The following is a 258,917-nucleotide window of genomic DNA, read 5'->3' as shown; positions in this document are numbered from 1 at the left end:
TCCATGGAGAGCCTCGGCGACCTGAGCCATGAGTCTGTGGCCGGTCCAGGAGAGCTGCTAGTTGGCCACAGCCCTCACCCCCGCCCGGGTGGGGGCCGAGGGTTGGCGCACCGCTCCATGGGCATGACGAGCCTGCTAGACGGGGGAGAATACCACTCCCATCACGGACACAACACTGGACACCCCGGCCATCACCTGCACCCCGCCATGAGTATGTGCGAGACCCCCCCTGGAATGAGCGCGAGCACCTACACCACCCTCACACCTCTCCAGCCCCCCCTACCCCCCATCTCCACTGTGGCAGACAAGTTCTCTCATCATCACCATCATCATCATCCTCACCACCATCCTCATCATCCTCATAATCATCATCAGCGACTCCCCGGTAATGTCACCGGCAGCTTTACGTTTATGAGGGATGAGAGGGGGCTGGCACCGATCAACAACCTCTACTCCCCCTACCACCACAAAGACGCCCCTGGGATGGGACAGAGCCTCTCCCCACTGTCTGGCTCTGGCCTGGCCGGCCTACACAGCTCCCAGGCCGGCCTGCCTCCCTATGCCCACCCCGGGGTCTCAGCCTCCATGCCGGGGGAGAAGATGCAGCTGACTCCCGGCGGGTTCGAGGCTCATCACCCCACCATGCTGGCCAGACACGCCGACCAGCACCTCACCTCCTCGGGGAACATGCTCCATATCAATGGCCTCCATCACCACCACCCCCATGCCCACCTCGGAGCCTCGGGGCACGTCCTGGGCCACGGGAACCCCCGGGACAACAACAGCCAGAGCCAGGCCTCAGGGCCCGGGGTTCAAGTCCACGGGGTTGGTGGTGGTGGTGGCGGTACCGGGGGCAGTTCGACGGGTCAAATGGAAGAAGTAAACACCAAAGAAGTAGCTCAGAGGATCACCACAGAGCTGAAGCGTTACTCCATCCCCCAGGCTATCTTCGCCCAGAGGGTGTTGTGTCGGTCCCAGGGAACCCTGTCAGACCTGCTCCGGAACCCCAAGCCCTGGTCCAAGCTCAAGTCCGGCCGGGAGACCTTCCGCCGGATGTGGAAGTGGCTGCAGGAGCCTGAGTTCACACGCATGAGCGCGCTCAGGCTCGCAGGTGAGCGAACCCTCGGTAATACCCCCTTCCTTTTTATTTCTCTTTCTCTCTCCCTATACTCTTTATCTATAGGCGTTATTTAAGATTGTTTGGTGCTCGTCATTGGAACAGTAGGCTTATTGTCTGCAGCTGTCTTGAGTCTGACAGTGGAGTAGCCAGTGGTGTGACAGAACTGAAACCTCCCTCTGGAATTCCCTGCAGTTGAATTCACCATTGTCTTTGTTGAAATCTCTCTCTCTTGGCTTTTTCCATTCTATAAGATAAGGGCCCATGTGTCTATTCACGCGTGCGTGTGTCTGTGTGTCTTTGTGTGTGTGTGTGTGTTGGTAAAGCGATATGGTACCAGAATGGGCTTATTTTGGCCACCGGGTTGTAGATGCCAGCAGCATCTATCTCATCAGCTTTGTGTTGTTACCAACAGAGTCCACGCGAGTCCATGTAAACAGAGTCCACGCGCGGGAGAATAAGAATCAAGTTCTAAAAAAGCTTTTTATGTCATGAAAATATTAATTTGCTGCCAGCACATATAGTGACATCCTCAAGCTGTGTGTTTAGGGGCTGAGGGATGGAACATCTGCGGAAAATAGTATAATATAACAACAATAGAATATAATAGAAGAGAACACAATATTTCCCAGTATCAATATGACCATTGTTTTAAATCTTGAGGAAAGCTTATGGAAGCTGTGTCTTTGGCTGCGTTGACGCACTTATTGTGTTTCAGTGAGTGTGTGTTTTTGTCTTGGAGCTAAACTCATTAAGGAGGCGTGATGCGGGGCTGACTGGGTTTGTGGTAATTAACTGATAGATAGCTCTCTATTAATTTGTCCCCGAAGACCCGAGTCAATCCGCCTGAACCGTTCTAGCGGACACACACACACACGGAGCCACGCACTCGGAAGCATACAAAGGAATTGCTTTTATTTCTAATCAATGACGCGCTGAGGCGGATGGGTTTTTGGCTTGTGAAAAGTGTGAGGCGCTACGCTGCTGAAAGTGTGTTAAATCGCCATTGATTATTTGCAGTGTGTGTGTGTGTGTGTGTGTGTGTGTGTCATCAACAGTCTTGCATAGCAAACCATATAGATACCATATCATATATATATACATGTTATTGTTTTTGTGACTTAAATAAACGAATAAATATGTTGCAGCGCAAACGCAACTCTTGATCTTTCGATGCAGGTGATTCAATATTAGGGTATTCCTTATAATACGTCTGTTGACGCACGCCAAACACATTTATATTGAACCATTATAATTAGAACCAATAATCCCTTCCATCTCGTGAGCTAACGGAAAACACTATCACTCAGAACAGAAAAAATAATTACTTTTCCCGGAATTGTTTTCAGTGAATTCATGAATGTTAGGCAGTACGCTTGTGCTGTTCTATTTAGGCCTGCCATGCATTTATGAAAGTAAAAAGTAAAATAACATATTTTTGATTAGGCATATCGTGTTCTCTGAGTGGGGATATTATTTTGGCAGTTTCTCCCTCTTAATTTTATTTTAGCCTAATTTCACTTCCATAAGACCACAACCGTAATATAGCTATTGCATCCACACGCATATATATTTTATTTCTCCCTAATGAAAGTATATATATTACAACTTCGAACTGAATCATAAAGGCTTCATTGTGAAATATGTCTCATAATAATAATAGCGCTTCAGATTCTGGAAATGTAAAATGTCTGTAAACAGGAGAAGGAAGCCCGTGCAGGACCATATATCGATCGGTTCTTGGGTGAAATGTGTGTGTGATCGGCCTACTAAGAACTAAAATAGAAGATTGATATTGATTATTGAAATGTGGCTTATTCCATTTTCCCATGTTACATCATGTATTCCTGGCAGTTTTTCTCATGTAGCCAAGGCCTATGCCTGCCGGTAGACTAGGCCTACTCATATCATTAGCCTATTTCATCTTGAATTGACCGATGTTTTCATGAATTGGAAATGTAATGTATTACATGTGAATTGGGTTTAAAATAATCGAGGATAATGCAGCCAAAACGTATTTCCATTGTGGTCCTTTGCTTTTGGCAAGGTTGTTGTTGAGAAGTTGCGTGTATAGTTCCCTAAATAGCTAATAATACTAATAGATTCTAGACCTATACACACCCTCACATACTCAACAATTAACCAGGCCTATATTAATTTAGCAGCAAATACAGAAAAAAGCGTTTTGTTAAAGCAATTGTAAACAATTGTAAACATGAAGGCCTAATATTGCACCTGCCCGATAATTAATCTCAAGCATTGATTCTGACATTACCATTTTGTTTGTTAGAAATTCGTTAAAATTTAGGCCTATTATTTTCCAGTTTGGTAAGTTTGTGCGTTAGTATTTTAATAACATGTTATTGAACATATTTGGAATAGGCCTAATTAAAAAACTTGGCAAGCTGAGTGAATCAGCTCTTTGATTAGGAAAAGGGGCTATTCATACATTTTATTTATTTATTTTAAACACACACACACACACACCGCTGCTGCGGGTACACGAGTGTGTGCAGTCACGCCATTGTTAGGCTACCTCAGTGTGGAGTTATCTGCTTAATGATTGTCAGACAAGCAGAGCTGTGTGTGTGTTTGTGTGTGGGACCAGGGTGATAACGAGCCTGGGAAAGCTCCCAACCTGTCCGACTACTTGTCTATCTGCACAGCGCGGTGGCTGCTGGGGTGTTACTGTGGCCTTCAGCAGGTTGATTTATAGCGCAGTAGATAGGCTAGAGCTCCACACACACACACACACACACACACACACACACACACAAACAGCAGATAGGATGCCAGCTCAACTCCACACGGAGCCGTAGCTCTCTGTTAATGGTTATCTAGTGGTGTCTCTACCTAACTTGGCTACTACTGCTGCTATCACAGAACACACACAGGCCTTTCTGTGATTAGTTCATTTCATAGACTGAAATATGACACATCAACAACACGCACCTGGCATGCAGATCCATCTTGCTTTAAAACATTTTTTATTTAACCTTTCTTTAACCAGGTAAGCCAGTTGAGAACAAGTTCTCGTTTATAACTGCGACCTGGCCAAGATAAAGCAAAGCAGTGCGATAAAAACAACAACAACACAGAGTTACATATGGGATAAACAAAATGTACAGTCAAAAATACAATAGAAAATCTATATACAGTGTGTGCAAATGTAGTAAGTTATGGAGGTAAGGCAATAAATAGGCCATAGTGCAAAAATAATTACAATTTAGTATTAACACTGGAGTGATAGATGTGCAGAAAATGATGTGCAAATAGAGATACTGGGGTGCAAATGAGCAAAATAAATAACAATATGGGGATGAGGTAGTTGGGTGGGCTAATTACAGATGGGCTGTGTACAGGTGCAGTGATCGGTAAGCTGCTCTGACAACTGATGCTTAAATTAGTGTTTTGCATTCATTTGTCCGATGGTAGTGAAATACACTTGGTCTAAGAAAATATGTTCTAAGAACTATATTATATTATATCTATCCGGGACAGTGACTGTCAAGCCGATGTCCTCCAGCTAAGTAAAAATGAATGGCTCTTGGTCGAATTCAGCGCTGCTACAGCTGTTTGGCAGCTCACTACTGCCCTCTATCGATAATGTATCGATATGCAGGGAGAGGCCCACTTACCGTGTGCTTCAGCACAACTGTCAGCAGCCATTGTTTTCAGCTGTGCGCTTCCTCTGTGTGGCTTATTATGAGGCTACCCGTGTGTGTTATATTCCACTGTATAGATGATTGTGTGCTGTAGCCTATTGTTCTCATACAGTGTTGTATACCTTGTCAATGTTGTTATAATATAGTGTGTTATAACATCTCTCTTTCTCTCCCCACCCCTCTACCCCTGCCGTAGCGTGTAAGCGCAAGGACCAGGACCAGGGCCATGGCCACTGTAAAGTTGGTGGTGACCGTGACGGCAGCGGTGGTGGCAGCGGTGGCAGCAGTGGCGGCAACCACAGCGGCGGCAACCACAGCAGCAATAGTGGCCACTCCAAGAAGCCTCGGCTGGTGTTTACCGACGTCCAGAGAAGAACCCTCCACGCCATCTTCAAGGAGAACAAGCGTCCGTCCAAGGAGCTTCAGATCACCATCAGCCAGCAGCTGGGCTTGGAGTTGACCACCGTCTCAAATTTCTTCATGAACGCACGCCGACGCAGCCTCGACAAGTGGCTCGACGAAAACGGAGGCTCCTCCCACTCCGCTAATTCCTCCTCCTCCACCTGCAGCAAAGCCTGAGGAGGAGGGACTGGAGGGGGAGAGCTGGCACAGTTTTGAGTTGCTTTAACTTGGAAAAAATAAGTTGCCATGCTGACTTACAATTTTGAATTATGTCAACTCAGGTAATCAAGTGTTGAGTTGACTACATTTTATATTAGATATGGTGTTAGAAGTTTTTAGTTAGCGTGGTTACTTATTTTTTCTAGTTTGAAGCAATGAATATTTTTTACTGTGTGTGGGGAGACAGACTGACAGACTCAACCTCGGTGGAAAAGCTTTAAAATGTAGAAACCAGGAGAAACTAAGGAAAAGACCTATAAACAGTGTTTTGACCTTAAAGCCTGTACTATAACACTGCTATTTATAGTATCCAAAGAAAAAACAAACCAAAGACTTGTTTTGACCTGCTTTAAAAACTCTGTTCTGGCATTCTACCCAATCACTGGTCTCACAGCTTTAATACCTCCCGCCCACTGTCCTTATCTTTGACTGGTCGGTTTGAGGGAGGGCCTCTGGATGGACGTTTAATCAGCCTATCAGCTGTGTGGGTTCTGACCAGTGGATGGAGATCCTGTGGGACGGGCCAATCAGCTTTGAGGAGGAATCTTACAGGAGCCACTGGAATGTTCAGCAGCCATTTGGATTGGTCAGAGTTTCTGTCTGTGAGGACAAACAGACATTTGATTGGTCAGAGTTTTCTGTCCGTCAGTAAACCCCAGACACTCCAGGTAGAAGCTGCCATAAACTGATCTAGGTTCATATTACCTTGCCCCCAATCTTATCACTAACCATTAGAAGGATGAAAGAAATACTGTTTCTGACCCAGGATCAGTGATTAGGGGCTACTTCTACCTCCTTCACTGGAAGAGCAGACAGGGGAGGGGGGAAATCACCCTAGTAGAGGCTGCTAACCATGACCCATAACCCCTGACCCATTCCGTAGTGCTTTCTTCCTGTACGTGTTGAAACAGTAAAAATGAAAACCAAAGCTTTCTCCACTCCAGGGCAGGTAGCGTAGACTGTATGCAGTTATAATACCAAATCACTTTGACAAAATCACAGCAAGAAGTACAACCAAAGAATAATGTATTATATTTTGTAGCTGTTGTAAATAGTATTTTTAAAGACCTGAGTGTGACTGTTAACACTCTCATCTCCTCCTATCCCTCCATCTCTCCTCTCCTCCTATCCCTCCATCTCTCTCCTCCTATCCCTCCATCTCTCCTCTCCTCCTATCCCTCCATCTCTCCTCTCCTCCTATCCCTCCATCTCTCTCCTCCTATCCCTCCATCTCTCCTCTCCTCCTATCCCTCCATCTCTCTCCTCCTATCCCTCCATCTCTCCTCTCCTCCTATCCCTCCATCTCTCCTCTCCTCCTATCCCTCCATCTCTCCTCTCCTCCTATCCCTCCATCTCTCCTCTCCTCCTATCCCTCCATCTCTCTCCTTTTATCCCTCCATCTCTCCTCTCCTCCTATCCCTCCATCTCTCCTCTCCTCCTATCCCTCCATCTCTCTCCTCCTATCCCTCCAGCTCTCCTCTCCTCCTATCCCTCCATCTCTCCTCTCTTCCTCTCTCTCCATCTCTCAGTGGTGGAAAAAGTACCCAATTGTCATACTTTAAAAAAGTAAAGATACCTTAATAGAAAAGGAATCGAGTAAAAATGAAAGTCACCCAGTAAAATACTACTTGAGTAAAAGTCTAAAAGTATTTGGTTTGAAATATATTTAAGTATCAAAAGTAAATGTAATTGTAGGAATATTTTCTGTAGGAATGTAGTGAAGTAAAAGTAAAAGTTGTCAAAAATATAAATAGTAAGGTAACGTACAGATACCCCAAAAAACTACTTAAGTAGTACTTTAAAGTATTTTTACTTAAGTACTTACATTTACATTTTAGTCATTTAGCAGACGCTTTTATCCAGAGCGACTTACAGTTAGTGAGTGCATAAATTTTTCATACTTTACACCACTGCCATTTCTCCTCCTCTCATCCTCACCCAGTATCTCTCCTCTCCCTCCATTTCTCCCCTCCATCTCTCCATCTCACCTCAGTGGGTGTGGATGGATGCTATGCATGTCAGCACCAGGAAGAAAGCACTACAGTGGCCTGCTTTCCCAAAGTATGGGTCAAATTGTGTGGGGTTTACTGTCTATGGGCTTGGTTAGCTCCTTTGCTCCTCTCCATGTCTGCGGTACCAGTACTGTCTCTGGGCTGGGAGTGGGGGTATCTCTGCCTCTGTCTGTGGGTTACTGTAGCTCCTCTCCATGTTAATGAGTAATACATCAAATGAAGCAAAGCCAAGCGAGAGCTGCTTCCTCATGTCGAAAAGAAAACAACAAAGAAGAGGATAAAGAAAACTCTAAATGTGTTAAGACCTACTGATATTTTATAGTGTGAACCAAAGATGCTACCTCACTCAATTTCCATTTGTGATTTCTATCACTTTGATGATACCAAAGATAACCAAAGATTTTGTCATTGCACGGCCGACATGAGTGATGTGGATAGAAGGTTTACTGTATGTCCTTATCCTTACACCCCCCCCCCCCCCCCCCCCCCCCCTCTCCTCCCCCTGCTCTGCTTGGTCTCTCTTCATCTCTGCTCTCTAATTATAAAGCTATAGGTAGACATGATACTGAAGCTGTAGACTATGTTACCAAAACAACAAAGATGTTGACAACACTCTAGACATACATGTTAACAACATTCTAGAATGATGTTGACAACCTTTTAGACAGACGTTGACAACGTTCGGGAATGATATGTTGACAACGTTCTAGAATGTTGACAACATTGTACACAGACATGTTGACAACATTCTAGAATGATGTTGACAACGTTCTAGACAGACATGTTGAAAACGTTCTAGAATGATATGTTGACAACATTGAACGTTCTAAAATGACATGTTGACAACGTTCTATACAGACATGTTGACAACCTCTCTAAAACTCCCAGGACGAGTGCCTTGCTTGAACCAAAGTGTTAAACCACTGTTGACCTCTCTATGACCTCTCTGACCTTTGACCTTTTACTCTTTGAATACCTCAGCCTGTAGAGACGGGCCATTACTGAAGACTAAAGGAATATCTCTCACTCTCTCCCTCCTTCTCCTTCTCTCTCTCTCTCTCTCTCTCTCTCTCTCTCCCTTTTTCTCTTGCTCGCTCTCTCACAAGTGGTGCTTTCGCCAGCTCTACCATGCAATGAAACATACCAAAGGAATTTCTGATCTCCACTCCTGCTGATATACCAAAGCTCTTCTTCTTCTTCTTCTTCTTCTTCTTCTTCTTCTTCTTCTTCTTCTTCTTCTGTCTCCCCAGCCCCCCTCCCTCCCCTCTCCTCCCATCCTCTCTCCTCCCCTTTGAAGGAAGGCCCAGCACTCTGGCCGTGTTTGTCTCTGAATACCTCATAGTGAGACCTCTGTGGTTCTGTGGATAGAGAGTCAAAGTGGGTCAAGGAAGAACTCAACTAGTTTGGTAACTAATGTTGTTATTGTTACTTATTTCAAAAAGCTTTATGGTTCTTATTTATTCTGGACATTTGTTTTGGCAGAAGTGTTCTGTTTAAGGTCGCAGAGGACAAGTTTCAGGGTCTTGAGGTTTGAAACTTGTCTGGATGGAGAGATGAAGTGTACTATTTTGTTATCAGACATTGGGTACTTATTCCGATATTATAATGATGGTAGACTATTGTTTTTTACAGGGTAAAACCAACAACTGCTGTGATAATGTGTTCATATTTTTTAATTTTCTCTTCTTCTGTGTTGTGATGATTTCATTTTAATTTAATTGCGTTTTTGTATTATTGCTTAACCATTGCTTTAATTTATGCCTTAGTAGAAAATCTAGATTTGTATATAGTAGATTTTTTGAGCGAAAACAACCAAAAAAACAACCAAATGAACATTCAGTTTTGTGTTACAGCCTTATAACAGTCTCCTGCTTAGATCAGATGAAGGAGTGGGTTTGTATACTTCTTCTCCTGTATCTCAGCTCCGTCGCTTCATCATGTGTTCTGAACACTGCCAGAGACCACACCATTGCCCTGACAACGGGCTGACACACATCTGACACTACATCCTGTTTCCTATTTAGTGCACTACTTCTGCCCAGAACCCTATGGCTAATCCCTGGATCCCTGTGATCAGGACAACATTGAAAATCAGGATCAGGATTTGGACTAGGGGCTATGTTAGTTTCATATGAATGGAAGATAATGTCAGAAAACCAAGAATTTCTGATTATTCAGGATAAATCACATCTCTACTAACCCAAACCCTATGGCTCTATTCAAAAGTAATGCACTGTATAGGGTGTCATTTCAGATGCAGACAAAAGTTCTACAGTTGGTACGTACTTTGCTCAACCGCTGTCAAACAAGCAGCAGTGTGTAATGTGTTTTCTATTCTTTTGACTTTTACATTTTTATTTTAATAGTATTAATAATAATAATGAACATCCAAAGATTTCTAAAACAAACCAAAAAGTGGAGAAAAAAAGGAAAAATAAACGATGTAAAATGTTTGAAAAAGCACTGGCATTTGTGAGTTTAGGAGATGTTGAGTTTTGATTTGCCATTCGCAGCACGGGTATAGATGTTAGTAGAAGGCTGTAGGCCGGGGGCTTCTGTAGTCAAGGTTACTCAGCCGTGTAGGAAATGTCCTGTTTAAATGTACAATCTGAAGTGTTGTTTTAAACTAAACCAGGGCTGCAAGTCCTCTCAGTGTTGCTCAACCCAGTCCTCTGGTGCCTGACATTCATACTATAGGGCCAAGCCGAGCTGTAATGTGGTGGCCTGGTTACAAATGTGTGAATCAGGTATTGGACCACCAACCATTTCACATATTAGGTCTATTCCAACACTTGCACTCCTCTTTCAACTAAGTCAACTAATCATAAAGCCCTTGACTAGTTGAATCAGGTGTGTTAGTGTTGGAATACATCAGATATATGAAATAGTTGGTCCCTGAGGACTGATCTGAGTCACTTTGCTGTCTGATACACAGAGTGAGGTGGGTGGAGTTAGGGGGTGGGTGGAGTTAGTGGTGGGATGGGTGGGGTCTGGGCGGGGCAGCAGGCCTTCCAGGGGTGGGGTCACAGAGCTTGTTCTGAACTGCATCTCAAATTAAATCCTATTCCATATAGGTGATGTAGTGCATTAGGTAGGGAATATGGTGTGATGAAGTGCCCTATATAGGGATTAGGGTGTGATTTGAAACACAGGCCTCTTATTCATAATATTGTGTCTCTGCCGCCTAGCTCCACCCCGTGTCTGTTGTTTGGTGCAAACTCGTGTAATGACAATGAGCAAAGTCTAATAAACCTACTAAGAAACTTGTGTGTGTATATGGGTGGGACAGCACTTCTCTGGTCTGTGTGTGTGTGTGGTCAGTGAACTCAGTTTAGCAGCTTTAAGCTGTTTAGTGCTCATCTCATTTCTCAGTAGTGTGGCCTTCCTTCTTAGAACAGGCCCTGTTACAATGGATCCTGACACAGTTAAGTGGAGTCCAGATGTTTTAGCTTTCAGCCCTCTGTTACTTTCTCTTGCATTCAATCTCCACAGGCCATACAGTTCAATGGGAATAGCCCTGCAGACAAGAGTAGTTACATTGTAGAACTAGACAGGCTGTGTGTGTGAGTATGTGTGTGTGAGTATGTGTGGGTGTGTGTGTGTGTGTGTGTGTGTGGTTTGTGTGTGTGTGTGTGTGTGGTGTGTATGTGCATGCGCCATGCTTGCGTGCATATATTTGTCTGTCTGTCTGTGTGTGTGTTTCTGTGTGCTTCTGTACATGTGTGTGTTACTGTGTGTGTCCCAAATCATGCTGAGTCTCATCACAGTACTGCAGCGCCTGAGACAATCAGACGTTTGGGCAAATCTGAGGTGGTACCCTATTCCCTACAAAAGTAGTGTGCTAAAGGCAATAGGGTGTCATTTTAAATGTGAAAACACTAATACAATAAAGGGGGGTGAGCCCCTCACTGGGGGGTAGGTTTGCAAAAAAATCCCTGGTTTACCTGAAATCACAGTTGGAGGTTACCCGGAATCGGGAGGAAATAAAGCAGGAAATCCGGAATCCTCCAACCAGGACTTCTGGAAAACCAGGGAATTTATTGAAAGTTCCAGGAATTTTGTAACCTTTCTTGGGGCCTCTTCCAGAGATGACTCATATATTATAAAGAGTTCTGGAAGGTTTTGTTGAACAAAAAAAATACCTAAACCAACTCGCTGACATTTATTTCCAAAGAGAACCCAGTAGTTGTTTCTGCATTTTCCAGTTCACACTGAGTTGTTCTGGTGTAAACCAGCCAGTGACAGGCGTCCATTGTTCTTTTTTCCATCTATCCTTCCTCTGAAGCCGTCTGTCCTTCATATCAATCATCATAGTCTCTAGTTGTGTTTCTGTGTTATGGGCTAGAGGGATGTTGGGCTAGGTGTCACTCTCTCAGGCTCGTATAGAGGTGCACAGTTCTTGGCCCATATTCACAAAGTGTCTCACAGTAGGCGTGCTGATCTAGGATCATTTTTTCCCTTTGAATCCTAATAAATCAGTGGGGAGACTTTCTCCTAGATCAGTACTCCTACTCTAAGACACTTTGTCCTCATGGGCCACAGTATCTCATAGCTTGATTGGTTTTATCATATAGGTTCTAATACTCTTGGCTTTGCTGCTGCTCTCTCAGTGCTGTGCAACATCTGCTGTGTTTGCTAAACAAAACAAACATTGGAATACAAATAATAAAGAGAAGCAAGTAATGATGTCATCCAGCTTTAGTTTTTCAGTGTTCAAATTTAACCTTTTCTGCAGTCACTAAAAAGTAGAAAATAAACAGTTGGAATTCCAGCATCTGACTCGTGTCATTTCCTTCACTATTGATGTTAGACTCAAAAGTGTATTTCATATGTATGTAGTGAACTGCAACTGGCACCTACCCCCCACATGTTCTTTTAAATGCCCACTGATACGCTGCACTTCTACTCTTTCACCACTAGGTTGCAACATAACACAGTATAACTCAGTCACCTGCAGAGGGATTCCTCCAGCTGATACAGTATGTTGTTCTACTGAGGTCTCTTTGTGTTGTCATCATCACAGATCATACAGGGTTTCCTTTGTTCCAAGCATGTCAAATGAGGCAAATCTGACCCTTTAAAATGTGTTTTCTGTTTATTTAATTGAATGTCCCACCCATCCAGACACTGTAGGACAGGTTGTATAGAGAATGGATCAGGGACCAGAGTGGAGACAGACATGCCATAGCTGCATAACAGGTTATCTGTCAGTAGCATTTGTTTTGGAATCACACATGCGTGCGAACACACACGCACAACCATCAAGATAGTTTCAATGATGACCTTCAAGCGCAAGCAGCTTATAGGTCAACAAGTTTGAGTGCAATAATGAAATACACTACATGACCAAAAGTATGTGGACACCTGCTCGTCGAACATCTCCTTCCAAAATCATGAGCATTAATATGGAGTTGGTCCCCCCTTTGCTGCTATAACAACCTCCACTCTTCTGGGAAGGCTTTCCACTAGATGTTGGAACATTGCTGCGGGGACTTGCTTCCATTCAGCCTCAAGAGCATTAGTGAGGTCGGGCACTGATGTTGGGCAATTAGGCCTGGCTCGCAGTTGGCGTTCCAATTCATCCCAAAGGTGCTCGATAGGGTTGAGGTCAGGGCTCTGTGCAGGTCAGTCAAGTTATTTCACACCGATCTCGACAAACCATTTCTGTATGGACCTCGCTTTGCGCACGGGGGTATTGTCATGCTGAAACAGGAAAGGGCCATCCCCAAACTTTTGCCACGAATTTGGAAGCACAGAATCATCAAACTCCCGACAAACAGTTCTTGTGCTGACGTTGCTTCCAGAGGCAGTTTGGAAATCGGTAGTGAATGTTGCTTCAGCACTTGGCGGTCCTGTTCTGTGAGCTTGTGTGGCCTACCACTTCAAGGCTGAGCAGTTGTTGCTCCTAGACGTTTCCACTTCACAATAACAGCACTTACAGTTGAGCGGGGCAGCTCTAGCAGGGCATACATTTGACGAAGTGACGTGTTGGAAAGGTGGCATCCTATGACGTTACCACGTTGAAAGTCACTGAGCTCTCCAGTAAGGCCATTCTACTGACAATGTTTGTCTATGGAGATTGCATGGCTGTGTGCTCAATTTAATACACCTGTCAACAACAGATGTGGCTGAAATAGCCAAATCCACTAATTTGAAGGGGTGTCCACATACTTTTGTATATAAAGTGTAGCAAGGAAGCCACCCTTTGTCATTTTGAACTGACAGCGACCTCTATTTCTCAGGCTGGGTCAAGGACTCCACCTAGTCATTGTGTTACGTTATGACAGCACTGCAGTGGTAGGATTTATTGTTGCTCTGAATTTATTGTTGCTCTGAGTGGATCTATGACCATTTTTCCTCTGTGAGCAATACATGGTTAACAATATTACTCAAAATGATCAATAGTGAGCACTGAGTAATAAATAAAACATCCCTAATCTTATTATATGCCTACTGAGAGCTGGTGGCCTGGATTCCTGTTGTCATTATTGACCGATTCAATGTTTTCACTTTCAAAGACAATCAAAGCACTGATTACTATTCACAGTTCAAACAAAGAACATCTCAAATTTGAATTGTCAAAGTGCTACAATATTATCACACTTTTCATCTGGCCTATGCTGCGTTCACGTGCTGTTAGAGTTATCAGAAGTTCCTAGTCACTTCGCAGTCGATCCTCCAAATCAGCATTACAAGTGGGAAACTCTGAGAAAATTGCCTCCTGAGTTAGCGACGTTGTGACGTTTCACCAATGACCTTTTATCTTGTCAACCAAAAAAGGACAACTACAATATGGGTAAAATGTAGCTACTTTGACCATATTGTCAATGTTCAACAATTTAAACAAGCCAGCTAACTTTATTATAAACAACGTTAGCTCGCTGGAAACAGCAGAGGGTGCACCCCCCTATCCACATCGACGGGACCGCAGTGGAGAAGGTGGAAAGCTTCAAGTTCCTTGGCGTACCCATCACTGACAAACTGAAATGGTCCACCCATGCAGACAGTGTGGTGAAGAAGGTGCAACAGAGCCTCTTCAATCTCAGGAGGCAGAAGAAATTTGGCTTGGCACCTAAAACCCTCACAAACTTTTACAGATGCACAATTGAGAGCATCCTGTCGGGCTGTATCAGTGCCTGGTACGGCAACTGCACCACCCGCAACCGCAGGGCTCTCAGAGGGTGGTGCGGTCTGCCGAACCCATTTCCGGGGGCAAACTACCCACCCTCCAAGACACCTACAGCACCCGATGTCACAGGAAGGCCAAAAAGATCATCAAGGAGATCAACCACCCGAGCCACTGCCTGTTCACCCAGGCTATCATCCAGAAGGCGAGGTCAGTACAGGTGCATCAAAGCTGGGACTGAGAGAATTAAAAACAGCTTCTATCTCAAGGCCATCAGACTGTTAAATAGCCACCACTAGCACATTAGAGGCCTCTGCTGCCTATTGAAATCACTGGCCACTTTAAGAAATGGAACACTCATCACTTTAATAATGTTTACATATCTGGCACTCATATATCTCATATGTATATACTGTATTCTATTCTATAATTTTCTACTGTATCTTAGTCCATGCTGCTCTGTCATTGCTTGTCCATATATGTATATATTCTTAAATTCCATTCCTTACTAGATTTGTGTGTATTGGGTATATGTTGTGAAATTGTTAGATATTACTTGTTAGATATTACTGCACCATTGGAGCTAGAACACAAGCATTTCGCTACACCCGCAATAACATCTGCTAAACACCTGTATGTGACAAATAACATTTGATTTGATTTATCAAGCTAGCTAAAATCTGCTAATCATATTGGTTGAAGAATTATTCAGACCAAAAAGCACATTAATAAAATGAACTCATATTTCCGACATCACAACTACGAAATATAAAACTCAGAGGAGCAACACGTGAACGCATCACTAATCTGTATCTGAACAAAATGTTCACATAAAAAATAATACACGTGCAGACGTGAACGCGCATTCAATCCACCATCCAATCAAAGCAGAGCAGTGGCCGTCCCGCTACAATGTATCAATCATGGCCTGAGGTACCCTTACACATAGTTATATTGTTACTTTGAACCGTGTTTTAGTGTATGGTATTTGTTGTCATCTTGACACATTGTCAAACTGTAACCAAAAAGTTTAGAGATCACGGTTGCTATCGCAGCAGGTTCACTCGAGGGCAGATACAGGAAAGTGGTCTAGCTGTTGTTGGGACACGTGACTCAGAAAAGACTGCGCTGATCTGTTTTGACAAGGGGACATTGGTAGAGAGAGGGGAAGGGGGAGAGAGCACACAAAATAGTTTATGGATAAGAAAGAGCACAAAATATAATTTTGTTGCGAACGGTATGCGCCTGTACTGTGTTATCGAGTTGGACGAAGTTAGCTAGCCAGCGAACCGTTGTTTTGGAGGAAGAAAAAATCTCGCTAACCGCTGCAACGAGTTGGGAAATAGATGGTCAGCTTTGTTTTCTGACAAACTTTTGATATGAGAGAAAGCTAACCAACAATAACTAGGTAACTGACAAGGGATGTGGCTACTTTACCTCACTATGTTTCAAGACGACAAGTGGAGCCGATGCTTCTGGACAACACAACGTTTAGCTATCTAGCTAACGTTGGCTGTTTTTCAGAATGATCCGTTGAACGAGGTCTGTCCTCTAGACTCGAGCCCACTGTTAGCTGAGGTGGATCACTCTAGCTACCTGCGCGTGGGGGTTGGGGTGTTTGTTTGAGAAGGTTGTCATCAGATCAGATGCCTGTGTGTTGTTTGCTTGGTCAGCTAGCTAAAGCCACGTTAGCTAAGCCAAGTAGGTGAGGTTACAGTAGCACAACAAGCTGAAAGAGAGAGAGAGATGCTTCGTGACGTGACTACTGCTGTGGTTTTGGTGGTGGAATTTGAGACGTTTATTTTTGGGGGGTAGACAGTCAGGTTGTCAGCTCAATGCCTTGTTGGCTAACTAGGTGGTTGACAAACCAATAGCTCGGAGCTAATCTATCGTTTGACGGTCAGATTTAGCTAGCTAGCTCAACTGTACGTTGGCCAGTTAACAGTGCGACTCGATGGACCTGTACAGTAGCAGTTTGCTAACAAAGCGTTGCTTTGTCAGGTAGGGGGCGATTGGCAGCATACAGGCTACCCAGCTGGTATTGTTGCTTAATGCAGTAAGTCAGCAATCCTTTGGAAGATTTGGATCCACACATTCAGACACACATCATTATATTGCTGTCAGGGCTGTGTGGACGGGAGTCTTCAGACCGAAGACAGACAGACATAAGAGGCTGCCAGATTCCCAGAGGGATCCAGATGACACTGGCTAACATGAAACCAGAGCGAGGTAAGCTGATCTACAAGGATTTATTCCATGCCAACTAGCAGTAGCTATACTGTTAATGGTATGCGTCTGTGTGAGCCTACACTACAGTGCCAATCATTGCAGTACTAATAGGGTCATGATGATCATATTGAAATTATCCATCGTTGGCAGTGTGTGTTGTTGGACCAGCAGAATGTAGCCAGCCAGGCAGTCCCCCGGAAGAGGGAGAGGAATCGGGGGCAGAGAGAGAGAGTGATGTAACAGCTGGTTAACTTGCTTGCTGCCTGCCTGTGTTGATAACAAAGTCAACCTGACCCAGTGAGGCCACGGAAATTAGGACGTTCTGACTGCCAAATTACACAATGGATAGGTTAACAACATGGCTACAGATATCTGAGCAGTGGTTCAATTATAACAACATAATGTCATCTTGTCATTTCTGTAAAAAAGCTGTTTTTGGGGAACAAAACGCACCAGGTCACACTGACATGGTGGAACAGCTGACTGCATGATAAAGCCGCTCAAGCTTCCTTTGTGTGCCTGAGAGCTCTGCGTTATTCTGTCAGTCTCTGGTATGGGTATGCTGCAATGCTCAAAGGCCTTTGTTCGAACTGAACATCTTCACTGTGACCCGGAATCATCACCATGATCAGAGACTTCGATCTGCTCTCTGCCTGCTGTACTGTCTGTGTGTTAACATGATGTATGATTTACATGAAGCCTGCTGGGCAGCCAGCTTTGTTTGTTTTCATGTCAGGGTTATGCAACCACAGCAGCAGTGGTCTGTAATGCCAGCTCTATTAGGAATACATGGACTGTATTGTATGCACCCTGCCTGCCTGCTTGGACATAGTCTACTAATGTAGTGATTGCTTCAACATGCTTGTCATTAATCCAAGGTTGGTTATGATTCTTGTAGGGACAACAACAGCAGCAGCTCATTGGAGTTCAGAGCAGCTAGCTGATACTCTTTGGCCTTATCACATTACAGTCAATCAGAAGACATTCAGCCTCTGTTTGTTTTGGTTACCACCAAACATGGAGTCAAACAATAGGCCTGTCTCTATCTACTGTTCTGAGGCCTGTAGTAAGGCAATATTCCTATCTATATCTTTTGTTCTGAGATCTGTAGTAAGACAATAGGCCTGTCTCTTCTGTACTAGCTCTGTCTCTATCTACTGGGACCTGTTGTCACTAGTCAGACAATAGGCAGGGCCTGTAACTACTTCAGAGGTTTGATGTGGTCACACAGCAACCACTGTCAGACAAAGGAAGCACAATCAGAGATAGTTTTTCCTACCACACAACAAAGCCCACACCATCAGTGTCCTACACCCCATCCTACAGCCTACTGACACTGTAACATGACTCCCTACCCAATGTCAGGGTGTAAACATGTCCTCCAACACCACAAGGCTGAGATTTAACCCCTGTCCTGAACACACTGACTGGCTTTACCTTTAATAATAACCCAGGGTTCATGGCTCTGACATATGGGCCATGGATGTGGTAAACACACACTGTACATATAGTAATTAAATCACACACACTTACTGTACTACACACTGCAGATGTTTTGTTGTTGTTGCATGGCCAATTGTAAACAACTACACACACACACTTTTACTGAGCTAGAGAGACAGATCTGGCCTTTCCTGCTGGATCACAAGTTACTGTAGTTGGACTACATTTACATTTTAGTAATCTAGCAGACGCTCTTATCCAGAGCGACTTACAGTAGTGAGTGCATACATTTTCAAATTTGTTTGTACTGGTCCCCCGTGGGAATCAAACCCACAACCCTGGCGTTGCAAGTGCCATGCTCTACCAACTGAGCCACACGGGACTCCACCCGTTCTTTCCCTTACCCCTCATATAGATTATGTGTGCTGTTTGCTCCCTGTCGGTCTGTCACAGTGGTTCTATTAATAATGTCTAATTGCAATAGAAGCTGCTCTGGAGCAGTTCACATATGACAGGCCAGCCGATGCTCCCTCTGTTCTATTGTTATTATGGGACATACTGTTCCTCTGGTGGGAAAAGCAGACAGACTGCCCTCCCTGTACTCCTCTGACACTATCTCTCTCCTCCATTTGTCCTGATCCCGTTCTCCTCTCCTTTCCTGTCTTATCCTCTCCTGCTCCTCCCAGACCCCCTCTCTCCTCTGTCATCTCCCTGGCGAGGAAGGTGTTTACTGAGCATTCTAGCCTCTACACTGAACTAGTGAGAGGAGTTAGTTTCTCTAGGCTTTAGCCCAGTAGGCTTACCCTGTCTTGATTCACACACCCACAATGTAACGGAGAGAATGTTTAGAGAACCTTTTCTTGTTTAAAAAAAAAATGCTTTACTTGTTATACAAATTCTGATTCACAAGCGCTTTTTCTTCAACTTTAGATTGCAACCGTGTGTGTGAGAAAGGGAGCCATCACAGTGCAGGGTTTAGCTCAGTGCTAAGTGAAGTCATCTGACTGACTTGTTGTTCAACATGTAGGCTAGTGCTGTGGCCCCTGTGCTGGCTGAGAGAAACTAACACAACCAGAGGATTATTTGAATCAGCTGTGTAGTGCTAGCGCCAAAACCCCTTGGGGTCCCGAGGACCGAGTTTGGGAAACCCTGCCCTAACTCTAATTGTAACACTAAACCTAACCCCTAAGCTTAAAATAGCCTTTGTCCTCCCACGAGGGAGAATTTTCCTTGTTTTACTATCCTTGTGGGTACAACGATAGAAGAACCAACCCACATATTTACTTACACACACACACACACACACACACACACACACACACACAGCTGTAACAGATCTCATAAAGAGCCATGGCAGAACAGTCACAAAAGAGGAAGGAAACGTTCGGATGTCACACACACACACACTAAGAACATAGGCTACAACACACACATGAGCTCACAATGAGTCGTGTTTCTGGAGAGGAAAGAATAAGGGAAGAGAGACGAGGAGGACAAGAAGAATAGAGGGAAGGTGAAGAGAAGAAGAAACAGAACGTTCCTGGTCACTAAAGGCATATCCAAGCTTTCTTTACATAAAGGTCTACTGGAACGTGCCCCAGAATCAGTGTGGTTTGTTGTTTGTTTGGAGGTGTTTCCTGTTGAAGGTCTAACAAGGCGTCTCAGGGGACGTCCACACCCCTCGCAGACAGATTACCCCTTAGCCCATCCCACAAGGCCCAGAACTGCCAGGAGAGCACAGAGTTGAGTGAACTCTCACCGATAGCCAAGCCCGACAGGACAATCGCAGACAGTCAATCTGACTATTATGCCAGCCTCTCCTTCTTGCAGTGATTCACCTACAACAGGTGTTTTGTTATTCACCATACACACAGGCGGGTACAACAGAACAGGTGTTATGTTATTCACCAACCAGACAGAATCACATTCAGGTACGACGACAGGTGTTTTCTCACAGAAAGGGTCAGACACATCTGGTCACTGGGGTGTAGGCTGATGTTGTGTTTTGACGTGACATGTTGTGTTTTGAAGTGCTGACTGTCTTTGTAGACCTCTGGCCAACCAAAACATGCCTATTCATTTGTCAATAATAATAAACCTGTTATTATTAAAGGTGCGGTGTGTAACTTTTGAACACAAAAGGGCTCTGACAGGTTCCTGTGTTAGCCGGTACTGTAGTTCAGTTCCAGTTCAGCATGTGATTCGGCTCCAACCAGTCCTCCCAGTAATGCTCTTATGTAACTGTGGGGGTCTTATCTGGCTCACGCTTGCCTGACACACACACACGTGTACACACACACACACATAGGCTCATGCTCACACACACAAGCTCAGTGGTCACTCGGGCTCACGCTTGACACACACGCACTCACTCTAACTCAGGCTCAATGGTTGCTCTGGCTCAGAACCAGCACGGGACGTAAGTGTGCTGATCCAACCGGTTCTGTGTTAGTGACATCATCAGCTCCTGGGTGCCTATCACCTCCTGTGCCGCTGTGGCTCCTCCCCCATGGTTGCGCAGAGCCAACCGGCAACCAGCTCAGCAGGAAAAGTAGGAACCATCTGGCCCGCTCAGTTTCCTCCTGGCATTGGGAAGGATTAGCAGAGCGGACCACTCTCTATGCCTGCCCTGGCCCATATAGAATGCTCTGTGATATGGGCTCCATGTCAATAGTCTATATTGACTTATTCTTCTCTCCCCTTCCTCACTGATGTGAAAGACCTGGACAAATCTATCTAAAATATTGCTGTCCAAGCCTGTCTGTGTTTAGAATCAGATCAGTGCATATCAAGAAGAGGGGACAAGATGAGGAAACCACTTTAGAGGAGACGAGGAGAGGAAGGTAACAGACTTGACAATTTCTCACACATTCCTTAGTTGGAGCTGAGTAGTGTCCCCTTGCTGGGTCAGAGTCCTCTTTGCCAACAACAACACACCTCCCTCCAACAGTCAGCCAACAGCTTTACTGTTCTAAACATGGCCGCCCACCACCATGCATGGCTGTCTTCTCTCACTCACATGCTGATGCTATATCTGAGATGAACTCCCACATGGTTAGAGTCAGCTGGCTGCTTGTTCTGTTGCTTTATTTTAGTAACAAGGCCAACACAGTCCTACCCAGATGATTGGTCTGCCTGTGCTGTGCCCATTTTTTAAAGGCATCTGGAAACAGAGCTGTCTATTGACACATGATATCTAGGTTTGATCCATTGAATACAGTTGAAGTCGGAAGTTTACATACACTTAGGTTGGAGTCATTAAAACTAGTTTTTCAACCACTCCACACATTTCTTGTTAGCAAACTATAGTTTTGGCAAGTCGGTTAGGACATCTACTTTGTGCATGACACAAGTAATCTTTCCAACAATTGTTTACAGACAGATTATTTCACTTATAATTCACTGTATCACAATTCCAGTGGGTCAGAAGTTTACATACACTAAGTTTACTGTGCCTTTTAAACAGCTTGGAAAATTCCAGAAAATGATGTCATGGCTTTAGAAGCTTCTGATAGGCTAATTTGCATAATTTGAGTCAATTGGAGGTGTACCTGTGGATGTATTTCAAGGCCTACCTTCAAACTCAGTGCCTCTTTGCTTGACATCATGGGAAAATCAAAAGAAATCAGCCAAGACCTCAGAAATAAAAGTGTAGACCTCCACAAGTCTGGTTCATCCTTGGGAGGAATTTCCAAACGCCTGAAGGTTCCACGTTCATCTGTACAAACAATAGTACGCAAGTTTAAACACCATGGGACCACGCAGCCATCATACCGCTCAGGAAGGAGACGCGTTCTGTCTCCTAGAGATGAACGTACTTTGGTGCGAAAAGAACAACAGTAAAGGACCTTGTGAAGATGCTGGAGGAAACGGGTACAAATGTATCTATATCCACAGTAAAATAAGTCCTATATCGACATAACCTGAAAGGCCGCTCAGCAAGGAAGAAGCCACTGCTCCAAAACTTCCATAAAAAGCCAGATTACGATTTGCAACAAAGATCTTACTTTTTGGAGAAATGTCCTCTGGTCTGATTAAACAAAAATAGACTGTTTGGCCATAATGACCATCGTTATATTTGGAGGAAAAAGAGGGACGCTTGCAAGCTGAAGAACACCATCCCAACCGTGAAGCACGGGGTGGCAGCATCATGCTGTGGGGGTGCTTTGCTGCAGGAGGTACTGGTGCACTTCACAAAATAGATGGCATCAAGAGGAAGGAAAATTATGTGGATATTGAAGCAACAGCTCAAGACATCAGTCAGGAAGTTAAAGCTTGGTCGCAAATGAGTCTTCCAAATGGACAATGACCCCAAGCATACTTCCAAAGTTGTGGCAAAATGTCTTAAGGACAACAAAGTCAAGATATTGGAGTGGCCATCACAAAGCCCTGACCTCAATCCTATAGAAAATGTGTGGGCAGAACTGAAAAAGCGTGTGCGAGCAAGGAGGCCTACAAACCTGACTCCGTTACACCAGCTCTGTCAGGAGGAATGGGCCAAAATTCACCCAACTTATGGTGGGAAGCTTGTGGAAGGCTACCTGAAACGTTTGACCCAAGTTAAACAATTTAAAGGCAATGCTACCAAATACTAATTGAGTGTATGTAAACTTCTGACCCACTGGGAATGTGATGAAAGAAATAAAAGCTGAAATAAATCATTCTCTCTACTATTATTCAGATATTTCACATTCTTAAAATAAAGTGGTGATCCTAACTGACCTAAGACAGGGAATGTTTACTAGGATTAAATGTCAGGAATTGTGAAACTGAGTATAAATGTATTTGGCTAAGGTGTATGTAAACTTCCACCTTCAACTGTACATTGTGGAACATAGACAACTATCAGTAGCCTCTGGCCTGTACACGATTACCAGCAACAGAGGAATTGGTTAAAGCACAACTGGTTTGGCAAGTGGCCACCAGTCTAGATAGATAGATATCAATCAAATTCAATCAAATATATTTATAGAGCCCTTTTTACAACAGCAGTTGTCACAACGTGGTTATACAGAAACCAAGCCTAAAACCCCAGAGAGCAAGCAATGCAGATATAAAGGCACGGTGGCTAGGAAAAACTATCTAGAAAGGCAGGAACCTAGAGAGGAACCAGGCTCTGAGTGGTGGCCAGTCCTCTTCTGGCTGTTCTGGGTGGAGATTATAAGAGTACATGGCCATTAATGCCAGATTGTTCTTCAAGATGTTCAAATGTTCATAGAAGACCAGCAGGGACAACTAATAATCACAGTGGTTGTAGAGGGTGCAAGAGGTCAACACCTGGAGAGTTAATGTCAGTTGGCTTTTCATAGCCAGATAGATAGATGGACATGTCAGAGTCGTCAGTCGTCTGACCTCTATCTGTAGCAGAGAAGAACCAGCCATGATCTGGCTAGGTCAGTCAGTCATACAGAGATATATTAGGCCTAGGCCCTGGCTGGCCAGCTCCAGTTCAGTTCAGCACTTTAAAAAGTCTGACTGCCACACTTTGGAGCGTTGTTGACGTTGCTAAATTTGTCCTCTGTGTCAGAAATGTAATCTCCTAAGAGCTGTAGGTCAGAGGTGTGTGTTTGGGGGTTGGCACATGCATGCGCACGTTCAACCAAGGCCAGATAGACCCGGCTCAACCAGCAGGAGAGACCTGCTGAGCGTGCCAAACACACCCACACAATCTGAATTCTCTAACATGTGGCTGATGGGGGCTGTAAACTCCTCAGAACCTAGGTTAAAGGGCAGAGCACAGACTATCAGTCTATAGAGTGTAGTGGTATCAGAGTCCGCTGTGGTGGCCATAGTGGGTACACAGCGGGGAGTACTACCTGGCTATCCTACCCTGTGCTGTGCCGGGCTCTCTGCCAGTTACGTAATCAGTATTAGTGGGACAAAGAGTGGGCTTTTACAGAGTGAGAGCACTGGCTCTGGAGATCTTTATACCCAGCCTAGTGAGGGCATGATCAGGGCTAGTCTGGTCAGAGTCACCTGTAATGGTAAACATCTCGCAGGCCTTCAGAGCTGACCCCAGTCCACACAGGATCATGATTAAAGCTTTAGCTAGGCTGAATGCTCTCGTTAGACTCGTCACTAGAGGTAGTGTTTTAAGTTAACGGTTGGTCAATAAGGGCTCAAGTAAAAGCTTAATCTGGTGTGTGTGTCTGTGAAAGCCCTTCTGTTGCAGCAGCTAGTAATGAAGGTTTGAGAGGTGTGTGTGTCCGTTGGGCCTGGTGTATGTGTGTGAGAGATCCAGACAAAAGCAGCCAGAGCAGCTGAGTTCACAGGAGCAGAAGGAGAAAACTGTACCGAACCCTCTAAGCCAATCAGAAGGCAGCTATGTGTGTTGCTATGCGTGCTGTGAATCTGCCCCTTTGTGTAAAGAGAGCGCGAGAGGGTGGGGGGGTAGATAGAGGGAACAAAGAGAGAGCTCTCAGGAAACTGTAAAGTTGAACATGGCTAAACTTCAAACTCTATTCTCTCTCTCTTGTTCCTGCATGTGATTTCAGGGCAGGCCAACATCACATGGAACAGGAAACTATATCTTTGTGTTGACAACACTTTTCTGTTTGCTTGCCACTACAGTGTAGGCTAGTTAGAAAAACATTAACTTAAATCAGAGCTCCTGTAGAGTGGGCTGGACTGCTGTCTGTTTCAGTCACGGAGGCACAGATTAGGCCTCATGGAGAACAAAGAGTCTGTGTAAAAACACACACACAGTGACAGACAGACATGTCATAGATGAGTCACACACATGTGACTAACATGCCACTGGAAAGACGTACACAGATGCTCACACACAGCCCCAGCTCATTCCAGCACACACAAAATCCCTGTGATGGGACATTAACATGAGCTGTGTGTTGCCAGGGCAACCCTTTGTCCCCATGCAAAATAGATGTGCACTATGACCAGAGGAGGAGAGGAGCCTCAGGGCTGTGTGTGTTGAGGTGTGTGTTGAGGTGTGTGTTGAGGTGTGTTTTTCATTGTTTCCCCTATATTCATTTAGCAGCGACGTTCCAAATGTGTAGAATTGCAGGAAATGACCTTTTAAAACAGAAGAATTTGGTCTCTGCTGCCAAGAGGAGGGCCTTTCAAGATTTTGGTAGGAGGCCTCGCAATTGGCAACGGCCACTACGACGCCCCCATCCCCCCCGCTAACTTTGCCACCGCTGCTGGAAGAAATCCTAGGGGAAACCTGTAGGTAGTAATATTTGTGTTACTGTGTGTGTGTTAAGGCGTTCGGAAGAGTTCAATTAGGGGGTTTTCGGTTGTTCGGGCACACTTACTTTTTTTTCTAGAGGCAAGCCGAAGTTCGGAGCCAAAGTCTACGCCCTTCGTCAGGGATTGGTCAACAGTAGTGTTTTTTCAACGAGAGACGCCTCGTTTTCATGCACATTTTTTCATTGAGAAATACTGCACCAAACATCTTAGTTAGATGTAACATTTGCGATTAAGATCTCGTCAAAAACGTCAAAATGAATGACAGATTTCTTGAGTTATTTTAGATTAATTCTGACTATTTTGAGGAAGCATATACTGGCTACGGCGTCTCAAAATGGACAAAGTACTATTGCCGCTTTTTTTCTTGTATTTCAAACGAAGGTATTTTAAGGGAGTATGCTAGCACACTCGTTTGATTCGGCTAGCCGAGTTCGGCTAGGCGCCAGCCCAACTGAAGCATGCTGATGGCTTTTTGGGGGTATGGTTAATGCTGGTTGGTGTTAGTGGGGGGTATGGTTAATGCTGGTTGGTGTTAGTGGGGGTATGGTTAATGCTGGTTGGTGTTAGTGGGGGTTATGGTTAATGCTGGTTGGTGTTAGTGGGGGTTATGGTTCATGCTGGTTGGTGTTAGTGGGGGTTATGGTTCATGCTGGTTGGTGTTAGTGGGGGTATGGTTAATGCTGGTTGGTGTTAGTGGGGATTATGGTTCATGCTGGTTGGTGTTAGTGGGGGTTATGGTTAATGCTGGTTGGTGTTAGTGGGGGTTATGGTTAATGCTGGTTGGTGTTAGTGGGGGTTATGGTTAATGCTGGTTGGTGTTAGTGGGGGTATGGTTCATGCTGGTTGGTGTTAGTGGGGATTATGGTTCATGCTGGTTGGTGTTAGTGGGGGTTATGGTTAATGCTGGTTGGTGTTAGTGGGGGTATGGTTAATGCTGGTTGGTGTTAGTGGGGGTTATGGTTAATGCTGGTTGGTGTTAGTGGGGGTATGGTTAATGCTGGTTGGTGTTAGTGGGGGTATGGTTAATGCTGGTTGGTGTTAGTGGGGGTATGGTTAATGCTGGTTGGTGTTAGTGGGGGTTATGGTTTGTGTTGGGTAGTTGCTGTAGTGTAGTTATATTTATCCCAGAGGGGCCTGCCCTGCTGTAACAGTAATCAGATTTACCATGGAGAAGCTGTCTGTAATCTCCCACTACTGCCTACCACCACTAATATAGTGTGTGTGTTTAATACGGACTCTGTGTGTTTCATAAATTGAATCTGAAAGTGTGTGTGTGTGTGTGTGAGAAGGAGAGACTCCGAGAGAAAGAGGCAGGGGCGTGAGTGTATGAACTGTATGCCCCCATCAGACCACAGATGGCGCATTACTAGGTAGTAGCCACACCCACCTTAGATTAGATACTGTCCCTACTGGACTAACCAGAGGTCAACAAGGTATTGATGACCAGTAGAGGGTTCATGATGATCTGGCCTTGGTTTGGAACAGAGGAAAATTGTATTACAACTGAACTGATAGTAGCCTATTGATGAAACTGGAAAAGTACATACTCACACGGTCTCCCCTCTCAGTGCTTCAGTCTCATCAGTTCACTTTTTTTTTTCTTATAACATCTGTTTCTCTGGACTAGTGTGGGAGCCTGGATATTTAGCAAAGAGGGAGAAAAAGTGTGTGTTTGTCCAGAAGGAGAGAGAAAGTGTGTGAGTTAGGCCATTAGTTAATCAGCTTGTCTTCTAGCTGAAGCCTAAAAAACAACAGCAGTATTCTTTGTACTATAGCACTATATAGCAGACCTAAACACGACTACATGATCTATTAACTACACACCCTCTCCCCTCCCCTGTACTAGTCCAGCACCCTGGGGGCGTTTTCCACACCCCATGACACTGGTGTGTGTGTGTACTAGGCCAGCTGATCAGTGGGCTCCGTTCCAGCTCCTCTCAGGGACAGCAGCAGTAGTTCTAATAATAAGACCTGCGTGCGGCTCTGCAGTCAGTCCACTTTTTATAAACCTCACCTCTTACATAATACACACTCACTGTACACATACTCACACATACTCACACTATACACACATTCTCACACTATACACACATTCTCACACTATGCACACACTATGCACACACTATACACACATACACACACTATACACACATGCACACACATTCACACACTATGCACACATTCTCACACTATACACACATGCACACACTAAAACAGCAAGCTGACACCAGCACAGCCATGTTCCATTTTTCTCTGGCCCATCCCACTGGACCGGAGGATCTCTCTCTCTTTCCCTCCTGCCAGAGCTTTACCTTTAGCCTACTTCACTGGGAGGGAGCAGAGGGTTAGCAGAGCAGAGCAGATCGCTGTATAGGAAGTCCTATAGGCTGCTCCTCTCCCTCCCCTCTCCCTCTCTCCTGTCCTATAGCCATTAGCCAGTCAGAGCTGGGTTTCTCTCCCCGACCCCCCTCTCCCACTCCCTTAGTCTCAGCCTATAGCTGGCTGCAGCACCCTCCCCTGATCCATGTTCTCTGTGCTGTTTCTGTCTCGCTCTTACTCTGTGTCTGTGTGTTGACTGTTCTCTCTCCATGTGCAGAGAGTAGCTGTGTGCACGTGGGAGGAGTTCCCTGGAAGAATGCCTGATACACACACACACACACAAATACACACACACACACACACACAGAGAGAGAGACAAGCTAGAGACACACAGTGCCCCCCAGAGCCAGTTGAGAGGCTCTTTGTTAAAGCTGGGCTGTAGGAGGACAGAACCTCTCTGACTGTCATGCTTGTGTTTCTGTTGCTCCACCTTAACCCAACCCTGACCAGACAGACACTACAGTAGAACACACTGTTCTTTTTCTGTGTGAGTGTTATTCTGTGACACAGCGCCTGTGCTCAGCTGACGTGGAGATACAAAAATTATCCCCAGAACAGGAATAGTGGTCTCATTCCTCCCTTCCTGTCTGTGTTTAGTGGTTAGTCTGGGCCAAGATGTTGTAGCATGTTGTCTCCTACTCTACAAGAGAACAGGAGCCTGCTGCCATTTGCTTTGTCTGAGTTCCATGACTTGTCCCATTCTACACTGTCTATTTGAATTGAAATGTATCCCCATAAGAATGTAATTATATATATATATATATATATATATATATATATATATATATATATATATATATATATATATATACACACACAGTGGGGAGAACAAGGATTTGATACACTGCCGATTTTGCAGGTTTTCCTACTTACAAAGCATGTAGAGGTCTGTAATTTGTATCATAGGTACACTTCAACTGTGAGAGACGGAATCTAAAACAAAAATCCAGAAAATCACATTGTATGATTTTTAAGTAATTAATTTGCATTTTATTGCATGACATAAGTATTTGATACATCAGAAAAGCAGATCTTAATATTTGGTACAGAAACCTTTGTTTGCAATTACAGAGATCATACGTTTCCTGTAGGTCTTGACCAGGTTTGCACACACTGCAGCAGGGATTTTGCCCACTCCTCCATACAGACCTTCTCCAGATCCTTCAGGTTTCGGGGCTGTCGCTGGACAATACGGACTTTCAGCTCCCTTCAAAGATTTTCTATTGGGTTCAGGTCTGGAGACTGGCTAGGCCACTCCAGGACCTTGAGATGCTTCTTACGGAGCCACTCCTTACTTGCCCTGGCTGTGTGTTTCGGGTCGTTGTCATGCTGGAAGACCCAGCCACGGCCCATCTTCAATGCTCTTACTGAGGGAAGGAGGTTGTTGGCCAAGATCTCACGATACATGGCCCCATCCATCCTCCCCTCAATACGGTGCAGTCGTCCTGTCCCCTTTGCAGAGAAGCATCCCCAAAGAATGATGTTTCCACCTCCATGCTTCATGGTTGGGATGGTGTTCTTGGGGTTGTACTCATCCTTCTTCTTCCTCCAAACACGGCGAGTGGAGTTTAGACCAAAAAGCTCTATTTTTGTCTCATCAGACCACATGACCTTCTCCCATTCCTCCTCTGGATCATCCAGATGGTCATTGGCAAACTTCAGACGGGCCTGAACATGCGCTGGCTTGAGCAGGGGGACCTTGCGTGCGCTGCAGGATTTTAATCCATGACGGCGTAGTGTGTTACTAATAGTTTTCTTTGAGACTGTGGTCCCAGCTCTCTTCAGGTCATTGACCAGGTCCTGCCGTGTAGTTCTGGGCTGATCCCTCACCTTCCTCATGATCATTGATGCCCCACGAGGTGAGATCTTGCATGGAGCCCCAGACCGAGGGTGATTGACCGTCATCTTGAACTTCTTCCATTTTCTAATAATTGCGCCAACAGTTGTTGCCTTCTCACCAAGCTGCTTGCCTATTGTCCTGTAGCCCATCCCAGCCTTGTGCAGGTCTACAATTTTATCCCTGATGTCCTTACACAGCTCTCTGGTCTTGGCCATTGTGGAGAGGTTGGAGTCTGTTTGATTGAGTGTGTGGACAGGTGTCTTTTATACAGGTAACGAGTTCAAACAGGTGCAGTTAATACAGGTAATGAGTGGAGAACAGGAGGGCTTCTTAAAGAAAAACTAACAGGTCTGTGAGAGCCGGAATTCTTACTGGTTGGTAGGTGATCAAATACTTATGTCATGCAATAAAATGCAAATTAATTACTTAAAAATCATACAATGTGATTTTCTGGATTTTTGTTTTAGATTCCGTCTCTCACAGTTGAAGTGTACCTATGATAAAAAATTACAGACCTCTACATGCTTTGTAAGTAGGAAAACCTGCAAAATCGGCAGTGTATCAAATACTTGTTCTCCCCACTGTATATAGTACCAGTCAAACGTTTGGACACACCTACTCATTCAAGGATTTTTCTTTATTTGTACTGTTTTCTACATTGTAGAATAATAGTGAAGACATCAAAACTATGAAATAACACATGGAATTATGTAGTACCCAAAAAAGTGTTAAACAAATCAAAATAGATTTTAGATTCTTCAAAGTAGCCACCCTTTGCCTTGATGACAGCTGTGCACACTCTTGGCATTCTCTCAACCAGCTTCATGAGGAATGCTTTTCCAACAGTCTTGAAGAACTTCCCACATATGCTGAGCACTTGTTGGCTGCTTTTCCTTCACTCTGCGGTCCAACTCACCCCAAACCATCTCAATTGGATTGAGGATGGGTGATTGTGGAGGCCAGGTCATCTGATGCAGCACCATTACTCTCCTTCTTGGTCAAATAGCCCTTACGCAGCCTGGAGGAGACCAAAGGACAGATTTCCACAGGTCTAATGTCCATTGCTCATGTTTATTGGCCCAAGCAAGTCTCTTCTTCTTATTGGTGTCCTTAGGTAGTGGTTTCTTTGCAGCAATTCGACCATGGGCTATCTTCTGTATACCACCCCTACCTTGTCACAACACAACTGATTGGCTCAAACACATTAAGAAAATAGATTAGCGAGTAGGTGTGTCTAAACCTTTGACTGGTAGTGTGTGTATATATTATGCCAGAATGTGTATCTGACCTGTGTTTTTTAATTTTTCTTCTCTGTCTTCCAGACGTGGTGGTGGAGGAGTTCTTTGAGTACGATGCTGAGGACTTCCTGGTGTTCCTGACCCTGTTGATCACTGAGGGACGGACCCCAGAATGTTCTGTGAAGGGTCGCACCGAGGGGCTGCACTGCCCCCCTGCAAAGTCCGCCCTGCCGCCCCTACACAGGCACGAGTGCAGCGACAAACTGCCACAGGTAACATCCACACACATACACACATAGATAACACACACACATTGCCTCAGCTAACACACACACACACTTACCCTCCCATGTCTGTGTGTGTGTTCAAGTGTGTGCAGGCGCGTCGTGTGCGCTCGGAGGTGTGTGTGTTGTGGAGGAACAGTATTCCCATCATGGTGGAGGTGATGTTGCTGCCAGACTGTTGCTATGGAGACGAGAGTCCCCCTAGTGACCCCATCAGTGACCCGGCGATCAAACAAGACGCTCTGCTACTGGAGCGATGGACTCTGCAGCCTGTACCAAGACAGTATGTACACACATATACATACATACATACAGTTGAAGTCGGAAGTTTACATACACCTTAGCCAAATACATTTTAACTCAGTTTTTCACAATTCCTGACATTTAATCCTAGTAAAAATGCCCTGTTTTAGGTCAACTAGGATCACCACTTTATTTTAAGAATGTGAAATGTCAGAATAATAGTAGAGAGAATGATTTATTTCAGCTTTTATTTCTTTCATCACATTCCCAGTGGGTCAGAAGTTTACATACACTCAATTAGTATTTGGTAGCATTGCCTTTCAATTGTTTAACTTGGATCAAACGTTTCAGGTAGCCTTCCACAAGCTTCCCACAATAAGTTTGGTGAATTTTGGCACATTCCTCCTGACAGAGCTGGTGTAACTGAGTCAGGTTTGTAGGCCTCCTTGCTCGCACACGCTTTTTCAGTTCTGCCCACACATTTTCTATAGGATTGAGGTCAGGGCTTTGTGATGGCCACTCCAATATCTTGACTTTGTTGTCCTTAAGCCATTTTGCCACAACGTTGGAAGTATGCTTGGGGCCATTGTCCATTTGGAAGACCCATTTGCAACCAAGCTTTAACTTCCTGACTGATGTCTTGAGATGTTGCTTCAATATCCACATAATTTTCCTTCCTCATGATGCCATCTATTTTGTGAAGTGCACCAGTCCCTCCTGCAGCAAAGCACCCCCACAGCATGATGCTGCCACCCCCGCGCTTCACGGTTGGGATGGTGTTCTTCGGCTTGCAAGCATTCCCTTTTTCCTCCAAACATAACAATGGTCATTATGGCCAAACAGTTCTATTTTTGTTTCATCAGACCAGAGGATATTTCTCCAAAAGGTACGATCTTTGACCCCATGTGCAGTTGCAAACCGTAGTCTGGCTTTTTTATGGCGGTTTTGGAGCCGTGGCTTCTTCCTTGCTGAGCGGCCTTTCAGGTTATGTCGAAATAGAACTCGTTTTACTGTGGATATAGATACTTTTGTACCTGTTTCCTCCAGGATCTTCACAAGGTCCTTTGCTGTTGTTCTGGGATTGATTTGCACTTTTTGCACAAAAGTATGTTCATCTGTAGGAGACAGAACGTGTCTCCTTCCTGAGCGTTATGACGGCTGCGTGGTCCCATGGTGTTTATACATGTGTACTATTGTTTGTACAGATGAACATTGTACCTTCAGGCGTTTGGAAATTGCTCCCAAGGATGAACCAAATTTTATTTCTGAGGTCTTGGCTGATTTCTTTTGATTTTCCCATGATGTCAAGCAAAGAGGCACTGAGCTTGAAGGTAGGCCTTGAAATACATCCACAGGTACACCACCAATTGACTCAAATGATGTCAATTAGCCTATCAGAAGCTTCTAAAGCCATGACATCATTTTCTGGAATTTTCCAAGCTGTTTAAAGGCACCGTCAACTTAGTGTATGTAAACTTCTGACCCACTGGAATTGTGATACAGTGAATTCTAAGTGAAATAATCTGTCTGTAAAGAATTGTTGGAAAAATTACCTGTGTCATGTACAAGGTAGTCCTAACTAACAAACTATAGTTTGTTAACAAGACATTTGTGTAGTGGTTGAAAAACTAGTTTTAATGACTCCAACCTAAGTGTATGTAAACTTCCGACTTCAACTGTACATAGATACACACACACCCTGCAGCCTGTACCAGGACAATGTGTACACACACACACACACACTTTTTGTCAGGACTAGGTTGAGCTAGTGGCACATGCAAAAACTGGAATATTCCGCTTTGACGCTGTATCAAACATAAAACACTGACCATGACCCCGAAAAATTTGGGATTGGCATCATTGCAAATGCTAATTTCCTTAGCCATTGCTAGCTAGCTAAAGCAAAGGCCTGACTCTCTCCTTCCCCCTGTCTCTCTCTAGGAGCGGTGATAAGTTTATAGAGGAGAAGACTCTGCTGTTGGCTGTTCGTTCCTACGTCTTCTTCTCCCAGCTCAGTGCCTGGCTCAGCGCTTCTCACGGCATTGTACCCCGAAACATCCTCTACAGGTAACACACACTAACAACATCTTAACAACTTCCCCATTATTTTCCTATATCGTTACTGAATGTTGATCATAAAATACTTTCCAAAATTAACTAAATAATCTGATGTGATCACAAGTTCTAAGCCTATGTGTGTGTGTGTGTTTGTGTCCCACAGGATCAGTGCAGCAGATGAGGAGTGTGTCTGTCAGTTCTCCCAGCCCCCAGCGGAGCACCTGTTCCCTGTCCCTAACGTGTCCCAGAGTGTTGCCCTGAGGCTCAGGGTCCAGTCACTCCCCCGTCAGCCCACCTACCCCACCCTGGCCTGTAGCATACACACCGGCCTGCCCCTGGCCCCACTCTACAGCAAGTCCCCCAGCCTTAAGCCCAACCTCAGTCCTAACCTCTACAGCAAGACACCTAGCCTTAACCCAGGCCTGAACCCTAACCCACCTCTGTACGAGAGGAGCCACAACTCTAAAGAGAGCCACAACAGGGCGACTCTGCCTTTCTCTGGCCTCCCCTTCCCCAGTCCTCCCAGTCTCCCCCTGCCCAGTAAGAGAGGCCAGGACCCCCCAGACAGCCATGGTCATTCTAGCCAGAATGGATCAGACCTCCCCCAGGTCAATAAGGGGCAGACCTCATCCCCCTACCACCTCCCCATCTCCCCCCGGCCCTCCCCCCGCCCCCACAGGAAACTGTCCTCCCCCCTGCCCCTCCCTCCCGGGGGAAAGGCTGTCAGGTGGCTCTATGCCCTCACCTCCGACCCCTCCGATGACATTACACACACCACCGAGGATTATGGGATGGCCGTCAATGGGGCCGAGAGCTCCAAGGGGCGTGGCTCCGAAGCCTTCCGGGCCTTTAAGACTTATTCGTTGGCAGAGCCCCCACGGTGCCCCTCCCCCAGACCCTCCTCCTCTGAGACCAACCCTCTGATTGGCTCGCTGCTCCAGGAGAGACAGGAAGTCATCGCCCGCATTGCTCAGCGCCTCAACTTCTGCGACCCGACCGCCCCCCACCTCCCCCCTGCCCTCTTCACCTCCGACACTCCCACCAAGACCCCTGTCCGGGGCAGTTACCTTGACAATACCACGCTCAGCAAGACCAAAGAGCCAAAGGGAGCTCTGCCTACTGAGCACGCCCGGTCCTCCCCTTTCGACACGCCCATTGGCGACGTAGCAGCTATTATCAGGGAGACGCTGTCCCCGAAACCTGTTGCCTGCCGCAGACTGAGACTCACAGAGGACAGAGATGGAGAGACACTGAGAGACAGAGACACAGTGAGAGACAGAGAGGCATTGAGAGACCGACAGCGAGAGAGAGACAGTAGTCTCTTGTCCCATGCTGTTCAGGACATTACCAGACTGATTCAGGACAGACTGTCTGTCCAGTCTCTGTCTCCAACACACAGCCGCAGCAGCACCCCACTACACACACCACATACACACGACACACACACTCTCCGCACGGACACACACACCACACACAGAGCCGGCTACAGTCATAGCAACGGCTACACACCCAGCCATGACACACACACTCTCACACACACACCTGTTTGCACAGACAGAGCTGGTGCTCCTCCAGAGACAGACGGTCCAATCAGAGCCCAGAACTGTTGTTCAACACTTGAAGAACTCCCGGTCAGCCCCCGACCCCAAATCCTGCCTCAGCCCCAGTCCTCTCCTCTAGTCATCCCACGGCCTTTACCCCAGCCCCAGTCTCAGGCCTCTCCACTACTCAGCCCCAAGAGTCCCAGGGCCAAGACCTCAAAGAGTTTACACCCCACCCACCCCCAAGAGGAGCCCAGACCCTCCTCACCTAAAGACAACATCCTGAGGACCATCCAGACCCTGACAGTGACCCAGACCACCACCCTGACCCAGACCACTGCACAGACACTGACCACCAAGCTCACCCACACCCAGACCACTGCTCTCATCCAGAACCACATAAAACCTCTGACTCAGTCTCACAACCAGACCCAGACCGAGTCTCGAACTCAGCCCTCACAGATTCAGGGCAGCGATCGAACCCAGCCGTCTGGTCTCCAGGATGAGAACCAGGCCCCCCCAGGCTCCAAGTCCTCCAGCCCCCCCAGTCCTGCTACCAGACCCCCCAGCACAGAGCCCAACACTGTCCTGGTGAGTGGAGTGTCCCTAAAGACCAGCACACCTGATTAGAAAATCACCACACACTGCAGTATATGTTGAATATCATGCAGGTGGCTTGTCCACCTGTGAAAGAGGATATTACCACTTTTGGAAAATGTCTATTAACAGTACAAAGAGATATCATTTTGAGAAAGGATATTTGACGTAGTGTATTTGGCATTTGTCTAAAATGTTTTTTTAGAATTGCTGTATTAAAGCCAGTGTGTGTGTTTTCCCCGTAGCGTTCTCCCTCGCCCCTGAGACCGTGTAACAGTTGGAGGAAACGCAACCGTCACTCTCTGGACTCCACCCTCACCAAGGCCTTCCACCCCTGTACCGGCCTGCCTCTGCTGTCCAGCCCTGTAAGACACACACACACACAGTCAGTCAGTCAGTCAGTCAGTCAGTCAGTCAGTCAGTCAGTCAGTCAGTCAGTCAGCGGAGCCACATGACTCATCTTCTTCTCAATAGTATGAATACTCTGACTAAACTCCTGTTGATGCTGACTAGGTTGGGTTCATAAAAATTGAATAATTTAAAAGTTGTGTGTTTTCATGTGGTGCTTGTTGTTGTTGTTGTTATTATTATTAAATACTTGTGTGTGCTGTCATGCTATAGTGTTTAAATTGGGTGTTTTGACGTCAATAAAGTTTTGTGTACAGTTGTGTGTGTTATGTTGTATTATTAAATGTGTGTGTTGTCTCTCCCAGGTTCCTCAGAGGAGAACTCAGACTGGTTACTTTGACCTGGACTCTTCTCTGACCAGCTGTAAAGGACTGCCCTGGACCGCAGGGAAGAGGTACTGATCTCTCGCGCAAACACACACAGACACACACATTTATACTCATCATGAATAACCTTGTCCTCAAACTCAATTGCTACCACTTAGAGGTTCAATAGAGAGTGAGCTGACTGGAAGGTGAGATTAGGTTGTTACTAGACATCAGTGGTCATTCAGTCCAGGCCTGTACTGTACTGTAGCCCTGTCCTGTCCTCTCACACTGCCACCTGCTGTTCTGGGGTTGTATTGCTAGTACTGTTGCTATTGGCCTGACACTGAGGCTCAGCTCAAAATGGCAGCTGTACACAGCTCTACACTCAGAGGCTCTGATCTGGCCGCTGGGTTACTGTGTGGATTAGAGGTCAGTCAGTTTGATGCTTCTACGTACATGGCTGACTAAGGTTTGATAGTGTTTGAATATACAGTATTAGTCTAATCATAAATTCAGAATTAGACCACAGGACAGCAAGCAATGCTTTGGTTTAGCTTCTCTGGCACTGTTTCCAAATAGTAATGTTTTAGCATTTGTGGCACAAATCCTATTCATGTCATGGGACCGATATTAGCATATTTCGTGCATCATGTCCAAATCATCTGAGGGTTGCAGGGTCTGCAGGCCATCTCTAACTCGCATGATTCAATGAATCAACCAATCGACCAATCAATCAGTGCGTGTGTGTGTGTGTGTTCACCTGTTTTTAACCCTGTACTGTGTTCTGTTGGGCAGAGTGTGTGTGAAGACAGAGGAGGAGTCAGAGGAACTTCAGCAGCTGTTCAGTGCCAGCGCTCCTCCTGCCAGCCTCAGTCTACTGGGCAACTTTGAGGTACGACACACAAACACACACACACACACACACACACACACACAAGTGTACATGCATTGTATGACCTAAAGCGTGTGTGTGTTACAGGAGTGTGTGTTGAACTACCGCCTGGAGCCATTGGGGTCAGTGGAGGGTTTCACGGCCGAGGTGGGTGCCTCCGGAACCTTCTGCCCCAGTCACATGACCTTCCCCGTCGACGTCTCCTTCTACAGCGTCTCTGACGACAACGCACCCTCGCCATACATGGTGAGACACACCTACAGTACTTACACAGACACATTATATTTATATATATATATAAATATATACAGTGAGGGAAAAAAGTATTTGATCCCCTGCTGATTTTGTACGTTTGCCCACTGACAAAGACATGATCAGTCTATAATTTTAATGGTAGGTTTATTTGAACAGTGAGAGACAGAATAACAACAACAAAATCCAGAAAAACGCATGTCAAAAATGTTATAAATTGATTTGCATTTTAATGAGGGAAATAAGTATTTGACCCCCTCTCAATCAGAAAGATTTCTGGCTCCCAGGTGTCTTTTATACCGGTAACAAGCTGAGATTAGGAGCACACTCTTAAAGGGAGTGCTTCTAATCTCAGCTTGTTACCTGTATAAAAGACACCTGTCCACAGAAGCAATCAATCAATCAGATTCCAAACTCTCCACCATGGCCAAGACCAAAGAGCTCTCCAAGGATGTCAGGGACAAGATTGTAGACCTACAAAAGGCTGGAATGGGCTACAAGACCATCGCCAAGCAGCTTGGTGAGAAGGTGACAACAGTTGGTGTGATTATTCGCAAATGGAAGAAACACAAAAGAACTGTCAATCTCCCTCGGCCTGGGGCTCCATGCAAGATCTCACCTCGTGGAGATGCAATGATCATGAGAACGGTGAGGAATCAGCCCAGAACTACACGGGACGATCTTGTCAATGATCTCAAGGCAGCTGGGACCATAGTCACCAAGAAAACAATTGGTACGCCGTGAAGGACTGAAATCCTGCAGCGCCCGCAAGCTCCCCCTGCTCAAGAAAGCACATATACAGGGCCGTCTGAAGTTTGCCAATGAACATCTGAATGATTCAGAGGAGAACTGGGTGAAAGTGTTGTGGTCAGATGAGACCAAAATGGAGCTCTTTGGCATCAACTCAACTCGCCGTGTTTGGAGGAGGAGGAATGCTGCCTATGACCCCAAGAACACCATCCCCACCGTCAAACATGGAGGTGGAAACATTATGCTTTGGGGGTGTTTTTCTGCTAAGGGGATAGGACAACTTCACCGCATCAAAGGGACGATGGACGGGGCCATGTACAGTCAAATCTTGGGTGAGAACCTCCTTCCCTCAGCCAGGGCATTGAAAATGGGTCGTGGATGGGTATTCCAGCATGACAATGACCCAAAACACACGGCCAAGGCAACAAAGGAGTGGCTCAAGAAGAAGCACATTAAGGTCCTGGAGTGGCCTAGCCAGTCTCCAGACCTTAATCCCATAGAAAATCTGTGGAGGGAGCTGAAGGTTTGAGTTGCCAAACATCAGCCTCGAAACCTTAATGACTTGGAGAAGATCTGCAAAGAGGAGTGGGACAAAATCCCTCCCTCCTGAGATGTGTGCAAACCTGGTGGCCAACTACAAGAAACGTCTGACCTCTGTGATTCCCAACAAGGGTTTTGCCACCAAGTACTAAGTCATGTTTTGCAGAGGGGTCAAATACTTATTTCCCTCATTTAAAATGCAAATCAGTTTAACATTTTTGACATACCTTTTTCTGGATTTTTTTGTTGTTGTTCTGTCTCTCACTGTTCAAATAAACCTACCATTAAAATTATAGACTGATCATGTCTTTGTCAGTGGGCAAACGTACAAAATCAGCAGGGGATCAAATACTTTTTTCCCTCACTGTATATATATATATATATACACATACACCCACACACACACACACACACACACTTTATATAAACTGAACAAAAATAAATGCAACATGCAACAATTTCTAAGATTTTATTGAGTTACAGTTCATATAAGGAAATCAGTCAATTGAAATAAATGAATTAGGCCCTAAACTATGGATTTCACATGACTAAAGAAAGAAAAACGTTAGGGGCGTGGATCAGAAAACCAGTCAGTATCTGGTGTGACCACCATTTGCCTCATGCAGCGCGACACATCTCCTTCGCATAGAGTTGATCAGTCTGTTGATTGTGGCCTGTTAATATTGTCCCACTCCTCTTCAATGGCTGTGCAAAGTTGCTGGATATTGGCGTGTACTGGAACACGCTGTCGTACACGTCGATCCAGAGCGTCCCAAACATGCTCAATGGGTGACATGTCTGGTGACTATGCAGGCCATGGAAGAACTGGGATGTTTTCAGCTTCCAGGAATTGTGTACAGGTCCTTGCGACATGGGGCCGTGCATTATCATGCTGAAACATGAGGTGATGGTGGCGGATGAATGGCACAACAATGGGTCTCAGGATCTCGTCACGGCATTCAAATTGCCATAGATAAAATGCAATTGTGTTCGTTGTCTGTCGCTTATGCCTGCCCATACCATAACCCCACTGCCACCATGGGGCACTCTGTTCACAACGTTGACATCAGCAAACCGCTCCCCTACACGACGCCATTCACGTAGTCTGCGGTTGTGTTGCCGGTTGGATTTTCTGCCAAATTCTCTAAAACGACGTTGGAGGAGGCTTATGGTAGAGAAATTAACGTTCAATTCTCTGGCAACAGCTCTGGTTGACATTCCTGCAGTCAGATATCTGTGGCATTGTGTTGTGTGACAAAACTGCACATTATAGAGTGTCCCCAGCACGAGGTGCACCTGTGTAATAATCAGCTTCTTGATATGCCACACCTGTCAGGTGGATGGATTATCTTGGCAAAGGAGAAATGCTCACTAACAGGGATGTAAACAAATTTGTGCACAACATTTGAGAGAAATAAGCTTTTTGTGCGTCTGGAAAATTTCTGTCATCTTTTATTTCAGCTCATGAAACATGGGGCAAACACTTTATATGTTGCGTTTATATTTTTGTTCAGTGTGTGTGTGTGTGTGTGTGTGTGTGTGTGTGTATATGTATGTGTATATATATATGTAAGTATATATGTATGTGTATGTATGTGTATGTGTGTGTGTATATATATATATATATATATATATATATATATATATATATATATATATATATATATATATATATATACACACACACACACTTACTGCTCACAGTGCAGATCAATATTAATAGTGTGTGTGTGTGTTGTTTTTGTTACAGGGAGTCATCAACCTGGAGACTCTGGGTAAACGGGGCTACCGCGTCCCTCCATCAGGAACCATTCAAGTGGTGAGGACAGATTTACACTCTGTGGATTATACACATTGAAAATGTTTGTTTAAATGTGTGTGCATGCATGTGTGTCACTGTTGCTGACATAAGAACTCCAGACAGTGAGAACAAAGGAAAGATGGACCAGCTCCGTTCCAGCAGAGAGTTAGGAGAGGGAGACCCCTAGTGAGGACATAAAGAAATACATGACTGTAGTGTGTTAACCCCTTCTCTTTTCCTCTCTCTCACCCACTCTCTCCCGCCCACTTTCCCTCCCGCCCTCTCTCTCCTGCCCTCACTCTCTCCCTCCTTCTCTCCCGCTCACTCCCAGACCTTATTTAACCCCAATAAGACGGTGGTGAAGATGTTTGTGGTGGTGTATGACCTGAGAGCCATGCCTGCCAGCTACCAGACCTTCCTCCGTCAGAGGACCTTTTCTGTCCCCGTTCGACGGGACAGCACACACTCACACAAACACGGCAGCCCAGGCAACACACATACACACGGCAGCAGCAGGAAAGCCCTCCCCCTCGGCCAGGGACGCATCCTGCGCTACCTCATTCACCTGAGGTAAGAAAGACACCTGGTCTGGCTCAGCTGACCTGTCAATCACATAATCTCACCTGTCAATAAAATATATTACCTGTTAGTCAAGACTGGACAGAAGACCAAACTGAACAGGAAAACATTGTACTGACACTAATCTAGCTCTTTCCCTCCCCTCTCTCTCTCTCTTTCTCTCTCTCTCTTCCCCCCACCCCCCACCCCCAGGTTCCAGACCTCTAGGTCAGGTAAGGTGTACCTCCACAGGGATATCAGACTGCTGTTCAGTAGGAAGTCTATGGAGGTAGACAGTGGAGCAGCCTACGAACTCAAGTCCTACACAGAGTCCCCCGCTGACCCAGCCTTCTCCCCGCGCTGCTGACACACACACACACACACACACCTCTATCTGCACTGCTGACACTGACGCACACACACTCTCTATCTGCAGTGACGCACACACACACACACACACACACACACACACACGCACACACGCACACCCACAGAGCTGTCAGAGAGCTGGGCTCAGAGCGTTCTCATGTGGAACAGTCCAGACAGGCTCCGTCCCAGATACCTAGGGCCTGGAGATTTCACTGACCATCTGATCTGACCAGGAACAACTCCTAGCCCTACAGAACCCTGCTGTTGTCTGTGAAGCTCAAACTCATCTTTATACATGTTGAAGGCGTATTAAAGACATGCTAAAACACACATCAACTACACGTTAGCGACCATGGACCACTGTCTGACCAGAACAAGCAATCAAGAGACTGAGAAAATGACAAGACGACATTGAAAAAGCGCACTGTGTATTTCCACGATGACTGGAAATCAAAATGAGTAATAGTCTAATACTTTTTGTGTACTGTTACAAAAACAAATCTCTGAAGTGTTGCAATAGAAAGAGAGTAACCTTTAGCTTTAGTGTTTACATTATTTTACTTTGTTTACTGTCAGTTATTTAATATTTAAATTAATATTTCAGTTACTGCTCATGTGACATCTATCATCCTCAGCATTATGTAGTACAAAAGTCTGTAAATCATATGTATTTTTGACATTAACTCAGATCTGAAAATATATCTATATCTTAAAATCTTGAAACCTGCATTGTCTGTGTGTCTTTATTTTGAGTGTCTTGGACAACACTGAGGTGCATGTCATGTCGACTGATGTAAAACATGTTATAATGTTGTTATAATACATTTGAAAAAGATTATGTACAAATGAAAACGAGTCAGAATTTCTACAGCTGAATAAAACGACTGTTAAAGTCCTCATCGGTCATAGCAGGTTGGTCCTGTGGTCAGATGTACATGATCAAGTGGCCTGTTGAGAAGAGAAAGGATACACACTGGAGAGCTACATTCAAATCTCTGTCAATTAAAAAAACGTTATTCTGTCTGTAAACCATGGTCCCTGACCCTCCTTTCTTAGTGTAGGCCTACTGCTGCAGGCTGCAGCTGCCAAGAGGTCATGGCACAGGTGGTGGCCAAACTCCATAACCACTGAGTCACTGGTTCATCTCTGGCAGTTCCCCCACAATCACTGGCCTTCAATATAACATATGGATCATGGTCCATCAAATAAAGGAATAATGTGTATAATTTAGCTTATTTCATGACATTGGACTTCATGGCCAAATCCTTCTGCTGCATTCCATTGTCATTACAGCAAAGAAAACGGCATTTACCATCATGCAATATACTGGGAAACACCTACTTCAAATCTGATGTCAAAAACGTTTGTAGTTAATGTTGGTTGCATGCATTAAACCGAGTTGATGCTCAATAAAAGGCTCTACTTTTGTCTTGCTCAAATATCTAGCGGCGGTTTTTTGAGAATGATGAGCGCGCCTCTGCTAAACAGTGACGTCAGATCGGGCAGCCATATTTGTGCGCGCTAGTAGCTAACGGTCGGACGGATTCGTATGGGGAAAGGAAACCAGGGCAAGGATTTAGTCCAGATTGTGTTTACTTTTCGACTTTGCCAGGGATCGAGGTTACACAGAAATGTCGGAGGAAATTGAGGGAACAAAGACGACCGAGGAGACGTTGGTAAATGACCAGAACGTACGTGTATTTGTCTTAAACACAACCACACTGCTAACCAACGACTGTCAAGCTGCACTGGCACTGCAATGCACACGATCATATGGGATGCAGGTTTTTAGCTAGCTAGCGTTAATCCTTTCTAACTAGCTAGCTGTCGTGATTGATTATCCACAACATCAGTTTGTTCTACTTAATAAATACCAGTTGGTGTCTAAACAAACTGTTTTCCATAACTAATTGCAGTCGTAACTAGCTAGGGCTTTTCGATATTACGCTAACGTTAACTAAGGAATTCAGCTAGTTAACGTTAGCTAGCTACGACAGTTAACGTTAGCTGCCCATAATGCTAGTTAGTTAACTAATGAAGTCATGATTATTTGGTAAACACAAGCGGAACAAATCCCCTAATTATTGTTTTTCCTTAACTAATGTGTAGTAATAGCTAACGTTATATAATTGACTTGCTTGTTGGATAACGACTTAACAAGCTAAGTTAGCTAGCAAGTAAATGCTAGCTAGCTATGTCGATTTGTGTCTATTTTAGCCAGCTAGTTAGCTAACGAACAACTGTCATTGCCACATTAGCCAGCTAGCTTTAACCACATTAACCAACAAGTGATCTAACTAGTTAGCTACCACTATCAAAGCCATCTAACGTTAGCGAAGTTATGTTGCTTTCAGTGGCTTGACCACTGTTGTCTACTTTAAAGATGGCAATCTGGCTTGACTGTCAACAGAGACTCGCCCCACGATGTACTGAAGGCCAGTGTTTATGTTCTGTCCTTTAGTTAGGTAACTCATATAATCCATATTCCATTCCTTCCAACCCTCTCAACTCTTGCAGTGTGCCCGCAGCTTAGGAGGCATGGTGAAGGCACTCTAGGCATGTCTAACTCAGTTGGTAGACATGGCGTTTGCAACGCCAGCGTTGTGGGTTCGTTTCCCACGGGGGGCCAGTATGAAAAATGTATGCACTCACTAACTGTAAGTCGCTCTGGATAAGAGCGTCTGCTAAATGACTAAAATGTAAATGTATTAATTTGTTCATGCTCCAGATTCCTCTTATTACTGCTGTGGTGGTTTTATAGCTAAATCCCTACTTCAGCTTCTAGTACAACACACATCAACCAGCTTTAGTTTATGTAATGTCTTCATACAGGCACATATCACATGCCAGGCAGGCTGTCACTTTAACAGAAATCCTCTCCCAATGTTGTTTAGCAATACACATTGCATTTACCAGGACAAAGGCCCTATGTTAAGGCTGTACAGGCCTTGTCTGTTGTGCAGGCCTGACGGAGGTGTCTGCTGCTGTGGCTGTTGGCTGCCTGCAGGCTCAGTAGTAGCCAGGACAAACCTATTTTAACGTTTTCACTAATATCATTCAAATGAATAAATCATAGCACATTTTTGGGCTCATTCAGTAGTTTTTCCTGATAAAGTGTTAAAAGTACCATTTATATTCCTGAAACATGCATTGAAAATGATACTGTTGCTGCTTCCTGTTGCCATGTCTTTTTGAGTGTCAAAACACCAGTTTACATTTCAAATTCATAATCAATATGCTGAAATAAGTTATGATATTTTGAAGACCATTACATAAAAGTTACTCCCTACACACACGTCACACTTGTGTTCAGATTACTTGTTTTTTTGCTAAATTAGTACCATATAAACAGGACCAATATTTACCAAGGAGTCACTCAAGACTGGAATTGATTAGCTTGTTCTACTGTAATCAATAGCGCGCACAAATTAATCACTCATGTTGATATTGTATTGAAATCAATGGAACTGGGACAATAACCGCAGCGACATGTACTGTTTGCGCTCTTCTCACAGACAAACCTCAATGAACTTTGGTATACTGCATACAGTGGGGGAAAAAAGTATTTAGTCAGCCACCAATTGTGCAAGTTCTCCCACTTAAAAAGATGAGAGAGGCCTGTAATTTTCATCATAGGTACACGTCAACTATGACAGACAAAATGAGAAAAAAAAATCCAGAAAATCACATTGTAGGATTTTTAATGAATTTATTTGCAAATTATGTTGGAAAATAAGTATTTGGTCAATAACAAAAGTTTCTCAATACTTTGTTATATACCCTTTGTTGGCAATGACACAGGTCAAACATTTTCTGTAAGTCTTCACAAGGTTTTCACACACTGTTGCTGGCCCAATTTTGGCCCATTCCTCCATGCAGATCTCCTCTAGAGCAGTGATGTTTTGGGGCTGTCGCTGGGCAACACGGACTTTCAACTCCCTCCAAAGATTTTCTATGGGGTTGAGATCTGGAGACTGGCTAGGCCACTCCAGGACCTTGAAATGCTTCTTACGAAGCCACTCCTTCGTTGCCCGGGCGGTGTGTTTGGGATCATTGTCATGCTGAAAGACCCAGCCACGTTTCATCTTCAATGCCCTTGCTGATGGAAGGAGGTTTTCACTTAAAAATTCACGATACATGGCCCCATTCATTCTTTCCTTTACACGGATCAGTCGTCCTGGTCCTTTGCAGAAAAACAGCCCCAAAGCATGATGTTTCCACCCCCATGCTTCACAGTAGGTATGGTGTTCTTTGGATGCAACTCAGCATTCTTTGTCCTCCAAACACGACGAGTTGAGTTTTTACCAAAAAGTTCTATTTTGGTTTCATCTGACCATATGACATTCTCCCAATCCTCTTCTGGATCATCCAAATGCACTCTAGCACACTTCAGACGGGCCTGGAAATGTACTGGCTTAAGCAGGGGGACACGTCTGGCGCAGCAGAATTTGAGACCCTGGCGGCGTACTGTGTTACTGATGGTAGGCTTTGTTACTTTGGTCCCAGCTCTCTGCAGGTCATTCACTAGGTCCCCCCGTGTGGTTCTGGGATTTTTGCTCACCGTTCTTGTGATCATTTTGACCCCACGGGGTGAGATCTTGCGTGGAGCCTCAGATCGAGGGAGATTATCAGTGGTCTTGTATGTCTTCCATTTCCTAATAATTGCTCCCACAGTTGATTTCTTCAAACCAAGCTGCTTACCTATTGCAGATTCAGTCTTCCCAGCCTGTTGCAGGTCTACAATTTTGTTTCTGGTGTCCTTTGACAGCTCTTTGGTCTTGGCCATAGTGGAGTTTGGAGTGTGACTGTTTGAGGTTGTGGACAGGTGTCTTTTATACTGATAACAAGTTCAAACAGGTGCCATTAATACAGGTAACGAGTGGAGGACAGAGGAGCCTCTTAAAGAAGAAGTTACAGGTCTGTGAGAGCCAGAAATCTTGCTTGTTTGTAGGTGACCAAATACTTATTTTCCACCATAATTTGCAAATAAATTCATAAAAAATCCTACAGTGTGATTTTCAGGATTTTGTTTTCAAAATTTGTCTGTCATAGTTGACGTGTACCTATGATGAAAATTACAGGCCTCTCTCATCTTTTTAAGTGGGAGAACTTGCACAATTGGTGGCTGACTAAATACTTTTTTTCCCCACTGTATATGTCGATTAGATGACAACCTGGCATAGCCATTTATCAACTTAAATCTCTGTAAGAAAACATTTTCTCGCACCCCCTTTTGCCCTCAATTTGTCGGGGCATGGACTCTACAAGGTGTCGAAAGCATTCCACAGGGATGCTGGCCCATAGTGACTCCAATGCTTCCCACAGTTGTCAAGTTGGCTGGATGTCCTTTGGGTGGTGGACCATTCTTAATACACACGGGAAACTGTTGAGCGTTTGTTTGACGTCCCTACCAGTAGTAGCAGCCCTGCTCCCTCCGCATGTGGGTGGCGCAGGTGTTTTCAGGAGCTGATGTGACAGACCACAGTGTGCTTGCTTAGCATAGCTTCGGGTACACTGTCCGTACAACGGCTCAAACCCTGGGCACACTGCCTCGCAAACACGTGACCATCCGCTTGACAATGCCTTTAGCCAGCTTGCAATTGTTTGTGTGTTTCAGGAGATGGACGACAAGGTGATCAGTCCAGAGAAGGTTGAGGAGGCCAAGTTGAAGGCTCGCTACCCAAACTTGGGACACAAACCTGGAGGCTCCGACCTGCTACGCAAACGCCTGACCAAGGGGGTGAGTCCACACTCCCAAACCCTACCTACCGCCCTACTTTCTCTCCTAACCTATCCCCACGAGCCTACAGTTCGCTCTCTCTCTCGCTCAGCATCAATTAGACTGTTTTTTTGTTTTTTTTAAGTTACAGGTTGTTTTAAGTCTAACATTCTCTTTCTGCAGCAAAAGTATTTTGACTCTGGGGACTACAACATGGCCAAGGCCAAGGTGAAGAACAAGCAGCTTCCTGCAGCCACGTCAGAGAAGAGCGGAGGGGGAGAGATCACAGGAGACCATATCCCTACACCTCAGGACCTGCCGCAGAGGAAACCTTCCCTGGTGGCCAGCAAACTGGCCGGCTGATACACACACTGTCCTGTCTCTAACCCTGTCAATACTCCTAACAATCACCCTACTACACCTGTTCCTGTCTCACTACCTCCCCCCATCTACTCCTGCACCAGTCCCAGAGAGACCCCTTCCTGGTGGCCAGCAAATTGGCACACACCCCTAACCGCCTGTCCCTTGTTCTGTCCCTCACCCTCTTCACCTTCCACTCTGTTATGGCTCCCTCTTCCTCCTTTTCCTCCTCCCCTCTCTGTTCTTGTTTATCTTCTATTCTCATGTAAAAATACACTGAAAGCAAGGATGAGGATGTGTAGAAGAGAGAGGGAGTGGGATGACTCCACTACAGAGGAGGAGACTTTAAAGATGACTGGGACCAGCAAATTGGGTGGCAGGTAGCTTAGTGGGTAAGAGCGTTGTGCCAGTAACCGAAAGGTCGCTGGTTCTAATCCCCGGGCCGACTAGGTGAAAAATCTGTCGATGTGCCCTTAAGCAAGGCACTTAACCCTAAATGCTCCTGTAAGTCGCTCTGGATAAGAGCGTCTGCTAAATGACTAAAATGTAAATGACTGGAACTCTGTCCCAGATGACACCCTATCCCTATATAGCCCTATGGGCCCTGGTAAAAAGTACACTGAACACCTTCCTAATATTGAGTTGCACCCCTTTTTGCCCTCAGAACAGCCTCAATTCGTCGGGGGCATGGACTCTACAAGGTGTCGAAAGCGTTCCACAGGGATGCTGGCCCATGTTGACTCCAATGCTTCCCACAGTTGTGTCAAGTTGGCTGGATGTCCTTTGGGTAGTGGACCATTATTGATACACACGGGAAACTGTTGAGCATGACAAATCCAGCAGCGTTGCAGTTCTTGACGCTCTCAAACTGGCACCTACTACCATATCCCGTTCAAAGGCACCTAAATCTTTTGTCACCCTCTGAATGGCACACACACAATCTGTCTCAAGGCTTAAAAACCCTTCTTTAACCTGTCTCCTACCCTTCATATAAAATGTATGCACACATGACTGTAAGTTGCTTTGGATAAAAGCGTCTGCTAAATGGCATATTATATTATATCTACACTAACTTGAAGTGGATTTAACAAGTGACATCAATCAGGGATCATAGCTTTCACCTGATCAGTCTGTCATGGAAAGAACATGTTTTGTACTCTGTGTATTACGTTTTACATTTTAGTCATTTAGCAGACGCTCTTATCCAGAGTGAGTGCATACATTTTTTTCTTACTATTTAGGGAATAGGGTGCCATTTTGGACGCACACCTGGAGAGTCTAACATAGGAGGGAGGAAGGCCGACTGGAGCCACAGAGAGTCTTAAATTGCACCCTATTCCCTATGCAGTACACTACTATCAACTAGAGCCGTATGTGGCTGCCCTGCGAGCCTCTGGCCCAAAATGGTTACACTACATAGGGAATAGTGTTCCATTTGGGACACAGACAGACGGTCTCTCTGGTCTAGAGGGTTGAATGTCATCTCCAGTCCTGTTAGCTGATTGTGTACATATTTCTAGTTGTGTTGGAGAGGAGTGAGGCCGAAATCAGCCTTTTAGAATGTTTTACCCTAGAATATTATGATTTACCAAACACGTTGTTATTAGTGTTATGTTGTCATCTAAATTATGCTGTAATGTGCTTGAGTGATTGAATATGAATATAACCTTGATAATGACTGACCAGAACCTCTCACTACTGTTGTTTTGTTCTGTTTAAATGCTACATATGCGTCCCAAATGGCACCCTATTCACTACATAGTGCACTACTTTTGACCAGGGTCCAAAGGGCTCTGGTGGTGAGAATTATTGCATTATATAGAGAATCTCCAATCACACCCTTCTTTCTGTATAGTGCACTACATTACACCCACTGCCACATAGGGCTCTAGTCAAAAGTAGTGCACTATTGGCGAGTTTCCAATTAGGATTTACCCAAAAGACTCAGACTTTTCTGTTTCCATCTACATGGGTCGGCACCCGTGTCTCACTGGGCCATGGCTCCAGTGGACCTGCTCTGACTTGGGGCCAAGCCCAGGCCCTGGGTACTTTTCAGCTTTATTTGCATAACAATGGCTAACTATGAACTTTAACACCTTCTCACAAAGCTACTGTCTTGAATGATGTAGAGGTTGTTGATTCTGCTCGCCCCAAGTCTTTAGTGGCACTCTCCTGATGGAAACAATAACACTAGAGCTTACATTAAAACACTGTCGACCCACTAGTGTGGGGGTAAGTTTCATTGGAAAAGCACCAACATGTATGGCCCCCCAAAAAACTCCTGACCAGGAAAAACTCTGGACCCTATTTGTAACCTTTAACCAGTGTCTAGAGTATTTCCTGGTCAGGTCACATGGTCAGGAAAACCCTCCTGTCTCTATGGTGTGGTTTGAGACCAGAGTGGCTATCAGAGGGAGGGGTGAATGTCACAGGAGGTTGGTGGCATCTTAATTGGGGAGGATGTGCTCGTGGTAAGGGCTTGAGTGGAATGGTATCAAACACATGGTTTCCATTTACTCTGTTCCAGCCATTATTATGAGCTGTCCTCCCCTCAGCAGGCTCCACTGGTGAATGTAGATGGAACAGCAGGATGATGTGACAGGGTCTAAAGACATTTCATTTAGCTCCAAATTAGCTGGCCTCACACACACACTCCAACTCTCTCACACACACTCACTCCCACTCTCCCTCTTTCTCTCTCTCACACACACACTCTCTCCCCCTCTCTTGTCACACACACACTCTCTCCCCCTCTCTTGTCACACACACACTATCTCCCTCACACATACCCACCCCCTTTGTCCAGCATATCCTTACAAATATCAATGACACCATATTCCCTATATAGTGCTCTACTGTATATATGCACAGGCCAGTCCACTAGTAGAGGTGGGGGTGTGGTCATCAAGGGTCTGAAGCTGAAGCACTACATAGTTGAGGTGTGCTTGTATTTGACTGCCCCCCTGTCACTTTGTGCCATTTTGTTTTGTAAATAAAATAGTTTTGCACAAACGGCTGTTGGTGTTTGATGACTGACTCCATGCAATGACAGAGATCATACGATCATCTATGAAAGATTGTATACAAAGGAATGATGTATGCAAATGTAGAGGCCAGTTAGTATTACATGAGGGATAACACCAGCAGAGCAGAAGCACCACCAAGATAAATCTTGATCAAAATGTATATAAATAAGCTGGATTTATCTCCCATTTAAGACACAAGCTGTGGCCAAAGACCGACAGACCCTAGTGGAAGAAAATTGTTGCAGCTTTATGACCCACCCGGGATGAAGAGTGCTAAATTAGTAGGCATATGACACATGGCAACCAGGGCTGTATTCATTAGTCGGATTCCGTTGTAAAACGTTTAGTCTGTTGCAATCAAAACGGAAAACGTTTGGCATCGAAAATGAGAGTTTCTGTTGGACAAATTCAGGCAGGTCGCTACCCGTTCCGTTCTGTTTGCTTCCGTTCGGCTCCTATAGTAAACGGTTTCTGTTGCAAAACGTTTTGCAACAGACGAAACGTTTTGCAACGGAATCTGTCTAATGAATACACACCCCAGTCTTCTAGTTCGATTTATAGATGTGTTCTCAACAGAGGACAACAGCCAGCAGAGCGAAAGAAATACAGGTGATACATCATTAAAAAAATATATATATATATCCTCTTGATTTATCTATGAGAAGCACCCACTTATTATGACACTGGACACAGCAACCAGTCTTCTAGTTATATATATATATTTTTCTCAACAGAAGACTGACTCCAGCCGTTTACAATTAGGAATGTAGAACGTTACAGAACATCTGGAATTTCAGATAGAACTGTGGTCTAGATCAGATTATGATTAATTTCTCTCTATTGTGTAATCATGTCAGCAACGGGTCTAAAGATGACATTTCTAGATCTAGACAGCTGAGAAGTTCTCTGGTCGTTCAGCTGACTGGAGGAGAGGTGAATCAGAGTTTTTATTACACGAACAAGTTGAACAATACTCCTACTCACGCCTCTGAAATAACCACACATAGAGTTATGTAGGCCTACCTACAGTTTCTGACTAGCAGGCTTCTAACCATAGTTCTAACCAGCAGAACTAAAGCGATGTCGCCTCTTGGCCACAGGGGTGCGCTGTTTAGCCATGTTTCCGAGCCCATGGCAACAACCGCGTTTCACTGAATCATTTTATCCATCATCAATTCCCATAATGCTCCGAGAGATGCCAAAATATCGAGGTTTTCCAGGTATGATGGTGCTATGTGTTGTACACTAAAAGGAGAGTAACCTAAAACCTGGAGGGATTTTTATTTATTAACTGCGAGGAAAAAACGGAGCGGCGACCTACTGATGTTCAAATCTAGCTGCTGAGATTCATGGAAAAAGGACACGACAGCTGCAGTATGGCAGCGTCGGAGCTGTACACAAAGGTAATGGAATCAACATAATCGGGCTTTGCCTTGTGCGTTTATAGCGTTTCTGCAGCGCTTTCTTCAATGAGCACAAAGCAAAGAGCTTGTTTATAATCATTCATTCGTTGATGGCGGGAATGAATGAGAGGGAAGTCTTTAATACAAACAGCGAGATTGACAGGTCACAAAGCCTCGCGCACCGCGCAGGAGGTGATTTTCGGACATCAAAACAATGCTTGGTTTTTGGAATGAATGAAAAGCGTTTGAAGCAGCGTCCTACAGCTTGGGGGACTATATACAGTACATGTAGGTTGACATGCAGTAGTCTATGACTGAGTGAAGGCACCTTCTATATTTAGCTCTCTGCTGTGTTAAAATGGGTGCAGCAGCAGAAGCATCTCAGCTGACAAAGCGCCGAAGCGGTGGGCTCTGAGATTCGGCCTCTGTCTCTGCCCTTCATAGCCCCCGGCTCAGAATGACTGTCAATTTGAATGTTTTATTATTCGGCGTAATGTCATCATCTGCAGGTTGATGCACTTTTTAAAAGCCGATTTTTATTATGGTATAAATGTAGCATCGCACTGGCTACGATGGAGAATGTTGTTTTTTGTCCTAAATAAATCATGTTATTTTGTCAACTGGCAGTGGCACAGTCATGTTTGTTCTTGTGTTTATACAGTCGTGGTTTATAACGGAGGACAGGCCTTTTATTTGAGCTCGAGGCTGGGATTCGGTTTGGGGTACGGAGGAGAGAGGAATTATGCTGATACCAGCGCTGACGTCACGGGCCCCGCTCACGTCACCGCCGGTTGTTTTGAGATTTTTCCCCCTTTTTGGGTCCAGGACCATGTTCAGTATGAGAACGTTCTCGAACGTTGCAGATAGAAATGCCACAAATAGAACCGACGTGATTCCGTATTCTACAAGTCAGAGATGCATGTTTGTTCTACATAGGATATTTCTAGCTGAACGTTCCAAAACTTTCCATCCTGCTGAACGCGGCCCAAGCTCGAGACAGCTCGGCCAGGGGAACGGTGAGAGCTGAGAGATAAAGGCTTGTCACTGCCTGATCAAAACAGGCCAAATATAGGGATGCAATTTGAGTTTAGTATAATTATAATATAGAAATGAATGACAACAGCCTAGAATAACCTTACCCAACAAATAAAATTAATACTTCTTTGTTGTTGATGTTATTGTTTTTGACCAACAATGTGAGGAGGAAATTCGGATAGATGAGGGGGCAGAGAGTGTGGGTGTGTGTGTGTGAGAAAGAGAGATGAGTTGCCCATCCTCCACTAGGCCAGCTGCTGTATTCAGAATGAACAGAGTGGTGTGTGGCATGAATGTGAATGACTGATACCCTGAAGTGTCCGGGTCCTCAGGGTTACTACTACCACATCCATCCACACACCAAAGGAAGGAGTGTGTGGATATATTAGAAACATATAGAAAGATTGCGATGGAAATACACTGCCGGTTGGTCGGTCTGTCTATCTGTCTACAGACATGACTATCCATACTTAGGATAAATTCACCGCTGCACAAATGAAGGCTCTCCATAAGAACTGAAATGTCTGTGTGCATTGCTAATGCCTTGTAGCCTAAGTGTCAAAGGGTGTGTCTACTCAGAGGTTTTCCCTGAGGGTGTGTGTGGTTTTCTTCGTGAGTACAGAGGTCTAGGGAACACTCTTCTTTTTGTCTCTCTAACCAATAAACAGTTAGTTCAGAGGGTCCTCCCATACTCAACACACACACACACACACACACCAGTGTTTTCCACAAGTACATAGATTAGCCAGCCAACTAGAAAAAGTAGACAGCCAGGTGCCCCTGGTCCGGGGCTTGCCCCCAAGGGTTAGATTTTTTGCCTAAGGAGCTTGCCTCTCGTACATTCTAATACCATGATTCCATCCGAAATGCACAGCAAAATTATTCAATACTTTATCGAGTTTACCTCCCAGATTGGAAAAATTAGTTGTGGTATTGTGTAGAGAGACATGACTTTACAATTCAAATGACAGAAAATGTATGAATTCAGTGAGTTGTTTTGGATATGGTCTAGGTCTATATGATCAGGACTATTTTCTAAGTAAGAGAAACCTTTTTTAACGTTTGATCAGTCTTCTCTTGAGATCAGTCTTATTTACAGTTTTACTGCAAGATATGTATTGCCACAATGTTTGTTCTTCAAATTATGTATTTTATAAAAATAAATAGCCCACATTATCTTGAAAAATAAATAAAAGGTTACATTTAAAAAAAGAAAAGGGTTATATCAGTCTTAAGAATTACATTTATCTGATTATACATAGCCTATATTAATAACAAAGTATCATTAGCCTAGGTAGGGCCCTATACAATCCATTACATTTTTTGCCTGATTCCGTTTTGTTCTTTCCCAAATTCAGTTTTCTTCATTTTGTTTTTCCAGGTTTCATTTTCCCCCATTTTCTTTCAGGTTTTCTCTCTCAAAATCACACACACACAAAAAAAAAATAGAACATCCAATTTTTTATTTTTTAGGAGACCACTTTTGAAGTCTGGGAATAATCTGAGAAATGTAGATTTTTGGGTGTAGTTACCCTTTAATTCAAGTGCACACCTAGGAAGAGGCTGTTGTTTAGCGGTACATGTAATGGGAGTTTGCAAAACAAATACCCACTGGATTGAAATAATCATGATATCATTCTGCCAGGTAGGCATAGGCTACTTTATAGTTAACATTTAATTGAGAAGGTTTTGGGGAAAGCCTTTCCATCTACCAGAAGACTGTTTTCATTAACATCATCACTAAAGGCTACACAAAGTGGTAGATGCACGCACCGCACACTCACAGACAGGAGCATTCTCTTTGCCTCTTCAGGAAGTTGCAGGAAATACCAATCACTGATGTCTTCTGTTCATGTCTTAAGATAAACTTGGTTGATACATTTAATTGATTCCCTACTAAGGTAAATACATTTTTAAATATTGTTGAATTACTTTTTAATGCCTGGATTCCGTAAGGGCCCCAATTATCATATTTGAACCAGAATGAGGCTTTCCACTAGCTATTGTTCCTTCCGGGAGCCGGAAGGAGAGAGGGAGGGAGGCGGAGGGAGGGAGGCGGAGGGAGGGAGGCGGAAGGAGAGAGGGAGGGAGGCGGAGGGAGGGAGGCGGAAGGAGAGAGGGAGGGAGGCGGAGGGAGGGAGGCGGAAGGAGAGAGGAGAAAGAAGGCAGATAAACGTACAATGAAGAAACACATAGCTAAGTATATGGGACATGTAGCAATCAAACTCACAACCCTGGTGTTGCCACTAACAATAACTATAATTCTGCTGGTGCCAGCACAAACCCACAACTCAAAGGGTTAAGTTTAGGTCTAGCTTACAACATGACCTTACTCTGTTGGAATGAATGTCAGCTCATTCTCTCGCACTATAGAAAAATGTCTTGTCATTTTGACAGCATTAAAATGACGTCTCTGCTGTCACAGGTTGGTGAACAAAGAGTGTGTCTAGTCATCAGGCTGTAGCAGGCTCCAGTAGTCAGTCAGGTCTATCCTATAGGGCAGCTGTAGCAGGCTCCAGTAGTCAGTCAGGTCTATCCTATAGGACAGCTGTAGCAGGCTCCAGTAGTCAGTCAGGTCTATCCTATAGGACAGCTGTAGCAGGCTCCAGTAGTCAGTCAGGTCTATCCTATAGGACAGCTGTAGCAGGCTCCAGTAGTCAGTCAGGTCTATCCTATAGGACAGCTGTAGCAGGCTCCAGTAGTCAGTCAGGTCTATCCTATAGGACAGCTGTAGCAGGCTCCAGTAGTCAGTCAGGTCTATCCTATAGGACAGCTGTAGCAGGCTCCAGTAGTCAGTCAGGTCTATCCTATAGGACAGCTGTAGCAGGCTCCAGTAGTCAGTCAGGTCTATCCTATAGGGCAGCTGTAGCAGGCTCCAGTAGTCAGTCAGGTCTATCCTATAGGACAGCTGTAGCAGGCTCCAGTAGTCAGTCAGGTCTATCCTATAGGACAGCTGTAGCAGGCTCCAGTAGTCAGTCAGGTCTATCCTATAGGACAGCTGTAGCAGGCTCCAGTAGTCAGTCAGGTCTATCCTATAGGACAGCTGTAGCAGGCTCCAGTAGTCAGTCAGGTCTATCCTATAGGACAGCTGTAGCAGGCTCCAGTAGTCAGTCAGGTCTATCCTATAGGGCAGCTGTAGCAGGCTCCAGTAGTCAGTCAGGTCTATCCTATAGGACAGCTGTAGCAGGCTCCAGTAGTCAGTCAGGTCTATCCTATAGGGCAGCTGTAGCAGGCTCCAGTAGTCAGTCAAGTCTATCCTATAGGGCAGCTGTAGCAGGCTCCAGTAGTCAGTCAGGTCTATCCTATAGGACAGCTGTAGCAGGCTCCAGTAGTCAGTCAGGTCTATCCTATAGGACAGCTGTAGCAGGCTCCAGTAGTCAGTCAGGTCTATCCTATAGGGCAGCTGTAGCAGGCTCCAGTAGTCAGTCAGGTCTATCCTATAGGGCAGCTGTAGCAGGCTCCAGTAGTCAGTCAGGTCTATCCTATAGGACAGCTGTAGCAGGCTCCAGTAGTCAGTCAGGTCTATCCTATAGGGCAGCTGTAGCAGGCTCCAGTAGTCAGTCAGGTCTATCCTATAGGGCAGCTGTAGCAGGCTCCAGTAGTCAGTCAGGTCTATCCTATAGGACAGCTGTAGCAGGCTCCAGTAGTCAGTCAGGTCTATCCTATAGGGCAGCTGTAGCAGGCTCCAGTAGTCAGTCAGGTCTATCCTATAGGGCAGCTGTAGCAGGCTCCAGTAGTCAGTCAGGTCTATCCTATAGGACAGCTGTAGCGGGCTCCAGTAGTCAGTCAGGTCTATCCTATAGGACAGCTGTAGCAGGCTCCAGTAGTCAGTCAGGTCTATCCTATAGGACAGCTGTAGCAGGCTCCAGTAGTCAGTCAGGTCTATCCTATAGGACAGCTGTAGCAGGCTCCAGTAGTCAGTCAGGTCTATCCTATAGGACAGCTGTAGCAGGCTCCAGTAGTCAGTCAGGTCTATCCTATAGGGCAGCTGTAGCAGGCTCCAGTAGTCAGTCAGGTCTATCCTATAGGGCAGCTGTAGCGGGCTCCAGTAGTCAGTCAGGTCTATCCTATAGGGCAGCTGTAGCGGGCTCCAGTAGTCAGTCAGGTCTATCCTATAGGGCAGCTGTAGCAGGCTCCAGTAGTCAGTCAGGTCTATCCTATAGGACAGCTGTAGCGGGCTCCAGTAGTCAGTCAGGTCTATCCTATAGGGCATTGGGGAGAGCACAGTCCTTTAGTAGCTCAGAGAAGAATACAGCATCTCTCGGCTCAAAGATGAACACACTTTCCTCATCCTACTGATCAGGTCAGCAAGTTAAGACAAACTGCTGGACCATTACATAATTGTGTGTTTTCCTCGGACGCTGATGCAGGACATGTGCATTAGATTACCACGGTAACCCTGTTATGGTAATTGAGCGGCGAAGTCATGTCCACAGTGCTCTCTACATGACTTCCTGCTGCTCCACACACACACACACACACACACAGGTAAACACGCCTTGTTCTGTGGTGTGTGTGCAACTTTCTGGACACAGTGTTTGGAGCAGTAGTAAAGGGCAAAGGAGCTGACTCGCTGAGGCAAAATACTTAGTAAGGGGCAAAATACTTAGTAAGGGGCAAAATACTTAGTAAGGGGCAAAATACTTAGTAAGGGGCAAAATACTTAGGTAGTTCTGTGGTTGAGGAGACTCATGGAGCTTTAGTTTGCTTGTGTGTGAGAGACTGCCTGTTAGAGCTGGGCGATATGGACAAAAACCCAAATCACGATAAATTGACTGAATTATCACAATATATATTTCCCTTGAAACTACTACCACTACTACTTGTTGTATCTATCACTTGTTCCATCAACAATCACATCATCATCCCAGCTCGTGTGTGTGTGTGTTTGAGCGATAGTGTGTGAGTTTTTGTCTGCCTCGTCCTCATGTGACTGAGGGGTGGTAGTCTGGGCTGGGAGGGCGGGAGCTGGGCTGTTTGACTGAAATCTGGGTCGTCCAATGACAGGGTTGGACCAGGGCAAAGTAGAAGGCAGAGGGAGAGAGACAGAGTCCTGATCGCTGTCAGACACAATGGGTATACTTCATCTGTCCACAACGCTATAACCATCACTAATCCATTCACCTCCCTCCGTTGGCAAGGTGTGTGGTGGTCGGTGTGTGTAGCAGGGAGTGTGTTGCAAGGTGTGTGTGTGTGGGGCCGGGAGGTGAAGAGGAAGTTTAAGATAAGGCTCTGGGATCTGCTGAGACGTGAAGATGAACGAGAATCAGGAGTTGGATTATATGTTTGTCAAAGTAAGTTCACTTCCTTTCACTTGGCTTGGCTTTGGTTGTTTTATCTCTCTGTTGAGTTGTAGTAGAACGTTTCAGGCCTGTGTGCACGTGCAAGAGCATACTTGTCCAGTAGCTGTGTGAGTTGGTACTCTCTTTCTTAAACATGGAGGTCAGACTCCCCTGTCTCTCCTGTACCAGGAAGGGTTGTTTGTCTGTTGATGACCCTCCTGTAGCTCAGTTGGTAGAGCATGGCGCTTGCAACGCCAGGGTTGTGGGTTCGATTCCCACGGGGGTCAGTATGAAAAATGTATGCTAAAAATGACCAAAAAAATAAAAAATAGAAATGAAGACAGGCTGCGGCCTAAATGGTACCCTGTATGGCACCCATAGGGCTCTGTTTCAAAAGTAGTGTACTTTATAGGGAATAGGGTGCCATTTGGGATGTAGCCACAGTGAGTGTTCCAGTAGGCCTGGGTACCTCAGCCAACACAGGAACAACAGAGGGCTGCTCAACAGAAAATACTGTTTCAGCCAGTTAGGAGCACTATCTAGATTATCATACCTTCCTTCTGTCATACCCCGTTATACGCTATTATACTATGGGAATTCTGAACTGTACTGTCATAGTCAGGGCTACTCTACTGTCATAGTCAGGGCTACTGTACTGTCATAGACAGGGCTGTTGTACTGTCATAGTCAGGGCTATTGTACTGTCATAGTCAGGGCTATTGTACTGTCATAGTCAGGGCTATTGTACTGTCATAGTCAGGGCTATTGTACTGTCATAGACAGGGCTACTGTACTGTCATAGTCAGGGCTGTTGTACTGTCATAGTCAGGGCTGTTGTACTGTCATAAACAGGGCTACTGTACTGTCATAGTCAGGGCTACTGTACTGTCATAGACAGGGCTACTGTACTGTCATAAACAGGGCTACTGTACTGTCATAGACAGGGCTACTGTACTGTCATAAACAGGGCTACTGTACTGTCATAAACAGGGCTACTGTACTGTCATAGTCAGGGCTACTGTACTGTCATAGTCAGGGCTACTGTACTGTCATAGTCAGGGCTACTGTACTGTCATAGACAGGGCTACTGTACTGTCATAAACAGGGCTACTGTACTGTCATAGACAGGGCTATTGTACTGTCATAGTCAGGGCTACTGTACTGTCATAGTCAGGGCTACTGTACTGTCATAGACAGGGCTATTGTACTGTCATAGTCAGGGCTACTGTACTGTCATAGTCAGGGCTACTGTACTGTCATAGTCAGGGCTACTGTACTGTCATAGTCAGGGCTACTGTACTGTCATAGACAGGGCTACTGTACTGTCATAAACAGGGCTACTGTACTGTCATAGTCAGGGCTACTGTACTGTCATAGACAGGGCTATTGTACTGTCATAGTCAGGGCTACTGTACTGTCATAGTCAGGGCTACTGTACTGTCATAGACAGGGCTATTGTACTGTCATAGTCAGGGCTACTGTACTGTCATAGTCAGGGCTACTGTACTGTCATAGTCAGGGCTACTGTACTGTCATAGTCAGGGCTACTGTACTGTCATAGACAGGGCTACTGTACTGTCATAAACAGGGCTACTGTACTGTCATAGTCAGGGCTACTGTACTGTCATAGACAGGGCTACTGTACTGTCATAGACAGGGCTACTGTACTGTCATAGTCAGGGCTACTGTACTGTGTCATACTGTACTCCTGTTTGCCAAATGTCTGCATAGTAACTAATGGGATTAGACAGACAAGTTACTGTAAGACACTCTGATATGGGGTGACACTGTTGGTATGGAGAGGTGGGAGAGAGGAAGGGGGGAGAGGGGATGGGAGAGGGGGGAGAGGGGATGGGAGAGGGGGGAGAGGGGATGGGAGTGAGGGGAGGGGAGAGGAGATGGGAGTGAGGGGAGGGGAGAGGAGATGGGAGTGAGGGGAGGGGAGAGGAGATGGGAGAGGGGGGAGAGGGGATGGGAGAGGGGGAGAGAAAGAGGGGGGAGGAAGAGGGGGATAGTGGGAGGGGGGTAATGAGATAGGGAGGGAAAGAGGGCGAGCGAGCGCTCCAGGTAGTGTTTCCCAGGAATCAGGGATTTTCATCAACATAGTTTTTTCCCAAGATTCCTACATCTGCTCCCCTCCTCCCCTCTCTTCCTCTCCCTCGTTTCCTCTCCTCCTACCTTCTCCCCTCTCCTTTCCTCCCCCTCCTCCCCTCTCTTCTCCTCTGTTCTTATTCCCTCCCTCCTCTATTCTCTCATCTCTCTTCTCCTCTCCTCCTCTTCCTCCTGTATCTCGGCTGAGGTGTGTACTTGGAGTGTTAAACCAAAGATGGTTTAGAAACTCTGTGGTTAAACAGAAAAGCAGCAGTTTCTCACATGAGGCTCTGTCATGTGATGACCCGGGTCATGTGATGACGGGGCCGCAGTCACCGCGAGATTAGTTCTACTGCTCACACACAGTGTTGACTAGACTAACCACACACACACACACACACACACACACACACAGAGGGCAGGGCTCCGTTCAGGATGAAGAAATCGTAGTCAAGTGTTTAATTGAGTGGAAACTGTTTCTGTTGAAGAACGAAGACATTGAAGAACATTATAATTATGTTGGCTCATAGGGCCATTGATGCTCTCCATTTTAGCAGAGAGAGGCCTGGCCAGGGGGTGGAGGCTGGATTTACTGCTGCTCTACAGCCCTGCACTGTTTCATCCTCCCCCTCAGCGGCAGTGAAGACACCAGGCCTGCAGGGTGAGGGCAGGCTGCAGTTCAACTCTCCTCATCCTCCTCCTCTCCTCCATCTGCAGTCACTGTCAGTGATCTGTAATGCTGAGTTGTGAAAGCAACATGGTGGATGTCTGGTTTGGCCTGTCCTGCTTTGTCAGATCAGGAGAAATAAAGGAATGAAGGATAGAGGAAGAGCGAACAAGAGGAGGGGAGGAGAGGAGGCGAAAGAAAGGGCGAGAGAGATCTAACTGATGAAGTGAAAGCTCAGTCTAAGAGGGTTAATCTACTTCTAATAATCCTGTTGGCTGTGAACAAATGTATAAACACTTCTGCTGTTACTTTCCCCCCTCCTCTCCTCTCTCCCCCTCTTCTTCTCTCCTCCCCCCTCATCTCCTCTCCTCTCCTCCCACTCCTCTCTCTCCATTCCACTCCCCTCCTAACCCTCTCCTCATGTCCCCTCATCACTGCCTCTATCTAAACCCACTGACATAACCTCTTGGAACTGAGTGAAGTTGAACCTTTCACTATCTCGCCTGAGGCCTTACCTCCTAACTCCTAGCCCTTTGTTCCTAATATCCTAGTTCCTCCCCTTAACCTCTTCCCCTAGCTCCTGGGTCTGTCTCACTAGCTCCTAGCCCCTAGTACCCTGTACCCGTAGTATCTCTCAGAACCTTTCAGTATTCACGGCTGTGAAAGGACTGGTATAACCAATAACGCTGGTAGAATGTTATTGTGTGTGTGTGTGTGTGTGTGTGTGTGTGTGTGTGAAAGAGAGAGAGTGGAGGTGTAGTTCTCTGTGTAGGGATTAGATTAGAGGTAAATCCAGAGTTAATCCAGTGCTGATCTTTAGTCTCTTAGTCAGTCCTGGATTAAAGGGCCGACCTGAGTCGCTACTGGCCTTTCCCTCCTACCAACCTGCCCCACACACACACACACACACACACACACACGCACACACGCATACACGCATACACACACTCACACATTCACACATTCACACATTCACACATTCACACATTCACACATTCACACATACACACATACACACATACATACATACGTACACACACGTACACACACACATATACACTACTCTAATACAACTAACCACTGGGCTGGTAGTTAGCCTATAGGTTTGACCTATAGGTTCAGATCCCAGGTCAGAAGGTTGCTGGTGTTCTTACTGGATGCTCTTGGGCCCTTGAGGAAGGCACTGAACTACTAAACTGATCCAGGAGTAGGCCTGCAGTGTGAAACAGTTTGTGTCAGGTTAATATAGAACACACCACATGCCTCAGGGATATGTTAGCTCTACAGTAGCCCACTGAGCTAAAGCCTCAAGCAAGGTTACATCACACACTCTGCTGCTCGCTGTGGACCCCTCTGTCCTCTCACCCTCTCTGTAGCTCTTCCTCTCCCACTCTGATCAGCTGTTCCAGGTCATGAGCCAGGCAAGCAGAGGGTGTGTGTGTGTGATGAGAACCCCTTCACTCTGAGTCATGAGGGTTGATGTCACAAGGGGTATAATCTCCCCTTCTCTTCCTGCATCCTCCTCCTTAGTCCTCTCCTCCTCTCCTGTATAGTTGACCAGTCTAGCTGATCCCCACTAGCACCATGTGACAGACAGGGTCCTCTGACTTATCTCTGTGTGTTTTGGGGTAGAGTTCTACCCTTCATCTCTCCTCTACTGTAACCCTGGGGATCTGTCTATAAATATGACTCAATCCCACTGCTCCCCCCCTCCTCACAACATGGACTAGTAAATGGTTTACACACTTAATTGCAGCAGAAAGTGTGTGTGTGTGTGTGTGATTAGGAGGATCAGGAAGTGTGCTCAGCGGTGTATGGTTGTGTCACAGTGGGAGTGATGCTACTCAGTGAGGTGTGTGTGTGTGAGGCTATTTTTACCTCCAAACTCCCCTCTCTCCATCTCTTTCTCACTCTCTCCATCTCTCTCTCACTCATTCTATCGCTCACTCTCACTCCCTCACTCCTCCTTTCCATTGCTAGGAGCTGGGCTGTGAACCGCTCTCCTCCAGGAAGGAACAGGTAGAGAGAGAAAGAGAGAGAATAGCCTCAGTAACCCTGCTATAGGATGACTGAATCTCTGTGTTCTGTCGCGTCAGCACTTTTCTCTGCTGACCTCTCTACACACACTCTGCTCTGACCTTTCAGTGTTAAACGCTGGTGTGAAAGATTCATTTCAATTCATTGTGGACCATCACAAGAATACCTTTTCCATTACGTAGTGATAAACCATGATGGCATGACGATGACGTAGGTCTGAATATGTAAGCAACCTCCCACAATGGTGATTCTTGTCTGTCTGTCTGTGTGAGTGCATGGCTCTGTAGGCTATGAGCTAGATCATCAGACTTTTCCACAGAATGTTCCTGGAAGGTTAGGGGGAGTCATAAGGATATGAGAGCATCCTATCCGAGTGCCAACAGTCATAGTGCCAACACACATGCTCACACACACACACACACTGAAGCTTGTTTTCAGTCTTCATGTAAATCCTTCCTACCAATGAGATTATAACACATTTTACAGACTGTTCTCCTGAAAAAGCAGTATCATGTGGGCTAAACATTCTAGCGCTATGGAATTAGACCTAGGCTGGCCTGCTGTGTGTGCCTCTGAAAGATCTTCATATATAGGTCTGCTGGTGGTAATAATGGATTAGGGTAAACGATGATAAGCTTAGGGTAGTGCTGATCATCATTGAGCTGATTAATGAGACGGAAAGATCACTGATTGGCAATCTGATAGGCCATCTGTTTGACCTTTCCAATGGCATCTGTTAGAGCTGGAATCTACCACTCAGCTCTCCTCTGGTGACTGGAGTGCGTCTCTACCAATGTGTGTGTTACGGATGTGGTTCTGTGAACTTCACTCTTGTGAGCCTGAGGCCTGAAGACTTCTTCCTGAGCTAATGCCTTGGCTTTAGCTCAGCGGGCTAACATAGTCCAGTGGAAGGCTGAAGACCTGGGATCAAACCCAGTCACAGTGTGTCTGTGTGTTTCGCATGTCTTTGATCAGCTGACAGGCTCCTGCCGCAGGGCAGGGCGGGCTCTGAAAGCATTCCTGTCATGTTGTGATTGGTCACAGAATCATGTGGACTGGGTTTGGGACTTTATGAATGGCCAGCGGTATTGATCATGTTAGATGGTGAAATCATATCCAAACAACCATGGATATATAACAGCCTCAGTCAGCACTGTCCTAATCTGGGACACCAGCAGGCTCTCTCTATGCAGTAGAAATGGAGCCTAGGGACAGCACTGTACTGATGTAGGCCTTATGTAGCTTTATGACTTGGAGAATAAACTCTGTAGTATGTATTTATGTAATGTATAACCTTTCTCTACCTTCTCACCATCTCCTTTCTCTCTCTCTCTCTCTCCCCCCTCTCTCTCTCTCTCTCTCCATATATCTCCCTATCCATATCCATATCTCTCTCTCTGTCTCCATATATCTCCCTATCCATATCCATATCTCTCTCTTTGTCTCCATATATCTCCCTATCCATATCCATATCTCTCTCTCTGTCTCCATATATCTCCCTATCCATATCCATATCTCTCTCTTTGTCTCCATATATCTCCCTATCCATATCTCTCTCTGTCTCCATATATCTCCCTATCCATATCCATATCTCTCTCTCTGTCTCCATATATCTCTATCCACATCTCTCTCTGTCTCTCTCTCTCAGTTTGCTCGGGTGTGGATCCCTGATGCAGAGGAGGTGTGGAAGTCAGCAGAGCTCACTAAGAACTACAAACATGGAGATTCCACCCTTCACCTCACACTGGAGGATGGAATGGTGAGTACTGGAGGATGAAGAGGAGGAGAAGGGGGGTATAGGGTTGGGTGGTTGCATAACATCCTCTCATTTGTGATGAGATTCACAGTACACACACACAGTGAATCTATCTCATTATTGGTTAATAGTTTTCCTGTGAAAGCACTCTCCAGAAATGAACCAGTATGTTCCAGTGAAGACTCAGAGGAGTTGTAAAGGGCTGTTGTCTTCACACTGCAATATACCATATATCACCATACATATCATAACCTGTCCATATGTCAATGTTAACAAAGTCAACCAAGCCCAGTGGACCTTTCAGAAACATGTCCCATTTGCTGGCATATTTTAGTACATACATGAGGCTTGGCAGAGTTTGCTTATGTTCACCAACTGTCTGCTTTTTATGTCACTGGGTTACATAAAACCAGGACCTTACTCAGCTCTCACACACACACACACACACACACACACACACACACACACACACACACACACACACACACACACACACACACACAGGTGGCTGGTGAGGGGGGGCCGGATTACAATAATGGGTGTAATGAACTAAATTGAATGGTATAAAACCCAATGAAACCATGTTTGATACCGTTCCATTTACCAATGAAGGTGCCACCAGCTTCTCTGTTTAATCTGTGTTGTTCAGGACATTGAGCACAAGCTGGATGATAAGACGAATAACCTTCCTCACCTCCGGAACCCTGACATCCTGGTGGGGGAGAATGACCTCACAGCTCTCAGCTACCTCCATGAGCCGGCTATCCTGCACAACCTTAAAGTCCGATTCACAGACTCCAAACTCATCTACACATACTGTGGTATGCACACACAGACACACAAGGGTCCCACACACACACAGACACACACACACACACCAACCCCCTCTCTCCTCTCTCTTCCTGTAGGGATTGTGCTGGTGGCCATTAATCCCTATGAGAATCTGCCCATCTACGGTAGTGACATCATCAATGCGTACAGCGGCCAGAACATGGGAGACATGGACCCTCACATCTTTGCTGTGGCTGAGGAGGCTTACAAACAGATGGCCAGGTATGTGTGTGTGTGGCATGCGTGCCAGTGTTTAAACAGTTTTCCCATGGTTCAAACGATGTCAGTCTGAGAGCTTCCAGTGGAATAGAACAGTGTGTGGGTATTTACTGTCTGTGTTACCTGTGTTTCAAGTGTTCCTCTGCTCCTGGCCCCGCCCACTGCTCATGGCCCCTCCCTCTCTAACTAAATCTGTTTCTTAGGGTTTGTAGGTCAGAACTAAACCAGAAATAAACTGGTGGTCTCTGTTTCTCTCTTTCTATCTCTCCTTCTCTCTCTCCCCTTTTCTCTCTCTCCTTCTCTCTCTCCCCTTTTCTATCTCTCCTCTCTCTCTCTCTCTCTCTCTCTCTGTACAGCATGTTGTCTGCTAGAGTGACCTCACACACACCGTTTTGAGAACCAAGTCTAATAACTTTCCTTTTTTATGTGTGTATTGTTGTATTGGCATGACTGAGCCAACTAAGCTGACACATAGCAGACTCTTGCTTCCCTCACCGTCTCCATCTTTCCTTCTCTCCTGTATTAGAGATGAGAGGAACCAGTCTATAATCGTAAGCGGTGAGTCGGGAGCAGGGAAGACTGTGTCGGCTAAATACGCCATGCGGTACTTCGCTACGGTCAGCGGAGCAGCCACAGAGGCCAACGTAGAGGAGAAGGTCCTCGCATCCAACCCCATCATGGAGGTATGACTCCCCTCACCTCGCCTCTGCCTCTCCCTCTCCTCTCTTCTCTCTTCTCTCCTCTCTCCTCTCTCCTCTCTCCTCTCTCCTCTCTCCTCTCCTCTCCTCTCCTCTCCTCTCCTCTCCTCTCCTCTCCTCTCCTCTCCTCTCCTCTCCTCTCCTCTCCTCTCCTCTCCTCTCCTCTCCTCGCTCCAGTCCTCTCCTCTCCTCTCCTCGCTCCAGTACTCTCATGTGGCATCTGGGGGGGGGGTTAGTGCTCTCCCCTGTGCCCATATGGCCTCTCTCCCATCTCCTCTCTTTCTCTCCTCCTCCCTTCCCTCTCCCCCTTGGTGTAAGGATGACATCACTCCTCTCACAGCCCTGTCAGCCAATCAGTGGTCAGCATCACAGATGAACAGGAAGCCTTCTTCCTGCTGTGTGTGTGCTGTGTGTGTGTGTGTTGATGTAAGGACACATTACCATACTTGCCTGTGCAGCTGAAAGCCTCCTTGTCTTTAGGGAACAGTAACAGTGTGTTTTCTCTTAACTCAGCTAGAGGAGAGCTCTCTCCTTACACACACTTTAACCCCTATATAGTGTGTGTGTGTGTGTGTGTAGCAGAGCTGATTTCCACTGCAGTTAGTCAGTTGGTGATATTTGCTTTAGGCATTTCCAGTCCCTGTGCTGGCGTTGTGAGGTCTGATTATCTGGGCAGCGCGACTGCAATAAAGACGACCTTTAACACCACCACTGACTACTGTGCTGTGCTTTGACTGCAGACCCAGCAGGACTTCATCCCCCATGATGCACAGCAGCAGCAGCAGCACCACCACAGTATCTCTCTCCCCATGTCCCTCCCCTCCCTGCTGGACAGTTTAGTTCTACACCATCACATGGCCCAGCTAGCCTGGAATGCACACTGAATACTAATGTCAAAACACTGCCTTGTTGTAAAAGGGGGGGTGATATGCTGATATTGCTGACCTAATCTATATTTCTCGCTCTCTGTCCGTGTGTGTGTGTCCGTGTGTGTGTGTTCTCTAGGCGATAGGAAACGCTAAGACGACTCGTAACGACAACAGCAGTCGTTTTGGGAAGTACATCGAGATCGGCTTCGACAAACGCTACCGCATCATCGGCGCTAACATGAGGACATATCTACTGGAGAAGTCTAGAGTGGTGTTCCAGGTGAGTGTCTCTCTAAACAAGTTCAGTATTTAGCAGTGAATTCCTCCTCCACTCCAGTTCAGGAAAACACACCCGGACCATACACACACACCAGTCATCAGTTCACATTCCTTCTTTTTACCTGTCTGTCTGTCTTTACTTCTGCTCAGTCTACCTTTCTCTCTCTCTCTCTCTCTCTCTCTCTCTCTCTCTCTCTCTCTCTCTCTCTCTCTCTCTCTCTCTCTCTCTCATCCATCCTTCTGGCTGTCTCTCCTTCCACTGTCTTTCCTCTTCCTCCAGGTCAGGAAAACACAGGAGACAGAACACACATCAGAACACATTCCTTCTCTTCACCTGTCACTTTTACCTCTGTTCTATTCTGTTCTTCCTTCCTTCTGTGTCCAGCTCATTCCTGATATGAGCCTATTGAATAAGTGTTTTAGTCCTCTCTCTCTCTCTCTCTCTCTCTCTCTCTCTCTCTCTCTCTCTCTCTCTCTCTCTCTCTCTCTCTCTCTCTCTCTCTCTCTCTCTCTCTCTCTCTCTCTCTCTCTCTCTCGTGTCGATCTGATCCAGGTCACACAGCTGAGACGGATCAGGAAGGTGCACAACTTAGAAAGTGCACACACACAAACAGATGCACACACAGATACACACACTCGCACACAGATACACACACACACACACACAGATACACATGCACACAAAAACACATTGTTCAGATGAGGAATGAGGATAGTGGAGTATAGCATGTCTTCCCAGACTTGAGGAAGCTGCAGTGAGTCCTGTACTGCAACACACATTCCCCACATTCCTTTCTGCAACAGCACCTGGGTGTGTGTGTCTTAGTCTGTGGTGGAAATGTTGCAACATTAAAACTATACGAGATTCTAAACAGCATGACAGTGTTCTGTTGTCTGTATACAACATTGCACACTGGAATCTGCTGGCTGTATAGAACACACTATCTGAAACTGCCTGACTGTGTGTGTCTGTCTGTCGGTCTGTCTGTTGGTCTGTCTGTGCAGGCGGACGAGGAGAGGAACTATCACATCTTCTATCAGCTGTGTGCGTCCTCCCATCTACCAGAGTTCAAGAATCTGAAGCTAGGTAAGACACACACAAACACACACTCTCCATTGGATGGTTGGACGCTTCCTAAGCTTTGAAACGTATCTATCTATTTGTTTATTAATTAGCCTGACAACCCATCCACATGGCTCCGGCCAAACACCACGCCCACTAGAGTTTCTTCTCCACCATGAGTCTGGATTTGCTTTCCTCCCTCAATACATAGAATGTGAACACATTCTAACCGTTCTGATTGGTCCCGATTCCAATGGGTTGAGCCCAGCGTACACAAATCATGAATCACGTCATTGGCTTTGATACTGTGATTGGTTTGAGACGATCCAATCGTTAATGAATTTGTTTTGTACAACGATCCTCATTTTGAAGTCGGCACAAATGACTTCTGGGATGGCAGTTTCAGACTGAATGTATGAAGCGATCGGTCGAGCAGTGGAATTAAATTCAGGATGAGTCGTCAAGCAATTTATTGATATCAATAAATGACAAATGGATAAATAAAAATAGTGCCCCAGTCGTTCTCCGTGATCATATAGGTGAGATGTGTAACAGGGGTAGAGGAAATAGTACAGTGTATTTGTAAACAAACAGAAACGTGAGGACAGACAGCAGCCATATTGAGTCATATTAACTGTGGGATCATATTAACTACAGTAGAGCTCCTATTCGATCAAACTTCATGTTGTGGGTGTGAGGCAGTGCCCAGCTGCCTGCAGAGAGAGATGGAGGGAGAGCGCATGTGTGTGAGATGGCAGAAAGAGAGACTGTGTCATCTAACGAGGCTGTTTGTTGCACAAACACACATACACACACACTTAATCTCTGCCACACACACACACACACTGCCCTAGTCTCTCTCAGCTGGCCTCTTGGCAGAGACACACCACCAGAATGGAGGGGTTGTCACGGTGATATCAGCCCTGAGTTGCCAGGCAACAGTCTATGGTTGCTTTAATCTAGGGAAGGCTTTGTTTTGGGAGTGTGCGTGTGTGCACACTTTCTGCGTGCACGTATTAACAAGAGTATTCAATGTATCACACTCAAACATCAGGTCAGGATTGGGCCCTGTATAATCCCAGTGACCCTAATGTAGCAGTATTCTCCTGGTCAGCTGCTCTAAACAGTTGAATAGAATATAAGACTTTCTATAGGCTACTGATTAACCACTGTTGATTTAGTGTGTGTGTGTTTTTGTGTGTCCATGCAGGTAGTGCTGATGACTTCCACTGCACCAACCAGGGTCGGAACCCGATCATCGATGGAGTGGACGACGCTAAAGAGATGTGCACAACACGACATGCCTTCTCACTGCTAGGTAATATATACACACCTGACATTCCTTCTCACTGCTAGGTAATATATACACACCTGACATTCCTTCTCACTGCTAGGTAATATATACACACCTGACATTCCTTCTCACTGCTAGGTAATATATACACACCTGACATGCCTTCTCACTGCTAGGTAATATATACACACCTGACATTCCTTCTCACTGCTAGGTAATATATACACACCTGACATGCCTTCTCACTGCTAGGTAATATATACACACCTGACATTCCTTCTCACTGCTAGGTAATATACAGTGAGGGAAAAAAGTATTTGATCCCCTGCTGATTTTGTACGTTTGCCCACTGACAAAGAAATGATCAGTCTATAATTTTAATGGTAGGTTTCTTTGAACAGTGAGAGACAGAATAACAACAACAAAATCCAGAAAAACGCATGTCAAAAATGTTATAAATTGATTTGCATTTTAATGAGGGAAATAAGTATTTGACCCCTCTGCAAAATATGACTTAGTACTTGGTGGCAAAACCCTTGTTGGCAATCACAGAGGTCAGACGTTTCTTGTAGTTGGCCACCAGGTTTGCACACATCTCAGGAGGGATTTTGTCCCACTCCTCTTTGCAGATCTTCTCCAAGTCATTAAGGTTTCGAGGCTGACGTTTGGCAAATCGAACCTTCAGCTCCCTCCACAGATTTCCTATGGGATTAAGGTCTGGAGACTGGCTAGGCCACTCCAGGACCTTAATGTGCTTCTTCTTGAGCCACTCCTTTGTTGCCTTGGCCGTGTGTTTTGGGTCATTGTCATGCTGGAATACCCATCCACGACCCATTTTCAATGCCCTGGCTGAGGGAAGGAGGTTCTCACCCAAGATTTGACAGTACATGGCCCCGTCGATCATCCCTTTGATGCGGTGAAGTTGTCCTGTCCCCTTAGCAGAAAAACACCCCCAAAGCATAATGTTTCCACCTCCATGTTTGACGGTGGGGATGGTGTTCTTGGGGTCATAGGCAGCATTCCACCTCCTCCAAACACGTCGAGTTGAGTTGATGCCAAAGAGCTCGATTTTGGTCTCATCTGACCACAACACTTTCACCCAGTTCTCCTCTGAATCATTCAGATGTTCATTGGCAAACTTCAGACGGGCATGTATATGTGCTTTCTTGAGCAGGGGGACCTTGCAGGCGCTGCAGGATTTCAGTCCTTCACGGCGTAGTGTGTTACCAATTGTTTTCTTGGTGACTATGGTCCCAGCTGCCTTGAGATCATTGACAAGATACTCCCGTGTAGTTCTGGGCTGATTCCTCACCGTTCTCATGATCATTGCAACTCCATGAGGTGAGATCTTGCATGGAGCCCCAGGCCGAGAGAGATTGACAGCGCTTTTGTGTTTCTTCCACAACTGTTGTCACCTTCTCACCAAGCTGCTTGGCGATGGTCTTGTAGCCCATTCCAGCCTTGTGTAGGTCTACAATCTTGTCCCTGACATCCTTGGAGAGCTCTTTGGTCTTGGCCATGGTGGAGAGTTTGGAATCTGATTGATTGATTGCTTCTGTGGACAGGTGTCTTTTATACAGGTAACAAACTGAGATTAGGAGCACTCCCTTTAAGAGTGTGCTCCTAATCTCAGCTCGTTACCTGTATAAAAGACACCTGGGAGCCAGAAATCTTTCTGATTGAGAGGGGGTCAAATACTTATTTCCCTCAATAAAATGCAAATCAATTTATAACATTTTTGACATGCGTTTTTTTCTGGATTTTGTTGTTGTTATTCTGTCTCTCACTGTTCAAATAAACCTACCATTAAAATTATAGACTGATCATTTCTTTGTCAGTGGGCAAACGTACAAAATCAGCAGGGGATCAAATACTTTTTTCCCTCACTGTATACACACCTGACATTCCTTCTCACTGCTAGGTAACATATACACACCTGACATTCCTTCTCACTGCTAGGTAATATATACACACCTGACATTCCTTCTCACTGCTAGGTAATATATACACACCTGACATTCCTTCTCACTGCTAGGTAATATATACACACCTGACATTCCTTCTCACTGCTAGGTAATATATACACACCTGACATTCCTTCTCACTGCTAGGTAATATATACACACCTGACATTCCTTTTCACTGCTAGGTAATATATACACACCTGACATTCCTTCTCACTGCTAGGTAATATATACACACCTGACATTCCTTCTCACTGCTAGGTAATATATACACACCTGACATTCCTTCTCACTGCTAGGTAATATATACACACCTGACATTCCTTCTCACTGCTAGGTAATATATACACACCTGACATTCCTTCTCACTGCTAGGTAACATATACACACACCTGACATTCCTTCTCACTGCTAGGTAACATATACACACACCTGACATTCCTTCTCACTGCTAGGTAATATATACACACCTGACATGCCTTCTCACTGCTAGGTAATATATACACACCTGACATTCCTTCTCACTGCTAGGTAATATATACACACAGGGTCAGCCATAGTAGTATTGCGCACCTGGAGCAAATGAGGGTTAAGTGCCTTGCTGAAGTGAACATAGACAGATTTACACCTTGTCGACTTGTGTATTCAAACCAGCTACCGTTCGGTTACTGGCCCAATGCTCTAACCGCTAGGCTACCCTAATGTCCTAGGTCACACACAAACACCACACCACACACGTTAACATTTCCCAGGCAGTCATTTACTCTCAGTCCCATTTGGTTTTTAGTATAGTGTTGATTTTGATAGTATTGTTTTTGTGTGTATTTGTGTTCAGGCATCAACGAGTTGAACCAGAGGGGGCTGTTCCAGGTCCTGGCGGCCATCTTACATCTGGGCAACGTGGAGATCAAGGACCGAGACTCTGATAGCAGCATCATACCTGTGAGGAGACACCTCCAACCTCTCTGACCTCTAACCTCTATTATTAAACCTCTGACCTTTCCTAATCATTGGCTCTTTCTCAAATTGTCTTGACTCAATTCCTCCCATCTCTCTCCTCACCTACTTCTCAAAACCCATTGGAGAAGAAGGTCTGAGGGGAGGGACCTTGGACCTTCTCCAATACGGTTGAGAAGGGTCGAGGAGATGGGAAGAATAGCAGAAAGATTAATTGAGCAATTGATTGAAATGACCATGAATCCCTCTCTCTCCCCCCTCTCAGCCCAATAACCGCCACCTGACGGTGTTCTGTGAGCTGATGGGCGTGACCTACCAGGACATGTCTCATTGGCTGTGCCACAAGAAGCTGAAGACAGCCCAGGAGACCTACATCAAGCCCATCCCTCGGCTGCAAGCCTCCAATGCCCGCGACGCGCTTGCCAAACACATCTACGCCAAAGTCTTCAACTGGATCGTGGACCACGTCAACAAATCTCTGCGCGCCACTGTCAAACAGCACTCCTTCATAGGAGTCCTGGATATCTATGGGTGGGTGGGTGTGTGTCTGTGCTTGTTTGTGTGTGTGTGTGTGTGTGAGACAATCACTCTCTGACCTCTCCTCTGCTCTCCAGGTTTGAGACGTTTGAGATCAACAGTTTTGAACAGTTCTGTATCAACTATGCTAACGAGAAGCTACAACAGCAGTTTAACATGGTGAGAAAACTGTGTCCTGTCTGAAACTGAACTCCTGTTTAACATGGTGAGAAAACTGTGTGTCCTGTCTGAAACTGAACTCCTGTTTAACATGGTGAGAAAACTGTGTGTCCTGTCTGAAACTGAACTCCTGTTTAACATGGTGAGAAAACTGTGTGTGTCCTGTCTGAAACTGAACTCCAGTTTAACATGGTGAGAAAACTGTGTCCTGTCTGAAACTGAACTCCTGTTTAACATGGTGAGAAAACTGTGTGTCCTGTCTGAAACTGAACTCCTGTTTAAAATGGTGAGAAAACTGTGTGTCCTGTCTGAAACTGAACTCCTGTTTAACATGGTGAGAAAACTGTGTGTCCTGTCTGAAACTGAACTCCTGTTTAACATGGTGAGAAAACTGTGTGTGTCCTGTCTGAAACTGAACTCCTGTTTAACATGGTGAGAAAACTGTGTGTGTCCTGTCTGAAACTGAACTCCTGTTTAACATGGTGAGAAAACTGTGTGTGTCCTGTCTGAAACTGAACTCCTGTGATGCCGTTGTCTAAATAACCCTCTTGTGTGTAAAAGTATTCCAAAAAAACAATATAAATAGATTTATATATTTTATTATTGATGCAGAGTTACAATGTGATGCTCTCTGTACATGCTGACCTTGTCTCTCCTCTCTTCTCCTCTCTCCCCTCTTCTTCTCTCCTCTCTTCTCCTCTCTCCCCTCTTCTTCTCTCCTCTCTTCTCCTCTCTCCCCTCTTCTTCTCTCCTCTCCTCTCCTCTCTCCCCTCCTCTCCTCTCCTGTATTTTCATTTCTCCTCTCCTCTCTTCTCCCCCCTTCTCTCTCCTCCTCCTCTCTACAGCATGTGTTCAAGCTGGAGCAGGAGGAGTATTTGAAGGAGCAGATTCCCTGGACTCTGATAGACTTCTATGATAACCAGCCATGTATCAACCTCATAGAGGCCAAGATGGGAGTACTAGATCTGCTGGACGAAGAGTGCAAAGTACACACATACACACGTACACACACATATACATATATATATATAAATACAGTGGGGAGAACAAGTATTTGATACACTGCCGATTTTGCAGGTTTTCCTACTTACAAAGCATGTAGAGGTCTGTAATTTTTATTATAGGTACACTTCAACTGTGAGAGACGGAATCTAAAACAAAAATCCAGAAAATCACCTTGTATGATTTGTAAGTAATTAATTTGCATTTTATTGCATGACATAAGTATTTGATTACCTACCAACCAGTAAGAATTCCGGCTCTCACAGACCTGTTAGTTTTTCTTTAAGAAGCCCTCCTGTTCTCCACTCATTACCTGTATTAACTGCACCTGTTTAAACTCGTTACCTGTATAAAAGACACCTGTCCACACACTCAATCAAACAGACTCCAACCTCTCCACAATGGCCAAGACCAGAAAGCTGTGTAAGGACATCAGGGATAAAATTGTAGACCTGCACAAGGCTGGGATGGGCTACAGGACAATAGGCAAGCAGCTTGGTGAGAAGGCAACAACTGTTGGCGCAATTATTAGAAAATGGAAGAAGTTCAAGATGACGGTCAATCACCCTCGGTCTGGGGCTCCATGCAAGATCTCACCTCGTGGGGCATCAATGATCATGAGGAAGGTGAGGGATCAGCCCAGAACTACACGGCAGGACCTGGTCAATGACCTGAAGAGAGCTGGGACCACAGCCTCAAAGAAAACCATTAGTAACACACTACGCCGTCATGGATTAAAATCCTGCAGTGCACGCAAGGTCCCCCTGCTCAAGCCAGCGCATGTCCAGGCCCGTCTGAAGTTTGCCAATGACCATCTGGATGATCCAGAGGAGGAATGGGAGAAGGTCATGTGGTCTGATGAGACAAAAATAGAGCTTTTTGGTCTAAACTCCACTCGCCGTGTTTGGAGGAAGAAGCAGGATGAGTACAACCCCAAGAACACCATCCCAACGTGAAGCATGGAGGTGGAAACATCATTCTTTGGGGATGCTTTTCTGCAAAGGGGACAGGACGACTGCACCGTATTGAGGGGAGGATGGATGGGGCCATGTATCGCGAGATCTTGGCCAACAACCTCCTTCCCTCAGTAAGAGCATTGAAGATGGGTCGTGGCTGGGTCTTCCAGCATGACAACGACCCGAAACACACAGCCAGGGCAACTAAGGAGTGGCTCCGTAAGAAGCATCTCAAGGTCCTGGAGTGGCCTAGCCAGTCTCCAGACCTGAACCCAATATAAAATCTTTGGAGGGAGCTGAAAGTCCGTATTGCCCAGCGACAGCCCCAAAACCTGAAGGATCTGGAGAAGGTCTGTAAGGAGGAGTGGGCCAAAATCCCTGCTGCAGTGTGTGCAAACCTGGTCAAGACCTACAGGAAACGTATGATCTCTGTAATTGCAAACAAAGGTTTCTGTACCAAATATTAAGTTCTGCTTTTCTGATGCATCAAATACTTATGTCATGCAATAAAATGCAAATTAATTACTTAAAAATCATACAATGTGATTTTCTGGATTTTTGTTTTAGATTCCGTCTCTCACAGTTGAAGTGTACCTATGATACAAATTACAGACCTCTACATGCTTTGTAAGTAGGAAAACCTGCAAAATCAGCAGTGTATCAAATACTTGTTCTCCCCACTGTGTGTATATATATATATATATATATATATATATATATATATATATATATATATATATACATACATACATACATACATACATACATACATACATACATACATACATACATACATACATACATACATACATACATACATAATGCAGAGGCACACACACACACACTCCCATAACACACACCCCCATAACACAGACACACACACATAGAGTACCTAGTGTGAACCAGTGTTCTGTGTGTCCAGATGCCTAAAGGTTCAGATGACTCGTGGGCCCAGAAGCTGTACAACACCCATCTGAAGACCTGCTCTCTGTTTGAGAAACCTCGCATGTCCAACAAAGCCTTCATCATACAACACTTCGCTGACAAGGTGCTGATCACTGTGTGTTATGTGTGTGCAGTGTTGACGTCTTGGCTGACCCAGTACTGCTGAGTTCTGTTTTAGTATCAGTGTCCGGTTACAGAGAGCGGGAAGTGAGCGGGTTCACTCTATGAATAAAATGAATGCTGTTCTGATTGATAATCTGAGTCCAAGTTGACAGTTCTGTAAATTACTTTGTATTAAAGTGTCAGCAAAATAACCTTATTTTCTAACTGTTGTGTCCAGGTGCAGTACCAGTGTGATGGCTTTCTGGAGAAAAACAAGGACACAGTGAATGAAGAGCAGATCAATGTCCTGAAGGCCAGCAAGGTGTGTGTCCCTGCAAAACACACACACAAATACAAACACGCACACATTCAACTGGTAACACACACACACGATCGATGACTTTCTCACTAGTGTGTGTGTTTGACAGTCTCAGTGTTGTCTCACTGAATGACCTCCGACAGGGAACCCAGTGAAGGTCAGGAGAAACAGCACCCTCTGCTGTCCATGTGGTGTAATGATGATATGTACACAATGGGAGACATTTTCCGCCAAATAGGCCTTGCAGTGTGTGTGTCTGTGTAAGTGTGGGCGTGTGTGTGTGTATAAAGATTCACTCTGCCCGTTGTTCTGTTGTAGAGGCCAGCAGCAGCAGAGCGGGGTAAGGGTTAAAACACTCCTTTAACCCCCTAACACATTAAACACACACAAGGTTTAACTACACTGGAACAATCAGCCATGGCAATACTGTGTGTGTATGTGCTTGTGCGTGTAATTGTGTGTGTGTTGTCATGGAAACCAGCTTGACTAACCAGTAATGGTGTAGACGTGATAATGACTCTTTAATTAGAAATCTAGCAGTTCAACCCATCATCATGGTGTTCGAGAGAAAGAGAGAGGTTCTGTGTGTGTTTATGTCTACAAGAAACACACATTCCTTCTGCCTACCATCAGCAAAGAGATGGCTCAGTCATGTGTTATGCTGTCTGAGCCGACAGACATAGTGCCACGTCTATGGTCTGATGCCATGTTTGAATGGTGTGTTGTCATTACAAACAGCCTTCGGCAGTAGACACCATGACACCTACCCTGTCTGATCTGATGGCCCTTTTTGTTTGGATTCATAGTTTTATATGAATATACTTTTAATGTGTTTTAGATGTATATACTGCAATGATTTTGATTTCCTTGGTTTCTTTCATTTTTGGTTAATCTTTATTTTGTTGTTGTGTTGTTGTTGTTTACATCTGTTGTCCATGTGTGTCTGTCCCATCATGACAACAACCCTTAAACAGCTAAAGGTAAACATTCTGCTGCCCCATTTACCTCTTTCTGTCTCAACCTTTTGTTAGTTCTTTCTTTCTATCCTTGCATCGTCTCTTTCTCCCTGACTCTCTAACCCACACCATTCATTCTTCGTCACTGTGGTCTCACAATAGTTCTAATGGCACTTAAGTGTGTGGGGTGTAGGGGGTGAGGCTGCATGGGCGCTGCAGCACTGGAGACTACCTCTCGGGGGGGTTGAGATGTTTTGGCTGTATCATCCTGCTTAATGGAGCTGAAGCAGTGTTTACCGAACTCGGTCCTGGGGACCCCAAGGGGTGCACATTTTGGTTTTTGCCCTAGCGCTACACAGCTGATTCAAATAATAAACTCACCATCAAGCTGATTTGAATCAGCTGTGTAGTGCCTGGGTCAAAAATCTAAATGTGCACCCTGTGGGTTCACCAGGACCGAGTCTGGGAAACCCTGCCGAATAGAAGCAGCATAGCAGCATTCTACACACACACACAAGAACACAGCTGGAGGACTGAACCCCTTTTGAAAGGCTGCACTGTGGCCCCCTCCCCATTTACAACTTAACCAACAGAGAACACACTAACCAATCGCTTTCTCCTCGAACCATAACATTCTTTGTTGTCATTTTAGATTGTTAGATATAAAGGATTGCATGAATAAGCTGATGATAACAATTCCATAGACTTGTCTGTTATACTATAGACCTTATTATACTTATCATGTAATGTTTAGATGCCGCTGCTCAGCATCATCTCATTCCTTATCAAGGGCTTTTATTGGTCCACATTGTTATTGGTCCAAAAAACTAAAAATATGTATTAATTAGACTACACACATTTTCTGTCCAGAGTTTCCTGTTGTCTTGTTGTACCATTCTGTTAATAGCCAGTCTGTCTGCAGCTTTAGCCACAAACATTATTAGCACTGTTACCTAGCCTAGCCTAGCCACCACCCACATATACCTATGGCTAACTGTTAGCTTAACAAGTTTGTGACGTAACTGTCTGTTGGCTGCTGCTACCTTTATTTATACAGGTAAGTCAATTAAGAACAGTGTCTTATTTGCAATGACGAGGCATGTTTGTGTGTGTACAAATGTTTGTGTGCGGTTGCGTGCCTGTGTGCATGCTTGTGTGTGTGTGTGTGTGTGTGTGTGTGTGTGTGTAGTTGGACCTGCTAGTGGAGCTGTTTCAGGATGAGGAGAAGGCGACCAGTCCGACAGGGACCGCTGCAGGAGGTAGAACACGACTCAGCGTCAAACCAAAAGAGATCAGACCTGGAGCAAGCAGCAAGGAGCACAAGAAGACTGTTGGCTGCCAGGTAGACTGCATCATAGAGACAGTCGCATGCATGCACACACACACAGTGGTGGAAAAAGGACCCAATTGTCATACTTGAGTAAAAGTAAAGATACATTAATAGAAAATGACTCAAGTAAAAGTGAAAGTCACCCCAGTAAAATACTACTAGAGTAAAAGTCTAAAAGTATTTGGTTTTAAATATACTTAAGTATCAAAGTAAATGTAATTGATAAAATGTACTTAAGTATCAAAACTAAAAGTATGAATTATTTCAAACCAGACGGCACCATTTTCTTGTTTTTTTTTAATGTACAGATAGCCAGGGGCACACTCCAACACTCAGACATAATTTACAAACAAAGTATTTGTGTTTAGTGAGTCCGCCAGATCAGAGGCAGTAGATGACCAGGGATGTTCTCTTGATAAGTGCGTGAATTTGACAATTTTCCTGTCCTGCTAAGCATTCAAAATGTAACGAGTACTTTTAGGTGTCAGTGAAAATGTATGGAGTAAAAAGTGCATTATTTTCTTTAGGAATGTAGTGAAGTAAAAGTTGTCAAAAATAAAAATAGTAAAGTACAGATACCAAAAAAAACTACTAAAGTAGTACTTGAAAGTATTTTTACTTAAGTATTTTACACCACTGCACACACACACACACACACACCCCTACAGGCACTCAGACCAGCATTGTGACTTGCCAACCAGAGTCAGAATAGCTGAAATGTAAAAATGAAGCACTTTAATAATCTCCTGTCTTTACTCTTTCTCCTCCTTCTCTGTCCGCTTCTCCCTCTCTCCTCTCCTCTCCTCTCCTCTCCTCTCCTCTCCTCTCCTCTCCTCTTGTAGTTCCGTAACTCTCTGGCAATGTTGATGGAGACTCTGAATGCGACCACTCCTCACTATGTTCGCTGCATCAAGCCCAATGACCTCAAGTTCCCCTTCACGTAAGTGTCTGCATACTAATCTCTGGTTAAATTGCCATAGTACCATCTGACTTGGCAAGATAACGTTAGGTGGATGTAATTGTGATGTTATGAGGCTGAATGGTTCTCTCCAAGTTTGGCTGGTATGGTTTGATTAACTATGTGAATGTTGTATTTAGGTTTGACCCTAACATTAGTGAAATGTTGTCTTTAAGTTTGACCCTAATGTTAGGTGTACGTTGTCTTTAGGTTGACCCTTAGGTTGAGCTGAATGTTGTGTGTGGGTCTGACCCTAACGTTAGGTGAATTTTGTCTTTAGGTTTGACCCTAAGCGAGCGGTGCAGCAGCTCCGAGCCTGTGGTGTTCTTGAAACCATCCGCATCTCAGCCGCAGGCTTCCCATCCAGGTGGACCTACCAGGAGTTCTTCAGTCGTTACCGGGTTCTGATGAAGCAGAAGGACGTCCTGTCGGACAGGAGGCTGACCTGTAGGAACGTCCTGGAGAAACTAGTGCAGGTACGAGGGTCAAGGGTTTGAGATCGACTACATTGCAATCAGACTGCGTAGAATCAAAGATCTACAAATCATCTTACATCCCAACTATTTATGTCAGGGATGGTCAACTCCAGTCCTCGGGGGCCGGAGTGGTGACACACTTTTTCTCCCATCCCTAGTAAACACAGCTCATTAAACTAATTGCATGATTAGTTGATTACTGTGGTCAAAATGAGCAATTCTGGACCTCACCTTGCTGAAACTGATCCTCTAAAACACGTGGTCTGTCTCTTTCCCACCCATCCCTCTCTCCTCTCTCCTCTCTCTCTCTAGGACCAGGATAAGTACCAGTTTGGTAAGACTAAGATCTTCTTCAGGGCTGGTCAGGTTGCCTACCTGGAGAAGCTGAGGGCTGATAAGCTGAGAAAGGCATGCGTCCGCATCCAGAAGACCATCCGCTGCTGGCTGGTACGCAAGAAGTACCTCCGCAAGAAGCATGCCGCCATCACCATCCAGAGATACACCCGCGGACACCAGGCCCGCTGGTCAGTGGAGCACACACCTGTCACTCAACACCCTCTGGACAATCACAATGCAGATAAAAGCAGTTTAGACTGTGTGACTTCCTGAAAAGGAGCCAATCAGAATTGTCTGATGTATTGTAGGAAGTGGTAACATTTTACAAATATTTATTTGTGATTTGATTGATTGATTTGTTAATCCGATCAGTTGGAGGTTATTGGTGGGTAAATTATAGTAATTCAACAGCATGTTTCACCACTTACCCTAACTACACTCTCTCTCTCTCCCCTGCCTCCTCTGACCCCCTTCTCTCTCTCTCCCCTGCCTCCTCTGTCCCCCTTCCCTCTCTCTCTCTCTCCTGCCTCCTCTGTCCCCCTTCTCTCTCTCTCCCCCGGCTTCCTCTGACCCCCCTCTCTCTCTCTCCCCTGCCTCCTCTGACCCCCTTCTCTCTCTCTCCCCTGCCTCCTCTGTCCCCCTTCTCTCTCTCTCCCCTGCCTCCTCTGACCCCCTTCTCTCTCTCTCCCCTGCCTCCTCTGTCCCCCTTCTCTCTCTTTCTCCCCTGCCTCCTCTGACCCCCTTCTCTCTCTCTCCCCTGCCTCCTCTGTCCCCCTTCTCTCTCTCTCCCCTGCCTCCTCTGTCCACCTTCTCTCTCTCTCCCCTGCCTCCTCTGTCCACCTTCCCTTTCTCTCTCTCTCTCCCCCGGCCTCCTCTGTCCCCCTTCTCTCTCTCTCCCCTGCCTCCTCTGTCCACCTTCCCTTTCTCTATCTCTCCCCTGCCTCCTCTGTCCCCCTACTCTCTCTCTCCCCTGCCTCCTCTGTCCACCTTCCCTCTCTCTCTCTCTCTCTCTCTCTCTCCCTCTGCCTCCTCTGTCCCCCTACTCTCTCTCTCCCCTGCCTCCTCTGTCCCCCTTCTCTCTCTCTCCCCTGCCTCCTCTGTTCCCCTTTCCTCTCTCTCTCCCCTGCCTCCTCTATCCCCCTTCTCTCTCTCTCTCTCTCTCTCTCTCTCTCTCTCTCCCCTGCCTCCTCTGTCCCCCTTTCCTCTCTCTCTCTCCCCTGCCTCCTCTGTCCCCCTTCTCTCTCTCTCTCTCTCCCCTGCCTCCTCTGTCCCCCTTCTCTCTCTCTCTCCCCTGCCTCCTCTGTCCCCCTTCTCTCTCTCTTTCTCCCCTGCCTCCTCTGTCCCCCTTCTCTCTCTCTCCCCCGGCCTCCTCTGTCCCCCTTCTCTCTCTCTCCCCTGCCTCCTCTGTCCACCTTCCCTTTCTCTCTCTCTCTCCCCTGGCCTCCTCTGTCCATCTTCCATTTCTCGCTCTCACTCTCCTCTGTCTCCTTCTCTCTCTCCCCTGTCTCCCCCTCCCCTCTCTCACTCTCCCCTGCCTCCCCTCTCCCCCTTCTCTCTCCCCCCTGCCTCTCCTCTCCCCCCTGCCTCCTCTCTCTCTCTCTCTCTCTCTCTCTCTCTCTCTCTCTCTCTCTCTCTCTCTCTCTCTCTCTCTCTCTCTCTCTCTCTCCTGCCGCCTCTGTCCGCCTCCCCTCTCTCCTCCTCCTCTGTCCGCCTCCCCTCTCTCCTCCTCCTCTGTCCCCCTCCCCTCTCTCACTCTCTCCCCTGCCTCCCCTCTTTCTCTCTCCTCCCCCAGTCTGGTTAAGTACATGCGTCAGACCCTGGCAGCCATCACCATCCAGAAGTTCCAGAGGATGTGTGTCCAGAGGAAACTGTACCTCCAGAAGCAGGCTGCTGCCCTGGTCATGCAGACTATCCTCAGAGCATACATGGCCCGACAGAAATACCAAGGGGTGAGAGACGCATACACTATATACACACACACACTACATACACTACACACACACACACACACGTTATGTTCTTCTATCCTCGTGGGGACCTAACATTTATTTCCATTAAATTATATTTTCCCTTACCATAACCCTAATCATAACTTTAACCCTAAACCTAACTCCTAACCCTAAACCTAACCACTAGCCCCTTACCCTAACGCTAATTGTAACCCTAACCCTAATTGTAACCCTAAACCAAACCCCTAAGCTTAAAATAGCCTTTTTCCTTGTTTTACTATCTTTGTGGGGGGAGATTTTGTGATTTTAGGTCCCCACAAGGATAGAAGAACCAACTCACACATACACACTCCTAGCACTGCCAGCTAATAACGCAGCCCTCCTGCATGTCTGTCAGCAGTGTGGTTTATAAATAACTCCAGTGCAACGTTGGATGGACGTGAGTCACCAGTCACCCTCATACCTGGACCACTCCCAAGGAGCTAGGGAGAGAACTCAGCTGGTGTCTCTCTGGTCACTGGGAGCTAGGGAGAGAACTCAGCTGGTGTCTCTCTGGTCACTGGGAGCTAGGGAGAGATCTAGGCTGGTGTCTTTATGGTTACTGGGAACTAGGGAGAGAACTAGGCTGGTGTCTCTCTGGTCACTAGGAGCTAGGGAGAGAACTAGGCTGGTGTCTCTCTGGTCACTGGGAGCTAGGGAGAGATCTAGGCTGGTGTCTTTATGGTTACTGGGAACTAGGGAGAGAACTAGGCTGGGGTCTCTCTGGTCACTGGGAGCTAGGGAGAGAACTAGGCTGGTGTCTCTCTGGTCACTGGGGCCATGTTAGGGTCAGGTGACATGGCAGTAGTTAGGGACTGTCCCACTGACTGACACACACAGCTGACCTCTTTAACATAACCCTGCTAGGATACCACTTTCTATTGCTCTCTCTGTCTTTCTATCAACACTCTGTCTCTATCTTTCTGTGCATCTGTATATGTCTCTCTCTCTCTGCTGCTCTCTCACTCTCTGCCTCTCTTTCTCTGTCTCTGTCTCTGTCATCACTCGTCTGTTATATTAGGTAGAAAGTAGATAGATCTCCTGTTGTTGTGGATTAACAGCAAGATGAAGCCCAGGAGACCAATAAGAGTTCAGCAACACCAGAACGCTCACATTACATTCACAGGAACTAACTCTCTCTTTCTCCCTCTCTCTCCACAGTTGCTGCGTAACCACAAAGCTGTGTTCATCCAGAAACACGTGCGTGGCTGGCTGGCCAGACAGCGGTACAAGCGCTCCCTGCGAGCCATCGTCTATCTGCAGTGCTGCATCAGGAGGATGAAGGCCAAGAAAGAGCTAAAGAAGCTGAAAATCGAGGCCCGCTCCGTTGAACACTTCAAGAAGCTTAACGTCGGCATGGAGAACAAGATCATGCAGCTGCAGAGGAAGTTAGACGAACAGGTGAGGCTCTGTGGAAACCAGGCGGACATTTTTGATCTTTTTGCAGCTGGAAGTAGCCACCCTAATAACAAACTCTCCTCCAAGAGTGACTGCTCAAAAATAATAGAATATGCATCTTCACACATTACATTAAAATGGACTAACCCTACCTCTCTCTCTCTCCTTCCCCTCATCCTCTCCCTCCCCCCAGGCTAAAGACAACCGTGTGACTAGCGAGCGGCTGAACTGTCTGGAGACGTCCCACGCGGTGGAGAGTGAGAAGCTGAAGGTGGAGGTGTCTAAGCTGAAGGGGATAGAAGAGGAAGCCAAGAACAACGCCAACCGTGTCACTTCCCTTCTGGAGGAGCTGGAGAAGCTGAGGAAGGAGCTGACCACCACCCAGAAAGAGAAGAAGACCATAGAGGACTGGGCTACCAAGTACAGGGATGAGATGGAAAAGGTGAGGGGTGAGGAGGGGGTTAGGGAGAGGGTGAGGTGGGGTGAGGAGGGGGTTAGGGAGAGGGTGAGGTGGGGTGAGGAGGGTGGTGGGATAGAACATTTCTCACCTACTCAAGTCATCTCTTCATCTTCTCTCCTCCAGTCACTTCTCAGATATATTTAAGTGAAATGGCTCCCTTTCATACATATTCCCCATAGTGGCCCTATAGAAATGTGACAAGTTTGTATAAGAATGTGTAAAGATGTTTTTGCCAGAGGATACAGTGTTTGTGTCGTGGTTCAATGGTTTAGGACCCAGGGGAATCTACTGCAGACTGGGCACATGGCGGGCTGGGAGGCCATTGCCTTGGTGCAGGTGAGACAGGTAGACTAGTAGTCGAGAGCAGGTAGACTAGTGCTAGCTGTGCAGTACAGTAGAGCAGTCCTCCAGAAGCCCAGGGAAATCAACTCATCCCCAATGTCCCTAGGGTCCAGACCTGGGTCAGATACAGAACATCTGTCAAATACTGAAGATGCACTTGATTTGTCTCACCTTGTACACTGGAACCAATGGAAATGTTCTCAAACTCCACCCACTCTGCACATTGGTCCAGCTAATCAAGTGCATCTTTAAGTATTTGAAACTATTTGACCCAGATCTGCTAGTATTCTCAAATTGATGGATTACTGACCAATAGGCTGTGGTAGACTTTATTTAAGTATGTTCTCTTTTGTGTGTAGATGGTAGCAGAGCTGAAGGAGCAGAATGGTCTGCTGAAGACCGAGAAAGACGACCTGAACCGAATGATCAAAGAACAGAGCCAGCAGATGACAGGTACCAACCAATCACTGTTACTAGCTTTAGAACAATCACATTCACTGTTACTAGCTTTAGAACAATCACATTCACTGTTACTATCTTTAGACCTATCACATTCCGTGTTAATACTTTTAGACCAATCACATTCATTGTTGAAGTTCCATACAGAGAATTTATGATATGTTCCCCACGCATGCTGAAAATGTCTTCTTTCTCCTCTCTCTCCCCCCTCTCCCTCTTTCCCTTCTTCTCTCTGTCCTCTGTCCTCCCCCTCTCCCCCCTACCCCCTTTCAATCTCCCTCCCTCCCCGTCTCACCCTCCTCCCCCTCTCAGAGAAAATGGCTCGTGCATTAGCGGAGGAGACTCAGCAGTTGGAGAGCGATCTGAACGAGGAGAGGTCTCGCTACCAGAACCTCCTAACAGAACACCTGAGACTGGAGGAACGCTACGACGACCTCAAGGAAGAAATCACACTCTCTGTGGTAGGAGGCACACGTATAGCATGTCAACATTTTCACACTCACTGGACTGAACCATACCACACATACTTACACACTTACAGACACGCCACACCACCCCACCATGCTACACACACACACAACACAAACACACTGCACCACAACACAAACACACACATACACACTAACGTCCCCTTGCCCCTCCTTTCTTTAGAGTGTGCCCAAGCCCGGCCACAGGAGAACAGACTCCACCCACAGCAGCAACGGATCAGAGTGCACCTACAACTCCGAGTTCGCCGAATCAGAAGAAAGCTCCCGACATGGAGAAGTGAGTGGGGTGGGACTTAGACAGGAACATCCTCTAACCATTAGAAAATGTTACAAAAACCTGTTTATGTTGCTTCAAACTGTTCTGTAGTTATTTTAACAGTTATTACAACTACAACCCTGCAGAATTGGTAATCATACAGTAAAAAACGTTCTGTAACATTTTAGTGTTGACAGCTAATGTCTTTAATGCCCTGATGATGCCCCGAAGCTCCGCCTGTCAGTGTCCTTCCTGTCTCTGACCTCACTTCCTGTTGTGACAGGATGTGACCCGGGGCATGGACACGTCTCTGACTCTGAAGCTGCAGAAGCGCGTGACGGAGCTGGAGCAGGAGAAATCCTCTCTCCGCAACGAGCTCGAGAACAAGGAGGAGCAGTTCCAGCGGGCTAGAGTCAGGGTACAGCGACAGTACTACACAATATTACTACAATACTATGCAGTATTACTGTATTACAACCACATTCTTACTTACTTTACTGTCGGACCGCTCTTTCTGTCTCTCTGTCTGTGTGTCAGGATGATGAGGAGCATAGGAAATCTCGTGGAGCAGAACTGGAGTACGAGTCGCTCAAGGTATTGTATTGGAATCCGAATAGATATCCAATCTACTCATCTACTCTAGTGGGTAGTGGGTGGGGGCTAGGACTTAGGGCCTAGGGCAGTGGTGGGCAACAGCTCGTGGCTCAAGGGCCCCGGGGCCTGCCAGTTGCCCATCACGGGGCTAGGGGTTGATTTGGGACTGTATTAGCTGGGTGAGTGTGCTGTGTACATAGAGATAGATAGAGATCTCTAGATGATATATATATATATATATATAACCCATTTTAGCATTGACATTGCCATCTCTATGGGTGTGTATTAATTCTCTGCCTGTCGCCGGCGGCATCCATCTTTATTTCACAGCGCCAGGAGCTGGATTCGGAGAACAAGAAGCTGAAGCACGACTTGACCGCCATGAGGCAGAGCCTGCTGGGTAATGCAGGCGCTGGGGCAGGTGCACCAGGAAGTCCACCTTACAAAGTTCTCATGGACCAACTGAACTCTTCCTGCGAGGAGCTGGAGGTGCGGAAAGAGGAGGTGCTGATTCTACGATCCCAACTGGTCTCTCAGAAGGAGGCCATGCAGCACAAGGTAGGAGACATGGAGGGATCCATACACACACACACGCATATACAGTGGGGGAAAAAAGTATTTAGTCAGCCACCAATTGTGCAAGTTCTCCCACTTAAAAAGATGAGAGAGGCCTGTAATTTTCATCATAGGTACACGTCAACTATGACAGACAAATTGAGGAAAAAAAATCCAGAAAATCACATTGTAGGATTTTTAATGAATTTATTTGCAAATTATGGTGGAAAATAAGTATTTGGTCACCTACAAACAAGCAAGATTTCTGGCTCTCACAGACCTGTAACTTCTTCTTTAAGAGGCTCCTCTGTCCTCCACTCGTTACCTGTATTAATGGCACCTGTTTGAACTTGTTATCAGTATAAAAGACACCTGTCCACAACCTCAAACAGTCACACTCCAAACTCCACTATGGCCAAGACCAAAGAGCTGTCAAAGGACACCAGAAACAAAATTGTAGACCTGCACCAGGCTGGGAAGACTGAACCTGCAATAGGTAAGCAGCTTGGTTTGAAGAAATCAACTGTGGGAGCAATTATTAGGAAATGGAAGACATACAAGACCACTGATAATCTCCCTCGATCTGGGGCTCCACGCAAGATCTCACTCCGTGGGGTCAAAATGATCACAAGAACGGTGAGCAAAAATCCCAGAACCACACGGGGGGACCTAGTGAATGACCTGCAGAGAGCTGGGACCAAAGTAACAAAGCCTACCATCAGTAACACACTACGCCGCCAGGGACTCAAATCCTGCAGTGCCAGACGTGTCCCCCTGCTTAAGCCAGTACATGTCCAGGCCCGTCTGAAGTTTGCTAGAGTGCATTTGGATGATCCAGAAGAGGATTGGGAGAATGTCATATGGTCAGATGAAACCAAAATATAACTTTTTGGTAAAAACTCAACTCGTCGTGTTTGGAGGACAAAGAATGCTGAGTTGCATCCAAAGAACACCATACCTACTGTGAAGCATGGGGGTGGAAACATCATGCTTTGGGGCTGTTTCTCTGCAAAGGGACCAGGACGACTGATCAGTGTAAAGGAAAGAATGAATGGGGCCATGTATCGTGAGATTTTGAGTGAAAACCTCCTTCCATCAGCAAGGGCATTGAAGATGAAACGTGGCTGGGTCTTTCAGCATGACAGTGATCCCAAACACACCGCCTGGGCAACGAAGGAGTGGCTTCGTAAGAAGCATTTCAAGGTCCTGGAGTGGCCTAGCCAGTCTCCAGATCTCAACCCCATAGAAAATCTTTGGAGGGAGTTGAAAGTCCGTGTTGCCCAGCGACAGCCCCAAAACATCACTGCTCTAGAGGAGATCTGCATGGAGGAATGGGCCAAAATACCAGCAACAGTGTGTGAAAACCTTGTGAAGACTTACAGAAAACGTTTGACCTGTGTCATTGCCAACAAAGGGTATATAACAAAGTATTGAGAAACTTTTGTTATTGACCAAATACTTATTTTCCACCATAATTTGCAAATAAATTCATTAAAAATCCTACAATGTGATTTTCTGGATTTTTTTCCCTCATTTTGTCTGTCATAGTTGACGTGTACCTATGATGAAAATTACAGGCCTCTCTCATCTTTTTAAGTGGGAGAACTTGCACAATTGGTGGCTGACTAAATACTTTTTTTCCCCACTGTACACAGACACGTGTAAACACACACACTGACACATGCACAGACCTGCAGAGATACACACACACACACACACACACACACACACACACACACACACACACACACAAACCCTTTCATGTCTGTCCACTGCACTAACAATGCTTCTAACACTCCAGTCTCTTCTCTCTTCTGTTCTACTGTCTCTCTCTCCTCCCATGTCTTCCTAAAGGATGAGAAGGTACTAGAACTCCCCTGCTGACTGCATGCTCTGGGAATGACTAGCTTAACGTGCCCACACACACACGTGCCACTGATTATTTGCATGTAACCCCACCGTATGTATAGTCTTTAGGTTCACAATACTGGATGGGTCAAGATTAAAGTGGAATAATAGTGTCATACTGTCTGCTCTGTTCTCTGACTCTCTGTTTTCTGTCTTATCTACATGACTGATGGTTCTTTTTCTCTCACTCTCTCTCATCCCCCTCCATGTCATCCCTCTATCAAGGAGACAATGACAGAGCCAGTGCACTATGTAGATGATGTCCATAAGATGAAGGACTCTGGTGCAATCACTCAGGCTTATCTAGGACTCAAAGAGACCAACAGGTACATCTCTCTCTTTCCCTCTCTCGCTTTCCCTCCCCCTCTATCTCCTTCTCTCTGTCACCCTCTTTACCTTTCTCTCCCCCTTTCCCTTCTTCCCCCCCAGAGTGCCACGGAGGACTCTCCACCAGTATGTGTGACGTACTCCATGAGTACACTTGGTGTGTGTGTGTGATCTGTATGTGTTTGAGAACTGTGTATGTGTGAACTACTCTCTCTGTTTTGCACAGATCTCCCAGGTTCTTGCGTAAACCATTAGAAGCCAATGAGCTCCTTAATCGGCTCAGGTAACCAATCAGATGTGGCCTTTGCATCATGAGGCGGAGCATGCATGGCCACGCTGACCAATGGGGATTGAGCAAGACTGAGTGGAGGCTTTTTATTGGATAGGCTAATACAGTTGATGATGGCTGGCTGATATTGAATGCTATATTAATGCTATATTATGTAGGTGATTAAACTAAGCTAGGTTTGCTTCAGTAGCAGTGGGTCTGCTTATTTTGCACGCCAGGCGATGCCTAACCTGTACTGTACTGTAAGCGGCAAAGGCGGCATAAGCCGGCCTACTAACTAGTATGATGATGACGCTAAGCTAGGTTAGCCTCCGTAGCATTGGTCATCGAACTAGCATGGAGATTAAGCATAGCTAGGTTAGCCTACATAGCATTGGTCATCTAACTAGCATGTTGAGGCTATGCTAGGTTAGCCTCCGTATGGGTTTAGGGTTAGGCATGAATGATGCACAGACTCTAAATTACTAATCAGCTCTATGAAATGTCTTCTTCTGCATGGAACCAAACCTGCATCTTTACCAACCATGTGTTTCCCTGTGTTGTGTTACTTAGTTCCATCATGTTGCTACCACCCTATGTGTTAAGTTGCATTAAGAATCCTTGTCATTTCAGATTTTGTTAATTTTGCTTGTTCTGAACCAGGGGTTGGAACCAATATTATTTTCCAATCGTTTTGTTCTGAACAGAACCATACATTTTTTGTTTCTGTTCCACTGTTCCGACCAGAAGAAAAACGTTTTGAACCGGTTCGAACCCAACAAAAAGTGACGGTTTAAATCATTCCTTTCTGTTCCTTTTTAAACCTCTGAAATTGACATTTTTACAGTTAGCTCAACATTAAATGACTTCACCAATCAGTGAGGATACAGCAGCTTGCTATGGAGCGGACAAGCTATTTTCATGCGTTGGACAGACGAGTGTAGGGTGTTGGATGCGACTGAAATGTTGCGGGTGGGGAGAGAATGAGAGAGGCTGGAGGAGGCTTGAAACACATCTGGGCATCTTGTTGTTATGACATGCATCATCTGAATTAGGCCCACAGAATTATACCTTCGGAAGAGCGGCTTATATGAAGGAACTCTGAATGTCTTTGAACTTCAGAAAGTTGTCTTAACGTTGGATCAGCTAGCTAGCTAACAAGCTTGTTTGTGCAGAGCGGCACCAGAATTAAAATCAAAACACGTCTTACCTTTTTGTAGTTAATAAATCCAATGTGAAACATGATAACTATAGTACCTTTTTGTAGTTAATAAATCCAATGTGAAACATGATAACTATAGTGTCCTTAACTAGCATTGAAAAGGTTAATCCATTCTTCTCTAATAAAACAATTCTGAATCAGGCGTGTAACGTCAGTAGGCTAGTAGACTACGCTTCTGAGGGGCAGGTAGCCTACACGCACACACAGGCAGACACTGGAATACGTTTCTGAGTGACAGAGTGTGAGGGCTTTGCATATGCGCTTTGTTGTATGAAAAATGTATGGACTCACTAACTGTAAGTCGCTCTGGATAAGAGCGTCTGCTAAATGACTAAAATGTCAAATGTAAATGTTCGGACTGGAAAAAAATGCATGGAAAGTAAAAGAACGTTATTAACCGGTTCCATGCTTTTAAAATAATGGTTCTGTTCCGTAACAGTATAGATCACTTTTGTTCTGATTCTGTTCCTTGAAAAATTTATTTATTTTTCGGTTTTCCGTTCTGTTCCCTGAACCGGTTCCAACCCCTGTTCTAAACACACATTTATTCAGTATACTAAGCAGAACAAGCTGACACACACACACACACACACACACACACACACACACACAGCATGAGACTAGACCATGTCTGTCATGTCATGAACTGCACCACCCCACCTCCTCTAGTCCACCACCACCCCACCTCCCCTAGTCCACCACCACCCCACCTCCCCTAGTCCACCACCACCCCACCTCCTCTAGTCCACCACCACCCCACCTCCTCTAGTCCACCACCACCCCACCTCCTCTAGTCCACCACCACCCCACCTCCCCTAGTCCACCACCACCCCACCTCCTCTAGTCCACCACCACCCCACCTCCTCTAGTCCACCACCACCCCACCTCCCCTAGTCCACCACCACCCCACCTCCTCTAGTCCACCACCACCCCACCTCCTCTAGTCCCCCACCACCCCACCTCCTCTAGTCCACCACCACCCCACCTCCTCTAGTCCACCACCACCCCACCTCCCCTAGTCCACCACCACCCCACCTCCTCTAGTCCACCACCACCCCACCTCCTCTAGTCCACCACCACCCCACCTCCCCTAGTCCACCACCACCCCACCTCCTCTAGTCCACCACCACCCCACCTCCCCTAGTCCACCACCACCCCACCTCCTCTAGTCCACCACCACCCCACCTCCTCTAGTCCCCCACCACCCCACCTCCTCTAGTCCACCACCACCCCACCTCCTCTAGTCCACCACCACCCCACCTCCCCTAGTCCACCACCACCCCACCTCCTCTAGTCCACCACCACCCCACCTCCTCTAGTCCACCACCACCCCACCTCCCCTAGTCCACCACCACCCCACCTCCTCTAGTCCACCACCACCCCACCTCCTCTAGTCCCCCACCACCCCACCTCCCCTAGTCCACCACCACCCCACCTCCTCTAGTCCACCACCACCCCACCTCCTCTAGTCCACCACCACCCCACCTCCCCTAGTCCACCACCACCCCACCTCCCCTAGTCCACCACCACCCCACCTCCTCTAGTCCACCACCACCCCACCTCCTCTAGTCTACCACCACCCCACCTCCCCTAGTCCACCACCACCCCACCTCCTCTAGTCTACCACCACCCCACCTCCCCTAGTCCACCACCACCCCACCTCCTCTAGTCCACCACCACCCCACCTCCTCTAGTCCACCACCTCCCCTAGTCCACCACCACCCCACCTCCTCTAGTCCACCACCACCCCACCTCCTCTAGTCCACCACCACCCCACCTCCCCTAGTCCACCACCACCCACCTCCCCTAGTCCACCACCACCCCACCTCCTCTAGTCTACCACCACCCCACCTCCCTTAGTCCACCACCACCCCACCTCCCCTAGTCCACCACCACCCCACCTCCTCTAGTCCACCACCACCACACCTCCCCTAGTCCTCCACCACCCCACCTCCTCTAGTCTACCACCACCCCACCTCCCTTAGTCCACCACCACCCCACCTCCTCTAGTCCACCACCACCCCACCTCCTCTAGTCCACCACCACCCCACCTCCCCTAGTCCACCACCACCCCACCTCCTCTAGTCCACCACCACCCCACCTCCCCTAGTCCACCACCACCCCACCTCCCCTAGTCCACCACCACCCCACCTCCCCTAGTCCACCACCACCCCACCTCCTCTAGTCCACCACCACCCCACCTCCTCTAGTCCACCACCACCCCACCTCCTCTAGTCCACCACCACCCCACCTCCTCTAGTCCACCACCACCCCACCTCCTCTAGTCCACCACCACCCCACCTCCTCTAGTCCACCACCACCCCACCTCCCCTAGTCCACCACCACCCCACCTCCTCTAGTCCACCACCACCCCACCTCCTCTAGTCCACCACCACCCCACCTCCTCTAGTCCACCACCACCCCACCTCCCCTAGTCCACCACCACCCCACCTCCTCTAGTCCACCACCACCCCACCTCCTCTAGTCCACCACCACCCCACCTCCCCTAGTCCACCACCACCCCACCTCCCCTAGTCCTCCTCTTTATTTTGCCTTTTTTATGTTCCCTTTCTTTCCTTTGTTTTTGTGTCAGATCTCCCACTGCTGACTTCCATAGGCTGAATGAGGACGGAGAGCTGTGGCTGGTATATGAAGGGTTAAAAGAGACCAACAGGTTAACCGTGCGTGCGTGCGTGCGTGCGTGCGTGTGTGTGTGTGTGTGTGTGTGGACCAGGGATGGTGTGGGGCTGTTGACTCTTGCTCCCTCATCACATATTTTCTCCTTCCTGCTTTCCCAACCTCCTATAGTAGTTCTAAGAATTCTTCTTCTTCTTCTCTCTCCATCCCCCCCTCTCAGACTGTTGGAGGGCCAGATGCAGCAGCAGCGGCGTAGCTATGACAACGAGGTGGAGGTGTTGCGAGGGGAGTTACAGAGTGTTAAAGAGGAGAATAACCGTCAACAACAGCTGCTGGCCCAGAACCTGCAGCTTCCACCAGAGGCACGCATAGAGGCTAGTCTACAGCATGAGATCACACGACTCACCAACGAAAACCTGGTACGTTACACACACACACACGCTTACACACACACACACACACACACACATCGTATACAGACACATGTACACACTCATATACACACATACAGACATGCACTGAGTGTACAAAACATTAAGGACACCTGCTCTTTCCATGACATAGACTGTCCAGGTGAATCCAGGTGAAAGCTATGATCCCTTATTGATGTCACTTGTTAAATCCACTTCAATCAGTGTAGATGAAGGGGAGGAGACAAGTTAAAGAAGGATTTTTAAGCCTTAAGACAATTGAGACATGGATTGTGTATGTGTGCCATTCAGAGGGTGAATGGGCGAGACAAAACATTTAAGTGCCTTTGAACGGGGTATGGTAGTAGGTGCCAGGTGCACTGGTTTGTGTCAAGAACTGCAACGCTGCTGGGTTTTTCACGCTCAACAGTTTCCCGTGTGTATCAAGAATGGTCCACCACCCAAACATCTAGCCAACTTGACACAACTGTGGGAAGCATTGGAGTCAACATGGGCCAGCATCCTTGTGGAACACTTTCGAGACCTTGTAGAGTCCATGCCCCGACAAATTTAAGGCTGTTCTGAGGGGAAAGGGGGGGGGGTGCAACTCAATATTAGGAAGGTGTCCTTAATGTTTTGTACACTCCCGTGTATACACACGCTTACAAACATGCAAACGTGTACACACATACAGTCACATGCACACACATTTCAAAACACAAATTGTATTACTTTTGCAAAAATTATTTAAACATTCAAAATGTCAGGGATACATGAACACACTCACATACTCATACATGATCACTGGCCCCACCAAAGAAAACCTGGTGCCATCAACCAGCACTTCCCTTATTGGTCAGTAGTGGTACTGTGTCCGACACCACCCAGGTGTGTGTCCTGTGAGAACACACTCTGATGTGTGTGGCTGTCACCTAACAGGAGATGCTGCTGACTGAGGATCCAACAGCATATCGCAGCGCCAAAGTCAACATATTACGACGGATGGTTGTATGTAGAGTCTCTAAGGACATTGTGTGTGTTTCTCTGCACGTGTGTGACCACTAACAGAGTTTGGTGTGTGTTTTTTATGGAGCTGTGTCAGATTTCTACTCTAACTCTGCAGCAGTGTGTGTTAACCCATGGCAGACAAATCCAGTAGAGCACCTCTTCTCTCTAACTCACATAGGAGGTCAATGTGTTAAACCCAGCACCTCTTCTCTCTAATTCACACAGGAGGTCAATGTGTTAAACCCAGCACCTCTTCTCTCTAACTCACACAGGAGGTCAATGTGTTAAACCCAGCACCTCTTCTCTCTAACTCACACAGGAGGTCAATGTGTTAAACCCAGCACCTCTTCTCTCTGTTAACACACAGCCAAGCCTTGTTTCAAATCAGCACCCCGACTCTCTCTAACCCCACAGAGGACCAAATAAGTACCCCCTATTTTAAATCAACCCCCTCTCTTTCTCCAACCCACTGGGTAATGGAGCCAGTTTTTTGTCTGAACTTTGACCTTTGTCAGCTTCTTGTTTGACCGCTGATCCCTTCGCTTTGATAAACTGATCGATTGCTGCCGATCTCACCTCTCTCTCTCTCTCTCTCTCTCTCTTAGGACCTCATGGAACAGCTGGAGAAGCAGGATAAGACTATCCGTAAGCTTAAGAAACAGCTGAAGGTGTTCTCTAAGAAGATTGGAGAAATGGGAGGTAAGGAAGGAGACGTACCTGACCGTCTGTGTAGATGGGTGACTGTTGGACCTGAACTTGTGTATATCTATAACTTGTGTATATGTACCTAAACGTGTGTGTGTGTGTGTGTGTGTGTGTGTAGCTGGCCAGGGTGAGACTATATCTCCGGGTCAGATGGTTGAAGAGACGGTCCGTCCAGTGAACATTCCTCGTCGGGAGAAAGACTTCCAGGGAATGTTGGAGTACAAGAAGGAGGATGAGCTGAAACTGGTTAAGAACCTCATACTGGGTATGTAACCTCCACTCTGACCTCTAACCCCGACCTCTAACCATTCTCAATATTGCACTCTCTCTTTTATCCGTCTCTCTCACCACCTCTCTCTCTCTCTATGAGTGTTAGAAATACGTTTTTCTGTTCATACATCGATACAGGCATATATATAGATAATCCAATAGTCTATTGTAACAATCAATTATCTCTAACAGAGTTGAAGCCTCGGGGTGTAGCGGTGAATCTGATCCCAGGCCTCCCAGCCTACATCCTCTTCATGTGTCTGAGACATGCTGACTATGTCAACGATGACCAGAAGGTCAGGACCCTGCTCACATCTACCATCAACAGCATCAAGAAGATACTCAAGGTGCGTGTGGGGGGGTGCCTTTGATATTGATCTATGCTGTGTCCCAAATGGCAACCTATTCCCTTTATAGTGCACTACTTTTGACCAGGGTCCATAGGGCTCAGGTCAAAAGTAGTGCACTATATAGGGAACAGGGTGCCATTTGGGGCGCACACCCTATGATGTCAGTAACACTACAGTAAGTTGCTGTTATACTTGTGTAGTAACCCTGTAGTTCCACTAGTAACCATACTGCATATCCATCTCTTCTAATTGTCCCTCTCCTCTTTATCCTCTGTCAGAAACGGGGGGATGACTTTGAGACAGTCTCCTTCTGGCTGTCCAACACCTGCCGCTTCCTACACTGTCTCAAACAGTACAGCGGAGATGAGGTGAGACAGGACCCAGCACACACACACACACACACACACACACACACACACAAATGCTTACAGACCGAGACGACACACACACACACAAACAAATGCTAAAACAAATACACAACCAAATGCTTACAGACCGAGACACACACACACACACACACACACACACAGTCTCAAACAGTACAGCGGAGATGAGGTACACCCCAAAACACAGACACACTTTATTCTTGCGTTGCTCCAACTTGTTTGTGTCTGTTTCTCTCTCTTTCTCCTCCTCCTCTCTGTTCCTGCAGTCGTTTATGAAGCACAACACTCCTAAGCAGAATGATCACTGCCTGTCTAACTTTGACCTGGCTGAGTACCGTCAGGTCCTCAGTGACCTGGCCATTCAGATCTACCAGCAGCTCATCAAATGCATGGAGAACATCCTACAGCCCATGATCGGTGAGTATACCACGCTGTGTGTGTGTGTGTCCTGTGTGTGTAGGATCACACCACTAACGTGTGTGTGTGTGTCTCAGTCTCTGGTATGTTGGAGCATGAGACCATCCAGGGTGTGTCGGGGGTTAAGCCGACCGGTCTGCGTAAACGGACATCGAGCATCGCTGACGAGGGAACCTACACACTGGAATCCATCTTACGCCAGCTCAGCGCTTTCCACTCCACCATGTGTCAGCACGGCACCGACCCTGAACTCATCAAACAGGTGTGTGCACGTGTGTGTGTGCACGCGTGTGTGTGCATGTGTCTGATCCTGTGTGTGTGCATGTGTCTGACCCTGGTGCTTGGTTGTGTTCTGACCCCCAGGTTGTGAAGCAGCAGTTCTACATCATTGGAGCTGTGACTCTCAACAATCTGCTACTGCGGAAAGACATGTGCTCCTGGAGCAAGGGCATGCAGATCAGGTAGGTTCAGAGAGGGTGTAATGTGTATTAGTATGTATAGACAGACAGTGTCTAATGTGTGTATAGTGTGTGTGTGTGTGTGTGTGTAACGTATATAATGTGTTTGTACCAGGTATAACGTGAGTCAGCTGGAGGAGTGGCTGCGTGACAAGTCTCTGATGCTGTGTGGAGCCAAGGAGACTCTGGAGCCTCTGATTCAGGCTGCTCAGCTTCTGCAAGTCAAGAAGAAGACGGACGAAGACGCCGAGGCCATCTGCTCCATGTGCAACAGCCTCTCCACATCTCAGGTAACCAATCACAGCTCACTATACTGCTCATGTACTAAACTAACCAATTAGAGCCCTTTCTACCGCTCATGTACTTAACTAGCCAATAACAGCCCTCTCTACCGCTCAGGTACTAAACTAGCCAATCACAGCCCTCTACCGCTCAGGTACTGAACTAACCAATCCCAGCCCTCAGGTACTCAACTGACCAATCAAGCCCAATCACTGCGGAGAATGGGACAGGGGATCAAATCAAATCAAGAAGCCTTTTGGACCTAGACTTGGCGCTCCGGTACCGCTTGCCATGCGGTAGCAGAGAGAACAGTCTATGACTAGGGTGACTGGAGTCTTTGACAGTTGAGTTAATAGTTCAAGGTCAACTAATGAAGTTTGTATCTGTCTTTCTGTGTTCCCAGATTGTGAAGGTGTTGAACCTGTACACTCCAGTCAACGAGTTTGAAGAGAGGGTGTCTGTTACCTTCATACGAACCATACAGGTAAGACCCGTCTGTCTGTCTGTCTGTCTGTCTGTCTGTCTGTCTGTCTGTCTGTCTGTCTGTCTGTCTGTCTGTCTGTCTGTCTGTCTGTCTGTCTGTCTGCATATAAATAACTGCAACTAATGTGTATATTCTCTCTCTCCCTCTCCCTCTCCTTCCCTCCCTCTCTGTATCGCCCTCTCTGTATCTCCCTCTCTCTCTTTCTGTCTCTATCTCCCTGTCCTTCCCTCCCTCTCCCTCTCCCTCTCCTTCCCTCCCTCTTTGTATCTCCCTCTCTGTATCTCCCTCTCTCTCTTTCTGTCTCTCTCTCCCTGTCCTTCTCTCTCTCTCTCTCTCTCTCTCTCTCTCTCTCTCTCTCTCTCTCTCTCTCTCTCTCTCTCTCTCTCTCTCTCTCTCTCTCTCTCTCTCTCTCTCTCTCTCTCTCTCTCTCTCTCTCTCTCTCTCTCTCTCTCTCTCTCTCTCTGTCAGACTCGTTTGCGGGACCGGTGTGAGACTCCTCAGCTGTTGATGGACACTAAGATCATCTACCCCGTCACCTTCCCTTTCAACCCCTCCTCTTTGGCCCTGGAGACTATCCAAATACCAGGCTCCCTCAACCTAGCCTTCCTTACCCGCGTCTAACACACACACACACACACATATATGATTAATAGATAAGCTATACATAGGTACACATGCATTCACATGCATACACAAACCATTCGCTTCCTAACGCATCCAAACACTTACATACAGTACACACACAACGTGTACACACACACACACGCTCAGCTTCCACCATTCGGTAGTTTTTACGTCAGTAGTTGAAAGCCCATCCTCCTCCGCATATACAAATGCTAAACTCTAAGAGAATGCACTGCTACAGGCCACCTTTTTCTCCTATCTTACCCCCTTTTACTGGAGCTACACAGACCACATAGAACCCCATTTAAGACCTAGTACCATGTTCCCCCAGTCCTCTCTTTTCTCCTCTGTGTTCTCTTCTCAGTAGTGTAGTGTTTTCTAGCAGTCCGGTTCTCCCATAGGAATGTATTACGGTACACTAAAGCTAGCTGTCCAGGGCTAGCATCACAGCTAGCTAGCTCCTTCAGCTAAACTCAGCTAGCATCTGTTGTGTTATAATAGGATGCTAACGCTAGCGCTTCTACAGTTAGCATAGCTAGCATTAGATAGTTCTGTTTTGATGTGATGCTAAAGCTAGCTAGCGCTTCTACAGTTAGCTAGCTAGCATCACTTCTGAGTACATTGTTGTCAACTCACCCACTGAACACAGTCAAGCCAAGTGCAGTACCCATTGTCTGTACCATACTTCTTATACATATATAAATACATATAAATATTAATATATATATATATATCACGCTAGGGTATTTTATTTATTGCATTTATTCCGCTCCCTTCCCTAAAATACGTTTTTCTTTGCAGACAGAAAACATAGATACCATAGACAGGTAGACCTATCTCTCCAACTTTCCAGGCCGGAGAGAAGTATGGACATGAAAGACGACTAGAGTCCTATAGTATTATAATGATATTTATGTCGATAGCAGATTAACTATGTAGTATCATTTAATTAGCGCTATTTAATGTAGGTTTTTATTTGTTTAGCTCACAATGTATTGTGCTTTAAGATCTCTCTGCCGTAGCTTTGTCGTGTGTAACCTGCTTCTCTAGTAGATCTGCACTTTATCACCGCTGCACGAGAGGTTGAAATAGATAGAGGATTAGACTGGAACAGAGGTTGAAATAGAGGATTAAACTGGAACAGAGGTTGATATAGAGGATTAGACTGGAACAGAAGTTGATATAGAGGATTAGATTGGAACAGAGGTTGATATAGAGGATTAGACTGGAACAGAGGTTGATATAGAGGATTAGACTGGAACAGAGGTTGATATAGAGGATTAGACTGGAACAGAAGTTGATATAGAAGATTAGATTGGAACAAAGGTTGATATAGAGGATTAGACTGGAACAGAGGTTGATATAGAGGATTAGACTGGAACAGAAGTTAATATAGATGATTAGATTGGAACAAAGGTTGATATAGAGGATTCGACTGGAACAGAGGTTGAAATAGATAGACTTGCAGTAGATGGTTAGATTGGACGAGTAGTTTAGATAGGTATGGGTATAGAGGGATCAAACTAGCAGGTTTAGACAGCTTCAGCTATTGTACTTGCTTCTCCACTTTAAGTAAGTAGTGTCATTCCAACCCCTACTGAGGACTCACACACACACACTAATGACTGTTGTTAAAAACAGAAGCACACTGGATCCTACATATCCACTACCACATCGTTTCCCAAACTATTGGTCGCGGCCCCATGTTGGGGTCGCCAGATTTGAAAATGGGGTAACCCCGGGGTTACGTTAGTAACTTCCGGTAGCCGCTAGATTGTAATAAACAGAGCGGTTTCTGTTTTCTTCTGGCAAATGTGGCTCTATCTTGTGAACGGTTTAAGCTACAAAATATTATGACCCCATCATGAAAGATAAGACTCTCAGGAACACGTATGTGTCTTCTGTTTCCCTCTACAATGGCCACAAGCCTCCTTAGAACAGAGTGGACAAGACCAGGCACTACATCAGACTGGGGGGAGAACAACTTCATCAATGATGATGTTATTTTCTACACAGAAGATCATACAAAATTATTGCCTGATGATCTTCTGAACTTCCCAATACCTTTCTGATGCTTTCCAGTCACTTCAAACCATACTTCCTGCAGATTGAAAAACTGCCAAAGGTACTGTCAGACTGATTTGTAATAGACTGTCTACATGGTGGAGTCGTGATTTTAAAAAAAATCAAAACATCTAAATAAAAAGTTTGGGAACCCCTGCACTACCAACTTCTACATATCTTCACTTCTAAATATCTTCATGTCCTCACCCCACCACTCTCTCTGCTCAACTCCCTATAGGTTATGATGAACAAGATCTATAGGTATTACTTTCAGTATTGTGTGTAACTAAACCTGGTTATCACTGAGCCGGTCTAACAGTCAGTCTGTTTTATTGTAGTTGCTCTTGTAATCCATTGGATTTAGACCCAATATCAACCATGTCTTGAATGTTTTTCCCTACAGCATGTATGATAATGCTGTCATGCCAGCTTTACTCCAGAAACTAAATCACTGCTTTCTAGACAAACTATTACACACCTTGGCTACAGTCTCTACTCTAACCTACTCTAACTCTTACCCCCTTCTTTCATTCCCTACTAACCTACTTTAACTCTTACAACTCCTTCACTGTCTCCCCAACCCCCTCTTCACTGTGTCCCAACATCAGACAAGTCTGTTTTCATGGCTCTACTTTTAGCGAAAGCAGCCATGTTGTTACTCAGCACCAGATAGTGACCAGGAGAGGGCGACATTAGACACTAACTCACATGACTGTGGTTTCTATAGAACCAGACGTTCTTCTAGATGTTCTATAGAGTGGAAGACGATCTACTAACATTCTAATCACTACTACTAAGGCTGAGGGATAGAAAGGACAGAAATACATTCATCATCATATCATCGTTGCCTCTCTTCCTTACTTGTGCCATCAGTGTTCACCTATACCCTATCTGCCCATTAACTATATTTAACCATCAACCTTATTGTTTAACCATCAACTTTATTTTACTGTGAACCTTATTATTTACCGTGACCTTTATTTGCCTGCCAACCCTGACCCCATGACCTTTGACCTTTGTTCCCTGGCCTATAGAGAGACACATGACTCAGAAAAACATATTATTATTACTATCATTGATGTAGGAGTCAAGTTCATGTTTAAACTTGTTTTGTGGTGCAATTTAATTAATATAAATTAATTAATATTCATATTTATTATTGGGACCACCATGAGTGTATTGTATAAAAATTAAAAATTGCCTTTTTGTTACATTTTTGCAGCGTTGCATTTTAATGAAGGATTTTTAGGAATAGGTGATAGGTTGTGCAACATGTGTATAGTGATACCAGATCTAAAATGCATATCTGCAACTTGGACGATACTGGAAAACGATACCGGCAATACTCCAGGTTTTACTCTTGTGAATGTTTTAGAGCTGTTGTTGATCATAACAATAGGATGACTTCATTGTTACTCATGTTTTGGACAAAGCCTTACATATGATTTTAAAACACAATCATCTCCTGTCATTGTCTCTGTTTGTGTCAGTCCGTCTGTTACACAACTACTGTTTTAAAAAGTAACATTATTATTATTATTGAGTGTTTTGATAAGTTGTCCTTGGATCCTTTTTTCGAAGGCTGGGATGGAAGGATTGTTCTGCTTTCTGTCTAGATGCACTTTTTGAAATATTTACTGAACAAGTTTAATAAACGCTGATAAAGTTAGCTCTGTCTGCCCTTAACATATCTGATATTATTATCATTTCTTTGTGATCATCATTGAGGTTTATGTTCCTTCAGAGAGGTCATATAGCTGTGGTCATTTACACAGTAGAAGGCTATAGTCTTTGTGAGTATCCCAAACGGCACCATATTCACTATATAGTGCACAACTTTTGACCAGGGCCCATAGGGAATAGGGTGCCATTTAGTACAGTAAGGGAAAAAAGTATTTGATCCCCTGCTGATTTTGTAAGTTTGCCCACCGACAAAGACATGATCAGTCTATAATTTTAAATGGTAGGTTTATTTGAACAGTGAGAGACAGAATAACAACAAAAAAATCCAGAAAAACGCATGTCAAAAATGTTATAAATTGATTTGCATTTTAATGAGGGAAATAAGTATTTGACCCCTCTGCAAAACATGACTTAGTACTTGGTGGCAAAACCGTTGTTGGCAATCACAGAGGTCAGACGTTTCTTGTAGTTGGCCACCAGGTTTGCACACATCTCAGGAGGGATTTTGTCCCACTCCTCTTTGCAGATCTTCTCCAAGTCATTAAGGTTTCGAGGCTGACGTTTGGCAACTCGAACCTTCAGCTCCCTCCACAGATTTTCTATGGGATTAAGATCTGGAGACTGGCTAGGCCACTCCAGGACCTTTAATGTGCTTCTTCTTGAGCCACTCCTTTGTTGCCTTGGCCGTGTGTTTTGGGTCATTGTCATGCTGGAATACCCATCCACGACCCATTTTCAATGCCCTGGCAGAGGGAAGGAGGTTCTCCCTCAAGATTTGACGGTACATGGCCCCGTCCATCGTCCCTTTGATGCAGTGAAGTTGTCCTGTCCCCTTAGCAGAAAAACACCCCAAAAGCATAATGTTTCCACCTCCATGTTTGACGGTGGGGATGGTGTTCTTGGGGTCATAGGCAGCATTCCTCCTCCTCCAAACACGGCGAGTTGAGTTGAGTTGATGCCAAAGAGCTCGATTTTGGTCTCATCTGACCACAACACTTTCACCCAGTTCTCCTCTGAATCATTCAGATGTTCATTGGCAAACTTCAGACGGCCCTGTATATGTGCTTTATTGAGCAGGGGGACCTTGCGGGCGCTGCAGGATTTCAGTCCTTCACGGCGTAGTGTGTTACCAATTGTTTTCTTGGTGACTATGGTCCCAGCTGCCTTGAGATCATTGACAAGATCCTCCCGTGTAGTTCTAGGCTGATTCCTCACCGTTCTCATGATCATTGCAACTCCACGAGGTGAGATCTTGCATGGAGCCCCAGGCCGAGGGAGATTGACAGTTCTTTTGTGTTTCTTCCATTTGCGAATAATCGCACCAACTGTTGTCACCTTCTCACCAAGCTGCTTGGCGATGGTCTTGTAGCCCATTCCAGCCTTGTGTAGGTCTACAATCTTGTCCCTGACATCCTTGGAGAGCTATTTGGTCTTGGTGGAGAGTTTGGAATCTGATTGATTGATTGCTGCTGTGGACAGGTGTCTTTTTAGACAGGTAACAAACTGAGATTAGGAGCACTCCCTTTAAGAGTGTGCTCCTAATCTCAGCTCGTTACCTGTATAAAAGACACCTGGGAGCCAGAAATATTTCTGATTGAGAGGGGGTCAAATACTTATTTCCCTCATTAAAATGCAAATCAATTTATAACATTTTTGACATACGTTTTTCTGGATTTTTTTGTTGTTATTCTGTCTCACTGTTCAAATAAACCTACCATTAAAATTATAGACTGATCATTTCTTTGTCAGTGGGCAAACGTACAAAATCAGCAGGGGATCAAATACTTTTTCCCCTCACTGTATGTACCCTTAGTCCATTTCTATGATTAGCCCTCTTTAAGCAGTGTGGATGGACCACTCTTCCCCCCTCTCTCCTTCCCCTTATAGTGTCCCACTCTGTACATGCCCTGTGCCTCAGACAGGCTTGTTCATGTAGTCAGTCTGTGGTACGACCAGTCTTCACTTCATTTGAGATAAACATCTCCAGATGGTTCTTAAAATAGATACTTAATATCTCCCTTTTATGGTTTTGACAATTGAGGTCAATGCTAAAGTATCATATTTCATGACATCATCACTAACCGACGCATCTCATTGTTCTAATGATCTAAAGACATCATACAGTCCACCTGTGGTAGAGATGCTGAACTCTGCTCTTCTCCTCTTCATCTCCTCTCTTCTATTCGCTTCTTTCTCCTCTCCTCTCGAGTCCCATGTGTACATCAGGAGAACTGGACTGTGTGTATAATTCCTGGTAGCTGTACTTGTGAATGTGTTCACCATTAAGAAACTTGGAATAAGTTTAAATTGTCAAACTCTGTAAAAGACAAATAAAGGAATTCAGCACTGTAAATATTTGTTTATTTTTTTTGTCCAAAGCGAAAGGCAAGCTGTGGTCATGAATGGATTATGAAAATATAGCAGTTATTATAATATTGTATTACTTATAAACATTCTGCCATGGAATTTTAGCTTTTAAGTTTAAAACCTAATGTTAAACAGTTAATATTGAATACGTTATAACGTTAACTATTTCTGCCTTCAGACCGTCCAGTGACTAGCTGACAGGTCTGAACAGGTAATACAGCCCTTATTAACAACATATCTAGGATCAGATAACCTTTACCACCAACAATAACATTTGCCATTAGAGAATGAGAAACAATCTGACCTTGGACCAGTGATTACGGACAGCTTCTACCCAGTCCTAATACCCTGGCCTTCGTCCCAAATGGCACTCTATTCCCTTTGTAGTGCACTACTTTTGACCAGGACACTACTTTTGACCAGGCCATAGGGTTCTGGACATAAGAAGTGCACTTTATAGGGGATATGGTGCCATTTGGGACGTAGCCCTGGTCTGTGTACCTGGTCTGTGTACCTGAGGGTATTACTGTGGCGCGGTCAAAGCCCTTGGTAAGTAGCTTAGTGTTCCCTCTCTGTCCCTGGCCTCCAATCCTCTAACTAACCTAGGAAAACACTCTCCTCAGGATAGCATACCGTCTGACAGACAGACCAACTTCCCTCACTAGGTAAGAACTATATTATATGTTTGTTATCTTGATGTCATGCAGTTGTGTTGGAAACAGTTGGTAAACTATTTCTTTTTTAAGGTCAGTCAATCCAGAAAATGTCAAGAACTTTTAAAGTTTCTTTAAGTGCAGTTGCAAAAACCATGAAGCGCTATGATGAAACTAGCTCTCATGAGTTACCTCTGCTTCAGAGGATAAATTCATTAGAGATAACTGCACCTCAGATTGCAGGCCAAATAAATGCTTCACAGGGTTCAAGTAACAGATACATCTCAACATCAACTGTTCAGAGGAGACTGCCTGAATCAGGCCTTCATGGTCGAATTGCTGCCAAGAAACCACTACTACAGGACACCAATAAGAAGAAGAGACTTGCTTGGGCCAAGAAACACGAGCAATGGACATTAGACAGGTGGAAATCTGTCCTTTGGTCTGATGAGTCCAAATTTGAGATTTTTGGTTCCAACCGCCGTGTCTTTGTGAGATGCAGAGTAGGTGAACGGATGATCTCCGCATGCGTGGTTCCCACCGTGAAGCATGGAGGAGGTGTGATGGTGTGGGGGTGCTTTGCTGGTGACACTGTCTGTGATTTATTTAGAATTCAAGGCACACTTAACCAGCATGGCTACCACAGCATTCTGCAGCGATACGCCATCCCATCTGGTTTGCGCTTATGGGACTATCATTTGTTTTTCAACAGGACAATGACCCAAAACACACCTCCAGGCTGTGTAAGGGCAATTTTACCAATAAACTGTTGGAAAAGCATTCCTCATTAAGCTGGTTGAGAGAATGCCAAGAGTGTGCAAAGCTGTCATCAAGGCAAAGGGTGGCTACTTTGAAGAATATAAAATATAAATAATATTCTGATTTGTTTAACACTTTTTTACAAATCTCCGCTGTTGAAAACGAAATGTTAGTCTAAAAGAAATGTGAGATAATGTCTAGATGCTTTTTATAGTGGAGATCAAGTTTATAAGTTGCCTGGTTGGGCTGATGAGACAATTGATTGCGGAGACAGTTGATTGCGCAGTCAGATGGAACAGAGTAAATAGGCATTTTAACGTCAGATTTAGCCGGTGGCAATTTGTGGAATAGACACCGACTGGAATGCGGTTTTAACCAATCAGCATTCAGGATTAGATACACCCGTTGTATAATTCTACAGTGTGTATATCTCCACCCTTTTGTATCTGTTACAGCCAGCAATGTATTTATACAGTATTTGTCTATCAGATTGTGGTTATCTATCTGTTCTATTTCTACAGTGTGTATATTGCAGGTCATTATATATCTGTTCTATTTCTACAGTGTGTATATTGCAGGATATTATCTGTTCTATTTCTACACTGTGTATATTGCAGGTCCATATCCAGCTCTGTGTGTCTATGATTCATTCCCCAGACTATCACTATCAGTGGCAGTTACCTATCCCAACCATTATACACAATGTATAATAATTTACATCCAAGTGTGTGTGTGTGCGTCTCCCAAAATAGGCCTACTGCTCTCTCCTTCTCTGAGCAGGATCAGGCAGGAGGGAGATTACCCACTGCTTATCCTCAATACAATTGGCAGCACACACACACCTACACACACACTCACTCCCTCTCTCTCATTCTCTCCTCTCGCTCTGTCTCTTATTCACTATCTCTAGCTAACTGACTCACACATACACACATTCTCTCTCTCCATCTCTTTTTCTCTTTCTCACTCACACACACAAAATAGCAATGCTTCCTTCAGGTGAATCGATAACAGTGTGTGTGTGTGTGTGTGTGTGTGTGTGTTATCTCTCATACCTGAATGTTAACGTTGTGTTCCTCTTCTCCCCTATACAGGTGTGTGGTTAACCAGCTGCAGCCATGTGTGACCAGACGTTTGTGGCCATCACCTTCGGGCCGTGTGATAGCTGCTCGGAGAACCGCCCCTTGATGAACCTGTACATCAAGACTGAACCCATCAACTACTGCTCACTATGCATGGAGATTGTACGTCCCTTAACCCCTGACCTCTAACCTCTGAGTCTAACCCATCTAACTGCTCCATCCAGGACCTATACAATCCTTTAAGATCTTCACAAATGCCCAGGGGTTAGGGGTAGATTTGAGATTCTTTATGTATTTTTAGGGGGTTGGAGAGGGCCCCCTCTGAGAATGCAGCCTCCCTATCTGTCTGATATACAGTAGCAGAGAGCCTCTTTCAGAACGCACACACATACACACTCACACCATGCCTGGATGAATTCACCACCTCATCTTATCTGTACTCCCTTCTCTCTGGCAGCTCATCCACACTGATAGCAACCTTGTCTTTCACTTCTCTAAACAGCAATAGGCCTACTATAGGTGCAAATACACTTTTTAAAGGGAAAACACATACATTTCAACAAGTAAACTCATTGCAATGTGGTTCAATAAAATAAGGAAACTGTGCTTTTCCTGTAAAGTGTTTAAATTAATATTATTAGAGAAAAAAATAGGCTATATTTAGTGAAATTACTACCAAAGACAGTCATAGTGGCATCTCTGGGGCGAGAAAGACAGATATAGAAAGAGGGAGAGAGAGAAAGAGGTAGAGACTTGCCTGAGAGCAAGTGAGAGAAGAGACAGGGAAAGAGGGGGAGAGAAGGAGAACGTCAGCGCGGCAGCAGCATCAGGGGCATATTCATTAGTCCAAACAGTTGCAAAACGTAACGTTTTGGAAGTAAAACGAGAGTTTATATTGGACAAATTCAGGTAGGTCTCTCTCCGTTTCGTTCCGTTTGCTTCCGTTTAAGAAACGTTTTGCAACAGAATTGGCGTAATGAATACGCCCCAGCTGTAGGAAAGCAGACAGCCGCCTTGACAGGCGCAGCCAGTGCGCGACTAAAAACATGGTCTTGCCGGTCCCTTTTCTTTCCTTTCCCCGGTTCCCTTCTTTTGTTCCTCCTCTCCTCTAAAGATGGCGTGCCAGGGCCTTGCGAGCGGCGAAACTCTGAAGTCGCTGAAGGCGGAGAGCGAGACGCTGAGGAAGAAGCTCGAGGAGGAGCGGAAGAAGCTGCACGATGTGGAGTGTGAGTGTTTAATGGGAGGGAGGGAGAGGGGCCTCGCGATGCGCTAAATGTTTACCGACTGTACCCCAAACATGTTGCGCTGAAACTGTTATTATATCCGATATGTAAGGTCCATTATTGCAGAGATTTGCCCGTGGCTATGAAACCGCATTAGATATGCTACCAGAATATAGTTAATATAGTGCATTGCAGGAAGGTTCTCCTGCAACAGGGTGATCAAAAAAGATCCTATTTATTAATTTACACGACAATTCATTGTCATTACTGGAGTTTTTAACTGTGTGTGTGTGTGTAGTGGAGAAGGTAGCTGAGAAGGCAGAAGCTCTGGGTGAGTTAAACATGAAGACTAGGAGGACACTGAAGGGCCATGGTAACAAGGTGCTCTGTATGGACTGGTGCAAAGACAAACGACGCATTGTCAGCTCCTCACAGGTATACATACACACACGCTATCCCAAACTTTAGGCCTGAACAGCTCCCCTCTCCCCCTATTCTCCCTCCCCTTTCTCTCCTCCCTCTCCACCCTCTCCCCCTCGCCCTCTAGCCTTCCGTCCTCCTTCTATTCTACTGTAATTAGTGTGTTTTAGTCACAGCCCTGTCCATGGCGCTGAACTCCCTGACACCCAACTTTCATCCATTACTCTTCCCTCCTCCCCCCTCCCTCATCCCTTATTTATTCCTCCCTCCTCCCCTCTTCATTCCTCCCTCCCTTCTTCCCTCCTCTCCCTCTCTCCTCCCCTCTTCATTCCTCCCTCCCTTCTTCCCTCCTCTCCCTCTCTCCTCCCCTCTTCATTCCTCCCTCTCTCCTCCCCTCCTCTCCCTCTCTCCTCCCCTCTTCATTCCTCCCTCCCTTCTTCCCTCCTCTCCCTCTCTCCTCCCCTCTTCATTCCTCCCTCCCTTCTTCCCTCCTCTCCCTCTCTCCTCCCCTCTTCATTCCTCCCTCCCTTCTTCCCTCCTCTCCCTCTCTCCTCCCCTCCTCTCCCTCTCTCCTCCCCTCTTCATTCCTCCCTCCCTTCCTCCCTCCTCTCCCTCTCTCCTCCCCTCTTCATTCCTCCCTCCCTTCTTCCCTCCTCCCCCTCTCTCCTCCCGTCTTCATTCCTCCCTCCCTTCTTCCCTCCTCCCCCTCTCTCCTCCCGTCTTCATTCCTCCCTCCCTTCTTCCCTCCTCCCGTCTTCATTCTTCCCTCCCACCTCCCCTCTTCCTCCCTCCCACCTCCCTTCTTCATTTCTCCCTCCCTCCCTGCCTCCTCCATTCTCAGACACACTGAACATGTTATTCTCACCAGGCATTTAATGGTAATCTCTCCCTGTATGTCCATGTGATCTGTATGCTTCTTTTCCTTGTCTTCTGTCTACCAGGATGGGAAGGTTATCGTGTGGGATGCTTTCACCACCAATAAGGTTAGTAAAAGCAGCCTGAGTGTGTGAGTGCGCTAATGGCTGCCTAATCCAGTCCCATGGTGGAGCAGTCTTAACCAGGCTGCTAAGAGCATAGTTCCATTAACACTAGAGAGTGGAGTGAGTGTGCTTATTTACGTTAATGTATATGCACAATGTGTTCTAGGAACATGCAGTGACCATGCCGACTACGTGGGTGATGGCGTGTGCCTACGCCCCCTCTGGCTGTGCCATCGCCTGTGGGTGGGTCTGACCCTAACCTCTGACCTTTAACCCCTTAGCCCCAAGAAAAGTATTGGCTTGATGCTAAAGTATTGGCTTGAGGGCTTGATGTTAAAGTAAAGGCCAACAAATATCTCTCTCCTCTGTCTGTCTCTCTGTCTGACAGGGGATTGGATAATAAGTGTTCGGTGTACCCTCTCTCATTGGACAAGGACGAGAACTTGGCGGCTAAGAAGAAGTCGGTTGCCATGCACACCAACTACCTGTCCGGCTGCACATTCACCAACTCTGACATGCAGGTTAGGGACTAGACACATGCACGCACACCCACACACGCACACACACAGACACAAACACACTCAGACACAGGCGCACACAACACAACGAGGAGAGAGGGAGAAGGAAATCGATTTGAGATTTTCAGAACAAGGAGGTGAGAATGGATAGAGAGAGGGAGGAATAGAGGGAAGATAATATTAGATGGAGGATATAAGGCTGTTAATAATTCATCTCTGCTAGACAGAGAGGAACTGTTGAGAATGATAGGGGGATGAGGAAGAGGAGAGGAGAGGGTGATGAGAGAGAAGGTGATGAGAGAGAGAGATGGCCCTCCATTATGAGTGTATTACTAGACATTAAGAGGCCTTTATCTGTCAGAGCTGAAAACTCATACCTACGGGCACACGCTCACAATATCTGTCTACCTAATGTACTGGGGTCTGTTAGTGGCTGTTGCTGCCTGTGTGCGTGTGGACGGGGTGAACGTGGGGTGGTGTTTGTGTGTTTGCCTGTGTGTGTGTCAAGCTTGCGCTCTCGAGAGAGAGAAAGAAAGAGTGGAGGAGATGTAGAGGAAGAGATAGAAGTGGTCAAGAGTTTTAAGTGCCACATCTGTGAGGAGAGGGACCTGTAAAGAGGAAGCTGTAATATAATACAGGAAACACACAGAGACAGACACATCTCCTCTCCTCTAACAGGAATAAAGCACAGGGCTGTGGAGAGTTGAGACTACATTGTCCCAGTCAGTCTCAGTTCAGTCTCAGTTTCATATCTTTATTGTCTGATGGGGATGTTTCATATCTTTGTCTGACTGACAGGGGGATGTTTCATATCTTCCGTTTGGTTCTGTTTGCTTCCTAGTGAATATACAGTTAGCACATTTGGTTCCTTGGAAGTTGTGGGAACATGTGATTTTGGTTTCACATTGGTTGTGAGAATGAAGCCATACATTTCCTGACCGTTAAAACTGAAAAAATGTCAACGTTTTGAGAACAGAAATAAAAATGTGTCCTGTTCTGGGAATGTTCATTTTTAGGTTGCAGGGAGGTTGTGAGAATGTTTTACTTTGGTTCCTTGAACGTTTTCCTGGGAGGTTTTATTAACACTCTGAGAATATACATTATTATTATAATTCGAACTTAATTATAGGTTATTTGGAGGTTTTTGAATAACTTCCTCTGAATGTTTCAATAAGACGTTTAATAACACTGCTAGCTTATTTGGGGTTAACTTTTTTGACGTCCAAGCATGAATGGACACTTGGAAATTAATTTCCTTAGGCATTAATCAAGCAAATACATTTATTTTGTGTGACACGGCATCAGTGAGAATTGAACCTATAATCTTCTGTTCTCTGTCCATGGAATTAGTCCACTGCGCCACCAGGATGGCGCTAGCATGCCATGTTGTTTCACACATACAAAGCTGTTAATTTGTGTCTATTCAAACAGACCCCATTTCAAAGGAAACAAGCACTCATTAAGATCAGGTGTGGCCAATTAATGGGCGCGGCCAAAACACCTGAACACAATTAACAAGAGGATAGAGAGAGTTTTGTTGATGCTAAGAACAGAATGTATATGTTTTTGAATAGCATTCTTAGCATGTTCTCTGAATGTTACAAAAGTTTTCTGGTGGTTTTTATGGAAAGTTTTATTAACGTTCTCTGAACAATTTGAGAACATTACTTTAAATAGAACCAATAAGGAAACCTGTAGGAAACGTTATGCTGAAGTACTGAAATTCCCACAGAAGAACGTTGTTTCTTAACGTTCTCAGAACTATTTGAGAACATTCCCAATGTCAAGAACATTACCAAAATTGAAATGAAATGCAACCATGTTTGAACTTTTAGGAAACTTTCTGTTAAAGTAATGAAATACCAAGAAAATATAATTTTTTTGTTAAGTTCCTTAAATGTGCTGAGAATGTTCAAAGCCAAGCAACTATCCTGCACCGTTCACAGAAAGTTGTGGGAAGGTTGTATGCAAAATAATCATAGGACAACCACTCTCTCACCAAGCTCTAAGAAACATATGGTTCTCAGAACGTTGTACGCTAGCTGGGTACACCCCAGTAGTTAAGCTCTGTGGAATGGACATAGATTACAGTGGCTTGCGAAAGTATTCACCCCCCTTGGCATTTTTCCTATTTTGTTGCCTTACAACCTGGAATTTAAATTGATTTTTTGGGGGTTTGTATCATTTGATTTACACAATATGCCTACCACTTTGAAGATGCAAAATATATTTTATTGTGAAACAAATAAGACAAAAAAACAGAACTTGAGCCTGCATAACTATTCACCCCCCCCCCCACACAAAGTCAATACTTTGTAGAGCCACCTTTTGCAGCAATTACAGCTGCAAGTCTCTTGGGGAATGTCTCTATAAGCTAGGCACATCTAGCCACTGGGATTTTTGCCCATTCTTCAAGGCAAAACTGCTCCAGCTCCTTCAAGTTGGATGAGTTCCGCTGGTGTACAGCAATCTTTAAGTCATACCACAGATTCTCAATTGGATTAAGGTCTGAGCTTTGACTAGGCCATTCCAAGACATTTAAATGTGTCCTCTTAAACCACTCGAGTGTTGCTTTAGCAGTATGCTTAGGGTCATTGTCCTGCTGGAAGGTGAACCTCCGTCCCAGTCTCAAATCTCTGGAAGACTGAAACAAGTTTCCCTCAAGAATTTCCCTGTATTTAGCGCCATCCATCATTCCTTCAATTCTGACCAGTTTCCCAGTCCCTGCCGATGAAAAACATCCCCACAGCATGATGCTGCCACCACAATGGGGATGGTGTTCTCGGGGTGATGAGAGGTGTTGGGTTTGCGCCAGACATAGCGTTTTCCTTGATGCCCAAAAAGCTCAATTTTAGTCTCATCTGACCAGAGTACCTTCTTCCATATGTTTGGGGAGTCTCCCACATGCCTTTTGGCGAACACTAAATGTGTTTGCTTATTTTTTTGTACAGCTTAAAGTAGTCCTATGGACAGATACTCCAATCTCCGCTGTGGAGCTTTGCAGCTCCTTCAGGGTTATATTTGGTCTCTGTTGCCTCTCTGATTAATGCCCTCCTTGCCTGGTCCGTGAGTTTTGGTAGGCGGCCCTCTCTTGGCAGGTTTGTTGTGGTGCCATATTATTTCAATTTTTTAATAATGGATTTAATGGTGCTCCGTGGGATGTTCAAAGTGTCTGATATTTTTTTATAACCCAACCCTGATCTGTACTTCTCCACAACTTTGTCCCTGACCTGTTTGGAGAGTTCCTTGGTCTTCATTGTGCCGCTTGCTTGGTGGTGCCCCTTGCTTAGTGGTGTTGCAGACTCTGGGGCCTTTCAGAACAGGTGTGTGTATATATACTGACATTATGTGACAGATCATGTGACACTTAGATTGCACACAGGTGGACTTTATTTAACTAATTAAGTGACTTCTGAAGGTAATTGGTTGCACCAGATCTTATTTAGGGGCTTCATAGCAAAGGGGGTGAATACAGTGAGGGGAAAAAGTATGTCAAAAATGTTATAAATTTATTTGCATTTTAATGAGGGAAATAAGTATTTGACCCCTCTGCAAAACATTACTTAGTATTTGGTGGCAAAACCCCTGTTGGCAATCACAGAGGTCAGACGTTTCTTGTAGTTGACCACCAGGTTTGCACACATCTCAGGAGGGATTTTGTTCCACTCCTCTTTGCAGATCTTCTCCAAGTCATTAAGGTTTCAAGGCTGACGTTTGGCAACTCGAACCTTCAGCTCCCTCCACAGTTTTTCTATGGGATAAAGTTCTGGAGACTGGCTAGGCCACTCCAGGACCTTAATGTGCTTCTTCTTGAGCCACTCCTTTATTGCCTTGGCCGTGTGTTTTGGGTCATTGTCATGCTGGAATACCCATCCACGACCCATTTTCAATGCCCTGGCTGAGGGAAGGAGGTTCTCACCCAAGATTTGACGGTACATGGCCCTGTCCATCGTCCCTTTGATGTGGTGAAGTTGTCCTGTTCCCTTAGCAGAAAAACACCCCCAAAGCATAATGTTTCCACCTCCATGTTTGACGGTGGGGATGGTGTTCTTGGGGTCATAGGCAGCATTCCTCCTCCTCCAAACACGGCGAGTTGAGTTGATGCCAAAGAGCTCGATTTTGGTCTCATCTGACCACAACACTTTCACCCAGTTCTCCTCTGAATCATTCAGATGTTCATTGGCAAACTTCAGACGGCCCTGTATATGTGCTTTCTTGAGCAGGGGGACCTTGCGGGCGCTGCAGGATTTCAGTCCTTCACGGCATAGTGTGTTACCAATTATTTTCTTGGTGACTATGGTCCCAGCTGCCTTGAGATCATTGACAAGATCCTCCCATGTAGTTCTGGGCTGATTCCTCACCGTTCTCTTGATCATTGCAACTCCACGAGATGAGATCTTGCATGGAGCCCCAGGCCGAGGGAGATTGACAGTTATTTTGTGTTTCTTCCATTTGCGAATAATCACCCACCAACTGTTGTCACCTTCTCACCAAGCTGCTTGGCGATGGTCTTGTAGCCCATTCCAGCCTTGTGTAGGTCTACAATCTTGTCCCTGACATCCTTGGAGAGCTCTTTGGTCTTGGCCATGGTGGAGAGTTTGGAATCTGATTGATTGATTGCTTCTGTGGACAGGTGTCTTTTATACAGGTAACAAGCTGAGATTAGGAGCACTCCCTTTAAGAGTGTGCTCCTAATCTCAGCTTAATACCTGAATAAAAGACACCTGGAAGCCAGAAATCATTCTGATTGAGAGGGGGTCAAATACTTATTTCCCTCATTAAAATGCAAATCAATTTATACGATTTTGGATATGCGTTTTTCTGTCTCTCACTGTTCAAATAAACCTACCATTAATTATAGACTGATCATTTCTTTGTCAGTGGGCAAACGTGCAAAATCAGCAGGGGATCAAATACTTTTTTCCCTCACTGTACATATGCACGCACCACTTTTCCGTTATTTATTTTTTTGAATTTTTTAAAATAAGTTATTTTTTTCATTTCACTTCACCGATTTTGACTATTTTGTGTTTGCCCATTTTACATTAAATCCAAATAAAAATCCATTTAAATTACAGTGTTGACTTCTCTCTTAGTGGTAAGATGTGGACAAAAGTCATCAACTATTTGACAAATAATACCAATTTTTATTAGCTTCCTCTAAACAGAGACTAGAGTCAACTAAACATGCATTGGTTCCCCGATCGTGAACAGATTTACAATTATGCTGTTGGACATTTACTGGTGTTGTTGTGCTGTTATTATTGGATGTTGTTGTCCCAGGCAATACTTTCCCATCTTCACTTTGCCTCTTTCACTTTCTTTCTTACCGGGTGTGATGATGCAATAGATATACTGCCATGGCCTTGATAACCGTGAAGGGATTTTATTTGATCTTATCTGATTTCGTGTGTAGGCCGAGACTGGAGTTATTTTTTTCATTTCACTTCACCGATTTTGACTATTTTGTGTTTGCCCATTTTACATTAAATCCAAATAAAAATCCATTTAAATTACAGGTTGTAATGCAACAAAATAGGAAAACGCCAAGGGCGATGAATACTTTTGTAAGGCACTGTAGTTATATTACCCCAAACTACCACAAAAGGGTAGGAGGATCACACATTGCCCCATGTTTAGGAATACATCATAGTGTGTGTTTCAATATTCTGACAAACTGTTTGTGTGTTTGCTTGTGCGTGTGTGTCCATGCGTGCATGTGTGCGCGTTGCATGCGTGCGTATGTGTAGATCCTGACGTCCAGTGGTGACGGTACCAGTGCGCTGTGGGATGTGGAGAGTGGTCAGCTGTTGCAGAGTTTCCACGGTCACTCTGCTGATGTCCTCACTCTGGACCTCGCCCCCTCTGAGACTGGAAACACCTTCGTCTCCGGGGTCTCTGTCTGTCTGTCTGTCTGTCTGTCTGTCTGTCTGTCTGTCTGTCTCTCTTTCTGTCTCTCTCTCTCTCTCTCTTTCTGTCTCTCTCTCTCTCTTTCTCTCTCTCTCTCTCTCTCTCTCTCTCTCTCTCTCTCTCTCTCTCTCTCTCTCTCTCTCTCTCTTCTCTCCCCCCTCCCCTAACCTGTCTGTGTGTTCGTTCCAGGGTTCTGATAAGAAGGCTAACGTTTGGGACTTGCGCTCAGGGCAGAACGTCCAGTCGTTTGATACCCACGACTCTGACATCAACTGTGTCAAGTAAGTAGCAGGATCCACATCAACCCTTTATACAGCCTCACTGTCTACAGATCTCCTATCTTTATAGTATCCACATAATCTCTACAGTACAGCATCCATCGACCCTAAACCTAACCCTTCATACAGCTTAGTGCCCATGTCATCCTCTTTAGTCCTCTCACTCTCTCTCTTTCTCTCTCTCGCGCTCTCTTGCTCGCTCTCTTTCTCTCTCTCGCTCTCTCTCTCTCTCTCTTTCTCACTCTCGCTCGCTCTCTTTCTCTCTCCAGGTACTACCCCAGTGGCGATGCTTTTGCCTCTGCTTCTGACGACTCTACAGTGAGTTTATAACACACTTATACACCCTACTTAGTACACTACTCTTGAGCAAAGCCACATAGTTGCCACTAAAAAGCTGTAATCAAAGGTAGTGCACTATAAAGGGAATATGGTGACACTTGAGAGATGATTTACCTTTGATGTGATTATGTGTGTTGTGTGTGGCAGTCGGACAGTCTGTCTCAATAACACCATTGATTTAATCGATTATCTCAGAGAGATTATGTTATCTTACTGTGATGTCACTGGTCAAAGACCACTCTTTTCTTTGACCACATCATACAGTACATGTGTCAAAGCATCCCACTGTTTTACATTACTACACAGGTTTGTATTGTTTTGAGAAGTGTTATTCGGGCCAAGGAGCAAAAATGCAATACATTACAATATAACTTTATTGTACCTCATGGGAAAATTACAATGTGACTTTATTGTCTCTCATGAGGAAAAATGCTGGGCCTTTGAGTTCACAACACAGAATTAAACTAGCATGTGATGGGTTAAAAAATAAATATATTTTTTAATGTCCCATTGATTGTGTGTGTGTGTTCCAGTGCCGTCTGTTTGATCTCAGGGCTGATCGTGAGGTGTCCATCTACTCCAAAGACAGCATCATATTTGGAGCCGCCAGTGTTGACTTCTCTCTTAGTGGTAAGATGTGGACAAAAGTCATCAACTATTTGACAAATAATACCTATTTTTATTAGCTTCCTCTAAACAGAGACTAGAGTCAACTAAACATGCATTGGTCCCCCAATCGTGAACAGATTTACAATTATGCTGTTGGACATTTACTGGTGTTGTTGTGCTGTTATTATTGGATGTTGTTGTCCCAGGCAATACTTTCCCATCTTCACTTTGCCTCTTTCACTTTCTTTCTTACCGGGTGTGATGATGCAATAGATATACTGCCATGGCCTTGATAACCGTGAAGGGATTTTATTTGATCTTATCTGATTTTGTGTGTAGGCCGAGACTGGATTATACCCCCAAAAAACGTTAATTCTCTGTGTGTTATATGATTGTAGCGGTACAAAGTATTTTGTTTTTATATGGCTGTATAAAGATTAAAGTTAATTATCAAACTTGTGATAGAGATCATACTTCAGCCAAGATGGGGAATTTAATCCACTCTGCCATCTGGAGTTTTGCTACATTTGACCACCCACTGTATTCCATGGAATTTAGAGCTGATTTATTATTCATTCTATTAGCCTCTGTCAAATGCACTTTAAACTGTAATAAATCTGTTCTGTGATATCCTCTAGCTAATATTCTAGAATCTCTCTCTCTCTCTCTCAGGTCGTCTGTTGTTTGCTGGCTATAATGACTACACCATCAACGTGTGGGACGTCCTGAAGGGGACCAGAGTAGCCATCCTGTTTGGTCATGAAAACAGAGTCAGCTCACTCAGAGTCTCTCCTGATGGAACCGCTTTCTGCTCTGGGTCCTGGGACAACACTCTACGGGTGAGACACGAGAGAGAGAGAGGGGTAGGGGGGTCGGAAGGGAGATTAAACAAGGAGGGACAACACCTTATGGGCTAGAGAGAGGGGGAGAGTTTGTGGTAAACCCTGGTTCTGCAGAGTCATGCATCAGATAATCCCCACATCACAATAATCTAGTACATACTTCTGTTTTCCTCTGTAGCCACAATATATGACATGGAAACCACCCACTGAGAGATACTGTAGTAGTTGTTCTTCATTAATGTCTGTGGAAGTACAGTAACACAGCATTAGTGTTCCCTCTGGTGATCTCACTTACATTTGACATTTTAGTCATTTTAGCATTTTAGGATTCTCCATCTCCCCAAAAATCTGACTCCTATCAAGGTTTCTTCCTTCCAGGGAGTTTTTCGTTGCCACTATGCTGCTGCTTGCTCTTTGGGGTCTAGACCGGGTTACTGTAATGTACTTTTTGTGTTGTTGTTCAAATGTCTTAATGAATACAATGTGATTTACTGATGTTCTGTGCTCTTTCTCTAACAGATATGGGCCTAGAGCTGCTGTGATGTCATCAGAGCGAGACCGAACCGCTGGAAGTCAGGGGTCAGAGGTTAAGGGTCAGGACCAGAGTCATGTGACCAGTAGACCCAGAGTGCCCCTGGAGCACACACTGCCGCAGAAAGAGTCTGCCTATAGAAACTCTATTAAGTTACACACACACAATAATAAACTATCTAGGTTTGGCTCCCAGAAACTATTTATTTGATTGAAGTTGGACTATACCAAATGCTCATCAGGTCAATGTTTATACACCCTAGTCCCCCTTTAAACCCCTGTTACCTGCTTCACAGTCTGTAGTTTACCAGTCAGTCAGTCTGCCCAGAGTCTAACAATCGCTCAGATCGAAAGTGCAATACTACTGTTATATACAATCAGACCATAGACTGTGGTTAGCCAGAGAGGGAGAAAGAGGGAGTGTTTGAAATATTGTTAATTTGTAATCATAGTGTTCTTCTTGTGAAATAAATACATGTTATTTAAATGATTGATGAATGGTGTGTTAAAAGTGTGTTTTATGCTATGGTTATGATGATGATGATAGTATGGAGACTGTGGTATTTCCATTACATCTGATTCTCTTCTAGCGGAAGAAAATACAATTCAGGGAAATGCCATTTTTTGTGACGTTCTTGGTGAGGCGGAACCGACAGTATAAAGAATGGCGAGAGGCTGGTGAGGGGGAAATACCGTTGACGACAGCGATCTTCCTTCTTCCGTTTGTACTTGGAGAAAGCAGTCTGATCGCTGGGAGGGTGAGATTTTGAAAAACCTTTTTCTACCTATTCTACATATTTTTTTCTTCAACTCCAACTATTCTTGTATACGTTAGTAAAGCTTCGGTTTTATAAACTTTGAGTGAATGGATCGATGCGGTTTGATATACTGACGTTGTTCGCTTCCCCGGTTTCTCTGGTCCTTTGTGTGTCAATATTCATTGACAGATCCAGCTACGCTAGTTAGCTATCAGCTGCTAGCCAGAAACGGCTAACGTTCGCGAGAAGGCTTTCTTACTCATATCCAAACCAAGACTGGTTGTCTATTTTCCAATGTTGATGTTGACAAAAAAATGTAAAACAATCCAACCACTTAACGTTAGCTAGATATCTAACTTAGCTGGCTACAGTAGCTAGATTGGGATTTATCATTGTGTGATGATTTGCCTGCGATTTGACAGTCAAGCTAGCAAGTACAAAGATGTCCGTTTTCAAGTCAATTCAGTTGGCTTTATACAGTAGCTAGCTAACGTATTAGCTCTAGCTACAACCTTGTTTCCTTCATGACACGTCCTGAATCATTCCAGCCTGCAAGGGCTCTTAAGTTAGACTTTACTGGCTTGCTCACATAGCCAGTTATTTAGCTAACCAACGGTTTACCTTTCTACCTACTGATTAGTTCAAGCAGGCCTCAGACTAGACATTACATGTTAACCTCAAGTCACTGTGCTGCTTGCATCATATTGCTATGTGGTCTATGCAGCTCATTGGGAAACTTAGCTTTGTTTTCTTTTGAATACAAGCCTCTTCTTGGTATTGCACACAGGATGTCACCTCTTGGGGTTAGATTGAGGTTGTTTCCAATAGACCATGTTGGATGGGTTGTGGAAAGAAGCCTGCTGTATAATATCTTACCTTTAGGCCTAACTATATGAATATTGATGATGTTTCCTTTTGAGTCTAGACCCTGTAGTACAGGGTGGGAAAAATGTACTGCATGTGATAATGTACTGGTCATGTTTGAGCATAATGTATTGATAATGTTTCCTGTATATACCATGTCATGCTGGCTGTGAGAAAATCGGTGGTTGTAGCAGAAGACCTTTCTGATATATAGGCTATAGATAATGTATTAACTGTATGTGATGATAATGTATATCTTCCTGTAGACCATGTCATGCGGGCTGTGGAAAGAAACCCTGGCTGTAGCAGAGGACTACCTGTCTGTCTGCAGTATCGTCCCTGCCAGTGGGTCCCAGAAAGCCCCGCCCCCTCCTCCTCCCAGCGAATCGGCTGCAGCCATGCGACGCCTGGCCCGGGACATGGAGGCCCAGCACCAGGCCCGCTTCCACACCCTGGCACACAGCTTCCTGTGCCAGTGCGGGCCGGACCCCTGCACCTGTCTGAGGAGGGTGATGGAGGAGCTGGTGGGAGACGGACAGATGAACTGGGGGAGGGTGGTCTCTCTGTTCACCTTCACTGGGGTGCTGGTCAGAGAACTACAGGGAGAGGACACTGACCAGGGGAATGGGATGGGGCTGGGGGGGAAGGAGAGCTGCAGGGCGCTGGCGGAGACCATAGCAGACTACCTAGGAGAAGAGAAGAGTGACTGGATGCTGCAGAACAAAGGCTGGGTAGGTTTGAGCAGTGAGCATCACACACACATGCGCTTATGGACACGTGCACACACACACACACACAGAGGATAATTGACTAAGCTGGTGGGAATTAGATATGGGAATCTGGGCTCATATCAGCAGCACTAGTCCTCTCTGTCAAGTTAAAAGAAGCAGTTGGACAATGATACATTCTATAGTCATAATAATGTCTATGATTCAGACACATTCTATATTGTCATGATAATGTCTATGATTCAGACACATTCTATATTGTCATGATAATGTCTATGATTCAGACACATTCTATATTGTCATGATAATGTCTATGATTCAGACACATTCTATATTGTCATAATAATGTCTATGATTCAGACACCTTGTGGCTTCTTGCTATGTGGCTGCTGCTTGCTGTGTTTATGTCAATTAGAGAGTGGCGTCAGCCAAGAATGTCTGGAATGTGTGTCTGTGCTACCAAGATGATGTTCAGGTCTAACCCAGGAATGACTGTTCAACACACAGGCTTTTTATGCTACACGAAATGTGACAATATTGGGGGACAGTTTCCTGGACACAGATTAAGTCTAGGGGCGGCAGGTAACCTAGCGGTTAAGAGCGTTGGGCCAGTAACGGGAAGGTCGCTTGTTCGAATCCCCCGAGATGACTAGGTGAAAAGTCTGTGCCCTTGAGCAAGGCACTTAACCTTAATTCCTCCTGTAAGTCGCTCTGGATAAGAGCGTCTACTAAATGACTTAAATGACTGTAAAGGTTAAATATAGGCCTAGTTCTGGACTAAAGAGCAAGTTCAATGGAGAATTCCCATTAGAAAATGATTGATCTGTGTCTGGGAAACTGGCCCTAAGGTTTTTTTTAATGCTTATTAGAAATGGGTCTTTGATTTGTAATGTGTTACATATCAGTAGGATGTTATAAGTGTGTCACAGTAGATTATACATGTCAATACACTCAGGGGTTTTACTGTGGTGTGGATTATAAACCCTGGTAGTCTGAGAGGTCAGAGATCTACCTGTCACTTAAAAGAGGAGGGTTTGTACAAGGTAGCCACACAGCCAGTATAGTCATATAAAGTGGATCAGGGGTAGTGGGGTTACTGGGGTACTCCAAAACAACATAGGACTGTAGTGCTGTGAAGAACTGGGGTAGCAACAAGCACAGCTGCAGCTCCATTTGTTGACTGCTTTTGTGAATTAACCACACCCCCCTCCTCTAGCCAGCTGGTCCCAACAGCCATATGTACTGTCTCTAACGTAACACTCTAGTGACCTCCAAGCACACAACAATCATTAATACTCAAATACTAGTCTGGATCAGTACAACAAAATAAGGACAGACGAACACAACCACCTGGGTCTGGATCAGTACATCAACTAGACTGATGAACACAACCACATTTTGAAATGGGCCTTACTAATCACAACGCAGGTCTGTTATAGCAGGGACTAGGGACTGTCCACAGGCAGCTGTCTCTGTCTGAAAACATGAGAGGAAATGGGGCTTTTTGAGCAGTATTGAACTAAAACACTTTCTTGACTTCCTTATTTTGACCTCTAGCCTGGTCCTTTGATACACTGTTGTGCCTTGAATACGTACGTGTTCAATAAAATATATGGATCTAACCCTAACCCTCTCCGCTCTCTTCTAGGAGGGCTTCTGTAAGTTCTTCCACACAGCAAGAGAGGTGAAACAGGACTTGTCCATGAAGACTGCTCTGTTTGCTGCCGCTGGCATGGGCATCGCAGGGTTAACCTTCCTCCTGGTCCGCTAACACACAGCACCTGCTGCATCATCAGTCTCATTTCAAAGTAATGACAGTGTGGTAGGTCTTTAATGGGTTAAATGGTGTCACAACAGGGGCGAAACAGTGTCTTGAAAATGGAGGGGGGAGAGAGAGAATAGTGGTTGGGACATGTCCCCCTTCACCCCCGGTGAATTATGTCACATTGAAGCAGGATTCCATTACATGGTTTAGTTGTTTCATTCGTTCAACCATCAACTGAATGTTTCCACATCTTTCAGCCCCGCAGTAATACCTTCAACTATTACCAACTCTATTATTCAGTCATACCTGGAGATTGTAACACAACAAACTAAATGCCTTCTGAAATGATGGAGTATGTGAATATTATTAGTTTGCATATCTTTCCCCTGTTATGTTATTAAAATGTTGTATTTTGTCAAAGCGAGCGCACAGGGACCACATGTTGTGTTGACCACAACTGGACCACTATGGTTGGTAGCATTCTGTTCGACCGTGCAGCTACATAGATGACCATTTTGATGTTGATGGCCGCTTCCCTAATGGCGACTTCTTCCTTATATCAGGGGTATCCAAGCCTGAAGTTTCCAAGTAGTCCTGGTTTTCTGTTCTACCTGATAAATAATTGCACCCAACTGGTGTCTCAGGTCTAAAGCCGTCCCTAGTAAGAGGGGAAGAATGAAAATGAACAGTTGAACTGGCCTGGTGGTCCAGATTTCAATATCCCTGCCCTATATAGGAATGGGGTGCCATTTGGGACGAACCCCATCATTTTGTCCATTGGTTTAGTGTCCTGTCTTAAATGTATTAATGTCTCTTGCCTTTCTACTTCAAATGTGTGTGTGTGTGTGTGGCAAGAAGCCTTTTTTAGTGTAATAAACATATACATTAATATATTATATTTATATGAAATAAAAATGTAAACAGTGGCCATCTTTGAATTGACACTTGGCAGATTTCATTGTTAATTTTTAGTTTTGACCTATTTTCTCTGTCTCGTCATGTTAAACATCTATGGTTTACAACAGGGTTATTCTACTCCAGGCCCGGCAGTCCACAGTACTGCTTGATTATTTTCTACCTGGTAATTGATTGTCACTGATTGGCCAGAGAGCCTACATACATCCCGCCTCCCGTCTCTGATTAGAAGGAGAGAATGAAAACCAGAAGTGTTTAGGTCCTCCAGGCCTGCAGTTGAATATCCTTGGTATGTCTATGTATGTTTCTGTCTCTGTCTTACAGACAGTGGTGCTACAGTGTGATATGATATTACAGACATCATGTCTGCCTCACCTTAGACCAATTAACTAGACATGCACTGCATCCCAAATGGCACCCTATTCCCTACAGGGCATTACTTTTATTTATTTGTCTTTTTCTAAATAAAAAGTTGCAATCATTGAGTTACAGTTCTGTCTTTTGTTAAAACAGAGTGAGTGAGACTGCAGGATAGTGAAGACACTGATATCCCAGGAGTCCTTTTGGTTTTACTTTGACACACCCCATGTAAACCACGACACACACACTCCACTATGGCATCAGGACTCCTTTTGAGTGCTCTGTTCTTGTTACTGTCACTTAAGTGCTTAGTTTGTGTGTGTGTGTTTATCAGCCTACACACTGCCCCTCTCCTCCCCCATCATAGTCTTGTCGAGGCAGGCCTTGTGCTCCACATCTTGTCTCTCCGATACGCTTCTCAGAATCGTCAGAAATAAAAGCGCTGACTTGTATCCTGTTACACAAATGCAGCTACCGCTATTTTAGACACACGCACATCTAATGGAACTCAGCACTTTGGTCTCAGTCCCATACAAAGCTGTAGCTACTGCTATTCTATACACATAGCCACAGCAAGCTTTCTAAGAAACAGCCATTGCTAGGAAAAACACAACTTTGTCTTTCACTGAGTCACATTTGCCTCTCAAATCGTTTTTACTAAATGTATTTCTAGTGAATTTAGAAGTATCAGCCAGTGGTTTCTCCAAGCCAGAGAATTCAGTCCTATACTCAGTGATACTACAGCAATGAGAGGTGTGTGTCTGTGATGGGGGAATTAGATCAGTCCTGAGGGCCGTAACCATTCTATGTCTGTCTATTTTATCCTTATCTACCAGGATGGACAGACATACAGAGTCTGTTACTATCTGGCCTCATCTTGATGATAGTTAGTAGTTTCTGCTATTCCAGTGTCTTAGTCACTATCTGGCCTCATCTTGATGATAGTTAGTAGTTTCTGCTATTCCAGAGTCTGTCACTATCTGGCCTCATCTTGATGATAGTTAGTAGTTTCTGCTATCCCAGTGTCTCAGTCACTATCTGGCCTCATCTTGTTGATAGCTAGTCGTTTCTGCTATGCCGGCTTTGAACTGTTTTGGCTTTCCATCTGATACACACACTTTCATCACATTTATCACACACACACACCCTTGAGCCATGGGAAGAGCAGTATTATCTGCTCCCCTCTCTCCAATCTGTTTATACTATCAGCACTCTGTCTGCTGACATACACACAAGCCTTGCTCTCTGATTAGCTGGCACTCAGCTGCTTTGTGGGGTCATTGAGAACATCAGGTGAGGAGGAAGCTCTGTGACAGAGTCCATATTTCACCCCAAGCAGCCAAGTAAACCCTGCGAACGAGTTTGACCCCCTTTCCCTGCTTCCCATACAAAGTCTCTCTCTCTCTCTGCCCCTCTCTTTCGCTCTGCCCCAGAATAGATTTCCTTCTAAGAGTGACTGTTTTATGTCACCAATAGGGTCTGGGATGGAGGAGGGGTTCCGGAGTGAGGGATGGAGGAGGTAAGCGTGAGACAAGCCATTGTATATCTGAACCATCAAAGAGTCTGTGTTGCCCTCGGCCTCTCAGACCCTCAAAACATGCAACAATGAGACGGACCTGATTTGCTACCATAGAACACATACAACACACACTCACATGGCTGAGAGCTGATGTTGTCAACGTGTGACTGTTTGTTATATCCTGTTGACATGTTTTCTCCCAGTAGACTAACAGCAGCACCTCACTGCTGTGCTTCATCATGGTGAACTGGCTGACATATTAATGCCTAGTTATTATCACTCTTTCTATTGACGCACACTGTCTGTTTAGATGATGGATTATAGAGATTACTGATGAAGGGGGACATCTTTACTGGCCTCCAGATGGGACTCTCGGGACTGGATCTCATAAACAAGCAAAGGGAGAGACTGAGATAAGGGGGGGAGAATTGGCGAGAGACCAGGGTAGAGAGAGCGCAAGGGAGGGAGAGGCAGGGAGTCAGACAGACAGAGGTCCGGGGGTTTGAGAAATGTGTTAAACTCTCTGACCTCACTGACCTTAGATACCCAGACACCCAGTATCAGCAGAATGATCACTGACCTTAGATACCCAGACACCCAGGATCAGCAGAATGATCACTGACCTTAGATACCCAGACACCCAGTATCAGCAGAATGATCACTGACCTTAGATACCCAGACACCCAGTATCAGCAGAATGATCACTGACCTTAGATACCCAGACATCCAGTATCAGCAGAATGATCACTGACCTTAGATACCCAGACACCCAGTATCAGCAGAATGATCACTGACCTTAGATACCCAGACACCCAGTATCAGCAGAATGATCACTGACCTTAGATACCCAGCCACCCAGTATCAGCAGAATGATCACTGACCTTAGATACCCAGACATCCAGTATCAGCAGAATGATCACTGACCTTAGATACCCAGACACCCAGTATCAGCAGAATGATCACTGACCTTAGATACCCAGACACCCAGTATCAGCAGAATGATCACTGACCTTAGATACCCAGACACCCAGTATCAGCAGAATGATCACTGACCGGCTGATGTCTGGGCTGGGGACTGATGCTAGTCATGCTGTGTTGGTATCTCTAAACTGGACAGGTGACAGTGAATAATATTATCTCTAGACTGGACAAGGGACAGTGAATGATATTATCTCTAGACTGGACAGTGAGTCATGTTATCTCTAGACTGGACAGTGAATGATATTAGCTCTAGATTGGATAGGGGACAGTGAATTATGTTATCTGTGGACAGGGGACAGTGAATGATATTAGCTCTAGATTGGACAGGGGACAGTGAATTATGTTATCTCTAGACTGGACAGGGGACAGTGAATGATATTAGCTCTAGATTGGACAGGGGACAGTGAATGATGTTATCTATAGATTGTGGACAGTGAATTATGTTATCTGTGGACAGGGGACAGTGAATTATATCTCTAGACTGTGGACAGTGAATGTCACTAGATATGCATGCTTGGTTTGCTTCTCTTGGGCGTATTTCATTCTGGGGGGTTTTGTGCTGTGAGTTTGTGACATCTCTGCGCTTACAGTAGCTGTGTTACATGTGGCAGGTGTGTGTGCATGGGTGTTTGGAATGTTGGTTTTAAATATACTTAAGTATCAAAAGTAAATGTAATTGCTAAAATATACTTAAGTATCAAAATCATTTCAAATTCCTTATATTAAGCAAACCAGACGGCACATTTATTTTTCTTATTTTAATTTACAGATAATCAGGGGCACACTCCAACACAGACATCATTTACAAATGAAGCATCCGCCAGATCAGATGCAGTAGGGATGAACAGGGATTTATTTATCTTGATAAATGCGTGAAGCAGTGGAGCAGTTTCCTGTCCTGCTAAGCATTGAAAATGTAACGAGTACTTTTGGGTGTGCAGTAAAAAGTACATTATTTTCTTTAGGAATGTAGTGACGTAAAAGTTGTCCAAAATATAAATAGTAAAGTAAAGTACAGATACCCCAAAAAACGACTTAAGTAAAAATACTTTACACCCCTGCTGGCACTGCCAGCGTGTCACTGTGTGATAGCAGTAGGATGTTGATTTGTGTATAGAACAGCTATTTCCATCTCTGATCATTCAGAACCTGGTGGGATAGAGGGATGGAGAGCTAGAGAAGGAGAAACAGAGAGCAGGGTAGATGAGGATCTGGACAGGAAGCCTGCGGTAGATGGGTGCTCTGATCTCAGGTGGTGTGAGATTTTATCTGTCCATGGTGCACGCACTACTGTCACCTGGTAGGCCAGTCTGTGATGCTGCTGGAGTGTGTGGATGTTACCTGGGAAGGTAAAGTGCAGTGGTTGTGTGTGCCCCTGATCCCCCAACCTCTACCTTCCCAACACATACACTCAATACCAACTGATTGAATTAATTTATTTGATCATTTAAAAATACATGTACAACTGCAGAGATCTATATTGAGTAGAATATAACTTATAGAATATCAATCTAAACGCTAGTCTAATATAATATCCCTGTCTGTATCATGAAAGAAAAACAGAGGAATAACAACAGCATTACATAACATTACATAACAACATAACATAACAGTATAAGAGTATTTTCCTTAAATCACAGACCGTTTAAATGACTCTAGTCTCCATGTTGCACATCCCTAGTTTCAATGTGAACAATCATTAATAGAAACAGGCCAGGACCCAGGATCTTAGAAAACACCGTCCTCCTCCTCTCCCCCTCTCTCCTTTTATCCTCCTCTTCCTACCTCTTGCTCTCCACTCATCTACTGGTGCAGGGTTTCCCAAACCCGGTCCTGGGGACCCCCCTGGGTGCGTTTTGGTGTTTGCCCTAGCACTACACAGCTGATTAAAATAACCAACTCATCATCAAGCTTTGATTATTTGAATCAGCTGTGTAGTGCTAGGGCAAAAACCAAAACGTGCACCCAGGGGGGCCCCAGGACCGAGTTTGGGAAACCCTGTACTGGGGAACAAGCTTATCTTCCTTCTTTTTCACTTTCTCCACCTTTCCTCTGCGGCTCACCTCCCTCACCAGCTGGTCAGACAGTAGAGCACATGTTACAGAGAGAGCATGTAGGAGATAAATCAAATGAAGGTATATTTGTCATATTATATGAACAGGATTCACGTGGTGTATACTATACAGTACAATGAAATACTTAAAGAAATAGGATCCCATGCCTTATCGTCTTATCCATGCTTAACACTGCTGAGCTACTGTTCAACAATATCAATTTAGATCATACAAGGAACAAACCTTACCTTAAATTGAGGAGATCTTTACATGTTTTAGTTAAGGGCCTGCACCTGCTGTCCTTTCAAATCCAAATGTTTCAGTTGGGCAGTTAGGTTCCTGCAAGAACCCCCACCAACTAATGAGGTTCCTCGATGAACCCCACCTCCTATGGGGTTCTTGGAAGAACCTTTTGGGTCCAATTTTCTGTGCCAAGAACCCTAAGGTTCTTCAAAGAACTTTGAGGATCTTAGAAGAACCCTTGTTGAATCCCTAATTTTTGGTGTGCCGAGTCACTGGCCCCCATCTAACTACACCCTTTCAGGTAACAGGTGGATAGAGAGGGAGAAAGCGGGATAGAGGGGTAGAAAGGATCAGATTCTACAATATTCTCCAATATGCTGGAGGATATCACAGCACAGATGTATTACAATTTAAAGTGCATTTGACAGAGGCTTATAGAGTGGATAGAATGAATAATAAATCAGCTCTAAATTCCATGGAATACATTGGGTGGTAAAATGTAGCAAAACTCCAGATGGCAGAGTGGTAATTCCCTCGCACTCCACAACTGGAATAAATCCCCCTCTTGGATGAAGTGTCACAAGTTCAATAAAAACTTTAATCTTTATACAGCCATATAAAAACAAAACACCAATAAATGTCAGACAGCACCCTCCCAACACACAAACTCAATACCAATTGATTAATTGAATTTATTTGATCATTTAAAAATACACGTAAAGCCTATACAACTGCAGAGATCTACATTGAGTACAATATAATTTATAGAATGTAAATCTAAATGTTGGTCAGTTGAATATAATATTTTTGTCTGTATAACGAAAGAAAAACAGACAAAGAATAACATAAAATGACATGATTGTATAAAACAGAGTCACAGGATGAGTTTTTCCCTCAGATCCCAGACAGTTGAAATGACTAGTCTTCATCATGTTGCACATCCCTAGTTTAATTGTGAACAATCATTAATAGAATCAGATCAGGACCCAGAATCTTAGAAAACACTCTTCCTCCTCCTGTCCGGCTCTCTCCTTTCCTCCTCATCTCTCTCCACTCATCTATTGGAGAACGCACTTATCCTTCTTCTTCACTTTCTCCACCTTTCCTCCGTGGCTCACCTCCCTCACCATCGCCACCAGCTGGTCAGATGGTAGCGCATGTTACAGAGAGCATGTAGGCGATAAATCAAATGAAGGTATATTTGTCATATCATATGCACAGGATACACATGGTGTATACTATACAGTACAATGAAATGCTTAAATAAATAGTATGACTTGGCTGGGATTGGATCCCATGCCTTATCGTCTTATCCATGCTCCCTGACTTTACACTTCTGAGCTACTGTTCAGGTTCAGATAGTGTGGCTTGACCTCAGACATAACATGAAGATACATTGAGTATGGTGCCACCTGGTGGTTAGAACAGGAACAACACCCACCTCCTTGGTGTCTGGGAATCCTCCTGCCTCCAGTTTAGAGTAAGCCAGTTTACCATTCACTGTTACCTCGAAACTGGCTGTAGGACAAACCATGAGCAGTTAGGTTAGAATATAAAATAATAATCTGAGGTATTGATCAAATCTGATGGATGGACCATCATAGTGTAGTCAGTTGAAGTCCGATGGGATCTGTGACATTGTTCTGTGTGTAAAACACAGCTATGACGTCACTGTATCTGACAGGGTAACTTCAAGCTGTGTGTGTGTGAGTAACTTAGAACGCCGCCCTGTGGTTCCCGTCACCGTCGCATCAGGAACATTCCGCTTGATGGCGGATGCCAGGTCCTGATAGCGAGACTCGTACCCTCATCCACTACTGCAGCCCACAACACAAACACACTGTTACACGTTGCAACAAACACTGTCACACACACACCATCACACACACACTGTCACACAGGCTGCACATGGCATGTCATATCTCTAACTTTACACTGGACAATAGAAATGGAGAGGGTGGCTGAAACTTTGGTAAAAGTTAGAGAAACTCATTATTTACATCATCAATCTAAGTGGAAAATCATGTTAAAAAAATGTTTTGTGTGTGTAAACTATCCCTTTAAATCAATAACCTGAGGCAATAGGAAGTCTATTGGTTCCACACCAACACATTCAGACAGTTTGTACATGGACTCACTGTAATGTTTTCTTGGGTATAACACCAGATCTCCTAATATCATTTTAGAGTAGACATTAACAGATGTAGTAAAACGTTTGACAATAACTTACCAATATTCTATGTGGATTTCCACAGACATGATTCTTATCTCTTGGTAGTTTCTCCTCTCTAGAACCTGTGTGTGTGTGTGTGAGCAATGTTAAAGAAACATGAAAGCAGGTGAGCACTGTTACAGATAAGCTGAGTAAACTGCAGAGTCACTGGCCCCCATCTAACTACACCCTTTCAGGTAACAGGTGGATAGAGAGGGAGAAAGCGGGATAGAGGGGTAGAAAGGATCAGATTCTACAATATTCTCCAATATGCTGGAGGCTATCACAGAACAGATGTATTACAATTTAAAGTGCATTTGACAGAGGCTTATAGAGTGGATAGAATGAATAATAAATCAGCTCTAAATTCCATGGAATACATTGGGTGGTAAAATGTAGCAAAACTCCAGATGGCAGAGTGGTAATTCCCTCGCACTCCACAACTGGAATAAATTCCCCTCTTGGATGAAGTGTCACAAGTTCAATAAAAACGTTAATCTTTATACAGCCATTTAAAAACAAAACACCAATAAATGTCAGACAGCACCCTCCCAACACACAAACTCAATACCAATTGATTAATTGAATTTATTTGATCATTTAAAAATACACGTAAAGCCTATACAACTGCAGAGATCTACATTGAGTACAATATAATTTATAGAATGTAAATCTAAATGTTGGTCAGTTGAATATAATATTTTTGTCTGTATAACGAAAGAAAAACAGACAAGGAATAACATAAAATGACATGATTGTATAAAACAGAGTATTTCCCTCAGATCACAGACAGTTGAAATGACTAGTCTTCATCATGTTGCACATCCCTAGTTTAATTGTGAACAATCATTAATAGAATCAGATCAGGACCCAGAATCTTAGAAAACACTCTTCCTCCTCCTGTCCGGCTCTCTCCTTTCCTCCTCATCTCTCTCTCTCTCTCCACTCATCTATTGGAGAACGCACTTATCCTTCTTCACTTTCTCCACCTTTCCTCCGTGGCTCACCTCCCTCACCATCGCCACCAGCTGGTCAGATGGTAGCGCATGTTACAGAGAGCATGTAGGCGATAAATCAAATGAAGGTATATTTGTCATATCATATGCACAGGATACACATGATGTATACTATACAGTACAATGAAATGCTTAAATAAATAGTATGACTTGGCTGGGATTGGATCCCATGCCTTATCGTCTTATCCATGCTCCCTGACTTTACACTTCTGAGCTACTGTTCAGGTTCAGATAGTGTGGCTTGACCTCAGACATAACATGAAGATACATTGAGTATGGTGCCACCTGGTGGTTAGAACAGGAACAACACCCACCTCCTTGGTGTCTGGGAATCCTCCTGCCTCCAGTTTAGAGTAAGCCAGTTTACCATTCACTGTTACCTCGAAACTGGCTGTGGGACAAACCATGAGCAGTTAGGTTAGAAAATAAAATAATAATCTGAGGTATTGATCAAATCTGATGGATGGACCATCATAGTGTAGTCAGTTGAAGTCTGATGGGATCTGTGACATTGTTCTGTGTGTAAAACACAGCTATGACGTCACTGTATCTGACAGGGTAACTTCAAGCTGTGTGTGTGTGAGTAACTTAGAACGCCGCCCTGTGGTTCCCGTCACCGTCGCATCAGGAACATTCCGCTTGATGGCGGATGCCAGGTCCTGATAGCGAGACTCGTACCCTCATCCACTACTGCAGCCCACAACACAAACACACCGTTACAACAAACACTGTCACACACACACTGTCACACACATACGGTCACACACACACTGTCACACAGGCTGCACATGGCATGTCATATCTCTAACTTTACACTGGACAATAGAAATGGAGAGGGTGGCTGAAACTTTGATAAAAGTTAGAGAAACTAATTATTTACATCATCAGTCTAAGTGGAAAATCATGTAAAAAAAATGTTTTGTGTGTAAACTATCCCTTTAAATCAATAACCTGAGGCAATAGGAAGTCTATTGGTTCCACACCAACACATTCAGACAGTTTGTACATGGACTCACTGTAATGTTTTCTTGGGTATAACACCAGATCTCCTAATATCATTTTAGAGTAGACATTAACAGATGTAGTAAAACGTTTGACAATAACTTACCAATATTCTATGTGGATTTCCACAGACATGATTCTTATCTCTTGGTAGTTTCTCCTCTCTAGAACCTGTGTGTGTGAGCAATGCGAAAGTGAAAGCAGGTGAGCACGGTTACAGATAAGCTGAGTAAACTGCAGAGTCACTGGCCCCCATCTAACCACGCCTAAACCAGTAGACTGGTTTATCTAGCCTAGACAGGAAGTGGTAAAAAAAAATCCTTCTGCTATTTGACCAACAGAATGTCAATATACTGTACTCTGCTCTCTATTTGCCAAAGATCAAAAATGATTTTGTCTATTTTCACAGAAATGTGTGAAAAAATTGTCATACAAATTCATAGGACATAAAAACAACAAACACAAACATATGGAGTCCTACTATTACTAATAACTACTACTGCTAACTTACTACTACTAAGGCCTAGGTTCAATCAAGCCTTAACCAGCGATGGCAGACACCCGCATAGCGGATGACTTGGTGGTGGAACTGTGTTGGAGCCATCAAATCAGTGAGCAGCTGCTCTTGCCTCTTCATGAAGCCATACCCGCCCCCATTCGCTTTGGAAGTTCAGAACGAGAAAGTGTAGGCTATATAGAAATAATTAGTCAAATTGAAAAATCATTCAACTAAATACGTTTTTTTATCATCCTAATCAAGGTGTAGATTACATCTCACATTCCAGTGTTGGAACTTAACTCCGTGCAGCCAATGGCAATGTCCACTTTAGGTATAATGCCAGGAGCCGCTTGTGGATTTGACAGCTCTAAGGCAGTTCCACCTCTGACAAAGATATGTGGCAGTAAAATGGACATATCACTATACATACTGATTTTACATAATGTTGCTTTCCACTGGACTTTATGTGACAACACCGAGAATCGTTATCACCGTTGATCGATGTTCCTAAACTGCTAAAGATATAGGTGGAGATGAAGTTTGTGAAAAGGAGGAAATATGCAGAGTTCCCATCCAGACCTTCTAACTGTAGGGTAATGGTGTTGGGTTACAGACAAATAGTCTGTTGAGTAACTGATGAATAACTGTTGCCTACTGGGTTCTTTATCAGCTGGCTCATCAACAGGTGTGTGTCTCTGCCAGCAGCTGCAGTCATACTGAAGAATGTGGGGGCCTCATCCCCACAAGACAGTATCAGCCTCATTCTGTACAAGGAATGGGACATAACTGTCATTTTTTCATTTTATTAGTTTAAATAATATACAGTAGAAAATGTAGAGTAATAGAACCTTACACTCCCCTGCATAAAATATCATCTGCTTCTGCTCAGTACCAGATATAAGTATCTATAAGATACACTAGATTGGTATTTGCTCATACAATACGTGATGACAAAGAAATAACAATAATAGTACCAGCTTTGTAACATTTAAAAACTATCAGCAATATTTGATGGACACATTTTAGAAGAGTTCAACAGAATACAATTATTCCATATGTACTGTAAAAGTTGCATTGCAATCTGCCCATATTTTACAAGACTTTCTAATTAATGTGTCTTCTCATTAAATATGAACCACTAATGCCATAACAGGTATTTTACATTTATAAAAAAGTATCTGGTGACATTCTGTATAAAGTGTTGCAAATTGTATCTCAGCGGGTTAACCCTTACAGTCCAGCCCTACAGACACAGGCAATGCACTTTAGTTTTGCTTTAGTATATACAAGGCTTTTCATAGTTCAGAATAAGTACTATACCGTCTCTTTATGCAATGATATTGTACCTGTTAATAACCATTTATGTTTATATATATATATATATAGATATATATATACACACACTCATAACATATAAACTTGTAGTAAAAAAAAAACAGATTTAAAAGTTTTGTTCCCCATTTACACATTAAAAAAAAGAATCTTCTTGGTTGCTGATTGGTGTTGGTTGGACACAGTTTCTGGTAGGACAGATACAAAAGTAACACAGTTCTGCATGCATGCATTGGTCTCCATGGAAACACAGGCGTGGCTCTTCCAGTTGATTGGATGAGGTGGGTCATGGCTAAACCCACCTCATCCAGCTTTTGTCAAATTAATGTAAAACGTTTTATTTTAGCTAACCCTAACTCTTTTCCTAACATTAACCTAATTCTCCTAACCTGCTATGAAAAGTCAAATCTGAAGCTAATTTGACAAAAGCTGGATCCCTTCTAGCCATGACCGATGAGGTCTGCGCACTACTTCTTCCTTCCTCCTCTATGGCATTGGCCAATAGAATAACAGCACTGGCCTCTTTTCTCTATCTCTGTCCAATAGGATCAGAGCATGAGCCTCATTGAGGGGCGGGTCCCGCTTCCGGGGTCGTGTGATTCGTCCTGAGGCAGCATCAGTTTGTCCGGCGTGTACTCGTTCCGCTTCAGATCTGAACAGACACAGGAAGAGGAGAGAGATGAGGCAGACAGACAGGCATCCATCTATTACATACAGCTGAAATACAGTGGCTTGCGAAAGTATTCACCCCCCTTGGCATTTTTCCTATTTTGTTGCCTTACAACCTGGAATTTAAATGGATTTTTTTATTGTGAAACAAACAAGAAATAAGACAAAAAAACAGAAAGCTTGAGCGTGCATAACTATTCACCCCCCCAAAGTCAATACTTTGTAGAGCCACCTTTTGCAGCAATTACAGCTGCAAGTCTCTTGGGGTATGTCTCTATAAGCTTGGCACATCTAGCCACTGGGATTTTTGCCTATTCTTCAAGGCAAAACTGCTCCAGCTCCTTCAAGTTGGATGGGTTCTGCTGGTGTACAGCAATCTTTAAGTCATACCACAGATTCTCAATTGGATTGAGGTCTGGGCTTTGACTAGGCCATTCCAAGACATTTAAATGTTTCCCCTTAAACCACTCGAGTGTTGCTTTATCAGTATGCTTAGGGTAATTGTCCTGCTAGAAGGTGAACCTCCGTCCCAGTCTCAAATCTCTGGAAGACTGAAACAGGTTTCCCTCAAGAATTCCCCTGTATTTAGCGCCATCCATCATTTCTTCAATTCTGACCAGTTTCCCAGTCCCTGCCGATGAAAAACATCCCCACAGCATGATGCTGCCACCACCATGCTTCACTGTAGGGATGGTGTTCTCGGGGTGATGAGAGGTGTTGGGTTTGCACCAGACATAGCGTTTTCCTTGATGGCCAAAAAGCTCAATTTTAGTCTCATCTGACCAGAGTACCTTCTTCCATATGTTTGGGGAGTCTCCCACATGCCGAACACCAAATGTGTTTGCTTATTTTTTTCTTTAAGCAATGGCCTTTTCTGGCCACTCTTCCATAAAGCCCAGCTCTGTGGAGTGTACGGCTTAAAGTGGTCCTATGGACAGATACTCCAATCTCCGCTGTGGAGCTTTGCAGTTCCTTCAGGGTTATCTTTGGTCTCTTTGTTGCCTCTCTGATTAATGCCCTCCTTGCCTGGTCCGTGAGTTTTGGTGGGTGGCCCTCTCTTGGCAGGTTTGTTGTGGTGCCATATTCTTAAACATTTTTAATAATGGATTTAATGATGCTCCGTGGGATGTTCAAAATGTCTGATATTTTTTTTATAACCCAACCCTGATCTGTACTTCTCCACAACTTTGTCCCTGACCTGTTTGGAGAGCTCCTTGGTCTTCATGGTGCCGCTTGCTTGGTGTACCCCTTGCTTAGTGGTGTTGCAGACTCTGGGGCCTTTCAGAACAGGTGTGTGTATATATACACTGAGATCATGTGACAGATCATGTGACACTTAGATTGGACTTTATTAACTAATTATGTGACTTCTGAAGATAATTGGTTGCACCAGATCTTATTTAGGGGCTTCATAGCAAAGGGGGTGAATACATATGCACGCACCACTTTTCCGTTATTTATTAGATTTGTTTGAAACAAGTTACTTTTTTCATTTCACTTCACCAATTTGGACTATTTTGTGTATGTCCATTACATGAAATCCAAATAAAAATCAATTTAAATTTGCAGTACAATTTAAATTTGTTGTAATGCAACAAAATAGGAAAAACGCCAAGGGGGATGAATACCTTTGCAAGGCACTGTAACAATGTCACTACTCCATTGTCCTAGAGCCTTATATTCGAATCTGCATTGTCCCCTTTCGCCCACAGTCCTCTGTCCCCATAGCAACAGATAAGCTCACCCCGTCTCCATAGTAACGGACACACTCGGATGCAAACGGAAAACAAACAGAGAGAGAATTCCCTACCGGGAAGTTTGAGTTTCCTGCAGCAGGAGTTACAGTGGTGTTTGGCACGGAAGTTTCTGATGGCGTCGTCTCCCAGGTTGGCAGGACCAAATATCATGTCATATGACCTACAGATTAATCAAGACAACATTATTATTATTAATTATGTGAGCATTCTAAAGGTCCAAATATTGTGTTGTATGATCTATGGATTAAAATGGGAATGTTATAAAGGTTTTACAACAAAGTGAAACATGATTTTTGAATTTGAGAGAACAGAAACAGGTTTACACACCCCTTCTCTCCACTCTTTATGACAGACGGATCAGTCAGAATCTCCCCCACTCCTAAAAAACACAAACACAGAGATAGCAGTTACTAATGGGAGGGATTTGTATTTACAGGATTTTGACCAGCCCAGCACAACTCTCTCCTGGTGTTCTCGTATGTCCAGTCACTGAAGTGTCAGGGGTTAAAGGTTAGGGGTTGGAGGTCAGGGGTTAGGAATGCCAAGAGTGTGCAAAGCTGTCATCAAGGCAAAGGGTGGCTACTTTGAAGAATCTAAAATCTAAAATATATTTTGATTTGTTTAACACTTTTGGTCTTCACTATTATTCTACAATGTAGAAAATAGTAAAAAGAAAGAAAAATCCTTGAATTAGTAGGTGTGTCCAAACCTTTGACTGGTACTGTATGTCCAGTCACTGAAGGGTCAGGGGTTAAAGGTTAGGGGTTGAAGGTCAGTATTACCTTGTAGGTCCAGCACTAACAGCTCTCCCCGGGTGTACTCGTATGTCCAGTGGCTGAAGGCCAGCATGGTCTCCTCCAGAAGGTTGGTCGGGACAATCTCGTCCCCGTTGTTATTGTTAAACTTCCTGAACTCTCCAGTAATACACTCCTCTATAGCAAACCACTGGCCTGCAGAGTGACAGTACAACAGAAACACCTCCAGAAACCTACACACAGAGACAGAGAGACAGAGAGGTGGGCACTCTGTCTTCTGAAATTCATGTTTAAAATGCCAAAATAAAATCATTTTTAATGTTAGCAGCTGAAAACACCTGAAACCAAGCAGCTAAATGAGAACTGTGCCATATAGCTCTGGTGTGTGTGTGTGTGTGTGTACCTGGGAGAGTAAGGGATTGTCTTGGGCCTTATTTGGTTGAAGGCAAATGTCAGTTTCTGAGCAGCTCTCTGCTGTTGAATTTCCTGTCAAAAGAGAAATCAATGAATGAGAGAGAGAGAGATGATCCCAGTGTATGAGGTATTTCCATATTTCCACATGAAATAGCCTTGAATAGACAGTAGAGGAGGAAGGATGGATGAATAGAATGGAGGAAGAGAGGGTGGAAAACTAACCATAGAGTTGTGTCCTGCTATTGTGTGTGTGTGTGTGTGTGTGTGTGTGTGTGTATACGTACAGAGGTGAAGCCAATTACGTATATACAGTGCATTCGGAACGTATTCAGACCCTTTCCACATTTTGTTATGTTAAATCTTATATTGTCCCCCCCCCCCCGCTCATCAATCTACACACAATACCCCATAATGGCAAAGCAAAACCAGGATTTTAGAAATGTTTGCAAATTTATTAAAATTAAAAACCAGAAATATCACATTTAGATAAGTATTCAGACCCTTTACTCAGTACTTTGTTCAAGCACCTTTGGCAGCGATTACAGCCTTGAGTCTTCTTGAGTATGACACTACAAGCTTGGCACACCTGTATTTGGGGAGTTTCTCCCATTCTTCTCTGCAGATCCTCTCAAGCTCTGTCAGGTTGGATGGGGAGCGTCATTGCACATCTCCAGAGATGTTCGATTGGGTTCAAGTCCGGGCTCTGGCTGGGCCACTCAAGGACATTCAGAGACTTGTCCCGAAGCCACTCCTGCGTTAACTTGGCTGTGTGCTTAGGGTAGTTGTCCTGTTGGAAGGTAAACCTTCACCCCCAGTCTAAGGTCCTGAGCGCTCTGTAGCAGGTTTTCATCAAGGATCTCTCTGTACTTTGCGCCGTTCATCTTTTACTCAATCCTGACTAGTCTCCCAGTCCCTGCCGCTGAAAAACATCCCCACAGCATAATGCTGCCACCACCATGCTTCACCGTAGGGATGTTGCCAGGTTTCCTCCAGACGTGACGCTTGGCATTCAGGCCAGAGAGTTCAATCTTGGTTTCATCAGACCAGAGAATCTTGTTTTTCATGGTCCGAGAGTCCTTTAGGTGCCTTTTGGCAAACTCCAAGCGGGCTGTCATGTGCCTTTTACTGAGGAGTGGCTTCCTTCTGGCCACTGTACCATAAAGGCCTGATTGGTGGAGTGCTGCAGAGATGGTTGTCCTTCTGGAAGGTTCTTCCATCTCCACAGAGGAACTCTGGAGCTCTGTCAGAGTGACCATCGGATCTTGGTCACCTCCCTGACCAAGGCCCTTCTCCCCCGATTGCTCAGTTTGGCTGGCTGGCCAGCTCTAGGAAGAGTCTTGGTGGTTCCAAACTTCTTCCATTTAAGAATGATGGAGGCCACTGTGTTCTTGGAGACCTTCAATGCAGCAGAAATGTTTTGGTACCCTTCCTCAGATCTGTGCCTCGACACAATCCTGTCTCAGAGCTCTACGGACAATTCCTTCCACCTCATGGCTTAGTTTTTGCTCTGACACGCACTGTCAACTGTGAGACATTATATAGACAGGTGTGTGCCTTTCCAAATCATGTCCAATCAATTGAATTTACCACAGGTGGACTCCAATCAAGTTGTAGAAACATCAAGGATGATCAATGGAAACAGGATGCACCTGAGCTCAATATTGAGTCTCATAGCAAAGGGTCTGAATACTTATGTAAATAAGGTATTTCTGTTTTAAATTTTTTTGTCATTTGCAAAAATGTAAAAAAGAAACTGTTTTCACTTTGTCATTATGGGGTATTGTGTGTAGGTCAATGGTCTGAATACTTTCCGAATGCACTGTAAGCCCTGGATAGCTGACACTATGTCTTGGCCAATAAGAGCCTTTGAAGCCACCAGGTCGCCATATTCCTAGTCCTCCTTTCGGGGCTTTGAGTAATGGGAATGAATCAGGGAAACACTGAGTGTACAAAACATGGCCCTTTCCATGACAAACGGACCAGGTGAAAGCTATAATCCCTTATTGATGTCACCTTTTAAATCCACTTCAATCAGTGTAGATGATGGGGAGGAGACAGGTTAAAGAAGGATTTTAAAGCCTTGATTAGGAAGGTGTTCCTAATGTTTTGTACACTCAGTGTATATATCGTTGGGTGAAGCGCGTTCTCCTCTACCCTGAGACAGAGCAGCAGCACAGTGTCCTCCTTGTAGATGCTCTGCCAGGTCTGGACCACCTCTGGTAGGAAGGACTTAACGATATACAGGTGACCTGGCTTCAGAATGTCATACTCCGACCACGTACACAGCACCTAGAGTAGAATACAATAGTTATAGTTTATTTTCCTTCTGAGAAATACATTATTGTACAACAATGCAACAAACCAACAACAACAAAAGCAACAAACCAATAGCAATACTTTTCCATGTTCAGTTACATGTAGAAGACAGTGCACAGTAGTGACCCCACACACACCAACTATACCTTGAGTGCACGCCGCAGCCCCCCTCCCATCTCCTCCTTACTGAGGAACTCTATCTTGGCACAGAGACCTTTGTGAGCCCAGGAGGACATGCTGTTGTTGATGGTGTTGGGAGAACTCTCCTCCAGACGATATACTGTTACTGGCTCACCTACAGGGGGCAGCACACACACACACACACACACACACACACACACACACACAGACAGTGTTGTATGAGTGTGTGTTAAATACATAATTGCGGCCACACAGGATAGGGCGTTTATAGGTTAAACTGGTTTTGACCCTGGCCGTGAACCCACTCTCAGAGGGTGTGTCAGGGGGAGTTAACCTATTATTTATTGGTTAAACTGGCTTCCTTATTTTCCTTAACTGGCCATGATATGTCCCACTTTACGTCCTCATTCTAACAGACCGGTGATAGGACAAGGACAAGGTCACCTGCCCAGTCTCCTGTCCCGGGGCTGGGGCTGGGTGGGGTCACCTTGCCTGCACCTGTCCAGTTCTCCAGGGTTGGGGTGGGACAGTTCAATCTCATTGTTTATAAATTAGAAACACTGGGAATGGAATTTCAGTTTACTTCCTGAATTGAAACGGAATTGACCCCAACACTGCAGTCCTTTCAACTAGCTAGACTATAGCTGAGTCAGACAGTAGGACACGGTCCGTGAAACCACCACAGTGGAAGAAAATGGATCCCGAATCAGTTGAAAAGGGCAAAGCGTAATTAGGGTCGTGTTCACGCAATGGAAAACGTCACGCAATGGAAAACGGTTAAAAGCATTTCACTGTGGAAAATTAAAACAAGGCACCAGTAAACATGTTGTACTCACAAATTATGCAGCGCCCCCCACCCACACCCTCTTGGGCCAATTAGTGAAAATTATTCAAACGTACGTTGCATGGATTAATGAGAGAGAAAAAAGGTCCTTATTGGAAACGTATTTCTCATGAGGAGATACATATGTACGAAATTACATGATTGTAGCTCAAACGGGACAGGAGATATGCTTGTTCAAAGTTTGGTGGGGGAGAAAAAGTCTCATTTGCAGAAAATCAAATGGGCGGATCTTACATGTCCTTATGGGAAACTTGTTGCTCATGAGGGTCTGCATATACAGTGAGGGAAAAAAGTATTTGATCCCCTGCTGATTTTGTACGTTTGCCCACTGACAAAGAAATGATCAGTCTATAATTTTAATGGTAGGTTAATTTGAACAGTGAGAGACAGAATAACAACAACAAAATCCAGAAAAACGCATGTCAAAAATGTTATAAATTGATTTGCATTTTAATGAGGGAAATAAGTATTTGACCCCCTCTCAATCAGAAAGATTTCTGGCTCCCAGGTGTCTTTTATACAGGTAACGAGCTGAGATTAGGAGCACACTCTTAAAGGGAGTGCTCCTAATCTCAGCTTGTTACCTGTATAAAAGACACCTGTCCACAGAAGCAATCAATCAATCAGATTCCAAACTCTCCACCATGGCCAAGACCAAAGAGCTCTCCAAGGATGTCCGGGACAAGATTGTAGACCTACACAAGGCTGGAATGGGCTACAAGACCATCGCCAAGCAGCTTGGTGAGAAGGTGACAACAGTTGGTGCGATTATTCGCAAATGGAAGAAACACAAAATAACTGTCAATCTCCCTCGGCCTGGGGCTCCATGCAAGATCTCACCTTGTGGAGTTGCAATGATCATGAGAACGGTGAGGAATCAGCCTAGAACTACACGGGAGGATCTTGTCAATGATCTCAAGGCAGCTGGGACCATAGTCACCAAGAAAACAATTGGTAAACACACTACGCCATGAAGGACTGAAATCCTACAGCGCCCGCAAGGTCCCCCTGCTAAAGAAAGCACATATACAGGGCCGTCTGAAGTTTGCCAATGAACATCTGAATGATTCAGAGGAGAACTGGGTGAAAGTGTTGTGGTCAGATGAGACCAAAATCAAGCTCTTTGGCATCAACTCAACTCGCCGTGTTTGGAGGAGGAGGAATGCTGCCTATGACCCCAAGAACACCATCCCCACCGTCAAACATGGAGGTGGAAACATTATGCTTTGGGGGTGTTTTTCTGCTAAGAGGACAGGACAACTTCACCGCATCAAAGGGACGATGGACGGGGCCATGTACCGTCAAATCTTGGGTGAGAACCTCCTTCCCTCAGCCAGGGCATTGAAAATGGGTCGTGGATGGGTATTCCAGCATGACAATGACCCAAAACACACGGCCAAGGCAACAAAGGAGTGGCTCAAGAAGAAGCACATTAAGGTCCTGGAGTGGCCTAGCCAGTCTCCAGACCTTAATCCCATAGAAAATCTGTGGAGGGAGCTGAAGGTTTGAGTTGCCAAACGTCAGCCTCGAAACCTTAATGACTTGGAGAAGATCTGCAAAGAGGAGTGGAACAAAATCCCTCCTGAGATGTGTGCAAACCTGGTGGCCAACTACAAGAAACGTCTGACCTCTGTGATTGCCAACAAGGGTTTTGCCACCAAGTACTAAGTCATGTTTTGCAGAGGGGTCAAATACTTATTTCCCTCATTAAAATGCAAATCAATTTATAACATTTTTGACATGCGTTTTTCTGGAATTTTTTTATTCTGTGTCTCACTGTTCAAATAAACCTACCATTAAAATTATAGACTGATCATGTCTTTGTCAGTGGGCAAACGTACAAAATCAGCAGGGGATCAAATACTTTTTTCCCTCACTGAAATGTCATGACTGTAGCTTAAATGGGAGAGGAGATATGCTTGTTCAAAGTTAGACATTTCAGTTGATTACTATTGCGCGCCCCTTGGCCAATCAGTGTACATTTGTAAATGCCGGATCTCTATGGCAAGAAGCATCATTCAACCAAGTTTCCTCAAAATCGGGTCAGTGGTGTCTGAGATATCAAATAAAATAAAATGTTATTGGTCACATACATGTGTTTAGCAGATGTTATTGCGGGTGTAGCGAAATGCTTGTGCTTCTAGTTCCGACAATGCTGTAATATCTAACAAGTAATATCTAACAATTTCACAACATATACCCAATACACACAAACCTAAGTAAGGAATGAATTAAGAATATATACATATATGGACGAGCGATATCGCGTGTGATTAATGTACGCACAAACGGACGGAGACAAATCCATAGTCACACTCTGATTCAATCGTAGGGGACAATGAGCGTTTCTTATCAGCCCATTTTTTTCCATGTGGTGCCTGATGAAAAGGACCCAGGTCAAGGGGGAGAGGTGTGGTGTCATACCGTATCTTACCTCTAGGGGGCACTGGGATGAATGGGATGTGCAATGTTGTATCTTACCTCTAGGGGGCACTGGGGTGAAGGGGATGCTCTGAGACAGCCTCATCAGGTTGTTACGCTCCACAGCTACAGGGAGGGAACACACAGGTGCATACACACACATAGGTCAAATACACACAACATAGTAAACTGACATCCTACTCCATGTAGTGGGAAATAGGGTGTGACCTGCAACTGACTAAAGTATGATTTAATAATAATAATAATAATAATAATAATAATAATAATATGCCATTTAGCAGACGCTATTATCCAAAGCGACTTACAGTCATGCGTGCATAAATATTTTTTTTTTTGTGTATGGGTGGTCCCGGGGATCGAACCCACTACCTTGGCGTTACAAGCGCCGTGCTCTACCAGCTGAGCTACAGAGGACCAAACCTCACCTGAGTATTGGTAGCTTTCCATTGGCTTGAACGGGGAACCAATTGCTACAAAAATAATAATAAAGATCAGTTATTCAAATCCTGTCCAATCAAATCTAAAGTGTATTTGTGATATGCATGGTTTACAGCAAATGTACACAATACAACAAAATGCTTACTTGCAAGCTCTCCTCTCATGACATTTGCTAATAAAAGTACAAGTAAAAAATAAGAAAGAAATAAGCATGTAGAGAAGAGAATAAGAATGAAAAAGTACATTGAGGTGAAGAGGTGGATGAACAATGAGTTACACATAGTTAAAGGGATAGTTCACATCACAATGAGTTAGACATAGTTAAAGGGATAGTTCACATCCCAATGAGTTAGACGTAGTTAAAGGGATAGTTCACATCACAATGAGTTAGACATAGTTAAAGGGATAGTTCACATCACAATGAGTTAGACATAGTTAAAGGGATAGTTCACATCCCAATGAGTTAGACATAGTTTAAGGGATAGTTCACATCCCAATGAGTTAGACATAGTTAAAGGGATAGTTCACAACACAATGTGTTAGACAGTTAAAGGGATAGTTCACATCACAATGAGTTAGACGTAGTTAAAGGGATAGTTCACATCACAATTAGTTAGATGTAGTTAAAGGGATAGTTCACATCCCAATGAGTTAGAAGTGGTTAAAGGGATAGTTCACATCCACTCACAGTCCTTCCTGCTCCCCAGGTGGGCGTGTCTGTAGAGACATGATGCAGCTGAGAGGAAGGAGAGAAGAGATCATCAGCCAGAGACATGACCACAGGGGTGAATAGCCTGTCATCCTTGTTCATCTCAGAGAAAGAAATCAGGAACTATCAATTTACAGTAATCGTAGAGACAGCAAGTTCCAATGGACACATACCATTTATTCCTGAGTCCTCCCCTGGTGCCCTGCTGAGAGAGAGAACACACAACGGACATTAACATCCACCTCATAGAGATAGAGATCATTACTTGGAAATAACATGTTTTTGCATGGACATTGCCATTGAGGACTTCCACCATTTTAAAGTAGTCAACTTGGTGGGACTTCCTATGGGTTAAGGAAGGATCACACAATTCCATCCAGGTCATCAGGAGGGATCAGCCAATGAATTATACTTGTGAGCAAATGTTCCATAACTGCATGTGGCAGTAAAATCGCCAAGATTGGCTTTATACCTGTTCAAACAACACACTACAGGTGTCAGTATGCCCCCTTTCAGTTTGTTTACCAACTCATAGAAGTAGTGGAAGAAGAAAATGGACTACTCTAAAATGGAGAAGGCCTCAATGGCGCTGCCCATGCCCTCACAGACGCCATAAAGGGACTGATACAAAGATGTGTTGTCCAAGTCTATGATCCACCTCTACAGCTGATACTACACAACACATTAACCTATACAGTAGAACAGTAGTAGTACAACACTGTTCACCTATTCATTAACGAACTAACACTTTCATAGATTCTGAAGCTATAATGCAGGGAGCCTACGAACCACCCACTCACCCTAACCCTAATGGCTGTGTTGGAAATGTGATTGGAACATTGTTTCCTGTCACCATGGTAATGGTAAGCCAGGCTTGGCCCAGGGTTACGAGCCACGCTGTGGAAACACTGAACTGATCAACAATCAAGAGATCTATTATACTCTACTAGACCCACGGCTGTAGGTGAATGAATCTACTCTACTCTTCCAGGGCTGTAAGATCCAGGGCTGTAAGATCCAGGGCTCTAAGTATAAGTGGACCCCAGCTGAAAAACCAGGATGAAGGTAGGAATGCATGTCAGGTACTTACAGACTGCTGGCCTGAGCTGTCTTGACCTGAGCCCTCTCCTGAGGAGACAGGAAAACATACCAGTCAGTCAGTCAGTTATACAGTCAGAAGTGATTTCAGGATCTGAAGGGGTGTGAGACATCATATAGTTATGGAACAGTTCTCACCAGTAGTAGTGCAGCTCGGGGGTCTTCTTGGATGAGGATGTCTTCCGCTGACACTCTGCTCCTTTCTCTCTTACTCAGAGCTGCAGAGACACACAACAACCAAAGACACTTACAGTTAACAGACATGGTATACATGTCGTTGACCTCTGGCAGGTCTTGTCAGGGTTCTGCAATGTATTCATGTGTCTAGCAACACATCTCTAACTTCCTGGACTTACAGGAGTCTGGGTGGAGGAAGGAGGGACTCCGGTCAAACTCAGTGAAGCCAGCGTACGAGTTGACCGTCCTCATATTACCTTGGCCTTCAGGATGACCCTGTAGACAGAGAGAAAGACACACCGACATCAGTATCTAGGAGCAACTTCCTCCTACTGGGCTCTGCTGATGAGATCAGTTTTCTTGTTTTTCACATAGTGAGGCTAAGGTTAGGATTTGTGGGGACAATGTGTTTGGACAGGAAGCCATTGAGGAATTCTGGTTTGTTCTGTGGAAGTGTCTCTGTGATGTTTCATGTAAATAAATTGATCACATGGAACTAAACTGCTCTGCCCCCTGCCCTGGTAGAAATATCGAACTAGAACTAACAGGTTCTGGTTTTTAAAATGGTCATAACAATGACTAACATTCTACCAACCAACAACCACTTCCCAAACGGGAACTAAGCGAAAGTAAATAACTGCCTCAATACCTAGGAGGAACACACACACGTAATCCCACATACTCTCTCACCTGTTCCCTGTGCCGTGTGGCTGGGCTGAGCTGTCTGGAGGAGATGTCTCTGGGGAAGGAGCGCTGCAGGTCCAGGTGCAGGTTGTCTTTATGACCTGGAGGACCAGAACACTGTTAGTCAGACAGATACATAGACAGCATCACACCAGGGGTGGCCAACACTGGTCCTGGAAGGCTGCAGAGTCGCAGGCTTTTTTGTTGGGGTTAATTTCAATTCAAATTTGATAACTTCCTGAATTAAAATGGAATTGACCCCAACCCTGACCCAGGTCAGGGGTTGGCCACACCTGGTTCTGTGCCTTAGAGAGAACATCTTAGACCTCTTGGACAGTCACTGGAAGACAGATGGACGGAGGGTAGGTACCTCAACCTTTCACCTTTCCATGTGACAAACCCTTTAACCAATACAGACAAATTCAGGAAAGGGTGCAAATCTCAACCAACCAATCAATCAATCCATGGTGATACAGTCACAACCCTGTCCCCTGCAACCAGAGGCCAACACCCCAACGACGTTAGACAAGACAAAAGGTGGACACACTAATTGACAGGGAGAGAGCGAGAGCGAGAGAGAAAGAAAGAGACAGATCTGAAAGAGAGACAATGACGACAAGTCAATTACAAAGCTGATCCTAGCACCCTACATCCCTGGCACTTCTTCCTAGGTAACGTCCCAAATCACACCCTGCTCTCTATGTAGTGCACTACCGCGTTCATACCTAAGTGGAAAGGTGGTAATTACCAGTTGTGAAGTTAATAACAGTTGGAGGTGTTCACGTGCTTTCAACTCGTTGAGAAACACAGATTGGCTAATGGCCAACAAGTGGTGTCAACCATAAACTAAATGTACAGCTATCATGCTTGTAAACATATTATATAGTTTTCAAAAATCATATTAGTAAATAGCTTTTTATGAATAATTGTTACATTTTACTGAAAGTGCTGTTATCAAAGTCAGAGATCAGCATGTGCGAGAAGTCGGAGCTCAGGGATGAGACAAGTTTCCCACCAGTAATTATTGAGTTGGAGGGGCGTTCAACTGGATGATACTGCAGGCTGCCGGTAGCAAATAAATTATCATTAACTTACAGTATTCTGTGTGCAATTCCAATAATTGTTTCTATTATACCAGATGCATGTCCTTGAACCAATTATTTTACAAACTTATTTTACAAAAAATAGGTGCAAGGACATATATCTGTGTAATAGAAGCAATTATTCGTACTATGATTGTTTTGGATAAAAATAAATTCTCACGAATATTGACCACAAAGATTGCCATTTTCCCATTGACTATAATGAGGTATCCTGCTTTCTGGATAAAACAGCCTGCAGTATCCCGATCTGCCTTAAACATCATGGCTTCAATGTAAGGGGTCAACTGTTCCCCCTCATTTTTCCCAGACGTATGTGCTAAATTGGCCTACCAACTTCCCACTTGGTTATGAACGCAGCATTATTCCCCGTTGCTGACTAAGTGCCAATTTATGCTTGATCCACAAATGTGGTCGGAGGCGCCGTATGGATAGTGTGACGCAATTGCGGAGCCTCCGGAGGCATGCAGAGGCCAAATTGAGCTCTGCATCCCGTGCGCCTCTCAAATGTTGTAATTTTCCGTATAGCTCAGCATTGACATGATTGGTTGACGGTAGGTGAGGGTGGGAGGGCCTGTATAAACACAAACTCACTTCCTTAACAGCTCTGCGCTGCTTCGCGAAATGTAAGAAGTATGAATGCCCTGACGTCTGTAGAGGCCGTACCACCATAAATGCTGCATGGCCAATGCAGACGTCAGATTGACCATGCAGCGTCTTTAAAAGGTCCCCCTTAGCCAAATCAGACGTACGTAGGGGAAGTGAAGGGAACAAATTACAATAGTTAGTTCTGAGGTGATTTTGATTCCCACTTTACAGCAGACTGCTGTAACCGTTTAGCTGTAAAGTAAATATCTGTTGTATATGTAACATACCAGCATGTGACCTGTATAAGTGGCTAAGAAGAGTTGATGACAGTGACGAGACCCGAGCCCTATACTACAAAGAAGAGTTAGCGAGGTAAGTGTGGTCAACTCGGAGCTCAATTTTGGATAACCGGTCATACAAAAGTGGCTCACCTTTTAGCCAGGTAGGTTTATATGGCAACGAATCCTTCAGACCTAACGTGCTCAGGGGAAGGCTAACTCATGGCTAAATCCATTTATCCTGAATGAAGTGTCTGAGCCTCGAGTTGAGGACTAATGAAATTAGATTCCATCCCTCTCGCAAAGACTGTCGTCATCCCCTTCATTTGAGGAAGATGACTGATTAAATATTTTATTTTAATTTAAACTTTTTCTATAGTAATATTCAAAATACAGATCACATTACACATTTAGTAATGACAGCATGCATTTGAAAGTGCACGCAGACTAAAACCTTTGTATGATTTTCTAAAATTATTGTATCGATAGGTGGGGGAAAAGGTGCTCGTGCATTGATAGGCATACCAAAGCACAAAGACGGCATTAACTATACTTAATAAAATAATCACGGCACCTATTTCACATCATAGCCTGCTGAATTTGCAAGATAACTTTTCTTTCATGTTGATTTTGGCAAAAATTAAAATGTGAGCATTGTCTCAATTAAGAGTTTGGCGTTCGACTAGCCATGTGCGACATGCACGTACAGTTAACTGAAGTGATGTGGGCGATGAAACTACAAAAAGCCATTATTTTCCAATGGAAAAGAAGCTAAGTGGGCGGGGGAATGTTGGCTGATGAGAGCATGGGCGAGGGACGTGAACAGGGCGGGACCAAAGTTGGGGAAACAGGAACATTTATGCAAATACTCTGCAACATCACCCTTGACCAATTGAAGCTCAGTATAGCTTCCAGTCCCTAATGGATTGGCTGTTGATATCTAGCACTACCTAGCTTGCTAGCACCCACACGAGGGCGAAGGGCGAGGTAGAATACAAGTGTAGTTAAAACATACTGACAGTGCATTTCCATATAACAAGATGGGGGCGATGAAACAACCTTGCTTGATAGCACCCACATTAGGGTGAAGCTAGAGTGGCTATCCCGAATTATCGTGTTATGTGGAAATCCCCTCTGAGCTTGCTTGCGTTAGCTGCATGATCAATATCCACCTTAGTATGGATGAAGCCTGAGCTTGAATGTGAAGCTAACTGAAACTTTATAGAAGCCTGAGTAGTTCTAGCTTCAAATTGTAGTATACCTCTAAGATAGCGACTCAAGATACCGGCAATTCTACAGTTTCCTCTGGGTCCTGTCTGAAGGTACAATGCGAAGCTAGCTAATATTTGCCGCTAGCTAGCCAACACCAGCTAGATAACTAGCGTAGCAAGCCATCTCCATAAGAGGCAGAGACATGTATATTGTAAGTACACTACCGTGTGTCAAAGTAGTTTATATCGAGCTCAGATATCAACCTGATATCGCTAGCTCTCTGTTTCCCACTACCGCACTGGCTACAGACCGCCCTCGCCTGCATTGGAACTCCCGCTTCCAGAAAACACATGCACATTTGCACACAGAAGCGCGAGGACTGCTCTTCCTCATCTAGTCCCTGTTAAGGTACGAAGCACAGGCCTGCAATGTAGTAAGACTATATAAAGTTTCAGAGCTGTGAATATATAAAGTGGGGAGAACATGTATTTGATACACTGCCGATTTTGCAGGTTTTCCTACTTACAAAGCATGTAGAGGTCTGTAATATTTATCATAGGTACACTTCAACTGTGAGAGACGGAATCTAAAACAAAATTCCAGAAAATCACATTGTATGATTTTTAAGTAATTCATTTGCATTTTATTGCATGACATAAGTATTTGATCACCTACCAACTAGTAAGAATTCCGGCTCTCACAGACCTGTTAGTTTTTCTTTAAGAAGCCCTCCTGTTCTCCACTCATTACCTGTATTAACTGCACCTGTTTGAACTCGTTACCTGTATAAAAGACACCTGTCCACACACTCAATCAAACAGACTCCAACCTCTCCACAATGGCCAAGACCAGAGGGCTGTGTAAGGACATCAGGGATAAAATTGTAGACCTGCACAAGGCTGGGATAGGCTACAGGACAATAGGCAAGCAGCTTGGTGAGAAGGCAACAACTGTTGGCGCAATTATTAGAAAATAGAAGAAGTTCAAGATGATGGTCAATCACCCTCGGTCTGGGGCTCCATGCAAGATCTCACCTCGTGGGGCATCAATGATCATGAGGAAGGTGAGGGATCAGCCCAGAACTACACGGCAGGACCTGGTCAATAACCTGAAGAGAGCTGGGACCACAGTCTCAAAGAAAACCATTAGTAACACACTATGCCGTCATGAATTAAAATCCTGCAGCACACGCAAGGTCCCCCTGCTCAAGCCAGCGCATGTCCAGGCCCCGTCAGAAGTTTGCCAATGACCATCTGGATGATCCAGAGGAGGAATGGGAGAAGGTCATGTGGTCTGATAAGACAAAAATAGAGCTTTTTGGTCTAAACTCCACTCGCCGTGTTTGGAGGAAGAAGGATGAGTACAACCCCAAGAACACCATCTCAACCGTGAAGCATGGAGGTGGAAACATCATTCTTTGGGGATGCTTTTCTGCAAAGGGGACAGGACGACTGCACCGTATTGAGGGGAGGATGGATGGGGCCATGTATCGCGAGATCTTGGCCAACAACCTCCTTCCCTCAGTAAGAGCATTGAAGATGGGTTGTGGCTGGGTCTTCCAGCATGATAACGACCTGAAACACAGCCAGGGCAACTAAGGAGTGGCTCTGTAAAAAGCATCTCAAGGTCCTGGAGTGGCCTAGCCAGTCTCCAGACCTGAACCCAATAGAAAATCTTTGGAGGGAGCTGAAAGTCCGTATTGACCAGCGACAGCCCCGAAATCTGGAGAAGGTCTGTATGGAGGAGTGGGCCAAAATCCCTGCTGCAGTGTGTGCAAACCTGGTCAAGACCTACAGGAATAGTATGATCTCTGTAATTGCAAACAAAGGTTTCTGTACCAAATATTATGTTCTGCTTTTCTGATGTATCAAATACTTATGTCATGCAATAAAATGCAAATTAATTACTTAAAAATCATACAATGTGATTTTCTGGATTTTTGTTTTAGATTCCGTCTGTCACAGTTGAAGTGTACCTATGATAAAAATTACAGACCTCTACATGCTTTGTAAGTAGGAAAACCTGCAAAATCGGCAGTGTATCAAATACTTGTTCTCCCCACTGTATAAGGTTGCAACTGTTTATTGAATGTGCATGTTTTACTGGTGAATGACAATGAGTTGTTGCTATGAGTTTATGAAGTTTATTGATTGAGCATGATGCCATACTGATTGGTTTATTTTGAAGTCTATTGATTAAGCATGGTCCCATATCAGGTTATGCTCAGTGTATTTGAATAGGGTTTGAGAACACACCTGTGGTTATTTCATTTTAGTTAGACCCCAGAACACCCCTTTATACCAACAACCATACTTCACCCTGGTTAGGAAAAGGTGTGTTACAGGTGAAAGGTAGAGAGTGATCTGAGATTTGCCCATTGCCAACTTAAACTCAGACTGAGACTCAAACCTCTATCTCTGGTAGTGTCCCTCCTGTCACTTCTCAGATGGGCTTCAGTCCTTCTTTCCCCCTGCTGAGGGGCCCCCGGCTGGGCCACGGGGCCTGAGGACCCCACCTCTCTGGTCCTCTGGCAGCGGGGTCTCCTGGGCACCACTGCAGGGGCCAGGGTGCAGCCTGGGAGGGGGCTGTTCCTGTGAGCGTCAGCATGCGGCGAGGGGGCGGCCTGACGGGTGGTCTCAGGAGCCAATGGAAGCTCAGCGTTTCTGCCCTGACCACCAATCAGAACTCCTTCGGATCTTCCCTCATCATTGCAAAATGCCTCATTCACATACCCCTCCCCCTCTGCCCTCCCCTCCCTCTCACACATCCCTTTCGCCCTCCCCCCTCTCTCACTCCTCCTCCTCTCCAACTCACCCCTCCCCTCCTTCTCACCAATTCCCTCCCGTTTCTCAATGGAAGCAGGCAGGCAAATGGGGCGAGCAATGTCAGAAGTCTTGGACACAACAATAGTGGGGTACACACAGCTAGTGTCTTCGTCTTTCTCCTCACACTTATACTTACCAACAAACGCACCAAACTCTACAGCAAAGGCAGAGGTGGAAGCAGAGGTTGTGTCTTTGTCTGGCAGAGGCAGGCTGAGTTCTGGGTGGCTGGAGCCGAAGGGCTGGGAGGGGGTAGAGCTGACGTAGAAAGCAGCCCCAGCAGAGGGCACGCTGGGCAGGCTGGAGGGGCAGTCGGAGAGGCCCGGCTGCTCTGGACGGGTCAGCTGCCACTGGGTGAAGGAGTGGCCGCGTAGCCGCAGCTCTGGAGGACTGACAGTAGGGGGTGCTGGAGCTGGGACGAGGGAGAAGGCACTGTGACTGGCACTGGCGCTGCCACCTGTGGAGGATCCAGCCTCTATAGCAGCAGTAGCTTGGTGCCCCAGCCCAGCCCAGTCTCCTCTTTGCTCTGGGGGACTGAGCGTCAGGGGCGGGTTTGAGTCCAACCCCATTCCCATCTCAGGAGGCCTCCTCCCCAGCCCCAGCATCTCCAACCTCCCTTCCACCCCACTCCCAAACAGAGAATCAGCCAAGTTGCCCCCCACCACCACCCCGGACACCTGGGGGAAAGACGAACCGAAGTAGGCCCCCACGCTGCGTTTGACCCCCTTGGATTGGGGGTTAGGGTCCTGGGGGGTGGGGGCCAGGCTGGGGGCAAAGTTCTTGGACAGACTGAGCTCCCTGGTGATCTGGTTGTGGACCTTGCTGGCCTCAGAGGCCCTCTGGGCGGTCAGGGTCTTCAGGGTGTCCACTGTCAGAGCTGACAGGTCCTGGAGGTGGCCGATCTGGGAGTCCAGCGTGTGGAGGGAACGCTTGATGAAGTTCACTCTATTTCCGACCTCCTTCAGCTGGATACACATCGTCTCAACCCTGAGGAGATAAAGGGGGAAAAAATCTAGATCTATTGAATATTGAACTTTGTTGATATGTTGCCATAGAGTTCAACATTCACTATTCAATTAACCTCCTAATCCTCTTATGTTATATAGACACTATGACTGTTACTGTCAATGTAAGAGTAAAATAACAACTGTGGTGAGCGGTAACTATTGTAACAGTTACCTGTCAGAGGTGAGGCGGATGCGCTCTTCGCTCCCTGAGTGGAACTGGTCGTTTTTCTCATGGAAGTACGTCTCCACACACTGCTCCTCAAAGTCATGGAGCTTCTTCTGATCCTCCTCCGTTAGAAACAACTCTGGAGGGAGGAGGTAGGGAAGGAAGGAAAGAGGGGGAAAAAGGGAGAGGATGAAGAGTTTAGTTTCAACAAACCATTTTACAGATCTCAATGTAACTTCTGGTAAACATTTTCAAATAACTTATTGTAGCTGCATATCTTTTTGCTGATAAACTAGAGAGCCCTGGGACACCTATATACGTTTTATAGTCTGTTCATAGACTACTGGTGTCCCCCAGAGCTCGGTACTAGGTCCTCTCTTGTTCTAGCTGATCACATTTTTTTACATTTACATTTTAGTCATTTAGCAGACGCTCTTATCCAGAGCGACTTACAGGAGCAGATCACCAAGTGGTTCTGTCATATCTGCATTTTAGAGAGATAAATGGGTAGTTCCCGTACTTGGTCCGTAAGAGTGACTGTCCTTCTTCCTCTTGTGACAGATGCAGGAGAAGAAAGAGACTAGGTGAGAGAGGAGGATGAGGGGAGGAGGGAGGACTGGCTTCTCATGGTAGGCCATGACGAAATGATACCTCTGATACTTCCATACCAGATTACTGATTGACATCACTTGGAGGTACACATTACTGAGGAGAAGAGAGAGAGATTGCAAAATGGATATACACAGTGATGTAGAAATCGGGGAAAAACATGATAATAATAATGTTATTAATGAATAATAATGAGAATAGTATTGGTCACAGCAGAGTGCTCTACAGAACACCGGTGTGTGTGTGTGTGTGTAGTCTTACTTGAAGAAGGCGATGAGAAGGTTAACTATCAGTATGTATTGGACAAAGAGGTAGACTGCTTGTAGGAACGGAGTGATCCACACTGAAGCTGAGCACAGGTTTTTCACATTCGGTTCACTATTATTGGCACACACTGTGGAGAGAGGGGACTGGGTCAGACACACACACGCGGTGCTTCACACATCAAAACACAAAAAACACACGCACTTACATTCACACACATCCCAAACACACAGTGACAAGTGTAGATCATTCTCACACACACATACACACACAAACTACAGCTCTAAGCTCCATGGACTGGTTTTGCACAGCCAGATTAAGCTTTCTACTTTTTTTTTCATATGTCTCTACAGAAATTATATATATTTTTTGTCTAGGAGTAAACATCATTTGGGTCAGTAAAACCAGCGACTACCATCTAAATAGTGGAATAACATTTCATACTACTGCACCGTATCTACTGCTACTGTATGCATTATGCTCTGTATATCAACAGGTAGTCTCTTCCCACAGCCGCTGTATCTCCCACACAACTGGGGTGGAGCTCCCTGAGTCTGATGAGCGAGACAGGTAGCTGCGATTATTATATATTACAGAATGTATCTTCTGTAAATATCACTACTCAATATCATAATACACTATCTCACATGTGCTCTATGCAACAAATCTAAAATGTCACTTAGTCACGCAGTTATGTCAATAGGAGACTAAGTGAAAAGTCGCCTTAACTGGAAGTAAGGATTTACCCCCATGTGTTCAACAATGTTTACTAAATGTTACAGGATCTGAGGCATTTGACACTGGTTCCTACTTCACAGTAGGGCCGTTTCAAAACACGTTTTTTTTGCAGAAATGCCTTCTTGAACATGTGAACTTTTATCTGCCTTAATTACAAACTTGTATGGGATTCGTAAATATGAATAAAAATCTCAAATGTGCCTAGTTTAGCCAAGGAGAAAGCACTGATACAGGGAGAAAGACAGGATCCTTCCTGGCTAGTCATAATTGGCTGAGATTTTAGAGTGGTTGGGTATGCTGAGATACAATTCCTGATTGGTCTGTCATGTCACAGGCTTCTGTCTATAATAGAATGGGCTCTTCTCTGGTAAGTATATAGATCATCTTTACCACAGATTTTTGGAAAGATAAAGCTATGGACAACTGCAAAAGTGTTGCTACAGCTCTCAAAAACATTGCTGCCCTGAATTTAGCTGGGTTTAAGTAGAGAGACTACTTTCTGGAGGACAATGCCATGCTGACTCCCATGTTTCCTCCAACTACAGTGTACGATACACCATTTTGAAGCACTGAGCCTGTACTTTAAGCAAATCACTTACATTTGACATGCCTCGAGAGAAATCTGGACACGTGTACAATAACCTAAACTAAAGCCCTGATTGGTTAATAGCTGTTGTTCCCTACAATTGCTGGCTATACCTCCCCTAACAGGGGCCAACTGGCTGTGTCCACAATCAACTCCTAGCCCCTACCTCCTAGGGACTTGATTACTTATGAAAGAACTGGATAGGCATAGTGAAACGTATGCCTCTCCAACCAAGGGACTAGCATCTCAATCTATACTCTAAATAGATTTTGTAACACAGCGACTGTGTGAGGTGACTGTGTGGTGCGAGGCGTTGATTAGACCAAACATGGGTTTTTGATTGATTTCCAGTGCTAATCAGCTTCTCATGCCGTGGTGAGAATCCTTAAGAAAACTCTCTTACCATCGTAGTCGTTTATACTAGGCTCGTCTTCCTTACCGTCGATTTCATATGCATACACTTCCCCGTACATCATCCAGTATGGCTGGAAGACCACGTCTTTGAGCAGCGTCCAACTGGGCTCCTCATTTGGGTACAGGATGGCTTTTCGGGGCACACCATAACTCAACAACACCACCGCCATGATCACCACAATATAAAACATATTGGCCACCTAGAGGAATATATATATATATATATACACATACACACACACACACACACACACAATCATTATCCTATACATTATCATTATCCTATTATATACACACATTATTACAGGATGGCTTTCATGCCATAACGCAACAACACCAGCGCCACCTAGAGGAATATACACATTATCCTATACATTATCACAACAACATAAAACATGCTGGCCATCTGTATGAATAGATACATTACCACCACTATATTAAGGGCATGTACATGCAGTTAACCAGGTCTATAAACGTCCAAGTTCCCAGAAAATACTGAGAGAATTTCCAGACTCAGAATGAAAAGAACTGGTGCTAGTCTATCAAAACATGTTGTTGATAGTAGACATTATTGCCACTATGCAAAACATGTTGATATATAGAGGTAACTGCCAAATTAAAGGAAACACTTGCGTAAATGTGGGATACAAAGTATATTGAAAGCAGGTGTGGTTCCTGAGTTAATTAAGCAATTAACATACAAATAAAAATGCCCAGTTGCCATTCTTTTGGCTACCATGGCTAGAAGATATCTTTCTTGACTTTGAAAGAGGGGTCTGAAAAGAGTATAAGGAGTTTAAAGTGTGTGTGTGTGTGTGTCAGTCACCAGATCTCAACCCAATTGAACACTAATGGGAGATTCTGGAGCGGTGCCTGAGACAACATTTTCCACCACCATCAACAAAACACCATTCTAGCTCCAACAGGGCAGTATAATCTAGCAATACAATAACAATACATACATAATCCGAAAACATAAAAAATAAAAAAATAAATTAAGAAATATCAGAAGGAGCAATATCAGAGTCCGGAATATAAATAGTGTGCGTAGAAAACTCCTCCCACTTCCCTCCTACCCTGGAGCGGAGCCTGCCACCTATTGGTCCCCACACACCTCATTCAATGTAATCAACCAGATCATGTCCACATGAAAGAGCCAGGGCTACCCCTTTAAATACCCCCACCTGCAATCATTATCCTCTTTCAAACCAAACCAGCATGGAACCCTAGAGATGTGCTATTGAGTGAAAACCATCCAATCTACCTTCATACATTACCTAAATAAGTTGGTCAAAGGCTACCCTCCTCTCACCTTGTTCTTAAGGGCACTCCACAGTGATTTCACAGTCTAAGCAAACAAACCTCCGTCGGATTGGTTGCGGATCCGTTGCGTAGACTGTGTAGAGCCTTTTACAGACACACATTGTTCCCTTAGTTTCTTTGCGCTATTTTTCAGTGTGTATGGACAGTATATGAATAGAAAAGATGTGTACAGCAGTAGTTACTGTATATAGGATTAACCATGACTAGAATACAGTATTTACATTTAAATTGGGTAGAGCTCTGCTACTTGACCCCGACGGGCCCCAACATTAGGGCCAGGTGGGGCCTGTTTCTTCATCAATAACTACGGGCAGGGCTCAGGTATCACTAAATTGATCACTAATATTTGGAAGCGGAGCCATTTGCGCGTGTTCTACTGCGCAGTACAGTCATATCTGACTAAGATCATACCATGGTGTCAGAAGTGCTTCAACCTCGTCAAATATATACGACAGGAGAGATTATTTCAGAGAAAATAATAATGTTCCTTGAGTTTTGTCAGAGTTTAGAGAATGCTCTCTTATGTCTCTTCATTGAGCAGAGCAGCCCAAGTGGAGCCGTTGCTATGGCTACTCGCAGTGTACATGCACAGAGCAAGCTTCGCGCAGGGAGCGAGTGACAGACAGAGAGGAGCAGCTAAGGGATTTACTAACAGAGGAAGTTATTTCTGGTTTCGGGCAGGGCCGGCTCTTAATTTGGCAGAAGCAATCGGGCCTGGGTAGGGTAAGGCCTGAACGTCGCGAGCATGGGTAGAGCTTGGACTTAAAATTCATGCCTGTGCAGGGCTCTAAAAGTGGGTAAAACAGTATGTAAACATTGTTAAAGTGACTAGTGTTCAATGTCTCTATATGTTGGTGTTTCCTTTATTTTGGCAGTTACCTGTACAATGTCAGCTCTATATTTAATATAATGTAATTGTAATAGACAATTGAATTGACAACTCAATTGTAATAGATAGACATTATCATCACTATATAAAATATGTTGATATACATTATCACTGATATATAAAACATTTAGATATTTACATTTTAGTCATTTAGCAGACGCTCTTATCCAGAGCGACTTACAGTTAAGTGAGTACAAACATTATTATTATTATTATTTTTTTTTTCATACACAAAGGCCATGCTCTACCAACTGAGCTACATCCCTGCCGGCCATTCCCTCCCCTACCCTGGACGACGCTGGGCCAATTGTGTGCCGCCCCATGGGTCTCCAGGTCGCAGCCGGCTACGACAGAGCCTGGATTCGAACCAGGATCTCTAGTGGCACAGCTAGCACTGCGATGCAGTGCCTTAGACCACTGCGCCACTCGGGAGATATACATTGAAATGTATATTACACAGTTGAAAAATTAATTTGGATTAGGAAAGCATTCGAAAAAAATACTCACCATTTTACCGATCATCATCACATACGGTCCTGCTTGCTGGTTGACTGCCAGAATATCTAGGAGTCTCACGTACCAGAAGATGATATTCAAGCAATACACAGTCCGGCCCGGGACAAGCACATCCTCTCCTCCTATCCTCAATCCAAAGCCCACAAAGAAGGTGACAATAGCCAGGAAGTCTGAGAGGTTAAAATAGTCACTGAACCATACTTTAACCTTCTGGCTAATCTTCCCAGCTTCAGACATAAACATCTACAAAGAAAGAAACAGAACAGAAAACAGGACACAGAAATAGGAGATGAGTGCATCGCGTAAACTGAGAGCTCAAATCAAATCAACAATAACATGCAGACAGAAAAAATGTAAACAAATAGTGATAGAAATTGAGAGATATTCTACCAACGTGAATGGGGGCTCAGTACTTCTCTGTTTAAGCTGTCGACTAGAAGAATAAGGAATAAGGACCTTTTTTAAAGCAAACTGAACTATACTAAATTGTATTGAATCCTCTGAGAGCCAAAGATAGCTGGGTAAGTGTCTTGTCCTTCTCATACTAATGAAGGGAACATTCCCTACAGAGTGCACTGTCAAAAGCAGTGCACTATATAGTAAAAACGGTGCCAATTGGAACATAACCATATTGACCTAGAGAGTAGGGAGCAGCATTAGCGTACCTCTCGTATCTTCTCGATGGCGGAGGTGAATATGTAGAGGATGACCACCCACTCTTGAGGAGACGGAAACTCGGGCATCCGGACCAGAACCACAAACGAGTACAGCATCAGAAAGCCCAGGTACGCCAGCTAGCCAGGAGACAACACTTACCTTTACACAGGCTATTATACAGACCCACGATACACACCTTTACATACCTAACACAGGCTATTATACAGGCCCACGACACACACCTTTACATACCTAACACAGGCTATTATACAGGCCCACGATACACACCTTTACATACCTAACACAGGCTATTATACAGACCCACGATACACACCTTTACATACCTAACACAGGCTATTATACAGACCCACACCTTTACATACCTAACACAGGTTATTATACAGACCCACACCTTTACATACCTAACACAGGCTATTATACAGACCCACGACACACACCTTTACATACCTAACACAGGCTATTATACAGGCCCACGATACACACCTTTACATACCTAACACAGGCTATTATACAGACCCACACCTTTACATACCTAACACAGGCTATTATACAGACCCACGACACACACCTTTACATACCTAACACAGGCTATTATACAGACCCACGACACACACCTTTACATACCTAACACAGGCTATTATACAGGCCCACGACACACACCTTTACATACCTAACACAGGCTATTATACAGACCCACGATACACACCTTTACATACCTAACACAGGCTATTATACAGGCCCACGATACACACCTTTACATACCTAACACAGGCTATTATACAGGCCCACGACACACAGCTTTACATACCTAACACAGGCTATTATACAGACCCACGACACACAGCTTTACATACCTAACACAGGCTATTATACAGACCCACGACACACAGCTTTACATACCTAACACAGGCTATTATACAGGCCCACGATACACACCTTTACATACCTAACACAGGCTATTATACAGGCCCACGATACACACCTTTACATACCTAACACAGGCTATTATACAGGCCCACGACACACAGCTTTACATACCTAACACAGGCTATTATACAGACCCACGACACACAGCTTTACATACCTAACACAGGCTATTATACAGGCCCACGATACACACCTTTACATACCTAACACAGGCTATTATACAGACCCACGATACACACCTTTACATACCTAACACAGGATATTATACAGACCCACGATACACACCTTTACATACCTAACACAGGCTATTATACAGACCCACGATACACACCTTTACATACCTAACACAGGCTATTATACAGGCCCACGATACACACCTTTACATACCTAACACAGGCTATTATACAGGCCCACGATACACACCTTTACATACCTAACACAGGCTATTATACAGGCCCACGATACACACCTTTACATACCTAACACAGGCTATTATACAGGCCCACGATACACACCTTTACATACTTAACACAGGCTATTATACAGGCCCACGATACACACCTTTACATACCTAACACAGGCTATTATACAGGCCCACGATACACACCTTTACATACTTAACACAGGCTATTATACAGACCCACGATACACACCTTTACATACTTAACACAGGCTATTATACAGACCCACGACACACACCTTTACATACCTAACACAGGCTATTATACAGACCCACGATACACACCTTTACATACCTAACACAGGCTATTATACAGACCCACGACACACAGCTTTACATACCTAACACAGGCTATTATACAGACCCACGACACACAGCTTTACATACCTAACACAGGCTATTATACAGGCCCACGACACACACCTTTACATACTTAACACAGGCTATTATACAGACCCACGACACACACCTTTACATACCTAACACAGGCTATTATACAGACCCACGATACACAGCTTTACATACCTAACACAGGCTATTATACAGACCCACGACACACAGCTTTACATACCTAACACAGGCTATTATACAGACCCACGACACACAGCTTTACATACCTAACACAGGCTATTATACAGACCCACGATACACACCTTTACATACCTAACACAGGCTATTATACAGACCCACGACACACAGCTTTACATACCTAACACAGGCTATTATACAGACCCACGACACACAGCTTTACATACCTAACACAGGCTATTATACAGACCCACGATACACACCTTTACATACCTAACACAGGCTATTATACAGACCCACGACACACAGCTTTACATACCTAACACAGGCTATTATACAGACCCACGACACACAGCTTTACATACCTAACACAGGCTATTATACAGACCCACGACACACAGCTTTACATACCTAACACAGGCTATTATACAGACCCACGACACACAGCTTTACATACCTAACACAGGCTATTATACAGACCCACGACACACAGCTTTACATACCTAACACAGGCTATTATACAGACCCACGACACACAGCTTTACATACCTAACACAGGCTATTATACAGACCCACGACACACAGCTTTACATACCTAACACAGGCTATTATACAGACCCACACCTTTACACACAGCTTTACATACCTAACACAGGCTATTATACAGACCCACGACACACAGCTTTACATACCTAACACAGGCTATTATACAGACCCACGACACACAGCTTTACATACCTAACACAGGCTATTATACAGACCCACGACACACAGCTTTACATACCTAACACAGGCTATTATACAGACCCACAGCTTTACATACCTAACACAGGCTATTATACAGACCCACGACACACACCTTTACATACCTAACACAGGCTATTATACAGACCCACACCTTTACATACCTAACACAGGCTATTATACAGACCCACACCTTTACATACCTAACACAGGCTATTATACAGACCCACACCTTTACATACCTAACACAGGCTATTATACAGACCCACACCTTTACATACCTAACACAGGCTATGATACAGACCCTCGACACACACCTTTACATACCTAACACAGGCTATTATACAGACCCACACCTTTACATACCTAACACAGGCTATGATACAGACCCTCGACACACACCTTTACATACCTAACACAGGTTATTATACAGATCCACAAATGTACGCCAGCTAGCCAGAAGACACACAACACACATACACCTTAATTAGTGTTATCACGATACCAGTACTGTGAAACCAGTAAGGAAGGAAGGAAAGGAAACAAGCTGACTTCATCTCTTGAGGAAAACCGTCCTCATGTTGGAAAAAAACTGCCTTATGTTGTCACAGTCACATTTGTTTATTTTGCAAGCTATAGCACACTGTTTTACAACAGCGCCACAGAAGTCTGCTTTGTGTTTTGTTTTTTTGTCAATGAAAATCTGGTATTGTAGTATTGTGATACTGGTATCGTGACAACACTCACCTTAACACACACACCCCTGTACACCAAGGCTCTAATACAGAATGACCCACATAGAGTAAAGCTGCTATGTGGTTACTAAACCTTTGTCCAAGACAACGCCCTGGGCCCATATTAACATTAAAAGTGCTGATCTAGGATCAGGTCCCCCCCGTCCATATATTCTTATTTAATTCATAATCTATATTAGCCCTTTTCAAACCTTTCCCCAGATATTCCAGAATTAGCACACCTGAATCAACTTGTCAACTAATCATCAAGCCCTCGCCGAGGTAAAACAGGTGTGCTAGTTTAGGGCTACCAGAGGAGGGGTTTAAAAAGGCTGATCTGTATGAGTCATTATATCAGCAGTCCTACTTTGTTCCTGGTTTGTGACATACCCCCAGGTCTTTTTAGAGGTGAACACTGTGAGCCTGACTAGTGAAGCTTGAAGTGAAGGAAACTACAGCATTCAACAACACCTCTCAGCCATTATACAGAACCCCCCCACCCCCCTAGACATCAGTCATTCTAACTATGGCCCCGGGGGTTAGGTAGGGTGTGTGGGGCAGTTGGCGGGCCATGACTAAACTGAGACTGATCAGTGTTGGGATCAGTGCTGACTGAGGCAGGCAGGGGTGATTATGTGGAAGCAGAAATCATGATGTGACAGATATGCAGTCAGAGCAGGATCATTGTGTGGCAGGCAGCATCATTATGTTGATGTTGATTGTGGGGTAGATAAGCGCATTGATCTGGGTACAGCAGCAATAGTTATGTTAAGGCCTGTTCTACTGATGCTATCAGGACATGTAAATGAGGCCAGGGCATCTGGAAAACCACCTGAGGGTACGTGTGTGTGTGTGTGTGTGAGAAGTATGCAGGGGGTGGGAGGTAGAGCTCTGGAAAAGTACACACACGCCCCAGCCTCCCTCTGTCCTCTCAACACGAACACGTTTCATGTCAGCCCTCTCTGGTCTCAGAGTACACACACTGGACGAGTTTAGCTTATTTTCAGACCATTACATTACATTGGTTCTAAAGGGAAATCTCCACCCACCCGGGACACCGAGCGATGCAAAACGAACTCATCCACACACACACACACAGGACAGGATACAGGAAATATCCCATGAGGAGAAAGGAAACATCCCTTCCATTCAAGCTGTTTAGCTGCTCCACAGGGAGAACCATGATGGTCAGAACTCTGCTGTACCATTAAACATAGTAGGGCCCAGAGTTTCTGCTGGTCAGTTCACATGGAGGGGGTAGAAGTAGGGTCTAGCGCAGGGTTCTTCAATTCCGGTCCTGGAGGGCCGAAACACCTCTGTTTTTCATCCTCTCCTTCTAATCAGGGGCTAATTCAGACCTGGGACACCAGGTGAGTGCAATTAACTACCAGGTAGAAATGAAAAACAGAAGTGTTTCGGCCCTCCAGGACCGGAATTGAAGAACCCTGGTCTAGCGGCTAGGGTTTCATACCGTGTTGAACCAGAACTTGACGATGGGGGCGTGGTAGAAGGCGTAGAACTTCCTGGTTAGAGGAAGTCTTCGGGAGCGGACCTGTGTCTCCGCCTCATCCTTCACCTCCACGTTGTCATCCGCCTTCGCCTCCTTGAACACGTCCTGGAGAAGAATCATGTTTAATAACGCATGTTTAATAGACTGTATAGACATGTACGCATATGTATATGTATGTGTATATGTCCATGTATATACATGTAGACTGAAAAGACTACAGCACCAGAAATTAAGAAACCATCAATTAAGCGAGAACTGCAGTCCAACCCTCTCTCTCATATAACTACCCCTCATAGCTAAATTCCAGGACCATCATAGCTACCCCTCACAGCTAAATCCCCAGGACCATCATAGCTACCCCTCCGAGCTAAATCCCCAGGACCATCATAGCTACCCCTCAGAGCTAAATCCCAGGACCATCATAGCTACCCCTCACAGCTAAATCCCCAGGACCATCATAGCTACCCCTCACAGCTAAATCCCCAGGACCATCATAGCTACCCCTCATAGCTAAACCCCAGGACCATCATAGCTACCCCTCACAGCTAAATCCCCAGGACCATCATAGCTACCCCTCACAGCTAAATCCCCAGGACCATCATAGCTACCCCTCAGAGCTAAATCCCCAGGACCATCATAGCTACCCCTCACAGCTAAATCCCCAGGACCATCATAGCTACCCCTCATAGCTAAGCCCCAGGACCATCATAGCTACCCCTCATAGTTAAATACCAGGACCATCAGAATACCAGTAGCACCAGTGTACATGCCAGAACAGACACAGTAAGATAAGAAAATACAACATAAACTAAGATAACAGATGTGATGAACTCTGTCATATTGATTCTGACCATCTGTATGTTGTCGGTGGTGTTATGGAAGTTGTGTTCGCTATCCTCCATGGTCATTTGATGGGCGTCCTGACTCTGAGGGATGTGGGACATCTCTGCCTTTGTCTTGAACTCCAACAGGAGGATGGCAGGAGGCACCAGGATACTGAGGATCACCTAGAAATATATAGATTATTATATTCAGATTATATTTCGTTTTTATATGTATTTATTATATATTTTTATTTATGTTTACTCAGGAGGGACCAGGAAAATGAGAATGAGAAAAAAATGAGAAAAAAACATAATACATCTATAATAACCGTCTAAGCACAGAGCCCTGTAGAACACCATTATGTGTGTGTGTGTGTGTGTGTGTATACACTGCATTGCTGGGCAGTGTCACCTTGTACCAGGAGTTCTTCCTCATGTTGAGTTGTCCCATCCACATGTCTGACAGCAGCAGCTGGGTACAGGTGTGAGCCACGAAGGGTCGTAACCGTGACGACACTGCCAGCTTCAGACAGGTGCTGTTACTCCAGTTCTTCAGTTCGTAGGTCAGCAGCTTCATCGCCATGGTTTCATCCTGTCTGAACGACTGTTCCAGGAGGTCCACTGCTAGAGTGCCAAATTCACTATAAAATAATAATATCTACATTACTCCAGACATCATCATCATCATCACTGCAAACATGACACGCATAACAGGGTATCAAACTCATTAAAAACACCATCATAAACATCATCATCAGTCACTGCAACACAGCACCTCATTGTCAGCACCTCACTCACAATAATAGTCTGACACATTACATACTAATACTCAGTAATACTCATACTTCAAGTAGCCTTGAGTATTAGTGACTACGTTTTAGTGACTACTAGTAGTAATGCGTCATACTTGGAGTACTCAAAGTATTAGTATGTCATCTGTCACATATTATACTCTGAGAATTAGTGAGGATTGAAGTGTCATAGTTATTTGGTGTGTAATGTGTCATACATACTTTGAGTAGTCCTTGAGTTCCTCAGAGGTGTCGTCGACCACGTCACTCTTCTTGGCCTCATAGCCCATGGAGCGACAGAGTTTACAGGCCACCAGGGCCTTGGCCATGCTTTCCTCCCCATGCTTCCAGAAGAACAGAGACATCTTCTGCCTATTCATCAGGACGGCCCACATCAGCAGTTCGTTGAACGGGTACGGGAACCTGCGCGTCTCCGGGTCGTCGATGTCAACTATCTCCTCCTTGGCTTTTTTCTTGGACTGGTCTGTCGCCGACTCCAACTAAGAGGGAGAGGGGTGGGTGTCGAGAGGGGGAGTTTAATGTAATCTGATGGCTCAGTTCTGTGGCGTGGGTTTGTATGACTGATCGTGTGTATGTGTGTACCTTGGATTTGTATTGATTTGATTGATTGATTTAATTCATGCTCGCAGTCAACAAGAGTAATGCAGAATGCACAGTTACATTTAGACAATACTTCAAAAACACAAAATACTACATTAAATTAAAAAGGTCCTATCTTACAAGAAATTACAGTTTAAAAAGTCACATTTTGTTATTAAAAAGTCTGATTAGAAATGTTCAGCCTATTTGTCCTTGCGTTGATGCTGGACAGTTGGTTCTGGTTGCGGAGTACTCTGCCAGTAATCTCCCATTCTCTGTGGTAGGAGATCCTGTAGACGGTGGTCAGGTTGGTGCATGTCAACGACCAATCTTACTGCTGCTTGCTCTCTCCATGACTGTAGTGGTGGAAGGGTCAGTGGGATGTCTCGGTTTTTTGTTATTATCTTGCTTGCCCTTTTCTGTAACCTGTCCAGTGCATCTTGCTGCTTCTTTGTGCAGCCCACCAGCAACACACTGGCATACTCCAGGCATGGTCGGATTACAGTGGTGTAGATCTCCACAAGGTCATCAGTGGACAGGCCGTTCCTTGCCATCACACAAGTCACAGTCATGAAATAGAGACGCTTTGAAGCGTTTTTCATTGGTCAATGTGTTGGTCCCTACTCCCCACTGAGTTAGTTGTCCAAGTGGAAGCCATGGTATTTTGTGCTTGTTACAACTGGAACAGCCTGTCAACCCAGGATTAGTGGAGCTGGTTGGGGAGGATTTTTGGAATAGCAAATTCTTAGTTAAAAATACTATTTTTTTTACATTAAGAAGCATGTTGATACCTGCCACCCATTCCTTCAGTTACTTCACCTTCTCTTCCATTGAGGTGTAATTTTTAATGCTTGCTAGCCTTATAGCACGGTACAGCTCAAAGTCATCGGCGTAGCCAGTGTGTTCTCAAACGACTCTCCGTGTTGTGTGTGTGTGTGTACCTTGGGTTTGTATGGCTGTGCAGTCTTGATGAAGTGGTTGTGCCTGGTCTTTTCCTTCTTGTCGGCCTGGATACTGAACGACTCTTGGCTCTTCCTCAGGTGGGACCCAGGCCCCGCAGAGTGGCGACCTGACCTCTGGAGAGAGAGGAGGGAGTGAGGGAGGGAGCGAGACCGAGAGAAAGAGATAGAGAAAAGTTTACCTTCACCATTACTCTAAGTGAATCAATCAGTGAAACCGGAAGATCAAAATAACCTGTGTGAAAAATTAGTTTATCCCTTGACCCTGAAGCGACCTCACCTTTTAACCTGTAATCTTCAACCCTTAACACTAACCGTTAACCCTTACCCTGCTGTTGCCGTGGAGATTGTTGTAGATGATCCTGAAGCGTTTCCTGGTGTAGTTGCACCTGTAAGTCCCGCCCATCAGGAACTCTATCACCAGGCCAATGTCAATTAACGTCATCTTGTAGTTAGGGGGGAGATTACCCTGGAAAGAATCATAATAAGAGTCATAGTGAGCCATACTAATCTAATCAACAACACCATCATCATCAATTACTATTGTTCAATTTAATAAAAACTTTATTGACAATCAATGGTTGACAGGAAGTCAAAGGTGTACCTGTTTGACATCCCTTACAAGGTTGAAGAGCGTTGGATTGGTAGGGGACTGTTTCTGGAACAGAAAAGACACAGATAAAAACACGATGCCCAGCAGGACCATGGACAAACAGACCATTTAGAAATGATTTTGACAGAATACAAATCAAACGTTAGATTCGAGAGGTTGCACGTGTGATGAGAACAGTAATGGTACCAGCATAGAGCCCTGTGGAGCATCATTATGTGTATGTGTGTGAAATTGGTGAGCTGTGTATGTGTGTTACCGTGTTGTATAGCTCCTCCAGTCGTGTGATGGTAAGGAACCTGTGCATGCTGACTCCATTCTCAATCAGGAGCTTTACAAACTCCACACGGTCCATCACTAAGGCATCCAGCATGGCCTGCTCCAACGAACCCACCTGCGCCCGCACACACACACACACACACACACACACACACACACACACACCTCAACAAGGATCCAACATTGACTGCACTAACAAGTGACTGGACGTTTGTATATCCTGAATAAATATACCAGACCAGTTCAGATTAGTCCAAATAAACAGTCTACTTGCAGCCTTCCTGTAGCCTGTCCCTTGGGTCATATAGGACCACTGACTCTGGAGTGGCTAGCTTAGGAGATATTTGGGGTTTAAATTAAAGGTTTTCATTTAGGCTGATACTGGTGAACAGCACATTCATAATAGATGCAGTCTTGACAGACAGACAACTAGCCAGCCAGCCAGCCAGAGACAGAGACACGAGAGAGACAGCCAGCCAGCCAGCCAGCCAGCTAGCCAGCCACACAGACAGAGAGAGCCAGCCAGCCAGCCACACAGACAGACGTACCAGTAGCTGTTGTCCATAGACGAACACATGGTTCTTGGCGATGTCCACCCGGTCCCAGGCCAGAGTCAGAACCAGCTGGTCAAACGCAGACTCATTGGTGCCTGGAGGAGTAGAACACGAATCAAATGTTATTGGTCACAACAATGCAAAGTTAAAAAGTAAGACAAATATTTGCTAAATAAAAAAGGAAATAGTAACACAATAAAAACAATAATGAGGCTATATAGAAGGAGTACCAGTACCGAGTCAATGTGCTGGGTACGAGGTAGTTGAGGTAATTGATGTAATACAGTATGTACATGTGGGTAAGGGTAAAAGTGACTAGGCAATCAGGATATATAATAAACAGAGTAGCAGCAGCGTAAGCACACACACATGCACAGCATACAAACAACACACACGCAAAACACAAACATTACCATTAATGCAGTGTTTCCTGTTGACTTAGCAGCAGGATTAAGATAACAGGGCTAGGGGGAGGACGGACTACAGAAACAACCATACAGAATAATACAGATTCAATACCATACTAATCACTCCGGTTTACACAGGACCATATCCTAACATCCAACACTAATCGTCCATATAAATCCATGCATGAAGTCAGAGTTACACACCAATTTGAAGTTAGGATTCTACTGCATGAAAGCTAGACAATCCCCAAGTTGCTCTCTGTGCCCTCAGTGGGCTCCTGATACATTCTTTCATATGATTTGGGAGTGCCCAGGCGCTTTACATTTCTCAAGTTGTGTTTCATCCTGTCTTTCTGACATAATGGGTAGAAATGTACCATGTTCCCCATCTATTTTATTGTTAAATGAAGACACTACTTTAGACCTATTTGGCTGGCTTGACAGCAGACCAAAGAATGATAGTATCACGTTGGCAGGCTCCTCATTCTTTAAGCAGACAGCAGTGGCTGCTATCATTCATGGACATTAAAAACATGGAAATATATGTAGGACTCATGCATGGGGCGAGAAAAATAAACATATTTGCTCTTTCATCAAATGTATGACTCTGTAAAAAGACTGCTATTGTGAACCACTAATCTAACTTTGGGTTGGGGAAGTCCTGTGGATGGGAAGGGAACTTGTTTGGCCTTGTCACTTGATTCTCTGTCTATGTGTACCTGTTTAGTGTACCTTATTAAAAAAAAATATATATAGTGCATACTAATACACAGTCAAATACAACTACCATGGAGAGAGAATTTCCTACAGGATTTAAAGTTCAAGTTGTATTTTCAGGATGTAAGTCCTGATGTGGGAGGAGGTACATTTCCATATTTACAAACATGTCTCTGTAACCTTACGGTTCATCTGATATGTTTATGGAGGAAATCTTAAAGTAACTGTCCAGTGAAAATCTCACTTTTAATGGCTCATAATCTGTTAACGCAAACCCAAACAATGTTGTTGACTTGTCCTATACTCATATTTGTGGCCAAAGCATAAATTACAGGAAAAAAACACTTCAAAAACCCCACCTCAAAGTTGTATCTCAAACAGACCGTTTCAAAAATGCTTGCCATTTCCTCAGAGGAGACGTCTCATATTTCCTCATAGAGGAGACGTCTCATATTTCCTCATAGAGGAGACTTCTCATTATCACGAGGTGGCTGATTGGCTGATCAGCCATTTACACCCACACCATTCTGTTGTTGCAGTAAGCCCACACCATTCTGTTGTTGCAGTAAGCCCACACCATTCTGTTGTTGCAGTAAGCCCACACCATTCTGTTGTTGCAGTAAGCCCACACCATTCTGTTGTTGCAGTAAGCCCACACCATTCTGTTGTTGCAGTAAGCCCACACCATTCTGTTGTTGCAGTAAGCCCACACCATTCTGTTGTTGCAGTAAGCCCACACCATTCAAACACAGACAAGCTGCTTTTTAACATACATACTTAATTACCATTTTTGGAAGTAAAACTATTTCACTCATGTTGTAATTCATTATAGGTCATATTTCATAGAAATCTGGAAACACTGGACAGCTATTTTAAAGGTATTTCTATATGCTTGTGTATGTATCATTTAGGGTCTAATGAGCTATTGGAGGCCTCCTATTGAGGATGTGTTACTGGTTGACCAGGACTAATACTGGTTTGACAGGCTTGTATTTTCCTGCTGGCTAGGGATCTATTATGTTCAGTCAGAATGTCCTGAACTCTAGACTGACTGGACTGGTTCCTCTACATTTTAGTCATTTAGCAGACGCTCTTATCCAGAGTGACTTACAGTTAGTTAGTGCATACATTTTCATACTGGCCCCACGTGGGAAACGAACCCACAACGCTGGCGTTGCAAGCGCCATGCTCTACCAACTGAGCTACTGGGGACCTATACTACGGGATCAAAGACGATCTACATAGCTGGTAGAAACGCTGGGCAGGGCGGACCAGGAACACATTCCTACCTTTGTCTGATCTACTTATTTCATTTTTTATTTATTTATTTCACCTTTATTTAACCAGGTAAGCCAGTTGAGAACAAGTTCTCATTTACAACTGCGACCTGTCCAAGATAAAGCAAAGCAGTGCGATAAAAACAACACCACAGAGTTACATATGGGGTAAACACAACGTACAGTCAATAACACAATAGAAAGTCTATATACAGTGTGTGCAAATGTAGCAAGTTATGGAGGTAAGGCAATAAATAGGCTATAGTGCAAAATAATTACAATTTAGTATTAACACTGGAATGATAGATGTGCAGAAGATGGTGTGCAAATAGAGATACTGGGGTCCAAATGAGCAAAATAAATAACAATATGGGGATGAGGTGGTTGGGTGGGCTAATTACAGATGGGCTGTGAACAGGTGCAGTGATCGGTAAGCTGCTCTGACAACTGATGCTTAAAGTTAGTGAGGGAGATAAGAGTCTCCAGCTTCAGAGATTTTTGCAGTTCCAGTCATTGGCAGCAGAGAACTGGAAGGAATGGCGGCCAAAGGAGGTGTTGGCTTTGGGGATGACCAGTGAGATATACCTGCTGGTGCGCAGACTACAGGTGGGTGTTGCTATGGTGACCAATGAGCTAAGATAAGGCGGGGATTTGCCTAGCAGTGATTTATAGATGACCTGGAGCCAGTGGGTTTGGCGACGAATATGTAGTGAGGGCCAGCCAACGAGAGCGTACAGGTCACAATGGTGGGTAGTATATGGGGCTTTGGTGACAAAGCGGATGGCACTGTGATAGACTACATCCAATTTGCTGAGTAGAGTGTTGGAGGGTATTTTTTAAATGACATCGCCGAAGTCAAGGATCGGTAGGATAATCAGGGCATGTTTGGCAGCATTAGTGAAGGAGGCTTTGTTGCGAAATAGGATGCCGATTCTAGATTTAACTTTGGATTGGAGATGCTCAATGTGAGTCTGGAAGGAGAGTTTACGGTCTAACCAGACACCAAGGTATTTGTAGTTGTCCACATATTCTAAGTCAGACCCGCCGAGAGTAGTGATTCTAGTCGGGCGGGCGGGTGCAAGCAGCGTTCGATTGAAGAGCATGCATTTAGTTTTACTAGCATTTAAGAGAAGTTGGAGGCTACAGAAGGAGTGCTGTATGGCATTGAAGCTCGTTTGGAGGTTTGTTAACACAGTGTCCAATGAAGGGCCAGATGTATACAAAATGGTGTCGTGTGCGTAGAGGTGGATCTGAGAGTCACCAGCAGCAAGAGCGACATCATTGATATACAAAGAGAATAGAGTCGGCCCGAGAATTGAACCCTGTGGCACCCCCATAGAGACTGCCAGAGGTCCAGACAACAGGCACTCCGATTTGACACATTGAACTCTATCTGAGAAGTAGTTGGTGAACCAGGTGAGGCAGTCATTTGAGAAACCAAGGCTATTTAGTCTACCAATAAGAATGCGGTGATTGACGGAGTCGAAAGCCTTGGCAAGGTCAATGAAGAGGGCTGCACAGTACTGTCTTTTATCGATCGCGGTTATAATATCGTTTAGGACCTTGAGCGTGGCTGAGGTGCACCCAAGACCAGCTCAGAAACCAGATTGCATGGCGGAGAAGGTACGGTGGGATTCGAAATGGTCGGTGATCTGTTTGTTAACTTGGGTGAAGGAGAAGCAGGGGGGGCATGGGCAAGTTGCAGTGGAGGGTGCAGAGCTGGTGATCGGGGTAGGAGTAGCCAGGTGGAAAGCAGCCAGCCGTAGCAAAATGCTTGTTGAAATTTTCGATTATCGTATATTTATTGGTAGTATAATATAATATGCTATTTAGCAGACGCTTTTATCCAAAGCGACTTACAGTCATGTGTGCATACATTTTTACGTATGGGTGGTCCCGGGGATCGAACCCACTACCCTGGCATTACAAGCGCCATGCTCTACCAATCGAGCTACAGAGGACAGTGTTTCCTAGCCTCAGTGCAGTGGGCAGCTGGGAGGAGGTGCTCTTATTCTCCATGGACTTTACAGTGTCCCAAAACGTTTTGGAGTTAGTGCTACAGGATGCAAATTTCTGTTTGAAAAAGCTAGCCTTTGCTTTCCTAACTGATTGTGTATATTGGTTCCTGACTTCCCTGAAAAGTTGCATATCGCGGGGGCTGTTCAATGCTAATGCAGTACACCACAGGATGTTTTTGTGCTGGTCAAGGGCAGTCAAGTCTGGGGTGAACCAGGGGCTATATCTGTTCTTAGTTCTGAATTTTTTGAATGGGGCATGCTTATTTAAGATGGAGAGGAAAGCACTTTGAAAGAACAACCAGGCATCCTCTACTGACGGAATGAGGTCAATATCCATCCAGGATACCCGGGCCAGGTCAATTAGAAAGGCCTGCTCGTTTAAGTGTTTTAGGGAGCGTTTGACAGTGATGAGGGGTGGTCGTTTGACCGCGGACCCGTTACGGACGCAGGCAATAAGGCAGTGATCGCTGAGATCCTGGTTTTAGAGGGTAAATTAGTCAGGATGATATCTATGAGGGTGCCCATGTTAACGGATTTAGGATTGTACCTGGTAGGTTCCTTGATCATTTGTATGAGATTGAGGGCATCTAGTTTAGTTTGTAGGACGGCCGGGGTGTTAAGCATATCCCAGTTTAGGTCACCAAGCAATACGAACTCTGAGGATAGATGGGGGGCAATCAATTCACATATGGTGTCCAGGGCACAGCTGGGGGCTGAGGGGGGTCTGTAGCAAGCGGCAACAGTGAGAGACTTATTTCTGGAAAGGTGGATTTTTAGAAGTAGAAGCTCAAACTGTTTGGACACAGACCTGGATAGTATGATAGAGCTGTGCAGGCTATCTCTACAGTAGATTGCAACTCCACCCCCTTTGGCAGTTCTATCTAGATGGAAGACCACTAACAGATAGGCAAACATGCACACACAACTACTGACTACACCAGGACAGACTCATTCATGTTTTAGCAAAACAGGTGAGTACCTATCCTTTCAGAGCTCTCTCTTGCCCTCTGTCTTAGAGCCAGAATGGATAGAATAGAACGGAGAAAAGTGAGAAGAGGAAAGCTTTATGTGTTGTGAGAATGGGGCCTCAGAGTACCTAGCAATAAGCCCCTCCGAGACCCACAGGGAAACCCCAAAAGAGATCAAGAGAGAGAGCGAGAGAGAGCGCAGGACCAGAGAGAGAGAGAGAGAAGGACGAGAAAGGGGACGAGAGAGAGAGAGAGAGAGAGAGAGAGCATGACGAGAGAGAGATTTAGACAGGGAGGGAAGAGAGTGATGACTTCTCAAAACATCTCTATAGTATCAGTTTCAAAATGAAAACATACAAATGAAAACTTTTGCTACACAACCCACTGTCTCGCCCTTCTCTTTTTGTTATTATTATGGTCTTTTCATTTGCCTTCTCCCTTTCTCTAGGAGGTCAGAGGTCAGAGAGGAGTCATGGGCACAGATCTTCTGTCAGTCAAACAGCAGGACACTGCGATGGAGTTACCCATTACACACACGCTTCAAACACACACACGCTTCGCACACACACCTTTCAGTAATGCCCTCAGTATGGCCACATCGATATCCTGGTGGTCCTCAGAGCCAATATGAAACACAGTGATCTGTCATTCAGAGGGAAGACAGAAAGAGAGAGAAAACAGGCAGTCATTCATCGTAAGTAATGCATTACATTCTGGTATTTAGGAAAAATGATAAGCGTTATTCTTTTAATCCGTATCTTTATATTGATCATGATCAGACTATGAACAGAGGACACAGTATGCATTGTAGGATTCAGCATTCTCTTAAAATTAATTAAGTATTTGTATTTATTAAGGATCCCCATTAGCCGTTGCCAAGGCAGCAGCTACTCTTCCTGGGGTCCAGCAACATTAAGACAGTTATATGCCATTTGAAATATTACATTACATTTCATAACACTTCACCCAATACATTTAGTGTGCTCCCTCAGGCCACTACTCCACTATCACATATTTACAATACAACATCCATGTGTACGTGTGTGTAGAGTGGGTCTTATCATGTGTCTGTGCGTGTGTCTCTTCACAGTCTCCGCTGTTCCATAAGGTGTATTTTTATTAGTTTTTTTAATCTGATTCTACTGCTTGCATCAGTTACCTGATGTGGAATAGAGTTCCATGTATTAACTGTGAGTTAACTGTGTGTTTACCAGTTCTTTGCTCTTCATACATTCCACAAGGGTCTGGAAGAGGTGGATCGCATCGCTGTGGCTGAAGTTGAACGTCTTTTTGATCGTAGCGATGATTTCCGTATCCACACCATCAGGTAGACCCCTGAAGGGTTAAAGGAAGTTATGTTACCATCCATCCTCTAAGTAACGGTCCTAGCACAGAACCTTGTGGAAGCCCATTATATGTGGGTCAATGGGTTGGAGGAATGTGTGTGTCTCACCCCCCTTCCTCAGTCTGTTTGTGGACGTAGGCCAGTATGTCAGCAGCGCGGCCAGTCCCCTCACAGACCACCACAGGGACAGGGGGAGTCTCCTGAAGGTACTCCAACACCGTCAGAATTACGTTGGGACCCCCTTCAAATATCAACGCTACCACAGGAACACCCTGACCAATTCCTGGGAGGGAGGGAGGGAGAGATTGAGAGAGACAGAGAGATACAGAGAGATCGAGACAGAGAGAGACAGAGACAGAGAGAGAGAGAGAGTCAGAAGATCACTAAATATGCTGTAGAAGAACATTGGAAACGTCTCAAATATCAACATTGTATGTTCATCTACTGTAGATCCTGTATTCTATCGGTCTCTGTTTGTGATGACAACAGGAAAGCAGTAAATGGTTAATTGAGAGAGACATGTCACAGGTCTTAAACCACCATTATAAGAGGGTGTTTCAGCAGGTCATCGGACTGCCACACCATAATAACAGAGGCTTTCTACACTGGGTGTACATACTGTATGGGTGTCTGCCTAGGATATTATAATAATAGGGTATCTAAGGTTACTGTGATAATAGCCGGTCTCTGGTAAACTACTTCTGTCACACACTGGCACTTAGAACCACCACACAGAGACAGAACAGGCCAGGGGAGATACAGCAACTACGGTAGGAGACACTTACTGATATACATTTTTTGCTCATCTTTATCAAGGGTGCCAATCATTTTGGACCGGATCGTAATTCTTAGACATTGCCTTCAGGTGTCAAAGTACTCTCAACACACAGCCACAGAAGATGCCTGTGGCGAAAATAATAATAATAAAACGTTACGTTTAGATCCTGGATGCTAATTGGTTGATAGTCGTTAGTTATTTACAATAATCCACGGGTAATGCCTGTTAACAGTGCTATTTGAATTATCACCGTGCATTCACTGTCCCACAGCCCAGCCAGGCAATTCCAAAACGTTATCTCTACTGGACAAAGCATCTAGACATTATTTCCCCCATGTTTCTAGCCTAGCATTTGGTTTGTAACAGTGGGGGTTTGTCTAAACCTTGCAGTCTGCCTCTCCGATCTCTGCAACAATGTTGGAATGCAACCTTCAGCGTGCAAAATGAGAATGAACGTGTTCGGACGAAACAGACAGCTTCTCTGAGCCAGGCGAATTCATGCAGGCCTAGTCCTGGCCGTTCTTCCACCCTAGGCGAGAAAAACTAGAATAGTGTAGCCTACAGTGACGGGCCGCAATGCAATTTTATGACTGCCCATCCGTGTCCTACCGTTTGCATTGGCTTTATTAGCCTAGACCTGATTCCCGACCAAGGCTTAAGACTCATCATTTTGTCTATTTAAGATCTGCATGAGAGATACACAAGTTCATCAGGAGTTATGAGCCTATTTTCAGTGAGAATCAATGTGTTTACACAGCGGTTATGAGCCTATTTTCAGTGAGAATCAATGTGTTTACACAGCGGTTATGAGCCTATTTTCAGTGAGAATCAATGTGTTTACACAGCGGTTATGAGCCTATTTTCAGTGAGAATCAATGTGTTTACACAGCGGTTATGAGCCTATTTTCAGTGAGAATCAATGTGTTTACACAGCGGTTATGAGCCTATTTTCAGTGAGAATCAATGTGTTTACACAGCGGTTATGAGCCTATTTTCAGTGAGAATCAATGTGTTTACACAGCGGTTATGAGCCTATTTTCAGTGAGAATCAATGTGTTTACACAGCGGTTATGAGCCTATTTTCAGTGAGAATCAATGTGTTTACACAGCGGTTATGAGCCTATTTTCAGTGAGAATCAATGTGTTTACACAGCGGTTATGAGCCTATTTTCAGTGAGAATCAATGTGTTTACACAGCGGTAAATGCAGACGTGTTTTCTTCTTCGCTATGATCAGCTCGTAAAAAATTGACAAATAGGCCTACAATTGAAATCATTGATTCATGACAATTTAGCCCACGGCGTGAAACTCCCGCAGCAGACGGGAGTAGCCTAATTTAATTCCATATTGTCCATTTTATTTTGACCTGTCCTGGTTTTAGGATATGGAAGTGCATTTTTATTTAATAGGGGTATGTGGTCGGAGACACGTGCCAAAAGTGTCTGTCTCATAACATTGTCATAAATATGGTCTCCAGTCTGTAGGCTACAGAAAAACCACATAGGTTACTAGTCTCCTATAGACTACATTATTTATGATAGGTGACTTGAGTGTTGGTGAAGCAACGCAGCGCTGCTGATCTTCAACAGCACTCTGGAGAGGCATGCTGGGCATGGACAAGATAAATATTTTGCGCCCCTGGCTTTGCCAAAGTGGGCACTGCTTATCATGGGTTGGCATCAGCACTCACCTAAATAGCCCATATGCCATTGGGCGAGATACGTTTAGCTCAGAAAATGCCGCCGTTGTCAGCCACCTAATCCTGCCTAATGGGCGGGGCGGGCCCTGTTCATGCATCAGCATTATTATTATGGAAATATCCAAAGAAATGGCAATAAACAAAGGTGAAAAACAGAAATTGAGCTAGTTTGCTGTCATTCCAGCTGCTTGATGGGATTGTGTTAGCTTTAGTTGCTTAGCTAGCAAAGGAAAAATAGCTAGCCGGCATAGTAACCCTTAGCAATTAGAACTGGCGACCAGTCCGCTTGGCTAGCTAATGTGCCAATAAAACAAACAACCAGTGCTTTTGGCAAGCAACCTCAGAAATAGAACTCACAACTGGGGTTTGACCAGACTATATTGTTGGGTGGAAGGATGAAATCAAATGAATTTACTGTTAAAATGAAAACATGTTGTTAATCTTTTTTAAAAATATGTTAGTAATCGTTTTATAAAAGCAATAAGGCACTCAAACCTGTGGATTATCATGAATAACACACTCCAACCTGTGGATTATCATGAATAACACACTCAAGTATTGTTTACCGGCACTCCGCTTCCCGTTGTGCGTAAGAACAGACCAAAATGGTGTGTTATTCACGATAATCCACGATTCTCATGCCTTATTGCTAAAGTATCCTCTGCAGGTCAATGTATTTATTGTGTGTGTGTGTGTGTGTGTGTGTGTGTGTGTGTGTGTGTGTGTGTGTGTGTGTGTGTGTGTGTGTGTGTGTGTCGCTTACGTGCGTGTATCCTCTGCAGTTTGATGTGTTTTTCCAGCTGGCGGCGTAGTTCGACCTCTGCTCCATACTTCCCCACGGTCCCATCATCCACCAGCAGGAAGTGGGAGTGGAGGTTGTTCAACACGTTTAGCTTGGACAGGGGGTTCAGCAATGTCTGGTAGGGGGCTACAACCTGGGACACACACACACACTATTCTGACTGGACAGCAGATATTTTTGACCACTTGAAAAATAAATACTGGGTATGTAAGTATTGTGATGTGCTTGTTTGTGTGTGGGGTTTTTGGGTTTTACTATCCTTGTGGGGACCAGAAGTCCTCACAAGGATAGTCAAACAAGGAAAACGACATTTCGCCGATCCCCACAAGGAAAAAGGCTATTTTAGGGTTAGGAGTTAGGTTTAGGGGTTAAGGTTAGTGAAAATAGGATTTTAAATCAATTGTTTGGTCCCCACAAGGATAGTAAAACAAACTTGTGTGTTCCTTACGTCTCTCCCGATGAGGTCATTGCGGTTCTCAATGACGCCCCAGGGAGCGACTCCAATTGTACAGATCTTCCTTGACGATCTAGAACAGTGTTCCTTCAGTGCATCACCCACATGTTTGGCAACACCTGGAGGTCAGGGGTTCAAATACAACCAATCAACAACAAGCAATGTATCCAAACAGACTAGTTACAAGTGTAGTTGTCTGGATAGCCAGTTTGCTGCAGTGGAGTGTCACTATCAGGACCAGTCAGAGTAAACACCAGCCTGGTTAATTAACCCACTACAGTAAGTAATCAGTTAAACACTGTCATTAAGTAATGAGTCAAACATGATCATTAGGTCTCCATAATGAGTTAAACACAGTCTTTAGGTCCCAGTAGTACTCTGCTAAGACAGAACACCCGACTTGTGTGCCTTTTGCTTAATAAGAACAATAACTGTAATAGCAGTGTGTGTGTGTGTGTGTCAGTGTGTGAGAGAGTTTGCGCAAATCTGTGTGCACGTGTGTGCTAGCGTATGTGCGTTTTTCTATGCAAATGTGTATGTGTGTCACCTGTGTTAACCCCTCCCGTCAGTATCCACGCCCCAGTGGTGACAGCAGCTTTGATCAGGCCCTTCCCCACCACCTGTTTGATACGGGGGTGCAGGTCAAAGTTCTGGATGCCTCCGTGGACAGAGATGAGGATCTTAGGAAGCTCCATCTGCCACTCATTCAGCATCAGCCTCAGGATGCTCTCTGGCCTGCTGTCATGGGACAGACGCACATACTGGGGACAGGAGAGGAGAGGAGAGGAGAGGAGAGGAGAGGAGAGGAGAGGAGAGGAGAGGAGAGGAGAGGAGAGGAGAGGAGAGGAGAGGAGAGGAGAGGAGAGGAGAGGAGAGGAGAGGAGAGGAGAGGAGAGGAGAGGAGAGGAGAGGAGAGGAGAGAGCGGAGCCGAAAGGAGAAATTGGATGGTTAGAACTTCTCATGTACAAACAAAATGTTGTAGTCCTTTCAAAAGACGCCCAGCTTTAATTTTAAGTTTGAACCCTGAGCGCAACATTATTATTAATGATGTTGCAATGTCAATTCTTGGGTCTTTGAGGGCCGATTTCCCGAACCTACATGGACATGCTTGATACAGATTCTCCATTAAATGTGTTAATCTGGGCCATGGAAAGCGGAATGTACAGTACAGTAAAGGATATCCTCAGTCTCACAGCCACCCAACCCCTTCACTTGCTCCAAGGCATAATAAACCTGTAGTTTTAAGAGGGGGATTTCCTCGTATTATAGTCACTGCTGTTTCTAAAATATTAGATTAAATGGCGTTATGTGATTATATTCACCTCCTTCATGTAGAATAACCACAACAATAAACACTTAGTTTAGTCTGAAAAGGATGTAGGTCCCCTGTAGCTCAGTTGGTAGAGCATGGCGCTTGCAACGCCACGGTTGTGGGTTCGTTTCCCACAGGGGGCCATTATGAAAATGTATGCACGCACTCACTAACTGTAAGTCGCTCTGGATAAGAGCGTCTGCTAAATTACTAAAATGTAAAAAAGAAAATGTAAAATGTAGTTGACTCATCAGAAACATTACCTATGTTTATACAAAGGCCTAAGTAAGTAAGTTAGTCTGAGGTAAAAGTGTTTTCCTAGGTGGTATAGTTGTCTACGTCCCAAATGGCACCCTTTTACCTACATAGTGCACTACTTTTGACCAGAGCCCAATAGGCTATGGTCAAAAGTAGGGCACTATATAGGGAATAGGATGCCATTTGGGATGAAGCCACTGGCTATCGAGGAAGGCTAGACAGGCTAGGCTGCTCAGCTCAGGGCACTGAAGAGTTTCCAGAATGCTAAGCCAGGCCAGGTCAAAGGATGTCTTATACTGTATACATTTGGGGTGATGGCCATAGACACAATGTGACTTAGACACTGTTTTGGATTGTTGGGTTAAGCGCTTAGGGAGTGTCAGTCTCTGTGAGTGTGTGTGTGTGTGTGTGTGTGTGTGTGCGCTTGAGTGTGTAAGCTTCTCTCCACCCTACCTTGGCTCTGTAAGAGTGCGACCCTCCCTGGAAGTTAACGATGCCGTAAGCGTCTGTAGGGCTCTCCTCTGTGTGTTTGTCCACAGCCCACTCCTCCAACTCCGGCTGCACCCCACCCTCTGCCCCCCCACCCAAGTTCACGTCCGAGTACTTCATGGCCAGGCTGGCTGTAAACCCAGCATGCTGCCGGACCAGCCGACCACAGCAGCATCTAGAGGAAGGGGGGTGGGGGGGGACAGAGAGCTAAATATTATTTTACACACACACACGTCATAGCCCCATAGGAATCATCAGCTTTCCCCCTCTACACTTCCATAAAGAGAGATATACACAGAGCAGTCTAGGTCCTGCTCTCCCATCTACCCTCTCTCAGTCACCTCAGAGGGATGATGTGTTCCTCATGACACACAAAGCCTGGAAGGTAATGGTTCCTTGACAGGACCGGGGTGTAGTACAGTACTATATACAGTGGAGTACTATATACAGTGGAGTACTATATACAGTACTATACAGTGGAGTACTATATACAGTACTATACAGTGAAGTATTATATACAGTACTATACATTGGGGGCACTATGGACTGAGCTCATGTCTGTCTGGGAGATCCGAATAGGGCCAAAGACTCACCTCACCAACTGCTGGCAGATCTGACATCCTGGAAGGCATCTGAAACAACAAACACATCTTCACATTAGAGTATGAAGTAAAATATAAGTATTATACATACATTATATACATAAGTACTTGATACACTACATGAACAAAAGTATGTGGACACCTGCTCGTCGAACATCTCATTCCAAAATCATGAGCATTAATATGCCGATATAACAGCCTCCACTCTTCTGGGAAGGCTTTCCACTAGATGTTGGAACATTGCTGCGCGGACTTGCTTCCATTCAGCCACAAGAGCATTAGTGAGGTCGGGCATTGATGTTGAGCGATTAGGCCTGGCTCGCAGTCTGCGTTTCAATTCATCCCAAAAGGTGTTTGATGGGGTTGAGATCAGGGCTCGGTGCAGGCCAGTCAAGTTCTTCCACACCGATCTCGACAAACCATTTTTGTATGGACCTCGCTTTGTGCCACAAAGTTGGAAGCACAGAATCGTCTAGAATGTCATTGTATGTTGTAGCATTAAGATTTCCCTTCACTGGAACTAAGGAGCCTACCCGAACCATGAAAAACAGCCCCAGACCATTTTTCTTCCTCCACCAAACTTTACAGTTGGCACTATGCATTGGGGCAGGTAGCGTTCTCCTGGCATACGCCAAACCCAGCTTTGTCTGTGGGACTGCTAGATGGTGAAGCGTGATTCATCACTCCAGAGAACGCGTTTCCACTGCTCCAGAGTCCAATGGCGGCGAGCTTTACACCACTCCTGCCGACGCTTGGCATTGCGCATGGTGATCTTAGGCTTGTGTGCGGCTGCTCGGCCATGGAAACCAATTTCATTAAGTTCCCGACGAACAGTTCTTGTGCTGACGTTGCTTCCAGAGGCAGTTTGGAACTCGGTAGTGAGTGTTGCAACTGAGAACAGATGATTTTTACGTGGTACGCACTTCAGCACTCGGTGGTCCTGTTCTGTGAGCTTGTGTGGCCTACACACTTCGCGGCTGAGCCGTTGTTGCTCCTAGATGTTTCCACTTCACAATAACAGCACATACAGTTGACTGGGGCAGCTCTAGCAGAGCAAAAATTTGATGAACTGACTTGTTGGAAAGGTGGCATCCTATGATGGTGCCATGTTGAAAGTCACTGAGCTCTTCAATAAGGCCATTCTACTGACAGTGTTTGTCTATGGAGATTGCATGGCTGTGTGCTCGATTTTATACATCCGTCAGCAACGGGTGTGGCTGAAATAGCTGAATCCACTAATTTGAAGGGTTGTCCACATACTTTTGTATATATAGTGCAGCTGTAACCTGGCCTTATAAAATAAGAGAGATGAACTCAGACAACCGTTTGTATCTAGTCCCGTTTGAAGACACATTCATCATGTACCCGTTGTTAGCCCATCTCTGGGTTGTACTTCAACAGGAAGCAGCAGTGTTGTTAGTATGATCAATAAGTAAACCAGCTAGCATTGATTGAGTACCACTCACACCGATATATAACTGACTCCTCTGGTTTATACAGAAAGCTGATATTGGATATGATCTCCACCGAGTTAGGTAAATTTGCTTTTAGTTTTTTTGCGCCTCATGTGGAATGATCTCCAAAAGTGCCTAAAGTTGGTGCCTCTTTGGGCAATTTAGGTAAATGTTAGAGGGCCTTTTTACTGAAGAATGTGTTTGTTTCATATGTTTGTGTTTTGCTTTTCGTGTTTTGTGTAATGGATGTGTATTGAGAAATGTTATCCAGCAAATAATTTATGTAAAGATACACTGAGATAAATTACTGAGTAACGGTGTGAGTTGGAGGAAACTGTAAAGATTAGTTACTCTTTCGTTGGAAACAAAAACAACAGAAAGAGAGAGAGAGATGGCTAACCCACCACAGACTGTAGAACATTCCATTAGACTGTAGAACAGTGGTTCCCAACCTTTTTCTAACCGTGGCACACCTTGATGGGATATAAAATTAACGTCAGACCTCAAATTGACCTATTCATTTATTTAGTGGTAATGACCTCCATCTCATCTGATCCATACTGCAAACCATTTATTTACTGTGAAAACCTTTTTTTATAGATTAGATAGGGTTTATTTGAAACATTTTCATCGTTTTGATAGTTCCTTACTCGTGATGGTTAATTTTTGTGTGCACCCGCTTAAGAGCGTCTCGCAACCTGCGCCAGAAAGAAGAAACTGTAGCTCAGGTAAAATAGGTTTGAATGGTTTTGGCTACAGATGAGCAGTTTTCTGCATTGTAAAAGGTGGAACCACAGACACAAAGCCATGCTCCATATGGTTCTATGGCAAAGGCTGTGGTATAGCTAAGTCCAGAGCCATATATTAAGAAAGAAATGACTGACTAAGCCTAATAAAACTTGCCTGTGCTAATGGTTTTCACAGACGAAGTAAAATGATACAAATGACTTTGCTTGTGATTGCACGCCCCTCAAATAATACAAATGTAACAGCCTGAGCACACTGGACTGATGTAACCATGTGCCGTTTAGTGTATTATCTGACCGGCACTAGTGCTCCCATGTGCATTCCACTGGTCACTTTTAACTAAGTGTTCAATAAAGAAATAAATCAAGATTAGGAAAAGTTTTGTGGCACACCTGAGAGTTCCTCAAGGAACACCAGGTTGGGAACCACTACTTTTAGAGAGTGTGGGGATGGAATCTGTGTCACTGTGGGTAACCTGGCAACGATTGATGTCATATTGGGAAAAATAGCCAGCGTGAAATCCTCTGTTAGTACTTCACAATAAAATACATGTTTTGAAGAGAGCTGACTTGTTTGAGTGTCTAGCTGTCCAGTAGATGTGGTGAACTGAATGACTGTAGCCTACCACACACTTACACACAGACACACACTAGCACCCTTTTCCCACTGTCTCGAACCCAAACCGTACTGTGCTGGATTTGATATTTTCTTTTCAGATTGTCTTTCCCAACACAGTTGCAGCATTGTAACCAGGCCAGCACGGTTCAGTAGTGTGAAAAGTGCACAAATGGGACCTCTGTAGAATTCTAGCACTGCAATGTCACATTCCAACAAGTTCAAGTTGGAAATACTACTAAGCTGCACGAGACCTTCAAGTTCAAACAAGGCTTAAACTTCATACCACACAGACACACACACACATAACCTAGCCTACATGTCAGACCTTCATTTTATATTGTAATGTTATAAACATAGAAAACAACACCTGTTCCTCATTTTATGATTGGATCCACCAGCCGCCGAAAACTATTTTGGTTGCGCCCGGTCCCCAGAGGCAGCAGCCCTGCATTAACAGTTCAGCAGCGTGCACTTCCTCCCTCTCTTTGCTGTTCACTGAGGAGACGTAGCTACAGGGCTCGAAATTAAGGGTGTCCCGTCGTCCCAGGACGATACAAATATATGTCTGTGACGGTTCAAAACAGACTCTGGGACAGTTCTGGGACGACAGATCCAAAATTCATACAACCACTGTACATTGTAAGTGCAGCATTGTGCACACGGCAGTAGGCTCTGCACGAATGTTCCAGAATGCAAGTAGCGGTAACACACTAAAAAAGCACACCACACATTTAGAAAGAGGGGAGATCTAAAGATGCAACAACTAGCATGGGTTGCTAATATGACTAGGATTGCTGGACAATGAAAGAAAGCTGCTTTCAATGGGATAAGGAAGTATTTATCAAATAATTCCCTCCATTTCTATGGTCTGATTTTGGCTAGGCTACTTTGAAACAAGGTAAGACATGCCTCATAAAATGGCATAAAACCTCCAGGGTTTAAATAATTAAGTTTATAGTTAAATAGTTTCAAAATGCTGACTGCCTCCACTCAGAGGTGCAAGGTGGGTGATACCATTTGCGCTACAGGCACTGGCCTTTCTCTCCACTCTTGTGCTTGATCTGAATGAACCGTGCCTTCAGTAGGCTTTGGTTTCCGCTCTGCTAGCTTTGGTTAATAATGCTATGGGTGGGATGGGAGACATGGAGCGAAAGAGGAATGAATAGAGAGAGAAACAGGGATGATTAAAGAGAGAGGGATTTAGATGTTAATGTTAATGATCCTACATTATATTTGTCAAACATGACTGGAGTTTGTCCTATATTTATGTAATTAAACGTCTAATTAAAGTTTGGCAACATTTTCTGATGCCTCCCTCATGTCAACATCGGTGTGGACATATCACCTAAGCTACACTTTGAGATGTAGGCTAATTATTTATGTACAGGTAACTGCCAAAATAAAGGAAACATCAACATAAAGCGTCTTAATAGGCCATTGGGCCACCACGAGCCGCCAGGACAGCTTCAATGCGCCTTGGCATAGATCCTACAAGTGTCTGGAACTCTATGGAGGCATGCGACATCATTCTTCCACGAGAAATGTGTTGATGGTGGTGGAAAACGCCGTCTCCGGTGCCGCTCCAGAACCTCCCAGAATAGTTCAATTGGGTGACAGAGACACACACCCTTTAAACCCTCTTTCAAAGTCACAGATCTCTTCTTCTAGCCATGGTAGCAACAATAATGCAGGGAGAGGACGAACAGGTCATCAGGTGAGAATTTGAGTAATAAGGCACTATCAGTTCAACTCCTCATCTTTGCTGACTATAGCCCAAGTGCTATAACAAAACAACTGCTCCCTGCATTCTGATTTCATTTGGTTGTCATGGCAGGTGTCAGAGACAGTCAGTAGAGAGAGGGAGAGCACCACCCATGTTGAGGCACAGGGTGAGGACGAACAGGTCATCAGGTAAACATTTTGAATTTGAGTTATAAGGCAGTCTGGTAAAACACATTGCACAGCTATTTACATCGCACACAGATTGGAACTATCGGTTCAACTCATCTTTGCTGACTGTAGCCCAAGTGCTATAACACATTTTGTTGCTGGCATTCTGATTTCATTTGGTTGTCATGGAGGTTGAAGACGTGGCTGTGCTCAACAATGACACAAAGCAGATTGAACCATGTTGCCGTCTGTCATATCCACCATTAGAAGCTGGATACCATAGCTAGGAAAACAATATACCCACATTTTATTTCTGGCAGTGACTGGCATGAACAGGTAGTTGGTGCATTTAAGGTAATTGAGACTGAAGATCTGACCCTCTCTGTACCACTATATGCCCACCTTTGTATAGAAGGTTGCAACTGGTTATTCAATGAGTATGTTTTTTACTTGACGGTGAACGACAATGTTATGTATTTATGAAGTATATTGCTTGAGATTAACGCCATACTGATTGGTTTACTTTGAAGTCTATTGCTTTATCCATATTGAAGATTTATATTTCGAACTGACACTGAATTATTTTATGAATTAATACTGAAATTAAATTGTGTAAGAAGTTTCTGGACTCAGATTGCCTCGACTCCTTTTAAGTGAATTGGGTATAAGAAATTAGTTATTCAAGATCATGTACTAGCCAAGTGTGGTGAAGGGTACACAAATAGAATAATGGGTTTTGACATTTAAATGTAGTTAAAGAATGGGTGTGGTGGTGGCATTCTGAACTGTTAAGAGTAGGAACACAGTTTAAAGTAATATAGAAAAATATTGTTTTTTCAGTTGTTATTGGGGTATATTGACCACATTATCAGGACATTTTTAGATGCATTTTCCCTTAGAAATTCACCAGAAATAACAATTTCACAGCAATAAAAATATATCCCGGGGGGCCAAGCCCCCGGTAGAGGGGTGTTGACACCGGAACCCATTGACCCTGACCCCTTCAATATCCAACACAAAGTTACGCCCTTGGCTGGCTGACTGCCTGATGACTGACTGACTCACTGTTGGAGGTTAACCTAGTTGTTGGGCTACACCCTGGCCGAACACCAAATCTTACTTACTACAGTAGTGGTTAAGTTTCACCTTCTGGCCTTTACTGACACACTCACTGTAATTACAGGGTACTAACCCCACCATGCAGGTAATAAACACTCAAGGATGGAGGGAGGGAGGGAGATACATGTGAAACACACAGACAGACACACACACATACACGCACACAGTACATACCTGTGGGGGTCTTTCGACACTGGAAGAATGTGGACACATTCCCTCTTGGTGAAAGTGCTTTCTATCCAGGATTTCTGGGACTGTGGAGAGAGAAGGAGACAGAAATATAATGAATCAGAACGTTACACATCGGATCCCTGTATCTGAGATCGCTATAGTAGGGAACCCATTGGCCAATGTACAGTTCAAACGGGCCTGTAGTTGGACTACTTGATTGCTTAATTGACTTACCCTGAACATTCAACAAACATATTTACAATTTGAACTCAAGTCAACACAGAAGTATACAAGATAATATTTTCACAGTTAAAGGCAGTCCAATCAATGTTTGCTGTGGTAACTAACCAGTAACCACAGAGCCTAGCTCCCCCCAAACTACAATGGCCAGCCAGGAGCTCCTAGCGACCCCATAATCCAGGAGGCTCAGTGTTCTGATTGATAAACTAATAAATGTAATCAGACTAAATCCTGCTGTGTTTTAAACCAGAGCTGCTAGTGCTGCCAAGGGGACAGCAGTGTGTGTGTGAACAGCAGCGGTCTGTTCACAACCACAAACTCTCTCCCTCCTGAGACAGGCGTCCGAGCGTCCAGCGAGGGCTTTATGTCAGAAGAATTTTCAATTAATTTCCAGGGTTCCGTCGTTCCGATACCTTTTTGTTCCTGGTTCTAAACCTCGCAGGGCCTCACAGACGATTACCACCAATAATCCTTCCCTTCACAAAGAAACAGCCTGAAATTCTTCACCTCCTCCTAACTCAGAGAGGTACTGGGTACAGTGGTTTACTGGCAAAGAGCTGAGATTACGCAACACTGGAAAGGACAAGGTTTGAAGTGGCCTAGTAGTCCTGTTGTTGTCCCACAGTGAAAGAACATACCAGCTAGAAACAGTGTTCGGACAACAGATGTTTTAGAAACAGAGGTAGAAGAACTGAAGTTCTAGAACAGCAGCAAAACTGCTCGAACAGAACTTCTAGAACAACAGAAGTTATAAAACAATGATAAAAACAGGTTGTCTACCTGGAAGTCTTCTTCATCTTCATCGCGGTAGTGTTTAAGGGCCGAGTACAGGAACATACCAAAGAAACTTCACGCATCTCCTGACCAAACAACTACACCAGACCACACCAGCACCGCAGACCAGCACCGCAGCCTCAACAGATCTCCACAGATACCATCTCTAACTCTAGATCTTCCTCTCTCTATATATCCCTCACCACATAATAGCTCAGGTCTCAAAGTCTAAAAGGTGATGGCATATTGTGAATCCGTGTCTGTTAAAAGCTGAGCGATCAGTGAGCAGCAGAGAGAAACCTCCTGTGTTACTCTAACTGTGAATAGGAGTTAATCTGTAAGACAGAGACACTCAGAGGGCTGATGAATGTGTCTGAGACACACTGCTTATTACAAGAGAGAGAGAGAAGAGGGGCAGGATGGTAGAGGCCTCAGTAATTTATATCTTCTTCAGACCACCTGCTGAGACGCACAGCCTCACTCGTCACGTGAGAATAGTTCACTCAACCAACCACCTCCGCTATATACACAGGGACCACAGGTTAGGTACCTTCAGGACGACTTGGTAAGACCATCTATAATGGCAGGCTTACCACCAGACAACTAATAGTCACTGGGAGCGACTCACTTCCCACTGAAACTAGGCCCAACACTCTGCTCATTGGCATTACTGCTATTCAAATCTGTTCTAGCCTGGTCAAGCAGACTGTCCGCTACGTTCACGTTTCGACGTGAAGTGAAACAGAATGTGAGCTATCGCGAGATCAGGCTGGTTTCACAAGGCTATCTCTGTTCATTATTAGTGATGGGGGAAAAAAATCAATACAGTTACATGTCACAATATTATATAGATATTTGACTCCAAGTAATGGTGTAAAAAAAAAAAAAAAAATATATATATATATATATATATATATATATATATATACACACACACACACACACAGTGGGGGAAAAAAGTATTTAGTCTTAAATAAATAAATATAAATATAAATAAATAGTCTTAAATACTTATTTTCCACCATAATTTGCAAATAAATTCATAAAAAATCCTACAATGTAATTTTCGGGATTTTTTATTTTATTTTGTCTGTCATAGTTGACGTGTACCTATGATGAAAATTACAGGCCTCTCTCATCTTTTTAAGTGGGAGAACTTGCACAATTGGTGGCTGACTAAATACTTTTTTTCCCCCACTCTGCAGCAGAGGTAACTCTGGGTCTTCCATTCCTGTGGCGGTCCTCATGAGAGCCAGTTTCATCATAGCGCTTGATGGTTGTTGCAATTGCACTTGAAGAAACTTTCAAAGTTCTTGAAATGTTCCGTATTGACTGACCTTCATGTCTTAAAGTAATGATGGACTGTCGTTTCTCTTAGCTTATTTGAGCTGTTCTTGCCATAATATGGCCTTGGTCTTTTACCAAATAGGGCTATCTTCTGTATACCCCCACTACCTTGTCACAACACAACTGATTGGCTAAAAAGCATTAAGAAGGAAAGAAATTCCACAAATTAACTTGTAAGAAGGCACACCTGTTAATTGAAATGCATTCCAGGTGACTACCTCATGAAGCTGGTTGAGAGAATGCCAAGCGTGTGCAAAGCTGTCATCAAGGCAAAAGGTGGCTACTTTGAAGAATCTCAAATATAAAATATATTTTGATTTATTTAACACTTTTTAAGTTACTACATGATTCCATATGTGTTATATATATACACACACACACACACACACACACACATATATATATATATATATATATATATATATATATATACACACACAGAGAATCGTGACAATCGCAATTCATATCGTATTGGCACCTAAGTATCGTGATAATATTATATTGTGAGTCCCTGGCAATTCCCAGTCCTATTCATTATGGTAAAACTATCTTCAATAGGACGGTGATATTATGGTAACAACAGGAGGAGATTTGAATGCTTCAGATAATGAACACAGGACATCTCATTCAGGTGGTCTGATAGTTAGTGTTAACAGAGGGTTGTTAGAGAGGCTTTGGTCCCCGCTGACCTGTAACCATGGCACCTGAGAATGTCAGGCAACAAAAGACTCACTTAAGATGCACTTTAAAGCCCCAGCCAGGAACACAGACACATCTCTCTCTCTCACTTTCCCTCTCTTTCATTCTCTACCAACTATACTAGCAGGTCTCTACATTTCCCTCTCCACCTTTCATTCTCTGCCAATTACACAGGCAGGTCTCTCTCTCAATTTCAATTTAAGGGGCTTTATTGGCATGGGAAACATGTTTACATTGCCAAAGCAGGTGAAATAGATAATTGTTTGTTTATTTCACTTTTGTTTATTAACAGTAAACATTACACATTACACACAAAAGTTCCAAAAGAATAAAGACATTGCAAGTGTCATATTATGTCTATATACAGTGTTGTAATAATGTGCAAATAGTTACAGTACGAAAGGGAAAATAAATAAATATATTTACAATGGTGTTTGTTCTTCACTGGTTGCCCTTTTCTTGTGGCAACAGGTCACAAATATTGCTGCTGGGATTGCACACTGTGGCATTTCAACCAATAGATATGGGAGTTTATCAAAATTGAATTTGTTTTCTAATTCTTTATGGGTCTGTGTAATCTGAGGGAAATATGTGTCTCTAATATGGTCATACATTTGGCAGGAAGTTAGGAAGTGCAGCTCAGTTTCCACCTCATTTTGTGGGCAATGTGCACATAGCCTGTCTTCTCTTGAGAGCTAGGTCTGCCTTCGGCGGCCTTTCTCAATAGCATGGCTATGCTCACTGAGTCTATACATAGTCAAAGATTTCATTACATTTGGGGTCAGTCACAGTGGTCAGGTATTCTGCCACTGTGTACTCTCTGTTTAGGGCCAAATAGCATTCTAGTTTGCTCTTTTTTTTTTTGTAAATTCTTTCCAATGTGTCAAGTAATTATCTTTTTCTTTTCTCATGATTTGGTTGGGTCTAATTGTGTTGCTGTCCTGGGGCTCTGTGGGGTCTGTTTGTGTTTGTGAACAGAGCCCCAGGACCAGCTTGCTTAGGGGGCTCTTCTCCAGGTTCATTTCTCTGTAAGTGATGGCTTTGTTATGGAAGGTTTGGGAATCGCTTCCTTTTAGGTGGTTGTAGAATTTAATGGCTCTTTTCTGGATTTTGATAATTAGCGGATATCGGCATAATTCTGCTCTGCATGCATTATTTGGTGTTTTTCGTTGTACACTGAGGATATATTCTGCATGCAGTCTCAATTTGGTGTTTGTCCCATTTTGTGAATTCTTGGTTGGTGAAAGGGCAATGGGTTCTATAACTGATTCAAGTATTTTTAGCCAGATCCTAATTGGGTTGTCGAGTTTTATGTTCCTTTTGATGGCATAGAAGGCCCTTCTTGCCTTGTCTCTCAGATTGTTCACAGCTTTGTGGAAGTTACCTGTGGCGCTGATGTTTAGGCCGAGGTATGTATAGTTTTTTGTGTGCTCTAGGGCAACGGTGTCTAGATGGAATTTGTATTTGTGGTCCTGGCAACTGGACCTTTTTTGGAACACCATTATTTTTGTCTTTCTGAGATTTACTTCCCTCTCTCTCTGCCAAACAGAGGAAGGGCTCTTTTTGGCCACTTAGTCTTCCTGTAGGAAATTAATCAGCCCACATTTCCATCATAAAACGCACACACACACACACATACATACACACCTCTGTTGACCCTTTACCTTCTGACAACATGAGTCAGTTTCATCAAGCACCCCCCCACCCCCCAAATTCCTACCCTCTCTCCAACCCGTTTCTCAGGTAGGCGGGCTAAGGCAGTGACAGAGAAAGGTGGCTAAATGCACACCACAGACCTGGCCTGCAGCCCTAGTTAACCTCTCCTCTCTCACTCCTCTGGCCCGACATGCCTGACTGACTCACATAATTCCTGATAACACCTGGCCAGCCAGCCTGTTCTCACACTCATAATGAGTCTATACACTGGGGGAGAGAGAGAGGACATTAGCATGAAGTAGTGGTGCTGGGGTGTTAATAACAAGAGAAAGTCTATACTGTTGTCACCTGCCAGGCTAGCGGTCCAGGCAAGGTGTATGACAAGCTGAGAAGCTCAGGGTCAAGCAGGATAAGGTGTAAAAGGCATGTAGCCTAGCGGTTAAGAGCGTTGGGCCAGTAACCGAAAGGTCGCTGATTAAAATTCCAGAGCAGACAATGTGAAAGATCTGTCGATGTGCCCTTGAGCAAGGTACTTAACCCTAATTACTCCTGTAAGTCGCTCTGGATAACAGCATCTGCTATATGACAACAAAAATTAAGTGTAAAAGAGGTGTTGTTGAGTCATCCTCAGAAGGCCAGTGTTGATTGAAAAATGCTCTGTGTTTTTTTAACAATAAAGAAAATTGAAAATACTTCAATCAACTTCCTTTGTCCTCTAAGAGGTGAATAGGCCTACCTCTCACAAAGTGTTTTGTGTGCTGGCCTTTCCTCTGTAGCAGACACAGACAGACCGCTCTCTTTCTCACCTCTAAGTAGGCATTATTAAGAAGACTACTACTAAACACAAAGACAGAAGGATTAGGTGGACACACCATAAGGGAGAGATAAGGAGATAACAGAGAGGAGAGGAAGACAAATAAACTAAACGGAACACAAATATAAACACAAGATGTAAAGTGTTGGTCCCATGTTTCATGAGCTGAAATAAAAGATCCCAGACATTTTTCATACGCACAAAAAGCTTATTTCTCTCTAATTTTGTGCACACATATCAAGAAGCTGATTAAACAGCATGATCATTACACAGGTGCACCTTGTGCTGGGGGCAATAAAAGGCCACTCTAAAATGTGCAGTTTTGACACACAACACAATGCCACAGATGTCTAAAGTTTTGAGGAAGCGTGCAATTGGCATGCTGACTGCAGTAATGTCCCCCAGAGCTGTTGCCAGAGAATTTAATGTTAATTTCTCTACCATAAACCGCCTCCAACAACGTTTTAGAGAATTTGGCAGTACGACCAACCGGCCTCACAACTACAGACCATGTGTAACCACGTCAGCCCAGGACCTCCACATCAGGCTTCTTCACCTGCGGGATCGTCTGAGACCAGCCACCCGGACAGCTGATGAAACTGAGGAGTATTTCTGTCTGTAATAAAGCCCTTTTGTGGGGAAAAACTCATTCTGATTGGCTGGGCCTGGCTCCCCAGTGGGTGGGCCAATGCCCTTCCAGGCCCACCCATGGCTGCGCCCCTGCCCAGTCATGTGAAATCCATAGATTAGGAACTAATGAATTTATTTCAATTGACTGAATTCCTTATATGAACTGTAACTCAGTAAAATCGTTGAAATTGTTGCATGTTGCGTTTATATTTTTGTTCAGTATAGTTGTCCTGATCCCAGCATCAGTCAGACATCCCCAGTAGATAAGCCCTATAAGAACCAGACAGTTGTGAACTTTGTGCCTGACAACTCTAGATACTAATAATCAACAAATCTGCCTCAGAGCTCTGAGTCAGAGCAGCACCAAGTCTCCCACAAGGCAGTTAGAATGCTGTAGATAGAATACCTCATCTTGGAATCACAGGAGGTTGGTGGCACCTTAATTGGGGAGGATGGGCTCGTAGTAATGGCTGGAGCAGATAAAGTGGAATGGTATCAAATACATCGAACACATGGTTTGCATGTTTGATGCCATTTGCTCCATTCCAGCCAATATTATGAGCCGTCCTCCCCTCAGCAGACTCCTGTGCTTGGAACCCAGAACTGAATCTCACATGCACTAGTGGCCAGCTACTCGATTTGAAACATGTTAACATGTAGGCCTATGTAACTAGCATGTCACAAGAGACAATAGGATACCTAGAGAGTAGGTACACGCTGGGGTGAAGTTTCCCCTCAGTGAAGATCTAGGATCAGCTTACCCTCCCACAATCAAATCTAAATCAAATGTTACTTGTCAAATGCTTTGTACACAACAGGTGTAGACTAACTAATGCTTACTTACAGGACCTTCCCAACAATGCAATCCCAACCTTAACCATTAGTGGGGGAAAGAAAATGTAAAAAACTGACCCCAGACTAGCGTCTAGGGGTAACTTCACCATACACCAGTATTTGTATTTATTAAGGATCCCCATTAGCTGCTGCCAAGTCAGCAGCTACCCTTCCTGGGGTCTAGCTAAATGAAGGCAGTAATATACATTATAATACAATTTTTAAACATTAAAATACATTTCACAACACATTAAGTGTGTGCCCTCAGGCCACTACTCCACAATACAAGATCCATGTTATCGTGTGTGTGTGTGTGTGTGTGTGTGTGTGTGTGTGTGTATGCGTGTGTCTGTGCCGGTGTGTGTCTCTTTACAGTCCCCGCTGTTCCATAAGGTGTATTTTTATTGTTTTTTAAAATCTGATTTTACTGCTTGCCTGAGTTACTTGATGTGGAATAGTTCCATGTAGTCATGGCTCTATGTAGTACTGTGCGCCTCCCATAGTCTGTTCTGGACTTGGGGACTGTGAAGAGACCTCTGGTGGCATGTCTTGTGTGGTATGCATGGGTGTCTGAGCTGTGTACTAGTAGTTTAAACAGACAGCTCTGTGCATTCAACATGTCAATACTTCTCACAAATAAAAGTAGTGAGGTAGGGCCTGTAGGACCTACCTTGTTGACAGCGTTGTTAAGAAGGCAGAGCAGCACTTTATTATGGACAGACCTCTCCCCATCTTAGCTACTGTTGCATTAATATGTTTTGACCATGACAGTTTACAATCTGGTACAGTGGTACAGTCCTACTTCACCCTACACCAGTAGGTAGTGGTACAGTCCAAGTTCCCCTTACACCAGTAGGTATTGTCACAGTCCAACTTCACCCTACACCAGTAGGTATTGTCACAGTCCAACTTCACCCTACACCAGTAGGTATTGTCACAGTCCAACTTCACCCTACACCAGTAGGTATTGTCACAGTCCAACTTCACCCTACACCAGTAGGTATTGTCACAGTCCAACTTCACCCTACACCAGTAGGTATTGTCACAGTCCAACTTCACCCTACACCAGTAGGTATTGACACAGTCTGTAACAGTTGCACAGTGGAGCCTACTGTAAGGGAAGTATCACTCTCCTGCGTTCATAATAAATCAACATTTACTGTAGGCACCACCATAAACATGTCCATAAATGTCTGCACTGCTCTTCGTAAAACAATATAAACTGCTGCCCTCAATGACCCAGAGTTGTAATACAACTCCAATCGTCTTATTTGACATTGCTTGGCATTTGGCAGCAGAAATGAAGGTCAATAAACATTGACATTGGCAAAGTAAGATGAGATTCAGGCTGTCACTATGACTGATCTCATAACTAAAGCAAAAAGTACCAAATCAAATCATATCAAAATCTAATTTTATTTGTCACAAACACGTGTTTAGCAGATGTTATTGCGGGTGTAGCGAAATGCTTGTGCTTCTAGCTCCGACAGTGCAGTAATATCTAACAAGTAATATCTAACAATTTCACAACATATACCCAATACACACAAATCTAAGTAAGGAATGGAATTAAGAATATATACATATATGGACGAGCAATGACAGAGCGGCATGGACCACCAACCTGGCATAATAATGTTGTTATAAGTCCTACTACTACACACATGATAATGTTCTTTATATTAACTGTAGCTACAACATGATATGATGTTGTAAAAGTATCTATAGCTGGCTGTGGGTAGCTGCCTCAAGTAGATTAAACTCCCTCAACGTCAGCAAGACCAAGGAGCTGATGGTGGACTACAGGAAACAGGGGCGGGTGCCCACCCCTCATCCACATCGACGGGGCCACGGTGGAGAGGGTCACGAGCTTCAAGTTCCTCAGTGTCCACATCACTGAGGACTTAATATGGTCCTCTGACCCCAGCACAGTGGTGAAGGCGGCACGGCAGTGCCTTCTCTCTCTCAGGAGGTTGAAACAAACGTTTACAGCTGCACCATGGAGAGCATCCTGACTGGTTGTATTACCTGCAGACGGAAGGCCCTACAGAGGGTGGTGCAGACAGCCTAGCGCATTACTGGGGGTGAGCTCCCAGCCATCCAGGACGTACATGCCAGGCGGTGTCTGAGAAAGGCCCGAAAAATTGCCAAAGACTCCAGCCACCCGAGACATGGATGGTTCTCCATGCTCCTGTCCGGCAGTACCGGTGCATCAAGGCTCAGACCAACAGACTCCCAAACAGCTTGTAGTCCCTGGCCATAAGACTGTTAAATGGCTAACAACTACTGCTCTCCCTCTCCCACAGACTATGCCCATCCACAGGTCTCTAACCACTCAGACACCCCCCTCACATCTACTCGGCTGCTAAAATTATTATTGATTGGATTTATTAGTACGCTGCTGTTTATTGATTATTGTTTGCTATTACCATTAGTATTTATCCTGCTACTGGTCACTATTACTCCTGTTTACATGTATATTCGCCTATCACACATACACTGACACTCTAGCACCCACCACTTATCCTGCTGCCATACGCCACCACCACCACCACTACTACTACTACTACTACCACCACCACCACCACCACCACCACTACTACCACTACTACCACCACTACCACTACTACTACTACCACTACCACTACCACTACTACCACCACCACTACCACTACCACTACTACCACTACCACTACCACTACTACTACTACTACTACCTTTCTCCTAATCCCTGCCTACATGTACATATCTACCTTAACTACTCCAGTATCCCTGCACATTGTATATTTGGTAATGGCACTGACCCTGTATATAAGCACATTGTATATTTGGTACTGGCACTGACCCTGTATATAAGCACATTGTATATTTGGTACTGGCACTGACCCTGTATATAAAACGTACATTCTTCTATTTCCCTTATTTCTTATTTCTAGTGTATTTTCTATTAGTTATACTATTTTGACATTGAATAATGCTCTGTTGGGTAGGGCTTGCAAGTTAAGCATTTCACTGTACCTGTGCATGTGACAAATAAAACGTGAACTATAAACTAAGCCAAGTGTGGAGCCATGTGAAAAGTCACGGGACAGCAGTGTGACGAGCCTTCAGTTCCCACTCCCAGGGAGCACCTGTAGGCATTGTAGTGGAATAGAAGAGACTCTTCTCTCACAGTGAATAAGGTAGAACAGGAGGAGAGGGAGCTATTGATGCTACTGCTACTTCACAAGCACACTGCTGCCTTCAATCCTATACTGCATCACTGCTCTCACGCTCTGCATGCACTGGAACAGTGTCTGTGATAAGTCTGTAGCTACTGTATATAGAACAGGCCAGAGTCCTATACAGTAGGAGTCTCCTTTGGTCCATGATCAGCCCTCTAGCAAACTGGCAGTCAGGGGGTGCATTCGAGGGGACTCGCCCTACACAAGTTACTGTGCAGATTCTCTAGTCCAGATCCCATATATTTTAAATGTATTTATTTGGGATGCAAAGTGATTTGTAGATCTCCTAGACATGCTGAGTAGGTGTGACTATCTCTGCAACGCTGGCCTGGCTGCAGCAGGGCTATGGTAAACCACCCTACTGCTAGAACATGCTAAGTGGCTGTAAACTGAGGCATGTGACAAGCTGAAAGGGGACTGGGGGAAACAAGGAGCAGTTTCACAACACCTGCCCTGGCCTGGCCAAAACAGTATGAAAAATGTATGCACTGTAAGTCAATCTGGATAAGAGAGTGTCTGCTAAATGACTTAAAAAATAAAAAAACATCTTGCAGAACCAGGCTCTTCTGGGAAAGTTTGACAGAAAACCCATGGTTGATGTCCACAATCTAGGGCTATGTCCCAATGGCACCCTATTCCCTATATAGTGTACTACTAAGTAGTACACTTTATAGGGAAAATAGTGCCATTTAGTGGCCCCGTGTAGCTCAGTTGGTAGAGCATGACACTTGCAACGCCAGGGTTGTGGGTTCGTTTCCCACAGGGGGCCAGTATGAAAAAATGAATGCACTCACTAACTGTAAGTCGCTCTGGATAAGAGCGTCTGCTAAATGACTAAAATGTAAAAATGTAAATTTAAGAGGCACTTAGAGGTCTTGTAGAAAGTGATCGCAATGCGTGTCAATGCATCATAGGTAATACTAATGAATTATTCATGAACCTTCTGTGACCATTCCACGAACAAGGAGTAGCATTACAACAACCTGCATCTGATGCAGAGGGAGGAAGAACTGAGATAACACAAATGATAACATTCACTCACTCCATCAAGGAAATTACAGGTTTAGACAGGACTGGTTTTCCTACACCCAGTAATCAACCCACAGCCACCATCATCATCAAGTCCTCCTTATTCAAACTATACTGAACAAAAATATAAAATGCAACATTTTCAAAGATTTTACTGAGTTACAGTTCATATATGGAAATCAGTAAATTGAAATAAATTCATTAGGCCCTAATCTATGGATTTCACATGACTGAGAATACAAATATGCATCAGTTGGTCACAGATATCTTTTTTTTTTTTTAAGGTACGGGCGTGGATCAGAAAACCAGTCAGTATCTGGTGTGACCACCATTTGCCTCATGCAGCACGACACATCTCCTTCGCATAGAGTTGATCAGGCTGTTGATTGTGGCCTGTCGAATGTTGTCCCACCCCTCTTCAATGGCTGTGCGAAGTTGCTGGATATTGGCAGGAACTGGAACACGCTGTCGTACACGTCAATCCAGAGCATCCCAAACATGCTCAATGGGTGACATGTCTGGTAAGTATGCAGGCCATGGAAGAACTGGGACATTTTCAACTTCCAAGAATTGTGTACAGATCCTTGCGACATGGGGCTGTGCATTATCATGCTGAAACATGAGGTGATGGCAGCAGAAGAATGGCATGACAATGGGCCTCAGGACTTGTCACAGTATCTGTGCATTCAAATTGCCATCGATTAAATGCAATTGTGTCATTGTCCGTAGCTTATGCCTACCCATAGCATAAACCCAATGCCACCATGGGGCACTCCACTCGCCCACACGACGCCATACACATGGTCTACGGTTGTGAGGCCGGTTGGACATACTGCCAAATTCTCTAAAACAACGTTGGAGGCGGCTTATGGTAGAGAAATGTACATTAAATTCTCTGGCAACAGTTTTGGTGGACATTCCTGCAGTCAGCATGCCAATTGAACGCTCCCTCAAAACTTTAGACATCTGTGGCATTGCGTTGTGTGACTAAACTGCACATTTTAGTGTGGCCTTTTATTGTCCCCAGCACAAGGTGCACCTGTGTAATGATCATGCTGTTTAATCAGTATCTTGATATACCACACATGTCAGATGGATGGATTATCTTGGCAAAGGAGAAATGCTTACTAACAAATTTGTGCACAACATTTTAGAGAAATTAGCTTTTTGTGTGTCTGGAACACTTCTGGGATCTCTTATTTCAGCTCATGAAACATGGGACCAACACTTTACATTTTGCGTTCATATTTTTGGACAGAGCTTTATAAAGGCGTTTGACACTCAAATTATGCATGGTCTAATGATCCCCTGTAGTCTAAAACAGATGCAAGTAGTACTTATGTGGTTCTATTGTTTAATTCAATTATGTTCTGTTTACATTTACATTTTAGTCATTTAGCAGACGCTCTTATCCAGAGCGACTTACAGTTAGTGAGTGCATACATTTTCATACTGGCCCCCGGTGGGAAACGAACCCACAACCCTGGCGTTGCAAGCGCCATGCTCTACCAACTGAGCTACAGTTTCTTTGGTATTCTATTGAATCTGGTGATCATTTGCTGGTGTCCGTTCTATATCCTGTAGCCTGCATGCATTCATCTGGCCTGGTAAACCGCTGGACAGTGAACACATGGGGACTACAACAAAGCATCACACAAAGCAGCATAACAACCATGACCACCGCGCACAATTAGTGACGCCACATGCAGTGCCTGACTGTCTGTGTGGCCAAACTGCGAGTCGGCGGCGACTTGACAGTAGCCTATGTTGCCTGAAACTCTTCAAGATAGATGCCTTTAAAAAATCTGGTGTGTTTTCAACTGACTTATAGGAGGTCTGATGACAAGCTTCTAACGATTTCATATAGCCTAACTATGCTACTCAGTGGTGGTTAGCTAGCTAGATGATGAACAATCCCGAGACCCCCGAAGGGATCATCAAAGACAGAAATTCGTCAGCTAAAGTAGCTGGCTAAGCTATTGTTTAGTGACAGCTTGCCATAACAAAGACAACAATAGTACGAGTTAGTGACACAATCTCTGATAACTTCTGCAAAATGAAAACTAGCAGGCTAATTTGCTAGCTAGTCAAGACAGTAATAAAGACAAGCTTTGAATGCTGGATACCAGTACTGTCTCGCGGGGACAATGTCATCTCCACCCCTTTTCTTGGAATCCAACTTTGTCAAGTCATCGCTCGAGTGCACGCACGAGTTGGCATGGCGCTGCAGTCACATCGCTTTGTGCTCAAGTCCCTTGGCAGACAGAGCTAGATGGAGCTGGCTCGCTAGTTAGCATCTAACGCCAATGTGGATGGATGGTAATGCTAAAGTTAGTTAGATAGCTAACTACCTAGCTGCGGCATCGCGGATCTGCAGAACTCAACCAGCCGCAGTTTGCATTTCAACGAACGTTCGGCCGATGCCTTTTTACTACCAATGTAAAGGTGCCCAGATGTTTTACCCAGATGTCGGTGCCACTGAACCATATCTAACGTTATTCTAGATACATAACCCAACACAAGTACGCGATACCAACTGATCATGATCTTCTTGAAAGACAAACAAGCAGCATGTAAAGAACTGCCAACAACTCATTTCTCCCACTTTGGCTCGATCGGTCCTCCGACCTGACATTCTAGAAGCCCCCATTCTACCTCGAAACGTTCTACCTGGACAAAAAACCCAGCTGAAAAGCACTTTGGTTGGATCTCGTACCATTCTCTTCACCGTTGAGACTCAGGAAGAGCTTCTCCGAGGCTTTTATCCATCTATCGGCGGTGTTCTTTTCTGTTAGCCTTGGAAGGAAAGTCCAGTAGTCGCTGGTGAGATCTTCCCTAGCTGCAGCTCCAGCGGAAGGTTGCTTTTTCATAATTGTGCGACTCAGAACTGACGCCGCTGCGTGACGAAGCCAGCTGAGTCAGCCCCCGAGCCCGCAGCACGTCACATGACTGGACGGGGACGACGGGGGGGGGGGGGGGGGGGGGGGGGGGTCAAATACCTGAATATTTATGTGTTATTTGATTGATTGATTAATACCCGCATTTATATTACTTTATTGCCATGGGATGGGTGTTTGGATAAGTGTATTATGCAACAGGCATAAGAGTGAACTGTAAACAAAGTCACACTGAAGAAACTGTGAGCATTGTCTTATTGAAGACCTTTTCCTGCTGACCTCTGGCTTGGAATTAAAAGTGCATTATGTAAATATAGCTCGGTAGTAGGCTGTGTGTTTCTAGGTCAATGTGGTAGATCTACATACTTCTCATTCTCAATCTGACTGGTATGTAGGCAAGAGGTGGCAAGTCACCAGGAACTAGCTACAACAGGCTGAAACATGACCAACTCCACAGATGAACCCAAACAAAGAACATTTTGCAACAGTACAAAAAGCCACCTCTCTAACGCACTCCCTATCTACTGGTCAAGTTTGATATCTCCATCTCTCTCCCTCCCTGTCGGTCCCTTTCCCTCACCCTCCCTCCTCAGGCCTCTCTCCCCCACCCTCCCTCCTCACTCTCTCTTTACATTTATGAGGATGGTAGTTAAACAATATAAAGTAATTCATTAATATGGGTACCATGGGCTCAGTTGTCAGTCAGTCAGTGCCTTACCAAACTCAGATCACTAACTCAATATTTTCTCTTTCTAAAGTACCGGTGGTAACGAGTACATATATAGCACTGTGTAACACTGACCAGACCCATCCCCACAGTGACCTAGCTCACGGGTGGGCAAAGATATCTGCAAAGGGCCGGTGTGGGTGCAGGCTTTTGCTCCAGCCAAGCAGTAACACAGCTGATTCAACTAATACAGTGAGTCTTTGTTGGAGTCTATGATTATTTGAATCAGTTATGTCATAGTCCTAACTGTGAGCTTTAAAAAGACATGAAGAAGTGTTAGATAAAGTACAGGCCATAGAACACATTATAAGGACACACTCAGAGCTGAAATCAGAATGGACTAATTTAAGGCAACAAAAGCAATCAAAGCTTGTGTTTCTCAATAATACAAACAAGTTATACAGAAAACCCCAGAACAGCAGTTATTTTAAAAAAAATCTAACTTCATCTACAGTTTAACTTTCACTTTAAAAAACCCACAAACCTGCTAACATAAGTATTAAAGTGCTTTCTCAATAAATCACTTGTATCGGTTACCAAGGCAATACAGTTTAGGCATCATTTTAATATTATAGTTCCTCAAACACCCCATAATATGAACACACTGCATTCTCAGCCACTAGTAAGCCTCTCAAATTAACTGTCTCACTGTCCAATCAACCCATACCCCTAACCCACCCCTGACCCCTGACCCCTAACTCCTAACCCCTCCCCACTACATTTCCCCAGTATAAATCTGTATTGATTGATAGACTAGCTATAGTATTTCCCTTGCATCCCATGGATGATGAACTAGATGCTTGATTTGAAGAGTAGAAAAGAGCCCCAGCAGTTGGTTTGTTGGTTGGCTCCTGGATCAGCTGTAGTCAGCACTTTCCTCCTCTGCTGTCATAGTCAGGTGTTCCATCTAGGAGAGGGAGTAGAGGAGTTTATCAGTATAAGACAGACATCAGTGATACAACATAAAGCTTAGTCCAGTAGCCAACAGACAGTCTGCTGTGCACAGCACAGGTTTATTCAGGAGGGTGGAACTGTACAGAACGTTCATGTAGAACAGACATTCATCTTCTTTGTCATAGAGAATAGTCCATTGTGTCCGTTCTATGCATTGCATTTCTAACTGCAACGTTCTGACATTTTCACCCTTCTGAACAGCAGCAAACCACAGGTTTACAGAAAGCATGACGACACGCACATGACAAAACATAAACAACAAACAAAGCTGAGCGTGAGTAGCCTTGACTGTTGTCAGTGGTTAGAGGTCAGGGAGTGAAAGCACACCTGGCAGTAAGGGTTCCCTGGTGGAGTCCAACACCTGATGGAGATTCTACCCACATGTACATATTACCTCAACTACCTCAACTAGCCGGTGCCCCCGCACATTGACTCTGCAACGGTACCCCCCTGTATATATAGCCTCCCTACTGTCACTTTATTTTACTTCTGCTCTTTTTTTTCGTTGTTGTTTTATTTGTACTTTTTTTGTTAAAAATAAATGCACTGTTGGTTAAGGGCTGTAAGTAAGCATTTCACTGTAATGTCTGCACCTGTTGTATTCGGCGCATGTGACCAATAAAATTTGATTTGATTTGATTTGATTTGAAGCTCCCACATCTCAACACAGCTGCACAGGGAAAATTCAAACCCATGAAAACGTTATGAGAGGGTTGTATTCTGGTTAGGAGAGAAAACAATTAAGGGATGCAGACATTGACAAACAGACTAAAGAAATAAAACAATAGAAACATACTTTTCTAAGCAACATGTGTGTGTGTGTGTCGTATGTGTGTGTCCAAGCTAGAGTGAAATCTGTGGCACCACTGGCATTTCCAGGACTCTAGTGACATCTAGTGGCCATGTTGGGTACTGCTGATCTGAGTATGTAACATTATATTATACATAATAATATGCCATTTAGCAGACGCTTTTATCCAAAGCGACTTACAGTCATGCGTGCATACATTTTTTTTTTTTGTGTATGGGTGGTCCCGGGGATCGAACCCACTACCTTGGCGTTACAAGCACCGTGCTCTACCAGCTTTATGAACATACATAACTCAATTTGACATTGCAGTGTTATGTTTTTAATTTGCTAAATTTTTTAAGTAAAGGCTGAAAGGCTGTGAAAAAAGAAAAAAGAATGCTAGTCTAGAGACACAGGGTAGGTAGATGGCGGGGAGGATGCAGGAGAAGGGAGCGTGAGTAGCCTTGACTGTTGTCAGTGGTTAGAGGTCAGGGAGTGAAAGCACACCTGGCAGTAAGGGTTCCCTGGTGGAGTCCAACACCTGATGGAGATTCAATTATCATCATTACATCACACACTACTGTATAACAACCCTCCATATTAGAAATATATCATGAGAACAACATTTTTTATAATCAAATGTATAATCATTTCCTGAGTTGTTTGAATTCAAATGGAATTAGGCCCAAACCCTTTGAAGTGATCAAATATTCAATAAAATAAAATAAATTGAATCCCCCCCAAAGGAAAAGTGTCTTGTCGTCCTCTCACCTCGTACGTGGTCCCGTTCCAGAACTGCCTCATCTCCCCTCTCCTCCAGGCCAGCAGAGCAGATACCAGCAGGGTGACTGGAACCAGGTAGAGCAGAGCTGGCTGCCCCATCTTAGTCACCAACATCACCGCAAACGTCACAACCATACCACACAGGTAGGCTGGGGAGGGGTGGGTGGAGAGGAGAGGAGATGATCAAAACGATGATGATGATGATGATGATGATAATAATGATCAGTAATGTATTGATAATGTCTATGTCATTACCTATGCAGCAGCAGAAAAGGTAGATCTTCTTGGGGCTGTTGACCCACACATCAAACCTGCTGCAATAGGACACCAGAAGACCTGTTGGACCAATCAGCAAACAGAATATATGAAGGTCTGAAGCTATCGTCCAATGAGAAGGCAGAACAGAAGGGTGTGAACATGGAGCTGATACTGAGGCTTTAAAATCGCTCCTGGAAAAAAATTACTTTATGAACAGATCTAGGATCAGCTTACACGCCAAACATCCTAATTATAACCATTATAGAGGGAAGCATAATACTGATCTTACATCATTGTTTAGAGACACAGACCTATAGGGCTCTGGTTAGGGTTGCAAAGCTACCAGTAATTAACAAAGTTACCAGAATCTTAAGTAATTTTGGTAATTAACAGGTAATCTATGGTAATTTTTCTGTGTCCATATTGTCCATGAGTATCCAGTGGATAGACCATATGGTTCAAGAAAAAATAGCCTAATTCATGAAAAAAGCATTTAATCAACAATAGCATTTATTTTCTATTAACTCTGCAACACTTCCAACTATTGACTTTCTTCACAACTGACACCAGCTTGGCACAAAAATATTTACAACAAAGACATATTAACATAGTAAAATAAATAGAAGTGTGTAAAAAGAATATAAAGGATATTTCATGCTGATACCCTCATGTTAAACACTAATGGCATTCACTAAATTTATGGTTTATAATGTTTTACAGTTGTCATTATATTTTTTTATTAAAAAATCATCTTATTTGATTATTGTATATATTTTACATGTGATAAGGCCACACAGAGGGCCAGAGATAATTACAGACACCTGTGATAATCTGAAGTACCCAAGGCCACTAGATGTCATCTGATAAAATAGAAAATAAAAATATACGTTACCGTAATTCTGGTAGTTTACTGGTAAATGTTAAAAGTTTCCAGTAATATATCCTCCCTTTGCAACCCTAGCTCTGGTCAAAAGTAGTGCACTATATAGGGCATAGGGTGACATTGCATAGGGTTGACATTTGGGATGCAACCATGTTTATCTCACCTGGTACGATAATGTCCCCATAGCCCAGGATGGAGAACTGCATGCCACACAGGTTCTGTGCCCATGAAGAGAACCGTGGAACACGCATCACTACCGGGAGCTACCAGGGAGAGAACACAGGCAACAGTCAACTAACGGTCAACTAACGATTAAATAAAAACCATCTAACACTCTGTTAAATAACAATTGACTAAAAGTTAACTAAAGCTCAACCAAAACTAAACTAAAGCATAATAAAAACTCAACTAAAATCAATCACAGAGACACATCCTGAGGATTAGGAGTGTTCACTATAATATATTCTGAATCGAAACCAACTACAGTACTTCCATTTAAAAAAACAGAAAACAGACATACATGTAATGTCAATATGCCAACTGTCAAGCCATAGTGATTGTTAATGACATGAACATGAGACACACAGGAACGCAATCAGTTCACCACCAAATCACACAGCAAATATATCAATGTTTTATTAAATGCAGATTAAGCCCTCATTATTTAAACTCTTAGGCTACAACGCAATGACTTGAGATTGTGTAATATTGTATAATAGCACAGTAAAGTTTGTTAGAGACAGGATTTTTCCCTGGTCAGGTCACGTGAATAAAAACTCTTGGCCCACACATGAGGAATCAGATGTTAACACAGTTGTCACATGACATAAGAGCCAGTCATGTGACGGTTGGTTGGTATGTGCTGTATGTTCTTGCTCTCTCTCTGCTGATAGTCATGTAAGGGACTAGTGGAGATGGGGCCATTTCACTACAGCTTTTAAAAGGAACAATCTACAATATTTACAGCAATATATAAATTCCCATTTATTCTTTAAGAATACGACTTATAAATGCCTTATGTACTTAGTATAACCATCTTACCCCAGCATAAAATATATGGTTGTTTTACTTCATTGTTTGTAAACAATGTATTTGTAAAACTAACAACATATAGCTTTAAACTATGGCTTTAAACATATGGGCTTAATCCAAACAATGGTATAGCGCAGAGATGAATGGCTAGGTGGGCGGGCAGGGTGTGAATAAATGAATGCATTTATTTGATCATTAACAGTACATATGAAGCTGAGTGGTAAAGCGGTGAGGTCTTACTTTCTCATATGTAGTCGAGGGTTCGGCTGGCACCTCCACCGTGTTACCCTGCGTCGAGACAGAACACCCCAACCAGACGCAGTCAGTTTGCATCCTAAATGCCACCCTATTCCCTACATAGTGCACTACTGTTGATCAGGGCTCTGGTCAAAAGTAATGCACTGTGTAGGGAATAGGGTGCCATTTGAAACACATCCTCAGTTAGACAGTAAGCCATTCCGACCCCGAGGGAAATCTAATCTACACCGCAATGCTGCAACGGAACACAGCAGATGAGATCACAACTACGCAGCCTGATTCTAGTCAGGGCCAGGAGTGTTTACTGGGTCGGGGAACACTCAGTCAAGGAAAACTCCTGACCTTACCGATTGTTAATCAAGCCATTTTAACATCCAGAGATTGAAGATTCAAGTTTTGACAGACAGACAGACAGATCGAGAGAGAGAGACATACAGGCAGGCAGACAGACAGACATGCAGACAGACAGACAAGTGGTTACCTTCTCTCCTGCTGCGTCTGGACCCATGGCCACTTGGACCATGATGCTCTCCCCATTCTGTAAAATATTAAACATTTAAAACGAGGGACAATGTATTTAACCTTTCTATGAAAAAAAATAAGACAATATTGCACTGTATTTAAAGGGAAAAGTGACTCACCGGCATGAACAGAGGAGTGATGAAGACAAAGAATACATCATACAGCAGCAGCAGACTCAACAGGATCACACAGATCTGAGGAGGGAGAGGGGGGGGGGGTGGAATGGAAGACAGGTGAGGGAGAGAGAAAGAGAGAAGAAAGAAAGAGAGGGAAAGTGAGAACAGATGTTTAGAGACGTGTCCACAGACTTAGTTAGACAACATATTTTTATCGGTCTGTGAGGGCATGGGCGGCGCCATTGAGGCCATCTCCATTTTAGAGTAGTCCATTTTCTTCTTCTACTACTTTATGAGTTGGTAAACAAACTGAAAGGGGGCATACTGCCACCTGTAGTGTGTTGTTTGAACAGGTATAAAGCCAAGGTTGGCAATTTACTGCCACCTGCAGTTATGGAATGTTTGCTCACGAGTATACTTCATTGGCTGATCCCACCCAGCTGACTACTTTAAAACGGTGGAAGTCCTCAATGGCAATGTCCATGCAAAAACGGTTTATTTCCAAGTAGTGATCTCTATCTATCTCTATGGTGGCCCTCATTGTGACTGGAGATCAGAGGTGAGAGGTCAGAGTGAAGATTTCACCTTGAAGTTGGACAGTGAGATGGTCTTCAGGAAGTTGAGACAGAAGGCCACACCCAGGAGGTCCTGCAGGATCCAGATCCACCTGGCAATAGAGTAGAGTAGTTTTTTTCAACAACACACTTCAGCCTGTCAACTAACTATTAAATACAACCAAACTGATTTAATAAAGGTCATAAAGAAATAGGTTATAAAGTGCATGTCAAGCTTATCACCCTCACAAACATAAGGACAACCATTGACAATGGTTCCTGTACTTTACCCTGAAATGGCCCAAGCATTCATTGTTAGTTTAGTTTTAGTTCAATTTTTTCTGAAAGCAAAAATGAGAGCATTTTCCCAGTTATTACATTTACATTTTAGTCATTTAGCAGACGCTCTTATCCAGAGCGACTTACAGTTAGTGAGTGCATACATAATTTTTTTATTTTTTCATACTAGCCCCCCGTGGGAAGCGAACCCACAACTCTACCAACTGAGCTACATCCCAGCCGGCCATTCCCTCCCCTACCATGGACGACGCTGGGCCAATTGTGCGCCGCCCCATGGGTCTCCCGGTCGCGGCCGGCTACGACAGAGCCTGGATTCGAACCAGGATCTCTAGTGGCACAGCTAGCACTGCGATGCAGTGCCTTAGACCACTGCGCCACTCGGGAGTATGATCCAGTGAACTAGTAAATGTGTAATCTGAGTGAGTTATAATGTGTGGGGTGGTGGAAAGGGAAGTGAAACCACATTCTCTAGAACATTATAATTATCCACCATGCTTTGCTTATGGAAAAGTTTCATACGACATTAGCTGTGGACAGTGTGTTGCTGTTGTAGACTGGGGACATTTAGTTATCATGTCTACTAATACTTCTACTGCGCTAAGGACTAAGGACAGTCACTAGCCTGTATGAACACACACACTACCCACCATGATGTTATTCTGTTATTGGGCATTAGTGGGACTAACGGTTTCGGTCTGTCAGAGAGTGCGTCCCAAATAGTACCCTACTCCCTATAAGTGCACTACTTTTGACCAGCAAAAGTAGTGCACTATATCAGGAATAGGGTGCCATTTGAGACACAATCAGAGACAGTCAATGAGGCAGTGAGGGATGCTGAACTAAACTAAACTAACACCAACAACACGCCTCTACTCTGCTGATGACGTCCGAGTCCTCCAGACTCCCTCATCCTGATGTCCCAGCCACAGCATTCCAAAGGGTTGTATCAGTGTGCGTGACTGTGTCAGTGTGTGTGATAGACAGTACCTGTCCTCGTTCCTGTAGACTCCCCAGACCACGGCTACGGTGACACACACAGCAGACAGCAGCACCGACCTCACGGATACACTCCTACCCAGGACCGTCACACTAGAGGAACACAGCACACATGAGAGAAGAGAGAGAGTGCACAGGCAACCACAGAAAGGTCCGTATGACTCACAAAAACATGTGTGTGTGTGTGTGATGTTCGAGGAGACGGGTGCGTGTGATTCACTTTAAAAAAAACTTCTCTCAGAACTTCCATATGAAACTATGACCGATGAGTTGTTTATGACAGACAGAGAAACAGACAGGGAGGACAGATGTCTATGGAACAGACAGAGGAACAGACAGGGAGGACAGATGTCTATGGAACAGACAGGAAGGACGGATGTCTATGGAACAGACAGAGGAACAGACAGGAAGGACAGAAGTCTATGGAACAGACAGGAAGGACAGATGTCCATGGAACAGACAGAGAAACAGACAGGGAGGACAGATGTCTATGGAACAGACAGAGGAACAGACAGGAAGGACAGATGTCTATGGAACAGACAGAGGAACAGACAGGAAGGACAGATGTCCATGGAACAGACAGATGTCTATGGAACAGGGAAATAGTCTCAAGCTTTACGTTGTTACCATAGAAAACCTTGACACTCTGTAAATACCATGATTTTAAAGGGGGGAGGGGGGGGGGGGGGGGGGGGGGGGTGTACCTCATGGGGCTACACTTGGCCAGGTCCAACAGGGCATCCAGACAGCTGAAGAGGGCGGTAGCAGACGCTAGGCAGAATATGGCGATGATCACATACACTGGAAAACACACAAATACACAGAGAAAATATAAAAACACACCTGAACGAACTCCTTATGAGACAATCATTGAGTGTCTAACAGCTTTTGGTGTGGTATGTTTGCTTTGCATATAAAACTGTTAATAAACTGTTAATGAACTTAACACATTGTGAAAATGTAATACAAATACATTAAGCAGTGTATGTCCAGAGTGAAAGACTGACCCAGGTACTTGTAGAAGAAGTACATGAGTACCAGCATCAGACACATCAGCGCTACAAAGATGACCACCTTCAGGGGAGAGTGCAGAGCCAAGTCCCCACTGTCACTCTTCTCCTCTCCTCCCCCTCCCCCTCCTCCTCCTCCTCCTCGAGATGCACTCAGCCTCTCTCTGACACACAGACACACAGACTGTTACACAGAGTGTAGAGTGGCTGAAGAGTGGACAGCATGCATGGCTGTCCTTTTCCGAAGGAAATAAAGAAACGTGTGTGTGCAGTCTCACCTCTCACAGGCTCCGCTCCAGTAGCCTCCCAGAGCAACAGTCACCACTCCTATGAGTAGCATGACCACAATGCTGGCATCAAACACAGGCACCGCCGGGGCATACAGCCTAACCTGCATCTCCTCACCAAACACCTGGAGAAACACACAGAGAGATCATACACTAACACACCTGAGGAGACACACACACACTAATGTCTCATGTATATTCTTATTGATTGAAAGATATACTGTAGATACATGTTTTTGCATTAAATCAGAAGGCGTGAATAAGCACTATACCAGAGGACCTACAGTTCCAGAGAACTCACATTCTGTGCGTCCAGGAAGTCCCTGTATCTCATCAGAGCCAGCGGAATCTGAACCTTCTCATCCTCTGTCACATTGGCTGCCGGGGGACTCTTTAGAACCAATCAGATGAGATATAAAACAAAACACAGGTCTGAAAAAGCACACTCAAAGATGTAGGCCTATCATGTTATACCATAGATGTAAATTAAGTGCTGCATCATAGACACATTGGAGGTAACACTATTGATACATTGTAGATCCATTATCAAAGCCTTACCATAGATGTATTGCTGGCAACGATCAGAGCGGCAGCCCCCAGGTCCTGGGCTACCAGAGCCTTCTGGTTAAAGGTACACTTCCCTCTCATGACCACCACCGCCTTGCCCCTCACTGTGGCCGGGCTCACCCCTGCAGAGCTACAAAGTAGGCTGGAGGACAGGTTCACCAGGGGATACGCCGTCTAACACAGGACAACAGGTAGGGTTAGACAATCAATCAATATATTAATAGCTATGATGTATTGTCACTGTAGAAAGGCTGAATCCCAGAGCCACTACACAGCAGGCTGGATGTCAGGTGAGGTTCACCTAGTTCTGTTGGTTCACCAACACATACTAAAGTCTAACAAAGTCGAGGCTGGAGCAAATGGGTGCATAGGGCAGCTGAATATCAGAATGGTCATGTTGTTGGACTGGACTTACAGCAGCGCTGAGGGAGAGTGACAGGTTGGTCCATAAGGAGTTGTAGACCAGGCAGTATTCTTTATCTGTGGCTCCATTTGAGATGTGCAAGATTGCCTCTTGACAGTTCACCTGTGTGGAATAAAAACAGTAACTAAGTGAAATACATAGAACGCAACATGTATTTCAGAGTATACAAAGTATAAGAAACAACAACAGCTCGTTTGTTCAGAGACTGATCAGTGTTAGCAGTGTAACACTTTTTCATTACACTGTCAGTATCTGTTCCATTCTGAAGCTTGCCTGGGAAGTTAGGTACTTCCCCATAGCCAAGCCATAAAAGAGCTCAGCTGGCTAATTTAGCTGAGGGCTAATTGGCTAGCTAGCTAGATGAAGATGGCAAACCTGCCTAACAGGATAAAGACACTCGAAATGACAATTGTAAAGGTGACATTATCCATTTGTCGATAGTATTTGTGAAATAAATGTCACATAGTTGTCTACATGTCGACATAGTTGGACATGGCTTGCTTGCTAGCTAGCTACATGTTACAGCTATCTCTGTATTGTTATGATAAATAACGTTAGCTAGCTAGCTTTACCTACAATAACAGCTAACTGCCTATTTTACCTGAGATGACAGGAGAATGACTGATAAAATAATAATCCACGGAGTTTTTGCCATGTCGGTAACATCCGTGATTGAGTAAAAATCGTGTTCAGAAAGAAAACGCTAATCTGTGATTTGGCACGACACTAGTTTCAACATCGTCCCTTTTATTGTACTCGCATCATCGTTTTCAGAGTTAGCCATTCACTTCCTGTTCCTCATGCGGATGGATCTCGTGAAAGCTGACAACATCTTGGCAAATGCTGACATGCACTGCATTTTATCAATGCATTCACTGTTCCCATATCATTATATGTCAATATTTCTTCTCAGTATAAATATCATGAGAAAAGTTGTTTATTATGTAACTGTATGCATGTGTACCAAAGATAATTATAACTAACCCAAGATAGTTCACCTGTGATGTGTCCGAGTTACCCCTTCTGTCTGTGAGTGTAATGGGAAACTAAGTCATCCATTACAACCAAAGACTGCATGATTATGGCGCTTTCAAAACAACTGGGAACTCGGTCAAATCATGACGTCAGTGAGCTTCAGGTCAGAAAGAAGGAGCTCTAGAAAGATGCCATAGTTTCCGACTTGGAATTCCAAGTTGGATGACCATTCAAAGATTTTTCCCAGTCGGAGCTTGATTTTTTCCAGAGTTCCCAGTTGTCTTGAACGCACTGATTTCGGAAGTGAGAGATTTCAGAGTTCCCAGTTTTTTTGAATGCGGCATTTCAACCCACAGCCTGTCTGTGGTTTGTGAGACAAATGTCAAAGTCATGCCAGATGACAATGGTAGAATCTCAATTGCATACTCCGTGCGTCCGTGCGAACTCCTGAGTGGCGCAGTGGTCTAAGGCACTGCATCGCAGTGCTAACTGTGCCACTAGATCCTGGTTCGAATCCAGGCTCTGTCGCAGCCGGCCGCGACCGGGAGATTCATGGGCGGCGCACAATTGGCCCAGCGTCGTCCAGGGTAGGGGAGGGAATGGCCGGCAGGGATGTAGCTCAGTTGATAGAGCATGGCGTTTGCAACGCCAGGGTTGTGGGTTCGATTCCCACGGGGGGCCAGTATAAAAAAATATGTATTCACTAACTGTAAGTCGCTCTGGATAAGAGCGTCTGCTAAATGACTAAAATGTAATGTAAATGTCCTCTCCTCGCCTCCTCAAAACCCATTGGAAGAGAAAGCCCGGGGTACCTCCTCTCTGACCTTCTCCTCCAATGGGTTTTGAGGAGGCGGGGAGAGACAACACGAGGAGATTTTCTCCTTATCCCCATATTGTCCATGTAGGAGGGGTAAGTGTTAATAAAATCTACTTATCATAGTGATGGGTCATTCATCTGAGTTTCCCAAATTGCACCATTTCCTTTATAGTGCACTACTTTTGACCAGGGCCCATAGGGTAGTAGTTCACAATATAGGGTATAGGGTGCCATTTAAGTGTTCCTAGAGAGGACGATCAGATATTGCTACAGTCAAACCTGACAAAGAAAGACTTCTCTAAGATGGCATAGAAAACAATTTTTATTACGATTCTAGCTAATGAATGAGAAAAATACATGTATAAAAACACATTGGCTGAAATCTATGCAAAAGCTTAAAAGCTTTTGAACAAGTGTGTACAAGAAACAAAATGGTCCAGTGTGCCCTACCTACACATTTCAAGTTTATTGGAAAACAGCATTCTCTATTTACTCCTGAAGGCAACTCAAAGAATATGGGATATTTAACAGAATAAAGCAGTTAACATGGCCTATGTCCCCAACAGCAACCTATGCCCTATATAGTGCATTATTTTTGACCAGGGCCCATGCGTCTCTGGTCAAAAGTAGCACACTATATAAGGAATAGGGTTCCATTTGGGATGCAAACAGACATTGTTTAAAAAGTCTCTAGTTTATGATTTGATAATGAACCAGATACTACTAATCATGTGCTTCGTATCTCCACAGTGGCCCAGCCACCACACGAAAGGTAGTTTTTCCACAAATCCGACTATAAATACAGGCAAGACCTAAAAACACGACCACACACTCCTGAAAATTTTTTGGGGAAACATTTGTTCACACAGGCACACGCACAGCCGCACACACACACACACACACACACACACACAGACTACTCTTACAGTGCAACAGCATGGCAGACAGACAGATAGCAGTGATTTAATATAAATGAATTATATACAGGTTCCTGGGGAGCAGAGCAGTGGTTTCATCATTTGGTCGTTTGTCTGGTTCAGATAAGAGTGTTTTTACAACGCCTCCTCTTCAGATCTACAGCAGTAGTTAGCACAGGCTTCTTATCAGACTGTGGAGAAAGAATACATACATACATCACATTAATGCAGCTGGCAAATTCACATTCATGTAAAGTTTAAAACACACATTACACAAACGTTGAATGAAGCTTTCGTAGACACAAGGAGCATGTTAACAGTACTGATAACACGTTGACATCACAGTAGCAACACAGTACTGATAATAAGTTGACATCACAGTAGCAACACAGTCCTGATAATACGTTGACATCACAGTAGCAACACAGTACTGATAATACGTTGACATCACAGTAGCAACACAGTCCTGATAATACGTTGACATCACAGTAGCAACACAGTCCTGATAATAAGTTGACATCACAGTAGCAACACAGTACTGATAATAAGTTGACATCACAGTAGCAACACAGTACTGATAATAAGTTGACATCACAGTAGCAACACAGTACTGATAATAAGTTGACATCACAGTAGCAACACAGTCCTGATAATACGTTGACATCACAGTAGCAACACAGTACTGATAATACGTTGACATCACAGTAGCAACACAGTACTGATAATACATTGATATCACAGTAGCAACACAGTACTGATAACATGTTGATATCACAGTAGTAACACAAAAATCTAATTTATTTGTCACATGTGCCATTTACAACAGGTGTAGACCTTACCGTGAAATGCTTACTTACAAGCCCTTAACCAACCATGCATTTAAGAAAAATAAGAGTTAAGAAAATATTTACTAAAAAAGTAACGAGGGTATATACAGGGGGTATCAGTGCCGAGTCAATGTGCGGGGGTACAATGCAAATAGTCCGGGTAGCCATTTGATTAACTGTTCAGCAGTCTTATGGCTTGGGGATAGAAGCTGTTAAGGAGCCTTTTGGACCTAGACTTGGCGCTCCGGTACCGCTTGCCGTGCGGTAGCAGAGAGAACAGTCTATGACTAGGATGGCTGGAGTGTTTGGCAATTTTTAGGATCTTCCTCTGCCACCGCCTGGTATAGAGGTCCTGGATGGCAGGAAGCTTGGCCTCAGTGATGTACTGGGCCATACGCACCATCCTCTGTAGCACCTTGCGGTCGGATGCAGAGCAGTTGACATACCAGGCGTTGATGCAACCAGTCAGGAGGCTCTCAATGGTGCAGCTGTAGAACTTCTTGAGGAACTGAGGACTCATGCCAAATCGTCTCCTGAGGGGGAATAGGCGTCGTGCCCTCTTCATGACTTGGTGTGTTTGGACCATGATAGTTTGTTGGTGATGTGGACATGAAGGAACTTGAAGCTCTCGACCTGCTCCATTACAGCCCTGTTGATGAGAATGGGGGCGTGCTCGGGCCTCCTTTTCCTGTAGTCCATGATCATCTCCTTTGTCTTGATCACATTGAGAGAGAGGTTGTTGTCCTGGCACCACACAGCCAGGTCTCTGACCTCCTCCCTATAGCCTGTCTCATCGTTGTCAGTGATCAGGCCTACCATCGTTGTGTCGTCTGCAAACTTAATGATGGTGTTGGAGTCGTGCTTGGCCACGCAGTCGTAGGTGAACAGGCAGTACAGGAAGGGAATAAGCACGCACCCCTGAGGGGCCCCCATGTTGAGGATCAGCGTGGCAAATGTGTACTGAAAACACGTTGATATCACAGTAATAACAAAGCACTGATGACACGTTGATATCACAGTAGTAACAGTAATGATAACACGTCAATGTCACAGTAGTAACACAGTACTGACAACACGCTGATATCATAGTAGTAACACGTTGATAACACATTGTAACACAGGGAGCAGCAAGTGTCTCACCTCATTATTCCTGATTGCTCTCAGACCCTCCGTGATAACCTCCTTTAGATTTCATCTGGGCCTGAACAGAGTTCACCTACACACACACACCGTCATAATGAACAGAAGACTTGGATAACGGTTTGTAACTGCTTCGATTCTTTACCTAGTAGATATGACATAAGGCTCTGTTCTCTGTGTGAGGGTAGGAGGTCAGTACGTACCGATGACAGCCCAATGCCCATGTCTCCTGAGCCTACGTGTGTTGTGTGAACAAAGTTGGTTGGTTCTCCGATCATTGAACGGTCTATCCTCCGCCGCCTCTTCTGTAAAGCAATAAAGACATAGTAGTGTTACTACAGGCAACAACAGTCAACTGTTTTATTAACAGACACTCACACAGGCTGATAAGAAGTACAGAAGATGAGAAGACCTGGTTCTACTTCAGTGTCTAGCACCTTCCCCTTTAGTGTTCACACTTCATAGACTGAAAGGTCAGGAGTAAACAAAACAGTGATTGCTTGCTTGTGTGTGTGTGTGTGTGTGTGTGTATACTCACAGGCTGGGGCTGCTCTGCAACGCAGCAGCTGAAACACACCCAGAACTCAGTCATGCTGACGGCAGCTTCCTCTCTCTTCTCTTTCTCTCTTCAGCCCTCTGTCTTCCTGTTCACTTCACAGCCGATGCCACAAACAGCCGGCGGAAGCTGATTACAGACAGACATACACTCACTGCTGGTGTTTCTGTAACACACACTGACACACACCACTGTCCACAGGGCCTGAGCAACACACTCCTGTGGACACACAGAATCAGAGGACAGTTGGCATATCTTAGTATTAGTTATGTTAAATATCAAGTGAGATTTGGTGATGGCCAGGAGATTCTGTGACCTGGCTATGTAGGCCTAGTTGTAGCATGGTATGCTAGCTAGACAGGGGTGCATTTGTAGTTGTGGTAAAGATAAAAAGGACACAGAGGCGGGTCTGGAAAAGAGAGAGACTAACCGAGTCTTAAAAGAGGAAGGAACTCGAGCAACATGCCGCCAAGCACCAGTAACACACTACTGTACCTGCCTACTAGAGAAACTGTAGATTTCCCATTAAATGTAATCTAGCAAAACTCCCCTTTAATATCATACTACAGAATAGTCCACTGACTGACTATGAGACTTAGGGGGGACCCAGTGAAAGTACAGTAATGGACAATAGCATACAGTGTTTCCCCTATATTAATTTAGCAGCGGTGCGCCCCCCCCCTCTAGTAGCGATGCACCCCTCGGCCCACACTACCTTTGCCACCACTGCTGAAGAAAAAAAACACTGGCATAGATAGCGGATTTAATAGCAAGTTTAACTGGTCGGTTTTCAACATTCAAAACATCTATTATTCTATATTTAATAACATGCTGACACCCAGTCTTCTCAGTTGTAAAACATAGTCTAACAAATACCGCTCTATAATACCGATCCATCCGACCGACACATACATACATACATACAGACATACACAGACAGACAGACAGACAGACAGACAGACAGACAGACAGACAGACAGACAGACAGACAGACAGACAGACAGACAGAGCGAGCGAGCCTTCATCTTGTGGCCCAGGAAGAAAAGACAGTAGACATCTCTCATTTGTTGTCTGTAGTTTCACATGACCACTTTATAAAAATACCCAGAGCGGTGTGAGCTCAGACGCCTCTGCCTCACCCTACACAGATGGTGGAGTTAGAATAAAATACTTTAGTTTAATCAAGGAACTAGGCTATTCATTTCACCCTGAAACAGTTGAGACAGACTATGTCATTACTCGATACCGTCTTCTCTACTAACTAGTGTTTTTACCATCTCTACTACAAACTAGAGAAGTCTACAAATCCACTAACCATTAACATGTTTAATTCAAGACCAGGATAGGTGTCGTTGAGTAGCTAAAAATACTTGTTGGTTGACAATGATCTAAGGTGCTGTTAATGACATTGAAGCCCAAAGAGGTTTAGAATCATTGATCTCAGAGATTAACCAAATGAGACTGAACTATGGGTTGTATTGTTTACAAACAATTCAATAACTAGGGAGGGGCGATATTTGTAGTACTGTAGCTATCTCGATAATCTCTTACAGTAGAAGGTACTTACTCTCAATAGCTATTTCATTGCCAAAGTCGTTTAATTGAAATAGGCCAAGAAGAGGCAACTTCTTTCAGGCTTTCTAGCGCACAGAGGAGACACAAGCAGGAAAGAGCGAGCTTCGACTTGTGGTTTTCAAACTGACAGCTAAGTAGTTAGCTAACCGCTAACTACCGGTAGCTAACTCAGTAAACTGTACTCAGAAACTTGAAAGAGGACCAATTATGGAAATACATCTACACGTAGCTGTGAACTTTGAAGGTTGGAACTAATTTCAAATGAGCTTTAGGTTAATTAGATAGATTTTGGGGGGTAAAAAAAAAAAGAAAGTAAAATAGACATACCTGCTGGCTAACTTCCCGAAGTTGCATACGAGAAAAAGCTCTTCCTGCTTTGCCTTGGCACAATGCTTTCTGGGATATAGTGTTCAATGAAACGATATTACCTAAAAGCAGACTTCTCCAATAGAAAACAGACAATCTTTTGGAAACTCGTGCTTCCTTCATTTTTTTTTTTTACTAATATAAATGGCCAATTGTTCCAATTTTGAGCTATTGCTTGATTCAGTTTTTTGTTTTCTATCCTAGTAATAGAGAGCAATAGTAATGGCGTCTTCGTTGTAATAAGGTCTGGTTCTATGAGATCATCTTCATCAGCTAACGTCACTTTTTGTGAATTTTGAAGCCTTTATGCAATTAAAGGGTAGGTTCGTAAATTCACTCTGGAGTGCCAGAGAGCGCTCTGTGCGTTCGTAAATTCAGAGCGTTTAGAGCACACACTGGAAGCTCTGGCCGAGGAGCGTTCTGACCTCACAACAGCAGTCAAGCACCGAAGCTAACTGGCTAAAGTTAGCTAGCTTGCTAGCTACTTCCAGACATAAATGAGAGAACACCTCACTTTGACCCTTTTACTTGCCCTAGCAGAGCTGGTTATGCTGTTTTCATGTTATCCAGAGCGTTGGTGACTGTAACTGTGCTGCTGGCAACAATTTAATTAAGCTTTTTTTGCCAATGTTTACTGACACCGGCCATATTCAACGGGTGTTGAGCGTTCTTAAATTCATCAGTTATTCTGCGCTCTGGCACACTCAGACGAGAGTACTCTGAAATCGGAGTAGATAGCCAGAGTGAATTTACGAACGCGCCCTAAAAAAGCACATAAAGGGATCATAATTAATAAAGGTAATGTTAACTGACTGATATTATCGCATAGAACAAAACATACAAGATCTCCTAAGCCTGTGTTAACCTCAGACATTATTTTCAACGTTTATCCCAAAACCCTATTCTTTCCCCATTCATTTTCACCATAGGAATTACCAGAAGTAACTAATTTCCAGGTTTTTGGTCTACAAGCTGGTGAGCTCTATTAAAGCTGCAATATGTAACTTTTTGGGTGACCAACCAAATTCACATAGAAATGTGAGTTATATATTTGTCATTCTCATTGAAGGCACCTCTAAGAAGTGGTATGTTCTATGTATGCTATTTCTATGCTTCCTGTTTTATTATTATTATATTATTACGTTTCGTTTTTTGCATCTTTTACTTTCAGTCTTCAAACAGCTGAAAATATAATATTTTTGGTTATTGAAAATGTATTTCACGGCGGTTTAGATGGTACAATGATTCACATAAACTGAAATTAGGCGAACTATTAGAATTTTAGCAACCAGGAAATGGTTCATATTTTACCTTTAAAGAGGGTGACAGCAAGGCAAGCCTCATCAAATTCACGTCACTAGTGGTGTCTCAGTAATGCCCAGCAGAGGGCAGACCTACTCCAAAATCAAAAAAGGTTTGTAGCCAAATAGAAGGTGTATTGCGATCTATCTCACTCACTCTACACAATGACTCCAACTGGGCATAACTTGACTCAGGAACAGTTAGTTACACCACGCATGGAGTGTATAAGTGTATGCCATCACATATAGTCATCAGCTAGTTTACTCCTCCTATCATGTGATAGCTATACATTAAACGTAGCTAGATACATTTAGATGTGTAAACTGATGCACAGACCAAGGTTTATCTCATCACACCAGATGAGATAGTACAGGGAAGAAACCCTGAAACATCCGATAAGTTTGAGGATTCTTTCCATAAGGATTACATTTTTGCATAGGGAATACATCTACCTCCTTTGTCTAATATGTTTGGATTTGCAGTGAGTTGTGTAGCTCCTGGAGTGATTAGGTAATTTGAATGTGCTGTAGCAAATGGCACCATATTATCTTTAAAGTGTACTACTTATGACCAGGCCCCATAGCCATTTGGGACAATTCTACCACTATAACTTCATATTCATTATCTCCAGCACCATTCCAGTGTCTACATATGTGAAAACGACACATTTCCATGATTTGTGATTAAAAGGGTAAGAAGAAAGCTCCTAAAAATGCTTCTCTGTGACATCACAGGGTAGGATTAAAAGTAAGACAAACAGTGATTTTCAAAACCTGCAATGAGTGTATAGCCAGAGGGAACCCACTGGGCACAAACTGGTTGAATCAAGGTTGTTTCAACGTAATTTGTCAACCTATTGTGACTTGGAATCTATGTGGAAAATACATTGGATTTGAAAAAAGTTATCAACCATTGTTTTGATGGTGAAATTTAATCCACAGGATTGTGTCATCATGGATAAACCTTTTGTAAAATATGTTGAATTTGTACTTTTAAAACAACGTCAGATCTTCAACATTATATCCACTAGCAGAGAAAAAAACAATTACCGGAGAATGTATCTATCTACAGCTACTCCCATCCAGGGTTTCAACCAAGCCCAAGCTATGATATTTGTCACTGACTATTACCAATGTGCTATCGTGAGAATGATTGTTGAGAGATCTCCAATTAAAAACTAAATAGATTCACTGTTGCTATCGAACCCATTCAAAAGGGTTAACAGAGCAAACTAAATGTGACCATACTTTATCACTCTTATGTCATCAATTATGCTATTTGCCCTAAATAGCATTTGCAAAGTCATCAACAGCTATTATTTCAATTCAACCCAGAATTAAACTAAAAATAGACAATTCAATAAGCCTAGGGTTTCAAGCTCTGGTTTATTTCAAATTGAATGATATTTAGTGATATTGAATTGTGTTTGCTTGTCAACGTAACCAAATATCAACATTTGAAGGAGATGTATCTTCTGTTTGGATAGTTCCATCTGTGCCACTGACTTAGTCTGTCTTTAATTCCAGTTTGTTTTCAAATTAATAATTGATATGTTGGATTCATGTCTCCATCTCAAACAAAAAACAAAGTTAAAGAATAGGACTAAATCAAATCAAACTTTATTTAAAGTTAATTTAAATTTTTGGTTGAGATGTAGACGTGAATCCAACATATCATTAATTTGTAGACAAACTGGAATTCATGCCAGACTAAGTCAGTGGCACAGATCCAAGCAGTAGATACATCTCCTTTAAATGTGCATATTTGGATGCATTGTCAACCAACCACAATTCAGTATTACTTTTGTAATAAAGTAAATCAGGGGTTCCCAAACCTTTTCACTCAGGCCCCCCTTCCAGCATTAGGGAACATCCCGTGCCCCCCTTGCACACGCCACATCTATTTCTATGGGCACAAGCACTGTTCATTACATTTAAGTCATTTAGCAGACGCTCTTATCCAGAGCACCTTACAGTTAGTGCATACATTCTTTTTTATACTGCCCCCCCCCCGTGGGAATCGAACCCACAACCCTGGCGTTGCAAACGCCATGCTCTACCAACTGAGCTACATCCCTGCCGGCCATTCCCTCCCCTACCCTGGACCAATTGTGCGCCACCCCATGGGTCTCCCGGTCGGTTACGATAGAACCTGGATTCGAACCAGGATCTCTAGTGGCACAGCTAGCACTGCCTTAGACCACTGCGCCACTGTTCACACCCCTCTTGTTGGCAGAGAGAAAATGTTGTAGGTTTAAAGCTTATTTTCTTGCAATTCTATACATTTTGCTATGGCTAATGTTTATTCATGTGATATTTGAGTGACACAAACATTACAACAAAATCTATGGGCTAAAAAACCTAGCTAAAAAACGTTAGCTGACATGGGCTAGTTGATCTGGACATTTCTGACAAGTTATAAATAGCTCTCCAAGGTATGCAATGACTGACATGACAAGAGGGAGGAAAACTGATGATGCACTACAATTTCGAAATTGCACCTTGTGCATTCTACTATTACAACTTTCAAGAGTAAGTTGAAAGCCGGACTGAGTTCCTTAAAAAAAAATGTTTTTAATGCGCCCCACAGTTTGCCAAAATGGCAGCCAGCTGAATCAGCTCCACATGTCTCTATTTCTTTAACCTTTATTTAACTAGGTTAGTTAAGAACAAATTCTTATTTACAATGACAGCCTACCCCGGCCAAACCCTCCCCTAACCTGGACGACGCTGGGCCTTAGACCGCTGCGCCACTTGGGAGCCCTATGTACAGCAGCATGGCCATGGCATCTGTCCCGCTGCAAACTGGGACTGACAGACAGGCTACAGTACGTCCCAAATGGCGCCGTATATAGTATCAGTTCTCTATGTTTGACAAGTAGTATGGAGCTGCGGCTTAGAGTATTGTTTCTTCATCCTATGTAATGTATTCTCAGTCAATTTGGTGATGTTTTTTCCCCTGTTCAGAGAAATTAGTCATTGAAGTTGTTGGGTTTATGTCCCATCCTACATCCTGATATTACCAGGTTCTGACCACTAGATGGTGCTGTTCCCCCACCCCCATTGTTAAAGGGATAGTTCACCCAAATTACCAAATGACATATTGATTTTCTTACCCTGTAAGCAGTCAATGGACCAGGTATAACAGCAACCCATGCTTTGATTTTGTTTACTTGGCCACTGTTTTTTGTGGTCCTCTGTAGCTCAGCTGGTAGAGCACGGCGCTTGTAACGCCAAGGTAGTGGGTTCGATCCCCGGGACCACCCATACACAAAAATGTATGCACGCATGACTGTAAGTCGCTTTGGATAAAAGCGTCTGCTAAATGGCATATTATTATTATTACTGTTTCAAATGCTAACTTTTTTGCATTTGTGGCATAAATCCAATGCAAGTGAATGATACCTATATTAGCATTTCCACGCTTAGTTAGCAGTTGAAACAGTGGCCAGGTAAACTAAACCAAAGCATGGGTTGCTGTTATACCTGGTCCATAAACTGCTTACACGATAAGAAAACCAATATTTATATAATTTTGTAATTTGGGTGAACTATCCCTTTAACAATTTCACTGAGAATACATTACATTGGATGAATAAATAATACTCCAAGCTGCAGCTCCATATTACTTGTCAAACATAGATAACTGATACTACAGTTCTGTATATACTCATTTTTGGGGTGGGATTAGCGTGGGGTGTGGGGGGTCCGTGGATGGCTTTTGATCACTTCTTTGGATTCCTCATGTCTTACTCAAAGTTAGAAAAAAGCTTGGTCCAAATCAGATGTTAATTACTATAATTATTGAATATTATATGAATCCTATAAATTAAAATGGCCAAATTGGGTGCAATCAATTAACTTAATTTCTCAAAGATCAAATTATATTTCAACTAAATAATGTTGCAGGAATGCTAATCTTATCTGTTTCTAACCCCCGAAGCAATTTTGTTGTGCTTTTTGAGGTGGAACGACCCTCATGTTTGTTGAGAGGAATGCATTCAGGTTCACAAATAAAACATGAAAGTGTTGGGAAAGGAAAGGCTCAGTGTGTGAGGAGCTAATCCTAAAGACCAAGGTACTCTAACCAGAATTCTGACTTAAAAAGGCTTTAATTGGTACATCCTGACTTAAGTTGTTTTGTCACAGAATAGAAATGGAAGAGAGAAAGTGGCTATAAAATGTTTACACATTCTATCTTGGTATTTTAGTTGTTAATGGCTTGCTTTTGATGGTCAATGTAAACTTTAACAAGGAAAATTTTTTTTAAACAAAGTATGTCGACAGCCGCCTCACAACATAAGTCAGAACCGGATTTTATTCATTAGCGTCCCAAATGGCACCCTATCTCCTATATAGTGCACTACTTTTGACCAGAGATCTTTGGGCCCTGATCAAAAGTAGTGCACCATGTAGGGAATAGGGTGCCATTTGGGAAGTACACCATACGGTTGGCAGCCAACTCCTCATAGCTGAGGTTCTGAGGGGGCAGAAAACCATCTGTAGGAGATATTTTGGTTTCCAACCTCAGAAAACTGTGTCACATTGTTGAAAGGGTGGATACTAGTAAACAAAGCAAAGATGTCAGCAGGAGAAAATGAAGAGAGAGCAACAACATGATGCAATCAAAAACAATTACCTTTATCTTATTATCTTGATCTAGGCTAGATAACCTCTAAACTCTCAGGGCATGTGCTTGTTCAGTGAGGTAAGACCGTATGTATAAAATATGCAGCTCGTGCATTGCATACAGTCTCTCAGGAAATGAGAAGAAGGTCCAGGACATAGAAAATGACATTTGACATGTACTTGTTACATTGCATGGCTGAAGATATTGTGTGTACTCTGTGTACAATGAACACGTACCTACATGTCACTCAGGACAGATTGTCTGTAACTATGATTTTCATCAGCAGATTAATTTATCTGATAAAGCTAATAACAAATACATAGCAAACCGATACAGACGATAGTGCAATTGGGAGGTGACAAAGAACGAACAAGTGTTTTATTATTTTCCTTTTACAGACAACAACAAAATAACTATTTTTATTTTTTGCAATAAATTATATTTTAATAGTCACTAGAAAAAAAGTTGGCCGCGGAAAGCGGGGGCTGAAGGCTGAAACGCTTCCTGATTGGATGTGGGTTTTGTTTCCGCTGGGCTTGAAGTGTTTATATAGCCAATCACCGTTGAACAGGCAGTACGTGTAGAAAGAAGTGAGCCTAGCAGTACATTTCTCTCCTGGTGGAAGTGCACAGCGGAGTGACATCATCCAACCTTTCACCATATTCTGAAACATGGAAGAATCAAGTAGTTGACGTTAACTGAACCTTCTCTTTTGAAGCTTTCATCCGTCTGATCACTGAGTTCCTAGTGAGCTGACCGGTCCTGGTTTTGTTGACGTTTTTTTGCAAGTTACCTGAACTTTCACTGTCTGACAAGATGAAGTACATTATCGGCATCGGCGGGTGAGTGTCTTAAAATAACTTGTAATGTAGCCTACTAGGCCGCAGCACGTGGGGCTGGGCGCGTTCCATAGAAAGACGGCTTGTCCATTATCTTTCCGTCATCGTGGCCACTTTACAGCCCTTCCCTTTTCAGCAGTACATTTCCATTGTCTAATAAATACCAAAAATATGGTTCTGATATGTTCTATTCGATATCTCTGATGTTTCCGCCTAGTCTCATCGCTCCGGGAGCGAATACCAATATATTTATAACTAACCCCTTCTGTCTGTGGCGAAGAGGCTAGTTAAACGTTTGTAACATTGTAACGAAATTCACTACAATAATGTTGCCAGCGTCGTTAAAGTAATACAAACGTGTGCAAATAGTTCTCTGATCCTCTGCCCGCTAGTTACCATTCATATGTAATGCCAGCGCCTTTGTGATACGTTGTACAATACAGCGCCCTCCCTCGTGGTGTTTCTGACCATATGTGATTGTGTGTCTTTACAGCGTAACCAACGGGGGAAAGACCACCCTCACCAACAAACTGATCAAGAACCTTCCCAACTGTTGTGTGGTTCATCAGGATGACTTTTTCAAGGTGAGTCTTTTATGAGTGTATTACTGTTGTTATTACTATGTTGTTGGTCGCTATTCTAGTGATAAAGACTAAACGCACATTGCACATGGGCTAGATTCGTCAGAGCTTTGAATCTATATCATTGCTTGGAAGAACTAGTGTGGAAAGTAGCCTAGCCTGTTTCCTTCAGTGTGTGTTGGGAGAGAGGCGTGAGAGAGGGTTGGCAGACCCTGAGAGGTGTTCATATGGCAGAATGTTAGAATGTACCTGGGTACATCTCATTCATGTATGTTTCAGCCACAAGATCAGATTGAAGTTGGTGAAGATGGCTTTAAGCAGTATGATGGTAAGACGGGTTCTTTCTGGAAGGGTTGTGTGGTGGGGGGGGTTTGTTTGTGTGTGTGTGTGATTGACAGTGTGTGGGTGTGTAACACACTACTACTCAATACAATCATCATGCTTCTTAACCAAGGAGGCTGATTTTAGCTGTACATCTCTCCGTTTCTCACCCTCTCTCTCCTTTATATGCCTTTTCCCTGCCATCATCCCTCCTCCGTCCCTCCAGTCATCACTGCCCTCGACATGGACGCCATGATGAGTACCATCTACGCCTGGTTTGACGACCCGGTGAAGTTTGAACGGTCGCACGGCGTCAACAACACCTTGGATACCGAGATTCTCCCGGAGTCTGACCACAAGGATGAGGAAACTCACATCCTCATCGTGGAAGGATTCCTGCTTTACACCTACGGGTGAGAACTCTTGTCTCTCTCTCCTCCCTCTCTTCCTGCTCCTGAACTATGGGTGAGGAGGACAGCATGTGTTTCTATGTGTCTGTCTCTTAGTAGAGCATCAGTAGTTCTAGATCCGGTTAATTTAGAGGCTTTCTTGTTATACATGTCAAATGTGATACCACAGTAATATGGTAGTAGTAACAACAGGACACTTGGTCAATACTTGGAATATTTCTTCCTGTTTAAATAAGTAATAAGCATGTACATTGAAAATGAAATTCTTTCACACATAAGTGAAAACCCTGTCTGGAGTATGTTCTCTCCTAACAACTCTGGGTGAGGGGCCGGTGCATTCCTCACATGAGTGAGACGTACGTTCATCTCATTCTGTCAAAGACCTGTCAGACTTATAAAACTAAAAATATAATATTTCCAATGATGTTTGTGTTCCTGCAGACCTTTGATCGACGTACTGAACCAACGCTATTTTATTTCCATTCCATACGAAGAATGCAAAAAGAGGAGGTGGTAAGTAAAAACTCTGAGATTCAAACACAGACATATCTACCTGAACATCCAGCTTTTTGCTGCTTTACTGTTGTGAAGTAACCTTTCAGCTAATCCCAGGTGTGTGTGTGTGTGTGTCCTGTGTGCAGCTCAAGAAACTACAAGGTACCAGATCCCCCCGGTCTGTTTGATGGTCACGTCTGGCCCATGTACACCAAACACAAGAACATCATGGAAACATCAGGCGTTGATGTTGGTAAGTGTCTGTCTGGTTTATGTGTGCACAGTATATCATGTGGTGTTTGTGATAAATGTGTAATGCTTCTTCTGTGTGTGTGCACGGCATATTGGTTCTCCTACTTATACATGTGTAGTATCTGATTTCATGTTAGTCATTATTTGGGTGTGGTGTTTACAGTTCAACTAGATGGAACTATGTCAAAGGAACAACTGTACAACGCTGTCTACGGAGATGTCCTGAACAACATCCAGAAGTGTCTGTAAGCAACAAAGGTACGTTTCCTTCCTGTCCCCTTCATTTCAGCCTCAAAACCATGAAAACATCACTACCTGTAAATCCTAACAAATAGTTGTTTGTGTGTAAATAAACTAATCGTTGTGAAAATAAACGTGAGAGATAGTTTTGTTGTGTAAAACAACTAATAGTTGTGCGTCTAAATATACTAGGTGTATGTGTTGTATAAATCGCAACTAATAGGTTTGTGTTCTTCCAGGTCAATCTATCGGCTAAGAGCAGGATGGATCTGCTACATGAGGAGAAGGAGAGGCGCGCATTGCCTTAACCGTTCCTACGTCTTTCTGACCTGCAGCTAACAACACTCTACCGGCTGCTGCTGCCACCGTGATATTACTATTTTCTAGTGTAAATTATTATTATATGCTGGCATGGTTTTATATCCTCCATATTTATTGCTTTGTTACGGGCCACCAGGCAGTCAGTCACAGAGATGACAATGGAACAGTTGAGAGGGTTGCAGCTCAAAGCACAACACCAATAAACAATCCTCCTGCTAAACAGACTCTACTCTCTGTTGTCTTCTATAACTGTTGGTTTCCACTGTATTATTCAACCTGTTGACATGAAGTGCACCCATATACCGTTGAAATGGCGCAGGATATGAAGGTTTCCTCTCCAGTTCTACTGTACATAGTGGAGTTTAATCCCATGACTATCGCTCCAAATAGACATCTCTTCACTTTGTTTACTGTAGTATGACTTGTAGTTCCGCTTCCACCCTTCCATTGACAGTGTGTGTACGTCTGGCTCAGACACATCCCCAGCCAGTGCAGAGCTAAATGCTCGTTGGGGTTTTCGCACTTTCACCACTAAACAGGTCTCTGCGGCAACGCTCGCTATCTATCCCCCCGGCAACAGTTGGCACGAGTGATAGCAGGGTGTGATCACGAGACTACCCTGTGACTTTGCTGACAACCATTTAAGATCTGCTTCACTGGAAAATCAACTCTTTTTTTTATTTATTTTTTCTCAGGATTTAGCCACGCTGTACAGTATGCTTATTTCTACAGAGTTTTGACTTCATAGATAGTGGATTCTAGAACTTATATAGAACAAACTGAACTCCAGGAAAAGACTGCTACATCACCAGCTCATGCTCTGTTGCTATTGGCTGGTCACAACTGCGTTTGTTTGTTGACATTGCTGAATCATTGGCAACAAGTAGCTCATTACATTTAGTACATTCTAGACTAAAACATTATGTGCTGTCCCTGGATAGCCTATATGTCAAGGTTGTTTTGTTACTGAAAAGGAAATTCAGCAACTCTTGGATGACAGTGGGAGTTTATTAAAAATGCTTCTTTGCTGTTAAAACCAACCAAAACTATGGAAGAACATTGTTTTGTTCAACAGATAATGCAATAGTAAAACAGATCTCCATGTGCAACTGTTCAATAAAGACTCTATTGTGTGTTTTTGGATCTAGCCCCAGACCATTAGGCCACTGGTATGTTGTGTACTCTCGGTCACTCTGCTTACTGAATTGAATCTGGTGGGGGAGAAGCCTGGGATTCAAGGCTACATGTACAACGACATGCAGTATAAATGCCACACCTTCAGTCTAGTCAGTTTAGGGAGAAACGGTAAACTGGAATCCACACTGAATTACTCTGTTTCACTAAAGAAACAGGGCAGCTCAGTTTGTATTCCACAAGGCTATAGAAAGAGACCAAACTGACCTACAGCTGGGAGAGGTCCAAATAACTGTAGTTTGCTCCATAGAGACTGTTTTCATCCCGAATGGCACACTATTCCCTATATAGTGCGCTACTTTTGACCAGAGATCTATGGCCCTTTCAAAACACCTTTCAAGGAAACTGCATAAGACCATAGGCCTATAAATTGGAGTTGGAATCTTTTCTTCTGTTAAATCAAATATTTTAGACGGTGTGCTGTCTGCTATTTGATAAATGAAAACGTTGAACTTGAAATAGATGAGAACTAGTGTTAGTAATGTCAGAAATATTTCCCCATAGGACTCCTCCTATGATAGGAGTATACTACTGGTCTAAAATAGTTTTTTATGTTCAAACAACTGGAGTAGATGTGCTATCTTAAATTATTCAAATGATGCATTAGAGGCTGCTTACTGTACACATACTTTATATAAGGGGCATTTTGCAGATCACGTCCAGATACACATCCCTTTCCTAGCTCTCTGCTAAATAGGACTATGTCCACATATATGTCTTAAATGTGTCCTTCATATACACTCAATGTGAAGCATTTTTTCCCTCTAATGGGAATAAGATGTCAGAAGTATAAGTAATGCTACAGGGGAAGGAAAAGGCCCTCACCACCAACCCACACCAGAACCCTAAACCAGACAGAACGTCTTGGGCCATGGGGGTGTGAGTCAGCATGCAGGATTATGAGAACAAGCATTGGCCTCTGGCCCACTTTTCAAATGAATAGAGTTCAACTGTTTGTTTGTCTCTCCCATTGAATATGTGTGTGTGCATGTGTCCATACATTATGAGCATGCTTTGTCTCTATATACACTTTGAGGTAGTAAGGAAATTATATTATTACATACAGTACGCAACACACACGCGAGCTGCCCAGTGACACAAGCCTACCAGACGAGCTAAACCACTTCTATGCTCGCTTCGAGGCAAGCAACACTGAAGCATGCATGAGAGCACCAGCTGTTCCGGATGACTATGTGATCACGCTCTCCGTAGCCGATGTGAGTAAGACTTTTAAGCAGGTCAACATTCACAAGGCCGCAGGGCCAGACGGATTACCAGGACGTGTACTCCGAGCATGTGCTGACCAACTGGCAAGTGTCTTCACTGACATTTTCAACATGTCCCTGACTGAGTCTGTAATACCAACATGTTTCAAGCAGACCACCATAGTCCCCGTGCCCAAGGACTCTAAGATAACCTGCCTAAATGACTACCGACCCGTAGCACTGACGTCTGTAGCCATGAAGTGCTTTGAAAGGCTGGTCATGGCTCACATCAACAGCATTATCCCAGAAACCCTAGACCCACTCCAATTTGCATACCGCCCCAACAGATCCACAGATGATGCAATCTCTATCGCACTCCACACTGCCCTTTCCCACCTGGACAAGAGGAACACCTACGTGAGAATGCTATTCATTGACTACAGCTCAGCATTCAACACCATAGTGCCCTCTAAGCTCATCACTAAGCTAAGGATCCTGGGACTAAACACCTCCCTCTGCAACTGGATCCTGGACTTCCTGACGGGCTGCCCCCAGGTGGTAAGGGTAGGTAACAACACATCTGCCACACTGATCCTCAACACGGGGGCCCCTCAGGGGTGCGTGCTCAGTCCCCTCCTGTACTCTCTGTTCACCCATGACTGCATGGCCAGGCACGACTCCAACACCATCATTAAGTTTGCCGACGACACAACAGTGGTAGGCCTGATCACCGACAACGATGAGACAGCCTATAGGGAGGAGGTCAGAGATCTGGCCGTGTGGTGCCAGGACAACAACCTCTCCCTCAACGTGACCAAGACAAAGGAGATGATTGTGGACTACAGGAAAAAAAAGAGGACTGAGCACGCCCCCATTCTCATCGACGGGGCTGTAGTGGAACAGGTTGAGAGCTTCAAGTTCCTTGGTGTCCACATCACCAACGAACTATCATGGTCCAAACACACCAAGACGGTCGCGAAGAGGGCACGACAAAGCTTATTCCCCCTCAGGAGACTAAAAGATTTGGCATGGGTCCTCAGATCCTCAAAAAATTCTACAGCTGCACCATCGAGCGCATCCTGACTGGTTGCATCACTGCCTGGTATGGCAACTGCTTGGCCTCCGACCGCAAGGCACTACAGAGGGTAATGCGTACGGCCCAGTACATCACTGGGGCAAAGCTTCCTGCCATCCAGGACCTCTATACCAGGCGGTGTCAGAGGAAGGCCCTCAAAATTGTCAGACTCCAGCCACCCTAGTCATAGACTGTTCTCTCTGCTACCGCACGGCAAGCGGTACCGGAGTGCCAAGTCTAGGTCCAAAAGACTTCTCAACAGCTTCTACCCCCAAGCCATAAGACTCCTGAACAGCTAATCATGGCTACCCAGACTATTTGCACTGCCCCCCCACCCCATCCTTTTTACGCTGCTGCTACTCTGTTAAGTATTTATGCATAGTCACTTTAACTCTACCCACATGTACATATTACCTCAACTACCTCAACTAGCCGGTGCCCCCGCACATTGACTCTGCAACGGTACCCCCCTGTATATATAGCCTCCCTACTGTCACTTTATTTTACTTCTGCTCTTTTTTTTCTCAACACTTTTTTTGTTGTTGTTTTATTCTTACTTTTTTTGTTTAAAATAAATGCACTGTTGGTTAAGGGCTGTAAGTAAGCATTTCACTGTAATGTCTGCACCTGTTGTATTCGGCGCATGTGACCAATAAAATTTGATTTGATTTGATTTGACACACACTCACAGGCATACTGTACATACACACATATACAGTTCATTCGGAAAGTATTCAGACCCCTTGACTTTTTCCACATTTAATTACATTACAGCCTTATTCTAAAATGTATTTTTGCAAATGTATATAAAAAAAAACATAAATACCTTATTTACATAAGTATTCACACCCTTTGCTATGACACTCGAAATTGAGCTCAGGTGCATCCTGTTTCCATTTATCATCCTTAAGCTGTTTCTACAACTTGATTGGAGTCCACCTGTGATAAATTCAATTGTTTGGACATGATTTGGAAAGGCACACACCTGCCTATATAAGGGCCCACAGTTGACAGTGCATGTCAGAGCAAAAACGAAGCCATGAGGTCGAAGGAATTGTCCGTAGAGCTCCGAGACAGTTTTGTGTCGAGGCACAGATCTGGGGAAGGTTACCAAAAAATGTCTGCAGCATTGAAGTTCCCCAAGAACACAGTGGCCTCCATCATTCTTAAATGGAAGAAGTTTGGAACCACCAAGACTCTTCCTACAGCTGGCCGCCCGGCCAAACTGAGCAATCGGTGGAGAAGGGCCTTGGTCAGGGAGGTGAAGAATCCGATGGTCACTCTGACAGAGCTCTAGAGATCCTATGTGGAGATGGGAGAACCTTCCAGAAGGACAACCATCTCTGCAGCACTCCACCAATCAGGCCTTTATGGTAGAGTGGCCAGACGGAAGCCTCTTCTCAGTAAAAGGCACATGACAGCACGCTTGGAGTTTGCCAAAAGGCACCTAAAGACTCTCAGACAATGAGAAACAAGATTCTCTGGTCTGACAAAATCAAGATTGAACTCTTTGGCCTGAATGCCAAGCGTCACGTCTGGAGGAAACCTGGCACCACCCCTACGGTGAAGCATGTTGGTGGCAGCGTCATGCTGTGGGGATGTTTTTCAGCGGCAGGGACTGGGAGACTAGTCAGGATCGAGGCAAAGATAAACGGAGCAAAATACAGAGATCCTTGATGAAAACCTGCTCCAGAGTGCTCAGGACCTCAGACTGGGGCGAAGGTTCAGCTTCCAACAGGACAAAGACGCTAAGCACACAGGCGTCAGGACAAGTCTCTGAATGTCCTTGAGTGGCCCAACCAGAGCCCGGACTTGAACCCAATCGAACATCTGAATGACCTGAAAATAGCTGTGCAGCAACACTCCCCATCCAACCTGACAGAGCTTGAGAGGATATGCAGAGAAGAATGGGAGAAACTCCCCAAATACAGATGTGCCAAGCTTGTAGCGTCATACCCAAGAAGACTCGAGGCTGTAATCGCTGCCAAAGGTGCTTCAACAAAGAACTGAGTAAATGGTCTGAATACTTATGTAAATGTGATTTCCAATTTTTATTTTTAATACATTTGCCTAACATTTCTAAAAACCTATTTTTGCTTTGTCATTATGGGGTATTGTGTGTAAAATTAGAATAAGGCTGTAACGTAACAAAATGTGGAAAAAGTCAAGGGGTCTGAATACTTTCTGAAGGCACTGTATATGCTACATATACATACTGTATATACACACACACACACACACACACACACGGTGACAGAGCACAGCAACAATTTCCACACACACACACGGTCCCCTTTGACACATTTGAACTTGCTACGTGTGTCTGCATGTGTGCGTGTGTGTTGGATGTGTCACCAGAGTCACCCTGAGGTCATCCAACAACACACACCACAATAACATAACTCCCCTCACACACTCCACACAACACCACAATACAATAACACAACTCTGACTCTGTGCCAGGTGGGCACAAACACACACACTCCATATGTAACACATCACAAAATAACACAATAATATAACTCTGTCTGTGTGCCAGGTGCATTCTCCCAACATGTGGTAACCCACATTCACACCATTGTATAAATTATGCCATTACATTAACCTCAAACCACAATGAAATTAAAGTTGCAACCTCTGAAAACAAAAATCAATCATATCAGGAGAAAATGGTTATTACATAATAATTAAACATGCTTTAGTTGCTTTGAAATTAATCTCTAACCAATCATCATCAATTGTCAGTTATCAATTGTGTTGTACTATTTGAAGTACCAGAAAGCATGTAAATACCAGAAAGCACATAATCTCTCAGTAAATACCAGGGAGTTACCAGCTGAAACGGTGAACTAAGTTAAGGACAGTGTAACCTAACTGTCACTGTGTCTCCTGGTCGACCAGAGAGAGCGTGTCTGAACAGGCAATCCCTGTCTGATGACACACAGACAAACAGCTTCACTGTGTTGTGTGCTTGTGTGAATGTGTCTGCGTGTTTGTGTGTAATGTAATGGATGGACAGAGAGCCTTTTCAGTCCCACTTGCGACAGAGAGAGAAACATACTGTCCTGCAGCAGCTGCTGTGAGGGATTCCCTAGCACATGGAAACGTGCTTACTTTGTCAGTCTTGGTTTTCTCTCATGCCTGCCTGTGGGCATTGCAATGTAAAGCTGTGGAAGTAGCCTACATGGGTATTGTATTGTACTGTATGTGTGTGTGTGTACGTGTGTGCGTGTGAGCAGTGTAGCGGTAAGCAGTCGATCTTGTTGCAATCCTACCCACGCCGGGAATTTCCTAGTGGCTATTTTAGCAGCTCACCGGAGCCACATGATGACGCTTTACAAACCGACCCTGCAGGGGGGAGAATGAACATGGCTACCAGCAAGCTGGATCAAGTACATCAGATCAAGTGGATCCTGTGTCATTACAAGATTTCACAAGGTCAAATGGGGAACGTGTGAATGTGTGATTTAATGATTGAGATAAATGATTAAATGAATAAAAGTAATGTGTATCATTTATGATACAATATCCAGTATGTGTATTAAATCGTGTTACATTAAAGGTCTTGAAGAAGACGGGGGCGGCAGGTAGCTTAGTGGGTAAGAGCGTTGTGCCAGTAACCGAAAGGTCGCTGGTTCTAATCCCCGAGCCGACTAGGTGAAAAATCTGTCGATGTGCCCTTGAGCAAGGCACTTAACCCTAATTGCTCCTGTAAGTCGCTCTGGATAAGAGCGTCTGCTAAAATGTAAATGTTACAGAATGTCATAATAACTGAATAGGCCATATCAACTGTTGGCACATGTAATTTAGCAGTACATCTACCCATATCCTGCACACTGAAATTATGTATCTGTCAACGCCAAGCCTTTCCACCGCACTCTACACTGCTGGGCTCAGTAAAACACGCTTCAGATAACACTGCACTTAAAATCCCTAACACAGACAACCCACCACACATACGCTCACACAACCCACCACTCATACAGTAAACTCCCACAACCCCCCATTCGTACCCCAGCATGACATAACTTTAAAATGAGGTGGAAAAGTTCTAGGTCAAAGAGAAGACATCACAGATAAAGAGGCCTTTCCTGTTACAGCACAATGTTCCGGAGATACATTAGAATAAGGCTCTCTCTCTGTGTATATCTGATAGTATAAGGCCGTGTGAGAGCGTCAGATAAGCAGTTATGTAAGAAGTGGTGCTCCTCTTAGGAAAAAATTAAAACATGTCTATAATTGCAGCACTGCTTGGCTGGCTGCCCCAGAATGCCCCCTGACTACAAACTGCTCTGCACCTCTCTCTCATTCACTTTCTCTCTCTCTTTCTCTCTCTCTGCCACTCTGTCTCCTTACCTCTCTACACTCATAGAAAACAAGGTGCTATCTAGAACCTTAAACGGTTCTTCGGCTGTCCCCATAGGAGAACCCTTTTAAGAACCCTTTTTGGTTCCAGGTAGAACCATTTTGGGTTCCATGTAAAACCTTTTCCACAGAGGGTTCTACATGGAACCCAAAAGAGTTCTACCTGGAACCAAAAAGAGTTCTACCTGGAACCAAAAATGGTTATCCTATGGGGACAGCCGAAGAACCCTTTTGGAAGCCTTTTTTCTAAGAGTGTACCTCTTTGCCCTTTTGTCTCTCCCACCACCTCTCTCTCTCTCTCTCTCTCTCTCCCTCTCTGACCTCTCTCTCCCGCTCTGACCTCTCTCTCTCTCCCTCTCTGACCTCTCTCTCCCGCTCTGACCTCTCTATCTCTCTCTCTGACCTCTCTCTCCCGCTCTGATCTCTCTCTCTCTCTCTCTCTCTCTCCCCCTCTGACCTCTCTCTCCCGCTCTGACCTCTCTCTCTCTCTCTCTCTCTCTCTATTCAATTCAATTCAATAGACTTTATTGACATGGCAAGTTAAATTACTTACATTGTCAAATTATACATATAACAAAAATGGTGGGGACCAACAGCAATAATAATAGTAGTAGTGGAAATGGGATTACCATTAACAGTAACTACAACAACAATATTAATGAGAATAACAATACATTACAGTTTTTCTCGATTGCTAAGACATTTCTTGAAAGCTGCTCTCCTTTTCTCTTAACTGTGAACACAAAACCCAATTTTCAAGCTACATTCACAAAACCTCAGACTCTTCTTGCAAAACCAAACTTTCACCTCAAAACAGTTCAATCTGTGCTCAAAACTGAACTATGTTGTCAAATCGTGCCCCAAGTCAATCAAAATAAAAAACACTACTGAACAGTCACTAAACACTACGTAGAAAAATAGAAAACACAATGCTCAGGACATGAAGCTGGAGAAATAAATGTTTATTGTTCACTGTAGGCTAAATGCGTGTTGCAAAACAAAAAAAACCTGTGCATTTAGCACTTGTACAAAAAGACAAAACAGAAATCTATGCATTTACATGTAGCACTTGTAAAAACAAACAGAAATCTTATGCGTTTCCCACTTGTGTACAGTAAGCCCATGTAAAAATAAAGTACAAAAATATACAAATAAGTGCATTACTCAGCCACAGCATCATGTCTCCGTACTGGGTCAGGCCACAGGACTTCATCCACATCACAGGCCACATTTTGTCTGGCCAGGCAACGGGGGAAAAAAACCCTGGCATGCCGTATCCAGGCTTGGCATGCCTCCACACCTATGTCACCACAGGCAAGTCCCATGGCTTGCAGGAGATTTACCCTGGTGTAAGGTTGGCGTTCATATACCTTCCACCGCCATGAGGAGAAGAATTCCTCAATGGGGTTTAGGAAAGGGGAGTACGGTGGAAGGCAAAGATTGATAAAACCTTGGTTCATATTGTGCCACTCTCTAACCTGGAGGGCTCTGTGAAAACTCACATTGTCCCAAACAACAACATAGATGGGATGCTCATCCTGCTGCCCTAACAAAGCATCTCGCATGTGATTGAGGAAAATGAGGAGCTGGTGAGTGTTGTAGGGCCCCAGGTTGGCATGATGGTGGACAACCCCATGATTGCTGATGGCAGCACATAATGTGACATTGCCACCACGCTGCCCAGGAACACCAACAATGGCCCGATGGCCAATCACATTACGGCCTCTCCTTCTCCTTTTGGTGAGATTAAACCCAGCTTCATCCATGTAGATGTATTGATGGGGTCTTTCCATTGCATCCAGTTGAAAAACCCTCTGTAGAAATAGATATAGTTTTGTAAGTGATACGGAAAAAGTGATTTAGGCCACTACAGTAAATCACTACTTAGAGTAATCAACATTGAATGTGTCTGGATATATGCCAACCTGTACATACTGGAATCTTTGCTCTTTGACTCTGTCTGAGTTGCGATCAAAGGGCACTCTGTATAGCTGTTTCATGCGCAGTCTGTTGCGCTTGAGGACACAATCAACAGTAGAGAGGCTGACACTGTTGATACCCTCAACATTTAAATGGTCCTCAATGATCTTCTGCTGAATTTCGCTCAGTTTAATGGCATTGTTCTCACGGACCATATCAACAATTAGGGTCTCTTGGTGTGGGGAGAACATACCTGTCCTCCCACCCCCATGTGGCAGTCTTTCAATTCTACAAAAAGAGAACATGGAGTTACAAAAAATATACATGGAATACTAGGCCTACAAACAGTTAGACCAACCCTCCATTACAATACTACAGTCCATTGGTACAGTGATGTACTGAAACATATATTTACTTACAGTATACTGTGGTACAGTTTATAGTATGTCATACAGTAATTGCTGTCAACATTTACATACTGTACTATAATGTCAAAAAAAGGTAATTACCTGTTCTCTTCTCTAAATCTTCGGATTATGGTGGACACAGTGAATCTACTGATGTTTGGTTGTACCCTTTGTCCAGCCTCCCTCATGCTCATACCATGGACAAGAACATGGTCAATCACAGTAGCTCTGATTTCATCAGATATTACTGTTCTTTGTCTTCGCTGACCACCTCGACCACCTCGACCTCCTCTCACACGAACTCTTCCTCTCAGATTTCTATCCATTGTAGGGCCTCACAAACCAGTGCTCTCTGAACTGGCTTACTGTATATGTTCCCTCACATCATTAGCCACAAGTGTGATCAATTTTGAGTTGTTGTGTTCAAGTGGTGACACCTGTGCTCTAATTGTGTTTGACTTTTGTCACCTGTACTCACCATTATGCAGCACGGGTGCATCACAATGAAAATGTGTTGGCAAGTTATGTCTAAACAGGTGAAAAGTGCTTATGGTTTTGCCAAAAGAGTGATTGATTCAATCAGTGGGTTCAGGCAACTGAGCATTTGGTTCAGACAATAGGGTTTAGTGTTTTAGCAATTGAGAAAAACTGTAAAGCAATAGTAGTCGACCAGTCTCAACATGACTGAGAGGACACATGACATGGTATGAAAGCCAAAACAAAACAGGAAATATTATTGACATTACATTACACTTTTCACTGGCTGTCCCTCAGGTTGTGGCAGGAGGACACATATTCGGCTGCCAAAATTGCACATTTAGGCTTTTCACCCAATAAAGATTTTTTATTCCTCTTTTATAGTTTCAAATTCTTTGTACTGAATGATAATTTTGGGAGAGAAAGATTATCTTAGCTCTGAGTATTTGTCACAGTGTAATAAGAAATTCAGCTCTGTCTCTACCTCTCCCCGGGGGCAGAGTGAGCACAGCCTGTCCTCTCTGGGCAGCCAGGTTTGCCTGTGATGACCGGTCTCTATAGCCAGACTGTGCTCACTGAGTCTGTACCTAGTCATTGTTTTCCTCAGTTTTCTATCAGTCACGGTGGTCAGATAGTCTGCCACCATGTACTGTCTGTTTAGAGCCAAATAGCATTGAAGTTTACTTTGATTTTTTGTGGTGTCTTTCCAATAGGTGATATATTTTTCTTTTTGCTTTGCGATGATTTGGTTGGGCCAGATTTTCTGAGTGCTGTCCTGAGGCTCTATGAGGTTGGTTTTGGTTAGTGAACTGATCCTCAGAACCAGCTGGCTGAGGGGACTCTTCTCTTGTTTCATCTCTTGACATAGTAGAGCTGTGTGATGGAATGTTTTGGGGTGACTTGTTTTTAGATGGTTGTAAAATTTGATGGCTCTTTTTTCTATTCGAATAAGGAGGGGGTATTGGCCCAATTCTGCTCTACATGCGTTATTTTGAGTTTTTCTTTGCACTTGCAATACAGTCTTGCAAAACTCTGCATGCAGTATTTCGATTGGATGTTTGTCCCATTTGGTAAATTCAGTATTAGAGAGCGGACCCCAAACTTCGCTGCCATATAGAGCAATTGGTTCTATAACTGATTGGAAAATGTATGAAAAATGTATGCACTCACTAACTGTAAGTCGCTCTGGATAAGAGCGTCTGCTAAATGACTAAAATGTAAAATGTAATTGGAAAATGTTGAACCAGATTCTAATTGGAATTTCGATTTTAATATTCCTTTGAATGGCATAGAATGCTCTTCTTGCTATGTCTCAGGTCATTCACAGCCATCTGAAAGCTATCTGTGTTGCTGATATTTAGTCCTAGATACGAGTAATTTTTGGTGTGTTCTAATAGAACTGTGTCCAAATAGAATGTATATTTGTCATCCTGATTTCCGGATCTTTTTTGGAATTATCATTATATTCGTTTTTTTTTAGATTAACAGTCAGGGCCCAGGTCTGGCAGAACCTGTGCAGATGATCTAGATGCTGCTGTAACCCCTCCTTAGTGGGAGACAGTAACACCAGGTCATCTGCGTACAGCAGACACTTGATTTCAGTGTTGTGTAGGGTGAGACCAGGTGCTGCCGATTCTTCTAATGTTTTTGCCAATTCATTAATGTAGATGTTAAATAATGTTGGACTTATTGGGCAGCCCTGTTTCACTCCACGTCCCTGAGAGAAGAAGTCTGTTTGCTTGTTGCCGATTTTAACTGCACATTTGTTTTTAGTGTACATTGATTTAATAACATCATATGTTTTCCCTCCAATACCACTTTCTATTAGTTTGTAAAAAAGACCTTTGTGCCAAATTGAATCAAATGCTTTCTTGAAGTCACAAGTAGATTTTGCCTTTGTTTTGGTTTACTTGTTTGTCAATTAGAGTGTGGAGGGTGTTAATGTGGTCTGTTGTTCGATATTTTTTTACAAATCCAATCTGGCTTCTGCTTAGGATGTTGCGTTCATCAAGGAAATGATGTAGTCTGCTGTTTATGATACTGCAGAGAATTTTTCCCAAGTTGCTGTTAACGCAAATTCCTCTGTAATTATTTGGGTCAAATTTGTCTCCATTTTTATAAATTGGTGTGATCAATCCTTGGTTCCAAATATCAGGGAAAATACCTGCAGTTAGGATAATGTTGAAGAGTTTGAGTATAGCCAATTTGAATTTGTGGTCTGTATATTTGATCATTTCATTTAAAATACCATCAGCACCACAGGCCTTTTTGGGTTGGAGAGTGCAAAGTCTTTCCAATAATTATTGTTCTGTAATTGGGGTATCTACATGATTCTGATAGTCTTTGACTGCTGATTCAAGGATTTGTAATTTTTCTTGTATATCTTGTTGTTCTGGGCTTTTTGTTATATTGTTGTAGAGGTTTGCAAAGTGATTTCTCCACATATCCCCATTTTGGATAGCCAATTCCTCATTATGAGGTTTGTTTAATTTATTCAAATTCTCCCAGAAGTGGTTTGATTCTATGGATTCCTCAATTACATCCAGCTGATTTCTAATGTGCTGTTCCTTTTTTGTTCTTTTTTATTTGTATTGCTTCAGTGTTTCCCCATATTGAAGGTGTATATTTTTGTTGTCTGGGTCTCAGTGTTTTTGATTAGATATATTTCTCAAGGACTTTCTTAGATTTTTGCAATCATTATCAAACAATTTTTCATTATCTATACTTTTTGGTTTGCTCTTATGTTTCTTTAGATTAGCCAAGGAGGCTAATTTGTAAAATATAAAGTTTATGTTCCAAACGGCCAAATTTACACCTTCATTGCTGTATGAGAATGTTAAGGCTAAAAAGTTGTCCAGGAGAGAATGTAATTTTTGGCTACTAATTGCTTTTTGGTAGATGTCTGTACTGTTTGCACTCCATCTATAGGTCTGTTTAGAAGCATGTAATTTATTGGGCCGTGATGCTTCATGGTTGGGTTCTGCTCTTCTCAGATACACTGTGAGAGGTCTCTCTCTCTCTCTCTCTCTCTCTCTCTCTCTCTCTCTCTCTCTCTCTCTCTCTCTCTCTCTCTCTCTCTCTCTCTCTCTCTCTCTCTCTCTCTCTCTCTCTCTCTCTCTCTCTCTCTCTCTCTCTCTCTCTCTCTCTCTCTCTCTCTCTCTCTCTCTCTCTCTCTCTCTCTCTCTCCCTCTCTCTACCTCTCTCTCTCTCTCTCTCTCTACCTCTCTCTACCTCTCTCTACCTCTCTCTCTCTCTACCTCTCTACCTCCCACACTCTCTCTCCTCTACCTCCCCCTCTCTCTCTTTCTTTACTCCTTCCCCCTCTCCCCCTCTCCCCTGTCTGTCCTGAGGGAAGCCGCAGGATAAGCAGTAGTCAGTCTGTGGTAATCTCAGAAAGAGAATAAACAACAGCATAAATTGAAGTGGAGACTACTGGCTAACTCTGCTCTACTGTTTAAGGTTAGGTTTAGACTGGAGAGTATCTAGCCATATACTCACGTGCACACATATCATATACTTAAATGTCCACTCGTGCACACGCACGCACGCACGCACGCACGCACGCACGCACGCACGCACGCACGCACGCACGCACGCACGCACGCACGCACACACACACACACACACACACACACACACACACAAGACCAGAACCCAGCAACATCTCTCCTTGGCCTCTGAGGTGACTGTGTGACTGTGTATCTGCAGACACAACAGAAAGATATCTGTTTGTCTGAATAAACAAACTCTGTGATTCTCCCACAGTACATAGTCAACATGCTCCTTCTCTCTCTCTCCTTCTCTCTTCTTCTCCCTCTCTCTATCCTCTCTCTGTTACCCAATGTAGGGCAATAACAAGGGCAAGGCACATTGGTTTAATCAAATCATCCTTTTCCTCCACCACAGTTACCCATCTGCGTAGGGCACATTGCTATATTTACCAGTTTAACAGCAGCAAATCCCAGCCCACTGAAACCAGGCTGATTTATAAACCTGCTGTTTCTAATGGGCTTTTTACTGAAGCCTTGTTTTGAGGACTCACAGAAGTTATTTTTGTGGGAAACTAAAAAAAGAGCTTAAAATGTTGACTTGTTTTGAAAAACCCACCTTGAAGGCCAGTACAGCCTGAGGGCTAGAGAGAGTTAAAACAGTACTAACTAATCCAACTAACTGAGCACTAACTGCAACCAAAGGCCAAGTCGTAAACCCAGCACTTGGCTAGCCAACCCAGGGATGATATAGTAAAGGTTTAACCCAGAGTCTGGGTTGGTGGTAAAAGTGTCTTCTATACCTCCTGTGGTTCACCATAGTCTGTTGCTGCTAAGATGTGTAACATATCAGGGCAGTAATTACACAGACAGGGACAACAACAACAAGATTGTTTATCACTGAGAAGAGGCCTTTAGCCTAGAGAAGACAACAACTATGTAGGGAATATGTTTCCATTTGAGATGCAAACAACCCTCACCTCTATAACAACACATCTCAATTCACCTTTTGGACTGGGATTTGGTCAATTCCAGTGCTTTTCAATGAGGAAAATTAGAATTAAAATGTCAGTTCACTTCCTAAATTGACTGAAATGAAAGGGAATTGAACCTTGCTGGAGACATCTGACTTATCCTCTCACAGTGAAGAGATATATAGTATACTGTATGAGCTTTCTAAGGGCACATTGACTGTAACATCTTTTTAACTTTTTAAAAACATATTCCTCTCCATCTGTTGGGTCAGCCTGGGCAACTCAATTACCCACATTCCCTTTGTGCCCGTCTGGCCTGGTCAATTCCAGTGCTTTTCAATGAGGAAAATTAGAATTAAAATGTCAGTTCACTTCCTAAATTGACTGAAATGAAATGGAATTTAACCTTGCTGGAGACATCTGACTTATCCTCTCACAGTGAAGAGATATATAGTATACTGTATGAGCTTTCTAAGGGCACATTGACTGTAACATCTTTTTAACTTTTTAAAAACATAGTCCTCTCCATCTGTTGGGTCAGCCTGGGCAACTCAATTACCCACATTCCCCTTGTGCCCGTCTGGCCTGGTCATGGTTATATAAGACCAGGTAGGCATTGGATGGGAGGAAATCTAGCCTCACTGTGAGGTTGCATCTCAAATGGTACCCTATTCTCTAAATAGTGCACTACTTTTAACCAGGGCCCATAGGAGTAGTGCACAAAGATCCTGGCTGTGACCCAACTCTCCGAGGGTGTCTCAGGGGGAGTTGGGATATGCATAAAACACATTTCCAATTCACACATGCATATAATACACACTAGTACATGTGTGAAATAGGACAGATATAAGCACCCACCAAAGAGGGAATAGGGTGCCATTTTGGATGCAGACTGACTCTGTCATGCCCTGCTCTGGTCTCTGGTCTCTGGTCTCTGGTCTCTGGTCTCTGGTCTCTGGTCTCTGGTCTCTGGTCTCTGGTCTCTGGTCTCTGGTCTCTGGTCTCTGGTCTCTGGTCTCTGGTCTCTGGTCTCTGGTCTCTGGTCTCTGGTCAAAACACCAGCAGAACCAGACATGTTTTCCAGATCCATCACACCACTATACCCACTATCCCAGGCAGTGTCTCATCTCTGCCTTGCTCTGGTCAAAACACACCAGCCTGGGAGGAAAACTACCCACAGTCTCTCAGCCCTGCTCTGCTCTGGTCTGGTGAAAACACACAAGCCTGGGATGAGAGGAAAACTCTCCTCACTCTGCTCTGGTCAAAACACAAGGAGAAAAGTTTTCCAGCTCCACCACACCACTACCCACTATACAAAGCAGAACATCATATTATGGCTAGAGACAGGCAGTGTGGAATACTACCATGCCAACCAAATGGTAACGTTACGTATGAGAGGAATAAGAACAGGATGCAGCATCTATTAGTCCTGTTACTGTGGCCTCTGACAGCCATATCCTGTTTAGGTGGGCCGGCCAGCAATGTGGTGTGGGGTGGGGTCGGGTGGTGTGTGTGTGTGTGACGTGAGGCCCTGTGTTGTCGGACCGAGACGCAGCCTCCCACTCCTTACCATCCTGAATCATGGTTTACTCAGACACACACACACACACACACACACACAGATGGACACAGTATGCCACCATCTACAGCTGTGTGTCTGTGGAGTCGGTAGCGGCTGCGGCTGCAGAGGAGAGGTTTGTTTTTCCTCCCGACGGCCAAAATTCTAAATACAGAGACAAGAACCATGGGAGGAGGGAAGGAGGAAAGGAGGGAAGGAGGAGAGGTGATGAAATAAGAGGGAGGACAGGAGGAGAGGAGAGGAGAGGGGAGGACAGGAGGAGAAATGAGAGGAGAGGGGAGGACAGGAGGAGGGTGGAAGGAGAAGAGGAGGACATGAGGTGGAGAGGAAAGGAGGACCACAGATGAGACCACAACCTTAGAAACCACCACTGCCCCAGGGGCTGTCTGGTCCCTCAACACTCCCCACCCTGGGGCTGTCTGGTCCCTCAACACTCCTCACCCTGGGGCTGTCTGGTCCCTCAACGCTCCCCAACCCAACCAGGGGCTGTCTGGTCCCTCAACACTCCCCACCCTGGGGCTGTCTGGTCCCTCAACACTCCCCACCCTGGGGCTGTCTGGTCCCTCAACACTCCCCAACCCAACCAGGGGCTGTCTGGTCCCTCAACACTCCCCACCCTGGGGCTGTCTGGTCCCTCAACACTCCTCACCCCAACCTGGGGCTGTCTGGTCCCTCAACACTCCCCACCCTGGGGCTGTCTGGTCCCTCAACACTCCTCACCCCAACCTGGGTCTGTCTGGTCCCTCAACACTCCCCACCCTGGGGCTGTCTGGTCCCTCAACACTCCCCACCCCAAACAAGGGCTGTCTGGTCCCTCAACACTCCCCACCCCAACCTGAGGCTGTCTGGTCCCTCAACACTCCCCACCCCAACCTGAGGCTGTCTGGTCCCTCAACACTCCCCACCCCAACCTGAGGCTGTCTGGTCCCTCAACACACCCCAACCAACTGTTCAACCAAACACACAGACCAGGTGTCCCGGTTAATAAGACAAAAACATCATCCTTATTGTGTAGCAGACTCAAAATTGCAACGGCATCTAAAACATGTGGAACAGACAAAAACTAAACTGTTGAAAGTTGTAAGTAAACAGTTTCTATTTACCACCACATACAAACTCTCTTTTTCTTAGTTTAGGAATAATGTTGTTGTTGTTTTACCATGGAAAACTGGATACCCATTTGGATTGAATAGTGCCCAAAGTGTGATCTCAGTCAGTGTAGTTCCTTCCCCAGACAGAGGGGGGCGATGGAGAGGAGGAGCAGGGACGGTTTTGTAGGCGTTTCCTTTCATAAAAAAAGTGAGACGTAAAAATAGCGTTTTATGTGAGCGGCTGCAGGAGGTGCGGTCGACACAAGGGTGTCTTGAGGTGGCCAGGAATTTAACCTTGTTTTTGTCAACAAACTCTACCATAATTTTCGCTAGTCGTCTGTCTCTAATATTAGCTCCTCTGTCTGAAAGTAACAAACTGTATAATACAAACTGTTCCCAGGTCATTTCAGTGTCATAAGTAATACCTGGAAAAACACAGATCATGGTAATAGTTCATCACTAGAAACATAGGGGTGAATAATAACTGTTAAGTAGATTTTTCACTTAGTCATGCATTGATGTCAATGGGACACCAAGTGAAAATTCGACTTCAGTGGAAGTTAGGGTTTGCCCCAAAGTTAGATACATCTCTGTACATAATGAAGAAGTGATATATGTGTTGAATTTTCAGCTCCATACGAAGCTGAGAAATCATATACTGTTAGCAGAGTAACTTCAGGAGGGACAGACTGCTGTTGGGTAATAAAATGGCAATACAAAAAATTGAAAAGAGCTTATATAAATCAATGGGACTGGGGTACCTACAACTTACTGTCAAAGATAACTACAGAGCCTCCAACTTGAAGTTGCAATCCTTAGGAAATAATTTTGACTGAAAAATCTTTGAAACAAAGAATGAGAGAGTGTGTGTATGTGTGTACGAGTGTGTGCACGTGTACTGTAAATGGTGGGATACAGACGAGTATGCTGTTGGTTGTTACAGCTGTTATCTGAACATAGTCCACTAGATGGCAGCAGACACCTATTAGTATATAGGCATTCAACTCTGAAAACGTCTGCCGTCTCAGACACAAGGGTTGTGTTCAAGTTGCCCTTAGGCACAGCTCTAGGACCAGTTCTCTCATCCTGTCCTTTCCCCATGTCATTTTCCCATACACTGACCTAGGGTCTGTTTTGTGTTTTAACCCTAATGAGAAAATGACATGGGAAAAGGACAGGATGAGAGAAAACTGGCAGACATTGTCAGAGTTGAATGCCTATATACTAATAGGTGTCTGCTGCCATCTAGTAGACTTTGTTCAGATAACAGCTGTAACAACCAACAGCATACTAGTCTGTATCACACCTTTTACAGTACACGTGCACACACTCGCACACACTCGTACACACACACACACACTCTCATTCTTTATTTTAAATATGTTATTTTTCAGTTAAAATTATTTGAAGCTCCATGTGACAAAACATAGATACACTGAGTGTACAAAACATTAAGAACAACTGCTCTTTCCCTGACGTAGACTGACCAGGTGAATCCAGGTGAAAGCTATGATCCCTTATTGATGTCACCTGTTAAATCCACTTCAATCAGTGTAGATGAAGGGGAGGAGACAGGTGAAATAACACTTTTTAAGCCTTGAGACAATTGAGAGATGGATTGTGTATGTGTGCCATTCAGAGGGTGAATGGGCAAGACAAAATATTTAAGTGCCTTTGAACGGGGTATGGTAGTAGGTGCCAGGCGTACCGGTTTGTGTCAAGAACTGCAACGCTGCTGGGTTTTTCACACTCAACAGTTTCCCGTATGTATCAAGAAATGGTCTACCACTCAAAGGAGATCCAGCCAACTTGACACAACTGTGGGAAGCATTGGAGTCAACATGGGCCAGCATCCCTGTGGAACACTTTCGACACCTTGTAGAGTCCAAGCCCAGACGAATTGAGGCTGTTCTGAGGGCAAAAGGGGGTGGTGCAACTCAATATTAGGAAGGTGTTCCTAATGTTTTGTACACTCAGTGTATGTAAACTGTATTCACAAAAACCCTCAAGTGCTTTCAAATGGCACATATATTCAGAGCTGTTGAAAATGTCCAGTTACAAACAATTCATAGATGGAGACAGGATGTGTCCCAAATGGCACCCTATTCCCTATATAGTGCACAACTTTTGACCAGAGCCCAGTGGGACTTGTAGTGCACTACATAGAGAATAGGACGCCATTGTCATTGGAACAACAACTACTTATTGTTTGAATTAATTAATGTTTTCTTTAAACATTTGGAAACAAAATGTAGTTTACTTGTCAATAATCCTTTGATTGAAATCCAACCCCGTCAGTCTTGCCCCAAAGTTATGTAAAACTAAATGCATGCTTTTCAATCGAATGCTGCTGGCACCCGCCCACCCGACTAGAATCACCACTCTCGACGGGTCTGACCTAGAGTATGTGGACAACTACAAATACCTAGGTGTCTGGTTAGACTGTAAACTCAACTTCCAGACTCACATAAAGAATCTCCAATCCAAAGTTAAATCTAGAATCGGCTTCCTATTTCGCAACAAAGCCTCCTTCACTCATGCTGCCAAACATGCCCTCGTAAAACTGACTATCCTACCGATCCTTGACTTTGGCGATGTCATTTACAAAATAGCCTCCAACACTCTACTCAGCAAATTGGATGTAGTCTATCACAGTGCCATCCGTTTTGTCTCCAAAGCCCCATACACTACCCACCACTGTGACCTGTACGCTCTTGTTGGCTGGTCCTCACTACATGTTCGTCGTCAAACCCACTGGCTCCAGGCCATCTATAAATCACTGCTAGGCAAATCCCCGCCTTATCTTAGCTCATTGGTCACCATAGCAGCACCCACCCGTAGTCTGCGCTCCAGCAGGTATATCTCACTGGTCATTCCCAAAGCCAACACCTCCTTTGGCCGCCATTCCTTCCAGTTCTCTGCTGCCAATGACTGGAACGAATTGCAAAAATCTCTGAAGCTGGAGACTCTTATCTCCCTCAATAACTTTAAGCATCAGTTGTCAGAGCACCTTACCGATCACTGCACCTGTACACAGCCCATCTGAAATTAGCCCACCCAACTACCTCATCCCTATATTGTTATTTATTTTGCTCATTTGCACCCCAGTATCTCTATTTGCACATAATCTCTTGCACATCTAGCATTCCAGTGTTAATACTATTGTAATTATTCTGCACTATAGCCTATTTATTGCCTTACCTCCATAACTTGCTACATTTGCACACACTGTATATATATTTTCTGTTGTATTTCTGACTTTATGTTTTTTACCCCATATGTAACTCTGTGTTGTTGTTTTATTGCACTACTATGCTTTATCTTGGCCAGGTCGCAGTTGTAAATGAGAACCTGTTCTCAACTGGCTTACCTGGTTAAATAAAGGTGAAATAAAAAAATAAAATAAAAAAAGTTGCGCACCCATCTGTTTTGTTGGTCACAACCCACCCATCTATACTGTACATATGTGTATTTGTCTGTGATGCTTGTTGAGTAGGCTAATAGAGACCTAACATAATATTGTGCTAGGGACATACAGTAGGCTAATAGAGACCTAACATAATATTGTGCTAGGGACATACAGTAGGCTAATAGAGACCTAACATAATATTGTGCCAGGGACATACAGTAGGCTAATAGAGACCTAACATAATATTGTACTAGGGACATACAGTAGGCTAATAGAGACCTAACAGAATATTGTGCCAGGGACATACAGTAGGCTAATAGAGACCTAACATAATATTGTGCTAGGGACATACAGTAGGCTAATAGAGACCTAACATAATATTGTGCCAGGGACATACAGTAGGCTAATAGAGACCTAACATAATATTGTGCTAGGGACATACAGTAGGCTAATAGAGACCTAACATAATATTGTACTAGGGACATACAGTAGGCTAATAGAGACCTAACAGAATATTGTGCCAGGGACATACAGTAGGCTAATAGAGACCTAACATAATATTGTGCCAGGGACATACAGTAGGCTAATAGAGACCTAACATAATATTGTGCTAGGGACATACAGTAGGCTAATAGAGACCTAACATAATATTGTGCCAGGGACATACAGTAGGCTAATAGAGACCTAACATAATATTGTGCTAGGGACATACAGTAGGCTAATAGAGACCTAACATAATATTGTACTAGGGACATACAGTAGGCTAATAGAGACCTAACAGAATATTGTGCCAGGGACATACAGTAGGCTAATAGAGACCTAACATAATATTGTGCTAGGGACATACAGTAGGCTAATAGAGACCTAACATAATATTGTGCTAGGGACATACAGTAGGCTAATAGAGACCTAACATAATATTGTACTAGGGACATACAGTAGGCCGACATTCATTTTGGTCTTTACACAGTGAGGTATGTTTCACTTTAAAATAAACTTAAGTAACATTTTGAGTATCTAACTATCATAAATGTGTTTTCACACGTGTCATTTCTCTGGCTTTCGAGCTCAGCATAGTTGAACGCTTGGTAGCCATAACAACGCCCTGCTGGAGGGGAGAGAATGATAAATGATTTTGTGACCTCGTACAGAGGGGGTTTGGGAAACTAAGCGCCTAACTTTTAATATATTCACAGGAGGAAGCGTTTTTATTCCCTGTAGGTTCTAACCTCTGTTTTGACACAAAATAATGAGTATGGAAACAGCTTCCCTCTGGTGGTGATTGATCATCCCGCCAGCAGAGCATCTCACCACCAGCACCACACCGGAAAACTGGAAGTTGACCTCTGCATTGGTGGGTCTGTTGGCATTGGGTGATGTTTAAATGTAATAATGTGATGTTGATATCTCTAAAGAAGTGGGTTGTTGTTGTTTAGTTTTTATCCACATCTCACTGGGTTTGTTCTGCTGTATTTTCCAGTTCTCTCTCAGGTTTGTTGCTGTAACTGCACTGTGGGATTTCCAACTTGTAATTAAGTACTGTATGTCAACTTAAAAAGTGGCTCCATTACAAGTGTTTTGTTATTTTCTTTGACATTTGTGTTTAACATTTGTATGGAGAATATTGGTAAATATTAGTCATACAGGGATTACTTGGTCTTGAATTCTGGAATCAGCAATGTCCTAAACTGTGTTCAGGTCTTCTTTCATTGTGATAAGAACCCCAGATGGTACATTTGATGCATCAGATGAATTTGACCAGATCAGTGTGAGACCACACCCCCTCTAACTGGCTGAAGATATGGCATCCACTACATCCCGGTCCCTCACAGCTGCTAGCCTGAGCCTGCACCAAGCAACCTGGATACAGCATCTGAGCTATTGACTTCCACTGAAGTCGAATTTTCACTTGGTGTCCCATTGACATCAATGCATGACTAAGTGAAAAATCTACTTAACAGTTATTATTCACCACTATGTTTCTAGTGATGAACTATTACCATGATCTGTGTTTTTCCAGGCATTACTTATGACACTGAAATTACCTGGGAACAGTTTGTATTATACAGTTTGTTACTTTCAGACAGAGGAGCTAATATTAGAGACAGACGACTAGCGAAAATTATGGTAGAGTTTGTTGACAAAAACAAGGTTAAATTCCTGGCCACCTCAAGACACCCTCGTGTCGACCGCACCTCCTGCAGCCGCTCACATAAAACGCTATTTTTACGTCTCACTTTTTTTATGACAGGAAACGCCTACAAAACCGTCCCTGCTCCTCCTCTCCATCGCCCCCCTCTGTCTGGGGAAGGAACTACACTGACTGAGATCACACTTTGGGCACTATTCAATCCAAATGGGTATCCAGTTTTCCATGGTAAAACAACAACAACAACAACATTATTCCTAAACTAAGAAAAAGAGAGTTTGTATGTGGTGGTAAATAGAAACTGTTTACTTACAACTTTCAACAGTTGAGTTTCTGTCTGTTCCACATGCTTTAGATGCCGTTGCAATTTTGAGTCTGCTACACAATAAGGATCCAGCCAACTTGACACAACTGTGGGAAGCATTGGAGTCAACATGGGCCAGCATCCCTGTGGAACACTTTCGACACCTTGTAGAGTCCAAGCCCAGACGAATTGAGGCTGTTCTGAGGGCAAAAGGGGGTGGTGCAACTCAATATTAGGAAGGTGTTCCTAATGTTTTGTACACTCAGTGTATGTAAACTGTATTCACAAAAACAGCCAAGCCCTCAAGTGCTTTCAAATGGCACATATATTCATTGCTGTTGAAAATGTCCAGTTACAAACAATTCATAGATGGAGACAGGATCTGTCCCAAATGGCACCCTATTCCCTATATAGTGCACAACTTTTGACCAGAGCCCAGTGGGACTTGTAGTGCACTACATAGAGAATAGGACGCCATTGTAATTGGAACAACAACTACTTATTGTTCGAATTAATTAATGTTTTCTTTAAACATTTGGAAACAAAATGTAGTTTACTTGTCAATAATCCTTTGATTGAAATCCAACCCCGTCGGTCTTGCCCCAATGTTGCGCACCCATCGGTTTTGTTGGTCACAACCCACCCGTCTATACTGTACATATGTATATATGTCTGTGATGCTTGTTGAGTAGGCTAATAGAGACCTAACATAATATTGTGCCAGGGACATACAGTAGGCTAATAGAGACCTAACAGAATATTGTGCCAGGGACATACAGTATGCTAATAGAGACCTAACATAATATTGTGCCAGGGACATACAGTAGGCTAATAGAGACCTAACATAACATTGTGCCAGGGACATACAGTAGGCTAATAGAGACCTAACATAATATTGTGCCAGGGACATACAGTAGGCTAATAGAGACCTAACATAATATTGTACTAGGGACATACAGTAGGCTAATAGAGACCTAACAGAATATTGTGCTAGGGACATACAGTAGGCTAATAGAGACCTAACAGAATATTGTGCTAGGGACATACAGTAGGCTAATAGAGACCTAACAGAATATTGTGCCAGGGACATACAGTAGGCTAATAGAGACCTAACATAATATTGTGCTAGGGACATACAGTACGCTAATAGAGACCTAACAGAATATTGTACTAGGGACATACAGTAGGCCGACATTCATTTTGGTCTTTACACAGTGAGGTATGTTTCACTTTAAAATAAACTTAAGTAACATTTTGAGTATCTAACTATCAGAAATGTGTTTTCACACGTGTCATTTCTCTGGCTTTCGAGCTCAGCATAGTTGAACGCTTGGTAGCCATAACAACGCCCTGCTGGAGGGGAGAGAATGATAAATGATTTTGTGACCTCGTACAGAGGGGGTTTGGGAAACTAAGCGCCTAACTTTTAATATATTCACAGGAGGACGCGTTTTTATTCCCTGTAGGTTCTAACCTCTGTTTTGACACAAAATAATGAGTATGGAAACAGCTTCCCTCTGGTGGGGATTGATCACCCCCGCCAGCAGAGCATCTCACCACCAGCACCACACCGGAAAACTGGAAGTTGACCTCTGCATTGGTGGGTCTGTTGGCATTGGGTGATGTTTAAATGTAATAATGTGATGTTGATATCTCTAAAGAAGTGGGTTGTTGTTGTTTTGTTTTTATACACATCTCACTGGGTTTGTTCTGCTGTATTTTCCAGTTCTCTCTCAGGTTTGTTGCTGTAACTGCACTGTGGGATTTCCAACTTGTAATTAAGTACTGTATGTCAACTTAAAAAGTGGCTCCATTACAAGTGTTTTGTTATTTTCTTTGACATTTGTGTTTAACATTTGTATGGAGAATATTGGTAAATATTAGTCATACAGTGATTACTTGGTCTTGGATTCTGGAATCAGCAATGTCCTAAACTGTGTTCAGGTCTTCTTTCATTGTGATAAGAACCCCAGATGGTACCTTTGATGCATCAGATGAATTTGACCAGATCAGTGTGAGACCACACCCCCTCTAACTGGCTGAAGATATGGCATCCACTACATCCCTGTCCCTCACAGCTGCTAGCCTGAGCCTGCACCAAGCAACCTGGATGCAGCATCTGAGCTATTGACTGCCCTTCTTGCAGGAGTGCTGCATGTGTCCTGAGACTTAGCATGTGGAGCAGGCATGAAGGGATCTTATCTAAACTTCTCTCATGCTGTTGGTGCCTGGGCAAAAACGGACGAGGCAGAATGGAGAGCAAAGGATGGTTGCTGAAGCTCAGGTTGTCTGGGTAGGGAAATCAGACTTCCCCTGGACATTGATATCGGGACATCACAAGGGCCACTCTGACAGCCATACATTTAATTTGTGCTGTTGTGAGTTCTGAACTGCAAACTAACGGAATAAGAATTGAAGAGATGCTTGGTTGAATACCGGGAGGGAGGTGGGAGTCAACCCAGCCTGTAATTGATTTGGAATTGACAAAATGGTTTATTTGGAATGGCAGGTTGATTGTGGGTGTTCACACCTTGAAATGTGTAGTAAAGCTACATTTGAAAATGCATCGAGATACTTGGTCATTTGCAAGCCACTTTTGGTGGGTATGTCGAATGAATAAAACGGGAGACTGTAATTTAAGATGCATAAAGCTCATTTTCAGCATATTCAGTTAAAGGGATACTTCGGGAGTTTGGCAATGAGGCCCTTTATCTACTTCCCCAGAGTCAGATGGACTTGTGGATACCAAATGTATGTCTCTGTGTCCAGTATGAAGAAAGTTAGAGGTACTTCTGCTATCCAATGCTAACTAGTGTTAGCGCAATGACTGGAAGTCTATGGGTATCTGCATGCTAGCAGATACCCATAGGCTTCCAGTTATTGAGCTAACTCTAGTTAGCAATTAACACAATGCTTAGCATATTTTTTTCCCCCTTTGTGTAATACACATGATTTCCAGTGTTCTATTTGGGACACTCATTTGTGTACGGGTTGATGGTCACTAGACTTGATACTGAATGTTATGGATTGTTCTCATATCTGTTGATAGTGGTTGACACCAGACTGGAGGTACAATGACAGAGGACACCGATTGTTATTGTATTCTGTGACACTGTGATTCTGTAGCAGCTGATGTTGTGACTTCCTACAAGGTTCTCGGCAGGTGTTTACAGAACATTGGTGCTGTGACATTAGAATATAAGGGCCTGCTTATGTAAAGGATCACTGCTTCCTCCTAATTCAGCTGGAAACCCCAGGATCCCTGCTTTGCTAGCACACGTGACCGCCCTTCTGAAGCGTCTTAGGGGGGACACTTCAGGCTGAGGAGTAAGTCTCACACATCCCCATGTGCTACATTCATCCCTCAAACATATTCAACACACACACACTTAGGGAAAGCGAGTTAGACATTTTTTCTCTGCTTCTGTGCTGGAGGTGTCTCCCTGTTGCAACCTATATTAAACCAGATTGATTTTGATTGACTTCATCTGCGACTGCTCTTCTCTTTTATTCACCTTGAAAATCCCTATTACAGACATTTAGGATGAAGTGAGGAATAGTCACTGCTGGCATGAGCTGTTTCTGATCTAAACAGCATGATTGGCCACGAAAACTAACCAGGAGCAGTAATCGTCTTGACACCACTGAATATAAAACAACCTACAAGCAGTACTTGTCCTAACAGCTCCGCATACAAGAGAACAAATCATGTCTGACTTTCTCACACCAACGATTGGATGAACTGTGTCATCTTGAGGAACTGAGTTGGTCTACTGTTCAACAACCAGAGATGGGGTCAGGGTCGGAGCCCTCGAGACAAGTGCGACGCAGCCCTCATCTTTGGCTCTATAGTATAGTTGGCAGTGCCAGAGTTAGGACAGAGTTCATGGATGGTTCTATGTTCTCTTGGCAGGTTTGGCAATC

General features: G+C 44.2%; 10 protein-coding genes and 1 long non-coding RNA gene across 16 annotated transcripts in view; 7 read left to right on the top strand and 4 right to left on the bottom strand.

Moving 5' to 3' along the window:
* Positions 1-3: 3 nt before the first annotated feature.
* On the top strand, positions 4-6,003 carry LOC311120286 (hepatocyte nuclear factor 6-like; the record flags this gene model as incomplete). Its single annotated transcript, XM_084194915.1, has 2 exons — positions 4-1,126; positions 4,979-6,003. 2 exons carry the CDS (start codon positions 4-6, stop codon positions 5,359-5,361), a joined length of 1,506 nt encoding a protein of 501 aa, XP_084051041.1. The 3' UTR covers positions 5,362-6,003.
* A 9,506-nt stretch (positions 6,004-15,509) lies between these two features.
* On the top strand, positions 15,510-42,207 carry LOC311120285 (atos homolog protein A-like). Its single transcript, XM_084194914.1, has 12 exons — positions 15,510-16,770; positions 30,964-31,151; positions 31,250-31,446; positions 33,348-33,473; positions 33,628-35,596; positions 35,848-35,967; positions 36,316-36,404; positions 37,114-37,210; positions 37,298-37,456; positions 40,503-40,571; positions 40,885-41,123; positions 41,325-42,207. The coding sequence occupies exons 1-12, from the start codon at positions 16,740-16,742 to the stop codon at positions 41,476-41,478; spliced, it is 3,438 nt and encodes a 1,145-aa protein (XP_084051040.1). The 5' UTR covers positions 15,510-16,739; the 3' UTR covers positions 41,479-42,207.
* A 781-nt stretch (positions 42,208-42,988) lies between these two features.
* LOC311120275 (cAMP-regulated phosphoprotein 19-A-like) lies at positions 42,989-49,247 on the top strand. Its single transcript, XM_084194904.1, has 3 exons — positions 42,989-43,171; positions 47,098-47,220; positions 47,383-49,247. Exons 1-3 carry the CDS (start codon positions 43,112-43,114, stop codon positions 47,560-47,562), a joined length of 363 nt encoding a protein of 120 aa, XP_084051030.1. The 5' UTR covers positions 42,989-43,111; the 3' UTR covers positions 47,563-49,247.
* Positions 49,248-51,790: 2,543 nt separating this feature from the next.
* Positions 51,791-102,003, top strand: LOC311120274 (unconventional myosin-Va-like). Its single transcript, XM_084194903.1, has 41 exons — positions 51,791-51,988; positions 64,749-64,859; positions 65,506-65,677; positions 65,765-65,909; positions 66,433-66,589; positions 67,610-67,753; positions 68,758-68,839; positions 70,026-70,133; positions 72,909-73,015; positions 73,296-73,561; positions 73,645-73,726; positions 74,572-74,712; positions 76,607-76,732; positions 76,970-77,053; positions 79,196-79,348; positions 80,179-80,276; positions 80,575-80,770; positions 81,083-81,294; positions 82,899-83,055; positions 84,256-84,495; positions 84,686-84,934; positions 85,654-85,747; positions 86,066-86,214; positions 86,405-86,518; positions 86,781-86,915; positions 87,035-87,091; positions 87,422-87,649; positions 89,780-89,880; positions 93,965-94,045; positions 94,229-94,427; positions 95,358-95,426; positions 96,032-96,125; positions 96,250-96,396; positions 96,594-96,748; positions 97,030-97,119; positions 97,404-97,554; positions 97,632-97,816; positions 97,918-98,015; positions 98,128-98,302; positions 98,698-98,778; positions 99,247-102,003. The coding sequence occupies exons 1-41, from the start codon at positions 51,935-51,937 to the stop codon at positions 99,397-99,399; spliced, it is 5,640 nt and encodes a 1,879-aa protein (XP_084051029.1). The 5' UTR covers positions 51,791-51,934; the 3' UTR covers positions 99,400-102,003.
* A 6,043-nt stretch (positions 102,004-108,046) lies between these two features.
* LOC311120254 (guanine nucleotide-binding protein subunit beta-5b) lies at positions 108,047-120,150 on the top strand (the record flags this gene model as incomplete). The annotated part of the gene is made up of 12 exons (XM_084194876.1): positions 108,047-108,172; positions 109,125-109,236; positions 109,532-109,668; positions 110,595-110,636; positions 110,800-110,876; positions 111,022-111,154; positions 116,902-117,045; positions 117,251-117,342; positions 117,609-117,657; positions 118,212-118,308; positions 118,960-119,126; positions 119,649-120,150. 12 exons carry the CDS (start codon positions 108,047-108,049, stop codon positions 119,658-119,660), a joined length of 1,188 nt encoding a protein of 395 aa, XP_084051002.1. The 3' UTR covers positions 119,661-120,150.
* Positions 120,151-120,259: 109 nt separating this feature from the next.
* LOC311120255 (anti-apoptotic protein NR13-like) lies at positions 120,260-124,717 on the top strand. The gene is made up of 3 exons (XM_084194877.1): positions 120,260-120,418; positions 121,549-122,013; positions 123,659-124,717. Exons 1-3 carry the CDS (start codon positions 120,275-120,277, stop codon positions 123,779-123,781), a joined length of 732 nt encoding a protein of 243 aa, XP_084051003.1. The 5' UTR covers positions 120,260-120,274; the 3' UTR covers positions 123,782-124,717.
* Positions 124,718-130,525: 5,808 nt separating this feature from the next.
* LOC311120251 lies at positions 130,526-131,365 on the bottom strand. Its single transcript, XR_014612139.1, has 2 exons — positions 131,289-131,365; positions 130,526-130,986 (listed from the first exon to the last, which is right to left on the bottom strand). It is a non-coding gene; the product is annotated as an uncharacterized lncRNA (long non-coding RNA).
* Positions 131,366-132,633: 1,268 nt separating this feature from the next.
* Positions 132,634-204,290, bottom strand: LOC311120284 (transient receptor potential cation channel subfamily M member 7-like). The gene is made up of 44 exons (XM_084194913.1): positions 204,152-204,290; positions 190,192-190,271; positions 184,181-184,219; positions 183,552-183,762; positions 182,075-182,288; positions 181,522-181,646; positions 181,035-181,206; positions 177,903-178,077; positions 177,661-177,784; positions 177,019-177,091; positions 171,057-171,157; positions 170,489-170,623; positions 170,224-170,277; positions 169,948-170,088; positions 169,602-169,736; positions 168,283-168,560; positions 167,682-167,910; positions 167,297-167,452; positions 166,407-166,550; positions 161,530-161,658; positions 160,856-161,107; positions 158,162-158,336; positions 156,396-156,528; positions 156,046-156,230; positions 155,532-155,664; positions 154,492-155,339; positions 148,359-148,453; positions 147,848-147,944; positions 147,630-147,709; positions 147,484-147,521; positions 146,567-146,598; positions 146,373-146,420; positions 145,672-145,716; positions 145,286-145,351; positions 141,966-142,114; positions 141,658-141,792; positions 139,493-139,575; positions 139,117-139,322; positions 138,662-138,713; positions 138,388-138,494; positions 135,232-136,560; positions 134,184-134,248; positions 133,390-133,765; positions 132,634-133,087 (listed from the first exon to the last, which is right to left on the bottom strand). Exons 1-41 carry the CDS (start codon positions 204,152-204,154, stop codon positions 136,457-136,459), a joined length of 5,781 nt encoding a protein of 1,926 aa, XP_084051039.1. The 5' UTR covers positions 204,155-204,290; the 3' UTR covers positions 132,634-133,087; positions 133,390-133,765; positions 134,184-134,248; positions 135,232-136,456.
* Positions 204,291-205,384: 1,094 nt separating this feature from the next.
* Positions 205,385-215,595, bottom strand: LOC311120248 (signal peptide peptidase-like 2A). Of its 5 annotated transcripts, none has more exons than XM_084194867.1 (17): positions 215,395-215,595; positions 214,785-214,895; positions 214,361-214,543; positions 214,104-214,193; positions 213,794-213,927; positions 213,513-213,679; positions 213,210-213,306; positions 212,497-212,598; positions 211,241-211,322; positions 210,659-210,733; positions 210,499-210,555; positions 210,000-210,047; positions 208,891-208,990; positions 207,842-207,922; positions 207,575-207,735; positions 207,311-207,344; positions 205,385-205,966 (listed from the first exon to the last, which is right to left on the bottom strand). In XM_084194867.1, exons 1-17 carry the CDS (start codon positions 215,446-215,448, stop codon positions 205,926-205,928), a joined length of 1,617 nt encoding a protein of 538 aa, XP_084050993.1. In that variant the 5' UTR covers positions 215,449-215,595; the 3' UTR covers positions 205,385-205,925. The 5 variants fall into 5 exon arrangements, with proteins under 5 accessions (XP_084050993.1, XP_084050994.1, XP_084050996.1 ...); XM_084194868.1 differs by lacking the exon at positions 207,311-207,344 and adding an exon at positions 206,341-206,374 and having other exon boundaries at positions 215,395-215,549; XM_084194870.1 differs by lacking the exon at positions 210,000-210,047 and having other exon boundaries at positions 215,395-215,593.
* A 12,875-nt stretch (positions 215,596-228,470) lies between these two features.
* Positions 228,471-231,580, top strand: LOC311120281 (nicotinamide riboside kinase 2-like). The gene is made up of 8 exons (XM_084194911.1): positions 228,471-228,739; positions 229,230-229,320; positions 229,597-229,645; positions 229,865-230,051; positions 230,490-230,561; positions 230,690-230,796; positions 230,959-231,053; positions 231,275-231,580. Exons 1-7 carry the CDS (start codon positions 228,714-228,716, stop codon positions 231,042-231,044), a joined length of 618 nt encoding a protein of 205 aa, XP_084051037.1. The 5' UTR covers positions 228,471-228,713; the 3' UTR covers positions 231,045-231,053; positions 231,275-231,580.
* A 26,905-nt stretch (positions 231,581-258,485) lies between these two features.
* Positions 258,486-258,917, bottom strand: part of LOC311120246 (biogenesis of lysosome-related organelles complex 1 subunit 6-like) — a 3,695-nt gene continuing 3,263 nt past the window's right edge. For both annotated transcript variants that reach the window (XM_084194864.1, XM_084194865.1), the window contains exon 6: positions 258,486-258,917. This exon is cut by the window's right edge and continues 92 nt beyond it. In XM_084194864.1, the coding sequence (XP_084050990.1) occupies positions 258,890-258,917 (28 nt within the window). In that variant the 3' untranslated portion in view covers positions 258,486-258,889.

Source organism: Coregonus lavaretus (assembly GCF_964263955.1).
Source record: "Coregonus lavaretus genome assembly, contig: HAP1_SCAFFOLD_161, whole genome shotgun sequence".
Classification (NCBI taxonomy): domain Eukaryota; kingdom Metazoa; phylum Chordata; class Actinopteri; order Salmoniformes; family Salmonidae; genus Coregonus; species Coregonus lavaretus.
This window is presented reverse-complemented; position numbering and strand designations above follow the sequence as displayed.

Excerpts from the sequence above, each read along its gene's own strand:
- LOC311120285 (XM_084194914.1), top strand. The coding sequence starts at position 16,740 with ATGACACTGGCTAACATGAAACCAGAGCGAG. Across the intron at positions 31,447-33,347 it reads CTGCAGCCTGTACCAAGACA|GAGCGGTGATAAGTTTATAG; the intron begins GTATGTACACAC and ends GTCTCTCTCTAG. Across the intron at positions 40,572-40,884 it reads CATCAGGAACCATTCAAGTG|ACCTTATTTAACCCCAATAA; the intron begins GTGAGGACAGAT and ends GCTCACTCCCAG.
- LOC311120275 (XM_084194904.1), top strand. The coding sequence starts at position 43,112 with ATGTCGGAGGAAATTGAGGGAACAAAGACGACCGAGGAGACGTTGGTA. Across the intron at positions 43,172-47,097 it reads CGTTGGTAAATGACCAGAAC|GAGATGGACGACAAGGTGAT; the intron begins GTACGTGTATTT and ends TGTGTGTTTCAG. Across the intron at positions 47,221-47,382 it reads GCAAACGCCTGACCAAGGGG|CAAAAGTATTTTGACTCTGG; the intron begins GTGAGTCCACAC and ends CTCTTTCTGCAG.
- LOC311120274 (XM_084194903.1), top strand. The coding sequence starts at position 51,935 with ATGGAAAAAGGACACGACAGCTGCAGTATGGCAGCGTCGGAGCTGTAC. Across the intron at positions 85,748-86,065 it reads ACAGAGCCAGCAGATGACAG|AGAAAATGGCTCGTGCATTA; the intron begins GTACCAACCAAT and ends TCCCCCTCTCAG. Across the intron at positions 96,397-96,593 it reads GGTTAAGAACCTCATACTGG|AGTTGAAGCCTCGGGGTGTA; the intron begins GTATGTAACCTC and ends TATCTCTAACAG.
- LOC311120255 (XM_084194877.1), top strand. The coding sequence starts at position 120,275 with ATGCCATTTTTTGTGACGTTCTTGGTGAGGCGGAACCGACAGTATAAA. Across the intron at positions 120,419-121,548 it reads GCAGTCTGATCGCTGGGAGG|ACCATGTCATGCGGGCTGTG; the intron begins GTGAGATTTTGA and ends ATCTTCCTGTAG. Across the intron at positions 122,014-123,658 it reads TGCTGCAGAACAAAGGCTGG|GAGGGCTTCTGTAAGTTCTT; the intron begins GTAGGTTTGAGC and ends GCTCTCTTCTAG.
- LOC311120284 (XM_084194913.1), bottom strand. Across the intron at positions 169,737-169,947 it reads ATCTCCACGGCAACAGCAGG|AGGTCAGGTCGCCACTCTGC; the intron begins GTAAGGGTTAAC and ends CTCTCTCTCCAG. Across the intron at positions 167,911-168,282 it reads GAACTCAAGGACTACTCAAA|TGAATTTGGCACTCTAGCAG; the intron begins GTATGTATGACA and ends ATTATTTTATAG.
- LOC311120248 (XM_084194867.1), bottom strand. The coding sequence starts at position 215,448 with ATGGCAAAAACTCCGTGGATTATTATTTTATCAGTCATTCTCCTGTCA. Across the intron at positions 214,896-215,394 it reads TCATTCTCCTGTCATCTCAG|GTGAACTGTCAAGAGGCAAT; the intron begins GTAAAATAGGCA and ends TATTCCACACAG. Across the intron at positions 213,307-213,512 it reads CTTCTTCTACAAGTACCTGG|TGTATGTGATCATCGCCATA; the intron begins GTCAGTCTTTCA and ends TGTGTTTTCCAG.
- LOC311120281 (XM_084194911.1), top strand. The coding sequence starts at position 228,714 with ATGAAGTACATTATCGGCATCGGCGG. Across the intron at positions 228,740-229,229 it reads TACATTATCGGCATCGGCGG|CGTAACCAACGGGGGAAAGA; the intron begins GTGAGTGTCTTA and ends GTGTCTTTACAG. Across the intron at positions 229,321-229,596 it reads ATCAGGATGACTTTTTCAAG|CCACAAGATCAGATTGAAGT; the intron begins GTGAGTCTTTTA and ends TGTATGTTTCAG.